Source organism: Equus przewalskii, chromosome 25 (genome assembly GCF_037783145.1).
Source record: "Equus przewalskii isolate Varuska chromosome 25, EquPr2, whole genome shotgun sequence".
NCBI lineage: Eukaryota > Metazoa > Chordata > Mammalia > Perissodactyla > Equidae > Equus > Equus przewalskii.
This window is the reverse complement of record NC_091855.1, coordinates 4,255,649-4,544,006: the sequence shown is the minus strand read 5'-3', so window position 1 is coordinate 4,544,006 and position 288,358 is coordinate 4,255,649. Positions and strand designations below refer to the sequence as shown.

Genomic DNA, 288,358 nt, shown 5'->3' with positions numbered 1-288,358 from the left:
CCCTCTTAGTTAATACTCATAACAGCCCCATTTTACAGAAGAAAAAATTGAAGCTTAGATTAAGTAACAGTTGCTTGTATGACAATTGTTGGTACAGGAATTTGAGCCAAGAATATTATACTGCTTCTTTGCTCTGCTACTCAAAGTGCGGTCCAGAGACTGACAATATCACATTACCTGGGACCTTGCTAGAAATGCTGAACCTCAGGGCCACCCCATGCCCAGTGAATCAAGTCTGCATGTAACACCACGTCCAGATGCTCCGTGTGCTCACCAAGCCCTGCTCTAGGCCAGCTGCTGAGAGTTTGTGTAAGTGCAGATAATCAACACGGGGCTTGCCTTCGTGTCCCTGTTCTTCAGTTTCCTCTCGAATGGACTCATCTGTGGTTTGAGATGAGAATCTTCCTTTTATAACAGAAGCACTTCTAACCAGTGGCAGTGTTTCTTTCTAACACTGCTCGAGAAAGCTTTGGGGATACGTGAGGAGAGAAGTGGGGAGCTGGGGTCACAGCTCTGTGACCTTGAGAACATTTGCCCACTCTGGGGTGCCAACTCCATGCCTGGCCATGCCCTGCACTGGTTTCTACCTATTCGAACAGGAAAGGTATAAACAGAGGTATTTCTGAGATGCAGCTAATGTGGAGGGAAAACACAGCCCCTCCCGCAGGTTTATGGCACAGCCTGATGGCTGTGTTGTCCTCAGCTGTAGGCATGAAAAACAGAGTTGGAGAACAAGTAAGGTCCTAGCACAGAGTTGGCAATAGATGTCATCCCAAGACCCCAGCCCTCTCAGCCATCATTCCCTGGCTCTAGCATGGGGACCACACACGTGAAATCATCTTTTGTACTGATTGTTGAGTCCTCCTTTACAAAAATCTTGCCCTGGGAAGCCTTGTCTCCATTTCTGAGGCCACGCACGTGGAGGAAATAATGAAAGCCACCTCGTCTGCTTGTGTGTGGGAGATTTACTTTCTCTGTTTGCACTGTGTTACTCTTCTTTGATGCCTCAGAACTATATCGAAAGGCTGCTATTGTCTTACTGCTTATGTAGGAAAATCCTTATCTTGGCTTCACAATTAACACAGAAGTGCTAAATGGCAATATTGATGAGTCTGGGGAGAGAACCAGAAGTCTGAGGAAAATGTGAATGAATTTCTCTTTTTTTTGCGGCAGATTTAATGAAATATATAGCACTGAGTCCAATCCCATCAGAACGGGTTGTAAAAAAATAAAGTTTCTACGCTGCTAAGCCGCCTTTACAGGGCAGCGACATCTGTGCACGGCACACGCCCCTGACGCCTTGGTCCCCATCAGCTGGCGCCAAGGGAGCCCTTGGGTCTGCTCTCTCCACCGAGAGCTCTTCCAGGAGAAACACCCACCCACGCCATCTTTCTCTGACTGAGAGACACTGGAGCACTCGGGCACTTGGGGAGAAAGGAAAAGTTGAATCAAGCACAGTTTCATAAATACCTGTGACTCATCGTGAAGCCCACGCTGCAGAAAACAGAGCAGGCGCAGAGGACGCTGCCCTAGTCTGTCAGGACAAAGGTAGGATTTATATTTTTAGTTGTGAATCTTTCTTCTTTATTAAGGGAGAGAAATTTAATGAACATTAGTTCTTATGGAAACCAGAGGCGGATAACTGAGGGTGGAGCCAGGTCCCCTTTATCCTCTATCTTCCCCGCCTGGCTCAGCCACCAGGCCTCAGGCGCAACCTTCAAAACCCTTATCTGTCCCCTGAAGTGGCGGACTTCTTTAACCTTTGACCTAAATTGTGTTTGAACCTTCATCTGGAGGAAGCAAAGTTTTGAACCGTAAGCCACTAAAGACTTCAAAAGCCCCTGGATTTATGTCCTGTTCCTCAGCAAGATCCCAAAACCCTTGTCTTTGACCAGTAAATAAAGTGGAAACTGCTCATCCCAATTTGCATAGTGATATGCTAGGTAAAGAATAATTATCAGGAGGAGGGTATTTATTTTGTTTGTTTATTTTTTTAGTTTCTTATTTCTACTCACAGAATCAATGTGACCATAGCTTAAGAAAGACTTTCATTTCTGCCTCCCTGAAAGTACCTATAGGCATTTTAAATGTAAGTCACGTTAGTATTTGAGAGTCCAAATTTAGAAAGTCCAAAATTTAGACTATCTCACAATCTCTTTAAAACAGGTTGCATTTGAAACAACAATGGCTATTTTAATGGACTGCCCTCTCTATTCCCCCAAACTTCATGGGGGATTTGCACTTACCCATAAGCACACTCAGTTGAGGATATGCCTCAAAGAGAATATCGGAAGGGCAAAGTAAGTCTGAGAGGATTAACAGCAGAATAAAACCCAGATTAAATCAAATAACCAAAGAAAAATTAGTAGAAGAACAAGAAAGGTTTTAATGTTTGTAACAGGGAAATGCTGACCTCAGTGCATTGCAGAGGGAGGGGGCCCCCAGTGGACTAACATCACAGTCCAAGACGAACTTTAATTTATTGCTGTAACTCTTCTGACTTGCTCCTTAAAAAAATAATTTACATAAGTTTTATTTGTCCTGTCAGTTAAAGTAACGGAGCTGCCAAAACACTGTCACTTCTGGTAACTGATTCCTCCCCCTTCCGTGGCTGTCGCATGGGTCTCAGTCACTTGTCTTTGGAATGTCGCTCCTTTGTTGCCTTCTGCGGGCCTGTCTTACTCCGGCGTCTTTACTGTGGTAGACACATTGCTATATTACAGTAGGCCAAAGGTCATCCACACAGCCATCAATTCTAAGAATGATTTTTCGGTTAATAAAACTAATTTTCTTAGCTGCGGGCTGCTTGCTGTGAGAAGGATTAACATTTGCCAGGTCATATTTTCTAGAAAGTGGTAGAATGCCAAACACTAAACAAATAATTTATGATGCTATAATAGTTTGTCAAAAACCAAATTTTCCTTTTGCAACATGTGGATTTTGAGTACAATAGGAAATTTGAGGTTGTGCGTTGTGACATGATGAAGCAAATATGTGTTTTGGGAGAATGTGTAACAAGCATTATTTTCCTCCTGGCTCAGACAGCACCTAAGCTGAGAGAACAGAGGTGGAGAGTGATTAAGAGCCAGGATTTGGAGCACAGAGATGTGGAACAGAGGACCGTCTTAGCTGTTTGCAGTGGTCTTAGACAAGTTAATTAACTTCTCTCAGCCTAGGCTTTTACATCCATAAAATGGGCATGAAAATACTACCTGCCTTCTAGATTTATTTGGAGGATGAAATCGAGTATGCATAAAAAGTGCCTGACTCTGTAAAGTGTATCAGTCAGGCCAGGCTGCTTGTACTGCATAACAAACAGCTCCATAGTCTTGCAGCCTGAAAACAACAAAGTATATTTTATTTCTGCTACCTGTCCACTGGAGCTCAGTGAGGCGGGGGTCTGCCCATGATAGTTGTTCAGGGATTCAGGTAAGGGAGCAGCCAGCATCTCCGACCTTGTTGGTCACTTGCAGAGGAGAAAAGAGCTCTAGGGGTTTCATGCCAGCTATTGAAGTCTCAACCTAGAAGTAACACACATCACTTCTCATCAACCTCATTGGACAGAACCAGTCTATGACTCCACCTACTCACAAAGGGGCCAGGAAGGCTTATGCTCAGAAGGCAGAGAGCTGAGAATATGGCAAAGAGCACTAATGAATACCACAAAATGTTTTCTATACATACACACGTATGCGTGTGTACACAAATGTATATATGTAGTGTGTGTGTGTGTGTGTGTGTGTGTGTGTGTGTGTCGAGAGAGAGCACCCAATTCACTCTCTGCTGGTGAAGCAGGGAGTTACTCCAGGAAATCAGCACCCAAGTTGGGCTCCACAGTGACCTCCAGGGCAACCGGACCAGCCGCGTGTGAGGGCTCCTACGAACGCCCAGGCAACTTAAGGAAAGGGTGAGATCAAAAAGAAACGTAATGCATCTGGGCCCCCCATTGAGGGAAGAGTGTCCCTAACTCTACAGGGAAGAAGCCCCTCCATGACTGGATGCTCTGAGGAACGGTGTTGTCTGAAAAGACCTTGTCTATCAGTAAGTCATGTGTTCACATCAAATAATCGGCAGGAAAGAGAAGAGTCTATGAGTGACCTTGTCCGTCAGTCAAAATGCCACACAGGGTGACAGCTGCGGGTAATGGGGCGCTCAACTGCGGTCAGGGGGCTAGGGCAAACTCCACGTCCGGGGCGAGCCCAGGCAAGTCACTTGGACGCCGGGATCCTGTGTCCTCAGTGAGAAGTGAGGGTCAGCCCTGGCTCCTCAGGAGGTTGGCCACAGCGCGCAAAGATCACGCGGGATGCGAACGCCGAGAGCACACGTTGGAGGCAGAGGTGCGGCCCGGGCGCTCAGGGATCACAGGGACTCCCTCTCTGCGCTCTTTCGGAAAGAAACGTACCTCTCACTTCTATTCGGAAAATCATTTTCAGAGGCGGAGTTTCCCAAATGAACTCTGACGTGCACAGCACGGGAAAACGCGGAGGGCCTGGCGGGCAGGCGCGGGCGTCGGAACTGTCAAAGTATCCCTGGGCTGTCGGCCGCAGGTCAAAGTTGCATTCCCGACCAGCTGGTGGGTCACAACTAGTCAGGCGAGGCTCCAACTTCAGAACCTGCTCCGGCGTCTCGCCCCAGGTTCCAGCCTCGGGGCCCCTCCCAGGACAGTCGTTTCTTGGTGAAACCCCGAGGGCCTCCTAGAACTGGGTGCCGGGCAGAAAGAGCCTTGGGCTGGAAGTTGGCAAGACCTGGGTCTGGTCCTGATGCGCTGCTGAGTAACCTTATTCAACCCACTTAACCTCTCTGGTCCTCAGTTGCCTTTTGTGTAAAATGTGGGATCTGAATTAGGCTGGTGGTTTTCAAGCTTTTCCTCGTCATCTTTAGAACCAAGGGAAATTTTGCAGATGCCAGCAGAGCTGCTCTGAGGCCCCGAGGGAGGAGCCCATGTTCCTTCTGACTTGACGCCGTTGCCCACTGCACGGAAAGCTGCTTCCACTCCGTTTCCTTCACATCGGCTTCTGGTGCCTGAAAGCCCGGGAGACTCCTCTCTCCATGAGGAGACCTGGAAGCCTTTGACAGGATATGCTAGGGCTCACACGCTAATCCATTGTCCCCGTTGCTGGGAATCAATTGGTCAGATTGCCTTCGGCCATCTCTGTAGAACTCAGGGAACAGTGTGTTGTCAAAAAAGATCAGACTGGGAGAAACCACTGCCCCCAAGCTGCTCCTCTGAGGCGGGGTCGGGGCGGGCTAAGAACAGCTTCCCCCAGAGCCGCCTCTGCTCAGGACCTGTCGGGAAGGCCTCAAGGACGGGAGCTAGCTAGGAGGCCCTCCTGATGCCCACGCCCCACAGTTTCTCCGGGAGCCAGCCCTGCCCTCCCCAAGAGCCGCGCCCAGTTATTCAGGTCCCTAAACGGAACTCTGATGAGGCAGGAGGAAAGCAAAGGGCATGTAGCCGAACTCGTGGCAGGGAGCAGGGGGGCATCAGTAAATACCAACGTTGTTCTCTTCTGAGCTAGGACAGTTGCCTCCGCTCCCCGGCCGCGTCCCCTCTGCTTTGCTTTGCTCCGGGGGCGGCCTGCCGAGGTGGCGAGGGGCGGGGAGCCCCGCAACAGCTCACGTCTTCACACTTACTTTGGACAAGCCCCATGCGTGGCAACTGGCACATGTGATTTTAGTTAAGCGTTAGCGAGCCTCTCCGGGGGGTGCGGGCTGTCAGCCCTCCTTCACCCTAACATCTCTAGACGGGGAAACGGTGATAGCAGTGAAGACCTAACCCAGATTCTGGGGTGGAGGAGGGAGGAGCAAGGAGTGATTCGTGTCAAGAGACTTCTCCAAGGAGGTGATGCCTGAGTTAAGACTTGAAGAATCCGGGGAAGAGGTTTTCCTACACATGCAAGAGGTGAATACATCAAACTAACTTAAAACTTTGAAAAGTGGATTAAGTGAGAGCAAGTGGGAGGAGTGATAGACGAGGCTAGGAGGGGCCTTGGGGTCGTGTAAAGGATTCGGGACTTTTAACTTGAGAAAATGGAGAGCTACTGAAGGATTTCTCTACCTAATTGGGAAAATGAGGATCATATTTGTAGCTGGTTAAATCAATTTGAAAATAGTTTAGGGAAGATGGCAGAAACTTAAAGATTTCCAAAACTTTGAGGAAAGCTGGTCAAAGGTAAGAAAACATGGGAAGGGGCCGACTCCGTGGCCGAGTGGTTAAGTTCGCGCGCTGCGCTGCAGCGGCCCAGGGTTCAGATCCTGGGCGCCGACATGGCACCGCTCGTCAGAGCACATTGAGGCAGCGTCTCACATCCCACAACTACAAGGACCTGCAACTAAGATATACAACTGTGTACAGGGGAGGTTTGGAGAGATAAAGCAGAAAAAAAAAAAAATTGACAACAGTTGTTAGCCCAGGTGCCAATCTTAAAAAAAAAATCAATAAAATAATAAGTAGAAAACCCAAACTGTCTGGAAATTAAGCAATATACTGTTAAAAAAAAAAAAAAAACCATGGGAAAATTCAATATTGGCCAAAAAAAGCATGTGGGTCAAATAGGAGTGCCAGATTTAACAAATAAAAGTACAGGACACCCTGTTAAATCTGAATTTCATATAAATGGATAATTTTTAGAAAAAGTACATCTCAGATATTTGCATAAGACATATTAAAGTATGATTTTTTGTTTGTCTAAAATCAAACTTAACTGGGTGTGAAACAAAAGACACACGCAGACCGCTTAAGCAGGGGAGCTACCAGCTGGCAACCAGAGGTTCAGGCCGCGTGTTCTAGGCTGTGTCTGAGTAGCAATGAGTTCCTGTCATAAGCTTTATTATTCTGAATAAAATTCATAGATGATGCAGCCTATTGACACGTAATATTTTTTTAAAAAATCAACATAGTCCCTAATTATAAGATGAAGAAATAAAAAGGCAATTATTTCAGTAGGCAGTCGCTTTGGCGGCACCACGCAGGTGACTGTGGCAGACGTTTGAGAGCCATGTGGATCACGTGGCTGCCCTGGGTGTTGCAGGGTGACTGGCATCCCTGGACCCTTACAGTTAAGTGCTGTGCTGCCCCACAGTCTCTGTGACAACCCAAAGTACTGCACCCACATTTCCAAAGTGCCCCCAGGCGGGGAGCTGTACCCCGTGATAAACACAAGAGAAAGAGTTGGCAGTAGGGGCAGAGAGGCAAGGACAGCACATGAGGTTAGGAGCCCACGCGGGAAGCGACTGTGTCATCTGGGGAACCAACTGGAAGTGGGGGCAAGGGAAGGAGGAGTCAAGTGGGACCATTCAAGTAGACAGGGCACACGGGAGCAGGCATGTCCTGTGGAATAAATGAATTCCGTGACTGAGTTTGAGTTTTTTGAGGCAGATCTAAGAGGCACTGTCAGCTAGTTGTGGAATCCCTGGGTGTGGTATTCCAAGGGCTGAGGTGGACATCGAAATTGGGACTGAGCAGAACATCATCTCTACGTGATGGAAGTCATGGGACTGGATGCGCTCCCTCGTGGGGACACTGTGGAGTAAGACGTGCTGTGGTCCCCAGAAACAGCCCTGGGGAGCACTAACCTCTAGGGACATCCAGCCTCCATCATGGAGGCGGAGAGGAGTTTCCAGAAAGGGAGTGGAAATCCAGGAGAAAGCGGTATAAAGAAGGCATGGGAGGGGAGAGGAAGGGGGCCAGCTCTGCAGAGAAGAGGCAAATTCTTTTGAGAGAATTCTACAGAGAGGACAAGCAAGATAAGAGTTGAACACTGTCTGATCGGAGGATCCCTGTGACATGAGTGACTGCAGCTTCAGGGTGGTCCTTGGTGTGGAAGCCTCTTTAGGGTGATGAGGAATGCACACAAGGTGTGCAGACCACTCTTTTAAGTCCCATGGCTATGAAGGAGTATGAGATCCTAGTTACCCTTTAAGGCTCTCCTCATGTGAGGTCTCTGAAGGTTCCCTTACTTTCTCTGTCTCTTAGGATGCCCTTTTGCTGGAAGTAACAGAAAACTGAACTCAAACTGGCTTAAAAATAAAATACAATAGTGGCTTTAGGGTACTGAAAAAGTCCAGCATGGACTTCAGGCATGATTTGATCAGGGCTTTGGATCCAGTTCTTTCATTTCTTTCTTTTGTGTGTTGGATTTGCCATCTGACTGACTGCCTTATTTCATTTATTTATTTAACAAATATTTATTGGGTATCCACTGCATGCCATGCACTTTTTAGGCCCTTGGGATACATCAATAAATAAAACTGATTAAAGATCCCTCCCCTTGTGGAACATACATTCAACTGGGGGAAGATACACGTTAAAAATACATATACACACACACACACATTTTTATACAGACATATGTAAATCATATAGCATGTTAAATGTGACGAAGTCTATAGAAAAAGAAAAACGTAGTGCAGAGGCAGGAGGATTGGGAGTGTGGGAGGAGGTGGTTTGTAGTTTGTATAAGGTGGTCAGGGAAGACTTCATCAAGAAAATGGCACCTGAGCAAAGACACAAGGATATGAGAGAGTGAGACATGTGCATAGCTTGAGGAAGAGGGTTCCAGGTAGAAGAACCAACAGCAGGAATCCCCCCAGCATGTTTGACCAGCATCAGGGAGGCCAGTAGAGCTGGAGTGGAGTGAGTACAGGGTTCACGGTCAGAGATTAGATCGTGGGAGTAACAGAGGGCCGGGTCACGTGGGCCTCTTGCAGGGCTTTGGCTTTTCATCTGCAGGGCTTTCAGTCAAAGATAAAATGATCTCACCAAGTTTACAAGGCCTGTGTTGAAAGAGGACCCTAGGGGAGCAGGAGTGGAATCTGGGAAACCAGTTAGTAGACTGTTAATAATCTAACCAAGAGAGGCTAGTGGCTGGACCAGGGTGGCAGCGGGGGAGCTGATGAGACATGGTGGAAAGAGTCTGAATGTAAGGCTAATGGGATTTTCTGACAGATTGGGTGTGGGAGATGATAGAAGGGTCAAGAATGACTCCAAGATTTTTGACCTAAGCCATTATCTGAGATGGGGAAGGCCATGGCTAGAGCAGATGTGGGGAGGAAGATCCCGGCTCAAGTCTTGGACATGTGGAATTTTACAAGTCTATCAACCATCCAGATGGAGATGTTGAGTGGGTAGAGGGATCTATGAGTCTGCATTTGGGAGAGAAATCTAGACTGTTGAGATGTATTTCAGAATTGTCAGCATATAGGTAATATTTAAAGCCATAGACTGGATGAGTCACCAAGGAAGCAAGAGTAAGTAGAGAAAAGAAGAAGACCAAAGACTGAGCCGTGGGGTCCTCAAAACCCAGAGGTCCAGGAGGAGAGGGGACCAGCGAGGGAGACTAAGAAGACTCCTGATAGAAAGAAAATGGGAGGAGGGGTGGACTTTTCAAACAAAAGTCCTCGGTTTCCCTCCGCCTGTACCAAGTAAGTTTCCTTCAACCAGTCCATATAGCCAATGAAAATCACAGACTGAGTCCATTTTTAAGCTAATCACTTGAAAAGGGCTTACACTTACAAAGACTCGTTCCTGGAACCCAAGTGAGGCACAATCCCTTACAATCCCACCCAGAGGGAAAATTGAATGTTGGGAGGAGGCAATAAAGTGAATCTATGATCTGTCCACACTTTCTCCAGGGGGAGTTGATCACTTGTTCTCACGTATTCCCAGAGCCTTTCATTCATATCGATAGTTTTATACTTACTATGTTGTTACGTGGTTTGCATCTATTTACCGATTTCTTCTCAGATTGTTGGCCCCTTGAAGAGGAAGTGTGTCTTCTTCCTCTCTGAACCGCAGGGTGTAGTCCAGGTGAATAATTGTTGAAATGAGTTAAATGTGAACATGTGAAAGTGAATGGACTTTGGGTCTTTCTGTGGGGCCTCCTCCTTAAAATTAAAAGGAAAAATTTTACAACCCTTGGCACAGTTTGATCCATCTGTTATATAACCACACAGCCCTACACCTGGTTGAATTGCTTTTATGAAGTTATTTCTTAATAATCATGGCTTAATAAACAGCTTTGAGACAGAGAACTCTAAAAGCTCTGTTTGGTAATTGAATACACACACAGAACTAATGGTCGCGAGTTCATGGGAGGTGCCTAAAGGGCCTATAAGGACCGGTGAGCTCATTTTACATATATGTTACTGTAAACATATAAACTATATATATGTATAGTTTATAAGTACTGATTACAACTGAAATGATAATGTAGTTGCCCAAACGAGCAAAGTCAAGGGTTTGGGAAGAAACCAAACGGACAGGCGTCGCCCTTCTGTAGAAGGCTTTTCTCTATGTGGTTATGATTTTTCTGTTGGACATGATTTGTCCCATAGCATATCTCAATTGATATAGTGAACTGTATTATTATAGAATTTTCTAGCTCATTCTGTGCTTGACCACAGGTGAAGCAGCCTAGACTTGCTTAGAAGAGAATAGAAAAGCCAAAATATTTTTCTATCTAGTATTTGAGTGAAAAAACAAAAGAGAATGGCAAAATGTAAACATCCAAAATATTATAAAGTATATTATATTCATTCAATCTGTCATTGACTTTATACTTTTTGGAAATATTCCCCATTGTTACCTCCTCCCGTAGACATATTAAGATATATTTATCCACATGGCTATTTTCAGAAATATAAGTAGTGATACAATTACTTTAAATTGCAGAAGATTCCGAAGGTTTATTTGTTTGCTTGTTTGTTTTTGGAAGATGATGGGAGGACCACTGCAACAGTCCTTTGGAATGTTTGAAGCCATTTGATAACAAAATGTTTGATCCTTATCAAACAAATTGTCAGTACTTAAAACTTCCTATTGAAGGCAAATTCTTTAGCTCTTATCGAAAGCGTTGGTTGTAAAGACCTCAGGAAATGCCAGTCACTGCCATGGAATCTGTCAGCTCAACCCACCCGGACAGGGAGCTTGACGGTTCTTGGATAATTAAGCAAGGTACCAATTTTGTTAGGCTAGACTCTCTTTACAGTGAAATAAAAATGAAGGCACATCTGAAATACCAGATAATATAATGAATAAGACGTTTGGTAAATAAGAGCAATTAAAAGTCAAAAACAGTCCACATCTGAAAACGCAGATAGTAGAGCAGGTAAGACATTCAGCAAATATGGCGAAGTCATGATGTCGTAAACCTCAACCCGAATCACCTATCGGGGGGAATTCTGCGTCAAGTGATAGTTTTCCTCCTTTATTAGGTCCATCTAGGTTTTTGAAAAATCAAAGTAAACCCCCAAGGTCACGAAGAAGTTGCCTTGAAGCATTCTCTTGCCTGGGGTGAGACTGGAAACGCGATGAGATGAGCAGGTTCGTACTGCGAGGGGAGAAGCTTTGTGTGAGAGGAAAAGTGACCGTTCCCCAGCGCAGCTCCTCCCTCCGTTCCTGAGGTGGAGACCTGGTGCAGCAGAAACGGGACAGCAGAGGGTTTACATGGAGAGCGTGCGGGGCAGAGGCAATGCCAGGACACATGGTTTCCGCCAGTGTTCTCCCCATTTGGTGGTGGAGACAGGGGCTCCATTTTATGTTATTATTATTCTCTGTTCACTTGTAGGGCTATCAGATCTCTTTCCTTGTGCCCTTGAAAATGGCCTTAAATGATTCTGTGCATGTGCATTTGAGAAAGTCAGTGCAATATCCTGCTAATCCGCTGAGCCACTTCAACAGCTTGAAAATGATCAGAGCATGGTTGATGACTGTGTTGGTCAGTTCGCGAGAGCTTTACAGAAGGGCCACGAAGTCATTCCATTTAAGGGATCTTCCTTCTGTAGTCACCGAAGCTTCCACTGCCCAGCAGCCCGGCAGCCTCCCTGTGGCCCATTGTAGCCATCCTTCCAGGACACAGGGTCATTTTGGGGGGCAATCGTTGCCTTCTTCTCCCTCCAGGGAGCAACTTCTCTTCATAAGGATTCTTTTTCCCAGCAAGCAAGGATGACCTGGAAATTTTGATAGTGCTGGAGTTACAAACTATACTTTCTCAAGAGAGAACTATTACCTTATAGAAACTAGCTTTTATCCTGCTGAGAAACTGTACTGTGCTGTGGGGATTGTCTCTTATTAGAGCCGTGAGAGCTGAGGGAAGCATGTGGGGCTATCTTCCTCACACCAAAAAGGCTGCTGGAATCACATATGACCCTGAAAAGAGACTGCAGTGTTCCTTAGGGGGGCGGTGGGAAGACAGAAATGTCAACATAAGCCAGCGCATTCCTCGTGCAGACTGAGCTTGAATAGTCTTAACTCACCAGGGGGAAAGTGCTCAAGGTTTCCAAGCTCCTAGGTGATGGTGGAGTTCTTGGCTAACTTCCTAGAGCATTATTAGGCATCATAAACATCCTTTGATTCCGTGCATTCCCATAAGAACAAAAAAATTGTTATGGGAATTTTAGTATTTAATCTTCAGGGGGTCTACAGCCCTTTCTCAAAAAACCAAACTTTTATCATATAGAATAGAGAAGGTTGGAAATAATTTTATAACAAAAAAGATACTCAGTTAGTCAAATAATATTTATGGAGCACTTATTGTGTGCCAGCTATGGTAGAGGGGTGGGGTTATGCAGTGACTCCGCAGGTGTGGTCCCTGCCCTCCCAACACTTACACCCTAGAGGGCAGGACAGGTACAGGGCAAGACTGATGAGTAAGTCATGTCCAATAGAAGTGCGAGGTGAGATGACAGTCTCCCACTCAGAGATACGAAGGACATCTCCTTGTAAGATTTAGACGTCTAGTAGACTGGAAATAAAGAACCCTTTAAAACTCTCATGATTCCTTCTTTCGCACTAAGGGCCCTTTGGACATGCAGGAAGTTGGACAACCTTTATTTCTTCTTGGGGGATCTGAAGGTCTCAGTCATTTTTATGCAGCATCTTACAGAGAACGTGTGCTGTGTCTTACAAGGTTGTTATGTTTTCTTTTTTGGCTTTTCAGACGTGTTTCCTCTCACAACGTCTTCCCACAATCTATTTTAACTATGATTTTCTTTACCATTTTTGAAAATCTGTATATATTTACAGGTTAAACTAAGAATTCCCAAATATCTGTTTGTCCCAGTCAGAGGTATAAGATCTTAATTTGTAAAGAATAATAAATGTTCACGTTAGCAAACTTGGACAATGTCCGTTCATAACAAAGCCATGAGCAAAAACGCTTTGTCTTCAGCTGAAAGTCTGTGCTACTAATTTTAGCATTTTCTTTTTTAATTTTAATTATGGATATTTTCAAATATACACAAAAGTGGAAAAGTTAGTCTATTGAACTCCAATGTACTCATCACTAAGCTTCAAGAATTTCGTCAATTTTATTTTATTATTTTTTAATTGAAGTATAGTTGACATACAATATGCTATTAGTTTCAGGGGTACATCATAGTGATTTGGCATTTATATAAATTATGAAATAATCACCACAGTAAGTCTAGCTGCCTTCTGTCACCACGCAAAGTTATTACAATATTATTGTCTGTGTTCCCTGTGCTACGCTACCTCCCCGTGAGCTTATTTATTTTATAACTGGAAATTCGTACCTCTTAATCCGCTGCACCCAATTCCATCACCTCCCAACCCCTAGAATTTTGCTAATGTTCTTTCGTCAATATAGTTCCCCCTATCCTGCACAGACACTTTTTTTAAAAATTCTGCAGTATTTAAAATCAAATTTTAGACGTTATATAATGTCACTCGCAAATACTTCAGTATTTCTGGCTAACAGGATAAGGATATTTTAGAATAACATGCCATTACCACAGCTAACAAAATTAACAAAAATTCTTTGGTATCATGTAACATGGCCCATAATCAAGTTCCTCTGACTGATCTAATAAATGACTTTTTATTGTTTGTTCAAATCAGGATCCCAAAATGGACCATACGTCATACTTGGTTGTTATATTTCTCAAATTTCTTTTAATCTATAAGGCATCCCTTCCCCTTTTGTTCTTCCCATTTAGTTTTTGAAAGGACTAGGTCTTACTTAACTGGTTGGCGTTCCCACAGTCTGGATTTGACTGTTAGCTGCCTCGTAGCGTGGGTCAGCTTATCCCTCGCTCCCCGTGTATTCTCTGTCACTGGCAGATCTATCACTTGATTGGGTTTAGGTTTTTCCCTTCCCTCCTCCTTTCCCTCCTTCCTAAGAATATTCCTGGGTGGCACTGTGTGCATCCCACTGCATCACATCACAAGACACTTAATGTCTGGTTGTCCCCCTTTTCGTGACAGTAAGGATAATCTGAGGGCCCAGGTTTTGTCACAATGATGCATCCATTGTAAAGTTCTCCATCAACTTTTCACCTAATGGTTTTAACATTCTGTGATGATCTTTGCATAGATCCCTTATTTTCTCACGAATGAATTTCAGTTATAATATCAAATTTCATCAACCTTAATTTTGAGTCTCAACCTACCTTAGTAATCTTTTCTAATAGAAATATCCTAAATTGTACTGTATTGCATCTTTAATTTAAATGTTTTGTAATTACAGCACACATTCATTACAGAATATTTGGAAAATATGCAGTATACATTTGAAAATAAAAATCACAAAAAATCCTGTAACCAAGAAACAATCAATCATATTTATGATTTTGGAGTATTTCTTTTCAATCTTTCTTTCAGACAGCATATTTAAACAGAATTGGGTCAACAGTATATTCTGTTTTGTTACTTACTTTTTGTTCTGATTAATCTGTTTTCAAGATCTTTTCATATTAAAAACACAGGTCAACATCATTACTTTTAACAGCGTATTTAAATTTTCTTAAAGTATCTTCCTAAAAATGAAATCCTTGGAATGAAAGATATTAAAAAATTGAAGCTTTTTATATATATTTCCAAAACTTCAGTGAGAAAATTTTCCTACTAACAATGTAACAATGTATCATAGGTACTAATTTCCCTGCATCTTAGGTAACTCTTAATATTATAATTTTTTAGATTTTTGCTAATTTGATATGGAAAAATGTTATGTCTCTTTCATTAACTACTAGAAAGAGATTGAAAATTATTCATAGGTTTATTGTTTTTTTTGTATTTTTCTTCCATAGTTTTCTGTTCATTTCTTCTGTTAACATGCTTGTACTTTTCTATTTTTTAAAGTTCAGAAGTTTAACATTTTTATGTTGTCAAATGTATCTATTTTTTCCTTTGTGATTTCTTCCATGACTTTAATTCTTCCCCATCTCAAGAGATTTACATATTTGCCCATAATTCCTTCAACAGCTTTTGCTTTCTTGTTTTCTTATTTTACTCTCAGCGCCTCAATCTGTCTTGCATTTATTTTGGTTATACCGTGAGGTAAGGATCTAAGCGCATCCCCGTCTGCTCACGTCCTTCACCCCTCTCCCCAGCTCCCCTGTGGGTTTGAGTAATCTGCCCCTTCCTCATGTGCCCTTATCTGCATTGATTTCTGTTTCTGGACTCTTCTCCCTAATGTGATCTGTCAGACAATTCTTGCAATACCAACACACTTTTAAACGTTGTTGCTGTCATACTTTTTTTGTTTTTTGTTTTTGGTTTTTTTAAAAAAAATTTTATTCCTTCCTTTTTCTCCCAAACCCCCCCGGTACATAGTTGTGTATTTTTAGTTGTGGGTCCTTCTAGTTGTGGCATGTGGGACACCACCTCAACATGGCTTGATGAGCGGTGCCATGTCCGTGCCCAGGATCCAAACTGGCATAACCCTGGGCCGCCGGAGCAGAGCCCGCGAACTCAACCACTCCGCCATGGGGCCGGCCCCAACTGTTGTTTGTTTTAAGATCTGAAGAAAGACTTCCCTTTCATTATAGCTGCTTTCTTAGCTTTAAAGTCTGTACATTGATGTCTGGTCCTAATTTCCAGACTTGTGGAGCTACATGTCTATTCAACATCTCCCCTCAGATGTGTAATAAACGTTTATTCATTCAGCAATATTTATTGAGCACCCACTCTGTTTCAGTCTGTTCTAGGAGCTTGAGATGACTCAGTGAATCATACAGTGATCCCTGCCCATTAATAATAGTTTGATCCTCACAACAACTCTGTGAAGTAGGTACCATTGTTATTTCCATTTCACACATGAAGAAAATCACACACAAAGAGATTGAGTGACTTATTCAAGGTCATGCAGCTAGTAAGTTGTGAATCTAGGATTCAGACTCAGGCCGTCTAGGCTAGAATCTGTGCCTTTAACCACTTTCTCAAACTCAATATGCACAAAACAAAACTCTTGTTTTCTCTATCAAATCTGCTTCCCAGGCGGCCCCCACCTCAACAAATGAGTCTACCGTTATTCACTACTTGCTTGAGTTGAAAACCTAGGAGCTTTTGGGACCCTTCCTTTTCCTTACTCTCCATATCCAGTCTATCAGCAAGCTCTGTCAACTTTACCCTCAAAAATATATCCCTAATTCAACTACTTCTTACTATCTCTATTTTGATTTCATTTTCTTCTCTTACTGCATGTTCTTGAATCTCCAAAACAATATTGAATGAAAATGATAGGGGGCCAGCCCAGTAGTGCCGTGGTTAAATTTGCATGTTCTGCGCAGCAGTTAAGTTTGCGTGCTCTGCTTCAGCGGCCCGGGGTTCGCTGGTTCCGATCCTGGGTGTGGACATGGCACCGCTTGGCACGCCATGCTGTGGTAGGCATCCCACATAAAAAGTAGAGGAAGATGGGCACAGATGTTAACTCAGGGCCACTCTTCCTCAGCAAAAAAGAGGAGGATTGGCAGCAGATGTTAGCTCAGGACTAATCTTCCTCAATAAATAAATAAATAAATAAATAAAAGCAATTAAAAAAATGATAGTAGTTGACTTTTTTCTTGATTTTAATAGGATTGTCTTTTATGTTTTATCATCAAGAAAGATATTTGCATTCAATTTTTAGCAAATAATTATGATTATGTTCAGGTAGCTTTGATCTATTTTCCTTTATGTAGAAGTCCTTTAAATTAGAAATGACTGTTAGGTTTTACTAAAGGTCTTCTAGCATTCTATTGATATAATAATATTTTTCTCCTTTAATTTATTAACGTATTAAATTGTATATGTTTATAGGTTCTTGATAGCGAGTCATCCTTGCGTTTGAGTCGATACAAATTATATTATTCTTTTAACATTGTGTTTGATTCAGTTTGCTTATATTTCATTTTAAATTTCTGCATTTATACCATAAGCTAGATGAATGCCTCCTCCCAGGTATTATCCCTTTTTCTTAACTATCTTTATCTGGCTTTAAGGTTAAAGTTGCATTAGCAACAGAACATAAATTGAGGGGTTTCTCATCTTTTATTGTGATCTAGAATAGTGTAAACAATATTATTTTAAACCTTGGATTGAGCTCAGCTACAACGTCATCTGAATACTTTCTTTAAATGATAGAGCTTCAGCTATAAAATCATCTGATGGTTTTTTTAAAGAACTGGTAAATCTTCACCCACCTTGGTATTCTATTACATGGTGGTTAGTCTTTTTAAGTTTTTCATTTCTTTTTGGGTCACTTTTGTCACTTATTTTGTTAGTAAGTCATCCATTTCTTCTAGGTTATCAAATTTTGCTTCTCCTATTTTTGAGTTTTCTATTTTACTAATTTTGTCTTTTATTTTTGTTAATTCCCACTGCATATTTTCTGTGGTTTATTTTATTTTCCTTTTACTGATTCTTTAAATAAGTTTATTAGTTTTCTAGGGCTGCCCTAGCAAAATACCATGGATTGGCTGTCTTAAATGACAGAGATTTATTTTCTGACAGCTCTGGAGGCTGGAAGTCCAAGGTCAAGGTGCCAGCAGGTTTGGTTTCTTCTGAGGCCCCTCCCTTGGCATGCAGATGGCGGTCTTCTCGCTGTGTCCTCACCTGGTCGTCCCTTGGTCTGTGTGTTGTCTGCGTCTTAATCTCCTCTTCTTATAAGGACACCAGTCATATTGGTTTAAAGCCCACCGGTATGACCTCATTTTACCGTAATGACCTCTTTAAAGGCCCCATCTCCAAGTATAGTCACATTCGGAAGTACTGAGGTCAGGTCTTCAACATGTGAATTACAGGGGTCCATAATTCAGCCCATGACAATGAGTCTAACTTACTTTATTTTCAATTTTCTTCAAGCATGAAGGAATTTGAGGCTATGCGTTTTTCTGAATATAAAGCAAGCTATTTTAATATAAAGTATTTAATGTGCAGTACTCTCCTTTCCAGGCTTTCTAGATAGTATGTAATTTCAGTTTTAAATTTCTTTAATCCAAAGGTTATTTAGGAGAATGTTTCTTAATCTCCAAAATGTTAAGATGATTTTAGTCATTAGTTTGTTATTTTTTTCTAATTTTCTTGTGGTCTGTGAGTACTCTACCTTTTTAAAAGTTTTTTAAGGTTCTTTTTGTAGTCAAATAGATCATCAACCTGCATATTTTATACTCATACAAAAACACACTCTTTATTGGTAGGATGCAAATTACATATAATTTTATTAAATCTACTTTATTGCTTATGTTATTCAATCCTCTATGTCCTTACTTATTCTTTTGTGTACTGAAACTTTCTACTTCTAAAAGAAACATTTTTAAAATTGCAAGTGTAACAATGAAATGTTCAACCTTAAAAGGAAGGAAATTCTGACATATGTTACAACATGGATGAACTTTGAAGATATTATGCTAACTGAAATAAGCCACAAATAAGTAAGTAAGTAAATAAATAAGTAAAAATTATGACTGAAATAAAGTCACACAAAGACAAATACTGTGTGATTCCACTTGTATGAGGTCCCAGAACAGCCAAACTGACAAAGACAGAAAGTAGAATAGTGGTTGCTGGAAGCTGAGGGGAAGAGAGAACGGGGATTTAGTGTTTAATGGATATAGAGTCTTAGTTTTGCGAGATGAAAAGAATTCTGGAGATTGTTTGCACAACAATGTGAATGTGCTTAACATGAGTGAACTAAAATGATTAAGATGGTAAATATGATATTATGTATATTTTACATAATTAAAAATAAATAAATTTTTTAGAAGAAATAATAGCATGGGGAAAAATGACTAATAACCAATTGGGAGATGGTAGAAACAAATGTGAATGAGAATAATATACAATAATAATTGGTAAGACTGTTAGGTATAATGAGAGTAAACACTTCTCAGGTCCTATATTGCAAAGAAAAAGGATAGAGATCATTGATTCATTATAGTGTTTTTGTCAAGTATACATCTTGAAAACTTTAAGAGTAACCATGAAAATAATACAGATAGAACGTGTATCATCCAGAACACTAAAGGAAAAAGAGAGTATAGAAAACTCAATTAGTTGAAGTAGTCGGGAAAGGAAAAGATCAAAGAAGGAATAGTATGGTAAGTGTTGGGTGTAGAGTTCCTTGGTCAGTAGAGTTGAGTGTCTCATGCTTTTGTACATCTTGTAAGAAGAGGCACTGGCGCCCTTTGTTCCAAAGAATCTTTTCAAAGGTGTTGGTATGCCCACCAGTCTTGAAGGATAGAGATTATGTCTCTTTCCAGAGCAAAGAACAGGTTTGTTTTTGTCCAAGATAATAAAGATGTCATCTCCCACTGGGGCAAAGGTCAGGTAGGCTTACTGCCCAGTATAAAAGAATGGGGTTCCCTAGGCTTGGGGCTCTTCTGTAACATAGCCCATTGTGTATGCAGACATCGCCCAGCCCTCTTCATGATGCCTTGTGAAAACTGGGTTCTGGGAATTGATGCAAATGATGATACTCTGGCAACTGCTATTGCTGTGAGTAATAAAATATTTTGTCTCTGAAAAAAAATTGCAACTGTAATTTTATCAAGTTCTTGCATCTATAAAAGTTGTTTTAGATATTCATTTGTAAGATTATTTGATGTCTATAGGTTTGTGACTATTATATTTTCTTCATAAACTGTGCTTTTTATCCTTATCAGCTTGTGATGTCATGGTCTCCTGGTTTTCCTCCCATATCTTTGCCATTCCTTAAATGTACATGTTCCTATCTGTTCTGATCTCCTACTCCACTAAATACACAGAAATCTGCACTTTCCATCCAGATCTCTTTTATGAGCTTAGGACCCAGGCAGCTAATTTCCCCCGGACATCTCTACTTGAACGTTGCACACACAGCTTAAAAACAACATTTCTCTCCCCCAATTCTGAACCTTCCTTCTCTTTCTTTAAACTTTATTTTTAGACTTTTTCTTATAAACAAAATATTGTTGGGTTTGTTTTTCCATCAATCTAACGTTACATAATCCGAGTAAATTGCCTAATGCGGTGCCTGATACGTTGTGAGTTCTCAGAAAAGTTAGCTCTTATTATTAATAGAATCCAAGTTTATAGCTCCACTGTCAGTTTCAACTGTTTGTAGTCGAGGGGACTCTTTTGCCTCATTAGCACCCTAGAGTTGAATCCTTGATCTTTTATGAAAGTCTAGTCAAACAGCACAAGAAAGAGATAAGTAAAATCTTCACACACGTAATGAGAGGGCAAAACATGTCTTATTCATTGTCAGAGTCAGATGCTGTAATGGGAATCAAGGTGTTGCTATTGTTCAGTGTTTCTTTCGAATGGCCCAAGAATTTACTTGACTCCATTAGTCGAACCTTGATTTCCAATGAAGTGACTGATTTACAACAGCTTTTGAATGAATCAACTAAAACTACGGCCTAGATTTTTTTGTTTCTCTTGTGAATCCTATTTAGTGTCAGAGAGTGTGTATACTTGCTCACTGAGTGATGGGTTTGACAGCTATTTAAGGATCAGCTCCAGGAAATGGACTTTGTAGAAACTGTCAGTATTTTGGATGTATTAAGGCAAGTTCTTCTGTTCATTGGCTTTACATGTCCTTTAGGTGAACCCTCCACCTGAAGTCGGCTTGAACACTCACCAAGGCACTAGAATGAAAGCACTAGCACATAGCACGTGGCCCAAAAAAATAAGATCTAATAGAAACTGGTAGCGTGAGGTCTTTTCTCTTATTATTCAAGCCTTCCGCCTCTCCCCACGCCACTCACCCACACAGCCTTCCCAGCATGGAACATTGCTTCTGTGTCTGCATAGAAACTTCCATTTCTTTTAATCAACTAACAATCAAAGAACCGTGTACTGATTAGCTTAGAATCTTTCTCCCTTCTCTCTCTTCTTCTCCTCTTTGTCTCATATACTTTTCTCTTTTGTCACAGCCACACAGGCGGTGGATACGAACGCTCTTCATCTACTCACACAAAAGAAAATTAAAAGAAAGAGAAGGAGGAGCAAGAAGACGGAGAATGGTAAGAGAAAGGAGAAAAAAGGAGAAGAATAGCAGGAAGAAGGAGGGGCAGGAGGAGGAAGAAGCTTTATGATCAAGTTTATCATTCTCATAATGGCACGCTTTTTATTTAAGGGAATGTGCCCAAATTTCAGAACCACTTTATGCTCTGAGTAACATAGGTGATTATTTGCCTTCTTGTTTATTTGTATGTCTGGCTGTGACTTTAGATAGATAAAGAGATGGCTTGCTCACATGATGAAGGGCAAGAAGAAGGATGTCATTAAAAAGTCCAAGAGAGCAGTGTGGACTTCGTTTTCCCTCTGAGTCACAGCTTTTGCCTAAGTACCTGAAATTAAACACATCAACTTTCTACATGGCAGCCTACATAGAGTATTGAAATTTTTTTTTAATCTTAGAGCTTTAAAATAACTGTAAAATACTCATTTTCCTATTTCTGGAAAAATTATATTATTAAAAATTATTTGGAAAGAATCTCTCAGGCTTTGTGCAAGTCTGATGTAACAGATAGAAAATTAAATACGATTTTGCACTGAAACTGACTTTGACAATGAATAAGGTATATTTTACCTCACAATATGTGTGCTGAGTTTTTAATTTCTCTATTTCTTGTACTGGTTGACTAATGTTTTTATTTTGAGGGAATTTAATATTTAAAGGAATATGTGGATATACTCTAGCCTTAAATTTAGATTATATTCTATAAAATAATATGTACAGTAGAATTTAGAAATCTAGAGGGAGGAATGCTAGTAGCCAGGCTTTTTTTTTTTTTTGGAGGAAGATTAGGCCTGAGCTAACATCTGCCACCAATCTTCCTCTTTTTTGCTGAGGAAGACTGGCCTTGAGTTAACATCTGTGCCCAACTTCCTCTACTTTATATGTGGGATACCTGCCACAGCATGGCTTGCCAAGCGGTGCATAGGTCCGCACCCAGTATCTGAACTGGCGAAGCCCAGGCTGCCAAAGCAGTCCATGCAAACTTACCAGCTGCACCACCAGGCCGGTCCCTAGCCAGGCTATTTTTAATTCATATGCTTGCTGACATAATTCATATTCCTGCTAAGATTGTGGGAAAGCTTAAGGTAAGCCCACATTAAGAAACAGGTATTGGGGCTGGTCCCATGGCTGAGTGGTTAAGTTCTTGTGCTCCACTTCAGCAACCCAGGGTTTCGCTGGTTTGGATCCTGGGTGTAGACATGGCACCACTCATCAGGCTGTGCTGAGGTGGCATCCCACATAGCACAACCAGAAGGACCCACAACTGAAATATACAACTATCTACTGGGGGCATTTGGGGATAAAAAGCAGAAAAAAAAATAGATTGGCAAATGTTGTTAGCTCAGGTGCCAATCTTTAAAAAAAAAAACAGGTGTTGGCATGCCCATTGTTGAGATTGGATCGTACACTATAAGGATATGTATTGTCTGGCATACTAGGAAATGCTTTGTTACCAGTATCATGTTTAAATGAGCAAAAACATTTATTTCAGCAAAGATTTAGATCAGGGTTTCTGCAAACTTTTCTATAAAGAGCAAAATAGTAAATATTTGAGACTGTTCAGGCCATATGGTCTCTGTTGCAACTACTCAGCTCTGTCATTGTGGTGGAAAAGCAGCCGCAGATGACACATACAGTCATGTGCCATGTAACATTTCCATCACGATGGGCCGTGTACACAATGGCACTCCCGTACGATTAGTACCATATAGCCTAGGTGTATAGTAGGCTATGCCATCTAGGTCTGTGTAAGTGCACTCTATGATGTTTGCACAATGACAAAATTGCCTAGTGACACATTTCTCAGAATGTATCCCCGTTGTTAAGCGATTCATAACTACAAATGAACATAGCAGTATTTGAATAAAACTTTATTCACAGAAACAGGTAGCAGGCCAGATTTGGCCCACAGGCGGTAGTTTGCTGATCTCTGGCTTACATGATCATTTGTCAATGTCTAAAATTGAAGAAGACAGTTTTTTTGGTGTCTCCTCCTACCATGAAAATTTTAATACCCTCTGCAATCCATCTCTTCATCAACTTAATACTTTTAATTTTATGTCTATGAATAGTTTAGACTCATGCCAGCAGATGTGTAAGAATGTATTAGCTCTGGTAGTGTAACGTTTGGAAATGTATATGAGAGTTTGACTGTGGCTCGTTAGAAACCCTCCAAGTCCTGACTGCACTGGGCAGGCAGTGCCTCTTTCTCTAAGGGCTGAGTTTCATCTCCAAAGGGCCCTACCTTTAAGACTCTCAGTTTTATTAATTCCAGCCTCTTCCTTTAGTTTCCCAGTTCTAGCAGTGGTAGCTGCTTCCTGCATAGCTATGTCTATGAGAGCGTATAGTGCTCTTTCTTTTACCTGTTTAGTTACCAAGTTAATAATTTTGTATAGCTAACAATTCTTTGAATAACTTCTCTCTGTTCAAACGCTGATGTGGTTTTGTCTCCTGAGTGGACCCTGACTGATACGTATCCTGAAAGGAAATTCAATTCAGTTACTGGAAAATTATTAACTATTTTTGGAACAATTTGGTTGTGTGAATCTACTTTTCAACTGTAAATTTTGTGAACTCTACATACAGATGAAATATTTCCAATTGAATTACTGTCCAAGTTGAAATGTGCTATAAGTATAAAAGGAATAACATATCTCCTTAATAATTTTTATAGTGATTACATGTTGAAATGATAAAATTTTGGATATATTAGGTTAAATAAAATATACTGTTAAAATTGCTTTCACTTGTTTCTTTTTACTACTTTAAATATGACTACTAGAAAATTTTAAGTTACATTGTTGGCTCTCATTATATTTCAATTGGACAGTGCTCTTCTAGATGTTTTTCTACATTTTTATCATGTTTTACATGAGGATGGGAATCCAAGGGAGGGCAAAAGGACTGCTGGAAGATTGAGAGAGCAAGAAAGGAAAATTCTTTATCTTCATTTTTAAATGTACCTCAAGGTCACGATGTGCAAGCCTGGTTTTGAAGAATAAATTACATTTCAACATATTCTAGGGTGCCATCCAAACTTTCCTTTTGTACAGTAATTTAATTCTATTTGATACTATTTGCAATAACTAGGCCATTGGCTAGAGTTCTCTGAAATATTTTTCAATTAAATAGATCATTTTCTGCAAGAGGATTTGACTGTACAGGCCTTTGGCAAAATACCTTTTTTGTTCAACATTTTTAAAGAGTATATCTTAGTTTGTAAGAAAAGAAAGATGATTAGCCTTTCATTCAATTTAAAACCAAAGATTATATGGAACTTGAAAATAACAAACACAAATGCATAGATGGCATAAATATTGTGATCTGGTTGATTCATTAATATTCATTTGCCTAGAGAAATGAATTTAAAGTTTTAAGTAAAATTTCAATAGCTTTTGGACAAGGAAATCAGTTTGGGGCATCCAGTGGTTACATTACCTTGTAAGTGAAGCATTTGGCCCTGAAAATAGGGCTATACCTGGAACTCAGTATTTTCTGCTGAAATTTGGGACTGAGATCTAGCCTTTTGGAATCGAGTATGACACCAATCGGGCTGAGCTGAACTCTGTCTTCAAGAAATACTGTTTTTCCTTGCCCACAACTCCTACTTCTATTGGGAACCGCTCCTTCCATCTCCCTTACGGTTCTGGTGGCAGGGTTGCCAGATGAGACACAGAACACACAGCTAAAATGCAATTCCAGATAAACATGAATGATAAAGAAATGGGGCAACCCTCTCTGCCAATAGGTGTGTCCCCTACTTCTGGCTTCATAGGTTGGCATGTGACCCAGGACTGGCTGATCACAGTATCCCACTACCCCTGTTCTCGTTGATTGGTCTAATGCATGACTGTTGTCCCAAGTTGGGCCAGTCAGAGCTTTTCCATGTGATTCGATATAGGGAGGCTGGGGGAGAGAGGGTCTCTTTTCCTTTTGGTCTGCAAGCCACGGGGATGCAAGCCTGGGTTGCGCAGCAGCCATCTTTCCTGCCATTTGGAGAGAACCTGCCGTGATGCGAGGAAAGAAGGCTAAGGACCAAAACTAAGAGATGAAGACGGAGGGAAAGTGCTGACATTCCCCCTGCCGTTTGAAGGTGTTCTTGGTGTTTTGGGCCAGGGTTTGAGAATGATCAAGTGCTTTCCCCCTACCAATACTGAACCAATCCAATTGCAAGTTCTTACTCTACAACACACATTAAATAGAGCCAGCAGCTCAGCCATAGTGCCACTGTAAACCTTTATTTTCTGATCTGTTTGCCCTTGTTTCTTTAGAGTTCCACTGGACAGTACAGTGTTGTCTGGGAGTGCTATATCTCAGGGCACTCACTCTTTGATAGTAAATGTGTGGGATTGTTGCCATGAATACTTCGCAGGCAGAGACTGCGAGGTTCCCTTCCTGTAAAGAGTACTTACGAGAATGCAGTGCAAATGCATTTTTTATTTCCTCCTCCAGTTGCATTACCATTCCATTCATATTGTAAGGCTCTCCTGTCATCGGGCCGTACTGGCAAACACTAATCTGTGGGCTTCTATCTCTAGGATCTTGAGGGTACTGTGCTCCGAAAGCTGCCCTCAGAGAAAGGCGTGGTCCCTCACTGGCTTTCATTCCACAGTCCAGTCCATGCGGTGTAGCGGTTTGAGGGCAGAACTGACTGCTTGACCTTCAGAACCTACCGCAAAAAAAAAAAAAAAAAGTATATATATAGTATATATGGGGCTCCTTCTTCAAAAATGCTTAGGAATTTCCTGATGGCAACAGCAGAGCGTTAAACCAAGCACGGGGCCCTCTAGCACAGAGTCCTGTGTAAGCGCACAGGTTCCAGACCCGTGAAGCTGGTCCTGCCTGAGGGTCACAGTTCATCTCCTGACGCCTTAATTTCCTCAGCTGTAGATGAGAGGCAACACTGGCTTTTTAGAGTAACAAATATTACATGAGTCATTTGTGAAGCTCCGGGCACATAGTCGGTCCTCAGTGAGCAAAGTCACCACCATCTGCCTCCATTCTACGTGGGAACCGGGAGTGGGGGGGTCTAGAGTCAGCCAGACACGGACTCAAAGCCTGGCTCCGCCACTTTCTTGAGCCAGTTACCTAATGCCTCTAAAGCTCCAATTCCTCTCTGTAAGGAGGAGGTGATAAAGGCATCTACTCCTGAAAGATTCTTTGGAGGATTAGGTGAAATAGTGCGCTGGAAGCAGGTGGCATGGCGCCTGGCACATCAGGCTCACTAAGTGCCAGCTCTCAGGACTCTGTGCCAGGCTCTGGGCTAAATGTTTGCATGTATGATCTCATTTAATCCTTGCAACATCTGGAAATTGAGATATCAGGACTTTCAGTAAATTGAGACCGTGGAGGTCAAGTGCCTTTCCAAACGTCACATTGTTACCATGTAGTGGGGCCATAATTGACAACCCAGGTCTCTCTGATTCCAAAACTCATCTCTTAACCACTGTACATATTGTCTTTAGCTGTGTAGTCTTCCTTCTCCCCACTCATGACCAAGTCCCAAGTGTCTGCCTGCCCTCCTATAGCTGCCAGTGAGGAGGGATGATGTAGCCCACATCAGGAGGATCTAAAAAATTAATACACTTGATGGGGCTGGCCCCGTGGCCTAGTGGTTAAGTTCAGCACATTCTGCTTCAGCAGCCCAGGTTTGAGGGTTCAGATCCTGAGTGCGGACCTACACTACTTGTCCACCATGCTGTGCCGGCGTCCCACATATAAAGTAGAGGAAGACGAGCACAGATGTTAGCTCAGGGCCAATCTTCCTCAACAAAAAAAATTAATATACTTGAATGGCCATTGTAAGAGTCCTCTCTATGCATCTGTCTTTCTGTCTGTCTATCTTGTGAAAAACAAAGGAGATGTGCTGACCACAAAAGTAATGACGGATTTAGTGAGACGTGATGCTTGAAGGCTGGTTTCAGGTTGAGAGATGTTTATTAAACTTCAGCCAGAGCTGGATTTGTTTGCCCCTAATTATATGGTCTTCATTTGGGTGTTTCTGAAATGATACTATAAAGGGCCTTTTACAATTTTTTTTCCCCGACCAGTTATCATTTTTCTTTAGAATGGATGCTGATTTCTGATGCGAGGCTGAGGTGGCAGCAGTCACGCCCTGCCTAGAGCCTCGACACAGGGAGGTAAACTGGCGCTGACGAGGGGATCCATCTCTGCTTGTTTGTCTCTGTTTTCCATCCAGCGGCGTGTTGCTGTTTTGTTCTGTGTCTGTCCTGGGGCTCGAGCTTGGCCTGAGGTTCAGAGCCTGAAGAAAGGAGGGGAGTTGGGAGATGTTTTCCCCTCCAGCTTTGCCATCCTAGAACACTGCAAGTATTTTGTAGCCCTGAAAATTAACTCTAAGGCTGCTTTGAAACGTCCTGATGATCAGTACTCTCCAGCATTTTTTCTAAATCAGGATTTTTCTCTTGCTCTGAATTGGATTTAAATATAAGGTGACAGCATATACAGGAGATCTAAAACAAACTTGCCATCAGTAGTTTTAGTTAATGAAATAGCAGGCCTTTTTATTAAAGGCCTACTGTAAGCCTGGCACTGTACTAGGACTCGAGAGAGGGCGATACGTAAATTCACCATGGCTAATTAAACCCAGCTGTAAAATACACAAAGCTGCTCTTGTTCATTTCACCATTTCCCTTCCAATATTTCCTTCCTCTCTTAAACAGCTTTTCTTCCTCCTAATATCCTCCAAAATGTATATTCGGAGAGGTGATTTGGCTTTAATAGGCACAAATCAGTAAGTTTAGAAAACCTACATTAATAATAAAAACAGCTTTTATTGAGTGCTACTATGTGCTGGTCAGGGGCTAGGTGCTTTGTCTTCATTTCTTCATTTAACTCTCCCGATAACCCTATGAGGTAGGGGCTACTTTATCCTCACTTTTCTGTCTCACACAACTGGTGGGTGGCAGAGTCATTGTGCTAAGCCCAACACTTTCCTTAATGAGTCTGCCGTACTTGCCTCCTCCAAACCCAGCATAAGTAGGTCTCTTTACTACACGACTTATCAGTGCCTTTAGTGTGCTGTGGTGCCCCATGAATCTCCAAGATGAGAGTATAGTATTCTTTAGCTCCCTGTTTATTTGTCTCCCTCTCTTACTTTTTTCATGGAGGATCTTGAGAGATCAGAATTCTGCAGAACACATTTTTCTTTTAAAGATTTTATTTTTCTTTTTTCTCCCCAAAGCCCCCCAGTACATAGTTGCATATTTTTAGTTGTAGGTCCTTGTAGTTGTGGCATGTGGGACACCACCTTAGCATGGCCTGATGAGAAGTGCCATGTCTGCGCCCAGGATCCGAACTGGCGAAGCCCTGGGCTGTGGAAGCGCAGCGCGCAAACTTAACCACTTGGCCACGGGGCCGGCCCCCTGCAGAACACATTTTTGGAAATATTGACCAAGATATTTGTATTTTAATTAACAATTTTAAAAAGCAAAACAACTTCAGGAACAATTCTAATGGTATTTCAGAGACCCACAAAATAAGGGGGTGGCGTGAACACAGAGCCTTCCTGTTGTCCCCGAAATTGCACTGCGGGTATGCTCGTTAGTTCTTCTCACTTCTAAGACTGGTGGGTCTCCTAAATTTTATTTTCTGTTGTTAAAGAAGATAAACATAAGATTACTCTAAGGATGAATGAAATTCTGTGGTAGAAAACATTTAGGGTTTGAAAATGAAAAATGGTCAGACACAGTCATGAATTTCAACTTAGCTGCTGAGCCCCTGCTCTGTGTCCAACACTGTGCAGTTCTGGGCTGTCTCTCTACAAAGTCTAAGCCCGCTCTCCGCATGCCAAGATATGCTGTTCTCATAGTCCTTTTGTTTGCAGGTAACACAAACCCACTCAAGATAGTACCAATAAAGAGCAGTTTGTTATAAAGATCCAGTTCTCACAGAATCCAAGCATGAAAAATAAAGCTGAGTGCAGTATTTCAGCTCCCAGAGAGGCCTCAGGAACGAAGTCTGTTCTGTCTCTCTTGGAGCTGCAGGACCTCTGGCCTGTATTTCTCTCCAGTGTCTTCTCCGTTTGCCTGCTTCTCTTTATTGACTGACTGGCAGCGTTGATTCCTCTCACATGTGACAATACATGGTCCCCACTCCTGTGTCCACATGACCTTCTAGTGCTAGTCACTACTCTTTTCCTCTCTGGATTCAAATTCACGAGATAAGAATTTGACTTGGTCAGATGTATAACCCTGATCCTCAGCTGTAGCCAGTGAGCAGGCTCGTGTAATTTATGGCCTCTGAGCAGGGACCCCGCCAGGAAAGGCAATAGTAGGTACATCTGGTACAACTACTTAAAGAAACAAGGCAGTAAGACTGAGAATTATTGAAGAATAAATCTAATCTTTTTTTCTCATTTGATTGCATTTTTATGGGTCTTCATAGGAACTAGCATTTCAGCATATCTAGAGGTTTATCGTGAATATGGTTATTTTTTTAAATGAAACATGAGTCTACATAGAATCAGCACTTACTTATTACTCTGGGACCTTCAAGGCACATCCTACGCCCCAGATTCACAGCTTATTTAGGGATTTTTGAAATATCTACACTGTGGGTTGGGTCCAATCCCTAAATGGGTGATGGGTGAGTCTCTTTGGGTTCCTCTGCTAAGGTTTTAGAAATCCAAACAGTACTGGGAGGAATTTGAGAAAGACCAAACTGAACTGGTCTTCTAAGGACCATATCGTCAAGGATGGCTCTGTGACAAGGTGTTTTCCAGAAGTTGGTGGTAAATGTTCAGGAAAGTCAAAAGGACTGTCTAAGGCTGCCAGAAAGGGAGGAGTGATAGCAGCATGTTGAGCCTAATTGTAACCCACTGATCTGCCCCAGATGCCCACATCATATGGCGGGAATAAAATCTGAGTGACGTAATTTTTAATAAATTTTGGCTGTAGTTTTTTTTTCACTAATGCAAGTAGGTAGCATTTTACTGCTGGATGGCATCTTTGATCCTAGTTCTTTTGTTGCATCCAAGGGGTCATTCTGATGTAGAAAATGGAAAAACCATGGTAAGGCTTTCTTTAGCTTTCTAGAAGAGAATAGCTCTACTTGAAATGGACTTGAACGGTTTCCTCCATTGAGAAAGAGTTGCTTCCTGCCCAGCGTTGGTGAAGTTGATTAGCTAAGAGAAAGGAGCCTGGCATTGTATGGAACGTGTGTGGCAAAGGAAAGGTGAAAGCAGAGGAAGAGAAGCAGGAACAGAAGAGATTTTTCACATTAGGGCAGTACCATCACCGGGCATGGAGCAGTTCACAGAGGGAGTCAGTAAAGCCCTGTGACCTCTAGACAACCACAGCAGGACTCCGGCAGAAGATGTCAACTTCTCACCTAGGATCCCATGGCCCCTGAGAAGAGGACAACTCAGGTCAGGACAGAGAAGGACGAAGCAGATGAGAACCTGAAAAACACTGGAGCAGGACTCAGTTGTATGTGGCTACAAATCCGCTATCAACTCTCTAGGGAAGAGAATGTGTATTGAAATGAGACCAGTGTGCATCTAAGTTGATTGTGAGTAATTCTGTAAATAAATTTCCCTGTAGTGCTAGTTGGATATTTTCCAATAGTTTGTCTGTAAAAGAAGTTCACTCAGATTTCATTGCAGTAGGACATGTGGACTAGGGTAGACCTTCACGGTACCCACTCAGGCACAGCTTAAATGGGGCATCCTACCAGAAACGAAATTATAATTCAAACTGTGATCTCGATTAGAGGAGGGACTACCACTCTAGAGCTGAGGAAAGGAGAGGGAGAATCACCCAGAGATGAGATCGGCCTTGCATGCAACACAAGAGAGCATGATATGAAGGGCAGCCCCACTTCTGATTCAGGGATCCAGTCAGGATGCACAGCAACCTCCAAGGCATGCATATCCCTGACTTTACAAACATCTAGAGACCATTCATTATATGTCAGGCTCTTAACGTTTCACACGTATCAATTTACTTAATTCTTATAACAACTTTCTTCAAAGGTCTTTCTTCAAATCTTACACATTTGAGTAAATCTACCAGAATCCATCCTATACAAGTAGCCAAGAGTCAAGATAGGAATAAAGGCAAGAACGCTTTTCTCATGGAGTTTACATACTAGTGGGGGAAACAGACGATAAGCAAACAGACAAGTGACTATATAGGATGTTGGGGAGTGATGAGTGCCATGAAGAAAATTAAAATATGGTAAGAAACTGAGACCCATGGACAGACAACGTTGCATTAGATAGTGTGGTCAGAAAAGAGCTCTCTCTCGACATTTCAGCAGAGCCCTTAATAACACATCCTTTTATCAGTTTATTCCTAATACCCAGTTCCTTTAAGAAACTTATCTCTTATATTTTGCAACAGATTTGAGCACTTGTGGGGTTCATGATAAATGTGTAGAGCTGGTATATAAGCACATTGCTGACAGATATCATATTCCTACTACCAAAAGCTGACAAGGACACCATCAAAAAAAAGAAAGGAAAATAACGGATCAATATCCCTTATAAACAAAAAGCAGAAATTCTTAACAAAATATTAGTTGAAAATATTCAACAATAGGTGACGGCCCAGTGGCGTAGTGGTTAAGTTCACGAGTTCCACTTTGGCAGCCTTGGGCTCGTGGGTTCAGACCCCAGGCACGGATCTACACACCGCTCATCAGGCCACGCTGTGGCAGTGTCCCAAATACAAAATAGAGGAAGACTGGCACAGATGTTAGCTCAGGGCCAATCTTCCTCACCAAAAAAAATATATATATAGACAACAATATATTTAAAAGTTAATACATTATCACCAAGGAGGGTTTATCCCAGAACTACAAGGAATTTTTAATATATAAAATCAATCATATAAGCACAACCACCATATTAATAAATTAAGGGGAAAAATCATATCACAATTTCTGTAGAGTCATAAAAAGCTTTTGACACAATTCAACATCAATTTATGATTTTAAAAAAGCTCTCAGCAAAATAGGAAAAGAGAATTCTTCAATCTGACAAAGGACACCCATGGAAAACCTGTAGCTAATATACTTAATGGTGAGGAATTAAATGCTTTCCTGCTGAGACTGGACACTGCACAGAGGCTTGCTCTCACCACTTCTATTCAACATTGTCCCGTGGGGAGGCTTCTTGCCATTGCAATAAGGCAAGACAAATAAAACTCATAAATATTAGAGAGGAAAAAATAAAATTATTTATTTGCAGAAGATATAACTATTTATATAGAAAATCCTAAGGAATTTAAAACACAACTACTGGAACTAATAAGTAAATTTGGTAAGATCATAAGATACAAGGCTAATATAACAAAATCAATTATATGTATATACACTGGCCACAAGCAATTGGAAAATGAAATTTTAAAAATCAATTCCATGTACAATAGAGTCCAAAAAGAAAAAATACTTACAAATAAAATCATCAAAAGATGTGCAAGCCCTCTATGCTAAAAACTGCAGAAGATTACTGAGAGAAGTTGTTAAAGTCCTAAACAAATGGAAACACATACCAGGGTCACGAATGGAAAGACTTAGCGTTCTTAGGATGTTGCTTATCCCCAGAGTGACGTGTAGACTCAAGACAATACCGGCTGGAAGCCCAGTAGGCGATCACATAGAAATTGGCAAGCTCATCTTAAAATGCCTATGAAAATGCGAGTGCTTTGGAATAGCCAAAGCAGGTTTTATTTTTTAAAAAAAAGGACAAAATGGGAGGATATCACTATCTTATTTCAACTTACTATAAAATTACAAAAATCAGTTCAGTGTGGTATTGATGTAAGGATACACACATACCAACAGAACAGAACAGAGTGTCAGAAATAGACCCACACATTTATGGTTAATTGGTGTTTCAATAAAGGAGCCAGAAATTCAATAGGGAAAGGAGAAGTCTTTTTCAACAAATGGTGCTAGAATAACTGGAATCTGTAGCGGAAAAATAAACAAATATAGACTTATCTTACACCAGACACTAAAATTAACCCCAAATGGATCACAGACCTAAATGTAAAAGGTAAAACTATAAAACTTCTAAAACAACACAATCTTTGCAGACTTGGAATAGGCAAATATTTCTTAGACAGCCATAAAAAGGCACAAACTAAAAAACAGAGAATTGAAAAATTGGACTTTATCAAACTTAAATACTTTTGTCCTTCAAAATACACCACTAAATAAACAAAAAGGCAAGTAGCAGAATAGGAGAAAATATTATAAATAGATAGATAGATAGATAGACAGATAGATGATAGATATAGATAGCTAGCTAGCTAGCTAGATAGATAGATATAGATAGATAGATAGATAGATAGATAGATAGATAGATATAGAGAGATGGATCAAGCTGACAAAAGACTTGTATGCAGGATACATAAGACACTCTGGCAAGTCAATAAAACCAAAAGAAAAAATTTGTTTTAAATGGGCAAAAAATTTGAACAAACACTTCACAAAACAAGATAAGAGAATGGTGAATAGCATATCGTTCATCTCAGGGAAATGCAAATTAAAACCACAATGAGAAACTACTACATACTCAGAGTGGCTAAAATTAAAAAGATCGACAATATCAAGTGTTGAAAGAGGATGTGGGGCAACTGGAACTCTCATCCACTACTGGTGGGAACGTAAAATAATACAATCACTTTTGAAACTTTTTGGCAGTCTTTTGAAAGTTAAGGGGCAGGACTGGTGGTGTAGTGGTTAAGTTCACATGTTCCCCTTTAGCGGCCCAGGGTTCACAGGTTCAGATCCTGGGCATGGACCTACATAGCGCTCATCAAGCTATGCTGTGGCAGCGTCCCACAAACAAAGTAGAGGAGGATTGGCACAGACGTTAGCTCAGGGCCAATCTTCCTCACTAAAAAAAAACAAAGTTAAGCATATATCTACCACATGACCCAGCCATTCCACTACTGAGTGTTTACCCCAAATTAATGGAAACCTATGTCCACATAAAGACTGTTGTGTGGTTGTTCATTGATTGCATCTTTATTCACAATAGCCAAAAACTGGAAACAACTCAAATGTCCATTACTTGGGGAATGGATAAACAAAATGTGCTATCCAAACAGTGGAATCCTACTTACTAATAAAAAGAAACGAACTACCGTTATACACAATGAAGTCAGTGACTCTCAGTCTCTAAGCTGACTCAAAGAAACCAGACCCCAAAATGTTCATAATGTATCATTCCATTTATAGGAAATTCTCCAAAATGCAAAGTATGTTATGGTGACACAAACCAAATCGGTAGTTGCCCTGGCCAGGGGTGCAGGGAGGCAGCTACTGCGAAGGGCACAAGGAGACACTTGAGGACACAGTCTATGTCTTGCTGGTGGTGATGGTTTCACAGATAAATATCTGTCAAAACAGCAAAATTGATCTGTACACTTCAAATGAGTGCAGTGTATTCTCTGTAAATTACTCCTCAATAAATTTGAGAAAAATAAAAGTATTATTTGGTTCCTTTTCAAACCTGTCTTGTCATTTTGATAGTCTCTTACTGTTGACATTTTAGTGATTCTAACTTTAATTTTTTTTTTTTAAAACTTCAGATTAGCTAGTGTCTTTTTTTTTTTTTTTAAAGATTTTATTTTTTCCTTTTTCTCCCCAAAGCCCCCCGGTACATAGATGTGTGTTCTTCGTTGTGGGTTCTTCTAGTTGTGGCATGTGGGACGCTGCCTTAGCGTGGTCTGATGAGCAGTGCCATGTCCGCGCCCAGGATTCGAACTAACGAAACACTGGGCCGCCTGCAGCGGAGCGCGCGAACTTAACCACTCGGCCACGGGGCCAGCCCCTCTAACTTTAATTTTTAAAAACATTTTATACATGTTTATTTTGTAATCTGTGTCTGACAAGTTCTGATTACTTAGTCAGAGAAGATCTAAGGCTGCTGTTTACGGTTTCCACCGGCTCTCACTTACAGAGGATCATTTCCTTGTGTGATTGGTGATCTTCGATTGGAAGCTTATATTTAATTAGTCTTAATTACTTGAAAACCTGGGGGGCTAACCTGATGATGCTTTACTCCACACGGGATTTGGGTTTGCTTTTGCAGGGAGCCAGGGGTACTACTGAGCTGAGAGCACAGCAGCTCCTTTCCAGGCTTTCTGGCTTAATGGTGGGACTCAGGTCTACCACCCACCTTGTTTCCAGCCCCAACTTGAGTCCGTCTCAGCCTTGCCCTCAGAGAAACCTCAAAGCTTTTTCTACTCAAATGCTCCAGGTTCAACTCGTGGATTTCTCCCCTCCCCAACACCCAGAGGTTCCCTTTACTCCCTGCAAGCTCAGCTACATGCTATAAAGTATGGTACATGCAGAATCAGTTACCGTCTTTCGTCGCTTAATGACAGGGATACGTTCTGAGAAATGCGTCATTAGGCGATTTTGTCGCTGTACGAACATCACAGAGAGTCCTCACACAACCTGGATGCTATAGCCTACCACACACCTGGGCTATATGGTACTAATCTTGTGGGACCACTGTCATTCATGGGTCCTTCGTTGACCAAAATGTCGTTATGCGATGCGTGACTGTATTTTACAGCAAAAGGAACCCTCAATGGATCTGTCATACTGCTGGAAGGGCATGGCATGTTTACGCTTACCTTTTTGTGTCTCAGAGAAAAGGGAAATACACTCTAAAAGGTAAAATGATAGGCTTGCCTTTTTAGGGGTTTTGAACAAAAATAGGAGAGAGAATATGAATCATATCTCCAAACTCAGGATCTTTCTCTAAATCTGATTAAGGGCAGCAAAGTGAAGGGCTAATTATATAGAGCGATCCATTTGTGTTGAGGTCGACAGGAGAAGTGTTTGGGGCAGGGATAACAAAACGACTCTGCAGAGAACGACTGAATCGTGTGAAAATTTGGAGCTCAGATTTAACTCGACTAAAATAGAAGGAGGACGACTATGACTTCCACGACTGTCAATGTTTCTTTTTTTCCCTCTGAATTTTTACCCAGATTATATTTTATTTATCCTTAGGAATTAAATTATAGTAATTTTAATTATTTGGATATTGAATGCTCACTGTATTCTGAATGTAATAGATTACTTAAAATGACGGGCTCACCCGCAGGGGGTTTTGAGGTTGATCGTGGTGGAGAGCTGTGTCTAATTCAGGATTCTAGTTCCCATCTCTCTTTACATAAGACATGGTGTAAAAAGTTCATTGAAGGCTTTCATTAGCATGCCAGCTGAGTCTTCAATCCAAAGGAGAACCTAATACTACTTTTAATTGCCTCTAACACAAGCTAGTAAAAGAACACCATTCTGGAACAGTACAGGGAAAAGATTTTTTTTATTGTTATTTGCAATAATAATATAACCATTTAGTGAGTACCCATCGTGTGCTAGGCGCCCAAGGAGCCTTTCCTTCTTCCTGATGAGCACACTGCCACAGGGAGGGTCCCCGCCGTTTGTTGCTGTGGTTTATGATCTTGGTCTGAATTCAGAATAAAGCGGCAGCGTGCCAGCTTCAGACCCTCACATGTTTCCTTATAAACTGGATGGTTAACAAGGATGTGGGTCCATTTGTTTTTCTTAGTTTGAAGTGTGTAACTAACCTGCTCAAAAATTTTGCTTTGGTTAGCCAATCAGGAAACAGAAATTAAGGGAATGACTTGTCCTGTTCTATTTCAATGAATGAACTTGACTGAATCACTTGGAGACGGAACTTCCTGGTTACAGTGTGCATCACATACAGACATTGTGTGGTGGGTGTCCTCGGCTGGAGCACCAGGGGTGGCTAATGACGAGAGGCACATCCGAAGCCCAGCAAGCCTCCCCTGGCTTTGGGGGAAACTTTGGGATGTGACAGGACCTGGCAAAAATGGAAATACCTTCCCCGACATTTTTGCTCCTGCTTTCTAAATTCACTTTCAGATAAGGGCAGTGAGTTTGCTAGAGTGAGAAGTGCTGACAGACAAAGTGTAGTCTACTACAAAATTCTTCCTGGCACTCTAATTATCCTTTCCTTCTCTACTTCAGTATCACATGTAGCCATGTGTAGAATCATAAAATAATTATGCAGTGTACAAGCTTTCTGGGAGCATGTACCACTGTTTTCCTAATTCTTTATCTCTCCCATTGATCGTGGCGTGTGTGCATTGATCCAAGTCGGCCATCTGGTTAGGCAAGATAAGCGTGCTAGTGTCTTTGCATTGCACTGTCACTAGGGGAGGGGGCACATTTTGGCTGTAGGGAATTACGGGGGCAGGATTAGCCCTCTTCCTATGAGGAAACTGAATTTTAAATGCAATGTTGCAGCTGCATGGACCATGTTGCTAACTTCTGTTTTTGCCATGAACTGGGTAGATTTTTCTTCTTGTTCATATTGTCTCCAAAGGTACAGAGATGCCTTGTATTAAATGGGGAGGGGGCGGGATCGGAGAGAAGATTCATTTTCAGCACACGTTAGACTTGTATGTGACTGATATATTACAGGATTTCTAAATGGTAAAACTGCTTACAAATGACAACAAAAGACTGCTGGATAAAAAGCATTTTAAACCGAGACTCGTTGCCCGACCGTCCCCCACCCCCGGCAAAATTATTTTAGAGAGGGAAGAAATATTTGTATTAGTCTATGCAAAAGAAAAATAAAAAGGGGACTGAAAATATTATGTGTGTCTCATAGCAGTAGGAATTACTGCAAGAAGCCCAGAACAGCCTGTGGGGCACGGTCTCGTTTGTTTCTCTCTCTCTTTCACATATTGAAATTAATGTTTGCCCCAAGTTTATGACCACTGGGACTGACTGAATGTGCTATTTAATTCAAAGAGACTTTTTTCCAGCCCTGTTGGCCACTGTTGTTTTTAAAATTTGATTGCAGCCATTGTTGTCTCATATTCTGCAAATGTGTGGAAGACTCAAAAGCTTTTCCTCTAAAATTGAACAATTCTGTCAAAAAAGATTAGTTCTATTTTGTCTGCTGGGTGCTGACTATTCATGAATGTAAAGAGAGAGGGCTTGGGTGTCATACTAAGTTGCTAAGGTGGCTGGATTTCAGCTATTGACTTGAGGATACCAAACTGCAGTCTACAAAAGAGCAGCAGAAGGAGAGGGGAGAGCGGCCCGCCATGTGTTTGAGCTATACCTTCTTTAGCTGCCCATTTATTTCTTTTGTTGCCAGAACTTTTATTGTCATACAGTTGAAAAAAATGTTAGACACAAGCTTCAGGCAGCACCAAGCAGAAAAAGGGATTAGCATATCACCAGGATCATCTTACACTGAACCAAATTCTTTTCAGGATGTATAATTAGCGAATACAGTCTTTTTTTTTTTTTTTTGGAGCCTATGGACAGAAAAAATGAGCTCAGATCTTTGGCTAGCATATTAGAGGAAATAAAAGACAGTTGCCAATTTCAGAGAGATATATACATATTAACTGTTTCTTTGCAGAGCCTTTGCAATTCCCTCAAGAAATGTCTAGTTGAATGGGAAAACTTACTATGAATTCCTGTCATTGTCTCAGGTTTTCTAAGAGGGAAATACTGTGTAGTTGAACACGTTGAAAATTTTAGACGGGTGAAATGAATGTACAAGAACTTTTCTCAACAGGGGGAAGTAAAAGGAAATGTGTGGTTTTCACACGGTGACATTTTACTCTGAGGAGGTACTTTATCATTAAAAATACAACTGGGAAATTGAAGGCAGTAAAATATACATTTTGAGTCTATTCTGTGGGGCTTGCTTAAAGCTGTTTAAACATCCCCTTCTAATTCGTGGGTGTTAAATACGTTTATCTGAGAGAAAGAGAATGGAAGCCTTGATCACTCCCCTCTCTCCTCCTCTCGTTCCCTCCTCTTCTCTTTGAATTGTGCATCTGAGCAGTTTTACACTCCGCGTCTAGGTAAAAGCAGATTTGTCTAATGAACTCATATTTGACTGAGTGGACATCTATTTATATTTCTAGACATGCAGGCTTTTAGAGAAACACATCTAGAGTGGAAGGGGAAAAGAACCTTTTTGCCCAAAGTGTATTTTTTAAGAATTAACAGAATATTCACTAAAAATAAAAGTACTTATCTGCTTGTATCGCAGTTTAAATTTCTTGAGATGGCTGACGTTTCTGTCTAACAGATGACTTGTTACGTCAGCTTGTCTTCTTCGAGATCTTGGTTTTGAATGGTTACACTTCTCTTCATTTTTTCCCACTTTCCTGTGGACTACGTCCCCCTGTCCCGCTGTCCTTCCCCCGCATAAAACACCCACAAAACACACCACCAGTCTTGATTCTGGCTCCACTTCATTTCATACTTTCTGAGGACACTCTTAGCTTATCTTTGTGGTAATAATTTTAAAAACTGGCTCATTTTAATTATGAACAAGAGGCAATGGACACTTAGGTCTGTAGAAAGCAATTATTTCAAGTTTCACAACCCTTAAGACACTGGGGGAAAGTTCATTGAGCCTTTCCTTGGAATGAGGGAGTTGAGCTCTGGCTCTTTAGTTTCATATTGCTTCTGGTTTGGAGTTTTTGGTCAAATGTCTCTCTCTTGGCTGGAAATAGATGTGGACCTACTGAGTACAGAAGGCTCGATTGTGTTGTCTTCATTGAAGGAAAATCACCTTAGTTTGCATCAATTATGTCTCCTTGGAAGACTCTGTGTGGAATTAGCAACATGGCAAGGAAGAAAGAATAAAATTAAATCACTGTAGAAAATGAGAATTAGAGATATTATTCTTTAATTTATTTTTTTCAATTATCATAACAACACTTTTAAAAAATCACTCTTTGCCACTTTTTTGTAATTTTTTATAATTTGTAACGTCTATGTTTTTCTGTGCCATTTACTTGTAGGCAGAAATATCAGCCTGCAAGAAACTAGCCATATATACATGAGCATAATTTAAGAGTCTAAGTCACTCACATTTCCACTAACTTTCTAAGGACATGATTTAATCAAACTTGTGATTTGTTGTCCCCAAATCACTGGCTATTTAATTATTCAGAGAAGTTTTATGGTATTCCACCTGCTCAGGGCATGCCACCTAGATTCTTCTCATGTGCACACACACTTACACCCACACAGATCAGAGATTTGGACGTCCTTTTAGGGGACCAGCCCTCAGAAACAAGGCTCTTTGTAGTCTGACAATAAGAGAATGATGCTTAAATCTAAAGTTCAAATTGCTGAGTTCGGAGAAATGTAATGTCAAGCAAACACAGAATTTCCACTGCTGGGTATCCTAAAAATTGAATTCAGTTTTTTTTTTTTTCTTAGGGACATGAGAGCTGTGGAATTGGTTTGTGGAGAGCTTCCTATGAAGCAACGTTTAGGTTTTCTGGTCCCTGGAGTGGCATGGCGTCAGCAGTGGGCAGGGAAAGGAAGAGCGTGGTCCGGGGAGGAACTGGCGCAAGACAGAGAATTCACAGAGGTAGTGAAGTAGAGGGAAAGGTGGGACAGGGGGATTAAGACACACTTTCTCATCTAGGGTTTCATGAAGACCCAAAACAGAGAAATGGCCAGATTATCTTTCTAAATGTCAGGTTTGAGCTTTAAAAGAAAAATAACTTGTGATTAATCAAAATATATTGATTGCTAATCTTAATAGGCTCGTTAATATTTTTTAGCTTGTCAATGTATTACTAGCAGTGTGATTTTTTATACAGAATATTGCATATATGGTTACACTGTGTACATAGTGTTAGCACATTATTCAGATTAACATACTGGATCTTTCTATGACGTATCAACACAGTCCCTTCTAAACTTTAACCTCTATAATGGCGGGAGCTGTTTCGCATAACCTGTCATCAAATCAGCACCATATATTTGTTAAATACCTTTAGCTAAATAATTTTGGATCACTTTGATGAGGTAGGCTTTCAAAGACACAAATATGATTCTCCAAAATATGGGTGTGTTAAGTATGACTCTAGCCTAACACATCTCATGCCTCCTATTAGGGAAGACCGAAGAGACTCAGCATTTTAAACTTACAATAATGCCATGGTTCCCATTTTAAAAATGTCTGTTCATTTTAATGTTTACAATTAGAATGTTTCAAATTGCTTTTGTAGCTAGATCCAGTAAAAATTATTTTTTATTTTTCTAGATGGATTATTTACTATATGACTAAATAGTCTGGCTTTTTGACACTGTGTATGTGCACAGCTATCAAGAGAAGACTTTCCACTGCTACAGGTAGAAACTGTTGCGATGAAGGTAGGCACATGTCAATTTTTTATGATGTAGTAAAAGCACAGCTCCATGCTAACCAAGGTCTACACTGTTCTAGAGGCTTTACAGTGACCATCTCATTGCGTTCTCATAACCCTGTGAAATGCTAATATTGCTGTACACTTTTGACTGATGAGGAAACTGAGATGCAAGGAGGTCAAGTAACATGCTCAGGGTCCTGCAGCTGGTAAGTGGTGAAACTGGATTCAGAACCAAGTAATCTGACTGGAGCTTGTTTTAACCATACTACATTAGCCTTTTACACATTCAATAGAATTGAAAATATCAAGTTACATCTAGGTTTACAGGATTATTACAGTAGGAAGGATATGCCCAGAGAAACAGAGGAAGATATGGATAGAGTCAATGGGACCAACAGTAGACAGCAATTGTCATAAGACCCTAAACTCCTTGTTAGGAGTTTTAACCCAGATCTCTAAATGCATAAGATGTGAGAACTGGAAAGGAATTAATAGTTCATTAAGTCTAATCCCTTTATCTACAAATGAAGGAACTGAGGCCCAGACAGGTGAAATGACTTACACTGTCAAAGGCAAAACTGGAACGAGAACTCCCAGTTCTCTTAAATCCCAAACCAGGGCTCCTCCCAGCATTCAAAGTGAACCAGCTACTTCAGGATTCTTTGGGAAAGAGCAAAGCAAGGAAAAAGACCTGTATGAAGATGATGCCTGCTCCTGCTGGTAAGCATAGCAATCGCTGAAATGTACTGAAGTGTGAAAGGAAGTGTCTATAGGGTTGAACTGGTAACATGGTTGATATGAACAATTGAGGGAGAAGAAGACTCGAAATTCAACTTCAAGGTAATGGTGAAATTGAAAAAAGAGACAAGGACAGAAAATAAAATTTTGAATATTAGTATACTTTCTTTTAATCGGAAACTGGATCTCCAAGTGGAGATGCCTTATTGCCATTAAGAAGTCTGGAAAGGCAAAAGGGAGAAGCGATCTAGCAGAGATGCGGATCCGAGGGTCAACGGACACACAAGAACCGGCATCAGGAAGTCCAATAAATCCACACACACACACATCTTCACCTTTTTTTCTTTTTTACTTCTTGCCTCAAGGTATCTTTTAAGGATAAGAAAATCTCACTTTTGTTCTAAGTGAGGTTCCCACTCACACTCATAGAAGTAAATTTGGTCTGGAAAAGCTTTTATAATCTTCCACTAGAATAGATGAAGAAACGGCACACAGGATGACAAAACAGAAGACAGAACTTTGGAGACAAGTCATGCGCTTTCTTTTTCCATTTTATACGTTTTTATCATCATTTTTCAAAGTCACATTTTTCGGTTAATGAGTGTTGTAGGATATTTATTTAAGCAATCTTTTGGACAGGCATTCACAAAACCTTTAACTCTAAATCTTCTGCCGCTATATTAGATCTTGTTCAAATAAAAAAGATTAACTGCAGTACACATTTTTTCCTCGTGTTGTCTATTTTAATTATTACGAAGCTTGTCAAGGCAAACAATTGTGTGGCATTTTTTGCAAAAGATATACCTGAATTATAAAATGGCTACATCAGGCCTGCATCCATGTGTACACAGCTTCATATCCCAACCATTCCCACATCAGTTTAGCAACAAAAGTTAGCCTTTGCAGAGGACGAAAGTGCGTTGGTCACCAAAGGAGGGAGTTCTGTTTTTACTACTGGGAGAATGTAGTTTAATTAGGTAAACAAAGAGGTTTTTCATTACATTGTAAACACATTTCACAAAAAGACCCATTTAAGTTTCTTTTTAAACAAACTGGAAAATATTACGAAAGTTAATTGGAGGGCACTCAAATGACAATTAATAAACAGGCACAATTATCTTCTGACTAATGTGTGGCTTAGGGATGTTTTTATCTTTTATTTGTGGCACTATTTTAAAATGTAGGAATGCCAACCAAAGTAGAGGCAGGCACAGTATTAAAGGACACATTTCTCTATTTATATTTAAATAAGCATCTGCATGAAATTATGCACAAATCATGGAATAATTCCTAGTAGAAATTACTGTTTAGAAAATTTAAAAAAAAAAATCTGAGACATGGTGTGCTTTTCATATTAAATTGCCCATTTCCAGAACGTCACATACATTTGCACAATGTAAAGATGCTGCAGTGCGGGCCAATACAAATTGCTCACAATGTTAATGAAGATGGATGGGGAAGGCTGAAAAACATTCATTTACAAGCAAGGGAGGAAAAGAGAGCAGCAGTCTTCACAATTTCTACCATAATTTTTTTGCCTTGATAATATCCAACCAAATGATGGTAACTTTAATAATAGAGCTCTTGGGGAGGTTTTCTGATGAATTTTCATTTTCAGTCTTGAATATGGCCTATTTTTTCCCACTTGGGGTGGAAATTGTGCATGTGAAGTTTGGAGGCTTACTGCTAAGCTAAGAAAAGAAATCTTACTTTTTGAAGAATGATGAACAGGATAGACTGACTACAAAATTTGAATAACCTTTAAAATTGAAAAGAAAAGAATTCTTCCTCATCCTGAAGTGACTCTATTTCCAGCTGAAGAGGGACCAAGCCCTCCCATCCCCAGCCCAGATAAACCATCCACCCTTCTGGAAGCTCCTTGGCCAAGAAACTCCTATAGTTGACTCTGAAGAACAGGACATGGTCTAAGGACAGGGAAATCTGTTCTGGGACTACAGCGTCAGGACCTTTCTCAGCCCATCACAGCCCATCACCCTTTGCTTAAACTGTGAGAGGCTGGGGAATGGACACACATGGAATACTGGGGGCGAGGAGCACACTTACCAACCAGTAAAGGAAGGTGAGCTGGAGATTTGGGGCTCACCATGGCTCCATCCTCATCATCCCCACCATCTCCGTCCCACCAGCACCACATCCAGCATCAATCCTCAGTCAGCCAGGACTCCTTGACATCTCTGGCCGGTTATTAGACATTCCTTTGTTTTGAAGGTAGCATCTACATTTTATACTCTTCCTCAGCAGAGTGAAATGGAGGCACAGAGCCACTCAATCAAATATATTAGAAGGCTGCCATTCCTCAGGCCCCAGGATAATTCCTTCTCCTTGAGTTCTCCTTATTCAACAATCCATATTTGCTAATTTGTTTATTCATTTGTTCAATAAATATTGAGGTCAGTTCTATGCTAGATACTGAGAATGCCACTGTGGACTACAGAAGTACAATCCCCCACATCCAGTGAGCAACACAGGATGCTAGAGGTGAACATACAGAACCCAGACTAAAGAGGGCTCCTTGGAGGAACGGGTGTCTGAGACTTGAATGGATTGAGCACCTACTTTGTGCAAAATACTAGACCCTAAGGGATTAAAACAATTATAAATTAGCCTGACCAGCACTAGGAAGGGTGCAAACAATAACAAGCGGATATCCACTAAGGAGGAACAGAAAGCTCTTAGGGGGAGGGATCAGTTCCAATTTGGAAGATAGAGGAAACTTCACAACAAACAAATGACAACAAAATGACATTTAAGATTAAGTCGAAAAATGATTAGACATGAATCTAGAAGTAGAATCAAAAGCCAGGCAGTCCAGGCAAAGCGACATGATCAAGGCTACAGAGGTGAGAAAGCCTGAGACGTGTTTGAGGAGCAGAAGTGGCTGTGCTTGGCTCAGCTGTGGGAGGAGCAAGAGGACATGTGCTGAAGGACCTTGGAGAAATGGACTGTGTCCCTTCGAGGACTGGCTGAGGGACACTACGGCAAGTCCTGCCCTCTGAGTGGTGCGCCCTGAGCCCTCCCTCCTTGACATCTCTGGAAGGGCAATGAGGTATGTGCCCAAGGAACCCCTGGGGCTTAGGCCCCACTCTCCTTGCAACTGAGGAGCAGCTGGGGGCTGGATCATGTGGGTCACTCACAAGTCCTCTGCCCAGGAACAAAGGTTCCTCATTAAGCCCTGAGGCACCTGCTTAATAGAGCTCATTGCAGAAGAGCTTGAATGACACGTTGGGCACCCATTCGATTGGAGCCTCTGAACAGAGATGAAGAGACACATGCAGACCCCGCCCTCGCAGAGCTAAAGTTCAGCCAGGGGATAGCTGTGACATGTAGGAAGCTATTTACAACATGATATAGAAATTACTTAAAGGAGGTTTTTACAAGGCACAAAAAGGGAGCAAGGAAGCAGGTGTCTGCGAGTAGAATCGTGGGGGTAGGAGTTGGGGGAGGGTCAGGAACAGGGGGTAGCATAGTGCTGAGGCTTGCATGTTGAAGAAAAGTTTTTTGAGTCTGCTGGGGCATTCCTGACAGAGAAACAACATATCATGGAGTATGCCAGAATATAGTGTACTCATGAAATACACACATACATACATTACATAGCACTCATTTCAGAATGGTTGTGGTATAATGTGTGGAGAGGTGATATCGAACAGAATGTTAGGAGCCAAACTTAAAGCTCCTTAGATGTTAGGGTATTTAGATTTTAGGCAACGAGAGCCATTGGAAATTCTTGAGCAGGCAGTAATACAACAGAAGAGGGAGAAGACGGGGCCAGGGAGATCAGCAATTATGCTAATCCTTCACCTACTTTAGTTCCTCAAGGGGCCATGTCTTATCAACTTGATAAACAGCATGTAGTAGCCATTCAATGCACAGTCGATGAATGGAATTGCTCCAGTGTAGTGGCAAGTCAAGACGGAGAAGAGGAGAAAGATGAAAAAGCTACTCAGAGATAGAGTGGACAAGACTTTGGATTTAAATGTATGAGTGAGAGAAGGGCAAGTGAGAAAGTCTAACATTATCCCAAGATGTCCAGCTTTAGATGGATGGTGGGGCCGCCACAATATAGCAACCGGAAGAGGAGAAACAGATTTGCCTGGAGAAGAGTCCCGTCTTGAACATGTTGCATTTGAGGTGAGCAAGTGGAACAAGGTTGGGAGCTCAGAAGAAGATCCGGAGTGGGGTATAGATTTGGACGTCACCGGTTTATAGTGTTGGTTGAAGCCATGGGAGTGGTTAAAATTGCCCAGGGAGAGTGATTAAAGAGTTTCAAAATTCCCTACCAGCTATGTCAGCTTCTCCATTTACAGCCTTCCTCCTTACTCGCTTTGTTTACAAGTCCAACCTCAGCCTGCCAGATTACCATGCTCCTAATGCAACCCCTTTCTATCCAGCAGTCCTGGACAGCACACGTGAGAGAGTTTGAATATCATGTGTGTGATATTTCAAGGGGGAAGTGGTAGGTTCAGGGAAAGAATTGGTGTGTATTATTGGCCAAGGAGGAGATCTGAGCTCACATTAAAAAGATTACTAGGGGAAAAACCCCCAAAGTGGAGCCTGGATCTCTCAGGGAATCTCCTTAATCCTGGAATCATATGAAGATCCTGAGGCAGAGAATACTCTGCTTTGCTGTTGTTTGTAAGGGGTGAGCAGTGGGGGTGATGGGGAGAGAGCAAAAGGATGGAGAGAGCGAAAATGAAGGAGAAGCAGCAAAGCTGCTGGCTATTTCTTGCAGCGTAAGTGACCAACACAGAAACACTGACAGGAGAGAGAACAGGAGAGCATGCTACCTACCGGTTAAAATGTCCAAGGGAGCTTTCAACGTGAAGTCAGGTATTTAAAGAGAAGAATTAACCACTTCTGGTGAATAGTATGTTTGATGCCGCTTGTGGGCTCATTTCTGTCAGTGAGGGGGTCCACTGATACACATTTTATTGTGTTCTCTGCTCTCCAGGTACAAGTGATTAGAGGTCAGGAAACCCTGCTCTTACCCACAGGAGACTGAGTGGAGATATCCGGAGAGAAATCCAATGTGGGCAAATTCACCCATTTCCCAGTTTTTACCAAAGCTTGTTCCTCTAAAAATGAGTGGCTTATCTTCACGATCATCTGGGTCCTCGGTAGCCAATCAGAGGAGAGTGAAGTTAGCGAGACAGATCTAATCACACAGAACAAGCCTGTGGGAGGGAGATGCGTTTTAAACAGAAGTAGAGCTGCAGAAAGGAGGCAGCTCTAGCAGGGCCAAGTTTCACAGCATCTGAAGACAAAATGGCTCGAGGCTGAGTCATTGTTTAAAAGCCATTCCTCAAATTCCTTGTTTACCGTCAGCACAGCGAGCTGTGGACTCTGGGACTTTAGCTGTTAATGGGACTAAACACTTATGCCAACAGATTAAGCCTTGCTGAAACCTTAAGAAAATTGGCCAAACAGTGTGGATGGGTTGCTGTTTCGTGGCTGTTTCTTTTTTGCGGGGGAGGGGTGATTGTCCCAAGACAATGGCTTTTCGATACCTGTGAAACAGTGGCAATTGGTGACAGCCACTGGATAGACTTTTTGTTAAAGGAAAGAAGTTGTTAAAAAAGCAAACATTTAATTTCAATCGTTTGGACTGACTACACAGAATATAAATGAGATTTTCTGAAAATAAAACTGACAAATACTTTGAGGACCACCAAAAGTCTTAGAAAGATTTAAAAAAAAAATCATAAGACATTTCTGGGAGAAATGAAAAATCACTATTTCTTTCATTGTAAAGTGACCCTCCAGGCAGCTGGAATGATACTTGATACTGAAGGTGGGAATTTTAAGGTTTGTCAAACCTATCTCTTGTTTTTGTAGAGTAACTGTGCTTGCACAGAAAATGTACTAAACTTCAAAAACAGGTTTTCAAGTCTTTCAGACGCCATAACCTCCTTCATGTAAATTTGTCTTTACTTGACATGCCTTCTTAAGCAAAGACGTTTTTTTAAGGTGGCTTTTATAAATCTTCTTCCAAGAAAGAATCAAGAACAATTAAATCTTCCATTTTGATTCCAACACTTAAACCTAGAGTTTGGAAAGGACTTTACATTAAGAATTAGAACATTGTTCAATTCTTGCTGTAATCAGGAAAAAAAAAATTAAAATCTTCCAGATTAAGACTTCTTAGATGCGTCAAAATTGAATGGAAAGTTGACTTTGAGTTTGGAAGTTAAAATTGCGTACTCTGCAACGGTTACTCTCTGTGTATATGCCTCGTGAAAAATATGCTATTTATAGTTGTTTGCTGGGAAGAAGTAGACGGAAAGATGAGTGACTATGTTATTTGTCTCTCTGACCCTCCTCACATTTTCTTCCCTGGCCAACTTGTTTATTCCATATTTATTATCACGAATCACAAAGTGTCTTTTCCAGTAACTTTTTTGATAGTCCTTAAAAGAGAGAAAAGAAGAAAGAAAGGAAGGGAGAAGAGGAAGAGAAGGGAAGGGAAAATAGAAGAAAGAAAAGAAATCTTGAGCGCTTTCTCTAAGTGCTAATATTCCGAGAAGTGCTGAGATTTCTGTGATTCCAATGTCTTTGGAAACTTTAAACTTGACTTTGATTAACCGTGCTAATAACCAGTGCGTCTCTTTTGAGTTTTACTCCTAATGGCACTTACCAGAGCTGTAAAGACATGCTCATAATATTTGCTTTTCATCTGAATCAAGAAGGCAACGCTAAGCAAAAAAAGTATTTAGCAGTGCGCACAGGATCGAAGCGATGATAATCAGGGACCCTGGTAATTGAAGCTTTTGGGGAGGGGGAGAGAACCTTTCTTCTGGATCCTTCAGTCTGTTTAATAGGATAAAATTAGCGTGAGTGGCTTGGTGTTTGAAGAGGATGTGATGTAATTGGAAGTGCCTCCTGGGTCTGCTGCCGGACAAAGCAGTCAGGTGGAGGCAAGGCCTGCGAGCTCTCAAGTGCGAACTAGCTTCCGCCGTCCTAATTAGCCTAAATTAGCTATGCCAGTTTGCTGCTTGCTTTAGAATTGCCCTGCTAATGCCGCTTTCAGGGCTGAAAGAAAAGAAATATGAAATGCCCACCAAGCTCCTATCTAACAGATGAATGACGGGGCCTCAAACTGGAGGGTCAGGTTTTATTGTTAAGGCCTTAAAAAGTGAGCCACTCATGGGGAATACAGATGCATGTGGAGCTCCGTCCCTAGCCTGGTGGACGCTGCAGCTTGTGCTGTGCACTGAGGAAGTTTGCAGAGCTTCTGGAAAAAACTGATTATTTTGAGAATTTTCCACACCTCACTAGAGGCCTCAACCGAGAGCGCTCATACTGACTATTTAACTCGAGTGAACTAGGGACGCTTCTCACAGCAGACGATGTTTCTTCCCAGACTGATTTCAAAGTCCGCGAGGGCCAGAAGAGGCATTTGTTGTATGTATGGAACCTACTGCCGGTAAAAATTTTTCATTTCTGACCCCAATCAGTTAACTTGGTGCAAAAGGATTTGCATCACACGTAAAGTAGTTCGCCAAATCTGTTTTAATTGAAGTGGTATTTGGGTAGAAATAAATCCCATCTCAATCTTAAAGTCACAGATTTTAAGTTTTTAGTTGCCAATGAATAAAACAAAATATAGTGGTATATAGGACAAATAATACAAACAAATAGGAAATTGTTTCCTTAGTTGCTGTCTACAAACAGTCATCCAACTAAAGCACAGGTCTTTCCCTGAGTCCCTTGTCATTGGTCCTCATAGATAAACTGTCAGTTACTCCTGTAGAGGTCTTCTGGGAAAATGTTGTTGCTTTTTTCATTGTTTGTAAACGCTGAACATCTAAAGCCAAATGTTCAAGATGAGTATTAGAAACACACACATTACAACCAGGTGCTTTGTTTTGTTTATTTCGCTATATCAGATGGGTACCGAGCCTGCAACGTGGAAGGCCAGGTGCTCGGCCCTGTGCTGATGCCAAAAACTTCACTGGTATCCACGGATGTTTCTCTGTAGAAAATAGCTAATGAAAGCATTTTCAAAAATTTCTGAGAAAGGCTTGAGAAAACAGAGGCTGGGTGGATTCAGGTTTTGGAGGGCCTGAAACAGACAATTTGGGAGCCTCTTTAGGAAAAAGAGGAGACAGTTACAAACAACTGCACCATCCTCCTGTGCTCTTAGAAGGCGCCTGTGCTGGCAGCGTGTTCTAAACTTCCACCCTCATTAGCTTCAGGGCAAATCCGTTTCTGGCTGGGCTGGCTTCGGGTGTGTCTTCTGCTCCTCTTTTCACACTCAGGAGCCCATCCAATTTCTTCCTCTGCTTCCTTTACAGGAGTTAATTTGACCATTTGTTAAAACACTCTGAGCTTTTCAGAAGTACAAACTTCATGATTTCAAAATGTTAACACTACGTAACTTGCTTTACTAACTCAGAGAATGACCAGGAACAATTGTTGACTAAACAATAGACATGATTTTGTTTGTGTTTGAGACATTAGCAAACACTTCATGTGAAAGTGGGTGGGGCCTGGGTGGCAGGTGTGATACAAAGTCGCGGTGTGCGCCCCCGTGGCGCAAGAGTGCACACGGTTCCTGCGTGCTCCAGCTCCTCAGGCCGATTCCAGGCTCCCTCCACCCAGGGACTGGCTCTTAGCAATAGGGAGTGGAATTGTCGAAAGCTTTCAGTTGTGAAATTGTGTGTTTATAAAACGCACAGAAGCCATGTGTTGAGTCAAGATTGCATATTGTTCTGAATGACTCAGTAATTTTCAGCCTTCAGTTTAAGAAATGAAATTTTGTTCTTCCTACAGTTATCAGTAGAAAGTTGGGCCTCGAGTGACTTTCTTATCAACCCAACTTGACTCAGTAGTTAGCAATTTAGGATTTGGGTTTGTGTGACACAGCTCCTCCCAGTACCCCAATGCAATATTTTCATTCCTGTTTACACTTGGTACAAAGCAACCTTAGTGCTGGGCAACTCAGAAAGGGAGAAGTGTGCAGTTCACCATGCAAGCTTTATGGAAGTTATTAATTGATGCACTTTGTTTTTGCACATTGGCCCTGAGCTAACATCTGTTGCCAATCTTCCTCTCTCTTTTTTTTCTCCCCAAAGCCCCAGTGCACAGCAGTATATCCTAGCTGTGGGTCATTCTAGTTCCTCTATGTGGGATGCCATCACACCATGGCTTGATGAGCGATGTGTAGGTCGACGCCCAGGATCTGAACCAGCAAACCCTGGGCCGCTGAAGCAGAGCGTGCGAACTTAACCGCTCGGCCATGGGGCCGGCTCCCTAACTGATGCACTTTGAATTTCAATTCTAGCTACTGAGGTTTTTGTGCATCTTTTATGACACACCTTCTCATTTAAATTGTGTTTGGTCTTCACTTTTAGAAGTCCTAAGATAACGGTGTCCATTGGTTCAAGGCTACCACAAGGGTTTTTCTGATGCGTGACACAAACCGCTGTGGACTCGTTAACTAATTCGTGTGCTGTTGTTTGAGCATTGATCTAAGGACAGACAAATTAACAATGATAGTTATGCAGTGCGGTGAGGAGACCATCCAGGCCTTCATATATTCAACAGAATGCCTACATGTGACAGGAACAGTTTTGGATGCTGAAAATGTAGAAGTGAACACAATAGAAGTGGTCCTGCCATCACGGATTTCCAAGCCAGTAAACTAAGTGATGAAAAAGAAATAAACAAGATCATTTCACATAAAGTTAAAGGTTATGAAAAAAATAATCAGATAAAAACTACAGTGAGATACCACTTCACACCTATTAGGATGGCTATTGAAAAAAAAAGGAAACTAGCAAGTGTTGGCAAGGATGTGGAGAAATTGGAATGCTCATACATTGTTGGTGGGAATATAAAATGGAGCAGCTGCTGTGGGAAAGTTTGGCAAAAAGTTAAACATAGAACTGCCATAGGACTCAGTAATTCCACGCCTGGGTGTATACTCCAAACAATGCAAAGCAGGGACTCGAACAGATACTTGTATACCAATGTTTACAGCAACATTATTCACAATATCCAAAAGGTGGAAACAACCCAAGTCAGATCAATGGATAGATAAAATATGATGCATACATACAAAGAAATATTATTCAGCCATAAAAGGAATGAAATTTTCACATATACTACGACATGAATGGCCTTGAAAACATTATGCTTAGTGAGATAAGCCAGACGCAGAAGGACAAATATTATGTATAAGAATAGGCAAATTCATAGAGACAGAAAGTAGAATAGAGGTTATCACGGTCTAGGGGGAGAGAGGAGGAGAGGGTTATTGTTTAATGGGTACAGAGTTTATGTTGGGGTGATAAAAAAGTTTTGAGTGTAGAGAGCAATGATGGTTGAACAACATGTAAATGTATTTAATGCCACCAAATCGTACAGTTATGAAAGGTTAAAATGATCACTATTTTGTTATGTATATTTTACCACAATTAAAAAAAATAATCAGGGAGCTGTGGTAGAGAATGCCCAGGGGCAGAGGTAGAGGAATACTTGCTAAGGCTCTAAGGTAGGAGCAAGCTTTTGAGGAAGCGAGAAGGCAGGTGTGCCTGGAGCACAATGCAGGAGGAAGCTGTGCCCAGAAGGGAACTGACTGAGAAACTGATAAAGTGTACACCTCGGCACTCCTCACTTGCACAGACCCCTTCAAAGGCATGGTACCTAGTTTTATATTTGCAATTTTTAGTTCTTCTTTAAGAAGCACCCTTCAGGCTCTACAAAACCTGGATCTGCTCCTGGGGATAAATGATATAAAAATGAGACCTGAACATTAGAAGAAGCTGGGTGTCATTATGTATATATCGTTGCTCTGGGAAATCAAATTTATGCATTTATTCATATACTCTCTCATTACGTTATTCATTCACCTAGGTAACAAACATTTATGAGGACCCTACAGGCCTACCATGTGCCAAGCCTTGGAGGAGATACAAAGAATATGCCCACAGCCCTCAGGTTCAAGATCTAGTGGAGAAAAAACACACCAAAACAATTGCAATATAAAGTTTAGAAACGTATCTAATATTGAATTTGTCTCCTCATCCCACTGGATTGTAAGTTCTTGGAAGGCATTACCTGTGGAATCGTCATATTTTAGCTACAAGGAACTTCAAAGGTCACTAAGTTGATCCTTTCATTTTACGTCCTATAAAGTCAGGCTCAAAGAAACTAGATAATTTGTCCAAGGCCAAGGAAATAGTTTGTCAGACCCAAGACTAGAAGACAGGTGTGTCTTACCACTGGGACTGGTCTTGTCCCACCATTCCATGCTGCCATCCTGCCTTGGGTGACTTCCATGTCCCTTTCATCACATAAGTGTGTGAATCTAGTGTTCCAAACATTATGGGCAATGAATAAACGGGAATTTGATGGTAATGGTCATGTGTACATATAATGACAGCTCCAGAATGTCTACCTGGAGTGGCCTTCAGGATAGCAATTTCCACTTACTTAGCAATCACACTGCCCGTACTTGAACAAAATGTTTATTTTGGGTGGCTTGGAGGCATTTCTGCTGAAGATTATGATAAGTTAAAGACTCCAGAGGCCCCCCCGTAACCTCATTGCCCACATTGGACATATGACAAAGAGTTGCTGCTCGTGCTTCACTGACTACTGTACCTCTCTTACCCTTAGTTTCCTCTTTACTAACATGGAGGCTGTCATGGGACTTCTATGAGATAATACATGGTGAGCTCTCAACACAATCAATATCAGTTTTGTTATTAGTCTTGTTACTATTAATGCTGACAAATCCCTATGAATTTCAGTAAAGGATGTCTGTATTATAGTCAATTTTCTAAATCTAAGAAACTGAATTTGGGAATTTATTTTTCTAAAATTTAAGGGATATGTAAAAACTGAAATATCATGCCAGCTGAGAAATCTTACAAATAAATATTGACCATCACCTACCAGCACTATCATTAAAACCCGCTCACAGTCACATCACTCCAGCTCAGGAGTCACCCAAATAGATGAGTAGTTGAAAACCACATTCTCTGGCCCTCCTCGTATAAATTGCTATTTGCCCCAGGCTGCCTTCAAGGCCGTCAATAGATCTGAAAGATGAAACAGTGACAGAAGTGTGTAGACAAGATGCGGGATGATCAAGAAGCCTTGAAACTGATCAAGGTCTTACAGTCAAGTTAAGAACTCAGAGCAGGTTCAGTGCCGTTCTCTCTTCCACGCTGCCAAACAGGTTTATTTCCTTTTGTGTGGACAGTTGCTCACTTTATTAATCTGAACTTTTACTCAATGAAAACCAAATATTTCTTGTCATACATAGATTTTTTTCCTGAGAAGTAATAGATTTAAGTGTATAGAATTTATAAGATGGTGAGCTTCATGGGAACATAAGAAACACTTTGTTTTATTTCTTGCTGACAGGAGGAAAATTGTGCTGAATCATATACCTTCCTCCCCCGTTCACCCAACTCCTCACTCTGTGAGTCAGTATTTGCCCCTGGAGTAGAAGTGAAACTTGAGAAACGTCCCCTGTCTCTATGCAGTGGAGAAAAAGTTGGTAGAAATATTAACCTGCTTTGCCCCAAACCTTGACTGGGCTTGAAGAATGGTTACAGGCATTATGCAAAGCTGTCTGACATATCCGTAGCTTTTCTTCTCTAAATATTTTCAGATGTTTCCTTTATTCATTTACAACCTGGCTTCAGTTTGCCACACTACACCAATCTGGGTTGATTTCTTTTGCAAAAGTTATGGATGTCTTCTTTTTTAAATATAAAGATAAGGTGTGAGTTACCAAATTTGTATGACCCAAGCTTATTAAGTGAGTAGAACCAGTCGACAAATGACAGTCAGGAGGCAGGAACAGCAAAGACAGTGGAACTCACACTTCTTTTTGGTGAATTACATTTTTCATCATTTTTAGATGACGTACATCTTATTTGGAATTTGCTTCTGAAGATGACATATAACTTAGGGTCAGTGGAAGTTTCTAACACATAAGATATAAATTCATGGTGATTCCTATTAGATCATCCTGTTTTATATTCTTTACAGCATTTATCAGCGTCTAATACCTTTAGGTTTATTTGTTGGTTGGTGAGTTGGTTGGTATATTGTCTATCTCCCCACAGTAGAAAGGAAGCTCCATGAAAAACAAGTGCCTTGCCTGTCTCCCTCACCCTTATGTTCATTCCCATCACCAGCACAGCACCAGGCTCAGGTGGGCCCTCCACAAATGTTTGTTGACTGAACCAATGCCTGTGCTCAGTAGCGCTATGTGTCTCAAATTATGCTCAAGAGGACCAGACCCTTGGGGTTCTTGAGTAGAGCAAAGTTTGTTTCATTGCTACGGTTGAAGAATGAAGTTGCTCCTGCTTCTCCATTTGCAGGAAAAAAAGAGAGTTAAAGTTTCACAATTTAGAATTTTCTCCTTTAAATTTCTCATGCCTTGGGTTTTTGCTACCCCTTATCTGTTTGCAGCTAACATAATGATAAGCAAACAGGAAAACAATATTTTTAGAGAAATTTGGGAACAGACAACAGCACTAAATTCAAGTTCTTAGCATGTTCATATATATTTTTTACCACAACTAAAAAATAGTTGAAAAAAATATACAGACAGTGTCTACTGAAATACCTGAAACGTGCCATCTCAACTGAGGGACTAAATTGTTAATATAATTTATATTGAATGGATTTATGTTTATTTTTAAATAGCCACATGTGCCTAGTGGCTATTGTATTGGATAGTTCAGGGCTGAATGCCTGGATCCCCTCACATAAATAATGCCATTTGGGAGCTGATTTTTAAAGTTATCATTTTGGTGGGGTTTGCCCTTGTTTTCTGACACTTTATTATGAAATTGTCAAAAAAAAAAAGCAAGGAGAATAGTGTACTGAATATCCATATGCTTATCACTTAGATTTGACAAGCGTTAATGTTTGACTGTGTTGGCCACGGGACTACTTGAGATCCAGCTACTTTAACGAGTGGAGACTGAAGCCATGAAATGGAGAAGGGCATAGTCACACACACCTTTCCTTGGAGTCAAAACCAATTCCGTCAGCACTGCCCTTCCCTATGGTTAACTAGTTACATGTTTTCCCCATAGTTTCTAGGGTAATTGTGCCAGAAAAGCCGATCGTGTAATGACAGTTATTTGTGAATATGATAACACTTCTAACTTCTAAGCTGTCTCGGATTTGAGCTGGGATTGGTTTGCTATTGGATTGTGACTTCTTTGGGTACTCAGGTATTAAGAGTAAAAGTCACCAGCCACTAAGTGTGTGACCCCTCAAATGAGACATAGGTGTGACCCAGAAAATATGACCAAGATGATAGGTTAATTGGTTTTCTAAAACTTATATTCACTTTTAATTTGGCGGAGAGGTATGGCTGTGAAATAATGACATCTGTAAGCCGCTCTGACCAGTGCCTTACGTCTTGATGGTTCAGGGGTTACATGGGTTAGTGTGCTTGCCAAGAGCAACGAGCTTCTGGCTGTACCCTCGTCTTTGGGGGTTGTCCGTTGTTGGCATGGTTAGAAAGCTACTTAATTGCAAGTCAAAACTTGTCAAACTAAAATGGGACAGAAACAAAAAGCACAATGTCCCAAAAAGGCATCTAAAAAATGTGATTCCAGAACCACAGGGAAACGCGCAGCTTAACCAATGAGGCTCCAACATTTTTCACATGCTGACTATGGTCTCACTGAGAGAAGGCAGAAATAGTACTGTGGACAAACGTGGTGGCCCTGGCGTCAGACTTCTTAGCTTTGCCACTAACAGATTATGGGCCTTGGCCAAGTTATGTAAACTTTCTATACCTCAATTTTCTCATCTGTAAAATGGAATTGATCATAGAATTAAGTGAGATACTTAGCATAGTGTGTTGCATATAATGTCTGTTCAATATTAAATTATGCAGAAAAACATAGCAATATTCACATTTAAAGATAATAGCTCTTTGAAGAAAATAATAAAGGGTAGTTTAGATTGTCTTTATAACCACAGTCCTTATAGTCCAAGGAAGCAGCCAGGAGACAGGGTGTAGAAAGGAACAAGGAAAGGACAAAGGATATTTGTCAGCTGTCTCTACAGTTTTCTAGAAGCTGCCACATGATACGTAATTCTGAAATCCAAAAAGCTCAAAATTTTTTTCATAACTTTTCAACAATAGCCCATTTGAAGACAAAACCTGACCTGAATTGACATAAGACCATGGTCTTTATTTATTCCACTTACAGTGAATATTATTATGCTTTGCTGCATTTGCTGCCCTGGACTCCAGTGGAGATATTCCACCATAAACAGTATATGCATCATATCACCTTCCAAATCTGAATTCCAAAATATATCTGGCCCTAAAGATTTAGGATAAGAAATTTCAGACCTCTACCCTGCTTACATTCCATTGGCAAGAACTTAGTCATGGGTCTACTGCTAGCTACCACGGCTATGTAAAGGGCTATGGACGGGAACTGTATTGGGAAATGTAGCCTTTATTCTGGGCAGCTGTGTGCCCAGCAAAAGTTCTATCACTATGGGATGGGGAAGATTAGACATTGGGGCTCAGTCAGTGTCTCTGACACAATCTTATTTTTTTCCTCCAAAGCCCCCATACCACACCCTAGATGGGATCAGAATAAATAAGAATTGTCCTTTTAGTCCTCTCTAAGACCCATGAGTTGACTTCAAGTGACCCAATTCTGGCTTCAAAAGACCCAGACATGTCTAGCTACCCTTATTCCTACAGAATGCTATCTTGGCTTCTTAGGCAAATCTATAAAAGTTCATAATTCCTCCTATAGAGCAACCTCAACCTCACAGATGTTTCCTAGTCTTCTAATAAATTCTGGACTAGATCTTTGGTTCCAATTGGCCAGGGTTGGGACCCTCATAGGGACTAACTGTCAATATCTCTCCATCTTTCCTGGCAGAAGGGGTGGAACTGCTCCATAAGAATGTTCAAGAAACACCTTCCAAAAGGGAATATCCAGATTCAAACATCTGTTTGAATTCATCAAACTCCATCAAATGCAAATTCTACACCTCTCAAAAAAATTATTCGAATTCAACAATTTCAGCTCTAGCCCAGAAATAGCACTGTGTTCTAGGAACCATAGAGAATAAAAGATGAGTGTTTTTCTTCACTCATTGCACCTGGACACAAAAGGAGGAATTTTTGGTGAGTGCTAAAAGAAAGAAAACAATTTAAAATTAGATTTTAGTTTCATCTCAGAGGCTAAAGAAATTCAGGGTATGAAACATTTTAAGAAAATGGATGTGGGTAATAACCCAAACCTAGTCATTGGCAAAATCTAATTTTTCCTTGGGTATAAATGAAATGCAAGACGAGCAAGAAAGAGAGAGTCACAAACAATAAGAAAACAAGAGTCAGCCTCTGGCTTGGGTGCAGTAAACTGTAAATAGATCAATGTTTTATAGTTGGATGAGAGTTGCCCAGTTGGCCTCAAGAATCCTACTTTATTTTTTATATTCCATGTTGATTCCTGTAAGAATGTGCTTTTGAATGTTCAGTAGTTAAATCTTCAAACAGAGATGCTCAACTTTAAGTTTCCTTGAGTTCTTTTTTAACTTTTTAAATGGCGGTTTGTACAACTGTTCCAAGTAAGATTAAATAGATAAGTTATGCTGGAGAGCATCAGTATTATTCAGCCTAAAAGCTAAGTGTAACATAAAAAGACTGTACTTTGCGCATTTCATGCATTTTAATGGCCAGTTACTATTGACTGATGTGCTTTTTTGCAAGTAAGGGAAAATTTACACATCACATTGTATATTTCCTTGCAATGGAAAGTTATTTTGATCACACATTACAAATGATCCATACCGATGTTAAGTTTACACTGTGGGGAGGAGGAGGAAAGAGTGAACTTAATTTGAATTTAGAAAGTCTCTAAATGATAATTGAATCACAAGTCTGGATTATAATTCTAGGAGCAACACTTGACTTGGTCAAAATCACTGTTATGAAGAGATGCAATTTTTACACAGTACTTCACATTGATTAAGTAATGTGCGAAAATGGAAAAAAAAGTATTTGAATCTTAATCACAGTCATTTGCATGAAATAAAAGTCTGTGTCAGGGGAATGCACATTATAATAACTCCTGGGTGTTTTGGTTGCATCAGTGAGCAAAGAAGTTGTATGCATTTTTTTCCTCGCTGATATACAAGAATTCCTTTTATATTTATTGTATCTTTGATTGTACGAAAATTCAGCAATATAGGATTTTGGCTGGTGAGAGACGACAACCGATTAACTACCTTAACAATGGCTGTAATTAAAACAGATGTTTGATAATGCATGCGCCCGAATTAAACTGGGAACATTCAAAGAGAGAAAAGAGAAATAGGAATTTGATATGAACCTCATTCTCAATCAGGCTCTCCATTAGATGGAAAGGTAATAAATGGAGAATGAACTTGAGAAAATTCTACCAGTCTGGCCTCTAAATATTTCCCCTCTGTTGCTGTATGCTTGAGATGCTTGAAATGTAGAAAACTGAGGTTCTTGCTCATGTTCTCCCTCCCACCGATCATATCACGGACTGGGCACAAATCTCCAGATCCTATTTTTCTGTGCTGGTACTTGCAACTTCACTGCCCTGCTGCGAGCCTTCAGAGCCTCCAAACCCTGGGCTCAAATCTCCAGATCCTATTTTTCTGTACTGGTACTTGCAACTTCACTGCCCTGCTGCGAGCCTTCAGAGCCTCCAAACCCTGGGCTCGGCTCTCTCCTGCCTTCTTCGGACCCCAAATAATCAAGATCACCTTTTAATAACCTGAAATCTCCTGCTCAGCTTCATATGCATTTCCAACAATGTTGAGCTAGGTTTTCTTTCTTGTTTTGATTATCTGCTTCTAGTTGGAGGCCAATGTTATTTGGGAATAGAGGGGATTTCAGTTTCTGAGGCTTTTCACTTTCTCTGTTTTGTGGAGGAGAAGGAGAGAACCTTAAATAAAAGAAGCGTTTTGATGTCTGAAGATGTTGAAAATGCCAAAAGACAGTAATAACTATTTCAATGTACAATTCCAGTCATTGAACCCAGGTCAGAAGAAGACGGTTGCTGGGAATCTGTGCCAGGCGTGGGTTGTGTTAAGGGATGAAAGTGGAGCAGAGAGACCATGGTGATAGATGCGGTAGTGTGTTTAATTAGAATTGAGTAGTAGTAAAATAATAATTATAATAACAATAGTAATGCTAACACATATATATTTCACTAAAACTGAAAAAAATGCAAAAACAGTTAAAAAAAAAAACCATACTATTTCAGTGATAACAGAAAACAGTTGTGAGCTCTATCTCACCTTTAAGGAGAAAGAAACCCTCCCAGCAGACTTTGCTGTCCATAAAGTCTCAGAATAAATGTGCAGAGACGAGTGCCCTGAAGTCATTACATACTCAAAAAAATAACAAAGCTCCAAAATGCGAGCTTTCCTTCTTGAAGATGGCATTCTTTCAACCTCAGAATCAAGGCGTTTGCTTTGAGTTTTTTCCTCTTTATCTTCTAGTAGATTGCAGGTACTCCACAATATCTACTAAAACAAACAGTCCCTTTTTCCAGTCTCACAAAACTCACTTCTTCCTTTAAAACCACACTTTATAAAAAGCACTGTTGCCTTCACACACCCCCTCCTGCGGACCCTGGCAAGCCCTAGCACTTCCAAAAATCATCTCCCTCCTCCCGTTCGCTCTCCAGCATCCCTCTCTTCTCCTAGGCTAGTTCAGATTCTTTCCCTTGCAAGAAGGTTTCTATGAGCACTCCAGGCCCCCGTGGTCCCTGCCTTCTCAGCGCTTCTGCTGCGTCGATGGACGATACTCCCCAGTTCCACACATGATTGCTCTTTACAGCAGTTGACAGTGTTTCTCCTTCCCCAGTTGTAAGCTCCTTGAAAATGGGAACAACGTCTTATCTTCCTTTCTTTCTTCCCATCTTCTTTCCTTCCTGCCTTCAACAAATATGTGTTTAGTACCCACTCTGTGCCAAGCAGAGGACTTCCCAGCCTTTCCCCAGGCACTGGCAGCATCCTCCCTCTAGGAGAATGGGCATGAAATATGTACGCGTGCTGTTTGAAGAAGTTTATTGGGCAGCTCCTATGACCTTGGATGATTTGACTTAACTCATCTACTCCTTCCTCCTAGCATATATTTAAGCCACTGTTTTTGACAAAAGATCAACCCTTTAGTACCACCACTAAGCCCGCTTGGTTCTTTCTGATAGAGAGAAGCAGAGAGATTTATTCCAGAGCAGCAAAAACTTGTCTGTGAAACTGGTTTCTGCCCCCCATTCCACCCACCCTCATGTGTACTATTGCTTTAATCCCTTGACTTCCTTGTGCCATCACATCCCTTCTATACAATAAAGATAAAAACATATTCCATGCCACCCCAATACTCCCTAGGGTGAGGGTTCATAGGATAATGGGTGTAAATACTTTAAGGTCATCCAGAGAAAGATGCCACACTGTACAAAAATGTAGAGAGTTATTATGTAACTAATCAGATTCAAATACAGTTTACAAATGGACCTGTGGAGTGTTGGAATGAAGCCTGAAGGAGAGATGCTAATGCTTAACCTGCCCCGCAGGCCCAGACAGCATTTCCAGAACTTTCTCTTACATAAATTAACTTCGGAAAACACATTTTAATTCTGCTTTTTAAAGGGAAGGGGCTTATGCCTTCAGAACAAAGATGAACTCGTACAGCCGGAATTCAGATCCTTGACATGTGCTCCCATTTGAGAAGGTGCCACCCTTGATTTTACATATAAACTACAGGAACGCAAATTCTCTGCATGGATGGCAGGATGAGGGACATTCCATCCTCTAGTCTGGAAGCTCTGTGAGAGCAGGAACTGATTTCTTCTTGTCAGTTATACGAGCAGCACCTCAAATAATGCCTGTCACATAGTAGAGTAGAGCTTAATAAACACTGCATGCTCTCTTTATTGCTTGAATGAGTCTGGCTCTCTAGCTTCTGAAAGGAGAGAGGGGGCTAAAATAATTGGGTCAGCAGGCCCTACACTCATTTAATAAAGAAGGTGCTGAGGAAGTATAGCGCCTACTAGGCTGGCTGTGTAACAGCCACATTCTGTGGGCATTGCCACTGGCAGCTCCAGCCCACAGGGTTAGGTGGATATAGGAGCAAAGATCTTTTTTTTTTTTAAAGATTTTATTTTTCCTTTTTCTCCCAAAGTCCCCCAGTACGTAGTTGTATATTTTTAGTTGTAGGTCCTTCTAGTTGTGACATGTGGGACGCTGCCCCAACCTGACCAATTGAGTGGTGCCATGTCCACGCCCAGGACCGGAACCAGCGAAACACCAGGCCGCCAAAGTAGAGCACGTGAACTCAACCACTCGGCCACGGGGCCAGCCACAGGAGCAAAGATCATTTTAATCCAATGTTCTGCTGAAATGTGCAACTTTGGGCATGCCAGGTATGCCCAAAACACACAAGGACCTCAAGCATAGAGTTAAGTGTAGAGTAGGTATTATTGATCCTCCAACATTATAAGAATTTGGGTCATGGATGCTACCAAAGGAAGCATCCATGACCCAAATTCGCCCAAATTCATGTAGAGTCAGAGCAGTCCCACAGGGGAAAAGGAATAGGATTCTGACTAACTTCCTCTTCACCAGAGGATCAAAGGTATTGAGATATGATATACCTGATAAACCAGTGTCTGACTAAGGCCATATTGCAAGAACAGAGAGACTCCCATACATTATAAAGATCATATACCATGATCAAGTGGGATTTAGACCAGGCACAGTTCAACATTTGCAAATCAATCAACTTTATACGCCACATTAACAAAATGAAGAATAAAAATTACACGATCATCTCCATAGATGCAGAGAAAGCATTTGACAAGATACAGCATCCATTTATGATAAAAACTCTGAATAAAATGGGTATGGAAGGAAAATACCTCTACACAATAAAGGCCATATATGACAAACCCACAGCTAATTTCATTCTCAATGGAGAAAAACTGAAAGCTATCCCTCCAAGAACAGGAATGAGATAAGGATGCCCACTTTAACCAGTCTTATTTAACATAGTGTTGGAAGTCCTAACTGGAGTGATCAGGCAAGAAAAAGAAATGAAAAGGATCCAAATTAGAAAGGAAGAAATGAAACTGTCACTATTTGCAGATGACAGGATTTTATTTATAGAAAACCTTCAAGAATGCCCCCCCAAAATTTTACAAATAATAAATGAATACACTAAAGTTGCAGGATACAAAATTAACATACAAAAACCAGTTTGTATTTCTATACACTAACAATGAAGTAGCAGAAAGAGAAATCAAGAACACAATCCCATTTACAATTGCAGCAAAAAGAATAAAATACCTAGGAATAACTTTAACCAAAGAGGTGAAAGACCTATACACTGAAAACTGTAAGACATATTGAAAGAAATCAAAGAAGACATAAAGAAATGGAAAGATATTCCATGCTCATGGATTGGAAGAATAAACATAGTTAAAATGTCCACATTACCTAAAGCAATCTATAGATTCAATACAATCCCAATTAGAATCCCAATGACATTCTTTACAGAAATAGAACAAAAAATCCTAAAATTTATATGGAACAACAAAAGACCCCAAATAGCTAAAGGAATCCTGAGAAAAAAGAGCAAAGCTGGAGGTTTCACAATCCCTGACTTCAAAATACACTACAAAGCTATAGTAATCAAAACATCATGGTAGTGGCACAAAAACAGACACATAGATCAATGGAACAAAATTGAAAGCCCAGAAATAAACCCACATATCTATGGACAGCTAATTTTCGACAAGGGAGCCAAGAACATACAATGGAGAAAGGAAAGTCTCTTCAACAAATGGTGTTGGGAAAACTAGACAGCCACATGCAAAAGAATGAAAGTAAACCATTATCTTACATCGTGCACAAAAATTAGCTCAAAATGGATTAAAGACTTGAATGTAAGACCTGGAACCATAAAACTTGTAGAAGAAAACATAAGCAGTATGCTCTTCAACATTGGTCTAGCAGTAACTTTTCAAATGCCATGTCTACTCAGGCAAGGGAAATGACAGAAAAAATAAACAAATGGGACTATGTCAAACTGAAAAGCTTCTGCACAGCAAACAAAACCATCAACAAAATAAGAAGACAACCTAACAATTGGGAGAAGATAGTTGCAAACTATAGATCTGATAAGGGGTTAATATCTAAAATATACAAAGAACTCATACATCTCAACAACAAAAATCTAACAACCCAATTAAAAAATGGGCAAAAGATCTGAACAGATATTTTTCCAAAGAAGATATACAGTTGGCCAACAAGCACATGAGACGTTGTTCAATATTAATAATTTTTAGGGAAATGCAAGTCACTACAATGAGATACGACTTCATGCCTGTCCAAATGGTTATAATTAGCAAGACAAGAAACAACAAGTACTGGAGAGGATAGAGAGAAAAGGGAACTCTCATACACTGCTAGTGGGAGTGCAAACTGGTGCAGCCACTATGGAGGACAGTATGGAGATTCCTCAAAAATTAGGAATAGAATTACCATATGACCCAGCTATTCCACTTCTGGGTATTTCTCCAAATTCGTGAAAACACGAATAAGTAAAGATCTGTGCACCCCTATGTTCATTGCGGCATTATTCACAATAGCCAAGACTTGGAAACAACCTAGGTGCCCATCAAGGGAAGAATGGATAAAGAAGATGTGGTATATACACAACAGAATACTACTCAGCCATAAGAAACAATGAAATCTTGCCATTTGCAAAAACATGAATGGACTTGAGGGTGTTATGCCTAGTGCAATAAGTCAGAGGGAGAAAGTGAAAGTCTGTATGATCTTACTCGTAAATAGAAGATAAAAATAACAGCAACAAACAAATACATAGATACAGAGATTAGATTGGTGGTTACAAGAGGGGAAGGGGAGAAAGAGGAGGGTGAAAGGGGTGATTAGGCATGTGTGTGCGGTGATGGATGGTAATTAGTCTTTGGGTGGTGAACATGATGTAATCTGCTCTTTAAAAATATGTATATTTTGAATCTGTTTTTATTATAAATAATGTAAATATATCATGCCAAACAATGGAATTGTATGTCACCATTTTGCATCTAAGTACAATTTAAACATCTAGACTTACCTAAAAGTGGAAAAGCAAGCATTATATAAAATCCTAAGTATTTAGTCACATAAACACAATGAACACATTTTACTTAAATTTGTGTGAAACGCATTCCCTTAAAAATACAGGGAAGAAGGAAAGACCATTATGCATGAATATAAATATATGAAAACTATATTCACCAGGAAATCCTGGTTGATTTTCATATAGTGGCAAAATCACTGGTTATCAGGATATAGCATAACAGCTTTTGCAAACCAGAAAAGAGAATGGGTGAAGTAGCAAGCTCTCTTGGACAGAAGTATCTGCTTACCTTTGCTAATCTCTTCCTTCTCAAATTTCTCTCTCAGTACATACACACAGAGCATTTCCTTCTTAGTAACAAATCACCATTTTTTTCACAAAATTCATGAATAATTTTATAACATGAAACAACTTCTGGAAACTATTTCTCATCCATTATAACCTCTCCATCTTGTACATGTTATTTGAATTGGATCTCATGACAGTACAGACTTACATAACAGTCTGATGTTTGGATGTTTCCAATGTTTAGGCTTCTAGATAAACAATCTCTGTTATAAAAGACAGTAACAAAAAAGGCAGAAAGAAAGCATTAAACTCTAAAACATATAATATGAAGACTGACAGAAGGCCAAGCACATATAGCATAACAATAAATGTAAATGGTATGAACATCTGAAAAATCTAAAGAGACAAAAGCAAACTCCAACTTTATGTAGAATACTACACAATACTTACGATCCTGTGGTAATAAATTTGAAAACCTGAGTAACATGGACCATTTCCTAAAAATATATAAATCTACAAAACTGTAGACTTTGTTTTTTAAAAGAGTAATAGAAAACCTGTTTAGCTGCTATAAAGTGGTTAAGGAAGCATTATTCAAAGGCTAGGACCGGTGGCTTTCCAGGCTTCGATGGAATTATTGTCATTTAATTGTATCAGAACTTAAGGAAAGAACTGTTCTCACAGAACCAGCACAACAATGATACCAAAGGATCGCAAAAATGACATAGAAAAGAAAAACTACAGACTGATCTCATTTACGAATAAAATGCAAAAATCAGATAAAATGTTATTCTGCTGTATGAACAGTAGGATAAAGTAAGAACATATAATCAAGTGCAGGTAATTCTAGAGTTCTGAAGATAGTTCAATAATACAAAATCTATTAAGAGATTTTATCATTTAAATAAATTAGAGAATTAAAACCATATGATTATTTCAATAAATAACAAAAAACTTGAATTTTTAAAGATCTTAATATTGGGGCTGGCCCCGTGGCCGAGTGGTTAAGTTCGCGCGCTCCGCTGCAGGCGGCCCAGTGTTTCGTTGGTTCGGATCCTGGGCGAGGACATGGCACTGCTCATCAAACCACGCTGAGGCAGCGTCCCACATGCCACAACTAGAAGGACCCACAACTAGGAATATACAACTATGTACCAGGGGGCTTTGGGGAGAAAAAAGGGAAAAAAATAAAATCTTTAAAGATCTTAATATTTAGTAATAGAACAAAACCTTTTAAGCTGTATATTTAAAAAGATATCTCATTCATATCTTGCGTGTCACTAACAGCCAGCATGACACCTACGGGTGCAAACCTAGAAGCAGTCTCGTTACAGTCAGGAACAGGGCAAGGGTACTTGTTATCGCTGCAATTATCTAATGATTGTTCTTGAAGTGCTCACCAGCATAATTAGATGAGAGAATGAGATAAGAAGCATAAATATTGGGTAGGAAGAGGCAGAAGTATCGTTATTTGCAGATTATAAAGATTATAGTCTTGAAAACCCAAGTGAATCCACTGAAAAACTATTAGAAACATGAGAGAATTCACTAGATGACCCGGTTAAAATACAACGAAAGTAATAACTTTCTTACTTGCCTACAATAACTAGTTAGAAAGAATAACAGATAAAGTAGTTTCCCATTTACAAAAGAAAACGTAAGAAATGTGTATGCTTTATATAAGGAAATTATAAAACTTTACAGAAGGACATTTTAAATGTGGAAAGAAAAACAATATTTTAAGATGTTATTACAGACTAAACTAAGCTATAAATACAATAAAAAAACAATCAAATTCCTAGCAGGTCTTTACTTGAGAAACTTGATAAAAGTGATCCTAAAATGTATTTATAGAATTAGCATGTGAGGATAACCAAAACAGAGCTAAAAAATAAGAATGATTAGAAAATTAATTTTATCGTATATTAATAATTTTATTTATAATATATTGCATAATATATAAATTGATAGTGCCTTCATAATTTTAGGTAATTTTTAATTAGGAATTAATGACTGTGGTACTGGTTCAGTGATACATAGTTCAAAGAAACAGAGCAGGAAATCCAGAAATAGATCCAAATTTACAAGGAAACTAAACCGTGATAAAGGCGATTTCCTCCCAATTGGCAAAAAGATGAATCACTCAAGAAATTATATTGAGGCATCTGACTCAGGCTAAACACCCAGGCGCCATTCTGATGGTTTTCTTTCCCTCACTGCCATCCATTCCATCCATCCGCTAGTCCTGCTGGCTCTGCCTTTCAAAACACACCTGAATCTCACCATCTCTCACTACCTCCCCAGCTACCAGCACCTCTCCTCTGCCTGGATTTCTATACCTCCTAACTGATCTTCTTGTTTCTCTCTTGCCTCCAACAGTCTTCTCCACACTACAGTAAGGTGGTCTTTCAAAAACGTAACACAAATGATGGCATTCCCTTCTTCAAGATCTCCCAAGAGCTTTCGTATCACACTTAAGGAAAATCCCAACTCCTTACAAGTGGTGGACCTCCCCCTGCATGCCCTGGCCCCTGCCTAGCTCTGCAACCTCATCACTCCCTTCTCACTCACTCCACTCCAGACACATTAGCCTTCTAGAACATGCTGAACTTTTCCCACCTCACATCCTGGCATTTTCTTTTCTCTCTTCCAGAGGAGCTCTTCCTCTAGGTCTTCAGATGGCTCGCCCTTCACATCCTTCAAGTTTTCCTGCGCAAATATCCTCTCCACAAAGAGGCTGTGCCTTACCATCCTGTCTAACATACTCCTTCCCCATAACCCTCTGCTTTATCTTCATTGCATGTATCACTCCCCAGAATTGTTACATAAGATAGCTTTGTTTATCTTCTGTCTCTCACTACGTTATAAGCTCCATGAGGGCAGACACTGTGTGTTCACCACTGTAACCCCACCACAAAGCACCATGCCCGGAACATGGTAGGTGCTTAACAAGCACTCGTTGAATCAATGAATTGCAGTGGGAATAGAGAAAAAGGGATGGAGCTGAGTTATTTGGCAGGTAGAATTAAAAGGACTTTGAGATTTATTCAATGGAGGAATTCAATGCAGAAAGCCTGAGGGACTTAGAATGATTCTAAGTTTCCAGACCAAGGAACTGAAGAGATATTGCAACATTTTATGTTAAAAAAAATGAGGCTGATAAGCTGGATTCATGGGGAACATGTTGAGTTCAGTTTGGGCTGTGAGGTGACTACGAGGCATTCATGTGGGGATCTCCAGAGGACAACCGGTAATACTAGTTCATGGTTCAGGAAAGCAGAAATAGTTTAAGATTCATCATTTTAAAAAAAAGTATTAAACTTTTTAAGAGAGAAAAAAGGAAGAAAGGACTTGCAAAAAACAAACAAACAACAACAAAAAACAGTGGGTAAAGATATCACCAAGAATGTAATTTTCAAGCTACTCTCGCTATTTTGCAATAGTGGATAATTTTGACGTAGTGTCAAATTTTCTTCTGCCATGGATAACTGAAATGGCCAAACAAATGTAAGTAAGATTAATTCTCTTAACTATGAATAGACCGTGGAAGTGTATCTCAGTAAAGAGATGAGTCTATGCCAAAGGTTAGAACTCTAAATTCAATGATAAAGGATATAATTCAGTTGAGTGATCAAAGAGAGTCTGTTGAATCACTAATTAATGCTAATTTTTTCTCTTTCGATAAGAAACGTAAGGCGTTCGCTGAGGGCTCACCACCTCTTGAGTGCCCACGGTAGATGCAAACTAGCAAACACAAGCCCTGCTCTTCATGGAGCTGCCCCTCCAGTGGGGGAGATGGGTTAAGATGTTGTTCTGACTATTCTGTCTGTTTATTCATTAGAGGTATTTTAAACGACTAACTCTTCGCCAGTTTGATAAACAGCATGACCCACGAAGCACAGTTTTAGTAAAAGACCCTGACTACTCTTTGTAAAGGAGAATTGCTTCAAACCTCTAGGTTTGAGACCAGAACACCTGCTTCTTCAATCCCATGTCAGCCTCTCAATGGGGCCCAGATATTCTGCCTCAGTTGCTCACCAGATCATCTGTTTATGTTTTTTTACTTTTATCATATATGTAAAACTCTGTAGCAAATGTTTAAATACAGATAAATATTTTAAAAATTTATCTGAATATATCCAGAGATCATTATTATTAACATTTTGGCAAATATCCTTCCAGAAGATTGTATCCACACATATAATACATATGTTTACAGCAGGATCAAAATTTACATATGATTTTATTCCTTAACGATATAGCATAGGCGTCTCCCTATGTCAATAAACATACATTTACATTACTGTTTTAAATGTCTATAGCATTTCATTGATAGATGCCTCATGATTTTTTGAGCCAATTCTCTATTATTAGATGTTAAGTAACTTCGTATGTTTTGCTATTGGATTTGCTGTGGTGTGATTTGCTGTAGTAAATTTCCTTCCACACTGAGTATTGCCCCTTATCCAAATGTACTTTCAGAAAGAATTCTTAGACGTGAAAGTGTGAGCTAAGGAAGATACACCTCACAAGGCTTTTGCTAGGCGTTGCCACAGCAGCGCTGCGCTTCTCCTGATCTCGGCTGCATCAGGCATATCTGGAGGCTCCAGCTTAGTTTCTCCTCCAGTGGTATAATCCACCTAAAAGCAATAGATATGGATGCATTTTAAGGGCAACCAGTAGACGCCTAGAAGTTAGTCAGTAAAGATTTTCTTTTTAAAAATCTTTTAGAAAATGGAAGGTCAGTATCAATTTTCCAAGTCATTCATTTGTTTTCTCCTAGAGACCTGGAAATTGCTCTCCTCACTTCTCCAATGCCCCATCTTCTACTTGAAGAACTAACCATTGTCTACCAGATTTCTCTATCTAACTCTAAATTCCAGTGCTGGCTTACTGCTCTACTATTTTCCATTTCGTCCTGTCAATGCCACTCCCACTGCTAATCCAGTGAACACTTATCTGCTTGGCACGGTCTTCAAAAATCACTTTCAGGTGGTTCTGCCCAAGGAAAACTGGTCCCCGAAACCAAAACATTGACAGCAGAGCACAAATTTCAGCAAGTCTCCAAATATCTCTGAAGACCAGAGATAATAATCGAGGTAAAGAGGAAGGGAAGAATTGTAAAGGGTGACAGCTTATAAGACATGAACCTATGAACAACTCTTTCCTGTCCCCTGCAGTTTTAAAAGTAGGCTACATCTAAAGTGCCCATATCACTCATGATGGTTGTTTTATCAATAATAATAATAACAATAATAATGATGGCTAATATTATTTTTCTTTTTAAAGATTGGCACCTGAGCTAACAACTGTTGTCAATCTTCTTCTTTGTTTTTTTCTGCTTTTTCTCCCCCAATCCCCCCAGTACATAGTTGTATATTTTAGCTATGGGTCCTTCTCATTGTTACATGTGGGATGCCTCCTCAACGTGGCCTGACAAGCGGTGCCATGTCCACGCCCAGGATCCGAACCAGCAAAACCCTGGGCGCTGAAACGGAGCACGCAAACTTCACCACTCGGCCATGGGGCCGGCCCCAATGGCTACTATTTGAGTGCCTTCTTTGAGCTAGGCATTATTCTAAGCATTTTAAAGTAATAGCTCTTTGTCTTCACACACCCACACACAAATCCTACTATTATTGTCCCCAGGTAGGAAACAAGTCACAGACAGTTAATTTGCCCTAGAACCCAAAGCTGGTAGGTAACAGAGCTGGTCTGAAAATGAAGGTCCCCAAACAACCCTGGCAGCTACTTGCCAAAAAAAAATTACAAAACTTCAAATAATATTTGCATGGTTTGGGTGAAGTACTTAGGAAAGAGGCAGCATCAATATTTTATCTATTTGAAGTACTTACAATAAATATTTTTTCATTTATTCAAAAGTATTTAAGAACCGCCTATTAAGTTGGAACTTTTGTGCCTGATACGGTAAGAAATGCAAAAGGCAACTCATTTAATTCATTAAATAGATGTCTATGTGGCAATTTCCATCTTTCCTCCACTCTGCTGGGCTCAGGAGATATATCTATCAGGTCCCTTGAGGAGTCTACAGAGAAGTCCAAGGACAAGTAAATATCACAGGGTGTGTAGAGCTCCCACAATGGGACAGTTCATTAATTCCATAATAAGAAATGGGATTACTGAGTGTATTGTAATAACTACCATGGGAGGGAAAAAAAATGAATGCTATTATTCACAGAAGGGTGAGATGACATATAGACTTCACTATAAGTAGTTCATACCAGGTCAGATCTGGGGCTCGAAATTGGAGCTATTGATGAATATTTTATTTCATCAAGAGTTAGGCATATTTTAGGAGCTGATGGAGCAAATGAGAATGATCTTGGATCTGGAAGACATATATTAAATCAAGTTTTAGGAAGGCCAGCCTTGCAATGGTATGCAGAATGGACTCAGTGGAAGGCTAGAGGTGGAGGGGCCTAGGGGTATACGCCAGACATGAGCCAGAGATAGGGAATGTGGCAGCAGGAACGGAAGGGAAGGGGAGATGGAAAGAATGTTGAAAAAGAAGACATAATAATTCTTGGAGAAATGCAGTGGAAAAGCAGAGGTTTTGGAATCAACCAGAATCAGATGTGCCAATTACTAGTTCTATGACATTGGGCAAGACCCTCTGCTTTTCATCTATAAAATGGATATAACAATCAACATCACAGGTATTATTTTCACAAGGATTCAATGATGCAATAGTAGTTGTGATTATTATTGATGACTATCCTCAAACCTCCTCTGTTGCCTTCTGTCTTTTTACCCCACATCTTGTCAAAGTTCAAGGTATCCTTGGAAAAAAGCCATAAATAAGGAAATTTGTAAAGGGATAAACGTGATCTCTGATTTCCCATGAACTGTGTTTGATGAGCACCCCAAAAGTATCACTTCTCTTCTCCTCACTAATTCTGAAGCAACTAGAAATAGTAAAGCAAATAAAGACCAAAATATCACCTTATCACTGGTAAAGCTGATACTGGAGAATGTGACTTTTATCCACAGACTGTACTTTCTAAGAGTGAACACACTGATAAACAGACTCTGCATACCCCTACCCAAAGCACTGGGTAGCAAGGTCCTCCCCACAGGACAGGCCTCCTGTTACATGTAGGCAAACGGAAGCATGGAAGAGTTCTGGGTTGGGCGGCTCACTCCTAGGAGAAAAGGAGAAGGAGATGGGTTTCACAGATTCACTAATCAACCATCGCTCTTCTTCCCTGAGTGAGAGCACAGGAGACCCAGAGCTTAGACCACTGTATTTCCCTCCAGGTAGACAGAAACCACCAGCTTCAGTTAGAGAATAGTGACTCCTGCTTAGTCAGCATCCAGCGCCATCATGCTCTCTCTCATCTCCTCCTACTCCACCTCTCACCTTCTCCCTTGGCTCTCAGTGCCTTACTCACAGTACAGCATGACTTCGTTCTTCCCCAAGGGGTTGGACCCTTAACAGGAATTCAAATCCTTAAATGAAGGTCCTGTGGTAGAATTCGGAATGGTGATATGTGGAGTCAACGAACTCTTCATAGGGCTCCGAGAACAACACTACCTTGGCTAGTAATCTACCGGCCAATGCTCCCAAGATATTTCACTTTGTCAACCCAGGACCTGGTGTAGAGTATTTGTCTTCCCTAAAGGTATTTTTCTGGCACATACACACAGGTCTCACTTTTGGGGAGATATATGACTACTGGGGCTAGCCCCTCTGGAAGGATGAAAATACAGCTGGACAACTTAAGAAGAAAAATGAGACGTGGTTTGACTAACTAAGTGCCTCAGTTTACACTATTGCCTGACTCCTACCCCAGTTTTTTCCTAATCCTCTTGAAGCAGCTGTTTTGTTGCAGGAAAGCCCTAGCCTTGGACCAGAAGGTCTGGCTCCACCACTTTCTAGCTGCAGGAACTTAGACACGTGATAACTTCTCTGAGTCTCTGTTTCCACATTTAAGAAATTAGGGCTTTACACCAAGATGTCTTTCAACAGGTGAATGGATAAGCAAACTGTCGTATACCCATACAATGGAATATTATTCCATGACAAAAATAAATGAGCCATAAGCTTTTAGAAGACCTGGAAGAACCCAAGATGCATATTGCTAAGCGAAAGAAGCCAGTCTGAAAAGGCTGCACACAGTATGATACCAAATGTATGCCATTCTGGAAAAGGCAAAACTATAGCAACAGTAAAAAGATGAATTGACAGAGGGAAGAGAGAGTGAGACACGACTAGGTGGCGCACAGGGGATTTTTAGGACCATAAACTATTCTGTACGATACAGCAACAGTAGATACATGACGTTATGCATTTGTCAAGACTTGCAGAACTGCCCAACACAAAGAGTGAACCCTAATGTAAACTAAGGGCTTTAGTCAATAGTAATGCATCAATGTTGGTTAATCAGTAGTAACAAATGTACTGTGCTAATGCAAGATGTTAATAATAAGGGAATCTGGGGGGAGGAGAATTTGGAACTCTGGGAACCCTGTAATTTCCACACAATTTTTCTTTAAACTTAAAACTTATAAAGAAAGTCTATTAAATTTTTTTGATGGGGCTTTAACATCTACCTCTCAGTGTTGTCAAAGGGACTAAAAAAGACAATGGTCATGAGCTTGTCTGGCATTTAGAAACTGCTCTCTCATGTCCAGCCAGTCAGATGCCCACAGCTCCGGCTGTCCTCCTTTTCCTTCCGAATCTCGTAAGGGGTTTGCCTTCCTGGGAGTGACCACACCTGGAACTCTTCACTTTCAATACTTGCATATCATGATCAGTTCCCCCATAAATCTAGCCGGCTTTCAAAATGCAAGTCATAGTTGTTGCTTTTTCCCATGATGCCACTCTTTCCTCATCTTTTTTGAACCAGCAAATCTTCTCACGTTAGGACTCCTCATGGCAGCTGTGGCATCATGGTGAAGAGCGTGGGTGCAGGAGCAGGCTGCCTGCAACTGTATCCCAGCTCCATCATTGTACCAAGAGACCAAGGGACCTTGGGCAAGTTCTCAGACCTTCTCTGCCTCTAATTCCTCATCTGTTAATTAGGAGTTATAAAAATAATGCTTTCTTCACATTTTTTTTTGCGACCATTAAATGAGATGACCCCTTTAAAGCACTTACAGCAGAGACTAGCACATAGTAGAAAATTAATGTTGTTTTCCTAACTGAGCATTTACATGTTGAAGTTTTTTCTTTTTTTTTTTTTTTTGAGGAAGATTAGCCCTGAGCTAACATCCACTGCCAACCCTCCTCTTTTTGCTAGGAAGACTGGCCCTGAGCTAACATCCATGCCCATCTTCCTCAGCTTTTTATATGTGGGATGCCTACCACAGCATGGCTTGCCAAGTGGTGCCATGTCCGCACCCAGGATCCGAACCGGCGAACCCCACGCCACCGAAGAAGAACGTGCGCACTTAACCACTGCGCCACCAGGCTGGTCCCATTTCTTTATGTCCATTGATTCTCTCCGTATGGCTTTGCCCACAATCACATCTGTGCCATTGGGAAATAGAAGGTGTGTTCTTCCATCCGCATCCTGGGTAAACCCTGGAATTTGGTCAAGCAGACAGTGAAGAAGTCCATATGTGAGTTTTTCTGCCTGAGTCCATCAGATCCATGTTAGACTGGCCCAATGACCAGATCCACTCTCAGGATAAGATCTGGATCTTCACTACCTCTAACCAGTTCTGCATTTTCAGCATTTTATTAGGTAATGCAACACCCTTCTTCATTTTGGAAATGTGCTCTATCTGTTTTCTCTTTTTCAAGAAGGAAATAAAGATCTTCCAGATGGACAGTAGGATTGCTTCTCCCTGTCCGCCCTCCATTTCCTCACCTTGTCCACTGCCCCTGAGCTCTCCTGAATAGAATAGAACTGCCGTCCTCAACAAGTGAGCTGCACGAGGAAGCGTGTGCTCACTGTATTTACGTTCAGCCCGTCTAGATCAGCAGCTTCATCTGCGACTTAGACCCACAACGTTGGTGATGCAGAGTGCCAGGTACTTAGTCACATCAAAGCAATTTACTAATTGCAGAAGCTTCCTTTCTGTTGAATGTTTCATGCGCAAGATTAGGTGGTTCATTTAACTAGTTCTTGATGCCTGTTTTTATCTCATTAGCTATCTTTAAAGGAAATCAAATCATGTTAAGTATAGACAGAAGACGTTAATTATCTGGAAAACATAACACTATAACCTGTGTATGAATGTGAGTCTAAGAGAGACAGTTTAAGTCATTGTTAATTTCCTAGCATTTTAAGTATATGAAAACTTGTATATGCATACATTTTAACCTACAGGAGTGTCCCATATATGAATTATGTGTCTGTGCATGTCAATTACAATATATGCATTCAACATAAAATTATCAATTAAATATACACATGCTTTATTTTAGCACAGACGGATAATCATTTATAAGTTAAGCTAGGAGTTATAGAGCTCCACCTTATTCTCGTGTTTTCCTCATCTCTCTTATCTTTAGTACATTTTCAACCATAATTCTAGCAAAACATGCACATAGCTTTAACGCTGCTCCAACTATCTTTTGCTCCAACTGTGTTCCTGGTCCGAGCTTTACTTTCGTTGATTCTAACTAGCCTTTAATTAGTGTCAGTATGCAATTGAAACATTTCAACCTGAGACAAAGCAGCATTATCATATTTGAGAGAGAAAAAAAGTCATAAAATTTCCAGAGGAAAAAGAATGCCACAAAATCTGTACTTTAGAAATTCCTCTGGTAGAGAATGTTGATAGTGGCAGAGACTATGCGTGTGTGAGGGCAGCAGTGTATGAGAACTCTCTATACTTTCTGCTCAGTTTTGCTGTGAATCTAAAAGTGTTCTAAAAAATAAAGATAGAAAAAGAAGAAAAATTCTCCATGATAATAATATCAAAAAAAATTGTACTCAGTGTAGTAAACTAGGGCCTTGCGTAGGTTTAGCCGGTAATAAGGACTAACGCTTAGACTGTTTATACTGCCACGCCACCAGCATATAGATACCACGATAGCCAATAACAACTCCTTAGGAGATGTTTGTCATGTCGCTGAGCTTTGAATTCACAGAGCTTTACCAAGTACATCAGCCACTGAGGATTATCAAGGAAGAAATTCTTCATTTAAATGCTCCCCACTATTTTACATGATAGAGTATAAGCAATCTTGATATCATATTGATTTTTCTTTTTAGGCTCTGAAAATAAATGAAGACAAATACAGACAAGAACAAAACGAGACAGTATTCTCCCTCTGTCTGGCTCCCACTCCTACCACCAAAGGAGTGAGTTATTTCTACAAATTCTCAGGCCCTAGTGTTCTAACCTCCAGACATGCGTGTCGATGGGGGGCAGGGGGTCACTCTTGTTTCCTAGCCTTCATCTTAGCAATGGGCTCAGCACTACGGCCATTAGCGATGCTGTGGTCCAAGTGGATAGACCTCGGCTACTTTGATCCATGTTCTTGCCACAGGATTAAGGCAGATTGCACGGATATTGATACTTTAAATCAGTTTCTTAATAAGTAAGAGAGACCAGCGTAAGCATTCTAGGTGCTCAAATCTTACAATAAATTTTTTTCGTGCAACTAAACATAGTTCCTTTCAGACATCAATGTGCCCTTGGAAGTCACTCTTTGATGAGGCCAGATGCTGATCCTTAGATAGTACAAAGCAGCGGAAAGTAAGTGATGTCCCAACCCATTTACCTACAGAACATAGTGAAGTAAGAAATTATAATAATGACTAATATTTTTTTCAATCAGAAAAAAATCTACTTCCCAGAGGACAAAAGTGATGGCTACACTATAAAGTTATCTTTTTAACCAAGTTTTACTTTCCACCCAAGGGACAGTGCGTCAGCTCCCATGAACATCCTCCAAGCAATCACAGCATCGTTAATAGTCTTTTGCTCGGGCCCCATATAATGTGACTTTTCCAATTGCACCATACCTGGCAGAGCAGATTTTGGAGACCCTAACCTCTTTTAAAAGGAAAATAATTTCTTAAATGTGCTGTAGCCACATAACTCTCCCAGCAATTTTCTGTGCCACAATTTTTCTCATTTTGCTTCCTTTGTGTTCCATTCAAGGTTTTCCTGCACTGAGACAATCTTTTACGTTTTTTCCTTCTTCTGCCTGCATCAAAGTTAGGACTTTGTTAGGGATGCTTTGCTATCGGCATCTGTTACCTCTTTTTCTTAGGGGCTAAGGAGGAGGCTGCTGTGTGGCTGAAAAAGACTCTCATTCAGTTTGGAATTGCCTCCCTTTGCTTTCCTGTCACACTGTCAAGCTCAATCAGAACGCAATGAAAGTGATACAGAGGCGAGGCTTTGCTGGCGAGACTTAGAACAAAGACAGCTCCATAGCCTAGTACAGATTTCACATCCAATTTAACTCTTTGGAAAAGGATTTCAGGAAATACATAGTCAAGAGTTGAAAAAATGGAGTTGGGTCTACTATAAAGGCTAAAAGTATTATCCTGGCTTAGATAAGCTACAAAGATAGGTTGATACTATTTTCTAGCATAAACCACATTAGCCGGCATTACACATTGAGCTTTCTTTACTCGTTAAGTTGCAAGGAGATTTGAGAGGAATTTAGCAGCTACATAAAATGACTCTTTCATGATTCTAGCTTTACCAGTCATTTTAGTTGTACAAGGTGCATGAATAGCAAGGACCTAAATCATGTTGTTTAACAAATCTGGTATTAGAGGGTTAGTCTCAGTTTACTTATTAAGAATTTAGTTGAGTAAAGGATTTTAGGACTCAGTTCTTTGTGCAGATGACAATGAACAGGCCAATACTTGTAATTTTGGGGAGAAACATACGTCAGCTACACATGTTTTGAACTATGCTGTTGGGCCCATAACTAATGTTTTGCATTGAGTATATTTTTCCACGGAGAGCTAACTGTAACGAAGAAAATGCATTGAGAAGGACATAGGTCAATGGTGACTTCGGTGGCCTCTGCCATGACTTCCTTTCTGAAGCCTACTTTCCACTTTTTCTTTATCTTACAAGAGACTTGGTTTAATTCTCTGAATTTTTCAGATATAAGTAGTGACAAGAAAGAAGTGTTATTAGATTAGATTATTCGATTTTAAAGGATGGCGGCCCCCATTTTCTCTTGATGGATTTGAAGAATGTTGAAAACTGGGTCACACAGCACACACCGATGGTGAATCGTCAACACTCTATCCGGCAGCAGTAACACTAATGCAACAGTGAGACCCTCCCACAGTTTAGCTATTTTTATAAACTTCTTTAAAACTGTTATGGTCGTAGATGTCACTGTCAAAATGCCAATGTTTGTTTTTTAGGCAACACTAGATATTTTTTTAATGTTTATGTACTTTTACCTTATTGAAAATAGAAAACATTTAAATAACTTTATATATACTAATATAAACACTTTCATATATACTCAGAGAGAGAGAGAGAGAGATTGAAATTAGTTTATAGACATGATTGCATTTAAGAGGAGCACATTTCAAATAACTGGTCCCACATCATCATATTAAAGAGGATATCTCTTTGGAAAATTTTCCATGAACAAGAGATGATTAGAAGCAAGCATGTGATAGACACCAACATTTCATCTCTGCACGCAATTATGATACAAATTAGAAATGCTATTATGTTGATACTCTATAATTAAGTAAGCAATTAAAAACAAAACTAGTTCATTAACAAATTGTCATGGCGAGGCCGACCAGTGCCCAACGAGGTCACGGTCACAGCAACTGCAGATGACGACTGTCTCCCCAGAGCAAAAGTCTCACCCAACAGCAATGGTCCCATTTCTAATTTACGTGTCATATTAACAGCAATTTGGGTTGGAAAGGCTGAAATAAATATTGTAGGTTAGTGTGGGAAGGGGGAGAGCTCTTTGTGGTAAGTTACCTATGCTATTTGTTAGAGTCTGGTGGGAAGCTGAAATGAATGCTAGCTTTATTCAAAAATGAAAATAAAATCTCCCTTGATACTTGACGTAGCTGTGGTTATTTTCTCATAAGTCTTTGGCAAGTTGGCTCATTCAGTCTCTTCGCCTTTGGGGAGCCTATGTTTCTATCTTAATGAAGATGGTGACCATAAATTAGCAGTTACTGGTGGTAGCTGTCAGATCCAGATATTTGTATGGGTTTTTTTAAATGGCCTTCAGTTCATAAGTATTTTCATGAAAAAAAAAAATGTTTCCCATTATTTCCAGTGAAACCAGATAGTGTCACATGAAAAAATTATATCAACAATGAACACGCTTAATAAATAAGAATGCAAAAAAAATAGTAAAATGGCTAATCCCTGTACTAATTATTTGTCCCATTTTTGTTAATACAAATTAAATGTTTCACTTGGTTAATGACAAGTTTGATCAAACAGTTCATAAATTGATGGATTGACTTTGAAATGAATTCAGGGGAAAAAAATGACATGATGTGGAGCTGGCAAAGGGCCGCCTCTAGTGGGAACAGATGCCCAACAAATTTGGCGAGTAGTTTTGTTCTCTTCTATCTGTTGCAGTTCACAATCCTAATGAATGTTATGTTTAAATAACATGAATAAAGATAAAGTGAAAATGAATTCAACTCCAGTTTGAGCAGCAGAATAAAAATGAGCAAACTGTATTATCTTCTGCCACCTAATCTGGGTTGAATTTCCTCTGTATCTTTTTTGTTTGTTGAAGAATCCTTTTCTTGAGTCTCCTTGGCCATTGACAAGGTCTTTTGAGATGAATATGAAAAGATAGATTTAAAGGTTAAGGCCAGGGTCAGATGGTTGCAGATGTTTTGTGAGAGATTGTTCGGTTCAGTTTGTGGTACTTCTCCTGACTAAGGTATTTCAAACAGGCAGACTCATGGCCAGCAACTGTCAATGAATGTTGTTTGTCTCACAATTGATCCATGCAAACACAAACACAGAGTAGAAGGAGTGTTTGTTTTTTCTTAGACGGACAATTTTCCCCCAGCCCAAAGACTCTGTCTAAAGCCAGAGAAGAAGATGCCGTTTTTATTTCTAGGAAGCAGACTATTTTAGATTTGGCTCTTCAGATGATCATCTGAAACCATTTTTCAGGGGAGAAATAATGATGCCATGTGACAGAAATTGATTAAACTATAAAAGGTTGCAAAATTGTTGGAGAGGAAGAGAAAGGAAGTAGAGCTTGGACATAAAAAAATAAATGATAAATGAACCAATCTCTTATCTCTTGACTTAAAATTCTAATTTACAGACAATATGAAAATAAAGGGATGGGAATTCATAGAAATCATACTGATTGCCGTTGGGATACTTCATTATTTGATAGATTTAGATCAAACCCTGTCTCCTCATAAGGAAGGTTATAATAAATATACGTGTATATATATAAATACAAAATTAATGTGTGTGGGTATATATATGTAATGTGTATATATGTCGTATATATATACAGTGTGTATAGATATATATAATACACATACACACATCCTCTTAACAGCCAAATAGCATTAGATGAGCTATATTTCCTCCAGCAATGTCTTAGTAGTTTTCATTGCAAGAATTTTTATTTACTGTCTTCACAAGTTTATAAACATGATTAAAACATCCTCATCGGGCCTCTTCCCATCCCTCCCTTGAGTGTTTTAACGTTAGGAATCAGCATTGAGATCCTATAGCTAACTGACTAAGGCCAATGGCGTGGTTCCCTTCTACAACATGCGATTCAGAACCCACAACATCGGGATAGTTCCTTTCTTAGATCTTGTAAAGAAGGCTTTTAATTAAAGTATAGTTTGGAAAATTCTATGTAAAAATGTCTAGGATCTTGCAAGATACAAGACTACAGATTTTTCACTCATGACACTGATAGAAAGCTTTTATAGCTCTTACTTTCCTATCATCTGTTCAACATCAGTCACTCTTTACATTTACATTCTTCTGAATTTTTTCCTGCATAATGCTACTGGGAAGACCATGTTTATTATTCTGACATGATTCTTTGTGAAATAGGTGCTTGATAAGGATTATTTTTAAAAGACCAAAGCCCCTCAAGTGATTACCCTCTCAAACTTCTTGTAAAAGAGGACAGATAGTGATCCTCGTCATCACTGGAGGCAGGTCTAGAATTTTCTGATGTTTTAAATACTTGCATGACACACAATATAATCAGTTACTTTTTCCTAAGGTGAAAAATTAGATTTCTTTTCTCCCTGTTGTCTCTTTTGAACATTCAGTCACATTTCAAAAAACATAGCGAATTTTCTGGTCATTCCCACATATTTGAATCACTTGGGAATGGTAAAGCTTTACAAAAATTATGAACAAAATCATTCTTATGCTGCTTCTTATAATAATGAAAGTATATGGAAATTTAATTTTCAAATCTACTTCATGCTATCAACACGTACGTAAATGGTATGAAATATTCTCTTTACCGGGATTCATCAGTATGAATTTCACTATTTCAGATTGTAGCATGAAATGGTTATATTTTTACATAATAGTCTCCATTTTTCAACCTCATCTGACTAAACCATTTCACTTTTGGACCTCAGGTTGTTTAGGTTTTGATTTTAGTAGACAATGTTATCCCTGGAACTTTCCCAAATCAGTGAAACACTATTTGAAATACCGATTTCACTTTTCTTTTTTTTGGCTGTTCTGAAGGCAAAAGAAAAAAACATTTGAGAAACCAAAAAGAAAAGCCCACAATAAAAACAAAGAAAGCTATGTAACTGCTATGGTTTTTACAAGAGCTGGTTTAAAAGGCTTTATTTAAAACTGCTTTGAAATATTTTTTGATAAACAGGAATCAATATAAGTTACTCATATCACAATTTTCTAAAGTATGTTTACCAGTTCCTTTCTAATTCATACTCTTCCATTATTCTGTTTTTATATATGTTCATTTAAAAAGATTTGCCAAACATAAATAAGAACAATTACAGAATTACACAGTAAGATTACTTCTGAAGAAAAAAATGATAAGTTGTATTCTCATCAGCTATCCTATTTGACTTCATCATTAAGGATCGTATTCAGAATGTGTAGTGGGTGAAGAGAGCAGAAGTGTGTTTTCATTTTGATATGATAGCTGCATTCAAGTTATTCTCCTCTTTACAATAGATTTTACCTAGCTTTATCTTCATAGGAAGCTGCTTTCAGTTGAAAAGCGGGAGTGAATAGAAGTGTCACGACATGGGATTAACAGTACAACCGGGTAGTAAACCGAATGTTTGAGGTAAAGAAAGTGGAATGTGACGTGCGTCAGCAGGATGGACTGGCAGGATTTTATGGAGACGAGTGAAAAGAAAAATTTTCAGCCTTGGTCAATGCTCCTGGTATCTGTCCTATTTTGAAAGCATGTGGTCCATTTAACCAGTCAGTCACTGTAATGAACCTGAGCGCATTAAGACATCTTCAGCAATGTTAGTCCATATTTGAGTGATAACCGTAGAAGGAACTAGCCCAAGTTCTGTTTCCAGCTCAAGAAAAAAGAAAAAAAATTGTGCCTGAGGTTCACAAACTGGCCCTTATGGTTCACTTTTGAGATACCAATATGTCTACAAGAAATCTCACGATGGGTTCACGTCATAACATCCACATTATTCACTGAAGAATTAACTTACATTTTAAAAAAAAGCCCTTCATATTGCCATCTACATAGATTTGATAAAGTACTCAGAGTTGAGATTTTAAAATTTTGAGAGTGTTCACGGAATGTTTTAAACAGATGTAAGCAATCGATTTGGAGCACTTCAAAATGCGTGTTTAAGCACACCCATGGATTTCTTTTCTCCTTCTGGTAATTGTCCACACAAATATGTAAAAACTTAAATTGAAATCGGTAATGCTTAAAGATTTATCTGAGTAGCTTGAAAGATTATCCAAAAGGTTAATTTAAAGGATTAATAAGAGATAGTTCATGCCATCATCAGTGTCTTCACATGGAAGATTCTTAAAATTCCACATAGTTTGGCATAACTCCATATTTTTCAGTCTCCATTTTTTCTACAGCGTTTCCCTAAGAATAGGGTTAAAACTATGTGCCTAATATTTACTTAAAACTTTATTAAGAAAAAAAGAAATCACACGCAAAAAGCCCACTAAATATTCACGCTTTAATATATGTTCCTCAGAAACAAATGTACAGTTAGATAACACATAAAGAATTATGAATGACTAATTATATTTTGCATATTTACAGCAAAGACAATTAGCAAATAGCTTTTATATGCAAAATAAATGAAAAAGTAATTAAGATGCACTAACCAGAGCAGCAACATCAAGTCTGTTGTCTTGTGATTCATTCCTAACAAACATAATAATTATGCATTCATTGTCATATAATTAAAACAGCTCTGTCCTTTAGAAAAATGGTTATTTACTGTATAATAACCTGAAGAGTGGCAGAAGTTCCCCATAATGGTGAGCAGGATAATTAAATATTTCTTCTTAGGAAATGCTCGCCCGGTTTAGTTTATTATCATAAACTTCCACCAGCAAGCAGCTGTTTCTCAGGAAGGCCACGCGCGCTCTGGGAAAGTTATTCTCCGCGGCGTCTGGAAGCCCTCGTGTTTTCCTGGCTGTTGAACTGAGCAGGATCCTCCGGATCCACTTTTCACCTTTCTGCAGCTGGTCCCCCGGAGGCCGTCCGGAGCGCCAGAGAGCTTGCGGAAACAACCTCAAGGCTGGTCTACGTCTGGGGCTAGGGCTCCGTTTGGTGACAGTCTGTTATGGCTGCTTCCCTGCCAGAGTATATGCTCTTCTGAAGATATTCAGGGCTCCTACTTTCTGATCACTTAGATGGACCTAAATGTTAACACCAACCTTCAGGCAATGTATTAACTCATTAATTAATTGAATAACATCCAGTATCTATCATGTCAGATAAACCACCTGCATTTTAGAAATACAGCAACACATTTCAAAATGGTTAATGTATTTGGTATTTAGTCTAATCAAAGTGATATAGACTATCCTCTGTATTCCCCACAAACTGATTGTGGGAACCATTTTGTTTCCCCAAAGCTGAGAACATCTCTCTGTTTATGCCCACTGGTTATATGACTGTTGTTCACCCCTGATAGGAACATATCTACGTATGCAATCGGAAATTACTCACGCAAGACATAGAAATTATTTGTGTCCATTTGGTGTGCTATTTTTATGTTGTCATGTATATATGGTCAACAAAATTAACTTAGTTTATATAATAAAATCATGTGTCCGGTGGGAGTAGGGGTGCAAGGGTAATTGGGGAGAGCAGTATTTGTTCATCAGTTACTATTTTTTAAAAAATATAATACCAACTTTAAAATTATTATGAAATAACACCTTAGATATTAGAGAAAGTTAAATCTTAAGTAGAAAAATGTGTTCGATTATTAATTAAAATTTTCCTTATTATCTAAAAATGTCCTTTTTACAATACTTATTAGATAATTTATAATAATATTAAATCAGCCTCAGAGAGTAAGAAAATAAATGATTTGCTTAGGTTTTGTGATGTGGCTTTATTAAATATTTACAACTAATTATTTCAGTAATTACTGAGCTATCATTCATTTCTTTATTAAGCTCAAGAAACAAATAATAACAGTAGCATAACGTCATGTTTTGTTTAATTTAAAGCTCCATGGTCTTATTTTGAACAGTTTATCCTGAACTATTTAGATATTTTCTAAATATTCTGCACTAAAAGCTCCTTTGGGCATGTGATAAAATAGATGTATGGACCAAGGAGAACCTAGGGAGATAATATATGTTCCTTGTCCCTGTGTTATGTTTGGGAGAATTTAACCATAGCTTGGAATGCTAAAAAGATATAATTGCTCTGAAGTGAAACTAGTTAAGAGTGTTATTAGAGCTCTTGTATGCTACCAACTGAGTCCGGGAACAGAAAGAAAACAGAACTTGAATTCATGGCAGGGCATTCTGATGGCTAATTTATCAGTAAAATGTAGAAGAGAAAAACAAGGTAGTCACATCTTAAACTCTAATGCGAAAACAGCGCAGGATTACCCATTATCAGCATACCAAAGGTACTAGGAAAAGAAAAGTAAGAAAAAATGTTTTAGATTTTATAAATTATGTTCTAAGGAATCCCAATAATCCCAAAATAATTCTAAGTAGTCATCATGGGAAAAAAAGTATACCTTTATTCCTCCTTACATTTGTTTGTGGCTTGGTATTGTTTTAAATTTTAGCTACTTGGGCTGCAAGGAGTGCCACAGTGTTTTTCAATTTTTAGTTCTTCTTAAAGGTCTTCATGTAACCATGTATACATATGTATTTCATCTGATTTAAGTTCCTATGAAGTATGTCAGTAATCTGCCATCTTGCAGATTTAAAGAACAGTGGGGTTACTCACCATTATAGTAGGAGTATCAGTTTATATAGTAAAAATGACCAAACATTGCACTAACTCTGAGAAATGAGCTTGTTTCTCTTTTCAAGGAACAAAGTTCCTAAGAGTGGGAGACGAGAAGGGCCAAAAGGTAAATCCATGCACCTGCTCACGTGCCTCTTCTCATCCTTCCTACCCAGAGGACACATTTCTCAGCAAAATACAAAGACCAAGCCCCAACTTTCAGACCACATTATGAAAACCGTAATTATTCAAAATTTACAATTTTTTTGAAGTTATTTTCTGTACCTTTCAATTTAGAGCCTTGTCATCCACCTTGAATTAATTGTTTTATGTGTGTTTATCATGGGCCTCCAGCCACACTATGAAATGGAAGATGCTGGGAGGCAGGGACGGTGTCTTTTTCTATATAATTGTTCTACACGGCACATGGGATGTGGCAGTTGCTTGATAGACACTGTTGAATGAATACTTCCATCATACATTCAACAAACATACACCAAAGGGTCTGTGAACGTTTTCGAAATAGTTTTGAAAGAGAACTATGTTTCTGTCTCCATATTATTCATCCCTAACGTGAATAATGCTTGCTTCCCCCCCCATATATAGTCTCAGTCCCACACATCTTACAAAAATACACACAACCCCAGCTATATCTGTTGTCATGTTTATGATATATATGCAGCAGAACCTCAATCAATAGTCATTGAATGACTAATCAACAGGTTAAATAAATGAAAGAAAAACGTGAATGAATGAATGAATAAATAATATAAAGATTTGTTGAACGTGCTCATGGAGAGATGTGGAAGTATATCTTTTCAGCAGATGTAAATATCTGTGCTCTGTCTCAGTTTTGGCTCGTATAAAATTTGTGGTGTGGTCATCAATGTCATGATAGTTTGAACACTCATGTGTCAGACTCATAAAGTCTTTGTAGGTGCATATTTTTTTTAAAACAAATGCTCTATGTTTAAGGATGAAAGATAACCAAAGCGGGAGATTGGGAAAACAATTGTTTGTGCTGCATTCCATTGAAACTCCCTCTTGACTCTTGGGCCAGTCTCTGCAGTGACTGTCAACTTAGAGGTTCTGTGTTCTCCCAAAGGACTCGTGTCGAGCTGCCCTACATGCTTGACTCCCCATCGCTCACCTGTGTGCAGCCCAAACAATTAGTCTGCAGAAAACTTTCATAAGAAGAGCTCAAACTAAATGGAACTTCTTCAAATTGATGGCCTTATTGTAAAAATTTCTTTAGAAAGAATTTCCTAGGTACTTTTCTAAAATTTAATATAAAAATACTCATAACTCTAATATTCACTCATAAGTCTAATAACCTAAAGTGAAAAGAAAGAGTTTTATAAAGCTGGTATTCAAAAGCAGATCAGAAAAAAAGATCCTAGGAATAGATGGAGATCATCTCAAAATACACTCTCCATCTCACATAAGGCTTAATAAAATAAGGGCTGTTCAAGAACATAGAAACATGAGTGTTTGCAACCTTTATTTCTGACTATTGGTTTTCATTAGCTTAATGGACCTTCTAAGGAATACACATGAGCGGGTGCAAAGTAAAAGAAAGTCTATTTATGAACTCCAAATGATGCCATGTGACAGAAAATTGCACCTAGACTCAAACTGGCCCAGAATGTTTGAATACAAGACAGGTGAGTCCAGAGATTACATACACAGTCTTTCTGGCCGTCTTTACCCAATCAATCAGCACTTTCTCTTTTTTTCTTTAAAGATTTTATTTTTCCTCTTTCTCCCAAAGGCCCCCGGTACATAGTTGTGTATTTTCAGTTGTGGGTCCTTCTAGCTGTGGCACGTGGGATGCTGCCTCAACATAGCCTGATGAGCGGTGCCATGTCCACGCCCAGGATTCGAACCGGTGAAACCCTGGGCTGCCGAAGCAGAGCGCGCAAACTTAACCACTCGGCCACGGGGCCGGCCCCAGCAAGCATTTTCTGAACCCCCCCACTTCTGCACCTTAAGACTCCTGAAAGTTTGGTTTAATTTGAAAAACATAGTCAAGTAAATCCCAGAAAGTTGTATATAAGTATAAACAAAAAATATCAAGTTATAATGCTGTGCTGAAATCCACAGGCCTTTTCATCTTTTAAAATTTTGTATGTGTGTTTGTCAGTTTGGGTGGGATGGAATCATGATAATCTCTCTCAAACACAATTGGTGCGTAACCACAGGGGGTAGGTGAGTTTGCCTGTTCCATTGCACATGCTATGGGCCTGTCCAAACGTATTTCTGGGCTCCATGCTAGGTACTCCGGAACTCGTTAAACTCCAGGTTCTGGGATTGGCAGCTCCCTGGTCCTCATTCATGTCCCAGATGCAGGGGGCATGCCAAAAAGAACCTGAGTTTTACCCAATCACCCACAAATGGGGCCGGTTATTTCATCATGAGGAAGCAACTCATCAGGACTGTTTCAGGCAAGGAAAGGGCGGTGACAGGCCCAGAGGTATTGGTGATGAGTGCTGCAAGACGTTCAAGAAAACCCTTTTCCTGCAGGCTAAAGGCCCCCAATGCAGGACGAATCAAATTCCACCAGCATCAATCTGGTGATATTATATTTGGACGATAATCCTGAAATGAACATTGATGCTGAAGAAGTCGCTTCTTCAAAACTTTAAGGCAACAATTAAGTATTCCATTGTCATGGCTCAATTAAATGGTTTGGCCTGAGAAAATTGGGGATTGTAAAGTGAGGATGGAATGTGCTTTGATCCTCTTTCCAGGGTTATTGTTTCATTAATAAATGAACATGTCATTTGTCTCACCAGAGGGAGCTCATGCCCTCCAGGCTTTTTTCCCTTTTTTGTTCAGGTTTTATAAAGATGAATTTCCAGTGCTCTGAAATACCATGGATTAGTAGTTAAGCCTGACAGCACTTCGGGGAGCAGTGAGCTTAAAGTGCCTCACATAGGTCTCCAAAGCACTTGTTTACTAATAGAGCAAACCAGCGACCGTCTGCAGCTGCTGATATCGCATTACCATTTGGAAAGACAGTAGCGGAGATAACGAATCACACAGTTTTAATAATTACTCCTGCATTCCCGTTTTTTGTTTCCTGCATACTGTAAAGGCTGGATTTCTTCCAAATAAACAGATAAAAACAGTATGGAACTTTTATCTTTTAATGATAATGACAACACATCATGTTTCACTAAAAGTTTCCTGCTGAATTTTTTCTGATTTCTAGAGTTTCAATAAAATGTAATTATACTTTATAATTCCGCTCTTTTAATCTTCACTTCAAAAACTATTCACAGTGAGCAAGTTTGCAGGCACCAAGAGCAGGGGACAATCTGCCCGGACGCACCCATGTTGACTAGCTCCCGCGTTCTGTCTCAGGGTAAACCTGTCATTGAAATTGCATCCTGTACATTGAGCTGCTTTGCATTCAAATTAATGGCTAGTTTAATCTGAATGTAAAATAGCTCCATTTATGCCATCATTTAAAAAAAACGAAGTAAGGCATTTGGCAATGAATGGATGTTTAAGATATGATACATTTGCAACATATTTTTAATCCTAAATGGAACCTATATTAGGATGGGGATATTTTAATATCAATAGACAAGTCATAAAAGAAGCCCTTTTAAAAATCTGCATAGTAAATATGTGCTTTCGGGTCAAAACTACTCCATTGTACAGATACAGTACGGGGTTTAGTTCATATGGTTGGCGCTGGGCATTTTCCAGCAAATCTGTGTATTGTTACATTTCTATAGTCCAAGAATGGCAATTGATTTTTAAAACACATGCTGCAACTTTATTTGCTCAGTAATTACACGGACTTTATTTGGAGGTCAGTGAAAGAACAACTAAATAGGAAAATGAAGTCTTCCTTCCCTGTGCAATGAAACCATAAAAGTTGGCAGACAGAAAGGAATGCTCAACTTTTTCCCAGAGCTCTGAGTCTGGTTTCCACTGGTCCATGTTCCATTGGGTGATTAGAGAAAGCTTTTTTAAAGCCTTACTTCAGAATGATCTTAATTGGTGCAAGGTTGAGCCCTTTCTACGAGGGGAGGGAAAAGGTTGAATAGCCTTTTCAAGTCACATGAAAGTTTCTAGGATGAATGTACGATAATTAGATTAATAAGTAGCTTAATTTATCACAGCTGAGGATTTCAACAGCCACACATTAGAGCAAGAAAAAAAGATTAGAGTGATTCTAGTTGGTTAAAAAAAAAAAATTGTACTGAAACTTGATTAACCTTAAACACAAAGTGCCTTTCTTCCTCAGTCTAAATGTCTGAAGGGGGAGGGGCATGGAGTAGAAGGGGGAGAGGGGACCTGAAATAATCAGGAAAGTCTTATTTTATTCCTTTCTGTCTCCCGGTTAATGAACAGACTCAGGATTGCTTGAACCAACTTTTCCCTTTACTGTTTCTCATCCTTAAAATAATGGGTTGGGCATAAGCCCGTAGAATCTTAAATTGTGTTGCCCACACACGTCATAGGGCTACTTCTTTCCTGAGGTGCAATCTGTCATAAGCAGATTCTCTTGTCTCTGCTGGAAAAAAGAAAGAAGTAATGTGGCGGGAGGAGAATGGGATTCGGAGGAATCCTTAATTCCAGTTAGCATGTGGTGGGGACATTGAGGCTGAGATTGTTGGATGAAATTTCCAGGAGTTATCTCAGGGCTCTAAAGCCTGAATTTAGTCCCAGGCCTTCAAAAATCATAGGTTACTCGAACAAGGGACATTGATGAGTTCAGATGAGCACTATTCATTGATAGAATATGCAAAATCAAGACAATTATTACAAAAGCAAGAATAATTGACTTAGGGTTAAAACATCAGACAAGAACTAGCAGTCAAAAAACGTATGCATCAAATCAAATTGTTGTCCATTGGCAGTCATTGCATTCACATATGCACAATAAAATATTTTGATAAAAAGTGGGATTTGCTGGACCATCTGATGGTCATATCCTACAGGAGTGTGCTAACATCAGATTTGATTAACCTTAAACTTCCTGACTCCTTTCTGGCTACAAATGAAACGTCAGCACTGTGTGGAACAAAGCCGCTGGCATCAGCGTCAGTTTTGCAATGGAAGATCCTGGAGTGTGAATCTATGGCACCTGTCAACACTCAACAGTCATTGTGGCTGGGAGGCCAGCTAATGAGAACCCAGTGGTGGAGCTGTGTATGGGGCATCACCCGTGTGGCTGGATGAGAAAGGTGTGTGGCTGGATGTGGGCAGGCAGTTGTGACACCCTCCAACTGGAAGAGCACAATACGAAGCTAAAACACCAGACAACCTGGGTGACAGCACTACCTCTACCACAACAAAAACCGCTGCATTTTTCTTCAGTCTCCAAAGCTTACACAGAGGAGTTGAAAGAGGTGCGGGTTTGGTCCTTGTATATGGCCCCAGCTAAAACATTGGAAAGTTACCTGTGGCCCAGCCAGATCAACAAAGGCAATGCCAAGGGCACTGGTGCACCAGTCTGTGCGAGAAGTTCAGTAACTGGAGCCGGAGCCAGAGGTGAATCCGTTTCCACTGCAGGAGTCTTCACAAGTCTGCTCTTCTGCTGGGATGAAAGAGAAGCTTTAATTTTTTTTTAAAATCATATGACGAAAAATGACGTCACAGTATGGATAGGATATAGTTTCACATACTGAAATTTAAAACATTAATGTAATTATGGACTCTGAATAAACTTAGAAAACTAAGGCACATTTCAGCCTGCAGCCCGAACCTGAGAGCGTGCTTATGTCTAAAATGGACATCTCATTACTGGTTAACATTATTTAGTTAGAACGAGATATGACCTCTAATTGCTTTTAAATGATTAATTTGGTGTTTAAATAAGTGTCTTTTATTTAATAATGTTTTCTTCAACCAATTCACTTATGTCAATAAACTCTTTGTTTAACCTTCTTAAAGGAAACATTTTTCTCAGCTCAGAGGTGTTTAATGAGCTATCAAATAAATAGGTACAGGAAAATGTAATAAAATTAAGGGCTGCCCAAGATAGCAAGTGTGCCTTAATCTAGGAAGTGGGCACTATATGGCACGGCCCACTATGAATAGGACGTGTAGCGGTCCGGTCTGCCTCCTCCCATCGGTGTCCTGTCTATTCACGGCACAAACAACTTGCATTGTACAACCTGCCAAGACAGGAACACCCCAGACACAGTTAGAGGCATTTTCTTTTGATTGCTGGTTCTTTAAGTTTGGTAAAAACAATTATAAATCTTCTACTTGAGAATGGCTTGTCATTTGTAATAGGAAATTAAGGGAAAAGTGAAAATACATACAACATACAACATTAATATAAAATACTAATATCAAAATTAATATCAGAATGTCAACTGGTAACTTTTGCAGCGTAAGGGACATGAAAATGTATTATGGACAACTTGGTTTATCATTTTTCAGAAAATTTATTTTAAAATCTAGTTTTTCTAGATAGTTTACAGGATTAGACTAGATTTTGCTTTTGTGGTTATTAATAGAGTTAAAAGCTGTCAAATTTTGTTTAGCTTTCTATAGTGTGTGAAAAACAACTTAGAAACAACTATCAACATTATTTTAAAACTCAGATTTTTTTCTAATAGGATTAAATGGGTCACCAAAATTGCGCATTCTCAGAAGAGAAGCACACTGAGTGTGGCAGAGGCTGTCAGCCACCCCCTAAGAGGCACACCCCCTTCTTCCATCGCCGTGGACTTTTGCCCTTGGGCACACGCACAGCCTAAAAAACACAGATGACGTGTACAAGTCTCCTAGTGACTGCTGGCCTAGTTGAGGCTGGGGAAGCGATGCGTGCGACCTCCTGGTTGTCCGTAAAAGGCAACTTTTCTCTCAAATCAAAATAAAAGGAGCCCTTATCGGCTTCCTGGAACAGAGTGGCCATCCCAACTTCTATGTGAGAGAGCTATAAGCTTCTATTTTCTTTAAAGCTGCGTGTTTTCAGCTAAACCTACAGCCTAACCAATACACTAACTAAAAATAGACATAAAATAATTTCAAACTTACATACTGTATGTGCCACATTGAACTAGTCAATAAGTCTCTCTCACTCTCTGGAAGTAGCAGTTTCTACTTTTTACTTAGTCTTCCCTAAGATACACTCTTGACTGAGAATCATTCAAAAGCTTTCAGATGGCTCCTGGTCATCTTCTGAATTAAGGACAATCCCTCCCCAGACATTCGACACCCCACAGTTTTCCAGCCTCCGACACCCACCTTACCTTCCGCACACAGGTCTCCCTACCTTCTCTGGTCATACTGGAGAGTTGCACTTTGGGGGCCATGCCTGTCTTTCCTCTCTGCCTGTGCAAGTCTTATCCACCATGTTATTAAAACACAAAAAGAGTTACAGAAAAAAGCGAGGGCTTTGGCGTCAAATGGACCTGACTGGAAGCTGTGGGGTCTGCATGTGACACCTCGGACTTCCCCTCATAGCACTTCTCACTTAGCTTGTCGTTGCACATCTGATCACAGCCTGCCTCCCGCACTGGACCGTAAGCTCCACATGGGCAGGGATGATGTCTACTTGTCTCACCATTTTATCTTCAGGAGGAAGTGCCTGGCAATTGCTAGACAGAAAAGAAATATGTGTTGAGTGAATGAATAAACATCTCGGAATCTGTTTTCTCATCTATTAAATGAGGCTCATAACATCTAACTCATAGACTTGTTGCTAGAAGTAAGTGAGAAAATGAAGTGAGGTCAAGTGGTTCCAAATGACTGGCACATAGTACACACTCAATAAATGGGAGGCACTATTATGCAGTGATTCACAGCACGGACGTTGGAGTTAGACCTACGTGGGTATGGCTTTAGCCAGGTACTTGTGGTATGACATTGGGCAAATTACTGATCTTTTCTAGTCCTCCATTCTTCTATAAAGCTGATATAATAAAATTTACCTGGTATTGTTGAATGTATTAAATTTGATCATCTACACGCTTACTACCACAGTATGTGTTACCTAATAGACATTCAGTAATGGCATCTATTGCTATTTATGAATCACCTAATCATTCATTTATTCATTCAACAGATTTTTGTTGACTGCATACTACACACCAGGCACTGGGCTTTGTGCTGGGAATACCACAGGGAACAAGTCAGAGTGGCCCATGTGGCCCACCTCAGGAAATCTACAGCCTGGTGAAGTAGACCACTAAATAAATAAACATGCCGGTAAATATAGAGGTACTGATTGTGAGCAACTGCTAAGGAAGAAAAGGACAGTGTCGTGAGAAAGAGCAACACAGGGCAGGGATTCCCAGCAGCGGCTATGCCTCATGATCCAGCACTAACGGTAAGAGGTCTTTGGAACCTGTCCTTGCCCTCCCCATTCTCTCCCACTTACACGATCTTTCGCCTTCATTCAAACCCTGTACCATGTTACACTTTTATAATATTTGTTTTGATCTTTTACTTGTTTATTTTTACTCGTAAGAAAAGCTAATATTGACAGCTATTATTAGCTATTCTTACAAGTCTAATTTAAGCCCTTGTCTAATCCTTGCCATCTGGATTATAAATTTCTTGAAAGTAAGGTCTATGTCTTACCTGCCTCTGGTGAACCTGTAGGATCTAGCAGAGTTCCTGGCACAAACTAAGGGCTCCAGGAATATTTTCAGAATAGAAATAAGTTGTACTCTCTTCTTTGACTTCCGAATATGAAAAATTTACGCTAGTTCAAACAACTCTCTCTAATCTTCACGTTAGGCTGTTTCTTTAGTTACTGAATTTTTATACTTCGATTTCTTTCACACATTAGAGATGATGAATAAGTCAGAGGCAAGTTACAATAGCCAGAATTTTTATCGTGAAAAAAGATTTAACATCCTATGGCAAGAGGGATATTCTTGGAAGAATCTTGGACTGAGATCCCTTGACCAACATCTGAAGACATTCTGTTTTCTGCAGTATTTGAAAGTACCTTCCCAATAGAAAATTCTGCTGGGGCTTGTCCCATGATCTTGTCAAAAAGAATAGTCATCATTACTTAAAACAGAAAGCATTCTAATGGTTCTTTTGGACAGCATAATCCCTTTACTGAAAGAAAAACGTTTACGTTACACCCAGGTTGAAAGTAAATATCCAGTAAAGAATATTTATCAGCTCATGTAACTGTAAAATCCAGAGCCTGGGATGCTTTAGATGAGACTTGATCCAATGCCTCAAGGATACCCAAAAGACCTGGGCTCTTTCCATCTCTCCGTGTCAGCTTCATCCTAAGGCTGGCTCCATTCCTAGTCCCAAGACGGCTGCTCACAGCTTCTGGGGCCATATGCTTTCTTGTTTGTGTCAGAGAGAGCAACTTTGTTCCAGCATTTGCAGAAACCCCCCTATAATCACTGCGTGGTCTGCTCAGTTCACACGCCAACTCCTACTTCGATTGCTGCAGTCAAGAGGATGGAATTGGCTTGGCCTAGTCTACCCGGACTGCAAGGCAGTAGGTCAGCTTCCACAAAGTCACATGAATCCCAAAAGGAAACTGGAGACTACCGGGAAGAGGGAAGGGCAAACGGATGCTGGCAAGGCATCTAACAAATGTTGACTTTGGAAGGTCTTTGTCAGTCTTGGCCTATGAAACTCGCCTACACAGGAGGATGGGACCACTCATTCATATCAGTATGAGGAAAAGCAAAAGGCATGGACTTTTTCTCTCTCTTCTGAAAGTGGCATCACTCTCTGGAAACCAAATGAGTTTTGCTTTTGTATTTGTTCTGCTCAGGGGGAAGTCCTATATAGTCAGCACTATATTATGGTCTGATATAGTTAGCACTTAAAAAAAATTATTCCTATTCAAAATTTTTGAAGTCATTATGGATAAGTGAAGGCCAAGTAACCATATATACTCTGTCTTATATTATTAAATTTACTAGTAGAAATGTTGACATTTTACTTCCTTTTCAAGGAAAAATAACTTGAGAGAAACTTAGAGGGAAGACTTTCACTCGTCTCCACTTATTCTGATCAAGTGAAAGCAGCTGGAGGATCCACGGGATACCGCCTATTATCTTTTCTCTCTTTTCCTCTTTCTCTGCCTCTCCCAACCCCTACCCAAGTCTGTCTGTCTTTCCCTCTCTTTTGCTCTAGCTCTCTCTCTCTCACACATACACACACGCACGCACACACACTCTTTTCCTTCTTTCTTTCTCTGTTCTTTCTCTCCATTTCCTCTTCCTCTATCCCTTTTCATCCTTCCTTCCCTCACTGGAATTCTATTTACTCTCTGTCTTCTCATTTTTCTCTCTCTTTTCTGTTGTATTTTCACTCCTCCTCTCTCTCCAAATGGGTCCTAAGAGATGGATTAATTTAATAGGAGAAAAACAGCTCTTTTTTTCTTCACAATGTCATGGAAACAACTGTGGAACTGGTGGCAACGATTTAGGGTTGTCTTGGGGAGAGCTACTCCCACTTTTCTGTGGCCTCCAAACTGCATCAGAGGACAAAGTCTCAGCCATCTGGTGAGAAATGCGGTAGTTTCACCAAAATGCTCTGCATGAGCCTTTAAAGGAGAGAAATTCCAATCTGTTTGCTGGTGAGCTCTACAGTCTAACTCTTAGCTCCTAATCCTCCCACCACCCTTGAGAGCTAAGAAGGCAGCTTAGTTTTCCCACCCCCATTTCAGAATCTTGAAGGACCCGCAAGCACAGTACTAACAGTGTGACAGAATGACCAGATTTTTAGGCTTGGGGTATTATTGTCTTTACTTCTGGCTGATTTTTCAACTCTGACATTCCTCCGAGTAGCATGAAATCTCTTTTCTAAATATCTTTATCCATTAACCATTAGCATTATCAAGAAGAACAGCTCACAAACAGGGGACAGCGACATTAAAGTCAAGTAAAATGTAGTAACTCTTGCTTATAAAATTAAAGCCTTATGCTTTGGGATCAGCCTAAGCCAAATATAGTCCTCAATAAATAAGGGAAATTCATTGCGTGTTTCTTTAGGGAACCTGATACCATAAAAAAGTTTTGATTGACAGTTTTAAAATAGCTACTTGTAGTCACAAAATACCCTTGTTTAGGGGATAGCTCTGAGAAGACTAATATGAAAGCAAGATATATAGCATGAAAGTTTTGACCAACATTTTCTAAATAGAGGTACAATTGCTAAAGGTAAAGTAAAAAAATTCTGTGCCTGAAGAAGTAATTCAAAACCCAGAGCTCGCTTATAAAAGATGGAAGACTAATGAAGCTTTACGTTGCTTTTATAGCTAATTTTAAGGGTTACTCTCATGATGACAGACAAATACATTATTTTCCAGGGGTGAAGGATTTGTGTATAACCATCATTTAATTTCCGTTAAGGTTTTTGTGATTCTGCACATCCATCGTCGTTTACAGACATTTATATTAACGGAGCTCAGTCAACATTCAGCAAACCTGTATAGAGTGCCTGCTTGGTTCATAACATGCTGTGTTTCTGGCATGGCGCCTGCAGAGTTCCTGTTCTCCAGGATCTCAGTCTCGTGAGGAAATAGACATTTACTTAAATAATTAAATTATGGTAAGGTAATCTCTCTACCATAGGCATGTGCAGTGCACAATGGGAATACAAAAAGGGAATTAAGGTTCTGTAATGGAGTCTGGAAGACTTCACAGAGGAGGTAGCTTTTGAGATGGAACCTGAGGAACGAGTAAGAACGAAAAGAAGTGAAGAGGGTAGCTGTTCCAGGCAGAGAGAATATCACGTGCCAAGACATGGAGGTATGATGCAATTTGGCCTGCTTAAGAAAACACAAGTAGTTTATTATTGCTGGAACATAAAATATGAGGGTAGCATAGAGGATGAGGTGTGATCAGGAATCTGTGGACAAATCACAAAATTCATTTTATGCCATGCTAAAGAATGTCTTAAGAATGTCAATTTTATTCCATAGACCATAGAGATTAATTGAAGAATTTCAAGTAACATTATCAGCTTTTTATTTAGAAAGTGTACAGAATAAATTGGGAGGGGACACACCTAGAGGCAGAAAGGACAGTCACCAAGTGCTGTGATAGTTACAAGAGATATGAATAACAGAGGACTGAGGCTGGAAAAGAGGAGAAAGATAAACGATATATTTAGGAAACAGAATCAACAGTAGCTACTGATTGATTAGATGTGAGTAGAAGGGAAAGAGAAAATTCTTAAATGACTGTCAGGTTTTTTGCTTGGGCCATGGAGATGATAGATGTGGGTGCCACTCATTATAATAAAAAAAAAATGGTAGAAGCAGCAAGTGTCTGGAGGTAGGTAGTAATTTGGGGCCATTTGCAGCTTGATGTCCTTTTGAGATATCTGAATGGTGAAGTCTGGTTGGCTAGAATCTCCTTTCTACACTCAAAAAGCAGTCTGAACTAGAGATAACATTGAAGCTATGAATGTGAATGTTTGCAGAAAGAGGAATGTTGACAGCCAGAGGAAGTGTTTACAGTAGAAGAGGAGAAGACCGAGGATGGAAACTTGGAGCACTCTGCCAGTTAAAAGTCAGGAAGAGGAACGACCATACAAAGAAGCCCAAAGAAATTTGCTCAATGAATTAGGAAGAAAACCAAGAGAGAGCGTTGTCATGGAAAACCAGAAAAGACAAATATTTTATTTACATCCTTGCATTGTTTCACATTCTCAGTAAGCACGTATTTCTTTTGTCACATGAAAAATATTACATAAAAAGATTTTAAAAAGCATGAGAAACTCAGCAACAAAAAGACAAACAACCCAATTAAAAAATGGGCAAATGACTTGAATATATATTTCCCAAAAAAAAAGACATACAAGTGGCTGATAAATACATGAAAAGATGCTTGACATCATTGGACGTTAGAGAGATACAAATCAAACATGCAATAAGATACCATTTTGCACCCACTAGAATGGCCATATTTGAAACAAAACAAAAAAACAGAAAATAACAAGTGTTGGCAATGATGTGCAGAAATTGGAGCCTTTATATATGACTGGTGGGCATATAAAATGGTGCAGCTACTGTGAAAAACATTTGGCAGTTCCTCAATAAGTTAAATATAGTATTAACACATGACTCAGTAATTCCGCTCCTAGAAATATACCCCAAAGAATTGAAAACAGGTGCTCAAACAAGAGCTTATGCATGAATGTTCATAGCAGCTCTATTCAACAGTAGCCAAAAGGCAGAAACAACTCAAATGTCCATCAACAGATGAATGGATGAACAAAATGTGGTATAGTCATACAATGGAATATTATACAGCTATAAAAAGGATGAAGAATTTATATATGCTACAACATGATGGGCTTTGAAAACATTTCGCTAAGTGAAAGAAGGCAGTCACAAAAGGTCATATATTGTATTATCGGCAATAAGCAGAAGAGAAAATTCCCTAAAGATTAGCGGTTGCCAGGAGCTATTGGAGAATGAGGACTGGGAAGTACTACTTAATGGGTATGGGGTTTCCCTCTGTGGTGATGAGAAAGTTCTGAAACCAGATAGTAGTGATGGTTGTACAACATCATGAAAGGGTCTTTTTATTTTGGTTTGATTTGGTTTGGGGGTGTGTGCGTGTGTGTCTTAAGATGAAAATAGTTTGAATACATTTATTTGCTGAAAGAAGGAACTGCTATAAAGGAGAGAGGATGAAGATATAGGAAAAGAGGTAACTGACAGAACTTAATCCTCCAGGAAGCAGGACACAAGTGTGGGTGGAAGCCTCAGCTTTGTAAGGAAAATGATACCTCATCTTCAGAAAAAGGAAGATGGTTGCCCTTGAAGACACATCTGTGGGTAAGAGACCAGAGGTTGAAGGAGTTTGCTCCTGAGGGCCTCTATCAGAGATTCTGAGAGTTGGAAGACACCTCATACACCATCAGGTAAAGTTACTCTCAATCCTAACTGCACACTAAAATCATCTGGGGGATCTCTTTTAGAAAATACTGATGCTTGGACTTATACCTAGAGATTCTGATTTAATTGGTCGGGAGATTATTTTTCAAAAGCTCTTTAGATGATTCTAATGTGCAGCTAGGACTCAAAACCTTTGATCTAGTCATTAGTTAAGTTTACGTAAAACTTGTGCCTCTTCCTCATCCTTGTTGATATTTTCTTCTTTGGGATAGATTTGAAGTGACATGGTGCCTTTTTTAACTATCAAGGGGTACCTTTAGGGGACTAATAAAGTCCTAGACATGGGACCACATATAGCATAAGGCTAGTTGCCTCACCCTGGCCACAGACACCTCCTGATCCTGTCCAGCAATTTGGAATCCCATTTCAATTGCAAGAAGCGATATGTTAATAAATAATAATAATAATGATAAAGTATGAGTTACAGAGAATTTACTATAAGCGATGTATGATGCTAAGCATTTTGTTTGCATTATCTTAGTTTAATCCCACAACTATCCAATGTGGTAAATATGACTTTTATTCCTACTTTACAAAACATGTGTTACACTGGTGAAGAATTTGCTCAAGATCACAAAGTTATATGCTGGCAAAGGCAGTCCTGCCTGACATGAGAACACAAGTCATTAAATACTATATTAGATAATCTAACATTAACTTTGCACATGAGGCATGGCTCAGGCCAGTTGCATTTTCAATACCAGTTTAGACCCTTTTAAAATATGAAATTGCATCCCTATTTTACATGTCTGACTTTTAAAATATTCCCTTATATTCAAAAATCAAGGTTTGAGTTACTCCACCTTGGGTTGTTTTAGATGAAAACAGTTACAGATTAGAGAGGTTTTATGCTGTGCATCTGTAACATTCATGTCACCTCTTATGTCTAATAAGAGAGGGCATGTGGTAGAATGATTTAAAACATGGGCTTTGGAGGCAGATAGACTGGCATTGAACCCCAGCTCCAGGCCAATATATACAAATTATATGACCTTGAATACCTGCAAATCCTCAATTTTCTCAATTGTAAGATGAGAATAATTATACCTAATGGTGCAGTGTTGATGAGAGGAGAAAATGATATGTCTATGAAAGCAGCTTAGTACAGTGCCTAATATATTGTAAAAAATAATAATAAATGGAGATTCTCCTTAGCAACTGAGGGACCACAGTGCAGCCAGACTCCCAGGAGCAACGAGTTGAATAGGGGAGTGATGTCAGCATCATGGCAGAGTGAGCTGTTCCCTTAGTCTCTCCCCCTACAAGTTATACCCAAATGGACATTCATTAACCAACAAAGGATTCCCTACAAAGCACACCAGGATGTCTGACAGATCCACATAGCCATATATCTGAAGGTGAGGGTACTGGCCCCAGGAAGCAGTAGAAGGAGGTGAGAAGTCCCCCCCCCCCCCGCCCCGCCCCAGCAGCAATCTAGGCCACAGGTCCCCATGCAGCAGCAGCTGGTGTATGAATGTAAGAGGAGGCAGGGGAGCAAGCAAGCCTGCACATGAATGCTTTCACTTTCACAGTGGCAACCCAGCCCATGGGAATGCTCTACACCAAGTGGCATGGCTCAGCCACCACGTGGAGCCCCACCAAGGGAAGAAGCCCAGGCTAATTGTCCATGAGTGCAGTGCGGGCCCAGGTGTGCACAAAAGAAAGTACCCTTACCCCCTGACCTAGCACACCAGCTTGGTTGGTCCTCCTCCACACCAGAGCACCTGTGCATGTGTGTGTGATCTGTCAAGAGGCTGCAGCCAGGAGGCAAATGCAGACAAGCCCTATCAGCACAACTTCCAACAGATGTGACAGGTTCAGAAAACATAACTCCAGCCCCACCAAACCCCAGTGATGGCAGGTGGAATCTGTGTCACTACACACCAGCAAAGGATCACTTCATTAAACACCATGAAGAACTACACTAACACTCTAGAGCAGAAGGAAAATGACAAGTATCCAGAAATCAATCCTGAAGTCACATAAATTTGCAATGTAAGTGATAAAGAATTGAAAATAGTTGTCATAAAGAAACTCAATGAGTTACAAGAAAACTCAGAAAGACAGCTCAATGAACTCAGGAATAAAATTAATGAGCACAAGGGATTCTTCACAACAGAGATTGAAACTCTAAAAAAACCAAACAGAAATGCTGGAGATGAAGAGCACAATGAATGAGATTTAAAAAAACAATCTAGAAATGTTAGAAAACATAGCTGACATTATGGAGGACAGAATTAGTAATTTAGAGGACAGAAATATAGAAATGTTTCAGGTGAAGAAGACAGAACTAAGACATTAAGAAAATGAAGAAATTCTTCAGAAATATCTGACTCATTTAGGAAATGCAACCTAAGGATTATAGGTATTCCAGAGGGAGAGGGGGGGAGAAAGGAGCAGAGAGCTTGTTCAAAGAAATAATACCCAAGAACTTCCCACACCTCGGGAAAGAACTGGTGTTACAAATATATACAGCCAATAAAACTCCTAATTACATCAGTGAGAAAAGACCTTCCCCAAGGCATATAATAGTAAAACGGGCAAAAGTCAATGACAAATAAAAAGTATTAAGGGCAGCAAGGCAGAAGAGAATAATCTACAAAGGAACCCCTATCAGGCTTTTAGCAGATTTCTTAGCAGAAACCTTACAGGCTAGGAGAGATGGAATGATAAATTCAAAATACTGAAAGACAAAAACCTCCAGCCAAGAATACTCTATCCAGAAAAATTACCCTTTAGATATGATGGAGAAATAAAAACTTTCCCAGATAAACAAAAGCTGAGTGAGAGGCTAGCCTTGTGGCAGAGTGGTTGGGTTTGTGTGCTCCACTTCAGCGGCCCAGGGTTTCGCTGGTTCAGATCCTGGGTGAGGACATGGCACTGCTCATCAAGCCATGCTGAGGCAGCATCCTGCATGCCACAACTGGAAGGACCCACAAATAAAAATATACAACTATGTACTGGGGGGTTTGGGGGAGAAAAAGAAAAAGAAAATCTTAAAAAAAAAGCTGAGTGAGTTCCTCACCACTAGATCTCCCTTACAAAAAGTGATTAAGGATGCCCTCATACCTGAAACAAAAAGGCAAAGTTCTACAAAGGCTTGAGCAAGGGGATAAATAGATAGACAAAATCAGAAAATTGCAGTTCTCTATCAGAACAGATTAGCAAACAATTATAACATAAAAGATAAAGGGAATGAAAGCATAAAAAATAACTATAAACACTGTTTTAATCACAAATTCACAACACAAAACAGAATAATTTGTGACAACAATAACTTAGAAGAGGAAGAGGAAAGGGATGGAACCTGCTTAGGCTAATGGAGATAAGAGGCTATCAGAAAATCAGAAAATGTAATATCTCATCTACAAGATATTTTATACAAACCTCATGATAACCATCAACCAAAAAATCAAAGCAGAGTCACAAATCATAAATAAAGAGAAAACTGAGAAAACTATTACAGAAAACCACCAAACTGAAATTTCAGTCAGAAATACAAATGGAGAAAAACAAAGGAAATACAGATCAACCAGAAAACAATAGATAAAATGGCAGTATTAAGCCCTCATATATCAATAATCACTCTAAATGTAAATCAATTGAATTCTCCAATCAAAATAGACAGATGGATTATAAAACAAGACCCAAAAATATGCTACCTCCAAGAAACACATCTCAGCTCTAAGGGCAAATATAAGCTCAGAGTGAAGGGATGAAAGATGATACTCCAAGCAAATGGCAAGCAAAAGAAAGCAGGTGTTGCCATACTTACATCAGACAAAGCAGACTTAAAGATAAAAAAAGGCAGTGAGAGACAAAGAGAACACTATATAGTGATTAAAAGGACATTCTACCCAGAAGACATAACACTTATGAATATATATGCATCTAACACAGGAACACCAAAGTAAATAAAGCAACTATTAACAGTTCTAAAGGGAAAAATTAACTACAATACAATAATAGTAGGGGACCTCAACACCCCACTTACATCAATGGCTAGATCATCCAGACAGAAAGCCAACAAGGAACAGTGGACTTAAAAGAAAAACTAGACCAGATGGATTTAATAGATATATAGAGAACACTCCATCCAAAAACAGCAGAATACACATTCTTCTCAAGTGTTCATGGAATATTCTCGAAGATAGACCATATGTTGGGAAAGAAGGCAAGCCTCAATAAATTTAAGAAGGTTGAAATCTTATCAAGCATCATTTCTGACCACGAAGCTCTGAAACTAGAAATCAACTACAAGAAAAAAGCTAGGAAAGTCACAAACATGTGGTGACTAAACAACATGCTACTGAACAACAATTGAGTCAATGAAGAAATCAAAAGAGAAATCAAAAAATACCTAGAGACAAGTGAAAATGAAAATACATCACACCAACTCTTAGGGGATGCAACAAAAGCAGTTCTAAAAGGGAAATTCATAGCAATACAGGCCCATCTCAACAAACAAGAAAAATCTCACGTAAGTAATCTTAAACTACGCCTAACAGAATTAGAAAAAGAAGAATAAATGAAGCTCAAAGTCAGCAGAAGGAGGGAAATAATAAAAATTAGAGCAGAAATAAATGAAATAGAGACAAAAAAACAGTAGAAGTGATTAATGAAACTAAAAGCTGGTTCTTTGAGAAGATAAGCAAAATTGACAAACATATAAACTACAATCAGATATCACCTTACACCTGTTAGAATGACTATAATCACCAAGACAAAAAATAACAAATGTTGTAGAGAAAAGGGAACCCTCATACACTGCTTGTGGGAATGCAAACTGATGCAGCCACTATGGAAAACAGTACGGAAATTTCTCAAAAAATTAAAAATAGAAATAGAATATAATCCAGTTATCCCACTACTGAGTATTTACCCAAAGAACTTGAAATCAACAGTTCAAAGAGATTTACACCCGCTATGTTCATTGCAGCATTATTCACAATAGCCAAGACATGGAAGCAACCCAAGTTCCCATGAATTGATGAATGGATAAAGAAGACAGGGTATATATATACAAGGGAATACTACCCAGCCATTAAAAAGGCAAAATCGTCCCATTCTCAACAAGATGGATGGACCTTGAGGGTATGATGTTAAGCGCAATAAGCCAGGTGGAGAAAGACAAACACCACATGATTTCACTCATATGTGAAAGATAAACAAACACATGGTTAAAGAGAACAGATTAGTGATTACCAGAGGAGAAGTGGGTTGGGGGGTGGACAAAACTGGTAAAGGGGAGCATATATATGGCAGTAGATAAAAATTAAGACTAGTGGTGGTGAGCACAATGCAGTCTATACAGAAACTGATAGATAATAATGTACACCTGAAATCATACAATCTTATAAACCATTACGACTACAATAAAATATTTGAAAATAAATAAATAAATGCTAATGAGTCTTTTTAATTATTTAACTCATCATCATCATCATCAAGGTTCATCAGCAACACCATGATAGTCAAGGAGTTGCGTTGCCTGTTTCACAGCTATTTGTGGCTTTCTAGATCACTGCTATCCAATAGCGTTTTCTGCAGTGATGGAAATGTTCTATAATATGTGCTTTCCAATATAGTAGCCACTAGTCACATGTCACACAGACTACTGAGTACCTGAAATTTGATTAGCTGGACCATGGATCTAAATATTTTATTTTTTTATGTTCTGTTAAAGTTAAATTTCAACAGCCACATGTAGCTTGCAGCTACCTTACTGGACAATGCTGTTCTAGCCTAAAGCCCTTGGACTACACCTGAGCTAAAGTTGCTATTTAAAGTTCAATGGAACAGATTCACAAGGGTTTTTTGTAACTTCTTCAGAGATGTCACTAATATCCTATTGGGGTCAAAAATCTCGGCAAGGGCTTTACTTCCCAGAGATTGTCATTATGATGAATAGCATATGTTTGTCCTCATAACCAGGATATTAGAGTCAATCTATGTACCCACTGACTCATTACATTAAAAAAACTTGAATTTTATGACCAGATGCATTTTCAGAGGATCAAGGCCAACTGTCTACTGAAAATATAGAGAAATCATTGTGGGCTTTTCTTTTTTTCTTTTTTTCTGAGGAAGATTAGCCCCGAGCTAACATCTGAGCCAATCTTCCTCCACTTTATATGTGGGTCGCCACCATAGTATGGCTGACAAGTGGTGTATGTCCACAGTGGGGATCTGAACCCACGATCCCGCCCCCGAATCAGAGCATGCTGAACTTAAGCACTATGCCACGGGGCCAGCCACAATTTGGGCTTTTCTTGATCAGGTTCTTCCTAGTGGGGAAGAAATTGCCAAAAGTCCAGTGAAAAAAATAAACCACCTCTGATAATTTTTTAAATCTGATTTTTAAAAATTATAAAGACTTTTTAAATAAACTTCCAAAAATACTTTCAATGTATAGGAAAGTGATGAGAAAGAAAGGCTAACACAGGCAGAGGACGTGGAAGCTCCCTTTACGATCTGGTTGCATGGGCGGAGGCAGCCACAGTGCACGTGCTCAACAAGGAAGGCGGCACGAGGCCTCTGGCGGTGACTCAGGGACCTAACTGGATATCCCCGAGGAGAAAGCGCGGCCAGGTCACACAGTATGAAGAGACGAAATAAAAACTATGGAAGAGATATAAACAGTAAAAGAAAAAAATGTTTCAATTTATAGAATACAGAGTAAATCTGTAGCCCCGCCAGAGAAAGTGAAAGACAATTATGAAAGAAATTTTTTAGTAAGAAAATCTTTCAAAAGGTATCAATCACATGACTCACAAATATAATGATATAAAAAGCATTATTCTCCATCAATAAACTTTGGTACATCCATCTAATGAAGTACTATGGAAAGGAGTGAGGAATATCTTTATAAAGGCCCACTCCCGTGGATTGATCTCCAGGACGTATTATGTTTTCTTTTTAAGCCAGGTGGAGAAAGTTACATATTTATAACTAAATATAAATACATGTGTTCTCTAAGTGGAGAATTCATAGTATGGTTGTATTTCTCAAACAAAGGGTGTGTGTGTGTATAATCTGAATATAGTAATAAAGCAAACAATGGAAGGATAAACCACAAAATTATTTAAATGGTTATCTACTAGCAGAGAGAAGGAAAAGGATGGAGGTAAAAGAAAATAATAAGTAATCTTCTTTTAATACCTTGTTTTGTAGCTATATCTTGGGAAACATACAATAGATAACATACAATAATATACAATACAAAACATGCAATAAATACATAAAATTTTAACTTAAAAGCAACTTTTAAAAATAAAAAGTAGCAAAATAAATGAATTTAAATGCATATCTAGTTTTTAGTAAGACAAAAAGAATAGCAAAAAAGAATTTTGCACTCTCTACAATACTCATATTATGAGCAGCAGCTTTGGTACTATTACTCTGTGTAATATAAAATAAAGAAAATGGGAAAAGTTTTGATAACCTAATTCTATCATCTGTGGTGTCCTTGAGAATATGAATTCTTAGTGAGAGAAAAAGGAGATATAAGATAGAAGAGTTTAAGTAACAAAACATAGTTCTGAATTTGAATTAGAAATATCAGTATGAACTCACGGGATATCTTACCTTTAAAAAAAAATCCTGACTCTATCCACTGAAAAGGATTAGAATAGCCTTATGATAATAATACGTATCCTTAGTGTTTAGATAGTAGACTTGAAATTCTCCTTTCCCTTAAGGAGAATTTCATAGGAAAATGGCTGGTTTTAAATCTGAGGCAGAAAATGTACAAGATTAGCCTGGAATATCTTGTCATCCTACCAGATACCAAAGAAAATATCAAAGACTGTTAAGGGCATGTCAGAAAAAGCCAGAAGCCAGCTCAAAGACGTTCCCTCTCGCCAAGGATGGAATAATTTGAGCATTGATAAGGATATGGTTTGAAGTCCATCGAATGTGTTCAAATTCATGAATTCATAATGGTACTGAAACAAACTAATTGGTTACTATTAGAAGATGCCGGTCAACCAAATTCATTATTTGAAAACTGGTGAATAAAGAAGAAGAAATAAATACTTGTTCTGCCTTTCCTATATGTGTTATACTACTGGTTAACCAAATAGTATATGAAGAGAATTTCTGATTTGGAAGTATTCCAGCTAATAAACAAAGAAGGAACAATAGAATTGAATATGGCCATTTTGCAATCCCTAGTGAATTCATGGATCTAGGCGTTGAGCATCAATGATTGGTAACATCAGAGAGAGGGACAACCAGACATTATGTGCCTCCTGATGAAAAACAAGTATCCACTTATGAAGCAGCCTAGTCAAAAATTTCAAACCTAAATCTGATCAAGTCTTTAGATGCAACTATTAATTTATAGAAAAACAGTCAAAGATGGAAACAAATTAAACTACACCATGGGGATGCAATCAATAAAAAACAATTCAAAGAACCTAGCTTCTTCAAAAATTAATTACAAAAGGAAATGAGAGAGAGGCGTATGCCTGGGGAAATCTATAGATTAAAAGAGGCTTAAAAGGTGTATTACCAAGTGTGACGGTTAATTTTATGTGTCAACTTGCCTAGGCCGTGGTACCCAGATATTTGGTCTAGATGTTGCTGTGAAGGGATTTTTAGATGAGATTAACTTTTAAATCAGTAGACTTTGAATAAAGCAGATCATTCTCCATAATGTACTTATGTGGATATGTATATAAACCTCAACAAAAAGTTGAAAATGGTGCATTAAAAATCAAAAACAGAAAACTTTAAAACCTATTAGATATTTTTGTTTTATAGACCATGAGGTGAGAGGTACTCTCATAAATGGCTGGTAGAAATTCAAAATGGTGCAACCTTTATGGAGGGAATTTGGCAAACCCGGTGAAATTACAAACTCATTTACCCTTTGACTCAGTGATCTCAATTTTGGAAATGTATCCTAAAAATATGCCTGCCTACCGAATTCACATATATTTAAGGTGACTTGTTGCAGCATTGTTTATAATAGCAGAATATGGGGAAGAACCCACATATTCATCTCTCTCTCTAGACAGGAAAACAGAGGAGAGTAAAACAGGAAGAGAGAAATTAAGTAGCTGTTTAAGTACCTATTGATAAATATGTGGGTTGTTCCCAATATTCTGCTAGTATTTTTCTTAAAGTTTTCTGTTTCTGATTTTTAATAGACCATTTTAAACTTTTTATTGAAGTTTAATTGTATATCCACATGATAAGTACACAGTTTGATAAACCCTGACACCCAGGCACAAGGAGACTTGTACAGGATGCCCTGAAACATCATTTCTATTAAGAAGAGGGAAATTAGGGGCTGGCCTGGTGGCGCAGCGGTTAAGTGCACACGTTCTGCTTCAGGGGCCCAGGGTTCGCCGGTTCGGATCCCCGGTACAGACATGGCGCTGCTTGACAAGCCATGCTGTGGTAGGCATCCCACATATAAAGTAGAGGAAGATGGGCATGGATGTTAGCTCAGGGCCAGTCTTCCTCAGTGAAAAGAGGATTGGCAGCAGATGTTAGCTCAGGGCTAATCTTCCTCAAAAAAAAAAAAAAAAAAACAAAAGAAGATGGAAATTAGAAGCAACCTAAATTGTCAGGCAGTAGGGGAGTGATTAAATAAAATGTGATATGTGGAATACTCATACAGTTGATGACTATGTAGCAGTTAAAAATGAACTATATTAATTCACTGAAGAAATGTATATTGAGTGCCCACTATATGCCAAATGTTGTTTAGGTTCTGGGGATTCAGCAATGAGCAGGACAAAGACCCTGCACTCAGGGAGTTTACAACTCTCTACCAGCACAGACAGAAGGTAGAAATGTCATGTGGAGGGAAAACATATCCTATGAAATGCGAAATGTGGAAATTCTTAAATTATCCATTTAACTATCCTACATATTACTCTTGTGTACACATATGTAAACCTACTCTTCTACGGCCTTAGTGAACACATGCAGAAATCACAATAGGGTTGCTTCTGGGAAGGGAAAGAAGGTGATAGCACTGAGGGTGCGGATCAAAGGGAACTTCAACTTTATCCCTAACTTCTCTTTCGTATTAGAAAAAAGATAAGCCAAGGTATCATAGTATTAACAGTGGTCATTTCTGGGTATTGGAAACACCAGTGTTTGTTATATTAATCTCTGTACTTTATTACTTCTCAAAACTAAAGAACCTGTGACAAAGGAGGTTAGGGTTTCAAGGGAAAGAAGGTACAATTTATAGAGAAATTCCGAGAGGAGTTTGGTTCAATCTAGAAATAAGAGGGATGCCTCTTCCTCTGAGCCAGAAGGGCAAGAGAAATGATGGATGAAGGAAATAGAAAAGATTGAGGAAAGAAACAGGAAGTTAAAGGAGGTTACAGAAGGCCTTGAACTTCTCAGTAAAGCAAAAGGCAAGATCATCTTTGGAGGTCAAGGGGAAGGGAAGATCTTGCAGCGAGTTCCAAAAAGAATGTAAAAAGGTTATAACAACTAATGTAGGAAACTCATTAGTGAATTTCCAAGAGATTAATAAAAAGGAATACAGAGCATCAATAAGAACCAAGTGGGTTTGGTAGCATGAATTTTCAATGAACTGAATCAGAGTGGTTTCATGTTTTTCTCCAGCAAAACCTGATAGACTAGAGAAAGGGAGAAATTAATTGGGAGTGGTGACCACGATTTGGGAATGACTTGGTGGGCACTTGGTAGAAATGTAAGGTGGTGAAGTATATTAGAATGATAATTAAAGCATCTTTAAAGTTCTCATCTTGAGGGTCAGACTGGACAAAGGAAAAAATGGAGCTGGAAAAAGCTTTGGCTCTCTTGGATTAGGGGTTGGCAAGGGCACAGCATACACACTAACAATTCTGTCCCAAGGCCTCACTAATGGATCCTGGCACCCTCTCTTACCAAAGCCAGAGGTGAGCTCAGAACCCTCCTCAGTTCAGTACTCCAGGGATCCAGTCCCAATCCCTTAGAGTGGACACACAATGTGAAACTTCCTGGACGTACCTACACCAGACAGAGATCTCCTTCAAGACAATCAGCATGTCATATTAATCTTTGAATCTCCAAGTGCTGTACCTGGCACGTGATAAGCTCTCAATAAATAACTGTGGAAAGAAGGAAGGGAAGGGAGGGAGGGAGAAAAGAAGGAAGAGAATGGAGTCCCTGATGAAAACAAACAACAGGTTTAGGGAAATGGAAGAAACTGGAAGATAAAAGAAAGTAAGATTGGGGTCAGAATGCGAGCTCAAAGCTGGTGATCTTTGAGGTGAAACTGTTTCAAGTAGTAAAAAAAGTTACAAGTTTGCCCCTTGTAATGAATTTTAAATATGCTCAATAGTTGTTAAACTCTAACTCTAAATTTTCTTCTGTGAAGTCTTCTCCTTCCTTTTCTGAAGAGTTTCCCTTGTAAGGGAGCCTAGGAAAGGTGATATGCTGTAACTGAACATTAACTTTAAGAAGAGTAGTCTTAAGTAAACTTTTGCCATTTAAACATTTAAAAATCAAGAGTTCAGTAATGTTTTGTTTTGATGACATAATATGGATTTTTATAAGGAAAAATGCTTTCTGTCACACTGCTATAGAATTGATGAAAGTATGAGATTTTTGTGTTGATGTTTTCCATAAGAAGCAGGAAAACTTTGGCTGAAATCTGGTACAATATGGAATACAGGGGAAATATTTCTCCTTCTTCTGATCCTTAATTTAAAGAGAAAATCTAAGATACCTATTTGCCTGATTTCTCAACCATTGAAAATTCTGCAATAAATTATGGCTGCAAATGTTTTTAGTAATGCTGTCTTAATATTTACCTGAAAAGAAAATGAATTAACTGCTTTTCTCTCCATGTCATGAGTTGAATTAGTCTAAGATGGTTGTTCTCTATCTAACTGGTCTTTTATGGAAAGATTGGATGTTTTCCTCTGTTCATTGTCCAAACTGCCTAGAGTGAACTGTCATGGGGCAAAACTCGCCAACCTTTCCTATGGGCCACCTCACCAGTGGAGGGACCATAGCTTTGTCTATAGGTATCAACATGCCAATGGTAGAACACAAACAAAATTTGAGTGAGGAGGTAAATCTTTAGGAAATACATGTAAAGGATTTAAAATAAAGGTGTCTTCATGATATGTATATATACAATGGGATATTTTTCAGCCTTAAAAAGGAAGGACATTCTGACACATGCTCCAACATGGATGAACCTTGAGGACATTGTGCTAAGTGAAATAAACTAGACACAAAAGGCACATATTGTACAATTCCACTTACATGAGATACCTCGAGTAGTCAGATTCACAGAGACAGAAAGTAGAACGGTGGTTGCCAGGGGCTGGAGAGGGAGAGTGGAGCGCTGCTGTTTAATAAACAAAGTTTCAGTTTGGGAAGATGAAAAAGTTCTGAAGAAGGGTGGTGGTGATTTGCAGCAGTGTGAATGTATTAATGCTACTAAAGGTGCACCAAAAAATGGTTAAAATGGTAAGCTTTATGTTACATATATTTTATCGCAATAAAAACAAAATAAAATAAAGCTACATTCAACTATATTTTCAAAAGCAGAGGAAACTGTGGCTGATTTTGACTCATTTTAACACAACGTAATTAGAAAATATTTTCCCCGCGAAAACCTTGTTAACCTAAAAATAAATACACTTATTTTAAATGGTCGTTAATATCTTGGCCCAGGGCCTGCCCCTTGGCTGAGTGGTTAGGTTCACGCACTCTGCTTCGGTGGCCCATGTTTTGAAAGTTTGGATCCTGAGTGTGGACCTACACACCACTCATCAAGCCATGCTGTGGTGGCATCCCACATAGAGGAACTAGAATGGCCTACAACTAGGATGTACAACTATGTACTGGGGCTTTGGGGAGGAAAAAAAAAGAGGAAGATTGGAAACAGATGTTAGCTCAGGGCCAATCTTCCTCATCAAAAAAAAAAAAAAAATCGGCCCCATGGCTGAGTGGTTAAGTTTGTGTGCTCCAGTTTGGTGGCCCAGGGTTTCGCTGGTTCAGGTCCTGGGTGCAGACCTAGCACCATTCATCAGGCCATGCTGAGATGGCGTCCCCCATAGAGGAACTAGAAGGACCTACAACTAGAATATACAACTATGTATGGGGAGCTTTGGGGAGAAGAAGAAGAAAAAAAATTGGCAACAGATGTTAGCTCAGGGCCAATCTTAAAAAAAACAAAAAAAAAAAACTTAGTCTAAAATTCATCTTATAAAAAGAAAACTGGATAGGCAATTTAACAAGAATATGCCATTTGATTGCGAGATAAAAAAGAAAAATGATGAAGTATATCCCCCATCTGGTTTCACTCTGTGACCTCAAAAGCTTTACAGGAATTAGACTGGAGCTATATTATCTTTGGTTTGAGAAGATTTTTTTTTAACAGCCACTTAAAATGTTCATTTTGATCATTAGGAAAAATCAAAAGTAGAAACACTGAAAAGGGGACTTTTTAAATATGAAGATTCTTAAATCATATCAGTATAATATATTTAGGCAAGGTCAGACAAAAGTAAATTATATTGATGGGTTTGTGTTCCCAAACTGTTTTCTTGGCCTAAAACTATTCAACTTGTAAAAAGGTTCCCAATAACGTCAACGACGGTGTAGGAAACTGATAACTGCTCAGCCCCCCTCTCCACTCTCCAGCCCCACAAAAAATACAATAAAATGTGAGCCACTGGCTGCACAGTGCTCTCAGCTGCTTTGTTACCCTGAGAAATGCAGAGGGTCGCTGGAAATTATCCTGTAATGAGCAATCCATCTGGTTGCACCTAAAAATGGAATAAAAACGCCACCCTTGACTTTTCCATGGTAGTAAATTAAAGCCTAATGTATAGTTCTAATTGCTAGCATTTTCTCTCTAATTATGGTTCCGTTTGGCCAGGATTTCCGACAATCCCCTTGTTCCCCTAAAGCAAACACCAGAGAATGTTCTAACCCCACTGGTGGCATTTATTAATAACCCCCTTGACAGATGAAAAAAATCATTATTCTATATTAGACAGGGAAAGATTTTCCCAGCAAAAGCTAATTGATAAAAATCCCATTCAGACGCCATAGAGGAATTAATTTTAGAGAGGGGAAAAATACAATAGCGTCAAATAGAAACAGATTCAATTCACAGTATAACTCTGCCTGGGCACTGTTTGGGGTACTAGCTAGAAAAACAAAAGCCTGACAAGTGTCTGAAAAAATATCCGTGGATTCTTGGTTACTGGGATGAAGAGATGAGAGGAAGAGAGCTCTCTTGTGAAGGAGTCTTACTTTGTGCCTCCATGAAAGAGATAGGCTACGATAAGTTGGTTTCTGTGGATGGCAAATACAAACGCACACACAAAACATTGTTGGGAATATTTCCACCTTCTTCTATTTAATCTCCTTCGTTCTTATTTTAAAAAGGCATTATTCCTTTTAAGTTAATGTACGAATACATGCTAAATACAAATCACTATTTATCGACAGGTCTAGTTCTCATCAAACAGTATACAGCTTTCTGAGTGACAATTAATAATCTAGAAATACTACACAAAAATAAGATTTCTGATATACTGAGAGGAGGCATGGCAGAGAAAAGAAATGTGCTAAAAGAAATGATTTCTGAAAGCTACACTTTTATTTGTTTATTATTTCTGAGAGAACACCAGTAGAAAATAGAAATACAACTTTACAAAGCAAGAGGTGAGGGGTGGCAGCAGCGGCACGGTACAAGCACGAGGCACCACCCCCGGAGAGTGGAAACCTTGTGCTAAAACCAACCCAATCCGCCCTGCCTCTCAGTGTCATCGCACGCCGACCACTCTGAACAACCCAGGACAAAATACTCCTCCCCGTAAAAATACTTTTTGTCTAAGTGCGAAACAATTTCTCTGGTTACTGTTAAATTGTAATACTGTAAGGGTATGCTTCTCAGCAAGTTTTTATTACTCAGGCTATATAAACATTGTATTCTACACGAAAGTTAACTTGGAAAACTGCCAGGTGCACTGTCCTGGACCCACACGGACTCAGGTAAACATCTTTATTACTGCATCAAACCAGTATGTAGGTGCAATATTTCCTCTTTTTTCAAAAAATGTCTTAAGGCATTTTAAAACAATCAATCCATTTCTTTTCATTTTTATACTGTAATCTCTTTTTTATTTATAATTATTTTGCTTTTACTTGCACAACTATAAATAAAAAAGGCAATCAAAAAATATTCAGTGTCTGCATCTTCCTTCTGGACATTATTCATTTGTGTGTGCGTGTGAAGATTTGCCCTGAGCTAACATCTGTGCCAATCCTCCTTCACTCTATGTGGGATGCTGCCACACCGTGCCTTGACAAGCGATGCTAGGTCCACACCTGGGATCCGAACCCGCAAACCCCAGCCCAGTAAAGTAGAGCAGGCGAACTCAACCACTATGCCACTGGACCGGCCCCTGGACATTATTATTATTAGTTTCATTTTATGATTTTTATGGAAAATAATTTTGTTGTACAAGACAGGGAAGTGTTAGAAAATGATCTGCTCCAGGTATCAAATACACTAGGCGCTCTACTGAAGGAAAGATAATAAACTATATTATCTGAATGTTTGGAGGATAAGGTCTTCTGCTTAACAAATAATCTAGCTAATGGTTTTCTAATAGATTGTCAATTCTTATAAAATGATATTCAAAAGCAACATTCAAATAAAAGACTTTGAACAACTCAATCTTTTAATGAAAAGCCTCTTTCAATGATTCAAAATTATCCTTGTGAGCAATTATAGCATAAATTATCATTGTTGTATACATATGAGGAAATGCTCAGTGGAAGCACCAGGTAACACAATAATAGAACACTCAGAGTTAAAATGAAGGCTTATGATAAATGCTGATCAGACTTCCATCTCTCAAAGAATATAAAAGCTGTCTGCTGTTTACCGTGTTCAATGTCAAATAAAACTTCCTCGGCCCTGAAATATAGTTTCTAAGAGTACTTTTATAAAAAAAAAAGTCACATTTCCCATCGTCCCCACTGAGATTTATACGTTTCAGTTAACTAAATAATATTTGAGATCTTTTGTAATACAAAGACGTGGTCCCTCCAAATCAGCTGACCAGATTAGTTCTTTATTACTCAACTCTTGGTTGATCCATGGTTAAGATTCCAGAAACACTCACAGATAAGTCTATGAGGCAGAATAACAGCAACATGAAATTATAGACTATTTGATGGAAAGGCATCAATGCTTTTCCATTCAGGTATCTTTGAATTTACTTTTCAGCTGTTACTGAAAACCAGTTACTACTGGTCAAGGGTAGGTTGTGGACCTTGTCAGGTTTTCACAAGAAGGGCTTCTATTTTCTACCCCAGTAGCCTCAGGCACAAATAGGCACCTACGGGGTCATTTGGGCATCAATGGAGTGGCATAAAGCTCAATATTCATGTTGAAGCTCCATTAGTTACACAAATCTGACATCCTGTCAACACATTGACCCAAATTTGTATATACAAAGGTTTGCCTTAGCATCCTAGGCAGCTATCTAAGGGGATCTCCTCAAAAGGAAGCCTACCTTTTGGGGGAGGAGATGCTTCCTTAAAATCCAGTCTTTATCAAATTTCTCACTTAAAGAGAGGATCTTTGCATTTCATCAAGAAATGAAGACGTGCATGAATTGCAACTCACAAGTTTCCATAAATTGAACCACTGCAACACTTGCTGGCTATGAAGCAAACAGCCTAAGCCAAAATTAAAATAATTATTCAACAATTAATAAAGAAGTAACAAATATGTCAGGCCCCAAAGTAAGCATTGTGGCTCTAGGAAAAAGCACATGGTGGGTACCCATAAAGACAGTTTCCTGAGATTAAACCTATACACCTCACAGGTGAGACTACACACATGTGTGCATATACAATGAAACGATCATTAAAAGCCCATGTACGATAAACTCCAAGTGAGTGGTATAGAAAATAAGTGCGAGACATGTTCGTAAAAGAGAGAAATTTCTGTAGCTTAGGGGAGCAGGTGGGCAGGTTAGCATGCTCTCAAATGAATCTTGGATTAGACTGAACGTGAAATTGGCCAGTGCACAGAGTGAACTATAAAAGCTTTATGAAAAGTAAAACTTTTGAGTGGCCAATAGCAATAACGCCATCCTACATCCAGGTGTAATAGCTTTCTATTTAATGATAATAGTTCTATGCTCATATTCAGTTTGTGGTGCCCTAAGATTTGCAAGTCATTTTAGCTATTTTTCAGATCTCCTCTTATAGAGCTCATTATTTGGCATTTTCCACTCTAACCAGGAACAGTCACTCCACGATCTTACCTCGACATGAAGGTGCCGGGAGAGTACATCGTTTGCCTTCCACCAGTGGAGAATGCCTCTTCATCCATCACCCTGAAGAAAAGGTTGACACGTTGCTTAATCTACTTCCTATTCCACCCCCATCATCATCCCACAACTTCAAACTTACGAAGTCTGTGCCATCTTCGATTGCCACCCTTTCCCCTGTTGCCACCGACGTTGACCATTCTCCAGCGCGTTATTCCAAGTATCTCTCCATCCCATCCTCTGCCATCCCTGAGGGACTCATGCAGCCTACGGATCTCTTCCATGTCAGTGACTGTTATTGCTATCCCTTTCTTTTCTTTACATTCATGCAATGAGTCCTAATAGTCAGGATTATGTTTATAATTTTTATTATCTTGTCAAGAAAATACAACTTGGAGCCATCACCCATTTTAGGACTAAGTATCTAAGAGGATAGGAGGAGATGAAGATAATGATAAGCATTATCTCCAAGTACATTTCTTCTGATGTATGAAACAAACACGTACCATAGAGGATTCTTGACCAAATGATTGTGCAGTCTTTGTGAAAGCTGCCAGGGAAAATTTTGTTGCTGTTGTATCCTTCCAAGGTTAATGCTTAGAGATTGTTACCCCTAATTTAGAATTCATGTGTAATTTTTTATTATAACAACTTAATAATTACTCAAACAGAATTGATGAAAATTAAAATAGAATTCTTTATTGGTGACTACTAAATAGAATTTCTTTTCATGTACTTCTAAAGCCATAAATTGGGGTTTCTAGCCATATTTAAGCTGCAGCCCAGTGCATGGCAGGAGCACAGGGCTGGGAGAGAAATGGAGGTTGGACTCAGAGGATCTGAGTTTAATTTCCAGAACTGCCACTTAATGGCACTGTGACCTTTGAGAAATCACTTCATTTCTCAGTTTTCCCATCTGTAAAGTAGGGATAATAATAATATTACCTCAGGATTATTGAATGTTATCAAAGGAGGAAATACGTGTGAAAGTAGTTCATACATTTTAGAAGCACCTAGCAAATGATAGTTGCTGTTATTTCACAATATTTTACTGAATAAAATTTAACATAGTAGCTAAGGCTGTGGTCTCCAGACTAGACTGCCTGGATTTGAGTCCCACCTCCCCAAGTTACTAGATATGTGACCTTGGAAGTCCTTTAACTTCTCTGAGCCTCAGTTTCCTCCTCTGTAAAAGGGGGTAGTACCTAAATAGGATGTTGTGAGGCTTCAATGAGTAAAGTCACACAAAGCACTTACAGTGCCATCTGGAAAATCGTAAAATCCTAATAAATGTTCACTCATTCATTTATTCAACAAATTTTTATTGAGTGTCTACTCTATTCCAGACATATTCCAGGGCAGAGAATACAATACAGAATACAAGAACAGAAAGGTCTTCATTCTCGTGTAGCACATATCTTAGTTGGGTACGGAAGGTTTTATTTTTATTGCAAATAATAAAATAAATGAGAAATATATTTGGAGGTGATATATGCTATGATGAAAATAAACCAGAACAATATGTTACTGAATGACTCAGGAGCTCTAGTATTAGCAATCAGAAGCTTCCTGCCAGGACTCTTCCTTCCAAACCCACACTGCTGAGGTGCTTCTTTCTCATGCATGTGCTCCACCTTGGCTTAGAGAGATGCAAACACTTTTAAAGCATTTCCCTCCTAGCAACACCTAAGAACAATAACATCCCCAAACAATATTGGAAATCTGAGCATCATGTGAAGAAGTCACAGCTGGCAGTCATAGAAATGGACAGAAAACTTAACTTTAATCAGACTTAAACCTCTCTGGGATTTTGAAAGTCAATCTTTTATATACGGGACTCCAACATTTTTTAAATCAATTTATTTATTAAGCAATTACTATATGAAAGAAGTCCCTACAGGAGACATAGAGGGACATAAGAAAATAATTCCTGGGGCTGGCCCCGTGGCCGAGTGGTTAAGTTCGCACACTCCGCTGCAGGCGGCCCAGTGTTTCGTTAGTTCGAATCCTGGGCGCGGACATGGCACTGCTCATCAGACCACGCTGAGGCAGCGTCCCACATGCCACAACTAGAAGAACCCACAACGAAGAATACACAACTATGTACCGGGGGGCTTTGGGGAGAAAAAGGAAAAAATAAAATCTTTAAAAAAAAAAAAAAAGAAAAGAATTCCTGTTGTCAAGAAATTAATCATCAAGTTGGGACAGAAAAGATAGTAATACATTTAACGTTAAATAAGCTAAAAGATTTAAATGACATTTCAAAACAATAAAAATCACTAATTATCAAATAATTTGACTAGTTTAGTTCAAAAGGAAGTTCAAAGAGAGAATAACGTGTTTAACTTAGGTGGACAGGAACGTTGACATTTGAAAAAGTGAGAAGAGAGTATTTCAAGTGGAGAGAATAGTTTTGACAAACATCTGTTGAGAGTTGAGTGTAAATACATCCAAAGTCGAGCGAGTAAAACTATTTGCCTACAGGAGAATTGAGAGGAAGGTGTAGAAATGTGGCTACGAGACAGCATGAGACATCTAAAGAAAAAGAACAGAAATGCAGTAAGAATCCTTATGCAGTAAACATCCACACATTGAGAATGTTTATTTTGTTGCCATGAAATGGTCGTCATCAGACTTTCCAGAAATCTCGGGAAATGTTTTGTCGTGTTGTGTCAAATGAACAAATCAAAAACCGCTGTAGTTCTCTACTCTCAGTTAAAATTAGGTCTGTATGCACGTTAGTGAAGACACTGTTCACAAAGGCTATTAACAAAGGGTTAAGGGAAACCGAAAAGGACGGTGAGGAGACGCTGGGCTGGCGCCAGTCAAGAGCCAGAGCCACCCTAGAGCTGAGGGAGCAGAGAGGGGAGTGCTTATGGAAACCCGGCAAGAGCTTTAGGGGAGGAGGGGCTCCCCGGCCCACACTGCGGCCTCGGCGAGGCAGGGCAGCCACTGCTACCAATGGGCAGCACGCAGGGCGGGTGCCAGGAGCGTAAATACCTTGACCTCTCCCTCCTTTGGCCCTTTGACTCTTGCTGATGCCTCCCATTGACTGTCCCAAAGAGAAGCCCCCCCAGCAAAGAACCCTGGATGACACAGTCCGTAGAGGTCAGCCTTAGCATCCCTCCCAGGCACAGAAAGGAGAAAGTAGAGAAAAGTGGAGAGTGAACGTGGAGGGGCAAATATATATGTGTGTGTCTGTACGTGTGTATGTTGTTTTGTGGGTGGAATAGAGGAGTTAGGGGGGTGGATAATATGAAGGTAAGAAAATCAATTAGCAAGAGATTGCAACAGGGCCACATTATGACATTCGTGAGTCCTAGGCACTTTTGTCTTGGTTGCACTATGCTTCCACTAAAAAAAAAAAAATGTTCAAAATTCTATTTTACAACTGCATCAATATAAGGACAAATATAATCCAGGCTGGGTTATATCCATTTTTTTCCTTCTAATTTTATAAGAAATTGAAACATTTTCATTGGCCCCTAAAAGTAGCATGGCCTTGGGCACATGCCTACTGCGCCCAATGGAAAAGTGGGTCCTGGACTGCAGAAGACCAGATATGAGATGGTAAGACCTGAATCGAATGGTGGAATTAAATGGTGTGTCATTTGGGGTTCTGATAGAAAACAGAAAAGACGCTTAAGATAATTGGTAGAGAATTTATTTACAAAGGGACTATTTATCCTTCCCTCTGAGGGCGGAGGGGAGTTGGAGAGGGGCACCTCAAGTCCTGTGCAGTGACCTCGGACTGGAAACAGCAGAGTGCCCTTTCTATGCCTGCCTGCAGGGAGGAGAGGCAGTCAGTACCAGAGGCTGGAGACAGTGCAGGAGAAAGGCTTATTAGGAACAGTGGTTTTGACTTGCAGGACACAGTCAGCCTGGGGTAACCTTGCAGGGAGGACTCCAGCATTATAAATACCCTGTCCTCACTCTTCTCCCTTTCTCATCATTGACTGAGCCCAACCAGAAGTCAGGAGCACGAGAACCACTGATGCCGTGTCCACATGTTCATTTCCCAGGGCAGGGAGCTCTTGGAAGGGTGGATCTGCAGGACCAATTGGAAGCTATGTGACACAGGTGGCCTCTCTAGCATGGGATAGGACTTGACTCAGCAGTGACTCTCAACATCAGAATCCCCTGGAGGGCTTGTTAAACCAGATCTCTAGCCCTACTCCCCAAGTTTCTGATTCAGGAGGTCTGAGTGGGGCCCAAGAATGTGCATTCCTAACAAGTTCCCAGGCGATGCTGAAACTGCTGATCTGAGGAGCAAACTTTGAGAACCACTGTCCTAGTGTGTTCTTCATGGAAACTTCTGCCCTAAATATTATGATTTGATCACTGTATCTGCAAGCACCTAGGCCGGTGCTCAGTGACATAGGTACTGAGCAAATACCTGATGAATTAACAAATGAAGAATTAACCTAAATAAAATCTTAACTAAAGCAAATTCTCCCTGACTCAATTTAATCATCTATAAAGCACTAAGCAATCTATGACTCACATTGAGGTGGTGGCCAAACGAACCCAACAGATTTGAGATCCTGGCAGCCATCTTCTAAGTCAGGCCCTGTCCTGGGCCACTTCAAATCTCATGCATCACACCTCACATTTGCCATGTTAACATTATGCCTCAAATGTTTTATTCAATGCAAACAGCATAGTAGATGACTCCGTCGTCAGTGTTTCCATAGTACGTTATACATAACCATTCATCCATCAACCATAAGTTACAGAGCTAAGGGCCATTTGCAATGCTAGTCCCTGGAGAAACAAAGATGAATGACCTCTACCCTAAGAGCTCACAGTCTAATGGGGAAAACAGACATGCACACAGAAAAACTATGGTAAATATTATCTTAGAAGTACATCACAGTAAATATAGAAGTATAAATGCTAAGCTAGGAGCAGAAAGGAGGCAACTCTGCCTCGGAGTTTCAGAAAAAGCTTCACAAAAGTGACTTTTGAGATGGGTGTTAAAGGGTGAACGGAGGTTTTCCAGATTTGTAAATAGGAGAAGAGCACCCAGACTGAAAGTCTAGCCCACTATAAACATGCAGTGTTTGCAAATGAGTGGAAGTCGAGTGTGCATTATTGCAAAGGAAATCAGGAGGGCTAGGTGGAGCCCGACAAGGGATGAAGCTAAAGAGGTTGATTATATAGAGAGCCAGGTTGTACATGGTCTCTGAAGGACAGGCTCAAAAGACCCAACTTACTGGTCTTCTCCTCCATAAGCCCCAAGGTGGGATGAACCATCCCTGCCCGGGCTCCTATAGCACACGCTACATCCTTTTATCATAGGAGTTATTTCATTAGATTGAAATTATCTGTTCATGTTTTCTACTTTCCTACTAGACCATAAACTCATCAAATGCAGAAAGTCTTATTCATTTTTGCAGTAGCACCTGGTCTGGTGCATTGTAAGTAATGAATAAATGTTTGCTGAACTGAGGGAGCCTGAGGCGGTCTTTCTATTATAGGCTTTTCTTTCTCCCCGTCTCTTTCTTCTCCTCTACCATTCCACTGGGTATCTGGAGCCCCATCTGCCATCTTCAAGACTCTGAGTATTCCAAGATTTGGAAATGCGAGTTTGTCCAAAACAGATAAATTGAAGGGAATAGCTACTGTTCTTCCATTTCTTTGGGATTTTGATGTGTCAAAAATGAGGAAGCAGGAAATCTAAGTGCTTCTGTGGAGTGGTCATGGAAAGTTGAGGGGTACGCAATATGGAAGATCCGAGTGCTGTAGAGTGTGAGTGATAGGTAAGATTTAAGAAGCTAAAGAAAAGGAGGAAGCCATTTCCAGTCCTGGATAAATGAAATCATCCATTTTCTCTGCTCTTCATCCTTCTTAGAGGATGCTAACTAGAGGATGCTATTAAAGGATGCTAAAAACATATGCATAATTGTGCTGATGCCTCATTGTAGCTCCACATGTAGGATGATGCCTGGCATATTTTAAACACCAATTTTACATGTGAATTGACTTGGTTAGCTGTAACTCAGCCCAACTCAACTCTCTTCTACTATCTACTAAGGAAAACACCTATTTAATCTCTTTCCTAAGCAAGATAAGCTATCATGTAATCAGGGACCGTAAACAGTAAGTGTGAAATTTATTTTTTCTTTAGAATTAGACATAACCACAGCAACAGAGCACTATTGGAAGTGCTTTAAAAAACTAAGTTCTCTGAATTTACTACCTTATAAGTTGAATAATACTTCTACTAGACTCAGTTATATTTCTGTTTGTATGGGCTGTTCATTACACAAGGGCATCCAGCTGAGGCGACAAGTGTGGCCTCAAATCCAGCGCCAATTCTGTACAAAAAGCCATGTGCCCATGAACTACATACACCCAGAAAAGTCAATTTTTTTGATCCATGCAATAGTTTACATGGGCTAGCAGTGGGCCTTACCATAGTCTCCTTTTCTTCATATGCCCTTTTCTCTTTTGAAAGGATAGGCTGAGATCTCAGTGATGATGCTACCATTCATTACCATCTCCATCACATTTCTGGTATACCAGTTCCCTAGGAACAGCCCTAAGGCAAATGTCATAATCTAAGGCTTTCTTGGGAGGTATAATCCCAGGGTATTAAAAGTGAGGGAAAGGAAGAGGTGGGGAAGAGAAGAAAGAAAAGCAGATAAAAACACGACCCACTGTGAGTTGACCACAGCATCATAAGAAAACCCAGGCAGTCGCTTAGTGAAGGAGGACATCTTCCAGGCAGGAACGTGGAACTCCCTTCTACTCCCTAGCTCTCATTGATTGAAGTTGGCCCTATGGGACCAATAGAATCCTTATATGTGTTACCCAGATCCAATGGCCATCTGCTGGAGAAACCAAATCCCGTACCCCAAGATGTGGTGATGCATCTGGGTCCAAAAGTGGTAGAAGAAGCCAGAGCCTCTGTGGGTGCAGTAGGGTCAGATCTGGGTGCTGGAGCTGCTATTGCTCTCTCTGGACCGGGTGTTGGGGAGGCTAGGCAAGAACTGAAGAGTTTTAGAAGCTGTGACAGTTTTAGAAGATGAGGCAATGGCAGTGACAATGGTGGTGGCCAGGTTTCATATTGAGCAGGCAGAGGAGGGCCCAGGAGGCATATAGGCCAGGCAATTCCAGGGAGGTCCGTAAATTAGGTCCAAGATGCCTGGAGTCAATGGATATTGCTACAAAAACAGAACAACTAAAATCTTATCCCTTCTTCTCAATGCTTGTTAACGTGAAAATATAGCAAAATTCATCTTGTTGATGACTCAATCCCACAAGAAAAGTTAATCAAGGCATGAATTTTCGCATGTTTACATGGACAATATATCAACGATGATAAGGAAAATGGGCACAGATACCCCATAGCAATATGTACATATACAATAAAAGTGGCGTATTATGGTCATCCATAGGGAAATAGAATTTGTTTCATAGAATGACAGTTATTGTGTTGGGATTTACACGTAGTTGACATTTACCTGATCACTCAGAACCAGTTTATTCCTAAAATACATCAAGGAAATTTGTCACACAATCTAACAACTCAGAAAACAATAGTTGCATCATCACGCACACACAAACACACACACACAAAATGATACCATGTAGAGGTGATGTATATGTTAATTAGCTTGATGGTGGTGATCTTTTCACAATGTATACGTTTATCAAAACATCAAGTTGTACACTTTAAATATATACAATTTTTACGTGTCAGTGATAGCTCAACAAAACTGTTTAAACAATCTAAATAAATTTTTAAAATTAAAAAACAATGGTTGTTGAATAGACATTGGCTATGTATGTATTTGAACATAGGTTAGGACAGGATAGGATAAGCTAGCGAAGGACAGGAAAGGATAGGATTGGACGGTTAGGATAATGAGCTGTCTGTGTTGTGACTATGCCTTATACAAGACACAAGTTTGTTTCTTTTCACGTAAAAGTCAAGGTGCAAGCAATTCAAGGCTGGTGTGGTAGTTCCTTGGTCATTTGCAACCTAGATTAGTTTCATTTTCCACTCTGCCGGCTCTCAAGTGCAGATTTGTCTCCATAGTCCAATATGACAACTCAGCCATCACATCTACCTCCTAAGCAACTGGACAGAGGAAAGCAGTGGGAGGAGGGAGAGAAGGGGTACTGTCTTTCTTTAATATCACTTCTTAGAAGTTGCACACATCCTTCCCTTCATATCCCATTGCCCGCAACCTAGTCATATAGGCACATATAGCTGTAACGGAGACTGGGAATTTTTTTTCCTGCATGGTCTTGTGTCCAGATTAAAATCTGCGGCTATTACCCTAGAAGAAAGGGATCTCATAGGACAACTAGCCTTTGTGCCACAGCATGAGTTTCTTAACTGAAGATTCTAAGAGCAAACTAACAAAAAGCCCTAACTACCAAATTTGTATCTCACAAAACTCATTTTGCTCACTGATTTAAGGAGAAAAAAACGGTGTTTTAAGTGTCTGCTGTATAACTAACATTGTCCTGAAGGGTTACATATAAACATGAATAACTAAAGACAAATTCAAGTAGCCTGTAATCCATTTTACACGGGGGTTACAACCGTGAGACCTGATGGAGTAGGAAACAGTTGGTCATATGGACAGCTCTTCTTCAACCTCAAGGGACCCTCCATTCTCCTAACTCCTAGAATTTTCTTTCACCAGATCCCTGATGGCTGGGTCTTTCCCATCCTTCAAAAATGGCTCAAATGCCACCTCTTAGGAATGAAGCTACCACATTTAACATAGGATCCTTTCCAGGAACTCTCTAGTTCCTTGAGAGCAGAGACCTTGTCTGTCTTATTCATCACTGTGGCCTAGGGGCCTAAAATAGTACCTGGCACATGACAAGCATTCATTAATATTTGTTGAATGAACAAATAAATATATAACTGAAGGAGTCCTCTTAGAGAAAATCCCATTGCAATGCGGGTGAGCGTGACCACAAGGATATTGTTTCCAATTCCAGCTAACCTTTCGATGGTAATCCTTTTTATCCATCTTCAGTCACATTCCACTTCTAGTTCTCTCAGCAGCCATTACAGACCATTTTTTCTTTTTTTTTAAGATTTTATTTTTCTTTTTTCTCCTAAAGCCCCCTCCTACATAGTTGTATATTTTAGTCTTGGGTCCTTCTAGTTGTGGCATGTGGGACGCTGCCTCAGTATGGCCTGGTGAGCAGTGCCATGTCTGTGCCCAGGATCCGAACCGGCAAAACCCTGGGCCACCGAAACGGAGCCTGCAAACTTAACCACTCGGCCACGGGGCCGGCCCCCGAGACCATTTTTTCTTGTTGAATCCCCCAGACTAAAAAAATACACACACAGACACACAAAGAAGCCAGCAATCCAGAATCTCCTCATCTTCCCGTCCTGGATCATTCAAATGTAGCCCTATCCACAGCCATTTCCAAACTCAGACGTAAACAAACTGCCCTCACATCCTCCAGTCCTCTATCCACTGCGCTCTCTCTGGTCCTCACGACCAAGCTTCTAAAAGTAGCCCAGTCAACATCTCTCCTTCCTCACCTCTCGGTAACTTCTCACCCAGGGGGACTGAGTTCTGCATGCCAACCAACAGCCGTCACTAAGGCACCAGTGTTTCCAGACTGCCCTTGTCTTACTAGTGTTAGTCATTCCCTCCTCCCTCGATCCCATGACCACTCTCTCCTCGTTCATCTTCTTTTCCTCTTACTTGTTCTTTTCACCTCCTTTGCTGATTCTTCCCTCCATCCACCCCATCGCGCTGGTATTACCCGAGGTCTTGTCTTCAACCCTCTTCTCTTCTTCTATGTCCTCCATAGGAAATCTACCCACCTCCATGTTAGTACCAACCATTTGCATTCTGACAACTCCTAAATATCGCTAGTCCACAACTTTCAGACATATATAAAAAACTGTCTAGCTGACACCTGCACGTGGGTATCCTAACTAAACACTTCAGACTCAACGTGTCCTCAATTAAAGTCATTATCTATTATCCCTACTCTACCCCCAACCTGTGTTCTCTCTTCTTTATTTCTATTTTGATTAAGTACCTCACCATCTAACCAGCGCCCCAACCAGAAAACTTCGTCTTCCTAGCGTTCCTCTCCTGCACCAGCTCCGTCCTTCACTCTCTTCTTAAATGCGACTCCCTTGCTCAGCTGCAGCCCATCAGCCCCTCAAAGCAGGAATTTTCCTGCTCATTTTTGTGTTTCCAGAGATAGTAAAGCTACCAAAAGGAGTGGAGGGGGAGGAAGATTGTATCATTTTAAAGATATTCATTCATTCGAAAAATATTTATTTAGCACTTAATATATATCAAAACATTTATGACTTACTTAAATCATTACCTCTTTTGTAAATGAATATTCTTCATCTTAATAACTGCCTGTAGCAGACACGTGCAACAGTCTGTAAAAATCCAAACTCGGGGCCTTCCGACTTAAAATTGTTGCTAACAAACACTATTGTTAGCATTTTACAGTGAAGTTAGGGACGCAGGCCAACAATCAGAAACCATTCACAAAAATGTTGAGCAAAAATTCTGACTTTGACTTGCGCATTGCATTTTTTAATTACAAAGGAAATCTTGAAATACACCTGACCCTGCAAAGTAATTCTGTCCACAAAATGGGCAAAGGGAGAGATTTTCCATTTTCTTCACCAACCCGTAATTTGGTAGGAGGGTTTGGGCTATTTTAATTAATGATTGCAAATTAAATATTTCAACAACTTGAAGTGAGCCCTTAAAAGAATGAAAAAAATATACATAGCTCCCCTCTGCTAAAACTGCAGTTGATGGTAGAATTCCTACTGTCTAATCTATAAAAATAAAGCCCGAGTTTTCAGCTAATTCCGTTTTCTCAAACACAAAAAACAGTGCCTCCCCAGTTAGATGCTTTAACATGCACGTTAATTTCCACTCACAGCTGCGGCAATTAGAAAGTGTACTTAATGGAGTGTCATGTTAATTGTTTTCAGAGTTAACCAATTTCTCCATTTAATTGTCAATTGATTAACCTATTGAAATGTTAAGTGACTCAGTTTCCTTCCAGAGTAAACAACGGCAGCATATGGTAGCTTCATCAGCCGAAGGCACACTCATTTGCTTGGATTCAATGTGCTGGCATTTTTCTACACCTCCCTGAGCTTTTAATTAGATGAGGCAATGTTACATGTATTTGTCTGCTGGAAAGGTTATCAGTGCCGCGGCTGACCTGCAGAGGCAAGGTTGAGTCTAGCAGCTTTAATAGAAACGGTTTTCAGCTACGACTGCTGTACTTGATTGCATTGTGATGGTAATTAACTCAAGACCGCTTTCCTCAGCGTGTGTGTGCGTGTGTGTGTCTTTCCTGCAGCACTAACTGCAATGAGATGTTTCCTCTGTCATATATATGCACTTATTAAGCACTCATTGGATTCTAATAAGCATGCAAATAGTGAAGGGTTTCTTTAGGCTAATACCACACTACTCAGATAGTGGTGCCATTAAATAAGTACGATGTTCCTTGCCTGCAGCACATTTTGCAGAGAAAAAGCCAGCTCCCTTTGGTAGAATTTTGCTCCTTTATTTTCATTGTGTCTCATTCCAGCTGATCTTTACAACTATAAAGTAAAAATGGTTTTATTTTTTCAGTTTGAGCACATATGAGGTTATATAGGGTTGAGGGAAAGACTCGGCTTCGGAAGCAGTTTTCGAGTGTTCCCACTAAAGATGACTGTGTTTCAGTGACCAAGTTAACATAAGGCTGGTGGTGAGCTGTTAAGTTTGTCTTCTCGTCTCTTGCACACTGCTTTCTGAGTCTGGGTGCGTGTTGCTTACATGTGTGTTTTTACCATACTGCACTATTGTTTGACTACGAGCCGATCCACAACTGAGCCAGCATTATCATCCTTGATAATGGCGGTAGCAGGCAACTGAGACAAAATGATTACAAACCTATGTTGTGTTCAACAGTTCTTTAGAGGATTTCTCTCTTAATAGTTCTGGCTCATTCATGTTTGATTCAGCACATTTGTTCTTTAAAAAAGGCATAGCTTAGAAGAGTTTCAGGGTAGGTTAATAACTCAGCTGAAAATGGCTGCTCGCATTGTGAAAGCTTGTTCCTGCCGTTGCTTGGGGCTTTCTTAGTTTTGCCGCTCTGCAGCTTCGGCCCAGTTGGTAAACAGCTTAAGTCCAGACATCTTTTCATTCTCTGAGCAGCGGATTGAAATAAAAATGCATATAAGTGGCGACTGACTGGCGCTGGCCTAACAATAGCCTGTAACATTATGCAAGGGTATTTACATAGGAATAAGGCCTTGCTAAAGGAGATGGGGCAATTAATGGTGTGGGCCACACATATAAGGAAAGTTTGTCCAATCCTTTCCTCAGTAAAGACCTTTTGTAAACTGCTATGGAAACTCATGGAGGCCCCAAAGAGATTAACGGGAGGACTTTTCTGGGACTTAAAAAAAAAAAAAAAAAAATATATATATATATATATATATATATATACACACACACATATAACTGAAAGTTTCAAAAAGCCAAATTATATTAAATAAATGCACAGGAAAGAATATGAATTCCTTTTCGTGTTTTGATCATTTGGGTAGTTTCTCCAACCCTGTAAAAAAGGCACTCACATGTGTCTTCAGTCAGCCTCTTTCTTTTCTTTTCTTCTTTGTTTTTTGGTGATGTTTATTGAGTAGAAAATCATTCCAAGACAGTCAAACTCATTAGTTACCTTGTTGCCCATCATCTTGAAAATATTTGAGAAGTTTTGCCCATACTTCTTATTTCGAGCAACATTTAAGCAATGGGAAAAACTGCCCAGTGGCCGGTCCTGAGGGGAGAATCCTCCAGACTTTGAGGAGTGTCAGGCAGCTGCTGGCACAATGAAAACAAATAGCCGCAAAAACAGGGAGGGAGCTGAAAGGTAATCAAGGGTGTGTCATAGGAGGAGGTGAAAACCTCAATTCAAACTTAGCCCTTTTTTAGGATATATGCTGTAAGAGAATAAATATCTTAGTCCAGATACAAATTAAAAAGTCAAATGCTTAAATTATTTTCATCCCAATATTGTTCAATATATTGTCATTGATTTTTTTTTTTTTTTTTGGAAATGGGAAGTCTTCCCTACCCCACCCCCAGCCCCAGCCCCCCAAGCCCAGCAGTAAAGACAAATCTGGGGGAGCTCTGGCACGTGTTTCCCTTCTTATAGAGGCTCACCATCTGTTTCTGCCCTTGGCCAGACAGCATTACTGCTATTATTACTTTGGGTCAGAATACTTTATAAATAAAGTATCATCAGCATCCCAAAAATAGGAGACAGAAGAATAGCCCAAGCCCTCTTTGCACGTTTTACGAGCAGTTAAAGCTTTTACTATCTTTTTAAAGCAAAGCACTTCAGTTCATTTTTTCCTTTTTTCTTTTTTCATGTTTTATGTCACTCAAAGGACATTTTCTAAGGGAGCAGAACTCAGGCAGGGAGTGCTCAAGCTCTATTCACACTTGTAGTGAACCTGTTCCTACTTCCAAAGTTGCCTTTCATCCCATTTTCTCCTGTATAGTTGGGTCATGAAATTCATGCCCCTGTAGGATGAGTGAAGTAAAACCTTCCAGTGATAAGGCATAAGCTCTGGGTGCCTGTGTGTGTCGCGTCCAGAGAAAGTGATTTCAGCAGCAGCCCTGTCAAGCAGGCAGAAATCAATGCCTCATTCAGGACTATTGATCAGTACTAAATTAATTAGACTCCAAGGCTTATGTCAGTTGATAAGACAACTTGTTAATTTAGTCAATGATAGTGTTTTTCCCTAAAGCAGCAAATACCCTCTTCCTTAGAAAAGGCATTTCTAATACTTGCTGCCAGTTCGGGTTTTTTTTTCTTTTTATTGTTTTCGTCTCTCTCATTTTCTTTTCTTTTTCTAGGAAGGAGGTATTTAGGGGTAGGTGGGCTGGGGGGGGGGGCGGGATCAATAGGCAAGGGAGTGCTGTAAAAATGTATACGCTGAGGAGTCAGTCTGGAATATTCGTTAACCCACTCCCATTCTCTTCCCTAGCCTAGAGTTACAATTTTGGGATGACAAGAACGTAGCCAGATTATAGCCGGGGCCAGGATTTCCTCTGGGGCTTTGGCCATGGAAGGCCTCCCCAGCCCCACGAGGGTGTCCATCTGGAAGGAGCTATCTCCCGAACTTGCATTTAGAACTGACGGAGACAGATCGCTTTTGCTTTTCTTTCAAACCTGCAACAGTGACAATAATCGTCAATAACAAAGACTTGGGCCCTGCCGGTTATGCAAACTGTGAATGGAATGAAGGTATCCCAGAATGCCCTGGACATGGGGCAGTACTTCCTGCTGGCTTGGAAGGACAAAAGGACAAAGCCCCCGGGAGTGTAGGGGTCCCACCAACAGCTCTTGGAGGCAACAGCCTGCTATCAGCAGCACTCCAAGCCTCTGGGAATGCTAATAAGCCGGTGAAGAGCTCAGCCTTCTTGCCATAATTCTATAGTGTGGTTGAGGACCCCATAGTGCTCACTAAATAAAGACAACTAATTGAGAATTTTTTGCACATTTTGCCCAGGGGACTTGTTGTTCATTCGATTCTTTGGGGAGAATGTACCCCTACTGACAAGAGGAACTGATTGTTTTGGCAGCCTCACGTTACTCTTCCCCAGGTCTAAGACTGACTTTCGAAGTATGACAAAAATGTTTAATTTTGACTTTTTTTAATTATGTTGCCAGGAATTATTTTAGATCTCAAAGAATAGGCATTCCCGTGTTCATCTAAAAAAAAAAAGAAAAAAAATCCTGGCAGAGTTTTCTGAATTAAAGCCCTGTTTTTTCTTCTTCTTTCTTTCTTTTTTTTCTCTTAAATTGTATTTTCTGTGGTGAGGCCTACATTTTTGTGTCTGCAGGTGACACGTTGATTGAAACTAAAATTAATAAATCAGCTGAAAAGCTCACACCTACAGCTCACAGCAGGGCCTGGAAAACACGTTGATAAAGGGAGCTTTCTGCCCTCGTATAAAGAAGGAATAAATTACAGACGCACTTGTTGCCCTGGAACTTGATTTTCCTTTGCAATCTGGTGTCTTATTTTTGGAGGTTTATTGTCAATCAACAGGTTCCTGGTTGCTTTAGCAGGAGACTTTGCTATTAATCTCTTACTTGACCATTGTAGCATATGAACGAGGAGGCTTCTAGATGTGGCTCTATCTTCTGACCAAGGAATTAGTTTAAAAGGTGCACTTTTGACTCAATGCCTTGCAGTCAGCCACGTAGAGGACCAAATGCAAATTGGCATTTTCTACAGCTTGTGTCGTATTAAGGAGTGTTTTGCTAACATATGTGTCTTACTGTGCTTTTCTTCTCTCCCATACTTATTCCTTCGCCATGGAGGGCAATTATGGAACTTACCGGTCTCTGAGCATTTTTTTTAAACAAAATAAAATTATATATAAATACCAAAATGATATCCTTTCTTATTAACGTGCACCCTCGTTTTAATTAAACAATGTCACTGTCCTTTGGAGGTGAGTTTGGAATTAAAATGTATGATTTGGGAAGGCAAGAGGTTCAACACTTCTCACCAGAACTAGATTAACCAATGCCATTACAAGTGCAGGAATGTCATATTGCCTCTCCCCTTAGAGTCTGGGGTATCTGTAAATGTTCAAGCTTGACAAAAGAAGGAAGTAAACATACCTACGAGGGTAGTTTAAAAACATAAAGAAGAACTGAGGATTTAAGTCTTAAATTTGTAGTCACAAGGATCTCCAAAGCATATAGTGGTGCAAAAGAGCCCAGACAACCCCACATATGGGAAGAACCACCTTGTTGCAATCTGCAGATATTTCAAGGGACATCCTCCAGCACGCCATCCTTAGGATTGTTCATTTCCTTTCAAATCTTCAGGACAGTCTCGTCCACACCTTAAGGATGCATGCTGTCTTGTTTCTAATCCTAAGAAATGTCACGCTTGTGCTTTCCTTATTTTTAACTTTTTAAAAATAAAGGTTTGTGTCAATTGAGGCATACTTGATGTCACCATCTACCTCACCCTTTCAGACTAAGTCCTGAAGTATCTTTTTTTTTTTTTGAGGAAGATTAGCCCTGAGCAAACTGATGCCAATCCTCCTCTTTTTCCTGGCTTATGCCAATCCTCCTCTTTTTGCTGAGGAAGACTGGCCCTGAGCTCACATCTGTGCCCATCTTCCTCTACTTTATATGTGGGACGCCTACCACAGCATGGTGTGCCAAGTGGTGCCATGTCTGCACCCAGGATCCGAACCAGTGAACCCCGGGCCACTGAAGCGGAACGTGCGCACTTAACTGCTGTGCCACTGGACCGGCCCCAGTCCTGAAGTATCTTTGCTCTGTAGATTAAGGTCAATAGGGTCATCTCTTTTGGTAAGGAATTTACTGGTTGGGTTTCAAGAAAGGAGGCAGCGAGTTAGAGACAGTGGAAAACTTGAAAGCTAATCACAGGAATGCATGTGAGTGAGCATTAACAGAACCATCAGAATTGATGTTATTTATGAAATGTTTGTCCATAGAAAGGCATACTAACAAAAAACATCATCAGGGCTGGCCAGGTGGCATAGCGGTTAAGTTCGCACACTCCGCTTCTGCTGCCCAGGGTTTGCCAGTTTGGATCCTGGGCATGGACCTACATATCGCTTATCAAGCCATGCTGTGGCAGGCGTCCCACATATAAAGTAGAGGAAGATGGGCACAGATTTTAGTTCACAGCCAGTCTTCCTCGGCAAAAAAAAAAAAAAAAAGTGGGGGGGAGGACAGGCAGCAGATGTTAGCTCAGAGCTAATCTTCCTTAAAAAAAAAAATCAGCAGGGTTATCCGATGGTTGTAATATTAGGTCACTCCCACAGATGGGAGACAGGTAAAAACAGCGCTATCCTCTTAAAAGTGTGACTTAAGTTACCACTGGAATTACACTACCAAGCTGACCATTCTATAGGGAGCAGAGGAACTTCATCTGCTCCAAAATCAATGTTGCTACCCGCAATCTGGATTTTTGTTCAGGCCAATAAGCTAGGAGACCTTTGGTAAGGATGGCCCCACCCACCTCCAAAACCACAAAAATAAACAAAAATAGTCAACTCCGGAGTTGTTTATCTTTTAAAACTGAGGAAGAAAAAAATCTGTTCTACACTGCACAGAAACAAAGTTTCTGCCACAGTGACACAAAACCAGCAGCTTTAGGTTCTCCTGGGCCCTGGCATTGTTCTGCGCTGTGGGGGAGGGTCTCGTAAGAGAGGAGTAGAAGAAAAACAGGAGGAAACAAAACTTACATGTAAAGAAATTACGGAAGTGGCTACTGTGTTCTAGGAATAGTCAGGTTAATTTTTTTATATTTGTACTGCAAATTTCTAAAAACCAAAGTTCCAATATGTACCGATGTGTTGCCGAGCGTGGCGGGTCTAGCATGTGTTCACAAAGGACAGCTACGACTGGGGAACTTCCCCTCCCCCAGTTCTGCCTCAAGTGCTTCCAGCCAGGCAGGTTTTCAGGCCTTTTTGTCTTTTTTACAACTTAGCCAGATCAGACACATTTCTGCAATGCATATGCAGATTCTACCCCTTGTTACTCTCTCTAATGAGCGTTCACTTAATCAATTTGACAGTTGCCTTTATCCCCCTCCTCTTTTTCCTTCACATCCACTAAGAAAGTTTTCAGAAAAAAAAAGTGTTAACAGATTCAAGGGGGCATTAGCGCTGTGAAACGGTAGCTAGCCAAAATGGGGTGAATTGCAGGGCTTTACAATGACCCTACCGTCCAGCCACCCGCTCGGTCCAGCTCCTGGAAACACGAAAGTCTGCCGGCCGCAGAAGAAAGCACGTATTTTAATAGTCAATAGGAAATGATTTTCCTTTTCTCTTCAGGAATTGAAAACCATTTTTTGTTATTTAACAAAACACCAGCATAGTACTTTCTCATATCCCCATCCTGCCAAAAGCATTTTTAAAAACTTTTGTGCAAAAGACAATCTTGCTATGAGACAGGAGGACCCAGTCCATGTTGGCGCTCTTCCGTTAACTTTACCAAAAAGGCACCCTAAATCTCAGGGTTGGCTTGACCTCGTTAAGTTCCTCTCCAACCTGGAAGTGGGAGGCGCGGGGCGGAGGGCACGTTGGTTTCAGTCTAACAGAGTCCCATCTTCCCAGGGAACGGGTGGTGAAACCCAAATCCCAGTTCTCGACCGTACTCTCAACTCAGCCTCAACCTGAATCTGCTGCTGAGCACCCAATGTAACGTATGAAAACACGTGGCCCAGCTGCCAGGATGGAGCAGGTCCTCAAAGAAATCAATAACTAAAAAATTCAAAGAGTGACTTCCAGCCGCTCTCTTGTCTGCGGAGGTTTCAGCTCTGGTGCTGAACCACCAAGCCTGCTTTACCCACATTTGGGCCCCTTTCTCCTTCTTCCAGTTCCCTCTGGCTCCCTCCAGCAGAACTCTTATCCTTAAGCTTAGCCAGTTTTGTAACTCACCCCCTTGACCATCTTTCACTTTGCCAGGGCCAGAAGCATCACACTAACAGGAGCAGAGGGCGGGGTGGAGGAAGCCCCCCTGACCCTGACCCCGTTCTGTGCTTGGTAGGTCTGCTTTTGCTTTATCTTCCTCCCCAACACCTATCCTCTAAGTCCTACTGACAGCCAACTGTTCACTTTTTGCATTCTAACTGAACAGGAAAGTTGATTTAATTTAAGACAATCAGGTCTAGTCTCTATGTAGAGGTTATGACTCGGGCTTGTTAGGTCTCTGACAAATCTTTCTTTTCCTGACTTCTCGATTAAAGGTGGGAATCTATGCAACTGGTTGCCTAGCTTCTCTAACTTGGGCGCCTCTTCTACTCAGCAGGCTGAATCTGTTCCGAGAGCAGGGAAAGCCTCCAGCTCGGTCTCTGAGTCTCGGAAGGAGCAATACTTTAGAGTATGCAGCCTGCCTTCAACCAGGGGATCTTGAATTCTAAGGGACACACTGACATTTTCAAGAAATCGAACTAAGTCTATCGACAGCTGAAGAGTCTGCATTCTGTCCTCTGAACTCTTTGCTTCTTGTTAGAAAAGCAGAAAGGCAGGCCCCATCCCAAGACCTATTGAACTGGAATCTGCATTTTAACAGGAGCCCCAGGTGATTCGTATGCACATTTCTTTAATGGCCTGAGGATCTTTGAGAAGGTAGGGCGATAGAGTACCCTTGTGGGTTCTTTCAAATCATTTTCTGTCTTCTCATCACAATCCCTAGTGAGTCAGGGACGATATGGCGTTAGGGTTGGAAGGGAAAGAGGAACAGTGAGAATCAGCAGTTACTGCCCCATTATCACTAACATGGTTTTTTTTTCTTTTCTTTTTTTTGAGGAAGATTAGCCCTGAGCTAACTGCTGCCAATCCTCCTCTTTTCGCTGAGCAAGACTGGCCCTGAGCTAACATCCATGCCCATCTTGCTCTACTTTATATGTGAGACGCCTACCACAGCATGGCGTGCCAAGCGGTGCCATGTCCACACCCAGGATCCAAACTGGTGAACCCCAGGCTGCCGAAGCGGAACGTGCGAACTTAAGTGCTGCGCCGCTGGGCCGGCCCCCTAACCTGGTTTTCTAATATGCTGATTTTTAAAATCATTTTAGCACATATACAATTAAAAATATATGCTATTAGCTTCCTATTTCTTCTGGAAATACTTTGGAATTTTCTGTCTCCTCTCCTTTGTTTTGTGAAAGTACCCCAAAAGTCTTTTTTGTTTCGAGAACTAGTAGTTTAACCCTGAGGTCTGTTTTTACCTAACATTGGTTTCTGTGTGAGCTTCATTCTAGAAGATGTTATGGGCTTACAGAGGAACTTCTGGCGGGGTGTTCCCGGCACCTACTGCAGGGGACACCCCTAGCAAAGGTTCGGCCATTTTCCTCCAATCCCTGACCACTCTGTCCCCGGCCGCTGAGTAGGAGGGCTGAGAGTGAGGGCAGTGAGTGGAAAGATTTACAAAGCTGGTTCCGCCATGAAGAATGCCTGTGACCTTTAGCAAGCGATTTAACATTTCTCAGGCTCTGTATCCTGCTCTGTGAAAAGGAGATGATAACTCGTGGGGTTGACACAAGAGGCAAAATTTTAGAAAGGCCCTCTGCAAAGTGGGAGGTTGGTAAATGGGAGTTCCCCTCCTCTTGTGCTTTCCTGGCAAGGTGTCTGAAGAGCAAGTCAAAAAGGAAGTGTGTCTGTCTTGCCCCCAAGAGCAAAGGCCCTCCAGCTTGGAAATGCGCTGTGTGGAGGCAGGCGAGAGTCCAGGCTTCTCAGCTTCCTCATTCTAAATAGTCCTGCTTGTTAAACACCTACGACGTGACTGTGACATTTGGCAAGTGCTTTAACCTTCCTGAACCGTTCACCCCGCTCTGTGAAATGGAGATTATAATGCCTAATAGGATTGTTGAGGTTGCTTAAAGAGGTTGCTTTACATTCATTATCTCACTGAATCCTCCCAACAACCCAGTGAAATAGGCCTCATTTGGCCCCATTTTATAGCTGAGGATACTGAGGTTCAGAGATGTCAAGTAATTCACTCAGGGTCATGCGGCTGATAAGTGAGAGCCAGGTTTTAAGTCTGGATCTCTCTAGCGCCCACCCGGTGCAGTAGCGATTCAGTTCTCGCGCTCACTTTGGCAGCGTGGGGTTCGCCAGTTCGGATCCTGGGCGCGACCTACACACTGCTCATCAAGCCACGCTGTGGTGGCGTCCCACATAGAAGAACTAGAAGAACCTACAACTAGGATATACAACTATGTACTGGGGCTTTGGGGAGAAAAAATAAATAAAGTCTGGATCTTTCTAATCCCAAATTCATGTGCTCTCCATTGTACTTCCCATGCCTTAGGGAGAACGATAAGTAAAAGGGAAACCAGATAATGGGAAACACTTTAGTATTTCCAATCCTTAGTAACATTTCAGCTCAATCCCAGGAAGGGTAGTGATTTTTAAACTTTTTATGCTGTTTAATCTGCAAAAAATCTGCTACTAACCAATAGAGGAGAAATTTCCCCCTAAATGGTGTCAGTCTTGGCAGATAATAAAGCAGTTCTGTCACCTCTGAAGGATTATGAAATTGGACGTCCAGACCTGAGAAGCAGCAAGATTTGGTTCTTTACTCGGCCTCTGAATAGAGTCGGATCTTCAGGTTTCATGGAAAGACCACCTCCATCAAAGGTCGTCATGTTCCGGAACAGATAGTGCTCAGAATGATGGGATGTTGTGAACCAAGGTGAACTGACTCCACAGTCACCCTTATCAATGAGAAGGTGAGTCACCCTAATTCATTGGGCTTGAGGAATGATGGGAAATCAAAGTGCCTCCCTGGGGACAAGTTGACGAAGGGAGAGGCAGAGAAAATGAGTAGTGAAGGGGAGGAAAAAGAGTTGTACAAAGAGGAGCAACGACTTGGTGCCCTTAAAAACAGCACAGACCATCAAACCTCATGCTGCGATGCTGACCGAGCACCACGCATTTGCCCATGCTCCCAGCATCAGCATTTGATCCAGACAGGTGGAAAATGTATGTCCTGCGCAGTCTATGAAACATGGGGTGGGGAGCTGTGGCACATTAAAATGCTTGTGTCTACAAATAATGTGCTCAGACATAGAAAACCTCTTGAAACTCTAAAATGGAGTTAGACTTGATAATCACTGCACTGCAGGAGAAAATATCTCTCTTCTCCTTTGCATTAGGGGCAGCCTGGTGGGTAAAATGACCGTCCCTCTAGTCAGGCTGGCCCTTCAGAACCCTAGCTGTGGTTGACTTCCTTCTTCCATACCATTTCCTAGAACTCTGGGGTCGGGGTATGTCTGAAGAATAACGTCAAATTAAAGACGGTCTTAAAAATAGATAAGGATCAGTATTTGTTTTGAATTGGTGCCATGGAAGTGCCATGTTTTACATAAAGTGCAAGAGGGGTATTTTGATTTGATTTACCTGTGACGTCACAGTGTTACAGCTGGTAGTAAGATGAGCTGCATCTTACTGACCTTTTGATTTTCTTTTTATGAAAGAAATTTGCTAAGATAAGCAGCTTTCTTCTCCCTTCTTTAGGACTTTCTTCTTTTCTCCATATATTTCTTGCCAGCAAAAGCGACAGGGATTCCAGAGGTCTGCTTTCTTAATAAAGGTAGAGGAAATTTGACTGATGAAACCAATATAGCTTTCCAATTAAAAAAGTTTGAAATTCCAACATATCTGATAATTATAGTGAAATATGAGCATCTGCTTATTTTTATAGGTAGAAGAAATCCAAATATCCTTTCTTAATACAATTCTAAGCACAGCAATCTCTCTGCTCCAGGGGAATCAGCAGGGCATTTCTGCGTGGAGGTTGCTCAACTCTCAAAGAACAATTTCCAGAAAAGCTCATCTGTTGGAAGCTGAACCCTGAAAATAAGAACAGCCCAAATATTTCTTTTTGGAGACTGTGTGTTGTCGTTGGTTCCCCTGCCCTCTTCAGATGGTTTTCTTTCTATGAGCCTGTGTCCTTGTCCCAAGATGCCCCCTGGACTGGTCACTCCCGAATCTGTCTGCATCCTAGTTTTATTAGGTGAAGAGCCCGAAGTGATAATGTACAACTTTATTTTTTTTTTTGAACATGGGCAGGTTTGTTTTTGTAACTGTCAGCAGTGTTTGGGCTATTTTGAGAATGTGGGACAGGGTTAAGGATTAGTACCAGCATTCTCTTTTCTGTGTATCAGAGCCGCTTAGCAGTAATTAATCAGGACATTAGGTTTTGTACTCTTGGTTCAGGTCATTTGCCTATGAGCTGCTCCAGCTTTTTACAAAGGCATACTGCATATGTTTCTGGGTACCTTTTTGAGAGAAGATTTAAATTGGCCAGATGAATAATACTTTGTTACAAGTGTTTTGCCCTAGGCAAAAAGGTTTTCTTCATATTATCATAGCCTGAAGCTGCAATGCTCAAGCTTGATGTGACTGGTGTTATACTGTCACATGGCAATGATGTAAGAACAGGCCTCTCTGTGTCAGACAAATCTGGATTTAGGGGAATTATAGCAGATGTTGCAAAATGGCAACAGTTTAGCAAGTTCCTTTTATCCCGCTGTTGGGAGGCAGGACTAGTAAGTGTATCAGACAGAAAAGAATGTTTTCTTTGATCCTTTACACTCTGGGGTAGGGACTTCCCCAGTTAGAGAACATCGTTAATGATATAGTTATACAGGCACTGATGGATCAGAATACAGAATTAAGGGTTGCCTTTTTTTTTTTTTTTTTAGTATTTGTGGTCGTTTACATTATGAGCTTCAGAAAGCATCTAAGGTTTTATTCTTAGTAGAGAAAGCCTAATTCAGTGGAATAAACTAACAACAAAAACTAACCTGCACAAAAAACGTTTTCATCTTGGCACCCCCAACCACTCAAAGCTGTTACATACAAGCAAGTCACATGAATTCTAAACAAGGGAAACCAGAAAATATGGCTATTTTAATTTTCACATTCTAATAAGTATTAGCGAGTATATTCAATTACATTGACTAGCAAGGTACACTGCACTGTCAGTGTTCATGCAAGTCTCAGTGTCTTAAAAGAAAAAGCTGTTTTCAAAAGCTTTAGATTCCTCTGGTCTGGATTATTTTCCATTCTATCCCAATAAAATTAATTCATACACATGATCAAGGTGAGTAGGTAGATGCCGGTGACATGGGGACAAAACAAACACAGAAGCCATTCCCTGATAGAAGAGATGCCCGGTTTCATTTATGGGAACTGCATTTAGCTGTGGTTTATATGCATTTCCAGGACTGTCTCTGAGTCTCTAGAACGTTCTTTTGGAAATGTACTATTAAATATCACTACATCATGAAGTGTTGTGCACCTGCAAAGGAGCATGCGCATGCAGGACAACAAGAAATCATTTCCCACTACGTAGAGATTCCTAATGATTATTAAAACACACACACATAATGAATTTGCTCTTTTTTATGCAAATATTTATTGATCATTTCCACTGGAGCATTAGACAGTGAAATGTGTGCAAACATTTCGACAATTTCTTTAAAAGGCGTCTATGTTTACAAAGAGTATTTTTAAATTTTTTAAAGTATTTTTATTTGCAAATTGTGATCACTGCTGGGACTCCCTGAAATAATTAGTGTTTCCTAATTTCTCGGAGAGTTTTCAATGAAAACAAAGGAAAAAATGAACATAGATGTGTTTAAAGAGCGTCCATGTAGGTAGCTATATTTTGTATATTTTTTCTGGAGACATCAAAGGTAAAGACAAGCACAAAAGCAGGCTGAGAGAACACTGTCAAGAAGGCTGCATCATTCTTCATAGAGTACTATCTGTAGCTGTGTTTGACTATCTTCGTGCACCTCACCTGGCTTATTCTGTTCGACTTGGAGAAGGGACTTGCTCACGCAAGGCAAAGACAGAGAACGCTGAGGAAGATATTGGATTTTGTCATTTGAACAACAGCTATTATTTAGAAATGGACTATAATTACATATATTGCTGTCCCTTTAATAAGATAAATGTATGGTCTCAAAATAAATGTGCTAGAAATCAATGTAAAACGCACATTAAAAAACTCCAAAGTCATGTTTTATTTAAATATAAAATTCAGCACATCTGTCCTACTAAGATCCTTAAAAGTGGAAGCTTTCTGAAAAGCGAGCCCTAACTTTGCATTTAAGATTAGATGATAAAATGCACACATTTATTGGACGATGTTCATCTAACCCCTGACTGAATCCTTTCCTGTGATTTAAATTAACCTCTTAATTACCCGCAGCCAGAGCAGTAGCACATTTTATATTTGATTGCAAAGACAACCATGACGATTGGGTTAAGTGTCGCACTGCATACATGGGTGTTTCTGTAGACACCAGAAAGGGAAAAAATGAAAGTGGCTTTGTGAAACCTGCTGTGTTTAAGAGTCTGAGGGGCTGCGAAAAATGTTTCCAATAAAAGGTTTTTGTTTTTTCTTCCCTTTTGTCCCTGAAATGTCTATCCCAGATATCTCAAGAAACAGAAAATGCATATCTTTTTCAGAAATCCCAATACGACTCTCAAACGTCCTGGCATCAGAGAGTAATTCCCACACATACGTAGCTCAGTCTGAGATCAATCTGGAAGAGTTCGCAGTGCGGTAGCAGCATCTGTTGTTTCACTGTTCGGTAATTCACAGTGAGCCAGAGTCGGAAATGCAAACAAGCCTTTTTCATATTTGCATACCTGGAATTTGGCTTTTTGATTCATGATTGTTCCCATTAGCTTTGAAAATTCACGTTTCTGTCTAGTTGCATGTTTTGCTTGAGTGAGCTCAAATTATGCTCTTGACTCAAATATTATTATCAGTGTAAATACTTTGGAGATGTAAGTGTCTGCCACTGATTTGCTGGTGTTTGTTTTATTGATTTTCATCTGGCGAGTTTAAAATATGAGCAAACTTTTCACGGAGGGTTTGGGGCATTTGTTTGAACACTCCTGGAGTAATTGGAAATGCAACAATTGTTTAAAAAGTGGCATTGTCCGTGAAAAGATTTAGTGAGGGATGAAGAAATTTCTTGAACCTAAAAACCTAATCTGGTGATCCAATTCTCCCCACTGTGTCCATTCCCGTGAAACTCCATTTACTTGCCCCTATCCATCACTAGCTCCCCGCATCCTACCTAGCCAATCCTCTAGGTTTCCCACATTGTCTCCTCTTTTGTCTTTTCAGCCTCAACAGAAGAACAACAGATAGGGTTCTGAAGGGCAGGGAGCATCAGGGGCTGCCGGGGAATGGCTGAGATGAGGGTCAGAGTCCGGCCCCTTTGCCAACAGTTCCTAGGGTTTGTGCTGCCCGGCTGAACAGTGTTCAAAGGCTTTGCTGGGCTTTGTTCCACTGTGTGGGGATTAGGCCTGGCGGTCTGAGAATTTGCCTTCTAATTAAAAAGGATAAAAGATAGAAGTAGCATTAGACTAAAACAGAGCAGTGATACTTCACAGGCTGATTTTTTTAAAGTCACAAGACAACGCTCGAAGTTGTCAGGATATTTTATTGCTTTAGTGTTCCGCTCAAATGAAAAAGAGAAAACTTTGGAAACTTTTCCCAGCCATTGTGCGTGGCGCATGGAAGTCTAATTGCAGCGAAGAGATCTGCTGTTTACAGGGAGGCCGTTTTGGTGGGGGATTTGCAGCCAGCACTGGCGAGTGAAGGCTGCTCCCAGAGCCACCTTCCTCTTTCTCAAATGCTGGCGTTTAATTCCACCAAAAGTGAATTCTGCTTTTCACGCCACCGCGGCGTGCCCTGCTCTCAGGCCTCCAACGCCTGTCCTACCTATTCTCTTTTCAGGGATCAAGCGTTCCTTTCATCTCCTCGCAGCTGTAGACACTGTCTTAACCAGGTGTGAAATGCAATTAAGAAATAATTCTGACCTCACAGGCTTTTTTCCTCAATAGCAATCTGATGTAGGGCAATTTTCAATCTCTCGCCTCAGCACTGTTTATGTTTTGTGACAGTAAATGTGACTCTGGGCCTAGATTTTGTTGAGAGAGAAACCATCCGCAGATCCAGGGCAGGCTGGCAACATCAAACACATCCGCACCATCTTAAAACGCGCTGGCCTGCCCTGCCGCGCGGCCCTTTCTGCCGTGTTTAAAGAACTATATGCTGACAGGAGAAGCGCGGCTGACACTTGTTGAGTTTAACCCGAGGCTGGGAGTGCTTCCCAAGTGCTCCAGAGGCTGGCTCGACCCACTCTGTCACAGGAAGGAATCTGAGGTGAGAATTTGTTAGAAATGCTGATGAGATTATATAAATTCGTTGAGGTGGGGTTTTTTTTTTAGGGGGGAAATAGGGAGGAAAGAGTTTTGTGGAGGACTTCAGAGCTTTCAAAGCCACTGAGCTCAGATTGCATCCAAGGATAAAGGAACAGTCCCTGGTTCCCACAGAGCTCACGTTACGTCATGAAGCCAAAGGACTGAATTTCTTATTTTCTACTTATCTCATTTTTGTTTTCAATTTGCGCAGCATAAACAAGTAAAGCTTTTTTAGCAAAGGATGTTTTTAAGTATGAGATTATAATGAGACTAATCTGTATATTTCAGAGACACACATAAACATGCTTATGTTCACGTTTTTGAAAAATCCATATTATTATTATTATTTTTGCTTAATTTTATTGAATTGGGTAAGTTATCAATTGACTACCTTGGGCATAAATGGAAACATGGAAACCTCAAGAAGGGCACAGAGCCATCTTACTACCTAGCATGTAATTTTTTGGGTTGTCTATGAATAATGTGAATATTATTTTCATCATAAGACAGAATTCAGTATTTCTAATTTTCTAAACTTTACCTTTTTTTCCTTTTAAAGTCTAAATGGAATTAACACATCAGTGGCTGTATTTTAAAAATGTATGAATTATATTATGCAACTATACAAACTATTTAAGAAACAATGCTTATGAAATAATCCGTATGGATTTCGCTCATCAGCTTTCTGTGAAAGAAACGGCTCTCACAGTTCTGAGTTCAGGGACAGCCATGGCAATTTATGTGAAGTTCCAGTCCCTTCTTTTATTTTTGTCTTTTTGACATGACCATTCCCCCTGCTGATTTTCCAAATGTAGCAAAGCCACGTGTGCTAGTTCCACTCTAAAGAAAACAAATATAATAATCTGATTTAGACATGAGGGACATCAGTGTGAGTGACAACGGTGGTAGGTAACAGGGAGTCAACATTTCTCTTTCCAGTCCCAGCTTCTCTCTAGCATTTAAAATATGTCAGCCAGTAGTACAAAGCCAAACCATTTTAAGAAGGTAATTCACAGTATTTTGGCTTCTATTTTTCACCAGCTTCTGAGTAATATATTGTACAAGAAAGAGGTCTTTGTTATGTTTATAATACATGTATAACCTGGTGGGAAGTCAAATAAGAAACGTATATTATTTGCATAACTTGAACTAAAGAACCTGGTGCATTATTGGGTCTTGAATGTCTTAGATTTAAGTGAGCTGGCTTAAGAGTAATATTACTCTATTACTGTTCTGTAATTCATATAATGAAATCATACGGCTCCAAAAAATTTAATCTTAACAATGATAAGTGGAACCTGATTTTTGAACTCCGTTTTAATGAAAACAGTAATTTATAAACTGGCACATGTGTGCCCCTTTTTGTTTGCTGATAATACAAGGCTGCTGCATTTGTATCCTTTCATCTGCCCTCCCCTCGGTGCCTGCGAGGGAAGCCCATGTGGCCCAATGGCGCAGGCCCCGAGGACCAACGACCTCCTGGAAAATGAAGGGATCTGTTTATAGACACGACCGCTAGAACATCTGGATCTCCACACAGTTCTCTGTGCCCTCACAACCAGCCCGCCCTGACCTGCGTTTCCCTCCAGTCCGCTGTAAGAGCTGTCTGAGAAGTTGTGCTGGCCCCGAGTGCCAGTGCTCCCAGGCTTTGCCCATGCCTGTGCCTGTGCCCGTGCCCAGAGAGGAGGATGGACTGCCCCCAACGTGGGCGGTGCCAGTCATCTTTAAATCTGGTGGGTGTGGGATGTCTTCCTTTAGTAGAAACGTAAACCTACAGCAATGCTCCCTTTCCCACCAAGGAAATGTGCCTTTGCTTTTAAAGCAGCTGAAGTTACGTAAGATTTGTATATTGAGAACAGGATCTTAAATGCTTCTGATGGTGCTATCGCAGAAGTTCAGGAGGTTTGCCTGGCTGAGTGTTCTGACTTAGAACTAAAGAGAGACAATTCTTAGGTATCTATATTCGGAAGCAAAGGATAGTATATAACCAGATGTTGGAATGCTCCCTTCTTGCTGTATCAAATAAAGATGACTATTACATATATTAACTATCTTACTCCACAATTACTAAAATATTTCTCGAAAGGACGTAGGAATGACTAAATCAGTAAGCTAATAGAATGAAAAATAAAGGCAGTGATTGAATGTACAGAAGCAAAGAGAAATTGTTTAAAATAAGATATCATACATTTGGGATATATACTCATATCTATTATCAAATAAATTCAAATGTCAAATACACTCTACATTGTCTTTTATTAATTTGATTACAAAAAAAAATTTTTTTAATTGCTCATATAGGGCCAGGAAAGTTTTCTGCTTGGTGTACTTTTTCCTACAGTTGATGGAGGGCCTCCTTCCTGAGACTACAACGCTACGGGCATCATTGCAACAGTAGTTAACTGCAATCTAAATGACTATATTGAGAATGTAATAACTAATTATTTTTAATCTTAGTTTTAAAGCGTAAGGTCTGAAACAGATCAGCCCAATTGGAATCATCCTTTCAAAAGATTAAAACAGTCACACTAGTCCTACAAATGGCATCCTAAAGATCCTTCCGGTTGACTTTCTGCTTTTTGTTTCTGGAAGGAGAGGGGTGGAGGAGGGGAGAGTTTGGAGAGGAGGTATTGGCTTGAAAAATAGACTTGGACGCGTTGCAAGCTCTGAAAACAGATTTCTTTATCTGCAAGCCAGGTTGGAGCGCATCCCCAGACTGCTCTTCTGAGCCACCTCTTCCGGTTGCGAGACCGCCATCTCTAGGATGGCGCACGAGCGGATGCTTTTCCTCTGCCCGTCTCCGCACTGTTTTCAGCCTAAGGTCTCTCCTAAGCAGGAAGACTCCCGTTCTGCCAATCTGCTTTTTGGTGATACAGACTACTATCTACCTACGTGGGGCCGAGAACAGAAAACTCCCCTCACTGGCAGTACGGTTGGGACCGGCACCAAGGTCATAAGGTGACTAGCCAGCGCTTTATCCTCTCAGCCAAGCCCTGGATAAGGGTTGCTCTTTGATGTTGAGCATGATACTTGGCTTTTTCAGAACTTATATCCAAAACAGTAATACATAATGCATTTGCTTCCATCGTACAGCTGCTGAGACATGTTGAAGGTTAATTTAAAGATTACTTAATGACAAGAGCTACTTTAAATCAATCAATTGCTTCAGAAAGCAAAAATGATCCTCCACTAACAAAAAATTAAAATTGCAAGCAAATACACCTACAGGTTTCAGCTTCTTCCCAACAATTCACTACATTTCTCTTTTTAATACAAGCCGGCAGCTGGCTGGTTGAATCGCTCTCAGGGGTGGTGCCTCTCTCTCCATGGCTGCATCATGGTTCAGTTGTTTACAGCATAAGAGGCCCCTTCTACTAGGTGGAACGACTTCTCCTGACCGTAGAAGGACCACATCCACTATGTTGGTGAGAAATGGTTTCTACCCTGCGGCCTAATTGTAATGAAAGGCTCTTCCTTTTTTTCCCACCCCTTGGTTCTGAAGATGTCGTCTCTTCTTTGCTTCCCTGAACCACATGAGCATGGAGCACACGATGCATTCACTTCTCAGGGGTCTTGTTAGACACTCCCCCCGGGCAAAGACTATGCAGCGTGCCCACAAGATTGCAATTTTTCCCCGATACAATCACATGCTCCTCTGCGCCCCCCGGTAACCGCATTTTCTATTGTTTCTGCTGTGACATCTGGTTGGTTGGCCTCACCCTGACTGGATTTAAGTGTTAGAAGGAGAACTGACATAAGAATGGAGGTGAAGGGAAAAGGCGACAGTGAACAGTAAGTGGAGGTTACACCAGAATGCATGCCAGATTTATACCCAAAAAAGAGGCTGCAAAAAAAATCTAGTTTTCTCTTTATAAAAGAAAACAGCCACATTATTTAACTTTCTTGCAATTTTTTCACTATTGAAAAAAGTGCTGTGAAGAAGTTAGGTGTTGCTGGCCTCTGTAAATCCAGTGTGCTCCTGCTCCCCTCTGAGCCTCAGGAGAGAGTAACAGACTAATAACAACATAACTACCCTTCAGGAGTACTTGCTGTGCCCCAGCTTGTTTAGTCCTCACATCATCCCCATTTTACTAAGTAGAAAACTGAGGTACAGAGAGATTAAGTACCTCGCTCAAGGTCACACAGCTGGAGTTGAAGCAGCTATGAGTTGAACCTAGTAGTTGGCTTGAAAGCCTGTCCTTTTAACCACTATGCTACGAGCAACCAAATGGCATCCTATGGAAAGGAAAGCCCTAGAATGGCACATCTTCTGTTTTTATGAAATATGATCTTTAAAAGCACAGACTGGAGAGCCCCACGGCCTGGGTTGAAGTCTTTCTCTAGTTCTATGATGGGTGACACTTACTAAATCTTTCTGTGACGGTGTGCTCACCTGAAAGCGGGAATGATAACAGTCGCCCTCTCAAAGTGCTGTTACAGGACCGGACGAGCGGGAACGTGAGAGCTCCAGGCCAGCACCTGGTTTGACATGGTCGACACTCCAGAGTGTCTTGTTTTCTTTTGCTGGTGTGAAGTATCCTGGTGTCGATTTTCTTCAGCTTTCTGCGTGTGCTCTTCTGTGCCACAGATGCACACTCGGTTCACTCTGCCAGGACGTGGCAGGATGTGTGTCTCCTGTCGCCAAAGAGCCCTGTGGTCAAACAGCCCTTCCACTAGCAATCTGCAAGAAAATGCCAGCTCTCCCTTCCCTGACCAGAGCTCTTAAGCAAAATGATATGTGTATTAAAAATAGATAAATCATATATATGCATACACACGTATACATACGTATATGTACATATGTATATTGTTCCCAGGGAGAAACAAAATGTTTGGATTCAAGAAGTATTGATTATAACTTAGTACACTTTTAAAATCAAAGTGCAAAACTCAAAAGCATTTTAAAATTAGCTCAGACATAAAAATAATTGGAAGTGTGCTACCGACATCATTAAATACGAAACCAAACTCTCACAACTTAGAAATCGGAGCCTTCAATACCTGGTCCGCGTGCTCGGGGCTGGCATGCGCAGCCGGCGCGGGACCTGCACACGTCCTCTCGACCTCACTATGTGCTTCTGACTGTGATGTTAATGGCTCCTTTGAAGAGGTTAAAAGCATATTGAGAGCAGGAATCGATGCAACTGTATTTATATGTCATCATTTTCTCAAATATTAGGATGCACCTTAATCAGAAATGCATTCACCAGACTACAAGATAAAGGACACTGATCGCTAATAAATACTGCTTATTGTCTGATATTAACCTAAGTACAATGATTTTTTTAAGCGTAGCACACATAGAGATTATCCTAAAATTCTAATGCTAAATTCTGGCAAAGAAAAATATACTCATAAAAAAATCCTTTACAAAAATTTGAGCAAAATTTTCAGAAATTCTTAACTTAAAATTGCTGCTGATTGAAACTGGCCACATTTTTATTTCAGTGTTTTTTGGCCACATTAAAGTCATGACCGGTTTCCCTGGGAAGTCAACAGAAGTTTGGCAGGTGCATGAGCTCTGCAGGGCAGACAGCAAGAGGAGAGGTGAGCTCAGACGGTAATTGTAAAATTTTGGACACCTTTCTGCAGCTTTAATAACTCAAACCCAAAATAGTACTCAGGGAAAGACAGAATTTGGGAGAGTTTTGAACCGGGACTTGGCTATTTTGGTAGTTTTCTTCTATGATATAGAGAGGGCCTCTGTTGTCGAAGTAAACAGGAGTCCATACACGAAACAGACCTCCCGTGAGCGTGGGCTCTGGCCACCGCCCCTACTGACGCCAGATTTCCGTGAAGGGGTCCGCAGCCTTCACACGGCAGTGGGCAAGGCCACGAGGAGCAATCTGATGTATGGACTGAGGAAAAACTGAAGAAGCGTGTGGATTTTCTTTTCTTGGCATTTCTTTGTTTTGATCATACTGTTAATGTTCTTTATCAAAATGTCTTTCTCCAATTTCCCCAGCCTGGCGGTTTGAACGTTTGCATGAAGTAAACACATATCACTACATATGAACCGTGAAATGTATTTGAAAATAAATGTTTTAATTAAAATTGACATTTCTGAGCCTACTGCTGAGGGCAGCTGCTTATTCTCTAAAATTACTTTGTCTGTCTCCGTAGGAGCCCAATATAAGAGGAGTTTCCATCCCACTTTAATACTAATTTAATATCAAGAGAGCAGCCTTAGTGTGTATACACACACTTTCTTCTCTGGTTGTTACACCAGTTCTGAAGGACTGCAAATGGGCTTTGCGTTCTCATCAAGCATTCGCCTGACCTGCCGATTTCCCCAAATGTATGCATGAACAAGATGGTGGAATAGGAGCTCTCCCTCGGGGTTTATGGATGGAGGGGGCCAGGTGTAGACAGTGGCGCCTACTCTGACCCTGTCCCCTCATCCTTGCCTGAGCTGGCACTGCTGGGGAGGGATGGAATAAGAGGCAGCTGTGTGTCATCAAGGTGGCATCAGACATTTTGGGAACAACTATAGCTAACCTGGGCTGAGCACTTACTATGTGGTAGGCATCATTCATTCACTCAACAAATACAGCAGCAGTACTCTAGTCCCTATAGAGCTTACATTCCGGTGGGAGGAGGCAGAAAAACTGAATACGTTATATAGTATATTAGCATGTGAGAGTTGTTATGGGTAAATACAAAGAAAGAAGGGAAAAGAGAGGTCCAGGAGTCAGGGTGTTTGCTAGTTAGAAAAGGGTGGTGACATTTGAATGAAGCCTCAAAGGAGGTGAGGGAACAAGACATGCTGGCATCCTGGAGAAGAGAGCTCCAGGCAGAAGGAAAGCGAGTGCAAAGGCCCTGAGGCAGGAGTGTACATAGTGAGTCTGAGGTGGCAGCAGGGTGGCCAGTGCAGCTGAAGCGAGGAGAGCAGAGCTAGGAGAGAAGGTCAGGGTGTAAGGCATGGGGGGTGAGGGTAAGGACTGTGGCCTCTACTCGGAACCATTGGAGGGTTGTCATTAGCTGACTGACATGATTTGACCTATTTTTTAAAAGGATAACTGGGTGATATGTTAAGAACAGATCATAGCCCTTTCTAAACACATACATGTATTATTCAATCTCACAACAACCCCCTAGAAGGATATTATTATCTCCATTTTATAGATGAGTAGCTAACGCACAAAGTAGTTGAGTGACTTGCCCAAAGTTACACCTAGAAAGCAGGAGAAATGAGTTTTCAAACCCAAGCTGTCTGGCCGTAAGCCCTGCCTCCCAACCACTGGGCAATCTTGCCTCTCTGCAGATTGACCCGGCAGTGACCCCTGCTGCCACAGGAGGGCTTACTTTTAATTGAGCAGCCAGAAAAATGTATAGAAAAATGCAGCTTAACATTGTGCTGATACAAGCATGTTAAATACGCCGTCAACTCCATACTTGGGTGACCACCTCAAAGCCAATGACTGTCTCTTCCTCTGCCCTGGATCTCACGCTGTCTCCCAAATTCACCCATCTGATTCCGCTCAGCGAGCTCAACACGCTTGATGAACAGCCTGTCGCGTGCTAGGATCTATACGAAGCAGTCGCACTGTCTTTGTCCTTAAGGAATTTATATCACAGACCACAGAGAAGCAGAGACGTAAGCATCGTTCCGTATAACGTGTCTCCTGAGTATCTCCACCGGGATGTCGTGTGGACACTTCACGGCAACAGGTCCCAAAAGAAAGAATCTTTCTGCCCTGATCCTCGCTCTTGTATTTCGTATGTTGGATAACGATGCTCCTACAGGTGCAATTCTTTGATTCGTCCTTGACATCGCCTGTTCTCTCATTGCCCACCTCGTCCTGGCCAGGTTCCCGTCAGCTCTGCCTCCTGAGCATGTTAAGGATGACCCTCCTCTTGATCCCGCTCCCACCTTCCTTCTTGCAGACCTCCACCGGCTTTAAGCAGAGCAGAGGTCAGCGAACGTTTCTTGTAAAGGGCCAAACTGTAAATGTCATGAGCTTTGCAGACCACACACAGTGTCTGTCACATATCCTTTTTGGTTTTTTTTGTTTGTTTGTTTTACAACTCTTTCAAAATGGAAAAGCCATTTTTGGCCTCTGAGAGACCAGCAGCAGCCCCCAACAGGTCCACGTACTTCCAAGGCCTTCTCCCAGGCTGTCCTCCCACACTGACCTCTCCCTGCCTATCTTTCTGTATTAGACATTTCAAAGCCTCAAGGTTTCGATTCTTTCCTTTTCATTTAAATCATTATAAAAGAAGCTCATATCACTCTCCTCCTTTAAAATTGTCAATATGCCCCCTATGATCTACAGAATAAAATATAGACTCCTTACATACAAAAAGGCCTCTGGCCTCCTCTCCCGTTCCTCCATGCTCCACACACTACGAGGGAGCCACACAGAACTTACCGCTCTGCAAACACCCTATGGTTCCCTGAAGTCCTGCTATCCTTGCCCGTGCTGTTCCTGGAATGCCCTAATGCCCTTCCCGCTCCTTCTCCTCCTTATTCTACATCTTCGTCTTCATCTTCATCTTCTCCTTCTCCTTTCTCCTTCTCTTCTTCCTCCTCCTCTTGTTTTTTTCCTTCTTCTTCTTGTTTCAATTCTTGATTGGCGTTCCCTTCCTGGCACCACATTTATATTTACCCTTCAAGGTCCAATTACAAAGTCGTCTCATCTATGAAGTATTCCAGTTCCCTCCTTTGCCACTGTCCTGTCCAGCTGGAAGCAGTTGCTCCCCTGCTCCCACAGGGATTTGCACACCCCCTAGCATAATGCTTTCCGGAAAGCGTGGAAAGCAAGGTTGTCTGGATTCAAATTCGGCTCTGCCACTGATGGGCTGTGGGATGCTGGGCTGAGCTCTTCCTTCGTTCCTTTGGAAAAATAGGGATTATGTGATGATTAAACAGTTAATATGTGTTACATCTTTAAGACTCTGACACAGCCTCAAGACTCAAAGGCTAAATATGATTATTATCTCGACTAAAGCATTGAGTATGATGTATGATAAATGTTTGATTACGAATCTGTCCCTCCACTAGATTAAGTGGCTTGAGAGCAGAAACTAGGTTTTCTTCATCTTTACTCAAGGCCTAGAACATAGTTTGTGTTGAATAAGTGTTTGCTAAATGAATGAATGACCCCAAATAATGGATATTTGAAACCAGGTATGGTTATTCACAAAGCTCCCTTGAAAACAGGAAGAATGTTCTGCCTCCCCTGGGGCTGCTGGTAGCAATGGGGAGGCGGGATGTCCTTCCTCGGAGCAGAAAAGCCAATGAGCACAGGGTTTGTACAGTGAGTTCTTGAATAGGCAGCCTGAGTTTATCCCCCAGTTCCACCACTGATTAGATATGCAGCCTCGGGCATATTACTTAACCTCTCTGTGCCTCATCATCAGCCCAGGTAAGTGAGAATAATAATAGCATCAACCTTACAGGGTTTTAGGAGGATGAAATGACTTACACATTTAAAGCACTTAAAATGGTGTCTGCGTATAGAGTACGCACTCAGGCTCAGCCGTCATTGTGACTGTCAATATCATTCTTCTCTTAAGATTTGGGGCTACGTCAGGACACAGCCACTTCACACCCTGGACACAGTCCCATTGAGTTATGTCATTGCGTATTTTCTTTTTTCAGGCCTCAGAAGAAATCAGGACCAGCCCAGGCATGGCTGAAGGGGAGATATTAGGTATGCCAATATTTTCCTGCCATGTGTGAGAAGGGGATAATTAGCATATTTTAGGCTTCAAGGAATAGAGGTCTCCAATTAAACTGGCCTAAACAAGGAGGAAATTACTAGCACACACGTGAAGAGTTCAGAGGATGGTGGTGCCACAGCTGCTTGAATCATTGACTCAGCAACACCATCGAGGACTCAGATTCTTTCCGTCTTTCTGCTCTGCCATCCTCAGTGTGTCTGCTTGACTTTAGGCCAGGGCTTTCATGGCTCCGAGAAGGCTGCGGTAACACAGTCTGGGAATTGCATTCAGACACAGCGACATCCATTGGCCGAAGAGGAACAGCTCTTCTTGAGCACTGTTTTAAGAGGGAAAATACCTTTTGCAGAGGCCCCAAGCAGACTTCCGTTCACGTCTTTTGGGTCAGACTTGGGTCCCATGCCCACTCGTAAACTAGAGACTGTCAATGGGGTCGCCATGACTGATCGACACTGATCAGGAGTTACCCTAACTTTAGGAACAGGGGTAGATTTCAGAACAAGATCGGGGTTCTATACACAAGGAAGAAAGGGGGAAAGGCTGTTGGATAGGCCACCCCAGGCTCTGCTGTGGAGAAGTCTTGGTATTTGTCTGTTTCACTACCCTTTGTCACAGTGGTTTATTTTGGAAGAAGCAGAGTAGAAGACAGTCTCGTTCCGACTAATTAAAGTATTTCAGCAGGCTTGTGAACTTGTTTTGTGTCTTATGTATTTTTTGTTTTTTAAATATTTACACATCTGAGATTCTGGTTTTAAAAATCTGGGCAGTGCAGGCAATGAAATGTAACTCTCAGGTGTAACTGGTACACAGTTGACCCTGGGCTTTGCCCAGGAACCTGGCGAGGGCCTCTAATTAAAAGGGCTGTTCTTGTGCCCTTGAAACCCAAAGAGGGGGTCTCATTGTAGGGACTGATATCTGAGAGGCTTTCATCCTCCTCTGAACAAACAAAATGGAGACTCCTAAAGAGAAGCGTGCTCTGACCATCTCCCAGGCTCAAACATCCACCTCAATCACATCTGCCACGCTCCCTGCTTCACCCAGAACTAGCTAAGAGTGTTCAGTGAGCATCAGATTCCTGAAAAGCCGCCAGTGCCAGCCACCCTGGTTCAGAGAACTGGAATCAACACGTCCACCAGGGCACTGCTCCTCGCATTTCAGAATATACCTCCTGCTCGACATTGCCATTTTGTAAGCTTTTGGCTAGCACCAAGCAGTAAAGAAAATCCATAAGGAATTCATCATTCATAATGAAATCCTATGTTGGCATATTTTGTCCAATTCAAGTTTTATACTTATATAGGCCCAGAAAAAAAAAGATCCTGGACACTAAAACTGTGAAGATCCACTCTAGATAAATTGAAAGCGAAAGAGTCTTTAAGATCGTTCGTTAAATTTTTGGCATTTTACAGATGAGGAAACTAATTCTCAGAGAGAGCAAGAGGTGGACGGGCCTAAGCTCCCAGAGCGTGAGAGTTGCAGGGCTGAGATTTAAGACTCCTGTGACAGATTAAAAGCAGCCACAAACTTTTTGCTACTCCCGTTGAGAGCTGGAGTCTAATTCTCCTCCCCTTAAATCTGGCCTGAAATTATTGACCTTCTTGACCAATAGGATGTGACGAAAGTGATGTTCTGGGGCTCATGAGGCTCAGTCAGAAGAAGCCCTGCAGCTTCGGTGTAGGCCTTCTTGGAATGCTCGCTCTAGAGGAAGCCAGCGGTAAGAAGTCTGACCCCCGAGACTGCCATGCTGTGAAAAAGCCCAAGCTAGCCAGTGGAAAGGCGGCGTGAAGAGAGGAAAGTCTGCCCAGCCCTCGGCCGTTCCAGCCATCCTCTAGTCCAGATGCCTGACAGGAGAGTGAAGAAGCTGTCAGGCGACTCCAGCCCCAGCCACCATTTGACTGCGACCACGTAGGAGACCCCAAGCTAGACCCATCCCCTTAAGACCAGCCAATCCACACAACTGTGAGAGGTGGTAATAAAATTTGCTTTAAGCCACTAAATTTTGGGATGGTTTGTTTTGCAACAATAGATAACTAGGACATTCTCTCACTCAACACCTTGACCCGCAGCATTAATAAAATACGGAAACCAGGAAATTCAAATTCTGGACAGAACAAAGATTCTTCAGGCTGTCGGAGAGTTACCTGCTTGCATATTCTGTAAAGCCTGGTATCATTCGAAGTCCATTAGAACACAGTCTTTAACAAGCTTTAACAGCCTACATCACATGACACAAGTGATCTTTATTGCTCATGTGACAGAGTAGCTTAGGAATTGAGGCATGTTCAGAAGACCCAGGGTGAGCACTTCTGGATTCTGCAGTATTTACACCTTTATTTATCAATGACTGTTAATACAACTTGGAAGAAAAAGATCTTCCACAATAGTTTTAAAGGCCCTTTCAAGGAATATGGAGATTTGAATACATTTTTCAATATTACAACAATTGCACAGCTGAGAGCATTTGAAGGTATTATTGGTCACTGTTTGGTCCTCCTTCATAAAATTCTCTTGGGAAGAAACTAGATTATTACCACTAAGGAATCAATAATTTCTTACCACTAAAGAATCAAGACATTGATTATATCATAGTTGCTTTCCATGGAAAGTTGCTCACAAATATCTCAAAGATTTATAAGCTTATAGAGGGGAACAAATGTTGTCCCCTATGGACCTAACTATTGTGCCAATTTACTTATACCTTTTAAGAATCTTGAAAACATTATGCTACGTGAAATAAGCCAGACGTGAAAGAACAAATGTACATTTCCACTTACATGATGGACCCAGAAAAGTCGAATTCATAGACACAAAAAGTAGAATGGTGGTCACCAGGATCTGGGGGAGGAGACATGGGGAGTTATTGTTTAGTAGGTACAGAGTTTTCATCTGGGCTGATGAAAAAGTTCTGGAGACGAACAGTGGTGCTGGTTGAACAATGCTGCGAACGTACTTAATGCCGCTGAACTGTACATCTAAAAATGGTTAAAATGGCAAATTGCGTTATGTATATTTTACCACAATAAAAAAATTACCTCTTACTTTAAGAAAAAAATAATAAAAATAAAACGAAGAATTTGGGTGTTTTATCAGTCAGCTTCCCAGCAGGAAACAGATGGCACACTCAAATTAGGACACTTTGAGGAGAGTTTAATAAAAAGACTCTTTACAAAGGTTTGGGCAGAGCGTAAAGAAATGGCAAGGGAGAGAGGAGGAGCCCAGGGCAAGGATGGAAGGAGCAGATAATCAGGAGCCAAAGAACGAGATGGCTGTGTGGAGACGGTCTTTTAGAGGAGTAAGACTTTCGGGGGTGGGGGAGCCAGCCTGCACCAAACCCGCAGGAAGGATGCCGGAGGAGAGCACGGAGAGCGGAGAGGGAAGCTAGCCACCACGGCTTTCTATCCAACGCGGCGTCCTCACAGCACTAACTGTCACCCACCGGCCAGAACACACACAACCATCAGAGTCTACCTTCTCCTTGGGCCCCATAGCATAGTAACCTCCAGGCCAAAACCTCTACTTTATGAAAACACAGGGAAAGAAAAAAGAAATATGCCGTACTTAGATATTCTTTCGCACAAGACATGGCTCCCACCCTGGGGCTCAAAGGTGCAATCCCCTTGCGGCTCCCCATGAGCCTGGAGCAGCTCTGTACCCCTTCCCCGGAGCTGACACCCTAACTCTTCAGAGACTGAGACCCAATAGAACGAGGCCCAGAAGGACAGAAGAAAACCGGTGACCAGTCCTTCTCTGTTGTCTAAAGCCAACCTTGCCAGCTCTGGCCTCGAATTTAAGGACTCATCTCTGTCCTGTCCATCCCTTCAAGGAGTGTAGACTTTTCCTATAGACTCAGCAAAATGGAAATATCAGAACACGTAGCAAAGAACCCCACGTGCTTTGGTTCTGCTGAGTTCCACTTCTTGTTTTGTGGAAGGGTTTTCAATAAGAATAATTTTGATTTCGTAAATGGGTGTTCTGAGAAATCCTCTTTATTCTCTGTAGTTCAGGTATAAAAAGGGTTAATGCAACCCCCATGTGAGTGGACACTCACGTGTCATGATCTGAGGGTCATTTTTGCCTGACTCTCCCCTCTTCTGCCCGCCTCAACTCAGCTGTCCCTCCTACTTGACTTAAAAAAAATCTCATTCCATTAATGTCAATCCTCCAGGTTAGACCACTACGGCCGGGTCACGGTCTCTAGAAGGTGACTGCTGCTATGCACATATGTCACCTGGCAGGAGAAGAGGGCCCCGAGGAGGCGGCGAGGGAAGGACAGCCATCTTCTGTAGACCTCTTCCATTAGCACATTAGCACGAATGAGCTTATCAGATTAGCTAATTGTCACCTGGACACTTTGGACGGTGCAGAGACTGGTGAGGCACATGTCCACACAAAGCAGGGAGAGTGCATAGCGACAAGTCCCAGAAGGAGCTTGGAGCCTCCTCGAAGGGGAGGGCCCAGTGAGGAAGGACAAACGAGATGCTGCAGAGGACAGGAGGCTGGGAGAGAAAGCTCTGGATGAGAAGGTGCTAAAGATGAGTTTCACCACTTTCGAGGTTTGCCTGGGAGCCCCCCAGCCCCAGGGGCTTGAGGAATGGCAGGTATACAAACAGCTCAGGCGCAAGCAGATAACTTGACTTCTGTTTCCTGAAACAGTAACCTGGGCAAAGACGTGCTCTGGTGAGATGGACACTAGATAACCTCCAGGCCGTCCCCCCTCCAAACACCGAGAAAAGTGAGATGAAATATGCAAAGATTTAAAGACATACATAAGCATTTAAGAAAGAAAGGACGAGGACAGGCCCGTGGAACATGGAGGCGTGACTTGAACACCCAGAGGGGAACAGAGGACAAGATTTTGGGTGAGCACAAAGTGGGGAGTTGAAACTGGCATAAAACCAGGACTCTGACTTTCAAGGAAAGGCGGGACTAGCAAAACATCTACCCAATGACACCGAGAAATGATAAAGAAATTTACCTGAATCTTCCCGAGCTCTCGGTAGAAAAATAACAGCCTCTGGAATTCATGCCACAAGGTCAGGGAACCCCAAATGTAGAAACTGACATAAAAAGTGTTCTAGGCCAGTGGCAGGCGGCCCTTAAGCTGGCCCTCAACCACCCCGTGATGCCACTTAGCTGCTGGGAAAAGCGCCAGCTCTGGGGCCCATCCCTCAGCCCAGGCCCCACAGGCTTCCCTCGGGTAAGGTCCACTGAGATGAGCTCGTGGTCAAAGCCCATCATAAACAATGCTATCTTACCACAATAGACACACAAACCCAAAAAACCCACAGTATTTGACCCCCAAGAAATTTTTATAATAAATATATTTTAAATCGTATAAGAAGGAACTGAAATCACAAAAACAGGGCACTATGAAAAAAGTATAGGCAGAGATGAGGAAAAAAACAAAACTTCTAGGAATAAAATTTTCACTTTTTAAAAAATATCTCAATGATGTGTTACATAGTAGACTAGATCCAAATGGAGTGATAACCAGTGAGCAGGAACACTCAGAATGAAGTGCAGACAGATGAGCGTTAGGCCTTATAATCGTCTCAATTTTTCTCTACTTCTCATATTTCCTACTTTGTATCTAATAAGAAAGAGAACATAAACACGGATAAATAAGAGGCTTTATAAATCATGCGAGAATACTATGAATAGCTTCATGCCAACAAATTTGAAAACATAGATAAAATGGAAATTTTATTTTGAAAACAAAACCTACCAAAGCCTATGCAAGAAGAAATAGAAAACTAAAGACCACAGCATTTCTTAGAAATTGGATCAGTTGTGAAAAATCTATCCACAAAGCAAGCAAACAAAAATACCAGACTCAGACCTTTTACAAAATTCTACCAGGCTTTCAAAATATAAATAAATTCTATCTTATACAAACTGATCCAAAAAGAGGAAAAGAGGAGAAACTCTCCAACTTATTTTTTGAAGCTGGTATTCTCTTCACTTTTGACAGGAAATGCAGACAGGGGTAATATGATAAAAAGAAAAGTATAGTTTAAAGAAAAAAACCATATGACTACCTCATTAGATGTACAAAAAATATTTGATAAAATTCAACCCCCCATCATTTAATTCACAAAACAAAATAAACAAAACCAAAAACTCTTGACAAACTGGGAAGATGAGCAAACTTCCTGAACCTCATGAACCTCATGAACCTATAGCAAACATCACATTTAATGGTGAAGCATTATAAGCACTTCCCTTAAAATCAGGTATAATACAAAGATGCTCACCAGCGGCATTTCTATTCAACAATGTACTGATGGCTCTAGTTAGCATGGTAAGACAAGGGAGGAAAACAAAAGGTGTGAGAATCGAAAAGAAGGAAATGAAGCTGTCGTTGTTCAAAGACAGCAAGATTGGTTCAAGAAAAACCCTAAAAGTTCAACAAGGTTACTAAATATAGGTCAATATACCCAAATTTAATTGCATCTCTATACAACCACAACAGACTTGGAAAATGGCATTTAAAGTTTTCTATTTACAATAGCTTCAGAAACTATAAGGAACATAGGGAAAATGTGCAACAAAACCAAAAAAACTTTATGGAAAAAGTAGGAAACTTTATTAAATAGCACAACAAAACTAAAAAGAAGAGTGATATATTAAGTTAACAGTTGAAATGACCAATACATTAAAGATAGCTATAGAGTAAAGACAACACAGTAAGATCTCTCCAAATTAACGTAAAAATTACATGCAATGTCAATCAAAACCTCACCATGACTTTTCAAAGACTGCGACAACCGCTATTATATGAGAGAAGAGAGAGCTACGAGAGGCTAGACCATCCCTGAGCAGGAGGAGGAAGCAGGCACGAGAAGAGGAAGCTCGCTCCCGACAGAATGGCATTACAGCAGGGACAGACAGACAGAAAGACCGTGGAGCACAACAGAGAGCCCAGAAACAGATTCTCATTCCTATGGGTGCTTGACATACAAGAGGTGACGTTACAAAGCCATGGGGAAACATGTCCATTCAACCAAAGATAAAACTGAATCCTTATCTCATACCATAAACAAAAAATAATTCCAGAAGAACCAAAAACCTAAATGTAAAAGAGCTGCAAGACTTTCAGAAGAAAACGTAGACTATCGTTACGGTGGAGAAAGATATCTTATAAATCATGAAAAGCACAAACCTGAAAGGAAAATCTGACTCAATTTTACTACCTTAAATTTAAATATTTGATATGATGTCATAAACAAAATAAAATATAGGCCACAGATTAGATGAAAATGTTTGCAAATGGTGTAACAGTGGATATGGATTCAAGCCTTACAAAAAATTCCTCAAAACAACTGAGAAAAAAGAAAAAAACCGTAAAGCAAAAATTATGAATAAGTTGTTGACAAAGCAAGAAATTTGAATGGTAAATAGACATGCGAAAAATATGCTCAACTTCATTAACAATTAGTGAAATACAAGCTAAATCAATGAGAGACTATTTCACACTCATCAGATAGGCAAGCATTACTATCTGATAATACCAAGTGTTTTTAAAGATGTGGGGCAATTATACTTCTAGTGGAGGTATAAATTGGTACAACACTCTGAAAAGCAATTTCAAAGCCTAGAAACTGAAGGTTTCCATATTTTGCAACTGGTACTAATTATACTTTTAGGTGTCCTCTTTAAACGTTCTTGAACGTGTGTACTTGGAGACACCCATTCTATACTGTTTGTATTAGAGAAAAATGTACAAATATTCTTAGGATTGGAATGGACACATTCATTCAAGGAAAACTGTACAGCCATTAAAACGAATGCGTTAAATCTTCATGTTTTAATATAAACAAATCTCAAAAACATGATAGTAAGTGAAAAAGATAAATTCCAAAGAGGATGTGCAGTATTCCTTTTGTTTTAACACAGAACAATGGTTTATGCATCTATACACGTATGTAGAAGTGTCCATGGGACGACACACGATTTCAGGGCAGTGATCGCCCCAGCAAAGGGAAGGGAAGAGATGCAGGATGAAGACGTGTCATGAGCAGTATCCGTTATATTTTATTCCTTTAAAAAATAGGAAACTCTTGGGGCTGGCCCCGTGGCCGAGTGGTTAAGTTCACGTGCTCCGCTGCAGGCGGCCCAGTGTTTCGTTGGTTCGAATCCTGGGCGCGGACATGGCACTGCTCATCAAACCACGCTGAGGCAGCGTCCCACATACCACAACTAGAAAGACCCACAACGAAGAATATACAACTATGTACTGGGGAGCTTGGGGGAGAAAGAGGAAAAAAAAATAAAATAAAATCTTTAAAAAAAAAAAATAGGAAACTCTTTAAAAAGTAGAAATCTAAATGAAGTAACCATAATAATGATATGTATATATTCAATGTTTGTGGTGAATAGATGGAAATTTGATAGGTTGTTTTCTGATCTTGTGGAGGTGTGAGAAACGTGTCATTATTAACAATTTTAAAGAGGAATTCGGAGGTGGGAGATTATGTTTGCTTTTTATCTTTCATTGTACCTGTTTTCTTAAACTCTCTACAATGGCTATACATTACTTTTGTAGTAAGAAAAGAATATGGAAGATTGTACAGATAATCCTTGATGACCTCTCAGGCCACCTCAATCCTGCATATGGACATTCTGAATCAGTCATGTACCTCAGTTTCTAAAGTTTGGTAAGCTGGTTGCCGACTGAGCCTTCACCAGGCTGTGGTCCAGTGCACTGGGTCATTGCAGTGATCTGAGCCACAGCGCAGCATCTGCACGGTTGCTCTGAACTTAGTTATCAGTGCCATTCGTTACTGATGGCAAACGGACCAGATCCGTTACATATAAATAGGTGAGAATTTTCTGATTACATCCCTGGTTTCATTGCCTCTTATTTACTTATGTGTGTATAGTAATTTACGCGCCTGTGTCCCTTTTTATATATACATCTAACTTTTTAACCCCGTGAAATGTCTTGCAGAGTTGAGGGGTTGAGGGGATGCTTGAGTTGGGGAAATTCTGGGAGTTCAGTGAAGCACAGATTCTTTTGCTTCTAAGTCGTTGTTTTGCCTCCAAACAGAAGATGTCAACAGTTGCCCAGTGACCCCCGAGAAATGTCTGTGGTTTTGTGTCAGTTCCTAACACGAGCTGTCTACAGAATAGAAGTACTTTATTTATTGTCTATACTCCTTTGATGTCTGCCAAGGTTTTCATGTTTCCTCTGCTTTTTATCTGGTCCCTCACTGTTGATATTGTCCCTTATTGTCTTCCTGAATTGAAAGGACCCTGTCCACGTAACTGCCTTGGCATGGCAACCAGCACAATTCTGACGAGCATGTGGGTGCTTCAGAAACAGTTTGTATGGTGCTGCTATTAATGGCACCAAATTGTGCTGACGGTAGTGCCTTAAAATGATTGCCCTATGTATCTAAAATGATTGCCCTATGTATCTATCTATACCATAATATGAAGACTCCAGTGTGCATTGCCCGGGCATAGAGTTGCCAGAGTTAGTAAATAAAAGGATGGTATGAATAATTTTTTTACTATAAGCATGGCTTAATCATTGCATGGAACATATTTATACTAAAAAATTATTTGTGTTCATTTGAAATTCAAATTTAGCTGGGCCTCCAGTATTTTATCTAACAATTCTACCCAGACACCCTTCTTTAAGGTCTCCAAAATATTTGGCAGAGCAATCACCCAAAATGGGAGACGTGAGAATTTTCTTAAAAAAAACTCTAGGGGCTGCCCTGTGGCAGAGTGGCTAAGTTTGCACATTCCGCTTTGGTGGCCTAGGGTTCACAGGTTCAGATCCTGGGCGCAGACCTACACACTACTCACCACGCCAGGCTGTGGCAGCATCCCACGTGGAAGATCTAGGATGATGCACAACTAGGATATACAACCAAGACTGGGGCTCTGGGGAGGGGAAAAAAAAAAAAGAGGAAGATTGGCAACAGATATTAGCTCAGGGCCAATCTTCCTCACCAAAAAGCATTAAAAAAAAAAGAAGGAAACTCTATTATATTCATTCGTATAGGAAACAAAAAACAACAACTACAAATTTAAATCTGCTTCACAGTTGTATAGGTGTTTATCTCAGTGCACCAACTTCGTGATTGAATTATTGTGAGCTCTCTTTGGACAAAATAAAGATGTGTGAATGCCACATGGTTATTTTCTGAGTCACCAAAACTCTGCATTCTCCCCACAGTGGCAGCCACATCTTCTGTGAGCTTTCACCAAATGGCAGGACTAGAGCAGATCCAAGGGAATGCAGAGTAATGGAAGAGAATGCATCCAGGGAGAGAAGTTATTTTCCAAGAGAATTTTCAACCCCTCCCCACCTACTGTCTCCCCTTCCACCACCACCCATCTCTGTCCCCACAGCACTCAGGCTGAGGGTGTTCTCAGAGAAAGCTTTACTCTGAGAAAGACACAAATATGCCAAAACATTAGGACAGGAGAAGCTACAAAATTCTCCTAGTTGATATCAATCCGTGGAAAAGGAAAAAGGAGCCTAATGCTAGTTGCTGACTCAGTGGTGGAGCATGTAGAGAACTGTGAGTGTCGTCATTGAGGGACATGCAGTGAGGCAACTTGAGGGAGTCCCTTTAACAACAGAGCATCATCATTACCGACGTGAAGGATGCTCCTGCTCAGTTACTGGCGGCTTAAAATCACCAGCTTCTATGAAGCCTTCTGTGCCTTTCTGGACTGTGTCCTATTCCAATTCTACACTTTCACCATCAAACCTCTCCTAAAATAAACTGGGTTGTTCTCCTCACTGTATCCCTGGATGCTGGCCCTCTGCCTGCACACAGTAGGCACACAAAGCTATTTATTAATGAATAAAGAAAGAAAACTTCAGTCAGCCATTTAAAAAATATTTTAATTGATTTTTCATTTTAAGGACTGATAATTTTAGGATACAGGCCAACAGCTGGGGAACATAGCTTTTCCAGCTGTTCTCTTTTATACTTTTATACTTTTTCAAGGGCCAGCCTGGTGATATAGTGGTTAAGTTCATGCTCTGCTTTCGCAGCCCGGGGTTCACCAGTTCAGACCCGGGAACGGAGCTACACACCGCTTATCAAGCCATGCTGTGGCAGGCATCGCACATATAAAGAAGAGGAAGGTGGGCATGGATGTGAGCTCAGGGCCAGTCTTCCTCAGCAAAAAGAGGAGGATTGGCAGAGGATGTTAGCTCAGGGCTAACCTTCCACAAAAAGAAAAAAATTTTTATACTTTTTCTTAGCATTAACCACAGGACAGAGTTTCATTTTTAAATTAAATAAATTAAAAAGCAATAAAAGATAGTGTGAAGTAACTTATGTGTGCTTTAGCTTTCAAGTGCTTGCCTTATGCAATGTGATCTAAAACACTCAAATCCAGACAGCAAAATGGGGAAATCAACATTTTTAAAATAAGATTTATTTTTTGCTATGTGTGTTTTTACCAACAAGTGGTTAGGTATTTGAGCTTACAGTTGTTACATGAATAGATCCTAAAGCCGAGCTGACATGGTGGGTCCGAAAGCTTACTTTATCACATGGAATCACTGTGTTATTATTGTAAGACTATTAAAATAGAGCTAAGGTGGTTATTCTGGAAGAAGCACAAAGATAAGCCACATTTACTCAAATGAACCAGTTCTCTCACTTTCTCCACAGGAAACACTCTTGAACAGGGATTCTTGACAAGCTATGGTATGTCTGGGTTAGCCATATGTGTGCCCTTCGATATATACCTTCAACAACTAAAGAAGCTCTGATTGTAAGGCTGAGTTGGCGTTGAATCTTTTTCTCTCCAACAGTGCAGCAAATTAAATATGTCACTCAACAACTACTCCTTTTCTAAAATTTATTTGGTTCTTTACTCCCAACAAATAAGGAATTTAGGCTGAGAGTTGTATATTTTATTTTAAAAAGAAAGTGGACTCCTGGCTGTATACTATGCAGCCGTGCGTTAGGTGAGCATCCTGTGAGGGTCACGTGTACATCTGTGACTGTCCCCAGTGAACACTCACAAATCAGTGCCAACACATTCAGCTGACAGTTGAAACCTGTGAGTCATATATTGTGACGATGTCTGACCATTGCAAAGTACCTGATAATGGACTAAAAGGTTTCACTTTTCACTGAAGCAGTTGTCGTGCGGACATCACCATGGATCACAACAGAAAGAGAGACACATTGCACTTGTTTTGCCCTGACCAGAGTCACAGCCAAATCAAATCCCAGCCTGCAGAGTTGATTCCACAGTAAACCGTAACGCAGAAAAGCTTCAGTCACATACCACTGGCTCCTTCTGCCCATTTCCTGACAAAACATTAAGGCTGAAGATACAAACAACAATTAGAATTGAAACCTCTTCTCTGCTTAATAACAAATCCTCTCCACCCCTGTAGTCAGAGACAATCTGCCTGCTTCTTCCTATTTTCATGTCCTCTCCTTTTCAATTAATCTTGGTTGCATTCCCATTTCTGGATAACTTTATTGATCTTGGGTTAAGACGCCTAGACAACAGTACTAGACAATATAGTACTTGGCATGTAAGAGTGCTAATGAATCCCCACTTTGAAGTCTGTGCATTTGCAGAGGGTGAGAAACTTTCTGATGCTGCACAAATGGCCCCTGAGGGTTCTGGTAGCACTGCTGCTGTAGACCGGGCCTGTAGGATAGGAACAGGTTCAGGGGTAGGACTGCAGACTTCTCCTAGAAAAATCTTCTCTACCAGTCTCTCTTCAATGGCTTCAATGCTTAATGTTGCCCTTAGAATATAGTCCCAACCCTTAGCATGCCTTCAAAGCCAGTAAAACCCCCAGCCTCACCTCATACCATTCTCCCCGCCCCCAACTGCCTGGTCACCGTGCTGCGGACACAAGGGACACATCAAGCACAGGGCTCCGGGCTTTCTGTTCCTGCTTTCGGAAATGCACTTTCCCCAGCTCTGCACGGGACTCTAGCTCCTTATCATCCTTCAAGTGTCAGTTTAAGAAACCACCTCCTCAGAGAGCCTCTCCCTGACCACTCCATCTGAAGGAGCTCTCCTAAGGATCCCCCAGCCTCCTGCGGTTCTCTTTATCACATCATACTGTTTGTCTTCTTTGGAGCACTGTTATCACAATCAATAATTATCACCAGACTATAAGCTCCAAGATATCACACTGTATATCTAGTATAGCGCCTGGCACATAGATGGTGTTTGATATTTGTCAAATTAATCACTGAGTACACGAATGAATAATTAAGCTAATAAGATGCATTTTCCTTCTTTTTTCTTTTTATTCTTATATATCGTATCTAGCACCATATAATATATTAGCTAGGAAGAATTTAACACAATAATAGTATTTTTGAGAAATTTTAATAATAAAGAAGAATATTAAGAAGCAGATGTTAGCGAACATTGCTAGACATGTGCTAAATAAGTCTATCTTTCAGAAATGTCACTGGCGTAACCCTTGCACAGACCCCTGGAATTCCCTCCCTTCCTTCCTTCTTTCCCTTCCTTCTTTCTCGCTCTCCTTCCCCCTGCTTTTCTTTCTCTCTTATTCTTTAAGTTACATATGACATCGGTGATTTACATTTCAGCCCCCAGTTCGTCCACCTGAAAATCCTTCCCCCAACTCTAACTCAGCCTCATGAGTTGATGTATAGCCCAAATCAGGAAGGAGCTAGACTACAGTCACTGGGTCCCTGAAAGACAGTCCCTCAGGGCAAACAAACCCTGAGTAGGAAGCGTCACATTGATATTTGGAGGCAGCACGTCAGAGACAAGAGACATCAGAGACAGGAGACCGGGATTCTAGTCATTTTGCCACCATGGGAATGATAGAAAGTCAGTTCGCTACTCCATGTCCCAATCTTCTCATCTATAAAATTAAAATAATATCTCCAATCTTGTCTTACTTCACAGGTAGGAAATGATCCATCGGGGTGATTATGTGAAAGCACTTTGCAACATATTATGCAAAAATAAAAGGTATTATTATAATAAAAGAGGAGCACTATTTTCTAGTTTGCTAGAAAAGGAAGATTAGACAACAGTCATATCTTGGGAGCAATGGGTATAGTCACAATGTTTTCAAAACCCAAATCAGGACATATCTTTTGGCATATGATCTGACACATGGTCTGACCACATGACAGAATATTTGAAATCAAAATGTCCTGAAAAATCCAGGACATGTGGTTGCCATGGCAATGAGGAGCCATAGGGAGGCTGTGGGCAATGAAAAGACAGGGTCAAATTGGCAAGCATGGAAAACCATTTTGCCAGTGATGTGCAGGACAGTTTGGAATCAATGGATGTGGAAGACGGAAAAGGCAGGAAGAAAGAAATTTGTTAATCTGAGTGTGAGGTGTAAGTAGTAATCCTGACTCATCCTCAATCTGGAACATTTTCCCCACTCACTCCAGGAAATTCAAGGGAGCCTCCGGTTCACATGACTGTGGAGCAGGAAAAGGTGTTTTGCATCAGAATTTTGTTGGAGTAGACCTAGCCCCCACGGTGGTCCCATGTCTGCTCTCAACATCCCCAGGGTACCTCTAAACTAAGAATGATCTCGTGGTAGCCCAGTTCTCCAGACCTGGGGAGACTCTCTCGAAGGACCCCACCCAGGCTAGACCCAAATCTGCCTCCACGTGGGTGGAAAGTCGGGGACTCTTCAAGTCTTGGAATTCTGGTCTTCCTAGACTGTCTTCTGCCCCCACCTTTTGCCACAGAAAATCACAGCCATCGTCTCCTCTGTGCAGTTGCTCAGGACATATTATTCGAGATTCCCAACTCCATCAGAGCTCCTGACAACACAACCCTCGTGTCATATGAATTCTACCGATGACTTTTAGGACAGAAAGATTTTCTTAAGACCAGTCAAAAGGAAGGTGTAATGATTGAACTCAGAGGTGAGGGCTTACAAAAAGTTCAATCTCTTGTAGCATTTTGCACAGATTTTGATTAAAATTAATAAATCTCACATTTCTAAGGGGAAGCATTGCTTCATGGGGCAGACTTCCCCCCAGTCAGCTCTCTTATTCCTTTCCAGCCCCTGAAGACACCGAGACTCTAAATTCCACCCAGCACCTGTCACATGCTATTGAGTTGGCATGTTTGCAAATTGCATGCAGCGAGATCCTTCCATACCAACAGCCCTGTCTCAGATTCCCCAGCACCGCAGCCAAGCGAGTATTGCTTGCACATTTTCTTCATCTTTTCATTGAGTTCAGTGTGGCAGCAGCACATTCCTCAGCACAGGCTCCAGTCGGCATGGTAACTAGTTAGGGACTGCAAGCTGCCTTCTTGCAGACGCCTATTTCTTTCGGAGAGGGCTTTTGGGGGTGGGGGGAGTGCGGGGATGGCAGTGGAGGAAGTACTGAAAAGGGGGTGGAGAAAGAATTGATTGGGTTGGGCTGGGAGAGGGGGGATGGGTAGAAGAATGACTTAAAGGCGCTTTTTAAAAGAGTTATCTGGTCCACCCATGGTGTTGGTGCTAAATTGCCTGGGCAGAAAAAAAGTCCTAATTGGGGTGGGGAGGCAGCGACAAAGCAAAGCTTGTTCAAGCCTCGGAATCTGGAGTGTTGATAGTGCAGGTAGCTCAGGGCGGTGGGAGAGATTGCTGTGTTGACTTTGCCTAATTGCAGGGGAGGAGCCACGCGAGCTGCGCCGGCCGCGTTACGCCCAGTGGGGCGGTGGACGACACGGGCGTGACCACGCAGGGCTAAAGCAACTGACTGACAAAGCTCTTGGCATATTATTAAAAATCTAGCAAAATGTTCATCTCTTGACAAAAATGTAGAGAGCCTAGTAATGCATAACTTTATCCCATGTTGGATTTTAAAGTGGCTAATGCCAACTTGTCTGTCAAAATTAATAGGGCATTGCTTCTTATAGAACAAAAAAAATTTCTCATACATTTTATTCATTTATTCATTGCTAAAACATCATGTATCTGCTAAAAATTTCATTTAGGAAAAAGGTTTGGAGGTGGTTAACCTTTATTTTACAGTGCTGTAAATTAAAAGCTACTTTTGCTCATGTTTGTTAGAACAAAAACCACGCCTTCATTAAAATGTAAGGCATTTCTTTGAGAATAGATTAAAACTCTGCACCCAAACATATATTAAGAGAAGCATTAAAACTCCAATTATTAATCACATCTTTATATGAGTTTGGGTTTAGGACTTTTTTTAACTTCCTTTATATCAAGAAAATGATAAATGGTTAATTGACTGTTGAGTAGAAACTGTATCGTCATAGGCATTAATCAATATATTGACTTTTTGACTCTTCTACTTTGCTATTTCATGTGTTAATTGAACTGTTTCTCCTTCCTTCTTGGCTTTCCATGAAGTCTTTATGCATGCTATTCCACACAAACTACTTTTTATTTTAAGTTTTATACACGTAGGGCAACTTTCTGTTCTAGAATCTGAGTGCATTTTGTGAGTATTCAGACCTCAAAAAGGAAGTGTAAATAATACTCTCCCTTGTCATATGCATCTGGTGCCTGTGGCCAGCTATTTCTTTTCTAATTTTCCACTTGCTACAGCTTTCCAGTTAAGTGGAAATGAAAAAAGACTCCTTGAACACTTAAAAAACCTTTTGTGATGTATTCTAATTCCTAGTTTGCTTTATAGAACAATAAACTTTTTTGTTTATAAGTTTAGAATTTTTGTTAACTTTTGAAAAAAAAATTCCGAAATGGCATTTCCCTTAAATTCTCATGTTTTTGCTAATTCTGATCTTTTAAGGCCTTCAATAAAATAGGAAAGTCAGTGAAGCTGGTGGGGAGACTTTGCTCTTAAGCCCTAATATGTAATTTGGTTTGGCGATTTTTCTCTTTTTTTAATTCTTAAAACACCTCTCTACAGTGGAGTCTGTAAGCTGTTTGAAAATTCAGACACTAGAAGGATAAACACGGGTACGTACCCAGGTAAAAATGTACAAAACAGAAACGCACGAATGTTCCTGAGCTGCTGAGGAAACCACATGCAAATGAGAGATGGGCTGATGCCCCACTGTTCATGTTTGCTCACTGCGAACATTTGGTTCACTTGGCTTGGCTCATTATTTTAGCTGGGAAAGTCACTATATGAATTAATAGCAGATTTCCCAGCTGAAAATAAATGTTTACCAGTTTAGGGGGCTGGGTTTTTTTGGCAAAGACCCGGCTTTTTGTCTGACTGGCTCCTTCTTTTGGCGTGCACATCCCTGAGGTGTGTAATTAAAGGACGAGAATTTGCACATCGTGCTTTAGGGCTTTAATGAATAGGAAACACGGGATATTTCAGCAATTTGGTGCCTAATATCAGAGTGTGCATTTCCTGTGTGAGGTATCACAACAATAGGGCTCCGCGATAATAAAGGCGCCTGCAATCCCATGCAAAGAAAAAGAAAGTGACAGCGTTTGTTCCGAAATTCCAATACAAAATACATAAAAAGAGCAATTTACATTTTAAAACAGATGGACTTTGAACTTGAATATACCCTCAGAATTAATGGCTATTAAATCAGCCCCACTTTGCTGAATATTGAAATTCCCTTCAGGACAAAGATCTTGGCTGTTCATATCACGTTCGTTACATGACAAAATTGAATACACAATATCAAATGGCTTTAATCGTAACCATTCTCCCCTTGCTGTTGAAATTTTTGAACAGCTCACAATCTGGAAAAGTATTTTTAAACCTCAGGAACCTTGAGGGGAAGGGTTTTAGAAAGAACAAATTAACATTTATCGAGCACTTGTTATATGCCAGACACTTTTATATCATATCAAATTTAATATTTTGCAAAAGTAACTTTGCAAAAAAGGCTCTAGTATTCTTTTATTTATTTATTTGGTGAGGAAGATTGTCCCTGAGCTACCATCTGTGCCAGTCTTCCTCTATTTTTTGTATGGGGGCTGCCGCCACAGCATGGCCTGATGAGCTGTGTGTAGGTCTGCGCCCAGGTTCTGAACCTATGAACCCCATGCTGCCAAAGTGGAGCACACGAACTTAACCACTACGCCACTGGGCATGCCCCAGTATTCTTTTATTTTTGTTAGAAAAAATAAAGTTCAAAGAAATTAGATAACTTGCCCAAGATCCCACTGCTAGTAATCAGTGGCACCAGGATGCGAGGGGGACAGCGCCGGGCGTAGACTAAAGCACTCAGTACCTACTGAGTAGTATCGTTATCATCTGACTCCAAAACCCAAACTCTTCCAACATAGTTCTCTATTGTTATTTTTATTTCTCATATAAAACGTATTCTCAGAGAGATGAAAGCTGGTTCCCCTTTCATCCCTAGTCCCTGATCATTCTCGTGAATAAGGTTTGTATCCAATTTGCAAAAACCCCAAAAACTTCTTATTCCATCCTCTGTATAATGGTGTGGGAAGTAGTGACCTTGTGCTTCCTGGGTCATGGGGAGGGCGTTTCACCCTGAGGGCAAACGGTACTTTTAATACAGGACAACGGCAGCCAAGACAAGGAACAAGTCTCCGACAGAAGCATGGAAGAAGGGGACTCTTTCATTACAGGTAGAGGCCAAGCCGTGATGCCCACATCACCGAAGAAGAGAGGAACACAGATTTCTTCTCGCTAGCTTTCAGTTCTAGTGTCTGTACAATGAAAGGATTGGCCTGGATGATCCAAAAGGCCTATTTCTGATTTAAAAGTCTAAATTACCAAGTAAGCCTTGGCTGAGACCAGAGGGCAGACAACAGGAAGCTGACGTAATCTGTAAACATGAGAATTCCGAGGATAAGATGCAGGTAACTACCTATCTTGTGATGGCTGCACAAAGACGTCTGTCAGCATTTTTATAGCCATCTTCCCTAAAGACATGTTTATCAAGTTTCTACTACATATTTCCCACAATGGCATTTTTGATATCATCCATAAATGAAATTCTAAGGTAAAACATTGTCTTTGAAAGGCTTTTCCTCTCCTTTTCTATCATGGACTCTTTGTGGCCTTCCTCTTATTCTCCCAAAATGGTTGAAGAATCATTGTCAGACCACACACCTGGCATGGGGCACTATCCTAATTCCTGGTAAAGAAGAGAAATGTACAAGTGGGATGCATAGGCACATGTGTGTGTGTGTGTGTGTGTGTGTGTGTGTGTGTGTGTCACTTGGAGTCTAAACACCTCTTCCTACAACCTCAGGAATATAAAACTCAAAAGACTGGAGACTCTGAGACCTGCCACCCCACACCAGTCATTGTCCTTGGTGAGGAGCCAACATGGTCCCTGTCCTCTCTCGTCAACAACCACTGAAGCTGGCTGTTTCCCAGCAATAACTGCTCCAACAGAGTAGCCCCCTCTCCATGAAAAAAATAAAGATGTTACTATTATCTCCATCAACACTTAAAGAAATGTGAACCTCAAAAGTTTGAGAGATTTAGTAGGGCAAAGGCCACAAATGCCATTTGGAGCACAGATTTTTCTATGCCACTGGGACTTACAATCTATGATCCTACCACTTTGTGTCCTCACACACTGAGTCCTTACTTTCTTCCTCCTCATCCTGATTAAATTTCATGGTCTATCATTATTATTATTCTCTTGCAGGTACCCTCATCCTCCTTGCTCCTCTTTGACTGCATTGTACTGGTAAGATCTCACCCCTGATTAATCCAACTTTCTGCCTTTTCTATGCCAGCATCCTTGCAACTGAACATGCTGGAGGAAAACACACAACCACGCTGGCTGGTCTCATTCTAAATTCCTGGTCGTCATAACCTCTTGTAGACCAATAATGCTGCCCAGCTATTATCCATTGTCCTGGTCCATTCCCTCTCCTGTTCTCATCAATAACTCTTTCACCCCTTCTCCTCTCTCCTCAACCCTCCACAATCTGCTCACTCATCATCATTCATTTGCTTCCCATTTCACCAAGAAAACAAACACCCAGAAAGATCTTCTACATGTCCCACCACCACATCTCCCCACCTACCAGCATCAGAGCCTGTGTACCCACCTTTCTTTCCGTGACTCTGGATGGATTACTGGGGCTTCCAGACATGACCAGTCCCCCAACTTGTGCACTAGATCCCATCCTCTCTCAATGCCATAAGGATATTTCTCTAGCAATTCTCTCGCTCCCTCTGGCATCATCTATTTTCTTCCTTTTCCTGACCATTGCCATAACATATAAACATGCTCTTGTTTTTTTCATCAAAAATAAAACCAAGAATCTTTTGACACCACATCTCCCTCCAACTACTGTTCCATTTTCTCTGCACTCTTAACAATAAAACTCCTCAAAGAAATTGTTTATGCTCACTGGTAATTTCTCTCCTCCCATTCTCTCTTGAACTCAATCCAATCACCCCTGCCGCCCCACAAACCTGCACCTGCTCCTATGAAGATCACCAAGGACCTCCACATTGCCAAATCCATCAATTCTCAGTCCTCGTCTTAATTGTACTTTACACATTTTATGTAGCTGATCACTTTCTCCCCCATTGAAACACTTTTAACTTGCCTTCCAGGACACCCTGCTCCACAGAGTTTCTTCCTACTTCTTCAGCTACTTCTTTGTCAATCTCCTCTGCTGGTGCCTCTTCATCTCCCTGCCTCTAAGAGCTGGAATGCCCCAGGGCACAGGCTTCTGACCTCTTCTTTTCTCCAACTACTTCAATTCCTAGAGAATCTCATCCGCCACACAGCTTTAAATACCATCTCTACACTGTTGTCCAGATTTATATCTCCAGCCTGAATGGCTCTTGCCCTGGGCCCCTATTGTGAAACCAAGATCCAGGTTCCAGCTGGCTCCCCAGTTATGTTAAGTGGGTTTCTCTCTTATTTCCCTGTTTAATGTCACAATCCCTTAAGGCCTGAGACCCTGCATTGTTCTTGCTGGTTCCCATCAAAAGGCTCTGATACAGGTATTCCTAATACCACCTATCTGCCTAGGTTTCTGAATAGCTTGAAAGGAGGAGGAGGAGAAAGAAGTGGGGGGGGGGGGAGGGAGAAGGACTTGTGGCTGTTGCCCGCAGCACCAGCAATGTTGAGTGTTGTGGGTAGGAAAAGGCAGCCGGCTCCCTCCTGAGCAGCCATAAGCAAAGTCATTACTTTGGTGAATTTACTGTGGTTTAGACAAAGCCTGATCCTTAGTATTGTGAATCAGAAACTTCATAGTTTCAGGAAGTAAATCCATCTTTCCAGGGCAGACTGCCTAACCTATCTCATGAGCCTGATACATCAAACCGGGGGACCATTTTGTTGCATTTTATTGAGAAATAACCATTGTAGGAACTAGAATACTCAAGAATCACACGAGCGACAAAATTTCCCCCTGCTATCAAGAACTCTGAAAAGCCATATCATGCTCAAAATCCAGTACGTTAATTTATAGTAAGAAGTGGCTGTCTGGTGAGAAAATTCTTGAAGTTCATATGATCTGTGCAGTCCTTCTTTCTCTGCAGACTTACGCAGGAAGCAAAATCATAATCAGATTTTAGAAAAATGGTAGCTAATCACATTGCAGCCAGAATGACTTTTTCAAAGCACACATTTGTCCAGGTCACTCCTCTAAAACTGGCCACTGTTCTCGGAAGAAGACAAAACCCTTAACCTACTAGCCCTCCATGGCTGGGCTGCTTCAGCACGCAGGAGAGGCGCGGAGAAGAGCCTGGGCTCTGCAGCCACGCTCCCGAGGTCAGAGCCCCTTCCTCCACTTCCGAGCTCAGGCCACTCCCTGGTATTGCGCCATAGTTTCCTCCTCAGTAAACTAGGAATAAAGATAGTGTTTATTTCATGAGATTGTGATGAAAATTAGAAGAATAAACTGCTTTCAACAGTGTCTGGCACCTACTAAGTACTCAATAAATATTATCTATTATCTAAAACCCCTGTGGGTCCAGCCATACTGGCCTTCCTTCCATCCCTCAAATATGCTGCAAGCCAACATCTTTCCAGCCTGGCGCCCTGAGCAAACACTGCCCCTGTTCAAAGCACCCTCCTCACACCTCCTGCCCATGTACCTTCGCATCTTTGCCTCTCTGACCCACAGTTACTTCCTCCTCAGACCAAGAGTCCTTGGTCTAGTTTCCTTCCTTATGTTAATGTGCTCTCCTTCCAGAATGTACCTGGCTCAGGTCAGTCTTTTGCCTCAAGCAGCATCTCCACACTGTGCACCTTCTCCCGGAGCCTGACACGTTGCAGGCACTCCACACCGATTTGTGTAAGTATGTGTTCTGGTGAGGCTTATCCCGCTCTGAAAAGACGTTGGCAGGCCTGGCCTTCCAGGGGCAAAGCTTGGACAGTACAGCAAGCTTTTGCCTCAGGGACTCTCCTTTTCCCACCTCCCAGGGCTCACTGACCCCCTTCTGATTAACACATTCTTTCTTTGCATGTGTTAATGTATTTGCTCAGGTTTCTTAGGACCCTTCTAGGGCGTAAGAAAACCTTGCTTATCTATGCTCTATTTTAGTCCACGTTGTTTTTAAAGTTTGCTCTCAGTAGGCATCTTACTTCCCTCATTTCCAAGTTCCGGCAGGGGTGGGGTGCAGGAGCGTTGTCTCTTTACATCTCTCAGTTACTGACAACACACTTGGGCCAGGACTCCATCCAGCAGTGGAGACACCCTGGTGTTCTGTATCAGGGGAGTATGAGCCCACCTTCCCACACAAACACTCCGCTTTGCACACTGAACTTCTCCTCCAGCCTGAGCTGGGTCTGCCCCTGCCCCCACAGGCCTCTCCTAGTCTACTCCCCTTCCTGGCAGGGTCCTAAGATAGAGCCCAGCAGATACGCTCTGTGGGGGATACACTGGGTAGCTGTACAACTCCGCTTAATTAATGGAGGGAGGGGTCAAGTGTGTTTTTCAATAAATGAAGAATACAGCACTGCTCTGGGGATTAATTATTCTGTCTTAAATGGAAATATTAAAACTGACCCAAGGACGAGAGTAATAAACACAGGAAGTTACCGTTACTTCCACATATTTGCACTGTACAATGAGACAAATGCAAATCCTCAGGTCAGGACTAGGCACAAGGGACCACAGTTGTAAAGATTCCAGCCAGTCCTTGTAAAGCCTCTGTTGAAAAGACTCAGTTCTTATGTTAGCAACAATAATTGGTCTGCAACACATCCTGAAACCCTAGAAATTTGAAAAGCATTGCTCTGGGTTTTTGTACTGTTTCCACGATGCTGAGGTTTGGTGCAGTCCTGAGACGTGTGGAAACACACAAGAAAAGGGCTGGTCCAATCCAAGGCAGAACTGAGCAGAAGGTAAGAAAGAACACAAAACTCAGGTTGAAGAAAGCCTCTCCCTGGGGTATTTGTCATCCTTTATTTTTACCCCAGATCCAAGACTTGTGGTTAATTCAGATAAGCACTTGACCTTTGCGGGTGCTTATCCAAAGTCAACCTTCCCGTGTCTGAGGGTCACCTGTAACTCATTAATCTCGGTCCACTATTGTTTTGCAGGGATGTCTGTTCCATTTAAGATATAAAACTCCCATACAGATAACATGGCAGGTTAATGCACTCACCTTTCATTCCCTGATTGCTGGGTTCACACCAAACTCAATTCTGTTATGAGTAAGGATTATGTTTTGATACGTTCCCTGGCCCCAGGAGCCATTTGTCTATAGGTCTTCACATCCTAAAAGGATGTTGCAGGCATCAGCACACTCTTTGGGGCGCTATACAGGAGATTCTGGGGAACAGAATAGCCCAGAGGTTACTGGGTCAGGACTGGAGAGGAAAGAACCGTTTAGGGAATCTTGCTGAGTGTGTGCTTCTGACGGTGCCGTCAGGCTGTTGCCACTCTCAATTCTTAAGATGAAAACAAGGCCATTATCACTTCTCAAAAAATAATAAATTGCTTCATATAGAATCTAGTAACGTTATGCTGTAATTCCTTCCCGACAGCAAGAAATGTGTTAGCAGGCGGTCAGGGAAAAGGCACAAACTCTTTGCAGCTGTTTGAACATCATACTTTTCAAGCATTCTCTTGTTTGTGATTTAACTTCATTCCCTCATCCATTAGGAAATGCAAATCTATGCCCGTCACCTGAGCAAAACCTGAGACGTAAATCAGAGGAAAATGACAACCAGGGATTCAGCTATCCAGAAGGCAGTGTGCATAGTGGATGACACGCTAGCTCTGGAGATGACAGAATACTGGGCCTGCTGCTTCATGCCCTCACCTCCCCCAGCCTCAGTTCCATAGCTGTAAAATGGAAGCAATGAGAGCGCCCACCACAGAGAGGGAGTGCAGGAATCAAACAAGAGAATGAGACGCACGTAGAACTGTCTGGCACATATCAGGGGCCCAGCAAGTGTTAGCTGTTATTGGTACTTATTTACTCTCGTTCATGCTATAGAAACTAAAGGGATCTCTTTCTTTCTTTTAATCTGTGGCATCCTCTCCAACCACCTAACAGGTGACTGAACCCCAGACGAATGCTTCTTGTTCTTTCTACTTTGCACGACCACACTACCCTTCCCCGCCCGCTCCGTGCCCCTTGAATTCTAGCCAGTTAAAATACAAGGGAGTGGCCGAGCAGCGAGGACCGCGCGCCGCCCCCGCCCGCCCCGCGCCGTTAATTTCAGGCGGCTCCTGCTGCGGGCCAGGCCGCCGCCACCGCCTCAGTTACCCTCTGTGCTGCAGCGGAAAGCCGCGCACAAAGGCTTTCACTTTCTAGCAAGAGAAGGAAAAATGTACTGTCGATACATATTACTCATCAATGTAAATGCTTTCAGGAGCCCTTCGCTGCTGCTTTTCATGCTCTTCTGGTCTAAGAAGCATTTAGCGAGGCCCTGCTGTTCCAGCGCCCTAAGGACGTGTAGGAGGATGCGCGCAGGCAGCTGAGAATCAGCGCTGCTGTGGACGTGGGGCAAGGCAGGCCTAGACCTTCGGCTCACAATAAGCAGAATATCTTAATCACAAGCATTCTGAAGTCAGGCCAGGTGGAGCGCTCAGTGTTTGCCCACTCGCTTTTCTGTCTTTATACAACCTGGGAAAGACAGTGACACGTGCAGGTAGGCTCTTATTTCGGGATCTGCTATCATCTCCCCGGTGGGAGGGTTGAGAGAAAGGTGGTGCTAATATCTGTTCGAGTCCCCACACCAGGAGTGGCCTAGAAGTCCCAGGAAGGACAGGCGCAAGGACGGCCATCTTTTGGAAGCGGGAGCTAGAGGACTTCCCTTGAAACTCCGTTTGCTTGCTAGTAAACAGGCTGACGTTTGCAGTCCTGTCTGCTGGGGGTGAACTGCAGGGCGGATGGAGATTCTGAAGGGCTGGCGGCCCCCCTCGCTTTGTGTTCTGGCAGCCGTGGCTCCCAACTCTCCTTCCCCAGGATTCTAGCAGCCTTTACTACGTTTTAAGACAACGTCTTCAGCAGAGAAGTATGTTGGAATAAATTGTTAGTAGTGTAGGAAATGAGGGTGTTTATCTGCCTAGAACGATGCCTGGCACAACCAGTGCTCAAAAATACTTGTTGAGAGGCCTGCCCGGTGGCACAGTGGTTAAGTTTGCATGTTCCGCTTTGGCGCCGGGGGTTCGCCAGTTCAGATCCAGGGTGCAGACATGGCACCGCTTGGCACGCCATGCTGTGGTAGGCGTCCCATATATAAAGTGGAGGAAGATGGGCATGGATGTTAGCTCAGGGCCAGTCTTCCTCAGCAAAGAGAGGAGGATTGGCAGCAGATGTTAGCTTAGGGCTAATATTCCTCAAAAAAAAAAAAAAAAAAAAAAGGAGAAAACTCGTTGAATAAATGTATGATTTTATGGAAGCTACTAAGGTAAGAAGCCTGGAAGAGAAGCTATCATCAGAATAAGTGACTCGTATTTTTAGGGTTTAAGTTAATCACTAAAAATATTTAGAATGACTCCCTTCCCCGATTGAATCACTAAAATGCTCTCTCTCTCCAGGAGCTGGCCTGGTGGTCTGGTGGCTAAGTTCGGTGTGCTCTGCTTCAGCAGCCCAGGTTCAGTTCCCAGGCACAGACCTACACAGCTCAAAGGCAGCCATGCTATGGCTGCGACCCACATGCAAAATAGAGGAAGATTGGCACAGAGGTTAGCTCAGGGTGAATCTTCCTCAGCAAAAATAAAATAAAATGATCTCTGTATAGAATATAGAAACTGATTAGCTATATGCAACAACATTTGGCAGAGACTTCCTGCTATCTTCCAATATTTCTACAATTCTCTTCTCCCCATCTTCCTGTAAGAACAGAACTCCCAATTTTAGTTGGATACATAGCTTCGCAGATAAAGATTCTATTTCTCAACTTTCACTCCCCCTGTAGTTAGCTGTATGTATGTCACTAAGTTCTGGCCAATGGAATGTGAACAGAAGTAATATTTATGACTTCTAGGTTATGCACTTAGAGGCAAGGAGTGTGGCCTTCTCTTCCTTTTCCCCTCCCCACTAGCTGGGATGCAAATGTGATGGTAGGTGCTGGAGCAGCCGTCCTAGACTGTGAGTTGAAAGCTGTGTGTTGAGGATGATAGAGCAAAAAATAGAAGCAGCCTGTGTCTCTAACGTCACCAAGCCTCCCTTTGAGCCTTACACTGCTTGTACTCAATCTGACACTTGAGAAATAAAATTTTGTCTTGTCCAAACCATTGTGATTTGGAATGCCTCTGTGACTTTAGCCTAATCTGTCTTTTAACAAATGTTAACAGCATGCTACATTACGAAAGAAAGCCGTAAGGGAAACTCCATTCATTTGAAACAAAAACAAGTAGAACAGAATCAATTATTGAGATATTAATTGGTCCTTATATTTTCCCTTTTATGGTTCAACTACTACTTTCCGAATGCGTTCGTATTGCTGTTGACTCATGAAGGAAATGTTGGTCTTGATCTCTAAAGCTTGGTATGGCCAGTGACACTATTAGCAAGTGTGGAATCCAATCCACTGCCTGTTTGTTTACACCTGGGAGCTAAGAATGTGTTTTACATTTTTCAATGGTAGGAAAACCTCAAAAGAAGATTTTATAGCATGAGAAAATTATATGAAATTCAAATTTCAGTGTCCATAAATAATGTTGTACTGGAATATAGCCACATTCATTCATTTAAATATTGTTCTTAGCTGCTTTCTCCCAGCATTGAGTCCTTAAAACAGAAACTGTGCTGCCCACAAAGCCAAAATGTTTACTGTATGACCTTTTCCAGAAAAATATGCTGCCCCTCCCCTGTAATATCTTTCCTGTTGTTTATTTTAGATTTTTAAAAAATTTTTCCTTTTTCTCCTAAATCCCTCCAGTACATAGTTGTATATTTTTAGTTGTGGGTCCTTCTAGCTGTGGCATGTGGGATGCCACCTCAGCATGGCCTGATGATCGGTGCCATGTCCACGCCCAGGATTTGAACCAGCGAAACCCTGGGCCGCTGAAGCGGAGCGCATGCACTTAACCACTCGGCCACGGGGCTGGCCCCTTTCCTCTTGTTTTTAGTGGAAGATGGATACATATTATTTGAATTGATTCCCTTAACTTTGAAGTTTCAAGTTACAGATCATATTTCTGCATCTAGAAATTTTCTCAAATAGCTTTATTTTAATCATGAAGAATATTTGATTAACTGATAAAGAACTTGAAAAGTAACAGTGGCTAAATTGCACTGTTCTATTTCTGTGAACAATATTTCATAGATTTTGATAACTGAGTCTTCAGTCCCACATTTAGTGTCACTTCACAGGGTGTTGGTCAGAGCAGGCCCTGTTGTGAAATGCCACCTTGACAAGTTTCTTGTGCCATCTCCTCAACTGCATTCCCACAGCCATTATACTAGTTCAATTCCTTAATAATTCTAGACCAAACTTTTACAATAATGTCCTAATTGATTTTCCTGCATCCAATCTCTTCTCTCATCCATCCTCTGTCACCAGAGGGACCTTCTTTAAAAAAAAAAAAGTACATAGCTAATTCCAATATCCAGCTACATATCCCATTTAAAAAAGTTCGTTCCATCCACTGCTTCCAGAATAAAATCCACACTCCTTCAGCTGGCATTCATGACTCTTCATGATATATCCTTACACCATTCTCTGTCCACATGGAACCATTCTGTCTTCCCAATATACCTCTGTAGGACAGGTCTGTTTTCTGCTCCAGCCTCTGTCCCTCTGTTTTTACGTGCTCTTTTGCCTCCAAACCCAACGCTGCTCCCCGTCCCTACGTATTCAGCTGCTGTTGACGTTTTTTAAGGCTTTATTCCAGTGCCAACTCTTTCGCGAAGACTTCTTGGACTCCCCTACCCCAAGATCAATAAGTCTTGTGTACACCTGTGGCTTTTTTCTTGCCTGGCATCATTCATTTACCATTCTTCTAGAAGGATTACATCAATTTTACTCTGGAGATGAATGCAATCTTGATAAGACTATAAGTCAAAATGCCCCACCCTTCCTGGTGAGAGGACGGACATGTGACATTCATTAGGCCAATCAGAAGTGCTCCCTCTTGGACTCGCTCCAGCCCCCCTTCTAGCTCTCTCTCTGCAATTTGATTCTGAGGATGCAAGCGTGGAAAGGGCTGGAGCTCGTTCATGCCCTGAAGCATCCATCCATTGTTTCTGCTTCTGGATGCCTGTAGCTGCTCTGCTCCAGTCCTTGCCAGTTTTAGTTTCTTTGATCTATCTTTCGATTTTATGAAGAGCTCCATACCTTTCCAGTGAACTCCTTTGTAAAATTAGCCACTGCTGCTTTCCATGGTTTGCAACCAAAGACGCTGACTAATAGAAGCGGTGACCATTCCTTCTTCCAAACCCTCATAATATTTTACCTATACATTGCTTAGGGCCCCTAACGTTGCCTACCTTGTCTAATAATTATCCATATCATTGTTTTCTTTGTCTTACACAATGGCAGTTCCAGAATTCTGTATAGGAGGAGCAACTGGTGTCGAGTAGAAGGGACTTATCTTGAATTCTTATTTATAATAAGAATATATATAAGATTATATATATAAGAATATATATAAGAATATATATAGAATAATAACTAGTTTCTTTTTATGTAAACTGTATTTTTTATTTTTATATTTTTAAAAGATTGCATATTTTTAATTATATATTTATATAGTATTTATATTTATATAAATTTATATATATAAATTTTAAAATATGATATATTTTTAAAATCCATAAAAGAGCAACATTTTCTAAAGATGCTTTTATTCATTCTTTATTTTAAAATTAATTTTAAAAACCCATCCATTTTCTATTTTCCTTTTCAGAGAGTACTTATTTGAAGGAAAGATGGAGTTGGAGATTGTGGTGGGTGAAATTTCCCCTTCCCTTCCAAAGCTCCTGTTGGTGCAGCCACCAAACTTAAGACTGTGAGCCATTTGTAGGCTCTGTGGTCCCTAGCCGAGTGCCTTACACACAGTCAGGACCCAAAACATTTGTAGAATCAATCAATCAATCAATCAATGGTCACTGTACCATCTTGCATCATTTTTCTTTTGCCTTCTTTCCAATGAGAATTTAAGGTGTGTGTTTTGCCACTTGGAATTTATTTGGCTTACTAATCTTTTTCAATAAGTAGTCATTAAATGGCCACCAATAATGGATACTGTTCTAAGCACTGCGAATACATCAATGATCAGGTAAGATTCTGCCACCACAGAGTTTGCATTCCAGTGGGCTGTCTGTCTCCTTGGAGATGAAATCACTGCACAGTCACTTACTGCCTAACTTATCATAAGCGTAGGACCAAAAATGTTCATCTCTCTCTTGTGTCACTATGTCTCTGCCTCTTCTTGACTTTTGCCTCCAGCTATAATTTGGTTCACTTCTAAAACTTACCATGAACCCAGGGCTTTCTCTCACTGGTGCGACTGTTTTTATTTTTCCCACTGCTTTTTTCTGTGTCTTCTGATATTTGAACTATCTTTCAAAAATAACAACACATTATTGTTGGAGCTTTGTCCAAAGTTCCTAAAGCTTAGAAATATTAGTCACATACAGTCAATACTTGTGAGTCATAGAATCTTAATAACATAAAATTAAAAGGGAAAGCTTCCACTGAACTTCGCTAAAATTTAATTAATTATGCTTTTTAAACCCAGAAATCAGGCACCTCTGATGTATCACTAGCACCCAATGGAAACTAAAGTCCAAGAGTGAAATTAAGCCCAGAGTTAACATATTTTTCTGTTTCTGAAAGACGCAAATTCTTATGTTGCTCACAGAAAGGAAGTAGAATGAAACCAGGAGAAGAATCTGATAAAAAAAAAACTTATGTACTCTGTAAAAATGTATATAAGTGCCTATTCACAGCATCTTGCCCACAATTCCAGGAGTGTCACTGTTACTTGAAGGCCATCTCTGGACTCTTAAGAGTCCCCAGACCCCAGACTGAAGAGCCCTAGATTTATATTTTCCTGAAATCTTTAAAGTGAATTTCATTCCTAATTAGTAGGTTTAATGATAGCACTCAACATCATCATATCTAAATAGGAAGAACTACCTCCCAAAAGATGGAAAAAGTAGTAAGACAATGTTATTAACAATCAAAGAAATATAGATTAAAACAATGATACCATTTTGAATATTCCAGGCAGTAAAACATGTTTCAACACCATTCAGGTCAGTGAGGGAGCAGCCTCCCTGAGCTCTGTACTCCTTTCTGTCAATACTGTAAATGCTTTGCAAAAATCATGCAATCGTTTATTCCTTTTGATCCAAAATTTTTACTTCTAGAAATTTATCGTAAGAAATTACTTCAACCGAATCACTGTCAATGTGCACAACATGTTCCTTATATCGTATGTATAAAAGCAAAGATATGTCCACCTTTAGGGATAAGCCTTAAAAATTAAATTGCAACATTGTATGTTTGTGGAACCATAGAAAAATATTTCTTAGTTAATGACAAGTTATTTTATCTTGTCACATTGCTGTATCTTTAATTTCTTGTGACAAATTGAGATATGTTACTACCCAAATAAATTATAAATTTCCAAGTTACAGTAGCAAAATAAGAAATATCATGACTATGCTATTGCTACATTATAAAACATATACACGTTTGGAAGGTATTACAAAATGTGCAGTTCTGCTTTCTGTGGTTCCATTTACCCGTGGTCAACCTCTGTCTGAAAATATTAAATGGTAAATTCTAGAAATGAACAATTCTTAAGTTTTAAATTGTCCCCAGTTCTGAGTAGTGTGATGAATCTCGCACCTTCCCCATCCATCCTGCTGGGATATGAATCACGCCTTTGTTCAGCAGGTCCACGCTGTACACGATACCCGCCTGTTAATCACTTGGCTGTCGCGGTTATGAGACCCACTGTCGAGGTATCACAGTGCTTGTGTCCAAGTCACCCTTATTTCTCTTAATAATGGCCCCAAAGCACAAGAGTAGTGATGCTGGCATTTCGGATATGCCAAAGAGAAGCCGTAAAGTGCTTCCTTTAAGTGAAAAGGTGAAATTCTCGACTTAATAAAGAAAGGAAAAGAATCATGCTGAGGTTGCTAAGATCTACAGTAACTTTATTACAATGTATTATTATAATTGTTCTATTTTAGTATTAGTTATTATTGTTAATCTCTTACTGTGCCTAATTTATAAATTAGACTTTATCATAGGTATGCATGTATAGGAAAAAACATAAGATATATAGGGTTCAGTACTATGCCTGGTTTCACATCCACTGGGGGTCTTGGAATGTATGATATGTGTCTCCCCTGCAGTAAGGGGGGGGCTACTGTATACACGTGCTCAATTCAGCAAATGTTAATGGAGGGCTCACTATGAATCACACACTTTGCTAGGCTGGGAGGGTGCTAGACTGTGGCATGGGCTATTGACCATTCACCAAAATCTGTACCCGCTTCTTCACAGGCGCAGAGCTAAGTCAGGTAGCCATGTGCCCAAGCCAGTGCAATGGGAACAGTCACGTGTGTCACTCAGCCTAGTCCAGCACACTCTCGTCCTCTCACTCCCCTGTACTCTTTCTCCCTTCTAGCTGGCTGGGATAGAGAGAATCATGGTGATTATAGAAGCCACAATCTGAAGATGGCAGAGCCTCTGTCAACCTGGCACCCTGAATGAGCACACGGAGAAGAGCCAGTGACCAATCGGTCCATCATCAGGACTCTCACGTGAGCAAGAAACAACCTTCCACTGTGGTGAGCCACTACTGTGTCCAGTCACCACGGCAACCTTGCCTTGCCCAACCAGACATAAAATCAGACGTGAGTTTTTAAATAGTTATTTTAAACTTTTTATTTGAGTTTGTTACATAGTATCCATTAAAAAGGTTGAAATCACATGACCAAGCTAACTTTTTTTTCTTTCTTTCTTTCTTTCTTTGCTTATTTGCTAATATACTTAGGGCTTACCCAATAATAGTCTAAAAAGTATACCATCTTTGTTTCTTACTTATTGATAAAGATGATAAGTAATAAAAAGTTAACTTTATTATTTATTAATTACAATTTCTCAAATTATACTTCTCAGCTGAGATTCCATGTCTCATACTTCTGAGATGATCTCTGTACAAACCTTCAAAAGAAAAACAGGGCCAGCCCCGGTGGCCTAGTGGTTAAGTTCAGCGTGCTCTGCTTTGGCAGCCTGGGTTCTGTTCCCAGGCGCCGACCTACACCACTTGTCAGTCAGTGGCCATGCTCCTGGGCAGCTCACATACAAAAAAAGGAAGGTTGGCAACAGATGTTAGCTCAGGGCAAGTCTTCCTCAGCAATAAAAAAGGAAGAAAGAAGAAAGAAAAACAATGTTTTTTTCACAAATTGGAATACTGGAGTGGTATCAATTATGTTCAAAACATTTGTTTTTATTTTCATATGGCATCCACAGTAATCATGTGGGAAAAATTAAATGTGCCAGTTTAATTTAACAATCTACAGTAAAACACTTGCTTAGAATATTACATATACAATTAGAAACTGAATGCTGACAGAGACATCTACATATTGATATCTAGGTATATTTAGCAGGGGGGAATCTTTAAAACAAGAAAAGAATTTCACAAATTGGAATGAATGCTCGGCACTGAAAGGAGCATATGCATAATGGCATTCCTAGCACACGCGTAAAGCATTTTCTCCTCCGTGTGTTTCAGACTTCCTTCACCTCTTTTATATCTGTCTTTCTCAAAGCATATGGGTGAGGGTTCCCAACAGAAATAATCTTTTGTTCAAGTGAAAAGAATTTGTCTTATCTCAGCCACAAGATTCTGAAAACCTCCTTGTCACAAACTCCATCTTCAGGTCAGCAGGGCGCCCGCAGCCCTGACGACCATTTTTTGTTTCTTTCTAAATACAAACACAAGAATTTGGTGCACAGAGCACCTCGCCCACAGTCGGACTGCAGTGGGTGTTCCCAGATCTCATAGCCACCTGCCAGCCTCAGTGCTCCCGTCCCATCCTCACAGAGGCAGGATTGTTCAACGGAGAGCCGACCAGGGCAGAACTCTGCTTGTGTGAATGTAATTCATGCTACAAGGAGGCCTGCCCGCTTTAAAGTTAACATGACCACATATCCATCGTCAGTGGACAATATTAATCTTATCTGATTTTCAGTTTCTATAAGCCATAAATTCAGTTTGAACTTAGATCTCTATTTGTGTCCAATGCCAAATAGAAAATGCAATGTTTAAAAGCCAGTAAATAGAAGTTTATCCTCAGGTGTCATAATTAATAAGCCAGTGGGGTTAAAGCTACCCTATGGGGAAAAAAAAGCCACACTCCACGTTGAGTAAATAGAGCCTGGGGGGGCACACCCCGATACTCTCTTCTCTAAAATGAATGTCACTCAGATTACAAATTAAAAAAATAACCTACTCCACACAGGTAAATAATTTCTCTCACGGCTGTACTTCTCGCTTGGTGTTTACGGGAAGCACTTCAGAATGACTTCATGTGACTTTAATGGTGGTAGGAAAAAAAGGGAGAGCTCTCAAAGAAAGGAACAAAGGTGACCGTGCGAGTGCACTGAGGCCGCCCACAGGTACGCACACCTGGGCGCCGGTGGAGACAGCAGCTCTGCCGCCTCCCGTGATGCCCTCATGCGCTGCCTGTTGAAGGTGATGCAGGACACGACCCGCCCCCACTTATATTTAGAGCAATTTAAGCAGCAGTCATCTGGGACTCACAAGAAATTAAAGTGAGGGAAAGCTAAGATGCACTTAAAATAAGCACTCATTAAAAATCTGAAAGGCTACTTAATGTACTGTGACGGCAACTACATCCGCCCAAGGGTGGGCAGGGACCACCACCCCAAGCAACCTTACTGTAAAAACCCTTGATTCAAATGCACAGTCATTTCTTCACTCATCCCAGCACTGCTTCGGCAGACATAGATGTGCTCCAGCTCCGTTCTGGGCCCTCTGCTAGGAGCTGGGATGACGTCAGTGAGCAACACAGGCCAGGTCCTGCCTCCATTGTGGGTCCACACACACTATGATTAAGTTCTGGAAATCAACATTAATCACCATCTTATGCATTGTTCCCAAACATCATGCAAATTTGTAACACTTCCTCATTTTAATTACTTATCTCATTCATTTGGTCAACACCTATTTAGTGAGGGCCTGTTGTGGATTCATTAGGGTACACTTTGGAAAAGCCTGCTTCATTTAGTTCTTGTCTAAACTAGGTGAGGTTCAGTCTGAGCCAAACTCTCCTTTGTTGACTTCTGGAACTGGATCACCCCAAGGAATTACATCTTTACCAGCTAGTGCCTGGCACATGGTAGACGTTCCAAAAATGTCTGTAGAATGAATAAAAAAATGACTGAGCACACTTCAGGAGTTGCACATTCTGTACTACTCCTTTTTTGAACTCCAAGGACCATTCACTTTGGCATTTTGTCTATTTTGTCACTAACTATTTCACTGCTTCTTGTGAATGGCAAACGGAAGTGAAAGGTTCTTGGGGCCAGATAGCCTGTCTTCAATGTCCTCTTCTCTCCAAAAGGTTTACAGACTACAAGGCATACAGCAGGCACTCAGTAAAAATACGGAAAAAACTCATAAATGGAAGTGGGTCACCATTCTCCCTGAAAGTCCTTGACATTTTCATTGTGGCATTTACCTTTTCAGCCAGTTGGGTATAGTCTCTCGGTCATGCCATATTTGTTCTTATTTCCATGTCTTTGTTGTCACTGTTCCCCCGTGCCCCCACAACTAGACTGTCCTCCACATTCCTTTGTGCTGACCTAATCCTTACCCCTTCTTAAAGACCCAACCACAGAAGGATTCGTTTCTTTACAGGAGTCTTCCCTGAGTTATGCCACACCCTCACCCAGGACTTATTATCTACACCACATATCATTTATCTTGTGACATCTTTTGTGTTGTTGCCTTATTCTGTGGTTATCTTTCTTTGCATGCATATCTCAGGGTCAATGTACCGCGTGTGCTGCCTGCCCCTCTAGAACCACCCTCTATCCTCCATCCAGCTCTGTACACTGGGATGCTGGCCTTCATGGATTATGTCAGTGGGCTCCCTTGTTCTCTGATTTGGAGTTGCGTTTAACCCATGACAGTCACCAGCAGGAAGTCAGAGGGTGCTGCCCAGTCCCTTCCTGCTGGGATGTGATATGTCAGCATTCCTCTCCTGAAGGCCACAGCTCCTGTCAGGGGGCTCTGTCCTAGGGCTGCAGCCACAACCATAGCTACAGCTTGCCCTGGGATCCAGTAACTTCTCCTTCCCTTTATCCCTTCAGGTGTAGGGGTGGCAACGGCTCCCCAATATTGCTAATCCATGGTGCTTCACCATTCCTCGTGGGTTCCCTTACCCCTTCCAATACATTAATAAAAACTCCGTTCATTAAATTCTCCTCGATTGCCGTGCTTGAGTGCACCATCTATTCCTTGCCGGGACCGTGACTGACAGGCTTTTGTCTCCAGGTACCCCCATGGATTGTGCTGCAACACAGCCCCACAGCTTCTAGCTGACTGTGGGTGCTCAGCAAGCATTTGCTGAAGGAAGGAACAAAACCAAGCATGAACTGCTATAGCTGAATTAACACTTTCTAATTCACAGAAGAGAACAAAGCTCCATGAACTGTGGTCCCTCCATCAATAAGAAGCTTTACCTTCAGCTAGTATTTATATGTAACTAAGTATAATGCTCACCATTTCTTTCGTCCTCATAGTGTTTCAAGCTTCCATTGAATCTGTATTTATAATATTAATTAATTAATCTGTACTAAATATAGTTCATGTATTTAAACCCACTATTCTTCTGGGGAAAAAATTAGTTGGGTTAGTTGAACTGAAATTTCCATTTTTTCCTTCCTTTTCTCTTTTTCACTTTTTTTATTGGAGTTCCTTTACTGATGAGCCAGTCATACCAGACGCTGCCCCCTCCCCGCTTCCAGGCCTTTTTCTGATCATGTTTTTGTATGCCTCAATCTGATCAGTGAAAATTAAATAAGTCTGATAAATAGACAAGCTGTTGATCTCTTCTGAAAGCCCCAGTTTTTTCATCAGCTTATCTACTCCCTGTTCTACTGAATGTCCAAGGTGCCATCTGACAAATGCCTCTGACACGTGGGGGAGAAAAGAAGCGTGTTAGCTCTATGAAGTGGAGATGAACAGATAGGTGTACAGAGATAACCTCAAGAACAGGTTAGCTGACTTCCTGAGCAGTGATCTTTCAAAGGGCAGAGACTGGCACCTCTCACGGGTTATCTCAGATAGATGCAGCCTGGTCTTCCTTCCTCAGTGGTCTTCCTTAATAAACACTAGGTTCTCCTGCATTGTCTTTTAGAGTCAGAGGATGGCCTATGACCGTGAAATACATCTTTGAACCATGCTTGTTTGAGCAGCACCAATATCTGCTGAGCATCCTATAGTGTAACCGTTACGTTCACCAAAATTAATGTTACAATTAGTGCATTTCCAGCTAACATAGTCCATGAAGAACTACCGTTTGGTCCTTTGCTAGGTCAATGAGTCACAATGCAGGTTGATTGTGGTGGGTATGCCAGGGTCCTACTGTTCAAAACCTTAAAAGTGGTGTAGACAGATTGAGAGTTACAACCATCAACCTTGAGGGATTAAAAAAAAAAGGCAAAATCACATCTGCTAAATGACTCATCATTTCAGTCACTATAGAATCAAACCTGTGAGGGGTATTTTGGCATCTGTGATTTCCGTTCCTAAAAATTCAGAGAGGGGCTGGCCCCGTGGCCGAGTGGTTAAGTCCGTGCGCTCCGCTGCAGGCGGCCCAGTGTTTCGTTGGTTCGAATCCTGGGCACGGACATGGCACTGCTCATCAAACCACGCTGAGGCAGCGTCCCACATGCCACAACTGGAAGGACCCACAACGTAGAATATACAACTATGTACTGGGGGGCTTTGGGGAGAAAAAGGAAAAAAATAAAATCTTAAAAAAAAAAATTCAGAGAGAAAGAAATAAAAAACTATCACAAACTAACTCCAAATTTTCACTTCTAAGAGAAGAAATGATTCATGGTTAGTTAGTGGCAAAGAACTACATACTGACTCTCTGATAATATGTCCAATATCATTTCTACTTTTTTCTAGGATGAAACTGTGGGGTAAAGCTGGGTGTGTTTTCAGAAGGTAAATATAACAATCACTATAACACATGGAGGGGTTTAATCCTCTCTAGCTTCTGACCTTTATTGCATTTTGAGTGTATTTGGAGTTCCGAGACTACTAACCTACCCACTCTCTAGAGATAATAAGTAAATAATCAAATGACACAAATAAGATTTACCCTAGAAATAAGGGGCAGGAGATGGTGAACAATAAGCAGCAGTGGCATGGGTGGTACAGAGTTTGAGCTGTAACTTCATGGCTTTCTTCACTCGTAGAGATGCTGATACTCCCCTCTCCCCTGCTGCTCGTATCTTCTTGACGCTTATACAAATGACAACTGCCTATAATTCATATAGTCATTCCTAAGGTTAAAAAAAATCCGGGAGCCGGCCCATGGCCAAGTGGTTAAGTTTGCGCGCTCCACGTGGCGGGGTTTGGCCAGTTTGAATCCTGAGCGCGGACATGGCACCGCTCATCAAGCCATGCTGAGGTGGTGTCCCACATGCCACAACTAGAAGGACTCACTAAAAATATACAACTATGTACCAGGGGGCTTTGAGAGAAAAAGGAAAAATAAAATCTTTTAAAAAAAATCTGAAACCATTTCTTAATGACAAGTAAAATGGTTTTAAAAGATAAGCAAAATAGACAAAGAAACATTTTACAATCCAAGCAACCACAAACAGCTCAGGCTAACATCAGAAATGGGGAAGTATCAGGACAATTTTGCAGCATTGAAGGAAGTCTTGGGTTGGATAATTGAATTAGAGACAGCTAGCATAGCTTGAAGAAAGTGATACCTCGGGTACCTTACTCGTTGGAGTGCTTTAGAGGGCATTTACCGCCATGGAAAGAAAATGGAACACAATGGATGCCATATAATTGTTAAAAAGCCATTGGATGTTGTTAACAATGAAGATTATTGGCTAAGACCACATCTATTGTGTCAGGTAAAATAGCTTGTTGGATTAAAAAATTGTTCAAAACCTGCAAAAAGTGAGCGAACGTTAATGGTAATTTTTTTTTAACTGAAGAGAGGTTATCAGTAAGAGTGAAATAATAGCTTTGAAAGGAAATGACAAATTGGAAGAATACACAATATCCAACCTCATTACATTTGACTATTGTGGTGTCTTCTCTGACACCACATACTAAATTTCCAGGTATTTTTAACCCCATTATGCTTACTGTCTCATAATAGCCTCCATTTCTGAAGAAAAGATGGGAGGAAAGGGGCATGTTTAACAGAATTCTATTCAGTGTGTTGACTGTGATTAGCGTAGCACAAATTCTTGACTTTTTCAACATAGCTATCTAAAAATTATAAGCACATATTTTCATCTATCTGTAGCAAAAGATAGCCAACAATCAGTGCTATCTTACCTATATTATCTCTCTGTGTGTATACAAACTGGGCTTATGGCAAATTATTATCATGCTGTATATCTACGAACCGGCAGGCAAAGGTGACCTGGCTAAAAGACCTGACTGCTCGTGCCTGTGAGAGAGACCCACGTAGGACCGACGCCGCTCAGGAGGCACACACAGCCTGAGCCGCCACCACCTCTTACTGCATCCAGTTCAACCAGAAACACATGGCAGAATCTTCAAGCCTATTTCTGTTATCGGGACAGTAGCATGTTTAGGATACATAAATCTGGCATGATAAGGAGTTTGTTTTGTTTTGACGGCTTATGCTAGAATTCCTACTTTCTGCAATCTGTCCTAAGCAACTTCTGAAGAAAGAATAAAATAAGAACACAATCAGGGTAGATGCTACACCAGGTGAATGAGTAAAATGCTCTTGCTTATCATCTGCTTGTTAAGTTCATGTCATAGTTTAAATTAGATTTTAAAAAATGAAAAACCGTGAGATACTAAGTCTTCAAAATTATGAAAACTTGGTATTCATATTGACATGTGCATGTGCGTGTGTTATTATCTGTTAATGATGACAGCTGATGTGATAACAAGGAATTATATAAAATTACTTTGGACACAATAGGTCCAATTTAGCAACTTGGGCCTTTTAAGAATATCTTGAATAAAGCACTTTACTTATTATGGATAAACATATATTACTTTACTTTTTTCCAGTAAATATATTCCTTTATGTGTTTTGCTGGATATAAACTCATTTAGCAATTACATTAGAGAATGGATCTCAGTGACACAGTTTTTAGAAGATGGAGGGTGTCTGATGTTAAGAGCTCTGGGTATCCTGACTGTGGGGGTGGTTATATGAATCTACACATATGTTAAAAAATTCACAGAACTGTACGCCAAAAAAGGTCAATTTTACTGTGTGATAATTCAAACAATAAAATTAACTTTTAAAAAAAGTTAGATCTTTTTTAAATATTTGTGCTGGCCTCTGATGGATAAAATATAACCTATGGCATGTAATAAAAGTTTACAAATAAATAGTAAATAATTGAAAGACAATAATGAACAAGGAAAAATGTTTTAAAGTACATATCGAAAAATACGAAAGAACTATGCAATCTGGGACTAAAAGCTGTCTTAAGAGAGGTTTTCAAGGCTGGTAAATCTTTTCAGCCAGCCCTGGTGGTCCGGTGGTTAAGATTCAGCGCTTTCACAGCCAAGGCCTGAGTTTGTTTCCCAGTCAGGGAACCGCACCACCCACCTGTTGGTTTTCATACTGTGGTGGCTGCATGTTGCTGTGATGCCAAAAGCTATGCCACTGATATTTCTTTTTTTATTTTTATTTTTGAATTGAGATAACATTGGTTTGTAACATCATATAAACTTGGGGTGTACATCATTATATTTCGACTTCTGTCTAGTCTACAGCATGTTTACCACCAAAAGTCTACTTGCGATTCGTCATGGTATGTGCCCCTTTACCACACTCACTCTCCCCTCTCCCCTTCCCCTCCAGTAATCGCCAATCTGTTCTCTGTATCTGTGTATTTGTTTGTTGTCATTGTTGTTGTTTTTTCTTCCACATGTGAGTGAAATCGTATGGTATTTGGCTTTCTCCATCTGACTTACTTCACTTAGCATAATGCCCTCAAGGTCCATTCATCTCGTCTCAAATGGCACGATTTCACCTTTTTTTAATGGCTGAATAGTTCCGGCATATTTATAAACCACATCTTTTTTTATCCATTCATCTATTGATGGGCAGTTAGGTTGTTTCCAAGTCTTGGCTATTGTGAATAATGCTACAGTGAACATAGAGGGGCAAATATCTTTTTGAATTAGTGTTTTCGTGTTCTTTGGATAAATACTCAGAAGTGGAATAGCCAGATCATATGGTAGATCTATTTTTAATTTTTTGAGGGATCTCCATACTGTTTTCCATAGTGGCTGCACCAGTTTACATTCCCACCAGCAGTGTACAAAAGTTCCCTTTTCTCCACATCCTCTCCAACATTTGTTATTTTTTGTCTTTTTAATAATAGCCATTCTGATAAGTGTGAGGCAGTATCTCATTGTGGTTTTGATTTGCGTTTTCCTAATGATTAGTGATGGTGAGCATCTTTTCATGTGCCTGTTAGCCATCTGTATATCTTCTTTGGAAAAATGTCCGTTCAGATCCTCTGCCTACTTTTTAATTGGGTTGTTTGTTTTTTCGTTGTTGGGCCACTGGTATTTCAAATACCAACAGGGTCACCCAAGGTTTCAGCAGAGCTTCCAGACCAAGACAGACCAGGAAGAAGGACCTGGCCACCCACTTCCGGAAAAATTGGCCATGAATAGCAGCGGAGCATTCTCTGATATAATGCCAGAAGGTAAGAGGATGGTGCAGAAAGACCAGGCAGGGTTCCACTCTGCTGTCCACACGGTCACTAGGAGTCAGAATTGACTCAACGGCACTAACAACTATAACAAGTAAACTTTTTTACAACATTAACTTCTTATTGCCTCAAAACATGAGAAGACCCTCCTAGGATTTACTAGTTGGCAGTAAATTTTTCCCTCAGCTATTAATGAAAATAATTTTAAAATTATGTTTGTATCATAGAATAAGAACTGGAAGGAAACTTAAGGAATCATTTGATTACCTTCAGGAAGGTATAAATAAAAGTACTTATCCAAAGCTTTCAAATCCCTTCTCAGAGATTTCCAGAAATAAAGATTCCACAATGGCCACCAGTAAACATAGTCCTGTGTTTTTCCCCCGGGCTGGTTAAGGTGGGGATGCGAATCTGTGTGTTCAGCTGAAACAGCCCCTATGTTACATCCTTTCATCATCTCTGATCTCAGAAAGAAGGCATGGAGAGCTTCCTCTTCTAAAAATAATCTACGCTTTTCACGACATTAATTGGGTTATCACTATAGCCATTCTTCCTTCAAGTTCAACAAACCTGCCCTTTTAATAATGCGCTCTGCTCCAGAAGTGCCCATAAAACATTTCTATCATAATAGCTCTTCTTGTTGACTCGGGATTCTACACATCCTTTGTATTTTAAAGAATGGTGACTAAAGTAGGTCCTATACTCTCATTAATACTCAGCATCCATCCTCAGGGTCGAGTGCTTCCTGGGCTATACATGCTCTTTTCCATTTTTTTCTTTTTTCTTGTTTTAAGCAGCCTGCGAAGAAGTTAGGTGTTATGTATACAAACCGCATACAAGCAGGCATCATGTACCCATTTGTACCCATGTACCCATCAAAACCCCAATAGAGAAGTAAGCACATGGTTCTTTAGTTCATTTTTTAATTAATGATGAAAGTGCAGGTAAGAATATGACAAGAAGTAGCCTTAAGTCAAGGATGTATAAGTGATAGAAAGAGAAGAAAAACTCCACTAGGTGGTGCCCAGAGGAGTACTATACTCTTCCTGTCAGTGTTGGGTGTGTGTATAAGCCCTTTCCCTATAGCGGCAGAACAAAATAAAATGAGTGTTAAAATCGACAGTCACAGAAATTTACAGACATCTACAGAATTAAATGAGCAGCACATTCTGACATTTGCATATGTAAGTAGGAACAGAAATAACTAGAAGTGTAGAAATAAAGTTGATGAAGAAACTTGACTTTAAATTTCAAACTTTAAGTTTGAAATACCCAGAGACTGGGATTTCTGTATAACTCGTAAGTCAGCCCTGAGTCAGAGAAATGGTCAGGCTGGCATGGGCCAATTTTAGATACAGCCGGGACAGGACTTAGAGGAGGCCCAGCAGAGACCGATCATCAGTTGATGAGGAAGAATGCCCAAAACAGACCCAGGCCAAATAATTCTGCAGTCTTACAGGCAAAAGGGTTCTACTTTCCTTATTGTGGAAAGGATCCACACTTCAGTTGTAGCTTTACATTATTCTTCACTAACTGGCATATTATTCATTCCACAGCATGTTTCATTTCTCCTCCAATGATTCTTTTAAAACCTCTAGAAAGCCCAGCATCACATTCTCTTTCCTTTACCTGAACATGGTGGATGCAAGAGGGTGGGCGTCTTCCAAATCAACAGCTCAGACTTTACAAAAAAATGAGAAGTGCCCCAGACAAGCCCGTCACTGTTTGAGCCCGCCACCTGTTCCAAACCCAGGGATGAGAACTACTTTGCGAAGAAGGAAAGAGATTCCACTCTGGAAACTGTTCGTTAAGCCTCTTGCTTTATGTCAAGGCGAGTTCCATAAAATTGCCATTATCAGCTGTGTAGGACAAAATTGTGGCACCTCAAGGGCTAGTCCCCATTTTAAAATCCCAGAAAAGATAAACCCTGAAGATGGTGGGCCATTTCCACACTCTCTTATGCTTCCCTGCCAAGAGGTAACGTGAGTCTGAGGAGGAAACCAAAGATTAAGGCTTTAATAAGGCAGAAGTCTTGCCTTGTGTAACAGCCCAAATGCTAATACAAGCTCATTGTTGCTCAATTTGTTATTTAAAGGCTGTGCTTTATTCCATTAACTTCGATTTGTCCTTTTTGCTTCTGTAATTTTTCTGTACTGGACAAGGCTACCATTCTGGCCATCCTCCCTACCCTTCTGTCTGGGTTTCATTCCCGCCAGGGGCTCCATGCCCACGTCTCCCTGCCAGGACCCATAAGGCCCACTGGTAACTAACTACCGCCTAGTCTGCTTCAGTGGTGGAATCCGCACCCATAAATTTGACTGAGACAAACGCATTACCTGTTGAACAACAACTTTAGCTCTGCAGGACAGACGTCTGAGTCAGGGAAAGTTCCTAGGATACGAGCCATACATATGGTTAGATAAACACAGATAAGGCAGGGTGACAGTGTGGGCCAAGTGTGGAGAGAGGCCTTCTGTTTAGTATGACGGAACACATTACTTTAAAAAAAAATACTGTAAAAAATTCACACTCAAAAAAGGGAAAAAAGCTAGTATTGAGAATAATTACAAAAATAACCAAAAATTTCACTTTTCATCTGCTGCACAGGAGAGTTAATATCATGAAAACTGAACCATAATAAAACATTTTGTCACACAATATTTGTCCTTGTATGAAGAAATCGATGTCCATGTGCACAAGTTTGAGTTTACAGAGACTAAAAACTTAAGGTGGTAGGATTAAGGATTTTCATTTTTCTCTTTATAGTTTTATGCATTTTCCAAATTTTTTGGAAAGAATTTTTAGAAATAGAAAAAAAGGGTAAATACTGAAATATATATATAAATATATATAAATAAATATATATTAATATATAATAAACATATAATATATTAATATATTATAAATATATTAATATATTATAAATATGTAAATATATGTAAATATATGTAAATAAGCACATATATATAAAATCTTTAATGTAGTTTTTCCTGCTGAATTAGTATCCTGTTCATGAAACATAAGCATAACTAAAAGTGCTATTGATTTCATCAAGATGTGGCTAGCTATGTGCTTAAGTAATAACGGAAGTGAGGATGAGAAATATATATATATTTTTTTAAAGTTCAGTTTGTATTTATTTATTTTTTTGAGGAAGATTAGTCCTGAGCTAACATCTGCTGCCAATCCTCCTCTTTTTGCCAAGGAAGACTGGCCCTGAGCTGACATCCGTGCCCATCTTCCTCCACTTTATATGTGGGACGCCTGCCACAGCACGGCGTGCCAAGCGGCGCCATGTCCGCACTCGGGATCTGAACCGGCGAACTTTGGGCCACCGAAGCGGAACGTGCGAACTTAACCACTGCACCACCCGGCCGGCCCTGAGAAATATATTTTACAGAAAGTAAGAATAACAATATGCCTTTATGCATTGTCTATATTATCCCAAACCTGAAGATATTTTAAAACATTTGAGTGACTAAGTTTTCTCACTTTTCATCTGGATTAGTGATACTATATACCTATCTATATTTTGGTAATCACCAAAATTTTTTAAATGTCAATATTATTATACTTGTTATCTATTTCTCTGCATCAGAAGTTCTCATGTGGCACCTATTGACATTTCAGGCCAGACAGTTCTTTGTGTGGGGGTGTCCTCTGCACTGCAGGATGTTTAGCAGCATTTCTGGTCTCTCCCTTCTAGACAAGAGTTGTGACAACCAAAAATGTCTCCAGACATTGTCAAATGTCCCCTGGGGGCAGAAACCACCCCTGGTTGAGAACCCTGCTCCATAGTAAGTTATTGCAATCCAAATATTTTGATTCTCTTTTTAGCCATTACCTATTAGTATGGTCGCATTAATCATGCCATGATTCACACTGATCACAATGATTACAGAAATTACAGATTTACCCTGGCACTCAGGCACTCGCTATCAGCTATTAGACAAAGCCCGGGAATATTAAAGGAAAAAAAATTCCTATAATTACAAAAATAAAAGATTACATAAAAAGAGCAAAGATTTTGGTTGTACACTGGAATCAAATTACGCTCCTTTGTGGAAGTGGTCTGAGTGCCTGAAGACTTACAGTGGCTCATTCACTCCGCTGCCACACAGCAGAGAGGAACACATATTCTGCAAAGGAGGGATGTTGCTCCATGTGACAATACTGCTGATATTTAAGAAGAGACGTTAGTGACTCATCAGACGCTCAGTCAGGCATGATTTTTCCCCTTAAATGTGACTTATCATTTTTCTTGGTGCCTTTTTTATTTAAACACATGTTCAGTGGCACCCGCAATCAAAATTCTGTTGTGAAACTGACACTAAAATTGAATATCTTACTTTTATTTCATGTAAATAAATTTTATAAATGGTCATAGTTAATAACGTAAATAATAAATATTATCTGCACTAACATTCTTCTAGATTGTAGTGACTTTTCTTTCATCACTGTGAATCATGGTCTTTTGTCTCTTCTAAATGTTCCAATCTTCATGGGGTAATTAAATATGACCCATAAACAAAGCAAAGTTTAGGTGGATTTTTTTTCCAAATATACAGCCTTGATTTGTGCTGTTGTCCTCCAATTTAATTTTTAAATTTTCAAAAAATAGTAGGCGAGTTTTAAAACTTCTTTAATTGAAAATGATTCTTTTTCAAAAAGAAAACACTATAGTGGGATGCCGGGATTGCATGCATCCCAGCATGCCCCACCACTGTTCCTTGGATGGCAATCACAGGACCCAGACATCAAGCTGTGGAGGAGATTCTTCCAAGCAGCAGCATCTGGCTCTTTGGCAAACTGAACAGGCAGTTGCCCTGGTGGCTTTGGAGTGGCCTCTGGGTCCGTCACAGGGTAAGGCTGCTGATGGAGTGTCTGGATTCTCATCTCCTTTTCATTTCACATATACCTTTTTAGCGTCCAAAGGCCCACTCTCTTCCATAAGGCAGATACTGCCCTCCTTAAGCCTAATGGATTTCTACATAAACCCTGTCGAACTTCAGTAAGTGTCCCTTTCCATTGGCCATATCCCTTATGAAAGCATAAAAATAGGCAGGCATTCTGGCAGCAGCAACACTAGCATTCTATTCATACCCCACCTGCAGAGACAATCAGAAATTAAATGTTCTATTTTCAGTCCTGGATATTTTAAGCCTGTATTTTCACCTTCTTTACTTGCAATAGATCTCTTTGCCAGTTAAATTTAATAAAGTCATATTTATAATATGAATAGCTACCTAATCTCATGGAAACTTTGTTTTTTTCATTCCCAAGATCACATAATCTAAGCTGGTGAGGTGGTATGAGGACTATAGGGGCTTAGTTTGAAGAATTTACGGCACTTCAAAATCCTAAGTGCAGTGCCTGGGACAAACAAACAGCCTGACCACCAGAACCACGGCTCCAGAACAAAAGGGCTCTCATATCCTCCTAGCTGTGAGGGAAATTAAAAAGACCAAATTTGGAAAGTAAAGAATGAGGTTTTGGATGTTTTTAGGATAAAAAAAAAACAACAACAACCCAACAGCCTTCTGAATAGTTTGCACCAAAGGAGTTAATCAAAATATGGCCTCTGTACAGACCAAAGGCTATGCATGGGTGCCATGACCCACAAAATCATACTCAAAAGAAAATAACTCTTGGTGAAGAGACGGCTCAAAGACTCTAGTGGGTCCAAAAAGATACAGATCAGTCAGACTGCTTTATAAGAGGTGACATTTAATTTCTCTTGTCAGAGTTCACCAGAGAAAGGGAGGTTTTATACACTGGACACCTTCATGGAGACTCAGTTCTACCCTGTCTGATCACCATATTCAATACCTCCATCAATGAGCTACGGAAAAATGCACAGCAATGTCTGCTTTACGGATGGAAAGCAAATCAAAAGGGAAGGGGAGAGAATCTTTATAGGAAAGACTATACTTGAGTGTAAGTTGTTACTTCGGAAATCCTACATTCAGAGGGAAATAAAACCCACTAACTTTGAGGACCAGCGAGTAGTTGAAGCCAAATTGGCCAAAAAACAAATAGATAAATATACAATAACCATTTCTAGCCCAGAATAAAGGCATTTAAAAAGTAAATAATATTTATGATTATTTTGAATACTTTTTTTGCATTATCTTAAAAATAAGATAAGAATGTAATGATGCTATACACACTGACAGTATATCTTTTAGATATTGCATAGAAGAATATAGAGTTAAATCTCAAGTTTGTTTTTATTCGTATCAAAAAAATTATCTTCTACTGCAGGGCACATTATCTAAATACATGATAAATTATACACTCCGTTGCCTTCTAATTTTATTTTTTGGAAACAAATCAAATCTGAACATTAAGAGTCATCTACTTTCGTCAGTTAATGCAAACAACTCCTAGAGCTTTCCCAAGGAACACTGCTGAGGATGATCAACACAAGTACTCACAACTTTGGGCAACTGACAAATCTCCCCAGGCTTAATTTTTGTTCCCAGTAATCATCTATACTCTGGAAACTAGAGAAATCAAGATGACTTCTGCCCTCAGATTTGGGATGGTGATTTTTCCAGAAGAGAGAGGATAATTTGAACTTTTAGATGAATGCTTACTATAACCATTTGCTTCTGCCTTAAAAAATAAAAGAAAAATAACTTAGTTCCTGGTCCTGAGCATGAATCTCTAGACATAATCAACTCCTGACAATTGCATAATACATAGTAGGCCCCCAAATATGTTTCTTGAATGAATAAATGAGTGAATACATGCAAGTTCATGTTACAATCAGCTTCAAAAAAAACCAGACTTGTGCTCTGGAGACTTCTTGGATTGATAATCACACATCTTTAGAGAAACCAGAGACTTCAATGGAAAATTTTGCTCATGAAAAGTAAATGGATTTATCCATCCTGCCATGTGTGAATACATTGGTTAATAGACCAAATTGATCCAAATGTGCAAAAGAACTTAAGACTATTTGGTCTAATGTAAAGTGGTTTTTGCTTTTACTGGAATGTCTTCATTAGGACTCTACAGTTGACTGAGGTTGTAACTACCCAATGTCAACTACCAGGACATTTAAGAATATTTCTTAACGATAATGGAATTGTTTAGTTTCCCTCCAAGTGTTTTACCATAAACACAGGCTTACTAGAGGTGACCAACTCCTTGGTGAATATCTAGTGTCTACAGAATGTCCCTTTGTTAGAAAAAACCTTCACTCAAGCCTTTGCTTCTGTTTTTTATTGAAACAGTAGGAAAAGGTCAAAATAAACTCAGGGCCATGATTCCATTGATACTCAATATCTATAAACTATGCCTGTTTTTTCTGTTTCTTTGACATATTTTGTACATCAAATACAAGAGAGTACAACCAGAAGGACACTACTTTTCAAAAAGTCCAGAACACACTATCTACTTTTGGTGTGGTCTGCGTGTCCCTTAAATGGTGACTCTGTCATATTCAGGAGCTAAGTAGTGGAAGCAATTGTATCTTTCACTTTTTGCTTGTTCCTTAGTTGAATAAGCTGCCAGATAACTGCTATTTAGGCTAAGAGCTACTGTCTGTTGCTGAACTAGCTTAAATGGTATTCAATAAATGATTAGGACTGTCATTATTGAGTGGCTATCCAAGTCACACACATGCTAATAAAGACGCCTCCAGCATCCATAGGTCAAATGCCAAGAAACAGATCCACAAATACAAGTTAGCCTGTTGTTGTTCTTATGTTGTTAGGCAAATATGACATCTAAATTTCAAGCGATCCCAAGAAGAGAACCACTTCTTCCTGGTGTAGGAGACCTGGTCTTCCCCTGATACCCAGCTGACACACATGGCCTCGGCACCAGCAGAAACCAAGGCTTGCTTGCTAGTTACTGGAGTACTTCAACTTTTGCGATCTGAAAAAGGCAGTCCAAAGGAACAGGAAAAGCTCTACATATATCGTATAGAATGAGATGGGGAAGGAGGGGAGAGGTTCCCAGACAGTGACAAATAGCTGATAGCTGGCTCTCACCAAAGGGAGGTTACAATGCTCTAGCGATCCACCTGTCCTGAGGGGAGAGGGGTAGGGGGAAGGAGCCTGGGGCTTCAGAGAAAACTCCAGGTCTGCTGGTCTTCAGAGGCTTTGAGAGGCTCCCTAACCGGTGGCAGAATCACAAAAATGGCAAGTCTGCAGGAAGTCTGTAAATGAATATGGAAACATGAGGGAAAGTGGGGGTGCGGCTGACTGAGGGCAGCAAGGCTGGCACAGCCACACGGAGGGCTGCAGAGGGAAATGTGTGTTTGCGGAAGGAACTTTCCTGTGAGGCTATCCCTCAAGGGAAAGGGATGTATCCACTTGGGCCTTGGAGGATAGGGTCCCTCTTTTTCCTCCACAGGATGTGTTTCTGACTGCCGCCTGGGTAGCCTTGGAAGTCTGACTACCTGCTCTTCTCTCTTCCCTCCCAAGCACCTCCCACAGGCTCAGACCCCAGAAGTGTCTCTCTCCCTGGCGCTCTGCGTGGCTGGCCAAAGCAAGAAGCCTTCAGAACGCCCCAAAGGAGCGCGCCCCCAACCAACCCTTTGGTGAAAGGAGGTGACCGCCTGGTCTGAGTGAGCCTGTTAGCCTGCAGCCGCGCCCTGGTCCACACTGGGGGAGAGAGTGATGCTGATGGATGGGTGCCCCCTCCCCAGCCGCCTGAGCCTTGGCTGGGAGACTGCACTGGGGAAGGGACAGAGGCAGAGCGGGTTTCCAGGGCTGTAGGACGTCAGGCGGCAGGCGCCGAGCCCTTTGCGGGCCCTGAAGCACCTCCCAAAGCCCCGAAAAGAGATCTATCCCTTCTCCAGCCTGTACCCGCCCCGGGGCCTGGCGACCACGAAGGTGGACCGCGTCCTCCAGTCCTCGCGCCCGAGAGCGCCGGGCTCGGCTGGCCGCGGGACCACGCCTGGCACTAGGCACCGCCGCTCGCTCGGCGCCAAGACTTGCGAGCCCGGGGTCTCCCCTCCCGCGCTGGCTCCCGCAGCTCGCCGCCACGGGTTCGAGGCGGCCAGCGCGACGCTTGAGTTGGCTGCGCCTCGCTCGGGAAAGGAAAAGCCCAGAGGTGGCCGCCTCCTCCTTTCTAACTCCCAGCCTGGAGTCGGGGCGTGCTCGAACCTAGGAAAGGTTAGGATCTCCCCTTCAGCACACACGCACACGCGAGCACACACACACACGGAGACACACGCGCGCGCGCGCACACGCACACATGCACGCGTTGCTCTCCTGGCCCGAGAGTTGGAGAGGGGGCGCTTTGGAAAACTTGGTCGATTCGCCGGATGACCATTTGCGCCCAGCCGTCCTCACTGTCAATTTTAAAAAGATTTTTCTACCCCACTTTTCCGTAAGTGAATCAAAGTAGAACCCAGTCTCCGAGGCAGCCCAATCCCTTTTGGTAAACTTCCCCACATATACCAGGTGACCCTAGGTCTCCAAACCCTCCAGCGCGCGGGGCCCGCGGCCGCCCTGGTCCGGCTCCGCGTGCATGGGGGAGGGCGCGAGGTTTGCGCGGAGACCCCCACCATCCGGACGCCCGCGGCCGGGAGGCGCTGCCCGGCACCGCGCCACCCGCGGGAAGGGGCGCCTGGCCCCGCGCGGCACTTGCCCGAAACTAGCCCGCCTGATCACAGCTGTCTCTGGGGCTTGCACATTAAGAAACCCAAATTAAGGAGTGGGTGAACTGGGGAAGGAGGGAGCCGGGGGAGTGTGCACCGTGTATCTCAGGTATGAGCACTTTTCACTGACATTGATGCAACTGCATTAGAGTTAATGGCAGCAGCCTGCTTCTCATTATTAATTGTCTTTGTGTTTGGATAAAGTATGTAATCTTCTTCTCAACCACACCATTAAAATAGGTTGCCTTTTCAATTAAGAATTGTCTTGAGCACAGCAGTCAATTTTCCTAATGAAGATGCATTATATTTTCACATTTTTTTTTAAATAATGGAAAATCCCAGGTTTTCATTAGACGCGATTACGGAGAAATACAAGACAGTTTCTCTAAAATTTATGCGGTCATGCAGTGCATTAAACGCCAGCCTTTTAAACAAATTGAAATTTCTGCAGATAAAAGAAAAGCATGAGTATCAAATACGTTCAAACCCCTTCGTTCAGATTTAAAAAAGCAAAATACGATGAGTTCGTTTTTTCAAATGCGCTTAACAGATGTAACAATAAAAACAAGGCAATGACTGTCTGGAAAGTCGCCTATAAACTTTTGAGGGGATCCTGTCTAGTTTAGAGATGACCTGCAGATCTTAAACTAAAGCAGTGATGTTTGTTGAAAATGCACCGTGCACATTTAGGTAATGTGTGGTCTTTGAACAAACAGCTCAGCTTGATCATTAAGGAGCAAAAATTCTCTGAGCTGTGCTCCTATAATTAGTTTTTGTTTGTTTCCTTCCTTGCTTTCAGTTTTCTTCTTTTTTCAAAAAAAAAGATAAATTGAAAGCTAAGGACTCTGGTAGAACTGTTTAAAATTCTATGCCTTTGTGATAAGCAACTTTTCAATTGTTATAAAAAATTAAAATTGCAAAGTTGTAGCATTGAAGTTTAAAAATTGGTTGGAAATATTCATTCCTGGATATGAAAATGGAAAGTTTGCATCCATGAACAAAAACCGAAAAGTGTGTGTTATTCATTTCCTAATCTTGGAAATTTGGGAGCACATAGTGAAAAGGACCTGTCAAGATGTGTGTTTCCTTTGTTAATAAAAAATTTAAGTTACTATTTTTGCATATGAAATCCTATTTTAGACAAACAATTCCTCTTTTTTTCTCTCCCCATTCAATGCGAATACTCTCACAAGAACCAGATTAGAGTATAGTGTTTGAGAAAAAAATAAGTCAAATTCTTCTAAATAGAGGGGGAAAGTTCCCAACAACAGCTAGACATTTTTTTCCTTTGTCAGGCAACATCAGTTGGTTTTTTTGCCAAAACGATCTTTTCCAGGTTTTCAGGTGCTATGTCTTTTAAAAATTAAACTCTTTTTTAATCAACCAGCCCCTTAAAATGATCTGCAAAGAGTGGGAAATTAGATTTTCGATTAAAACCTTATCCCATCTCGAAGGATTACTTTATATTGATTCTTAAATATGGCTACAATTGATGGGCTCTAATTAAAAATCCAAAGGAAAAGTCTGTCGTGCCCATATAAAAGGAGCTTTTCATATATGGGAAATAAAGCTTGTAAAAGGTTACAAATAAAAGATCAGAGATTTATCCAAACTAGTTTAAAGCTTCACTGTGGTTTTCTTTTCTTCTTTTTGCCTTTCTTACAAAACCATTCCCTGGTCTTTTTTCCCCCAGTTTTAAATGAAGTTTGCAAACAGGCAAGATATTGGACTGTAATTGTTGTTTTATATCAGCTCTGTAAGCTCAAGGCTGCTGCCTGAAGTAGGATTGATTTCAAGGAAACTTCAGGACCAGGAGACGAAAATTATATAAACTGACAGTTACCACCCTTCATCAATCCATCCACCTTCCTGTCCACACCCTCCCAACCCACACCCCTCACCTCACTCTCCATCTCACACTCACACATGCCCTTCTTCTCCCCCACCCTAAACTTGCTCTGCACACAGCCTTGGTCCACACACGCTCGGGGACAAACGCAGCTCCCAGCTCACATTCAGCTCATAAATGTCTCACAGCCCCACATCTCGCACTTGTCACACAATCTTAATCCGTTTCATTCCGGAACAACATGGTCCTCTTTTCCTCTTTTTTTGCATTTGGAATTTGCCTCCTACCCTTTTATCAAGACGGCACAATCCTATCTTTGAAGTCATTTCTTTCCCCCTTACCCTCTCTTCTGAGACAACCGCAATACAGGGAATAAGCGACCCAAGCTTAAAACATAGTGATCTGTTGCCTTCTATTTCCCCCCAATTCTGCCTGCATTGCCAATCTTTAACCCTTGTTAAAAAATTAATTAAAGTTAATCTTGTCAAAGTTTTTAATAAAGATATATCTAAAAACCTAATGAAAAATGACTTCTTTGTAATATCATGGCAGTTCTAAGGCAAGATGTGGTCCCCCACTGTCCACTGAATCTCTGGAAAGATCGGAAATTAATCTTCATATTTCTGAAGTAAGTGTTCAGGCAGTCTAGCTGGCTCCTTCCCCCTGAGAGGCTGTGTTCTCACGGAATATGGGTTTTGTTCTTCTTTTTTAATTAGCCTGGAAGAATCCTGAGATCTCTCTCCTTTCTCCTCCCACTCCTCCACTCCTCCCCCCACCATAGTTAATAAACTTGGAGGAAAGTTTGGAATATTTTAAAGTGGTCTGGCATGTGGAGTGGAGAAAGTAAGCGGAGCTAGCACCAGACGAGAATCTAGATTTCAAAATACACGTCAGCCATAGTTTGGAAACTGCATGCAAGCGCTGACAAATAATTTGAATCCCTGTGTATTGGTTTTCTTAATTTAGCTTCTGAATGCTTACATCTCATATTCATAGCCAGATAATTGTACTCGTGGCAATTAAAACCATCCACTTGTTAATGAAAATTACAAAAACATAAAGCATGCCATCATAAGTCAGATTCACAGAAAAATTTTTTCAAAAGACACAGGACACAGAAAAAAAAAGTTAAACATGAACAGAAAATACAATGACCACATAGCAAGTATGGGAAGTTCAAGGACTTACTGGAAATCAAGAGTTAGACTTTTCATCCAAGGAGTCTTTCTCCCACCAAGCCTCTAAGGTTTTCAGTACAACAGCCCAGCCCCCTCCTGCCTCCAAAGCCAGTGGCTTTTGTCCTGACCTAGAGTAGGGTTTGTGGGGACTGTACCTGAGCCCGGCTGTCTGCAATTTCCGAATTGACAAGAAGAGACTGGAAGATAAAAAGCATGTTCTTACAGGTGAAGAGCAATTTTGCAACTTTTCCAGGAGACACTCAGGAGAAAGCTTGCTTGCTACGAACTGCTGCAGAGTCTGGGCAGAATTCCTCTAGAAAGAAAAAGAAAGTCTTTTTTTTTTTTTTTTTTTTTGTCTGCCTCTCTCTGTCTCTAGTTCTCTTTCTCCCCTCTGTCTCTCTCTCTCTCAGATCCAATCTTTTAAGAGCTTCAGCACATTGCTAAGCTAAAGGGAAATTCTCTTTGATAAAGCAGTGTTTCCAGCTTCTGGGTTTTAAAACCTAAATCTATATTCAAATCTGGCTGAAGGTGTGTTCTGGGATTTATGAAAGCCTCTTAAAGGGGTAAATTTACCAAACCGTGACAAAATCATCACAATCTTACTTTAGACATCTGAAGTGGATGAGAATTTTAAAGAGACCCTTGTTTATTTAACACTGTCCATTTCCAACTCGTGGTTTATTGGTCCCGCATTTCTGCGAAGTTATTGGACTGGAGGGCAGAGCAGAAGCGGGAGCTGTCTGCCCCCGGCCGCTGGGGAGGGAAGAGCCCTCCCACGGCCCGCGGCGCCCAAATCTGCCCCAGTCGAACAGAGAGCGGGAGTTTTCCGGGAGGTTCAGCTGCCCCCGCGTCTGAGAGGACATCGCAAACCTCCACGTCGGGCTTGAGGGGTTTCCCACCACACTGCACCCCACAGCAGTTAGATCTCCAAGTCTAAAATTTTTCGCTTACTTCGTGGGGATCACAAGCGCGTGTTGTGATATTTCGCCACCCCACCCCGCCCCCACTGTCCCCAAGGCCTCCCTCCAGCTCTTCCCCTCCGCCAGACCCACCACGTCCATTTTTCTTTTTCGTTCTCTGATGCTTTAACCATCATTGTGATCAAACTGAGGGAAGTACTGTCTTTTCTCGGAGTAGGAATGAGGCTCCGGCTCAGGGGAGCGGGGTGTATTTGCCCTTCCTTCCCCGAAAGCACGCACGGTGACTCCGGCCGAGCGCTCCCTCCCCGCGCCGCGCTGCCAGACCGCCGGAGGCATTTGTCGCGCCCCCCCCCTCCCCCCCATTGAAGGCCTCTGGGGCAGTCGCCAGGTGTTTCAGTACAGAGGGGGCCGGGTGAGAAAAAAGGTTCGTACTCACCCTCCCCCCAGCCCGGGCCCCCAGAGAGTCGCCACTCCTGGGAACGCGACAGCCAACGGGTCTCTTCGGCCTGGGGCGGTCTCGGAGGGCCCGGGAGGAGCTGGGCACACCCGGAGCCGCTCGGGGCTCGTGGGGACGCCTGGGCCCAAAGCTCCAGAGCCACCTGCGAGGCTGGCGGCCCCGCCGCGCGCCCAGCCGGGCCGCCGAGCGCCGGCTGCCTGGAGCGCGCGCCCGTAATTCGTTAATTGCTGTAAATCCCAAGGACGGCCACATTTGATTACACATACAGTATAAGAACCGACAACAAAGCGACGAATTAATTACCGACTTCATTAACATAGGTCCCCAAATTAAAGGCAGCGAGCTGTTTCTTCGGGCCCACTCGCCGCGGTGGTGGTTGGAGGGGAGGGAGTGTAGGAAGAGGTTTTATTTTTCTTTTCCGGCAGTGGGAGTGCTGGGGGGAGCTGTCTTCTGCACCCCCCCCCCCATTCACACCCCGCCAGCAGGTCCACTTTTGCCCCCCACACCCCGCCAATCCGTTTCTGCTTTTCTAGCGACTTGGGTCTGTCTGAAATCTGTCGGGTCCGGCTCTCGGCATCAGGAGGGAAAGTGGGGCCCGGGGTCGCTCTCCCGCCTCGGTCCCCCGTGTCGACAAGCTCCGGTCCTCGGGTCTCGGCCCCAGCTCGGGCCGCCTGGGCTTGGGTAGCTCCAGGCCCCGCCGCCGCGCTGGGCGGCGTTTCTTTTAACGCGGAAACTCGGATTGTTTCCAACGCCAGCCCCCAGCGTTCGCTCCCTCCCCGAGTGTCCTGCGGACCCCACTCTCACGCCCCAGATCCTGACCTGGCTCCTGCTGCCTCCCCAAACCGGCCGTGGGCTTAGATTCCGGGGTTCGTGTTCTTTGAAGCCTGCCTTGGGCTTTTTAAAACTCCGAAACCCTGCGCGGATCCCGGGAGCCCGGGTCTCTGGCTCCGGGGACCGGGAGATGCTTTCAAGGGCGTAATGAGTGGGAGAGGCACTGAATTTTTGAAAATAGTTTGTTCTTGGACTTGCGTTTCCGTCTCTCTCTTGCCTGCGCGCGCGCGCGCCTCACTCCCAGGCCTGGTTCCTTTCCCCTTCCTGGTACCCTCAGCGGGGTCTGACCCTGTTTGAGAACACATCGTCGTGATTCTAAGCTCAGTCTGACTTGCTCTCTGCGTCTGATCCACACACACTTACTGCTAGCGGGGAACGCGATAACCCAGTTACTCCCCACCCTATCCTTGCTCCAGTCTTAAATATTTCTATCTTCCCATCTTGCACCGTATGGGTTTCCTTTCTCCCCTTCGCTAAAACAAAAACAAACCAAAAAAAGGGAGGAGAGAGGAAGGGAGGAAAGGAAGAAGAGGAGAAGGTAAGGAGAGACCTCCCTGTCCATCATTTTAATTATACAATTGGTTCACATGCTCTGGCCCATAATGTATATTTTAAGCAGAGCCCAGTGTCTTTCAAGAACATTCTGGTAATGTCGGAGGCCTGGATTTGTTGCCTGCTCGTCCCCCCGTGCAGCAGCGGCCTGTTTTCCTCCCCCTGTTGTGTGTTTTTATTATTTTCCCTCTGGCTTAGATGTGTCAATCATTCTCTCCCTGCCATTGGTTGGAGAGTTTGCGTCAAAAAGTTGCCAGAGAGGCGCTTTCTCAGCAAATCTGCCTGAGAGCGGAACCAACCTCAGCTCCAACTCGGCCTCCACTGTTATTAAAAATAAAAATCGCTAGAGCAGCCCTCCTCACGCCTCCTTTGTATGTATCGCAGAGGGCCCACGCGCGTTCCGAACTCGAGCTACTTTCCTCATTTTCGGTTCTTTAAAATTTTTTTTCGTTGTGTTTGACTTTTTATGGAAGCGCGAAGACCGCAAAGTTTCTAACTCAATACTCTTGATTTCTTTTAGGATAGCTGGCTATTTGGAATTTTGAAGGATAATTTGATTTTTTTCTAACCTTCCAGGAGGCTGTAAGGTAAGTGTCCGTCTGCCTTGTTTGTCTGTCTATATCCATACCTGTGTGTTCCTCTGCCTACCATCACCCCAGTACCTCCAATAACCCGACCGATGCACCTTTGCGAACGTGGAGTTCTTCAAAAGGCTGATGTATTTTTTTCCGGATACATTTTTAAGGTGTAATAACGATCATTGCGAACAATCTGTGATCTGCAGATGAGGGCGGGAGTGGCAGGAAGGGAGGGAGCTCGCTCCTGGGGTCGCCGCTTCTACAAAACATCGTGGAAACCCTGAGAGCCTAATGTGGGGTGTTTTGGAGGGGTTTGGTTTGCGGTTTTGTTTTATGTCAACGCCCATTCTAGCCTTCTCCCTGCGATCTTCGCGTTTTGGCCTTCGGATGTGGTTGGGGTCATTTGCATTGATCCCAAGGACGTTTTCAGAGTGCGAGACAAAAAGATGCAGATGTAGCAAGATGGATGGATAATAATTATGCTAATAATAATAACAACAATAATAAAATAATAAGATAGGCTCCTTCTAGGGCCGGCTCGCTCGCGGGTCCGCGGGCGCGGTGGCCGCCGCCGCAGCCCTGCCTGACCCTAATGAACCGGAGACGAAAGCCGAGCGGATAACCGAGGAGGCGGGGAGCGCCGCAGCTCGTCGGCCGGTGCTCGCCGCTCGCTCTTTTCTTCCACCTCTCTCCCAGCCCAGAGCAGCTCACCAGGGTTCGCTTTCCCTTTTCGGCCTCTTCTGAAGGCCTCCAGGTCTCCTTTTTCTTGTTGATCACCACTCCCCAACCCCATAAAAACCTGGGAGTGCAATAACGCCCCATGAGTGTTGTGGTCCCAGACCCGGTGGGTCGCCAGGCCGAGCGAGCGTACGAGAGTTGTGTTCCAATGTGACTTTGCCGGGGATGGTTCCGGGCCCGCCCCGCGCAGCCCCCAGCGCGCACCTGGGGCGGGCAGAAGCGGCGGTGAGTGGTCCCCGCTCCGCCCGAGGCCGCGGATAGGAACCGCTCGGTTGGGAAAGGCGGCCTCTCGGCGGTTCTGGGACCCGGACGGCGGCGGGGCCTGCCTGCGCGCTCCCGCGCTCCCCTCCCGGGCTCGGGGACAGCGGGGGACTGTGGGCCGGGGGCGGGCCGGGGCCGACTGGTGCGCGGAGGCCCAGCCTCCGCTCTCGGTGGGCCCAGGGAGAGCCAGCAGAAGGTCTCAGCCTGCACCTGGCCTCGGCGACATGGCGCGCCGCAAACTGCGAAGGAGTCTTCGTGTTGATGCGTTCAAGTGACTCTGGAAATCCTAGTCCGATTTCAAGACACATTGTTTGAAACCCAAATCCCCCGTCAGCATTCCACCGAGTTGGCTTTTTTTCTTTTACAGACAGAAGTGGGGTGCAGGGACTCACGGCCGAGCTGCGCAGACCCTGCAGTGGTGGATTACTTGGGGAGGGGACGGGCAAGTCGCTCCTCGAAATTCTCCTCCCCCCCCCCCCGCCCCATTCTAGAGCCTCGGGGCAGGATTTCTCCTGCTCACCTGGGGACTTCTTCCCGTCACCAAAAGTTATTAGCACAAGAGAAGAGTTGGAGAGGAAACTCCTCCCCCCAAGGCAGGTAGACGCCCGACCTCTGCTCCCGGAGCTCATTCCGGGCTTTCTCCTCGCCATAATTAATAGTCAAGGCCAACCCTTTTGGCACGTTTCTTCCTCCCTCCCTCGCGGGTGGCAAGTTGTTGGATTCCCCGAGGCCAGAAACTTCGCCACGAGTTCGCCGGAGAGGGGCCGTCGCCGGCTGTGTCCGCGGCGCCCACGTCCCTCCTGTTTCTTTCTCTCCTCGTCCTCGTCGTTGTCTTCCGAGCCGCGGGCCAGTCGCCAGTCAGCGTAGTTTTGTTTCCTTTCCATCATGCAGAAAATTAATCAGCCCGGACGAGAAGCAGAGCTGAGCAGGGCGGCCTGTAATTAAGGGACGTGTGCCCCTCGGATTATCTCGTTAGTTTATCAAGAAAACATTTATTATAATTAATTCTCGGACGAGGTAATTATTATTGAGCGAGGACACAGCAACTGGTAGATGGATTCCTTGGAAGGAAAAAAAAAACAACAAGGGGGGGGAGGTGGGAGGGAGCGACAGATTGCACGAATTGACCGTTAGATATAAGGCGGCCCGGCCGCGGCGGGCAGCGGAGCCGGGCTGCGGGGCTGCGGGGCTGCGGGGCTGCGGGCTGCGGGGCTGCGGGGCTGCGGGGCACGGACGCCGCACAGTCACTCGCGCCGGGAGGTGCGGGCGCGGCTGCGGGGACTCGCCGCGTGACTGCCGCCCGCTCCTTCGAGGTAGGAGTTCTCCAGGGGCCACCTCGTGAGCAGTCGTCTTGAGGTTTATAGTTTTGAAAAGGCATTTCTTTTTCCCCTTCTGGGCTCTGCTTAGAAAGGAGAGGAGAAAGGCGGCCTCGCAGGGCTATGAAAGCAGATGGAGGGGCCCAAGGCCTCTCCTCCGGGGAGTGCATACCTAGGCCGGCCGTTGAGAGTACCTCCTAGTTTTGTTTGGGGAGTTTTTGTCTTTTTCTTTTAAAGATGGATCGGTAGTAAAAGCGAAAATAGTTATCCTGAGAGTTTTAGCCGTTTTGCGAGGGTAGGGGCCAAGGAGCTCCACGAAGGGTCTCTGTCCTGGTGGCTCTGTCTGGGAGGCGTTTCTGCGGGAAAGTGCTACTTTCTAACGTGTGGAGTGTCCAGCTTTCTGGTCGGATGAGAGCTCTGCGTGTGAGAGCACTGCCACGTTTCTCATGCGTGCGTCCTACGGGGTTTTAGTGTTTCTACAGTGCTTCAGAACTTTCCAGTGTAGTGAGATTTTAAACAAGAACAACACTTGGGCTCGGAGGCTGTTTAAACAAGTAAATAACTGTATTTTAAAGCAATATTATTTTCACAGCCTCCAGATAACTGTGTCGCGAAAAGGAAAAAGAATAGAAAACATCAAGTCTTTGTTGTAAGAGCAAGTAAATTAGTTTTACTGACGAGATCATACAAACTTCTCCAAGAAGGGCATTTATAAAATTACAGTAAATTAGATCTGAGGGTGGAAAAGCATGATTTTTGTGCTTTGAATTTAAATCAGGAAGAAGTTGCAGTAGCCGGTTTCCCTTTGTGGAATTTTGTGTCTTGGTCTCTTAAGCAATGTAATATGAAAACCCAGAGTCCTTAAAACTCAGTGGGACCTCTGTAAAAGTGAGAGGGAACTTCTCCTGATCTTGTATCCGCCATTTTGAAGCAATCTCTCGTAGTGTCAAAGTTGCAAAGTAGAGATCCTTGCAGGATAAGTGCCATCTTTTAGGAAAATAAAAGCCAGACTTGCAAACTGCCAGGCTCTATTAACATCCGTTTTGGATCCCTTGGCTTGGGGGAGTGAGAGACACTCAGCTGAAGGAAGTAAATAACTTTTCTTTTTTTTCCTTTTCCCTGCCTGAGCTCTTTTTCTTATAGGATTGTAGGAAACTTGAAAGGTAGGGAGAAATTCTATTAGTTTCACAACTTTGGGTGTTTGTGTATATACTTTCTTCAAAACTATAAACGTGCAAAGGCAGCTGGAGTTAACAGGAAACTGCTGTAGCTGCTGAGGACCCAAACGTCTGAAAATTTGCCTCCTGCAGGATCTGCAGCCCCCACACATCAAATCGCCGTGGCAGCGGCTGGCACTACAAATGCGCACCCTTTCTACTTGCAAATGTGGGGGCCTGTCATTATCTGATTGGTGGGATTCTAACTTTACTTCAGAATTTCTAGCAAAGCCCATGTTAATCTTGAGGACTTTTTTTGCAATATGTTTAAATATTTGATGGGTGTCGATTAAAAGTTAAATACTTGTTTGTTTAGCTTTCGTCCTTTAGACACATATAATCAAGGTTCTCCAAAACCCTAATAAATCTGTTACTTACCTCAAAATCTAATTACCCAGACTACTAATTGGGTGAAAATGATTACTGGAAATGACTTCAAATGTGGAATAATAGTGGTCGAGCAGTTTTCTCAAGTTTGTCGATTAACAAATTGGTATTTTAGATGTCAAATGCGTTGACATTTTAGGTTCCCAGCAGTTGAAAGTGGTAAAAAGCTAAGATAATTAAAATCTGCCTTGGAAAGGCAACAGTTTGGGGAGAGGTAGATTTCTTGAATTGTTTCTTTGTTTCTCACCAATGGGCTTTGTTATCAGCATTATTTATTTAGCCAAAGAGTTCTTTGTCTCTGCAAATGGCCCCAATCAAGTTTTGTTTGAGACAATTAGCTAGTGCCAGCCAATGAGTCCTATGCAAATGTGGGGATAGGAATGCAATGTGTGCATTTGAAGGCGTGGGGTTTTGTTCTTCGGGGAAGGCAGATTGTAATTGCTTTCTTCGGGTACTTTTTTTTTTTTTTTTTTTAAGTTTAGGGTGGGGGTAGGGAAGACAGGTTTATCTGGTCTCTCTCCATCCGCTCTAGTTTCAGAGCAGCTGGGGGGTTGGGGAGGAGGGGGTGTTCTGCAACTCCTTTAAAAGCGTCTGCCCTGCGCTGCCCGGGCTCTTTTTAAATTAGTTGTGGAACGTGGAAGAGCTGCTGCCTCCGAAGCAGTAAACCAGCACCTCTGTTTGTTTGTTTGCTTTGCCCTTAGTTACACTACTCCAAACCCACCCATCAAGGACCCTGAATCTGTCCACCCCGGGCGAAGCGAGACCTTCCGGCTGGGTCCCCCAGATTTGGGCTGACTTTGCGCCTCCAAACAACCTTAGCATGATGTCTTATCTTAAGCAACCGCCTTACGCTGTCAATGGGCTGAGTCTGACCACATCGGGCATGGACTTGCTGCACCCCTCGGTGGGCTACCCGGGTAAGTGAGCCCCGCGACACTCCTGCCCCGCCCTTCCCCACGCCCGCCCCGTGGGGATGTGACACCCTTTCCCCCGGAGCACCAGGGGTGGCGGTCGCGCTGTCCCCACCCCAGCTCCAGGCGAGGTCCCCACTGGGTTTTCCTTCTGGAAAGCAAGTCAGAGCCACAGGGCATTTACCCGCCGAGGGAGCGGACAGGGCCTAGGGGAAGCGAGTGGGTGGATCCACACCGCTTGCAGAAAATCCCATCGCTTTATTCTTAATTGGAGTGAATGAGGGACACGCATTGGAGCGGGAGTGGAAGGTTACTGTCCTTGTCCTCTGGGCGAGAAGCCCCTGCCCACATCTCGAAGCCCAATTCCTGGAAGTGCGCTCCTGGACCAGCCGGGTGGGTGTCTCCTCCTCGATTCTCCCCGCCACGCCTGGGCTTCCCCCTTGACCCCCAGGCCCTCCGCCTCTAACCCCTGGAGCTGCGACTTACCCCGGGGGCCGGCGCTTTCTCTTCCGCTCAGATCTGTTTTTGAAAATCCTCGTAGAAAGAGAAGTCTGAAATATGCCCCCATTTCAAAGATGGAGGAACAAAGGCCGTTGGAGTCTTAAAAACCAGGATCTCGAGCAGCATCGAGATTGGACCTATGAATCCGAGCTGCCGGTCCTCGGAGATCCTTTGACTTCACGGGATGGATTTCTTGTTTGTGTCGTGGTTTAGGGGTTGGTTCTGGAGGGGTTCTGGATTTTTGTCTTCCTTTTATTTCATTTGTTTTGCGAGCACGCTCTGGCTGGAGCATCTCCGACGTCAGGCGGAGCGGGGCTCCCCTGGAACGGGCAGTGTGTATCCTGGGTCGAGTGTTCCCTGCAGGAGCCCAGGCCGGGGACGGGCTGGAGAGAACCTTGACGGCTCTGGGTTGAAGGGCTGGGAGGACCGGGGAGTGCTGCGGCGTGGGGGTGGGGAAGTCGGAGCTCCCACAGAGACCCCTTTGACTGAGAAACTGCTCCCCCATCCTAAAGGGCCCTGGGCTTCTTGTCCCGCAGCCACCCCCCGGAAACAGCGCCGGGAGAGGACGACTTTCACCCGGGCGCAGCTAGACGTGCTGGAAGCGCTGTTTGCTAAGACTCGGTACCCAGACATCTTCATGCGGGAGGAGGTGGCGCTGAAAATCAACTTGCCCGAGTCCAGGGTGCAGGTAGGGCAGACGTAGACAGAACCATCCTCCTGGCTTCCTGACCGTGCCACCCCTCCCCTGCCCGCCGTGTATGCTGCAGACCCAGGGGAGCCCCAGGTCTTTGAGAGGACCAAATGATGGCTTGAAACTTGAAAACGCTCCATCTGGAGGCCAGGAAAGTCTTCTCCGAAGGCCCCTTGAGAGCCTGATGTCGCCTCTCGCCCCTTTTTGTCCCGTCACCCACATGCAATCCTATAAGCAAGGGTCTTCTGGCCCAGGTTGCAAGGTAAGCCTGTCGATTTAGCTGCAGTGATAAAGCTCAGCCCTAGAACCCTGGGTCCCTGGTGGACAGAGGTCAAGACTTGGCAGATTTCAAGGATAGTCACATAATATTTTAATTCTGCCCTTCCTCAGTATGGAAGTCCTTCCCCATTCTCATCTACTTTTAGGGGTGAAAGAAACTTAGCTCCTGGATAGTCCCAGTATTTTTACAGATGAATAGAGTAAATGACTTGCTCAGGGTCACACACCAATTTGGTGGTAGAGCCAGGCATTAGAAGCAGCTGGTGCTCTTACCAAAGAAATTACACAGTAAGAATGTTTTCTTTGACTTCTTACAGATTGAACCATTTAGCAGATAAAATAATTAATATAATATCTACTGTGGTCCCTCCTATCTTCCCTTAGTCTCCCTTAACTTGACCTTAAGCTGGAGAGGGAAAGTGAACTCCCTACTTTGCTGGAATGGAATGCAAGCCCCATATAGAGTTCTCCGGAGAGAATGATTAGCACCCAAACCACATACCCACCTGGGACTGCCCTTCAGCCTGGATACATCAGTGTGAACTGCAAACCAGAAAAGAGGCTTTTTCAAAATAGGATGGAAGAAGTTTTAGCACTTATAAGGCTTTAATGAAAGTCTTCACGCAAAGAAAATACATGGCTCTGACTGGTTGGTGATGTTGGGCTCAGCCTTGCTGGCATCATTTTTACCACAGTTGAGACACCAATATAGGAGCTCGTTCAAGAGGACAGCAAAGGACTTCTTGCCCAGAAAATGCCTGTAGTTTCCCTCCAAAAATACTGGTAGTTATTTTGATAAGCCCCCTTATACACCAAACACAGCTCCTTCATTGCAGAACATGAACAGGGCTGGTAAAGAGAATTTTCAAAGTTGCACGCAGAGGCACAAGTTGACAGGTACCGGAAACTGAATGTGTGTGCTGACTGGCACTACCCTGAAGGCACAGACTCCAGTCTCAGACTTGAGACTAGTAGGGAAGCCTGTCGTCAAGCTCAAAGTAGAGTACATACAGTCACTCCACTTACCACAGAGGAGGTCTGACAAATAGACTCCTTCTTCAATAGGATCACTTCTTAGGAGTTTTCTTTGGTGAGTCTTTCAAGAGACAAAAAGAGTGATGGAAGCAATCTCCAAATTAGCAGTTGCTCCCTGGTGGATGGACAGTGGACTGCTTGAATGCAGGCTGTTCTTGTCGGCATATAACAACAGAACTGTTTTCACTCACTTCTCTTGTGTTTCCCTCCCAAAGACATAGACATTCTATTCCATTGTGAGAGTGTTCTAAAATACAGGTGGGTCTATGTGTCTGTGTGTGTTTGAGGTGAAATAGGAGGGAAGTGGAAAATTTTTAGCCATATATTTCTGTGATAATCTTAAATTTTATTGTTCTGTTCTAGGAGTAAAACAGGGCCAAGTGGTTTTAGACAGAGCCTCTCCGACTTTCTCGCAATTCCAGGAGCAGATATGGGAGCCCCATATAATAGGTTTTCAGTGGCAGGAAAGATTGTCTGCTTAGCTCACCTGTCCATGGAGGACAGATTATAATCTGGGAGCCACTCTGGTCCTTAAGGAGTTATTGAAACCACATTAAAGAAGTTTCTTTCCCTTTCAAGGTATGGTTTAAGAATCGAAGAGCTAAGTGCCGCCAACAGCAGCAGCAACAACAGAACGGAGGTCAAAACAAAGTGAGACCTGCCAAAAAGAAGACATCTCCAGCTCGGGAAGTGAGTTCAGAGAGTGGAACAAGTGGCCAATTCACTCCCCCTTCTAGCACCGCAGTCCCGGCCATTTCCAGCAGCAGTGCTCCTGTGTCTATCTGGAGCCCAGCTTCCATCTCCCCACTGTCAGATCCCCTGTCCACCTCCTCCTCCTGCATGCAGAGGTCCTATCCCATGACCTACACTCAGGCTTCAGGTTATAGTCAAGGATACGCTGGCTCAACTTCCTACTTTGGGGGCATGGACTGTGGATCTTATTTGACCCCTATGCATCACCAGCTTCCTGGACCGGGGGCCACACTCAGCCCCATGGGTACCAATGCAGTCACCAGCCATCTCAATCAGTCCCCAGCTTCTCTTTCCACCCAGGGATATGGAGCTTCAAGCTTGGGCTTTAACTCAACCACTGATTGCTTGGATTATAAGGACCAAACTGCCTCCTGGAAGCTTAACTTCAATGCTGACTGCTTGGATTATAAAGATCAGACATCCTCGTGGAAATTCCAGGTTTTGTGAAGACCTGTAGAACCTCTTTTTGTGGGTGATTTTTAAATATACTGGGCTGGACATTCCAGTTTTAGCCAGGCATTGGTTAAAAGAGTTAGATGGGATGATGCTCAGACTCATCTTCTGATCAATGTTCCAGGAGGCATAGAAGGAAAAATGAAGGCCTTTGAGGGGCCTGCCAACCAGCAACCTGAAATGGACAAACCAATCTGCTTAAGGTCCTGTCATAGTTTTAGGTCACTGTTTTTTCTGATTTGCAAAGTGATCAAAAGCATTCTAGCCATGTGCAACCAAACACCACCAAAAATAAACAAACAAAACTAAATTGTGAGGGAAAGGAGGGAAGGACATAGCCTTCCTAAGCAGAGGTGTTCCAATGTTTTAGCCAATCCTTGGTTGAATCTTAGGAATGGACAGTGTCTCGAGCTCACTCACGTTTCATGACCAACTGGTAGTTGGCACTGAAAAACTTTTCAGGGCTGTGTGAATTGTGCGACTGATTGTCCTAGATGCACTACTTTATTTAAAAAATAATGTTCATAAGGAGTCAATATGTAGTTTAAGAGACAATCAGTGTGTGTCTTATATACATGGTACATCTGTGGTTTTTAATCTGTGCTAGACTTCAAAGCTGTGATCTCCTGTTATTGTATGCAACTTTGAACTCCACCTCTGCTGGGGTTCTTCTGTGATTAAATAGGTTATAATTATAAGCAAAATTCAGAGCAACTGAGTACTTATCTAAAAAGATTACCACCTTTGGCTGGAGGTGAGCTGCACTGAAACTTGACAACAAAATGTCTCTGGATGAGGAGAGTAAGAGAAGACAAGCAAAAGGACACTAATTCATCTGTAATTTACTGTTGGTAAGCCCAGCAGTAAAGAGACATCGGTCAATTGCTCTGACCATGATGAATTTATAAACTGAGATCATTGTTGTTTATGCTTGCAGATGTTAACTGGAAAAGTTATATATGCATAAACTTTTTCTTCCTGGATTTGGCAGATATGTATAATTATATTAAAATGGTTCTAGCACAGCATTGGGTCCAGTTTAATTTTACACCACTATCTGTGAATGAGAAGCCCACGTCAGCCTCTCCTTCCCAAAACATGTTTCTTGTAGGTCAAAGAGAAAATTAGCGAACTTCCTTTTTAAATTTTTTGTGCTCTAATCTACGGATGAACTAGATGTCATTGACTGTGGCATGGAAGGTGTTCGTGATTTCCATCAGGATTGCTCTGAAATTGAACATTGAGAGCCTAATGACCATTGCTTTTCCCCCTGCTGCAGACCCCAGCGATTTCTTAGGCACTTTATAAGGATGTTTTTAACATAGATCAATTTTTTCAGTGAGAAGGGAAGAACTCGTACCTCAGAGAAAATGAGAATGACAAGAATTCCTTGTCTCTATTATCTTAATGTGATTAAGGGTTGTTTTTTTTTTTTTTTAACTTCCAAGAAAATCTGAGGTAAACACGAGAGGGAATGTAATCAGAATCTCAAAGCAATTCAGGCAGAAATTATTTCTGAACAAAAGAGTTTCAGAAAAGTTTTAAAACCTATAATTTCAGTAGTTGAACATAAGGCACCTTGGTTAGTTTTTGTTTGTTTGTTTTTTGTTTCGTTTTGTTTTTAAGAAAGTGCTGAGGAAAAAACCAGGTCCTTTCTCAGTCCTACCAGCATTTTGTAAGCCAGTCACCAGAAAAGACAAATGGGCCAATGATCATGGTGCTCCTCAGGTAAAAGCAATATTTAATTTCACTTTAAACTTCTCATGCTCAAATTTGGCCAAAATCACGTGACTCTTGATTGTAACTTTTTAAAATGAAGGTTAGCAGTTTGCAACCATTTTGTTTTCTGGCTATTTAATTTTTCTGTCTCTGGCTGCGCATGCTCTCTCGAACCTTACATAATCTTGTCTAAGAAGTAAATTGTTTTTGTTTTACTGCTAAAGGAAATGCAATAATTTACACCCAACACTCGAGGCAAAACTTGACGGCAAGATTTTCCAGGACCTACTGATCATATTCACAGTACTGCAGTTTACAGCCAAGTGAGATTGGGGCCCGAGAGAGAATTTCTAGTTTTCCAGATTCTGGGTCTTACTCTCCCGTCTTTTCTCACACAACAGTAAAGCAGATCCCAAATAATTTCTCACACTACCTTTAGTTTTCAGGATGCCCCACTAAGAATCAGGAAAGATCACCCTCTCTTTGAAAACAATAATGATGACAAACATCTGACTGCTCAGCAAATTACGCAGCCAGGTCACTCTCCAGATACTTTTAGAAAGGAGGAGTCCTGAAAAAGGCGCTGGGCACCCTCTCAAACTGACTTTTCCATCCCCTCTGCACAACTTCGTTTAACAGACCACCGAGTTAAATCCCTTTGAATCGACGGCGAAGTAGAAATGAATTCCTCCCTGACCGCAGGCAGCGGAGGGAGGGAAGGGGCGGGGAGCAAGCGCGGGTTTACAGACGTCCAGAGAGTTCTGGTCCCTGTCCTAGTCAGGACCGGGCTTCATAACGTTGAGCCCAGTATGACGATCCTTGGTCCTGAAATGACGCCACGCTCCCAAGGCGTCAGGGAGCTCCTTCGACTGCACATTGGCAGTTGACAATGACACGAAACGGCCGTCTGATCTTTGTCTGGGGGGCGGAGGTGAGCGTGGGGTAATTTGCTTTACGAAGATCTGTGGCCCTAAACCTTTATCTTTCCCGCAAAGATTCTTGGCCCTTTGTATTTCACCTTGGGAGTGTTTCTTCCCTCCATAGATAAGAAGAGAAATTCAATCAAGTCCATTAAGTTCCGGCTTGCGAGACCTCCGAGTTTTCGGTCACGCTCCGTCTCCTCCGTCCTCGCAGGCCCTTCCCGCGGGCGGCCCCGCTCGCCGCCCGGCCCCGGCTCCGCTCTCCCCGCGCCCGCGGCCACCTCGGCGCTGACTTCGAACTGCCGGCCGCCGCGTCCGAGCGAGCCGGGAGCGCTGCATCTCCGCCGGAGCCCGGCCTGGGCCGGCGAGGCTGCCGACGCCCGCCCCGCCCTCGGGCCCGCGCTGGCTCCGCTCGGAGCACGGGACCCGCCTGAGGTCGGGCTCCGGGCCGGCCGCGGCCTGCGGCCCGTCGCCGGGTTTCTCCCCGGCCCGGGGGGCTCGGGGCCAGGCCGGCTCGGGGGGAGCGCCCTGCGCAGGGGGCGCTGGCGCGGGGACCGGGAGGGAGGATGGCGGGCTGGCCCGGCGGGCCGCGGGAGGCGGGCCGGGGGAGTTGGGCCTGGCGGGGCCGAGCCCCCGCTGCCCTGGTCTCGGGAGGAGGCGCCGCGGACGGCGGGGCTCCCACCGCGGCGCGGGGGGCGGCTCACGGCGGGGCTCCCGCCGCCCCGGCGGCCTCGGGGGCTGGGGCGCCGGCGCGGGTCGTCCCAGACCGAGGCGCGCTCCCCAGCCTTGGCTTTATTTCGTTTTTTAACTGAGTGTCCTGTCGTTTCCTTTTCGGACCCGGCGCCCCACTTAACGGCCCAGAAGGCACGAGGCGGTTCTGGAAAGGGAGAGCGGCGCCGCGGGCATCCCGGACAGCGCCGCGGCCGTTCCGGTTACCTGCAGGCCGGGGCCGCAGGCCCGCGCCCGCCTCCACTTAACCAGAAGTGGGCGCTCGGGCGGCCCCGGCGCGCGCACCGCGTGTCAGAACCCGCGTCTAACGCCTGGTGAAAACCTTGCTGTCGTGACGGGACAAAGCGGTAACCCAACACCAGGCGTGCCAGTGTTAACGTGGTGGTTTACCGCGTACACAGACGTGTTTTAATCAGGCAAGAGAGAAACACAAAGGAGCAGGGCAGGAGATGGGCGCATCCCACACAAATCGAAGCTGCTGGAGAAAACAACCCAAACGGGAAGATGCAGGGTCAGGCTCAGCTAGGACCTCGGCCTGCTTCTTGCCTTCCTTCGAAGACTTTACGAAGGACGGCGCTCTCTCTCCCACTCGCGCCGCACAAGGGTCCAAACCCCAGACCCGCATCTGCACGCACAGATCTGCGACCAGTGCCTTCAACTCCTCTGTTTTTCTCGCCACAACGGCCAGCGCCCTGTAAGCGCAGCGCGCCCTGATAAAACCTGATTCCCGATAGTCGCCCCATTTCCACCCTTGGGTTAGCAAGATAGGATAGAGGGGGAACCCCTGGGACTTTCCCCTGGAGTGGAGGGAGCAAAACCCCAAATAAAACCCGCCCCGATATTTTTCGGTATTAGGCTCTGAAACTGCACAGATTATGGGATTTGTCTCGGACAGAATTAACATTACATGTGAAACCGGAGTGCTCCAGTGTATTGAGACACATTGTATAGGATTGCTTGGAGCATCTCTTCCAAACTGCCTGTTAATAGCAACATGAGACTTTAAAATAGTAAGCGGGTTTTTGGTTTTAACCTGATTAAAACGAACTTTAGGCACTATTTGGAAAGGGCAGTTTTTCTGGTGGAAACAGTTCGAAGGAAAAGGAACCCAAAACGGGAGCTGGAGGAAGCTTCTGCATGCAGAAGAGGCTGGAGAGAAGAAAGCAGGTCGGCGTCTGAAAGGCCTTCTGCTACACAGCAGGCCCCACAAGCAAGGGAGATGCCCCCAGTTGTACAGGGAATCAGCCCAACTTCCTCTCTTGCAAGCAGTGTGTTTTATATTTAAAAACCAACCTGCTTTCCACTGCAAACAAACAATAAGCAAATTCAAATAAAGGAGCCCTCCCAAGTCCAACCCATTTGGTCAAGATCACCGCAGGTGCCTGAGAGGCCAGGCTATCACTAGGGGGAGGGTCAGCTTCGAATTTTGTTTTTCTCCTAGAGGGAAAGTCGAACAGCAAGAGGTCTATGACTCACTTTTATTCCTTAATCTCCCCCACCCTTTACCTTCAATTCTTAGTGGAAGGAAACATGGTATTTTCCGGGGGGGGGGGGGGTGGGGGACAAAGAAAACCAAAAAGAATTCCACAGCGAATATGATGGTAAGTCACCAAAGTTTGAATTGACTTCTGTTTTAGCACCACAAGGAAAAAACGATGTCCAAGAATCACATGGAACCCCCTGCCACCCTCTCCGGTGTCCTTGCCTTAGTTTGCCTACTGCGGAGGTGGGAAGGGGGCCTTTTGGATTAAGAATTTCTTAGTCTGCCTGACAGCACTAGGAGACTTTTCTAGCCAAGGGCTTCTTTAAAAATAGGATGCCAGTTTCTGGCGGCTATAGGACTGCCAATCCACCCCCCCTAAAACTGCCCACAATGGGACCAGCAAATGCCACCTTTCGCGGCTACAGGAGCAGCAGTTACTGCACCCCGCGGCACTGCTCACCCTTCATCCCAGGTTCCCGAGGTAAAGGCTGGAAGGTGCCCCTTAGAGACAGCTTTTGGGTGAAAGCTCTCCCTTAGGCCTGCCCCATCTCCCAGCTGGAATCTCCAGAGGCCACAGGCTACACTGAAACCTGAAAATCACTCATCCCAGCCTCCAGTTGTTAAAATCTGCTCCTAGAACCAATAGTCACATTTTAGGCTCATAGGCCATTAATAAAAATCTCCTTAACATTCAAATGGCTCTAAAATGCGTTGATAGCGGATTACTGGGGCTAATGGACGTCGTGTGTGATAACATGGTCCCTGAGCAGCGAGGTTCTGGAGTGGGTGTCTGACCACAGCTACCTCATTATCAGCTTACAGCCAAACAGTTTTTAGCTGGGATGCTCTTAAGAGGCCTTTTCCCGACTGCAGAGCGGGAGACTTCAGTGTTCCTCATTTAACCGGATTTAAAAAACGCACAGTGTTCTGGAAAGGGGAGGGGAAAACTTGCCTGTAGGCCTAAGGTCACCTCCAGACGTAAGAGGGGCGGATCGCCGGCCACTGCCCCTCCCCTCCCTGCTTTCAATGGAGCGATGCCCGAAAGGCCGTGGCTTGGGCACAGGGAGGCATTCGCTTGGGCTGCCGGGGTCGCCCTAAGTCCGGGGCTTCCCCGCGGGACCCCCACGCCCGCCGCCTTGGGCCGCCTCGGAGCAGGGCCGCGGAAGCGGCTGCTTGGCTTGCCCGGACCAGGCCTCCCTGCCTGGGACGCCCGCGGGGCTCTCTTGCCGGCGGCGGGCAAGCCCTGGGCCCGGCGGCGCGCAGTTGACGCTCAGGATGCCCGCCAGCGGCCGCGGCGCGGAGGGAGCGGCTTCCCGGGTGCCAGAGAGAACTGTGGCCAGTGCCCCGTGTTCCCACTCTGCACCCCGCCTCTCACCCCGCGGCGGCCCGAGCGGAAGACTCCAAAGCCGCGTCCTCCGCGGCCGCCCGGGTCGCCCCGGGCCGAGGTCCTCGGCGAGCTGGGAGAGCCCCGGGGCGGGGAGGCCGCCGCGCCGACGGCACGGTCGCCGCAGCTATTCCGGCGGGCGCCAGCGCCGCGCGAGCCTCGAACCACGTGCGGGGCCCAGGTCCCGCCGGGCCGCACACGGAGCCCAGGCCCGGGCGCAGGGGCGCTGCCCTCGGGAGGCGGGCGGGCTCGCGGGTCCCGGCTCCCCGCCAGCGCCCGGGCGCCATCGCCCTCGGCCCAGGCCCACGTGGCGCTCCTCTCGGCGCCGCTCCAGCGGGGCCGGCTCCGAAGGCCGAGCTTCCGCCCTTCAGTTTCTCGTGAAAAGGCCGGGGACTGAGGCAGGCCTGTCCTGAGAGCGCGCGACCTCGAGAAACCCCTGCACCCGGGCCGGCCTGGCTGGCACCGCGGAGCACAGTGCGCCGAGCCCGCGAGGCCCAGCCGGCGCTGTCCCGAGACCCTCGCCGAAGCGCACCCACTCGGGCGCCCGGGGCCTGGGAGGCCGGCTGGTCGCGCCTTCCGGTTCCAACCAGAGGCGTGGGGCGTCCAGAGGCCGCGCGCTCGGGCGCGTTGGCTCGGCTGGTTGGCCGGGCGGCCTGAAATGCGTGTCGAGCTGGAGATCTGACGCTCAGGGTGCGCGTGTAGAGCTTGTCCCGGGTCCTAGGCCGCTAATGCGAGCACGTTGATCACCTTGGGTGATGTTTGGTGGGAAACGTCCAGCCGTTCTGATTGATGTGGAAGGGGTAAGGCATTTTTTTAAATGGGGGGCAGATATTTTGGCCTGTTATTTATGTAATTATATATATATTTTTTAGACATATGTCTAAAAATGAAATTAGGTAATTTTGGGTAGAATCACATTTTAAAATTTTAAATTGATGAAAGCCTTTAGAACGCATTTTTCAATAGCTCTTCTCGCTGATTAAGTTGATTCTATTTTTAATTTTAGTTTAAGTTGGCCATTTGAAGCTTTAGAAGGCTAGCGAATTTATTAATTACCTTTTACCAAAAAACATAGACTTTATTTGTTCTTAAAATTGATCATATACTAGGGCCCTCTACTTTTGAGATGGAGAAATGGAAAACTTAATACAAAGAAGTATTCACCATTTCAAGGACGAATAATTGAGTTGATTAAACCAATAGTCTTGATTCCTGCCCATTTTAAATGGGCGCATTGCTTTCTCTCCTTTTTTTCTTCTCCTTCATATGTATTAATAAAGGTGTGCAAAAACACACTTATAATAAAAGATGCCTGAGCTGATATCTTTTTCAGGAATTCTTAACCTATTATTCAAGGATCCCTTTGGGGATGGATTGATTTTAGACAATGGGGAATTTCCTCAACTGAATGGAAATTTTTTTGTCTGTGTATTCAGTGCACTTTTTCTGGGCAGAAGATCCATAGCTTTCATCAGATTCACAAAAGGGTCTGTAACCACCCCAAATCCAGACTTCTTGGTTTCTAGGCTGCATAGATTGCGAATGAAGGGTCAACCTGGAGAGGGAAAGTTTTGTAGTTCTTGGTAACAATTGGACAAGATGGCAGCCTCGTAACATTTAAATCTGTCCTTAACGTTTTGAAACCTTGAATTTTTTAAAGCAAAATAATCTAAAAGGTCCCTTTTATTTCTAAATTCTACCTAGTTAGTCCTAATTTGGATTATTTTCCATGAGGCTGTTTATGTCTAACACATTCTAATTTAATAAATGAAGTACACAACAGTTACTTATTTTATTTTATTTTTTGCTGAGGAAGATTCACCCTAAGCTAACATCTGTGCCAGTCTTCCTCTACTTTGTTTGTGGCTCAACACCACAGCATGGCCACCAACAAGTATTGTCAGTCTGTGCCCAGGAAGCGAACCCCGCCGCTGAAGCAGACTTAACCACTAGGCCACAGGACGGCCCCAGCAAGATTTATTTTCAATAGAATCTACATATGAAATGTCAAGTAGAAAATTTAAGCAAATAATTTAATGATTCAGACCAAAAAGACTCTTTAACCAAAGCAAAACAATCAATCATAACTACAAAATATTATCTAGTCCTAATTAAAATTTCAGAAAATTTAGCGTGAATTGGTTCTCTCCACATGTACATGTACAAATGTACATGCACACAACAACCGTGCTTAGGTTCTCAAATTTTCTGTTGAGAAGTTTTTCATTTTCCTTAAAACTTGATGATTGTCAAAGGTGGAGGAAACAATAGCTAAGGGAGATGGGACCTTCTAACTGAGTCAGAAGGAAGGCATGGCTATGTCGTCCAGGTGAGGAATTCAAAAATCAGATGGTATCAGCAACTTTAGGGGACCAAGGACAGAATTTAAATTAAATACTCAGAGGCCTGTCATTCAGAATAGCAAACCTTGCCCACTTACAACTCCCCGGCTAACTTCCAACCTTGTTTGAGAGGATATCTGCCATTAATTCAAGAGGAAGCATAATCTACGGGTTTATTTAGCATTTGATCTTTGTGCAGAGACTTCCATTTAGAGTAACCATTGCAGCTAAGATTTGGATCTGGTCCCTAAAATAGCCTGAACCGGATGACCTCAGGCAAGTAGACACAAGATACTAGCAATTTATTTCATATCAGCTCCCAAACCATCACCAGATGATAACAACTCTTAGACACTGTTAATCTCTGCTTGTCTCAAACTGGTGACCGCAAGGTGAAAGGCAGGGCGTTATCTCTGAGCAATTCCTGTGGCCTTCCACAGATTGCCAGTTGGGCCAATACAATTGAAGCCTCTTCTCCAGTGGTTGCTTTAAAAATTTCATATCCAAAGTCTTTGGTCTTTGTTAGACTAGAAGGTGGGAGGGCTTTATCAAGGAAAATGCCCGAGGGCCAAGATGTGGGAGCTTAGAATCCAATACAAATTAGAGAGGTTGAAAAGGTAACTGTGCGTGTTCCCTGCCCAAGAAACTTTGAACAACATCACTGTGTCTATGACTAGAAAAAGCCTCTGGAAATGGATGTTTTTGCCAAACAGTAGAGGGAAAATGCACCTTAAAAAATAAAAGGCAAAGTCCTATCTAGAACTGGTTTTATTGTTTTGAAAATGGCTTTATTTTTCCAATCTGTAAGGTCAGTACGGATCACCATATACTGATTTGGCATCAGTTCAGGGCTAGAAAGGGGAGCAGAAAGTGGGGGGAACAGTGGAAAACAAAGGAAAGGGGTGTACTCGTGAACAAAAGCTGTCCTGGGTGTTGGTGCCCAGAGGGAAACTAGGCTAAGTGACCTGTCGGGGAACTGCTACTATTTGTGTTTTCAAATATGCAGAGGGAAGAGTTGTAGCCTCCTGTTCCAGGGTCCTCAGCTCTGGCCTGAAGTCAGAGAGACATGCCTTTCCTGCTTGATGGAATTGTTCTTCCCCTGTTACCCCAGTATCCTAGTTGTAATGATTCTATTTGATTTTGCTAGATGACTCTGGAGAGGATTGACAGATAAAAAAATTGAGAGGCTTCAAAAATACTGCAGCTGTTTTGATAATATGTATTTTAAGGTCTATGTGTTGGAAGTGGGTTATTGATGGTAAAAGTAAAAACAAATTATTTTAGGTATTTTTGGCAATAAGCTCCTTTGGACAAGATCAAAGATCGAACTTGATATATGCAGAATTTCAGTTGTCAGCAAACAATGCGAAAGAGACCTTGCACTATGTTATTCCATAACTTCATCCCCACCCTTTGTTGGCTGCCTAGCTTTTTAATTAACTGGTATTTGCAAACTCTGCTCCATTGTTTGGTATCTTCTCCTCCAAATGGTACACTAAATAAACTCAAGCTATAATTACTAATCACAGGATGGGTGCATTGTATACAATTGGTAAAGGGACACCCCTTATGATAAAAAGACACTGATTGATAAAGTGGTGCATTTTGTAACATCGAGTGATTGTCTAAGTGATTGTGGGGAAATAGGGCATGGAATAAACAATTAAGTCTTCTTACTGTTTAAGGCTGGCCTTGGCTCCAGCGTCTTGCTGATATAGCCTTCAAAAAGCATAAGGAGAGTCACCGCATTTGCCTGGTCAGACAAGAGGCAAAGCATGATCTTTCGAGTATTTGGAGGGATTACAATTTCAGGACTTTCTCCTGAGTATCTGTCTGCTCCGTGAGAGGTGGTCTGGATAGAGTCTACAGCCTAGAAGGAGAGAGACCAGCCTGCGTTCTCTTGGTCTAGTGCTGCCATATCCTCATGATGATGATGGGGAGGAGGAGGCGGAGGAGGAATAGGAGATCCATCCGCCAAGTGGAATGATTAGCGTATATCTTAAACCAGTGCGCAGGACATGGGACTAGGTGATTTACTCAGCCTTTCAAAGATCTATCCAAATTGCAAATTTACTACTTTCCAGAGGTCAGTTTTCATTGCGGGTCTAGAACTTTTACCTTTGTGTGTTTCATTGATGACTTGAGAGGATTTGGTGCCCAGGGAAGTCTGTAGCTTCTCTTATGGAAGTGCCCTCTGTGCTCATCCTGCTTATCTTTTCTGAATATTTTGAGCTCTTCCTGAACATTGGTTAATTTTACCCCAACTTCATATACAAATTGGGGAGTTTTTTGGCCCATATTTCTAGCTCTCCTAACGTTGTAGAAATGCCCATATAACATTAATTAATAAAGAAATATGACTTCCTGGTGCCTTAGGAAATGTCAACCAGTATGCATTTTTTGTTATTTGAGAAGCCGGCCCCTGGTTTCACCGGGGGAAAGTTAAGGATGGTGGTAACGCAATCAGGCTTTGGAGCTGGATTGTCCAGGTTCAAATCCAAGCTCATCTGTGACGAGGTAGATTCTGTCCTTATGAAGATGATTTAACCCTCTGTGCCTTAGCATCCTCATCTGTAGAACAGGGAAAATAGCGGTTTCTACTTCCCTGATGGTTGTGAAGATTGAAGCACTTAGCTCAGTGTCTGGTAGGTAGTAAGTACTCAACCCATGTTCCCTGTTATTGTTGTCACCATTATTGTCGTCGTCATTGTAGTCAGTCTTTGGCCAGCAAAACTGAGTCAAAGTCAGAAGCCTTGATGAATTCATGTTGCCTGTACTCATTCTACTAGAAGGACAGGAACACAGATGTAATAGGAAAACTGTATGAAGAAGGATGATATAATATTGTATAATATGTATCAGATATAGATGTAGCATGACTGCCTGGTTACATTCATTTGGTATTGCATTTACCTTTGTCACAAAGCGTCCATATTTTTTTGTTCCACAGTTGAAGAAAACGTAGGATTTTGAAATCTACAAATATATTTGGAAAGAAGGAAGTAAGAGCAAAGACAAATGTGACAAGAGGGTCAAAGTATAACAAGGTAAACCACTCTGCTGTCTTTAAATCATACTGCTAGTCCTCTCCATGTAAGATTAAAAATATTTATCCACCACTGCAAGTAGTTTCTTCCCAGCTCCAGGCCCTCTGAACACCAACCTGCTTTCGCTATAGTTGAGAATATTCTGGCATCTTCATTCCCACATGCTCTAGGTTAATTCAGGCTGTGGGTCATGTTTATTGCCCCCTCCCCATCTCTAAAAACACTATCAAAACATGGTTTTAATTTCCTTTTAAACATGGCTCAAAGAGGGCTGCCAACACATCTCACGTTTCCCCCCAGAAACAATGACATTTAACAAGAAAAGTTTAGTAATGAAGTAATAAAGACCTTGTAAATTGGGTTCTTGGTTTGAAAAAAGATATGAGAATAATTGGGAATAAAAAAGGCTTTATGCAAATCAACTAGTATGGATGATGGCAGAAGGAGAAGAGAACAGGGTAATGAATTTGTTCAAATGAATTTACTGAAGATGGCAATTCAGCTCTCCAAGGAATTACAGAGAAAACGAGTAAGTGGCCAGAGGGGCTGATATCTCAAGAAAGCTTGAATAGGCAAAATGGACCACATTTGCAAAGAGCAAAGCTTTAGTCGTCAGCATCCACAGTTCTTCAGCACACGGGTGTGCTGTGCAAGCAATTTGTTTAAGGTTGCCAAATCATGCCTCCAAGGGCATGGACAGGGAGTTGAGACCTGCTCTCTGATGTCTGGAATAGAGCAAGGACCTGATGACCACCTGCAAGTGTCCGAAGAGGTGTCAGCCACCAGGCAGGCCGAAGAATTGTCCAGGGCCGTCCACAGGGCTAATTGGGAGTAAAGAGATGAAACAAGAAATCTCTCAATGATGGCCTCGCACTAGCTATGGAAGAGCCCCTCAAAGGATATGGCGGAATTGCCAGTTTGGAACATTTAAAGCTGGGGAAGGAAGAACTCTTGGAGTTAAGCCTCGGGAACTGTCCAGCACTAGTGGAGGCTGGGCTCACTGCGAAATGACCTGTTAGGTGAGAGTTTCCACCTATAACATATCTAACTGTGTGCTTATAAAACAGGACTCTCGGGGCGGCCCCGAGGCCGAGTGGTTGAGTTCGCGCGCTCTGCTTCGGCGGCCCAGGGTTTCACCGGTTCGGATCCTGGGCGTGGACATGGCACTGCTCTGTCAAGCCACATTGAGGTGGTATCGCACATGCCACAGCTAGAAGGACCCACAACTAAAAACATACAGCTATGGATCTGGGGGCTTTGGGGAGAAAAAGGAAAAATAAAATCTTAAAATAAATAAATAAATAAAACATGACTCTTGTTTTCAATTCTTTTTAACAGTTACGACACTAATGGTGTTACTGCCAAAGAGATTTCTGTAGGTTCATATAGATTTGCACTGGTTCTGTGAAGCAATGTAGTTATGTAATAAAAGTCAATATTTGCCTTGACGACACTTCAGCCGTGACCTCCTCAGGAGATGGAAAGAATAACCAGGCACGCTGCAACTTCTCTTGCCTGTCATAAATTACTCCAGACAGCAGACACTAACTGCATTACTAACAATTATATGAGGAATAAAATTATAATGTTTTGCTGGCCCCAGAAACATTAAAATAGGGGTTAGAATGGCTGCAGGAAAGGCGTCTCAGGTGCCAACCTTACAAAATTCAGTTTCCACATAAACTGTCGTTAGGATTTAGGAAATCTAAGACCATTGTAAGATGTACCTGTTCTTTCAGCAAAATTCTGAGTGTCTTCTCTGTGTCGGGCGTTCTTCTAGGTCTGGGGCACACAAGGTTCCAGCTTCCATGGACTCACATTTGTATTTATGGGGGAACAGACAGATGCGTGGTCATTACAGGAGCCAGAAACTTCTGAATCAAAAAGAAAACAGTGGTGGATTTAAAGATGTATGGAAATGTAAATGACGCTAGATGCTTAATGTTTCCAGTACTCTTATGAATGAAAACTCATTTTTTTCAAAACACATGTGAATAGAATTCAGATGTTCTAATGAAGAGAAGCAGTTTGTGATGCTCCATACTCCAGTCCTTCTGGGTGTCCTGGGTGTGAAGGGAGGTTGGAGCACACAAGATGCTCCACACTGAGAACAGACGTGGGTCCCAGGGTCTGTGGCTGCTGAAGCTCCATATGGTGTCCTGTGTCCTGGACTTGTTGTGTGACAGTTGCTGCTAACAAGCTTGGCTTTGGCTTGAACATCTTTGAAACTGCCCCCTCCAATTGCCTCAGTCAAACTGACTCCTTAAAAAACAGGGCTGTTAGCGGAATGGCCAAAATGTCACTGGACTAGGCAAAAGCAATCATTTAGAGTTTTCTACAGATATACTGACTGTAAATTAAAGAAAGCCCTCTTTGGAAAAGACAGTTCATTAAGGGGCCACTTAATGTTTAATTACATGTGGTTGGAAACTCTTCTGAGTGGCAGCCCTGCCAAACAGGGCATCGAAATCTCAGACAGACACAGTGGCTGGTGCAGAGTTTCCTTTTGAGTTCCAGGTACAAAAATTCAAACCCACAGTGGTGCATTCTCACACTCTGGGGCTGCCATAATACTTAATTATTACTGTCCGTGTGGTGTAATATGATCTTGGAAAGTGTCACACAAGAATTCCTCCAAATTGTTTGTTTCATTGCCCTTCCTCCTCCTTCCCAGTTTCTATTTCTTGGCTCTGTTCTTTTCTGTAGTTGCCTTTCTCTCTCTCTTTCCTCCCTCCAAAAGGCATTGTGAGGCTGAATTCACCAGGTGCGCAAACTTCCTCCCTCCCTCATCTGACACTTCTTTGGCAGAAAGCAGGTAACTCAGCAGGTATTGTCAGGGTCAAGTTAAAAAATAACAAAACCCGCCAATGCAGATTTCCTTCTCGTGGCGCCCAGCATCAATGGAGTCTCAAAAAGACTGCTGTGGCTGGAATATTTCCCTTTTCACAGCTGGCGTGGACTTGGCAGTCACCACCTTTCTCTTGCTCCGTCTTTGTCAGGACCGGGGCATGGCCGGCAGTCCCCCTGGTCGCAGGTGCGTGTGTGTGGAGGGACAGGAGGAGAATGGTGAACGGTGGATGGCTTTATTCTATTTAGAAGAAGTTAATTGGAACACGTACTGCTGTCAGGTCTCAATTTAAGCTTCGGTGGGTCACTGTTAGGTCCTTGATTCATCGGAAGTGAGCTGACTTGGTAAAATGTTGGAGATGTTGAACAAATCTCTGAGGTGGTCTTTTTACATTTAAAACCAGAAGAGAAGCTGGTATTATAAGTAGTGAGTTATATGCCAGGTAAGTGCCAAGGTTCTTACCTGCTGGTAAAACTTAGAAACTAGTTGATTGTGAGAGAAACGGTAGTTGGGTTTTTTGTTTTTGTTTTATTTTTCATGGTCTAGTAGCAATCCTGCTCATAATAATCGTACTAGAAAAAAGACAAATTTACATGTCTTTAAAAAAACAGACATATTCCTGGCATTAGAATGCTTTGTCTGCAGTCCATCTAGCTTCCATGACTCTTTCTGAGAGGGAGTGCCCAGTCTGTTTCAAAATCTTTCTCAGAATGATGCCATCTCCAGTGACGTTCCTGACCCTTGTCAACAACCAATGCTCCCCAAATGCTCCCAACGCATTGTGATAGAACAATGAAACTGACTGTTCACATCAAGCTACAAAGTGGTTTTCTATGCACATGTTCATATAGTCTTTAATAATAAAGTGGGACTACATTCTTAACACATTCCTTAATTTAGTGTGCAAGTCCTTATTTCTCTTGTGTGCACTATGGGGTCAGCCCTGTTCACAGTTGACTCCAGTGAAGAAATTCCTGAAGACAGGAGCCATGTGTGAATGTATGAAAGAGTGTGTAAATGTGAGAGTGTGTGTGTGTGTGTGATGATAGTAGTGATTTAGAAATTGTTAGGCATGTAGCTAGGCTCTAATTCCCCCATCCTCCTAGTCTTCCTGGGTCAGCTAGGGAGTGTGGGCAACGTTTCCACAGGCTGAGCTGCTGTGAGACTCCCTCTGATACTTTCCTCCTCTAAAACGTGTGGAGTTGTGGGTACTTCCAAGATGTCGTTCTGGCGCCTACACCCACAATAAAGAAAGAACCATGTTTACTAAGATGCAATATTAATCAAGATGGGGGGTTTCTTGCAGGTAATACTCTCATTGTACAAGAACAGATAGGCATTACGCTAAGAAGTAAAATAGTTAATACATTTGGAATAACCACTAATACTTATTAGTTAATATTAAATGCCATTAATTCACTAGACCCTTAAAATTTACATCAAGCATCTAACAAACTATAGTATTAATGGAGAAAGAAGGAAGTGTATTGCAGAACTTTTTATTATTTTCTCTTTTTACAAAAATATCACTGCTAGATACAAAATATTATTTATATTTAAATATCCCAGGCACAGGGCAAGTGGTTGCAGTGTCGGGAACAAAACACCTGCCCCCAAGTTCATGGCTGATATGATGATGCTCTAAGCCCCCATTAACTTCCCATTCCCATCTCTTCAGATTAGAACAGCACAGCCATGACACTAGGATTGGTCGCTGCCTCCATATTACCAGTTTCACCTGAGGAAGATGACCAGTCATCAGTTTGTCATAGAGTACAGTGGAAATCAGGGAGAGGTGGCAATTAACCTCTACCAGCGTCACATTCATATATAGGTATGTGTATATGTATGTGTAACACGCACACACATACCCCCATAGTTTTTTGTTGACTTTCCATGTGTCTTTGTCCTCTCACTGTGTAGGATGGAATTTCCAGGGGATTTCACTTTAACCTGTTTTTTACCCCTCAGCACCCAGCCCAGGACTTGGAAATGACAGGTGCTTAATACAGAGAAATTGTTGATAGGTAGTGATGACTCTAGCAGCCAAAGGCAAGGCCAGAGGGCATTTTTCTGTCTGTTTTGTACCCTCCCTGCCTTGACAGAGCCCTCACTTTGGTGTCTTATCTAACCCCCCCGCTCTTCACCTTCCAATCTGTTTGTTCTTGCTACTAGTAGATTTACTTTCTAGAAATCAGATCCATAACACGTAAGGGCCACAGGATAGAGGCTTAACATCTTTGCCTTGCATTTAAGGTTCTGCCACCGGTCTTCTCAAACTTCAATATGCATGTGAATCACCTAGGGATTTCGTTAATGCAGATTCTAATCTCACAGGTTGGGGGTGAGGCCCAAGAATTCACATTTTTTACAATCTCCCAGGTGATGCAGATGCCGCTGCTGGTCCTGGGACCACATTTTGAGTAGCAAGTTTCTACAACACTTGGCCTGGCCCAGGTGTTAAATGCCTTTTTAGCTTCATCTCAGTTCACTCCCCACCCTGCACCCTACATTCTAGCAAAACTGTTGTTCTTGGCATTCCTTGGCAATTCTCCGACTTGTGTTTTGATTCATGTTATACGCTTTCTGCTTGCGAAACCATTACTCATCCTTCCAGACAGCTCAGATATCACCATTGCTGTGAGGACTCCGTCTCAGCTGCCCCTCCTTGGCCAGCTAATCCCTCTGTCTACCAGCTTCTCACAGCGCTTTGCTAGTACTGATGTTAGCACTTATTACAAGTTATCAGAATCGTTTGTTTACATGGCTGTCTTTCCAGCGACACCATGAGCTACACAGGGCAGGGGGCAAACCTGATCCATCACATCATCCCAGCACCCAGTACAGAGCACAGCACACGCAAGAGTTCCTGAGCAAATATCAGCTGAATTCAGTCGAACTGACTTTCTCATTATCACTCGTTTACAGAAGAGTTTTAATGAGGAATGTTTTTAGACAAAAACGTATCTTGACAGAATTGAGGGGAAAGTCACAAAGGATCATAGATATTGTTCTAATAAATATATTAATAATAATATTATTATTGTTATCAGCTATAATAATAATGAATTCTAATTATTATTAATGATAGCTATTATGTGTCTATTGAATGCTTACTATGTACTAGGCACTGAGCTAACCACTTAGATATAAAACTTCATTTAAATTTTACAACCTATTTTGTAGATAAGAACATAAGCACAGTGACACACACAGGGTAAGTCCAATGCTGCAGCCCCAGGAAATGACAGAGCCCCAGAATTTGAAACCTGACTCAGATCCTGCCCATGCTCTTAGCCATTTTTCTGATGCTGGAAGAATAGTCTTGCTCTAGTGCTCTGCTGAGTGTGTCTTCCTGCTCAGGGCATTCACCAGTTACGCCACATGAAGCAGAGGCTACCTCCAGGGCAGGGCCCCTGCTCCCTTCCCGTGCTTTGGACTCCTTTGACAGTCTGCTGATGCTTATAGACTCAGAATAATATTCTTAAATGCATTAAAAATACATAGAATTACAAAGGAAATTAACCATATTGAAATACAGTTATCAAAATAATAAAAAGTAAAGTTCTGATATAATAATATGTGCCCCCTTTTCCAGTTTTATTGAGATAAAATTGATGTATGTGCCTTTCTTTGTTAATGCTTAAATAATAAGATGTAGCTATGAGTCTAATAACAACTTTAATTGTGAAGTATTGATGGGCCTAAGCGATATCTTGAGATATCTACCATAACTGAAATATGATGAAAGTATATGTGATCTCTCTCTATTTGCAACAGTCACAGGTGTTGTTTAAGATGCTGGAGTGTGTTGCCTATGTTTATAATGGAAGAAAATGCTAAGTTTCCATCAGAGGTTAGTTCAACTAAAAGATGTGATTTTTTTTTCCATCCAAGTTCATGGACCCCCAGAATTCCATGCATGAACCTCTTGGATATGTGTGTGTGGGGACTGGTCCTATGAACTTCAGCTTAAGAACACATGTGGTAGGGAAGAGGGATTTTCTGCCTTTTTGAAGAGGTTGGGATGCTCACAGATAGAAGTCAGTCAGGTGGGAAAAGCTGTCATGTGCACAGAAGTGGCACAAGATATGTGTCTCAGTGGCAAGAGGTATGCAGTGAAGGAGTATCATGAAGGAGGAGGAGGAACTTGGCAACAGGTAAGAAGCTCCTCCTTTGGAGGGTGAACCCAGAGATTTTCAGAAGAAGATGCAGAAAGCACACTTGGGAGGACCTTAAATTATACATAAAAGTCTTAGCAATTGGGAGAAATTCTGTAGCTGCCCCCAGGAGAAAAAGACACATTGTGTACTGAGGAGCACAAGGGGATCTGCGCCTGGGGCCATGGTGTGATGGCAAAGAGAGGGCAGTGTCCCCATCTTCCTGTATTAGACACTGATGTTTGGCAAGGCTCATCAAACCCTCTAACCTCTACCTTCCTCAACTGGCTCAAAGGGGAACAAATGACAGCGTGTAGACCCAAACGTAGTATGTATCTTTACCGACTTTGAAGAGAGAGACAATCCAAAGCTTGGAGGCACAGATGGTATTTCAACCACTCTGAGTTGCAAGTTTTTCACTCCAATGGCATCAGAGGCCTTCATTTGGCAGTCAAGTGTCCCATGATCTGACCTCTTTTTTCTTTTTAGGGCCTTATCTCTCTTTTCTCATGCACTTCATATTCTCGGTAAGTGGACCTATCAAAATTCTTTGCCCACTCCCACTTTATTCTCCTTTGCAAATCCCAGTACCAATAATGCCTTTTCTTCTGTTCCAATCCCCAAATCTTATCCATCCTCTAAGGTTCAACTCAAGTTCTGTCTCTCCCATGAAGATTTTCTGGGGTCTGTTCCTGTCTGTCACAGAAGCGAGTAGAGGATTTTCTTCCGCTCTAGAACTTCTATAGCACTTTAGCTGTGTTTCTCTTAGGATTTATAACTCTCTTCCTTGTTACCATGGAGAACAACAGTTGTGGCCTTTGAAGAAAACTCATACTAAAAAAATGCCCAATAACGGGAGGAAAAGCAGAATAGAGAGTAAAAAACAATACTTATGTCCCTGGATGGTTCCATATCAATACATAGAATTTAAACAATAAAGTAAACTTGAAATATTAACTGAGTTTGTAAATATAATTGCACGGATATCACTCAAATGGTATGATAGGGTTACAAATAGAATGTGGCAAGTAAAAAATATGTATATATGGTTAAGAAACAAAAAACATCCATTAGAAGTTGGGGGGAAATTTAAGAAGATGCACAGTATATAGCAGCTTGGGGTGACACGACCAGAGCCCTCCTTATGAAGATTTCTGTGGTGGCAGCTGAAGGATCGATTATAGCAGAGAGAGATTAGCGCAGAAAGACCAGCGGGCACCATTTAAATAGTCCAAATAAGATATAATAAACACTCACTTAGCACTTCAAGGCCTCATGTCTAGGTGCCTGGGAGTATGATGGCATCTTAAGGAAAGTACACAGTGACAGGATTTTGGGGGCTGTTGCAGGATAAGAATGGTTTTGGCTCTAAAAGCTTTTGGGGTACAGGAAAAGTGAGAGCCTCCCCATCAAAGAATGAAGATTAAATGCAACTGTAGACTGAACTCAGAAATCTAACGTTCTGATCGTAAGTGCAGAACTGCAACAAGGTCTGGGCTCACACTTTATGAAGGACGTTGATAAATACGGTGACTCGAAAATTCTCTCATTTGAAGAAACTTGGAATATTTAAATCTGAAGAGATAAATGGGGAGACTATAATCACTGTCTTTAAATATAGGAGACACAGAAAAAGGAAAGAGGGAATTAATTATAATCTGCCATGAAAGGTGGTGGTAGGTGGTAGACGGAGTTGCGAGGAGAATTTTGGCTTATCCTAAGGAGTAGTTAGTAGCAATGAGAGCCACCAAATAGTGGGAAGAACTGACTTGCAGAACAGTGAGCTCTTCATCTGTGAACCAGTCAAGCAGAAACACGATGAAACTTTGGACATACGTTTTATAGAAGGAATTTCTATAGTCTACAGAAGGGAGGTTGAATTACAGGATGTTTAACATATCTTGCTACTCTCAGCTCCTCAGCTCCTATTTTCCAAGGAAACCTTCCCTATGTCCTCCTGCCCTGGTGGGAGTGAGCCCCTTCTCCATGTTCGTGAAGCACTCTGGGGCTAACGCTGCCATAAGGGTACCACGCATTGTGGTAGTGGCTTGTCTGTCTTCCTCGTTAGACTGCCATCTCTTTGACGGTACGGATTGTCTTTTATCTACATATGTCCCTTGTCCACTGCAGTGTTAGCACAGAATATTAGCATCCGGTAAGTGATTGTCGATATGTAGAATAAATAAATAAATAAATAAATGGAAGTGATTTAGATTCAACTGCTATAAAATGTGGGTAAAGGGAGCTAAAGCTGGAGATTTCAATTTGCAAAGTTGACTTCAGCGTGAAAGTCTCATTGTCATAAGTCCTAAACTTTCTTTCCCTCTTCTTCCCTAGTGAAGACTCTGTTATCAGAAATGTGAGGGAGTTTGATCATAACAGAATGAAATCACCTTATCTGAAAAGTCAGAACATGCTTTCAGGATAGCAGAAAATCAAGAGACTTCAAAGTTGCATTTGACTTTTATTAAATTAATGAAAATTTAAAAGCATAAAAATACCAGTTGCTATGAAAAGTTCAATAGCTAGGAATATACCAAGTCCCTATGGAAAAGAACAGTATAGAGTCAACTTACACAGCCTGTGAGTGGTTGAGCATCATGTGCACACTCACATTCTTGCGCATCATTTGACATGGCAGGTGGTTCTCCAAAAGACCCAGTTTCTCACCTGTTCTTTGATATTATTTGTGCACTGATTATAATGCCCATAGTTGTCAGGCTGTGTTAACGCTGACTGTTGCTGCAATTGACATGGGGTTGAAATTTATGATTCCCCAGATGGGGAATGGTCCAAACATAGCTAGTGCCTGGAGTGCATGGAAATGTTCCTTCCTGCTAGTTTGCCTTCAAATACCTTATGTGGAAGAGCGGCAAATCAGACCCTAGACCGTGTCCTATGTGCAGCCATTGCTTTCTAGGACATTTTGGGTGGCAGAGCTATCCGCTATCCCCTGACTGCCAAGCAGCCCTGGATGCTTCTTGGTGTCTAGCACACACTCAGGTCAGTGTGGTGCATGGTAATGAATGTTGTCTTAAGAGATTACGTGGCTGCAAAGAGAGTTATTACATCAGAATGGGTAGTTGTGACTGTATTGGGAGTGATTTAAAGAAAGTAAAAGAGTACCTACTGCAAATGGAAAGGTTTCTTATCTTAACAACATAATAATCGTAAGCATGACTGAGAGTGAAGATAAACAGATCCTAACATGAATATGAACACTGTTTCACCAGTCTGAATGGAAACATATTCATTTGTCATTTGATTAATTTTCATTAATAATAAAAGAAAAATCTTACATGTCTAAAATCCCCTACTATATTTGCATTATCAGTGTTGACATTATGGATGGACCAATCTGCTCATTCATATAATTCACCTTAAATTGCTGTATCATCAGAGCCTGAAGAAAAGATTTCGTGAAACATAGGACAATATATGTGTGTCTGTGCTTGTGTGTATGTGTGTGCGTTTGTGTTTATGTTTGAGAGATGCGGTTAACCATATAAGACATGGTCTTAAAAGCTCAAAGTTCACTGTGTTAAAGGTTACACGAACTGGAGAGAATAAATGCTATAGCAGAAAGGAAAACCTTTAGCACCCTGTGCTTCGTGGTTTCTACCTGAATATTCAAAACGAGCGTACATGTTGAATGTGCTTACACTTCTCCTTCTGCTCCTGTCATTATTCCTCCCCACTCCCAACCCCATTCACTCCAAGTCAAAGTGTATACAGATGATGAAAGGGAGCCCTCCAGCGAGTACAGGATTTTCTCTCCGCGTGTTGTCTTAACGTTAGGGAGTTTCAGAAAGAGCAGTCCTTACTGGCCATCAGGGATGGGCAATTCAGTGAACTGATGACGGCGAATTCTAAGAAGAGATTTAATTCACAAGGCCAAGAGATTTAACCACAATGGGCTTCTTTCGCTGACAAAGTTCCCAAAATAGTCACTGACAACCAGATTTGACCTCTAATTAATTTTAAGTTCATTGAAAATTTGGCCTGAGGGAGTGCCAGAGACAGGACCCAAGGGTCCCTCCCCACTCAGCTACGCGCGCGGACCTGTGGAAACTGTGAAGCTGCTGGCTTTACCCCTGAGGGAAGAGTGCGGTGGAGAGAAGAAAAGCCAACTTAAGAGTGTTCCAGTGAATGTTTACATTTGTTGGACACTTGTAGTTCTCTCAGTTGGTGTTTGTAGGTCTACGATAAGCACATGCCCAGTCAGCCTGCAGGTCACCTGGAGGGCTTGGAGAGCCACCATGAACATCCCTTTATGAGTAAAGATATTGCAGAAATTACCGGCTTAAACATCGCTAACTGTGAAATACCACAATTAAAACATTTTATTGGCAGAGGTTTTAAGTCCACACTCATGAGCCTAGAAGTGATGAAAAGAAAAGCTACCTTGATGATCTCAAAAGCAGAGAATCAGAAGAAACGAGGATGAAGGGTACCTTGCTGACATTCGCACTGATCTTCAAGAGGCCTAGAAAGAGATTAGGACTCTGCACTAGATGGTCACACCCTAATCTCAAGAGTTGAGTCAACGGGCTGGCCCCGTGGCCGAGTGGTTGAGTTCGCTTGCTCAGCTTCGGTGGCTGGGAGGTTCACTGGTTTGGATCCTGGGTGTGGACATGGCACTGCTCATCAGGCCATGATGAGGCGGCGTCCCACATGCCACAACTAGAAGGACCCACAACTGAAATATACGACTGTGCACTGGGGGGCTTTGGGGAGAAGAAGAAAAAGAAAAAAAGAGTAAGATCAAGTGACATTTAAAAAACAAAAGAGTTGACTCAAGCCCCACTCAGGCAAATTCGCTAAAAGAGCAGGGAACGGAAAAGCAAAAGGAAAAGCACCTAGTGGTAATTTTCCCAAAGCAACATTTTTGCCTTTCAAAACCAAAGCTCAGCTGAACTTCAGAGTCAAAGTTTCCCTTGTTGGAAACAGAGCAGGCCAGTAGCACCTTTAAACACTCCCCTGTTTTTCAAGTAGCAGGGAGGTAAAACCTGCGGAGAGCGCAGCGAGGGCGGCACTAGGAGGGCCCTGCAGAGGTGCTTCATTAACCCGATTAAGCAGGTGGATGGAGAGGGCCTCGCTGATAATTTACACCTTGCTAATGAAGCGTGTGACTCTTAATCTCCTCCAAACAAGATACACTCATGAAACTCTGGTGCAAGGAAAGGGGAAATTAATTAGGTGAAAAAACTATGAGATTATAGCAGAGGGATTCCTGCAAGGCAACTGTAACCTGAGTGGTTTTTCATTTTAGCCCTTCTGAAATTAATGGCTGAGCTGTCAAGGAAACAAGTTGTGGTACCTTTTGGGCTTATTAGAAGTTCAAAAGCAGTGTATCGTTATGTGTCTGATTTTGTATTTCGTGCGATGTCTTAGAAAATTGTTCTGACAGAAATAGTTGCTCTGATTTCTAGTGAGTAAATATATTTGATTGTAGTACAGCTATTTATGGTCAGAGTATATAAAGCAGATTCACTTATACGTTGCCTATAATTTAAAAATGTTAACTTGCAAAGTAATTCTTATATCTAATGCAAGATGTGAAGGAATTTTGTCCAGAAGAGAAACATTTTATTTCATATTTATTTTATTTTATTTCCCAGCTTTATTGAGATATAATTTACATATAACACTGTGTAAATTTAAGGTGTGCAATAATGTTGATTTGATACACTTATATGTTACAAAATGATTACCACCAGTGTTGGCTGACACCTCTATCATGTCACATAATTACCACTTCTTTGTGGTAAGAACATTTAAGCTTTACTCTCTTAGCAACTTTCAAATACATAACACAGTATTATTAACTATAGCCACCGTGCTGTATATTAGCTCCCAGAACTTAGCATCTTACAGCTGGAAATTTGTACCCTTTGCCCACCATCTCCACATTTCCCCTACTCCCCAGCCCCTGGGAACCACTATTCCAGTCTCCGTTTTGGAAGAAAAATTTAAATGATTAGTTAGAATTATTACATGGTTCTTATGGTTATTTTCAACTGAGTAAAAAGATATAACGACAGTAGCTAATATTTATCAAGTATTGGTATATATCAAATACTAGCTAAGCACTTTAAATTTATTAACTCATTAGTCCACATAACAACTCTATGAGGTAATTATTATTCGCCCATTTGTTTATAGATGAGTAAACTAAGGCTGAGGAAGATACATGAATTGTTTATAGCGTGCCATGTGTTTTCTTGCTTACTTGTAAATGAAATGAATCAAATCTGAAAGCCAGAAATTAATTTAAATAGTGTTTATTTCAGAGGATTTCTCAAATTTTGGTCAACCATGGAAATGACCTAGATTTCTATACCAATCAGTTATGAAAAGAATACGATCTTCACAGTGAGCTGGGTCTGGATTTCAGTTGACTGTCATTCACTGTGATCTTGGGCGAGTGACTTCTCCAAGTTTTAGTTCCTTCATCTCTAAAATGGGGTAATGATTCCTGCCTCAGCAGATTGAAGCGAGCCTCACCTGAGATGTTACAGGTGCTCTTCCATGCCCAAGCTGGGTGCACACGCGTTGCTCTCTGTGCACTTTACTTTTTTGGGCTACACCAGACTCCATGACAGATTCATCTGTCTAACTCATAGCTATAATTAAAGACCTACAAACCATCATTTTAAAAACAGCTTCTCTTCTCTGCCGTGTCTAAATGAAACTCCTCTTTCCAGAGGCTGCGTGGGCTCTTTCCTGCCCGACTCCCCTCCTGTGCTCTAGGTCAGCTACTGTGCCTACTGTGCCCTGTCCTTCTTCTGTCTCTGCACTCCTCACATCCTCCCTGTCTGGAATGACTTCCTCTTTTCTTTCTGCCAGTCCAGATCCTATTCAACCCAGCTCAGTTCCTAAATTCATTCATCCACCCGCCTATCCATCTAGTCAGTCAAAGAACATTTCTCCACTAGGTGTCGAGAACTGGACTAAGTCATGAGGATCCAAATGAGACGAGGTCCCAGGCCTCAAGGAGGACACTATTTAGAAGAGATGACAGAGCACAGGGGTGATCACTGCAGCACAGTGATGGGACATTGGCAGTGAGGAGGGCGTGTTTAATGCTGCCTCGTGCTGGGGTGACATGAGAGCAGCTGTCTATCAAGGTGGGCCACAAACTTGGGAAGAGGATTTCAGGCAGAAGGAACTCATAGACACAAAGTTGTGAAATGTCAAAAGATGCCGGGAGAACGTCAAGAGCTTTAGTCCCTTTGAGCTGGGGCCTGTGCATGTGGAGCTAAGGTTTCCACGCTCTTTTCTCCGGGCCGTGGAAATCCTACAGACCCCAGGAGTTTGCATTCTAGATGTGAATGGTGGGTTACAGGAGAGCACGACTAGAGGCGGGGAGATGAATTACAAGTCATCTGCTAAAATTCAGCTGAGGGGTGATGAGCGCAGTTCGAGGGCCATGCTGCGGGGGTGGTGGTAGGAAAGTCAGCCAACTGGAGAGCGATTTAGGAGGCAGAACCTAGGAAGCAATCCCCAAAACAGTGGGATACATGGTAGGTGCTCAAGAAGCAGTTGTTGAATAAATGACGAACGCGTGTGCGTTTTTTGGTTGTTTTTGCTCTATGGTTGCAATTTCTTCACTGTCCTCTGAAGGTGTTAATTACAGTTGTTTTGGAAATCTTTTTTCTCTTTTTTCCCTGTTCCCTGCCTGGTCTCTGTTTCCTGTGAGCTCCGTGTTGCTGTTGCTTGTTTGGTTGCCATCTTTACCGGCGGAGGCTTTCCTCAGAAGCGGAGTGATCCTGGTATGTCCGTTCATACTTAAACACGAGGCGCTAAAAGCCGCCTGGAGGCTCTGTGTGCATGGGCAGGATTTTGTTGACTATTCAGGTTCACCGTAGGATGAACTGGTCTTGATACCTGGGGACCCTAATTTTTCAGTATTTTTCACCAGAGAAAAATTCAGTTTCACTAGAGAAGAATTTTCTAGTTTCCTGCCCATGGGGTATGAGCAGGGTGACATTTGCTAGCTCACACTAGTGCAGCCCTCCTGGTTGTTAAAAGAGTTGCAGCTCTTATTACTGGTGGCATATGGCCACTGCCCTGAGCTCCCAGACTGCCCTTCACTCTAGCCACCCTGAACCTTTGGAGACCCCAACCCCCACAGCCTAGCAACTAAACGGCTAAAGCCTGCAGGACCTGGCCTCAATGCTAAAGCCGGTGGCCATTCCAGCCAGTTGGTGTCTGCGCTATACTGGCTGTATTTAACATATTAAGATTAAGGCAGACAGCTAGCATTCTGGAAGAGCAGGAAAAGGGTCTGGGTGGTCCTGATTCAGCAGGCAAGCTGTCAATCATCCTCTCCATCTTTCAGTGAAGCATTTCACCCTTAGCCTCCTCTTTGCCTCGTGAGCCCATCTCCATGGCCAAAGCCCCCCACTTCGATGTTTTCAGAGTCACCTTCCTATCTCCTGCCAACAGAAGGAAGGCTGGTCACTTGGCTCCTGTATGAGCAGCCACATGTGGGAAATGCCCCACACGTGAAAAAGTGTAAAATCCCCACCCCTAGTTCACTCTTTTTAATAAAATCTGGCGCCTCCGAATCCTGACCCCTTCTGGGGTTCGGTGGCACAAAGCCACTTGCTTTTTTTTGCCTTGTTTGGGCCCCTCCCTTCACAGGTTTTCTCTGCTTTGCTGAGTCAGTTCTCACTTGGCCGTCTGCTCTCCATCTTCCAGACTTTAGTGGACGTCTTGGCACTAGCTTCTCATGGATAGTGATGGTTCCTGCAACTCTCTTTCAGTCACTTTGAGCTGCTTGGAAGAAAAATGTTATATTAATTAGTCAGAACTCAGTGGTTTCATGGAAAAGAAACCAAGCCAAACTGGTTTAAGCAAAAGTAGGAAGAATATTTCAGGCCCTAGGGGATTTTGTTTATATTTAAGGGCATGGGGGCGAGCTCAGTGGTATAGTGGTTAAAGTCATGCATTCCACTTGGGTGACCCGGGGTTCGCTGGTTCAGATCCTGGGCTTAGAACCATACACCACTCATCAAGCCAGGCTGTGGTGACGTCCCACATAGAAGAACTAGAAGGATGTACAACTAGAATATACAACTATGTACTGGGGCTTTGGGGAGAAAAAATAAAAAGAAGATTGGCAACTGATGTTAGCTTAGGGCCAATCTTCCTTAAAAAAAAAAAAAGATTTAAGGGCATGGACGCAGTAGGCGCTCTTGAACCTAAAGCGCAAAGCCTCTGGGTTTTCTGTTTCTTTTCTTTTCCGGGTATTTTTACTTAACTCCCTTCTTGCTTGCTTTCTCTCGGAGCAGCGCTCTCTGTCTCTGGTCCGTGTGGTAGCACACAGCATACCCGCCATGATTCCAAGTACCAGTGGAATCGAGCTTGCTGCCTCTCCCACCGAGGTCCAAAATCTGAGGACAGAATTAATTGGCTCCGCCTGAGACAGGTGACCACCCCCGCCCCCTAAATCCAATCAAGGAACATCCTGGGGGGGCGGTCATGAAGTGCAAGCCATGTCACCATGTTGACCGGCAGGGTAGGAGAGCTGTTTCCGGAACTGAGGGAGCCATTGTGAGCCAGGCAGACATACCAAAAGGTGTCAACTCCAACAGAGGAGAAAGTCCATTCTTTACTCACCTAATTTCCTTTACACTTCCAGTCCTCCCACTTTTTTGGGAGGGCGGGGGAGGAAGGGCATGGCAGGCATTCCCATCTGCTTTGGGAAGTTGCTGCAGCTGCAATCAGCCTAGACCTGGTGCTCAGGCAGCAGCAGCACGGGGCTGGATTCTTCTCCAGGCCCTTTGCATCCCTTCTGTGGCACTGTCTCTGAGAGGAGCAGCCCAGCTCCTGGCGTCTCTCCCCAGGAGGGCTCTGGTCTGTAGCCCGGGGGACCTGGGTCAGCTGCTCTTCACAGCCTGGCGCCAGGACCTCCCATAATTTGTCCTTTTTACTTCACCTATTTTAAAAGAAAAATATTAACCCAGATCTGCTTGGGGAATTTTTCAAATAAATATGGCAACACACACACTGTGGACTCTATATCAAGTTCCTCTGAATATTACATGCCAAGTAAGAAGTTTGTGAGTTAGAGCACCATCTCCCAAGTGACAGAATTCATTTTTCTAATGCAATGTTTACTGAATAGGGCAAGAGAAAGCAAGCACATGTGCTACTTATGCTAATCAGCATTTATAAGTAGAATGCAATTTTCTCTTTAGTCAATGTAGTGCCCATCATGTTCAATTAGTAATGCACTGGTGGCAGTCCACGCAGGGCTGGGAGGAAAGGAGCAGCAAATGCTGTTCAGGGATCTACAACCCACCGGTTCGACAACACCCAACACCAGGCAAGTCACTTCAGAGTTAAGGGGGGCAGAACTCACAGGCCTGTGATTCATTGCCAGTCCATTCTGTAGGTATAAGGGCCATTCTGCAAGTGTCATGGAATTCCTTTGGAAATGAAGTCTTTTTGAAATGAAGTCATAAGTACAGTACTTATATATTGAGCAGCTTTATGATCATAGCTGTGAATCACCAAAACAGAAAGTACTTTTCAGGTGATACTTCATTTAAACATTGGATGCTAATAACAAAATTAGAAACAAAGTGAATAAAGTGATGGATGGCCTTATTTATCTATTTATTTTTTGCAGGGAAAGATTCTTCCTGAGCTAACATCTGTTGCCAACCTTTCTCTTTTTTTCTCCCCAAAACCCCATTGCATAGTGTATGTCTAGTTGTAAGTCCTTCTAGTTCTATGTGAGCCGCCACCACTGCATGGCAACTGACAGACGGTGGTATGGTTCTGTGACCCAGAAACAAACCTGTGAGCACACCAAACCATAACCACTAGACCATCAGGGCTGTGGATGCCCTTATTTTTTATTCATATTTTAGGCCTTTAGAATTGTCCCTGGTGCCAATATGCACAGTGGGTGCTGTCTGCATGTACAATGAATACCACTTAGTCACTTTCCCAAATATTATGTCACCGTCCTGGTGATTTTCTCTGAAACAAGCCCTGAAGAACAGACACAAGTTTTATTCTGGCTGTTAATAAAATGTTTCTCACATTGTTTTAGAGATACACAATTCAACTCTACCAGTTCTACAAGACAGACTCTGTGAAGAAATGCTGAACTTTTAAAATCACTCCCTGGGGGCTGCCCCGTGGCCAAGTGGTTGAGTTCACGTGCTCCGCTGCGGAGGCCCAGGGTTTTGCTGGTGCAGATCCTGGGCACGGACATGGCGCCGCTCCTCAGGCCATGCTGAGGCAGCATCCCACATGCCACAGCTAGAAGGACCCACAACTAAAATATAAAATTATGTACTGGGGGGATTTGGGGAGAAAAAGCAGAAAAGAACAAAAGATTGGCAACAGTTGTTAGCTCAGGTGCCAATCTTTAGGGGAAAAAAAATCGCTCCCTGGATGATGTTGAATTTATGAGGCAATGAGGGTTGTCTATTCTTGAGAAAGTTAGTTTCTAGATAAAGTCCAAAGAGACTGTTTTATTTAATTTTTACAGTGTGCCTTTCCTTGTTGTTGGTCTTACTATATTAAAAAATAAGGTTCATTAAACTTTTCCACTAGATGGAGTTTATTTTTAGCCTCAGGTGCAGAGAGTTGAGTTAATCATGATCTTCAGTTCATATCACACGACCGTCACTCCCAACCTCCTTCTCATTCGTCCTCCCATTTCCATAGGCACCTTGTCTAACGCAGAACATGGTTTTCCGTGGATATGAATGTATTCTTGGAAGAGATGCAGTGTGGGGGTTTCTTCTTGTACACGTATGATTTTCACATACATAAATGATGTTGTACTAGAGATCTCATTCCAGTTCTAATTTTTCCCTCCAGGTGGTTTTTAAGATCCATCCTTGTTGCCGTGTGTACTTGTAGGTCATGGCTTTTGGCCACTACAGAATATTACGTCACATGCATCTACCTTGTTTGAAATCTCCATTGTAATGAAAATGTGCCATGAACATCCTTGTACAGGATCATTTTGGGACTTGTGTGAGAATTTCTCTCAGGTGTATACTGTAAATAGCTTCAGATTATATTGTAGCATAATGGTACTTAGGCCTACACTCCCCCCAGCGATGTCTGAGGGGTCATAATTCCCTAAATAGTCTCCCACACTTGACATTATCTGACTTTCCAGTTGTGTACCAATCTGATGGACATAAAAAGTTATTTTATTGTTATTTTAATTAATATGTCTCTGGTTATTAGTGTTGTTGCCTGTCTTCCCATGTATTTGCCAGCTCTTTCTCTTTCTCTTTACTTTATCTTTGGAACATTTTCCTATTGGAGTTCATGTTTTTTCCTATTGATCTGCAGGAGTTCTTTGTGTAGCCTAGAAATTAGTATCTCATTGGTTTTGTCCAGGACAAATATCTTTTCCTTATGTGACACCCATGTGTTAACTTTGTCTGGGGTGTCCTTTGTTGAATAAAAATGACTAATTTTATTATTTTTGTCAAGTCTATCAATTTTTCCTCTTACGGTTTATGCCTTTAAATTTTTAAAAATAAATCTTTCCTCACCCTAAGTTCACAAAAATATTCTTCAACATTTTTCTTATATTAGTTTTTCCGTTTTGTCTTTTACATTAATATCTCTCATTCTCTCTGAAGTTCATCTTTTTAGGTAGTAATCAAGTTTTGTTTTTCTTCATATAATGAATGTTTTCCAGCACTGAATCATAGTCTAAACAAGCCATCTTTTCTTCACTGATTTTTGATGATACTTTTCTTATATACAAAGTTCTTGGTATGTAAGAGAAATGTCATGTATTTCTATAGAATTACATTACATACATATTTACTTATTTTTAGATTTTCTGTTCTGAATCATTGGTCTATTCCTGCATCTACACAACTTTTTTTAAGCAGAAAGCCTTGTCGTCGAGGCTGCATTGCGTGTTCAGATATGTGGTGGGGTGAATCACGTGTCTCCCTCTTTGCTCTGCTTTTTCACAAGTATCTTAGCCATTCATGGTTCCATATTCTGCCCTATTTAAGTCAGAATAAGTGTGCTGGCTTTTTCAAAGAGTCCTCTTGGAATTTTGATTGGAATTTCAAGAAATATATAAATTATCTTACTAGCTCCTCACTACAACTGGGCTTCTGTCCTGACATCATCCCGCTGCCTCCAGCTCATGCTGGGCTGGCACTGATGTTTTCTGCCCTGGGTGAGGATGGCTTGTGCACAGGGCATCCCAGGGCCCGGCGGGGAGAGAAGAGCCCAGCAGGAGCGGCTGCCTCCCAAGCCTGCTGCCGGTCCGGGACACCTGACCCTGCGCTTTCTCTTCTTCCATTCCCTGTGCTGAGTTATCCAGGGGAGACCCTGGGGATTTAAGTTCTGGGTTCATCATCGCCCCCTCACTTCAGTGGCACCTTCAGGGTTTGAGGTTTAACGCTGGAAGCCAGTATCCTGCGTCGTCTGCCATCTTGTTGGGAATGAGATATCTTTCACTACAGTATTTCAAATGTTTTTTTCTGCCCTCAAAACGAAACAAAAAATCTCTTTATAGATTTTAAAGTAATTTCCTGTATAGTGACTCCGTGAAATAGGTAAGGCAGGCATTATCACCCTGGGCTTCAGAGAAGTTACGCGACTTCCCTAAACTACAATGTCAAAAGGAAGCTCAGAGGGAGCTAGAGCTCCAGCTTCCGTCTCCTCTTACAGAGGAGTGTCTGCAATGACGTAGAAGACGCAGGGCCAGGCGGCAGCGGGCTGGCTGTAACCTCGTTGCCGACATGTCAGCACTGTGCCCTAGGGAGCCACACGGGGTCCTGGGCCTCAGTTTCCTCACGTCTGGGGTGGGCACGGGGATCCCTAAAGCCCTTTTTCATTCCAAAAGTATGAAATTCTGACACACCGAGTAGGAACCAAGCCTGCTTTATGAGAATTTCCGCCTTCTGGTCGTTCTTGTTCTTTTTCTGCTGAAAGTGCTAATGACAAGTGAAATGGCCAAAAAGCAATAGCCTGGAGGGTTGCTGTAGAGCCGCGTAATTAACAAGCAGCAAATGCGGCTTCTGGATAAACTGGGTGGGCTTTACCGTGATAGTTGCTCTTTAGTAACTGAAGGATGACAGTGTTTCTGATGTTTGGGTCCCTATTCCTGAAAATTAAGCACCGCTCTTAAGGGAAAGGCTGCTAAGAATCTTCAATGAACTTTAGAAAACAAAGCCCACAGGACTGATCCGCTGCTCCTCGTGCCAGGGCTGAAGAAAGGACAGAAGGGAGCGAGTCCTTATTCGGTAGACAAAGAAAAGAACACTGCCTTTATACAAAAGAGTGTTTGCCTCAGAAAAACAACAATAAGATTTTTTTAAAATGAGGAGGCACTGAATAAAAGAAAAGAGAATATAGGGTAAGAAGGCAATTCATTAAAAATCCTGAAAATATATCCATTACTAAATGCAGTCAACAATGGGAGACAATCCCAGACCCCAGAAAGAACTGGAGGAGCTTGAGAAAGACCTGGAAGAATCGAGGAAGTACGAAGAGCCAATGCATCGGAGGCTACTTGTGAATTGAGAAATAGCAAAATTTAGCACTGAATGCTGTCTTGTCCATCAGTAAAGTCCATCTGTAATTAGGCAAAGAAACACAACGATGTTTCCTTCAGCCACGCTGGCGTCAAGTGGAGCCGTGCACACGTGCCCGTGCTGACGCTCCCCGTCCCACTGCCCAGTGATGCCAGGCTGTTCCTTGGGTAACTGCAGCTACAGCTCCTTCAACCCTTTTTCCACATCTGCAAAGGGATTCAATCTCATGACAAATTTGGCTTCCATTTTGGGTTGGTTTGTCTGTTTTTCAGGAATTAGCTCTTTTTAGTAGGATGGTATCTCAGTGCTGGTATTTAGCCTAAAAAACAAATCTCTTGAATAGTTTAACAAGAAGACACTGAGAAACAAATTCCGACCTCTGACAGAATCAAAGTTTTGTCCATAAAAAACTAAAGTTCTGTTGACCGTATGCCAATTACAGAAAGGGTTTACTCATCTGCATGTTAGTGAACCCACTAAGCCAGAGGCCAGCCTGCACAGGAGGAGAACATTGTGGCTACAGCTCTGAATATCTTAGATGGTTAAGCCTTTCAAGTGTGGTGTAAATTGCAAAACAGGAGTTGGATGTCTGAACAGTTTCTAGACTGTAAACCCTGGGTTTCGATGTTCTACACTATTTGTGAGTATTTTTGGGTAGTTAAATCTTTGAGAGTTTCCAAAGTGAGATCCTACACTCTTATTTGTTCACAATGCAATTGAAAACATTCTGCAAGAGTAGAGGACTTCGAAAAGAAAAAGCCGCTTGGTTTCTGTAATTATGCAAGACCGCCGTATGGTTGGATCCCTGCTTGCCTCTGTCACTTTCTCTAGCACTAAGTGCTCCTCACTCCCAGCCTTCTTTCAGTTCCTTAAAAGAATCTCCCCTCATTCACCTCAGGACCTTTGCCCATGCTGTGCCCTCCACTTTCCCTCCTTGGTTTCACCCAGCTAATTCCTAATCCTCCTTAAGATTTCAGCCCAAATGTCACTTCCTCAAGGAAGCTTTCCCCAATCCCTGGAATGATCTGGTCTCCCTTCTCTTCTGTATTCCTCCCTCCAAAGGCAAGATTCCCACTGTTGTTGCACACCATGGTACCCTCAGCCCCAGCGTGGTGCCCAGCACTTTGTAGGTATTCCAGAAGTTCTCAAATGAAAGGACCTCAAGAAATCATTTGCCCCCTTCTCCAGCCTTTAGAAGCAGGTAGAAGAATATATTGCTGAAACAATACGGTGGTTCGAGCATCTTATTACACGAGCAAGTCTGCATGAGCGATCATGACCAGAAACTCCAGCTTTAGGTTGCAAATTGCAGGGCACAGGTAGGTAGGTGGTCAGTTACCTGTGGCTGCTCTGTTCATCTGTGAGCAGAGACCACAATTCTTTCTGTCCACGGTGAGGCAGGGTGTCTGGGACATGTGCAGTCTGTTTTCCTGCAGGTTTTGGCTGTGAAGCTGGGAAACCACTGAAGGATGGAACCACACCCGCTCTTGGTCCATTAGTCTGACTATGGGTTTTTGTTGTTGTTTTGTTTGTTTGTTGAACAATTGCTGAGTCATGGCAGAGGCAGAGGTATGTGGCTCTTTCAGTTGTTCTACTGCAAGGAAGAAGTAGAAAGCATTTAGAAATGGCATGTCTTGCACGTAGGATGTTTTACTAAGAGGCTATAAGAATGGAGGCTCTTTTATCGTTAATGTTCTGATTTCAAACGGATGTCAGGAAAGTCCTGTGTATGTCAGCTCTGGTTACTCTCTAACCTTGAAAGGCCTATTTTCTCCTCTTGCCAACTCCTCGATGCAGCTTATCAGGAAGAGAGGATTGCTATTGCTGTCTAGTGCCCATAATTAATCCTGGAGACAGTGAGGATTTAAGACCACTCATTGCGGCTGACTTCAAATTAAAAAGTCACTGTTAGCGTGTGAAACAGACACCATATGTTATAAATGAACCCTTTGAATGACGTGGATGTCAAGATAATTTATATGTAAACATAGGTTGCACTTAGAGTAGCTGTTTTTACATATGCCCCTTCACACTTTTCAAAGATGTTACGGACGCACGAATGTGGAAAAACACAATGTCTTCCCTTCAGTTGGTCCCCAGAAAAATGTATATGATTTTAAACACGAATGTAGTACAAACCTCAAATTACTAGTTATGAGAATTGTCTTTCTCTTCACCATCAGGGTGGCGAGTACAAACAAAGGCAGACACTGGTCCGATTGGTTAGTGTAATCCAATTGCCAGGTTGAGCTTCTTTTCTTGTTCCTGCCATGACTAATTTGTGGTTTCACAAAGTGTTTCTGAATGTCAGACACATCAATTATGAGCGATGGGCAAGATGCATGAGAAGAACCATGAGAGGGAGGGGCGCTTAAAAAGTGTTTACAAGCAGCCAAAGTAGTGATGTAGGCAGAGGTCTTCCTGTACGTTTGCAAAAGGAATTCTCTTATTTAAGAAGGCGGCTGGCTTATTTCCTAATTAAAGAGCAAACTGTCCACTGCCCATCGGAACCGCAGGCTATGCGGTTAGCGGCCCCATTTCTTCCTACTAATTGGTCCTCTCTTTCCTTCAGCGGGTCTCTGAGATAAACACGACAATGGCATCTTCGCTCTGCAAACACTGGCACTTTAAGGGAAGGCTGGGTTAGATGTTCACAAACAGATTCTCTAAAGGTGTTTATTTTCCACGGCTATAGTGATTTTTTTCCCCTACTGAAACTCTATTATATACCCTTTTGTTGTCATGGCTGAAGCCTGTTGTTTCTGCAAAAACAACAATAGGCCTGAAGATTAGGGTTGCGTGTTATGGGCCTAGCAGCCCAGCAGGACATCGTGTTTGTATCAATCCTATAAATTCCTGGCATCGGGCCTCTTTACTCCTAGTAATTAATCTTCTTCATGAATGCTGTCATCTTTAGAGCTGTCTTATTAAATTTCTGGTCTCTGAATTTCCTATACGCCTCTCCTTTGCTCCATCAGTGTCAGAAATGAAAACAGAAAAACAACCACCAAGCAACCAGACAGAGGGGGCTTCTCTGTCCCAGCTTCTTTCCTCACTAGGGACTGGCGGGCAGTCCAGAGGCAAGGGCCGTCCTCTTCGTCTTTATGAGTACTGGCCCTCGGCTCCAGGCTTTGGGCGCAGGTTGTTTCGGTTTCCTCCTGCTCCTGCTTTTGTGCATGCTCGTCAGGTGGGAGAAGCTTGAGTTGGGAAGGAAGACTTGCTTCTTTTAGCCTCTCCCTCCCTTGTCAAAATGTCACAGCCTGAAGAGGAAGACCCGCTCACTGCCATTGGACTGGCCTTTCCGGCTCGGGCAGTATTGCTGCATCCTGTCCCTTTGCCTCCTTTGGGACTGCAATTGCACTGGTGTGTGGTGGTGTGAGCAGCTTTTTCTCTGGCCCACTGACCTAATTGCAATAGGGGAGGTAAAATATTTTCATTACCCTCTCCCCCAGAAAATAGGAATCTTCAAAGGGACCCTGGGAGGGAGGTTAGCCTCTTAACCCTAACTTCCCTACCTCTACCCGGCTTGGCTGTGCGTCACAAAATTAGTCTTTAGTCTCCGAATGTAGTGGCACCGAGATTGTTGTCGGTTTTGCTTTTAAAAATGATTTCATATTGTAAACCCAGCGATTATTTCATGCTGTTTAAACTATATTTGCAGTCTTTGATCATGCATAAGTAGACTCAAGTTAACTGCTGATAGAATGATGATATTGTTCTCCGTGTTTCTTTTTCTTTTTCTTCTCTGTCTTTAAGGACTCTGTGCCTAGGAGCTGGCATCCAGAAACTTCCATTATTACATTACAACGTGCCTTTGTTTTTTAATTGGTTCAGGATTACCTATTTGCATGACAAGCCACATAATTCAGACAGAAAAATCTGTTGTGTGTATGGTACACATAGTGTATATTTATTGCATTTTGGAAATTACTGATTATTTAAAAATTTGAAAGACGTTGGATTGGCAAAGAATGCCGAAGAGAAGGAGAGAGTGGTAGTCGTTGCTGATTATTGTTATTTTAACCCAGGCTGGTTTCTCCTCTCCTTCCTGCCCCTCCACTTTTCTTCAGGGCTTCCTTTCCATCAGCCACCCCTGCCCGCACCTCACTTCCCGGCAGGGGGACACTGTGCCGCCATGAGTGGGGCTGAAAATGGGGCAAAATAGGTTTTGAATAGCAGCGTCAAATAAAGTCAAGTGCCTTTCTAAATATATTTCAAGATTAAGTAATTAAGGATTGTAAAGCACTTGGAAAAAATAAAGTGCCATGTAAGTGCTAAGTAATACAGAGTAATCGTAACAGTAACAAAAGGGTGCACTGCTCTTTCCTCCTCCTTTTCCTCTAAGGATTTCCATCATTTCAGATGTGGCTCCCGAGCACAAATCTTTTATTTCTAATGAAGAACTGGGGCTGGAAATAATATTAATAATGAGACATTTTTTTAAAAAGGGGTTGTTTAGTGACTTAGGGAGATCCTTCTCTACCCACCTTCTCGCCGCACTGCTGCCCAGCCAGCGAAGATCTAAGCTGGATCCTCGTGGGTGGACTGCAGAGGAACTCGCACACGAGAGGAGACGCTTGTGCCAAACGCTGCCATTTCACCCAGTAATCAACCTGATGATGTATTTTTGTGATTTATTTGGTATTTTTATGATTTGTGTCATTTTCCCATAAACTCGAGGCCACCTGCAGTGACTGCTACTGTTTCCCATTGTAGGTAAGGCATTTCATCCCCTTGGAAGACTTTTACAACAATCTGACTGCCCTTGACTTCTGGACGCTTTCTCTGTGTGACCCTGTTTATCAAAAATGGGCCTGTGTATTCTTTTAAAAGGACATACATATTAGTTTCTATCAGTGTTTATTTTCCCCTTCCTCTAAAGTTTGTCAGAAAAGCACCTTTCCTTGTGTGCGCATCCTCCTTGGTGTCTGTCTGGAGATCTAAAGCCTCACACAGGTTGGGACTAGGACCCCTGTGTTTCCTGTGGTCACAGGTATGCAGACCACACGCTTGACCAGGATGAACCAAGAATCTACTTTGAATATTCAGTCCTGGAGACAGCAGACTTCCCGCATGTTGTTTGGATATACCAAATAAAGGTGTAGCAATAGAAATTCAGAATTGTCATTGGCTTTTCACTTTCTTTTCAACAAAAGCTTCTGCTGCCTTATGTTAAATGTAGATTGTCATGGTATTCATGTTTTCTATGCTTTTTCTGTGCTCTACCACCACACAGCACATATGACCAATGAGGAAACCTGTTTAACAGCCCTCCTGGGCATGGGACTGAGAATTGGGATTCAGCAGAAACTTTGGTTAAACAGCAGTAACAATTAAACAATAAAATAGTTGCTTATGAAAGATTTTTGTTTGTTCTTTTAAGAATGGCTGCAGGAAATCTTTTCGATTAAGGCATGTAATAATTTGTGTGAATATTCAGTAAAACCTGACCACAAGGATATCACTTAGAAACAAAGAAGAAGTGTTCAAAGATTCTTCAGCTGGAAAACAGGAGGTAATTTTATTCCCTCCTCATCAGAATTTGAAATTCTCCAATAAGTCTTAGATCTAAAACTCCATCAGCATTGGTAGGTAAGATTTCATTCTTAGGAAAACACAATTCTTTCAAGTTTTTAGAGATGGCCCCAAAGCTAGAAGTCAGGCTTCGGTACTCACCATACAATGAGGTGAGGAGGATCTGAGTCTGTAAGAAAAGTCTACAAGGCAAAGTGTGAAGTTCCTTGTTCAACTCTTAGCTCCGCTGGTGAGCTTTTGCACATGGCTTTGATCCGATTGCTTATCCTTGCTCGTGCTTTGTCGTATTAGTTGTGGTGTTCAAAGAGGTGCTGTGAGGATCAATAGCAATTACATATAAAAACTAACTTTGATATAATGTTCCAACAATTCAAAATAGTCTTTTAAAAAACATTTTTAGTTAAAAAAATCTTCCTGAGTTATTTTATATCTTAAAATATGGAATGACTTATAAAGTAATTATATGCAGAATAAATTATAAATGTTCAGAACTGTGAAGTTATACTTGATTAGATTTCATGAGGTGTGAACAGATCTGGACATTTGGAAGAAACAGTTTTATATTTGAGTTAATTTCCTGAGCAGAATGTTAACTTTTTTCTAGACTACTACAAAAATATTTAAAATCAGTAAGAATGATTTTTGTCTGTGTAACATTTTTTTTTCCTAAAAACTCTTTCTCAGGACCCTGCAAAATGTGAATTCAACAAGAATTGAATGTAGGAGTAATATACTCCAAAGAAAATGGCCTTGTACAGAGGTGTGACAAGCAGTTCAAGAGCCAAAACTGTTTTCTTTTTTAAGCTAACATTTCTGCTTGCCAGCACAGAGGTTTTTATTAAAATCTGAGTTGAAGCAAATGTCCATGCTAAACACAGTCACCACAAATCCTTTGAAAATGGGTTAAGTCAAGGGAAGAAAGTAAAAAATTTTAAAACATGAACTTAAGTTTCCAAAAACATGTAGCATCTTTATAAGATTTCATCGAGAAACACAATTCGAGAAACTCCTTTATCACAATGTTACCTAAAAAAAAATTCAAATGCATCAAAGAATGTGTAATTTATAGCAAAAGATACAGACATTCAAAACAATAGAAGTTACAATCAAATTAGAGTTCTCAAGCATAGGCACTCATGTTTTTACAAAAACATACAAAATTCGTCAATAATAAAACCAGCAGATTACAGATTGAAGGAGCAACAGCTCCTGATTTGCTCCAGGTCACTATACTTCCTTCCTTCTGTTGTGCTGGCCTTCTGTTTCCTCCTTCAAATGCTCCAAGCCCTCGGTCAGTTTTAATTAGGCCAATTGGAAACCTCATTACGCTTTGCCGTTTTTGTATGTGGGAACCTGAGCACCTTCATTTGCCTTAGAGTCTTTTGAATTTCACCTTTGCCCAAGGGAAGGGCCCTTCCTGGCTAGGACAGCCTCCTGGGTGCCTTTTGAAAGCTCTTATGGGCACCCTGAATTGAGGGCATAGCGGGAGAGCCTGTGAGGGGTCCCGAACAGATTGTGTAACTGTTGCACAACCAATGTGTACACGTGTGTCACTAATTTAATTTTAATTTTACTGTATGCATTTGTATAAGATCCTGCAGCTGTCATGTGCTCGTCATCTGTCACTGAACTATCACTAAGCCATGCTGGGCTAAGACAGGATTATAAACGATAACTGCCATGTGCTCTAAATCTTCTTATTTGCCTAGCCTGGAAGGTATGCCCTGTAAAATTTGATTGGCAGTGTGCTCTATGCTGGCCATTGACTTTTGAAGGCCTTTTCTATTGGTTCTTTGAGCAGCTCTCAGTAGCCGTATTGACCATCACCTGCTGGTTCCTCCACGTGCCTGACCTCCAACCTCCACCTCTCCTCTTTCCTCCACTTGTTTGGTTACCAGCTCAGAGGCTGCAAAGCAGGCCCTGTCACTCTGGTGGCACGTGCACTATATAGGGCATATGGCTGACCGGTTGTATGCAGAAGGGGATCACTGAAGCCAAGCGGACCCGGCGCTGTTATTACAGCAGATGGGGGAAGCGTGGCATTCAATATTTAGACAGATGCCACCTCCTTATTCCACCTGTCTGGAAGTTGGACATTGTACAGAACGAACTGTCTGCCTAATGATGGAGAGAACAAAGGGCACATTTATGAAGCGCAGCAGAGCAGCGTATTTACTGAGCATACACAGTATAATTGTTGACCATAACAATAAACGTAAACTGCTGTTGGCCAGAACGGCGGAGACATGCACACAATTGCAGGAGGCACGGGGAATTGCTACTTTTTATCAGTTGTTTTGGTGTCTTTAATTTTGATGGCTGGGGGCAATAGATGGGACTCAGAGTTTGTGATGAATGCCCGATACAATCGGATTTTCTCAAAGGAGAAAATCCAAGCTCAATTCTTGTTAAAATCTTCAAAACAAGTGTCATTTCCTCTCTGTTCTGCATGGTTCTTCAAAATTCAGTCCTTAATTTTGTCGTCTATTAATGGTTTCTAACCAAGCAGAAAACAAAGAATTATCTTTGCAACTGCTACTATTTTGATGTGTTTGGCTTCAAAGTCAATATAACTTTTCCCTTTAACCAAAATGCTGACATTGCGGAACCACGGTGATTTACAGACTTAGTTAGAAAAGAAAATAATAGTGCATATTCTTTGAGGGTGTGGGCTCTTCCTGGTGGATCATTCACTATGGTCTTTTGTATATTTTAATTTGTAAATTGTTTTATCCCTTCCTTACAGACTAATTTTTTTTGTCATTACTAGTCTCTATGTGTAAGGCTGCTTCACATTTTATCAGTGATCAGCAAGTGGGCATAAGTATGTACAGTTTATGAATTTCCCATAGACTTCTCACAAGAGTCGAAGTTGACCAGCTTGTTGAGAAGCAATATAATCCTTAATTTAATGCATCTAGTATATATTCACTATTGTAACTATAGACACAAATGGTAGGCTTCTTTCACAGGAAAATAGTACACAGAATTCTCCAAGCCAAAAAAGTTGAAGGCAATATTTACAAAAAGTAATCAGTGATTAAATTTTTTCAGAAGCACGGCACATCATCCCTGTTTCAGAATTGACCTGTGTGATAAGACAAAACACTGTTTTAAAAGATTCCTCCGTATCTGTTATCAGGAGCATTGCTCATCTGAAAAACCCAGAATTATTCTTTTTAGAGGAAGCCATCAATTAACAACCTTAGTTAAATAAATAACTGAGAAGCGCTTGAAGACAGGGAATGCTTTATTTTTGTTTTACTTTCGTCCAGGTCTAATTTTTTTTGGAAGCCTTCTTTTTTGGTTCATTTTTCTTCAGTGATTATTTCACATGGAAAGCCCATCTGACGAAAGGCATATGGAAGGGAAGAGAGGTCACTCCTAATTGAACAACCGAGGACTTGTGAGGTTAATTACAGATATTAACGCCGCGGTTCTTCAGCTTCTTGCCCTCAAGAAGCCTCTAGCTTCCAAATGACCTGGCTCCAACAAAGAGGCTCTCTTTAGCCCATTAACTAATTGATAAAAATGTGAGTGTTTAGAATGAGTCTAATTAAATCACCGAGGCTTACAATCACTAGTCCCTTTGGTAGCTTTTGGGAGATGGGTAACCCCAGCTGGCATTGCAGAGGAATAAAAGATAAAAATAAAGGGAGCTGAACCAAGATCATTTTGAAAGCTGTTCGTTTAAAGACAAAGTACACATTTGCCTGAAACATCTACATTTGCTACTTCAAATGCTTTCCCTTTCTAGGGGAGCACAATCTCTGAAAAAGAAAATAATGTCTTCTTTCTTCTTCTGTAAGAGTGGGCATGCTCCACTTTGTCTAATAAGGTTACATGAGTGGCTGGGGAATTTTTTCTGTGTTAGCATTAAGCTAAATTCCTTTAGAGCTTGGAACACTGAAGTTTGTCCATCGAGCTTGTTTGAAGACCAGCAACTGTCTTGAATAACAGACATTTACAAACCCCAAGTGGGCTCCGACTTCTTACTTTGTCCAGAGTCTGTTTCTGACCCGCCGTCGCCACAGCAGCCCTGACTCATGCCTGTTGTGGAGGCTGCAGGGCTGGTGCCACCCAGGCCCTGGCGCAAGCCCGAGGACCACTGGCTCACCGGAGCGGCCACCGAGCACCAGCCATGCAGCCCCGACGGCCACTTTTTGTCCCCAGTTTTGAGACGTTGTTAGCTTCTTTAGTGGGGGACAACACGAGGATAAGATAATACTTCTCACTGAAGGTTTTAAAGCAATCTATTAATCAAAGACCCATGGGGTTTAAAAGGGGAGACATAATTTCTAATGATCTATTGAATATTTTTCTTCATCTATTCAAAAAAGTACTCTATAGCTGAAAAGCTAATTTATCCTGATGTATCAGTTAATCTCGGGTGACATCAGACTATTGCAAAGGTAATACAATGAATGAGAGTCCTCTGCTTCCTATAGTGTCTTCAGTAGGTGGTCATAAAAATAAAATTGTGGCTTCTGGAACAAGAATGAGTACTCCTGTCCTTAGTCAGGTGCTAGTTACTTCACCATTAGCTCTAAGAGATGGATACTTGTCACAGTGGGAAGCACTCAGATAGTGACTACACAGCAGTTGTTTTCAAAGTTTTTGTGATGTGAAAAGGATGAATACACACATCGGCATGAGTCAATGCTCTCTCGGCACATTCATTAGCAGAGACATTAATATTGATAAACAGTGGGCCCATCCATACACTCCACATTAATACAAACCCAAGAAAAAAGCGTTAAAAGCGCATTCCACTTTTTAATCACTTACTCCTAGTCTCCAAGAGGAGGTATTTCCTTTCTGATTATCCTGTCATTCAACTCATGCTAATTAACGAGTGTAACAGAACTTTCACAGACAGTTTGGTTGCAGGTGTATTCAGACCAAGGGAGATTTAATTACTTGCTAATTGCCTGGTGTCCAAGGTAACATAATATTATAGTTGCAAATGCTGTGGAATTAATCCACCTTAAGGAAAGGCTCAGTCCCTGTATTCCGAGACTCCTGGAGGACGCAGTTGGCATTGCTACAAGCGCACTGAGGATGGGCATCCCGTCTTTTGCATTCGTGACTGAATACCCAGTGTCTGCAAAGGGCATAGTAGACACTCAGTAAATATTTATTAAGTAAATGTGAACGAAAGTAAGCCAACTGCACATACAGCACGAGTTATCTGAGCACAGAAAGGAAAGCTGTAACTTAGGATGTTAAAAACAAAAGTAGAGGGAAAAAGGGAAAAACCCAACATTTTTGGAGTACCTTCTGAAGGCCAAGTACCATGTTTTACCTATAGTTTCTCGTTTTATCGTCTCAGCAGGGTAACATAGTAATTAAGACTAGGCGCTTTGGATGAGAAAGCTCTGGATTCAAGTCACAACTCTACCTCTTACTGTCTCTGGATCCTCGGCCAGTTCATCTATAAGCCTGTTTCTTCATCTGTAAAATGGAGCATGTGGGAATAATGCTTAACTCAAGGAATAGTTGTAAGGAATAAACAAGATATATAAAATGTCTAGCATGTGATAGTCAGTAAAGCAGTTATTACTTTTTTATTTTCTAATGGTGTATAAAGTAGGCATCATAATTACCACTTTATAGATTGGATACTTGAGACTCAGAGAGGTTAAGTAATTTGCCGAAATTCACAGAGCCAGCAAGGGGCAAGCAGAGCTACTTGGCTCCAGATCCCACGCTTTCTCCATTACGTCAGACTACTCAAAGCATCTGTCATCTGGGTAGGCGTGACTCGATGATACTGACTCTCCAGTGAATCAGCCTCTGCACACCAGTTCCTAAAAGTAAGCTGGGTAGTTTTGGAAGCTACATTCGATTTTGGAGCCCAGTATATAGCATGGCAATGATGAACCTCCAGCCATGTCATGGATTGCGGTTGGCCGGCATTGAAAGGCTGCTTGCTGTATCCCCCGATCCTGGCGTTGACATGTGAAGAGAACGGGTAGTAAACCATTGAGAAAGTGCTGCACATTTACCTAACATCAAGTAGCCAAAAATCAGACCAACAAAACAAAAAATTTAAGGGCACCCTGTATTACAAATCAAAATTCCCAGCTTTGTATTAGATGAGTGGCAGAATGCACCTTCTAAGAGGCCAGCTTGTTGTTCATCTTAAGCAGTGGAGTGGCTTTTTTCTTTCTTTCTTTTTTAACGATTGGCACCTGAGCTAATAACTGTTGCCAATCTTCTATTTTTTTTTCCTGCTTTTTCTCCCCAAATCCCCCCAGCGCATAGGTGTATGTTTTTAGTTGTGGGTCGTTCTAGTTGTGGCTTGTGGGATGCCACCTCAATGTGGCCTGACAAGCGGTGCCATGTCTGCACCAGGATGTGAACCAGCGATGCCTTGGGTCACTGAGGTGGAGCATGTGAACTTAACCACTCAGCCACAGGGCCGGCCCTGGAGTGGCTTTTTTAGCCAAAAGTTATGTAGTATTTTGGGCCCAACTTCAAGTCAGTCCATAAGTGTCCATGGCAAAGAAAGTAAGGAAGCGTTTAGTTGTTAATGTGATTGGCCATGCCCAGAGCCTTCTAATGCCACTTTGACTGTCAAGGAAAATGGCTCCTGTAGCCTGTGGGATGCACGCTTGGCAGTGAAGACATATGGATTTTTCTACAGGCTATTTCTGACCCTGGCTTTGCATAGCTCTATGAACTGAAATTGACCACATTCATCCTTCCTGTCAGAGCTAACACTGCCAGTAAGTCAATTTTGCAATCTTTTCAGTGTCTATGGCTGAGGCTCACAGTTTCCATTTCTCTGTGTGAGCCACTTAGATCTATTCCCTGGCCATGGATTTCAGCCCATCCTCTGACAGCCATCATACCGTTGGCCAGAAGCACGACCTTGTCAGACCGTGTGAATGGCTCAGGGTGACGTCATCCTTTGGGAAGTCATCCTAAAGAACATGCTGGACCTTCAGGTAAATCACTGACCCCTTGCCACCACCACTTTTTGGGATAGCGTTCTCTCACCTTCCTCCTCATATTTCCAGTCCCCCTGCTCTTTCCTTCCTAACAAAACCTGATGCCAGTCAGTAACATTAATAGCCAATGCTTCACTTTTCCCAAGGATTTCTGCCTTATAAGCTATGGGCCAGAGCCTGCCAGCTGTTCGCCAAGACTCTGCTTCCTCTTCCTTCTGAGTACTCAGCTGGGCTCCATTTCCCAGATCCCCTTGCATTTGTGTGTGACCATGTGACTGAGTTTTACTCCATGTAAATGGCTCAGAGTGACATCCATGGTCCTCCATGCTTTCTCCCATTCTGGCTGCCTGGGATGGAGAATGATCAAGGTGACTTTGGAAGCCATGTGTTGAGGATGGCGGAGCCTCTGTCAGCCTGGGTGCCTGAATGGTCACATAGACCAGCGCCATCTCTGATCTAACACATGTCTGGAGTATTTCAAGGAAAAAGAAGGAAATTTGGTGTCTATTTGTTACAGTGGCTAGTAGTACCGTAATTAATATAATCGGAGTCTCTACAGTGGAAGAAAAGGCATGATCCAAAAGGAATACCAGGGACCACCAAACAGATGGGAGCATTGAGGGCAAGGATTGTCTTCATTCTGCCTTTCCTACCATAGAGGTGACTTCCCTCCCTCGGTAGGTCTCTGGATTTTTATGACATTTGGGAACAATAAAGATGATGCTGTTCCCCTAGAGCCTGTTAATTTGTGACGTGGCCTTCATTTGCGGTAGGTTCCACCCCATGGAGCCTCTCTAATGTGAAGTCAAGCCACTGGACTAAAGGCTGCTGCTGTCCCTGTTCAAGAGAGCAATGGAGGAAGTTATAGGAAAGTCATTAAGCATCCTGATCTTTTCTGCCTGTGGGGGTTTTGTCATCTAGGCTGTAATGTTGCCACTTGTTTCTCTGTACTCAAGCCACGGATGAAGGCCACCCACGTTATCTGTCAGGGGAGAAATATTTCCCAGCAAAGCTCACTAGTCTGCTCATTCCCAACCCGCAATGGTCACTAATTAACCATTTGGGAAGGAAGGGCTCGGTTTTAATTTTGTCGGAATCAATAGGATGCTTATACTACCGATTCATGGTTGAGAAATTTGTGTAAGTTCTTGAATTGCCTCAGAGGACAATGAATCAATGAATTTTGACTTAGGAAAATGTCATGTCAACATCTCTTGATAGTAAAGCCAGGTGATTTAAGATTATTGAACCCCTTCTTACATTAGCAACCATGAATTTCAGGATTTGCGCCCTGCTCCTAAGAGGGGCAAACCCACACATTTCTGTCTCAGTTCTACGCAGGCTCCCTTCTCAAAGTCTGCTGTGCCATCAAGGAACTCAACTGCAGTGGGATTTAGAGTTCTGATCACACTTTCTGAGAGAGGTTAGAGGCTTTGGGTCCTTATCAAAAGCAGTGAGAGAGCATCAGCATGAGAGAAACAAAAAGGTGAAGGCAGCTATTGGGGCAGAATCTGCTCTAACAAATGCCCCAGATTCGAGTAAATCTCCACCAATAAGCACATTCTCTATCACAGCAAAGTGCAGGCGCAGAATCTGAAACCCTAAACGGAAGCATCAGGCACTGGGAAGTATATGAAGATCACGATGAGCCTGAGCCCCTAGCCATCGTCTGTAGGCCAAGTGCGCCATATGCACTGTACATTGATTACGATAGTAAAGGGATTGCGATTTGTCTTGGGCATTTTGTATATTACTCAAATCCAACAGATGGGAAACTGGCAGGTGCTATCAAATAGAAAATTCAACATTAACTCAAGTCAGGGGATAAAATCGTCACAAACCACTTCAGAACGTCCTTCAACCACAAAGCTCAATGACTAAATCAAAGACCTCTCAGCTCTCAGCCAATGGTCGTTTCACGTGGTGGTAAGTCTGCAGGGTGTTTTGCCTATAAAGTTCAGAGGTTGTGACTTCAACTTATGCAGACTGAGGCTTGTGACACCGTATGGGATTAAAGAAGCCTTTTGAAGATTGTCTCCAAAGATCAATTAGCCAGACAACATCACAAAAGGACAAGCATTTTTCAAAGTGGTGTGGCCTAGGAGAGACCTCTCACTGCATAAGGGCTTGATTCACATAATATAGATAGATTAGATCAATCAAGAGAAAACTGGCCATGTAAATGAATAGACAGACGGATGGAGGATGACAATGTCTACACGTTAGGTTGGAAGCTTTCCAAAAGCAGCTGCCAATGACTGACACTTGCTCTTTTGTTGCTGAGAGGTGGGGAGAGGCTTGGACATGAATAGACAACTTCTTAAAGGTGAACATGGCAGAGGCAAGCTTCTTCAGAGCAGGGCGATGCCTGGAAATTGAGTAGGATGGTGTAAGGGTGGGGACCGAGCAGTGCACTCCAAGAGCTGGTTGTGGAACCCCAAAGTTGTATTTTTATAGACCAGACCATACAACATGCAAAATGAGTCTGAAATGGCCCACCCGCGTGGCTTCAAGAGCACCGCTGGTCTTTTCATTAACTCCGGGGTTTGTTTCTGTGGGACCGGTGGTCTACCTGGAGCATTTGCTCTACTCCAGTGGTCCATGAACCGGGAAAAAGGAAAAATAAGGAAGGAAACCCGCTGATGGGATTATGATTGAGAGGTCAATCCTTGTTCCCTCTTACACCAAACTTGCTGACTTGGAGCCGGTGATTGAAAGGCTTATGGAAACACAATGCCTTTTTGTCATTTTAAGTTTTATTTTTTTAATTATAGTGAATTAAAACAATGTTTAGAAATTCTTGAGATGATCACGTGCATTATGAAAATCTGCCTCAGGAGCGAGGGCTCCAGGGACTGCCTCTCGCCGAGGACACGCAGCCTTCCTGAAGAGTCCATCTTAGCGACATTTCTGCCAGAGAAAAAGAACTTCACAATCAGCAAAGCACAGCCAAGAGGCATGCTTCCGCCTACGCTGGAAACTCGGAGGCATCTGTATGCATCTCTCCTTTCAAGTCGTGCTGCCCCGCGCAGGAGGTCTGACTTGGTTGGGAGGAAGGTGCCTTCGTAGGGAAAGGACTCATTGGGTGGACGCACAGGCTGCTTGTTACAGCTATGATCCTCAGGCCCCTGACCACGGTGGGCTGAGTAGGCACAGAGTGTGCTGAATATCGTATAAATGGAGCTCTCTGTGTCTCTATTCATTAGGCGCCTACTCTATGCCAAGCACTGTCTTAGGTACTTCATGTGTATTATTACTGATCCTCACAAATCCTATGAAATAATCTTATTTTCACTTTTACGGTGAGCAAAATGAGGCTCAGAGAGGTTAAGTGACTTTCTCAAGGACACACAGATGGTAAGCACCTACTGTTGGATTTGGGCCAGGTCTGTCTGATTCATCTATCTCACACTGTGTTCCCTTTGCAAGGTACTCATACCTTGCCTGTCGTTTGTGGGAAGTTGCCAAGGCCTACCTATGTCACCAGGATATTCAGTCAAGGTGGAACCGAGTTTTCTGACAGAATATATTTTAGAGCATTTTTGTTTCCATGTGTTCAGCTGGACCCATGCCTTTCTCTCACCCCAATTGCTTCCTGGAGTAACTTGAGCTCTGAGAAGAACGGGAACTCAAAATTATATGCTGTGAACCTCTCCCAGGAGGAAACAGTGTGCTGACTTTATACAGGCCAAAAGCTCAGCTGTGTTTTATGTGGATTTTCTCAATTGGCAACTTCCATCTTTTTGCATTTGGCACTTATTAGGGCTCTCTAGGGTCCTCTAGCTCCACGGAACTGCCTCCCTCCAAGATACTGCAATCTAGTCAGGAGGCAAAAGAGACACACAAAGTAAGCAATTAGAGAACAGAGAAGCATCAGATTGTGTGGAGTCACTGCTGGTAAAACATTACGCTTTAGAAGAAGAAATACTTTCCTGGGGGGTTTGTGTGTGTGTGTCTGTGGGAGAGAGGTATTAATGGACTTCTCGAGGGCATGGTGAATTTAAGGAGGTGAAGTTGTTTCCAAGCGCAGGCAGCTGGGAAGAGCTGGTAATCCAGAATCAGAGCCCGGGTGAGTGGTCAGGACCGGAGAAGGAGGTTTCCAAGCTCTGTATAGGATAATATGAAGGACACAAGAATAAATGAGTTCTAGAGGGTTTAAATTTAGGAAAAAAACAAGTAGAGGATTAACGAACTCCCAAGATCAGAGGGCCAGGAGGAGAAAGAACCAGGGAAGGTCATATTGCAGAAGCCAAAAGTGTGTTTGATGGAGAGAGAAGTCTGCAGCGTCACCAGCCACAGGGGGTTAAACAAGATGAGGGGGGAGGAAAGGCAACTGGAGCTCCCTGGTGCAGGGGCCTGGGTCTGCTTCAGTGATTCCGAGCTCCTCACAGCTAAGGGCTGACCTCCTGGGGAAACTCGTAACGTCACAGCCTTAGTTTACCCGCCTTAACAACTTAGACAATCCTACCTGGGAGTCAGAGGAGCCTAAACTAACGAATTTGTACACATCCCAAGATGTAAGACAGCAAATGAAATGAGAGAGTCTGCTTACACAATAGTCCATCCTGCGCATTTGAATACGCTGCACTCTCATTTTGCAAGGATTGGAAGTGTTCCTGGACAGTTGCGGGGGACGCAGGGATGCCCGAGGGGAGCTAGGAAGGGAGTGCCAGTCTTCCTGACGGGCAAGTGCAGGGTCAACTGGTGAAGCCACCTAACCGTTCAGAAAAATAATCATGTTTCTGTAAAGCTTTCCTGGGTAATATCTATAATCATTCCGCCAGAGCTAAAATATTGATGACTGTATTAGAAATAATTAAAAGCTTATGAACCAAAAGTTTTTTTTAATTTCTTAAAATTATAATTCACTTCGAAAAATAAAAGGGCGTTAGGGTATGTTGTAGGCAAAGAACTTGCCAAAAGCTAGTGTGTTAGAGTCTTAAAATGTTTTATCCAAATTGCTTCTTACTTAGCTGTGCTTTGGGATGGTAGAACAAAAATGACACGTATATGGGCCAGATGTGGCCCAGAGAGGTTGATAAGTCTCTCAAAGTAACACAGCCACAGTGAGTTGAGGATCCAACCCATCCTGTTCCTCCTCTAACTCTGGTACACACACCACCTTAATTACAATCCTCACAAACACACCTCATCCTGTGCCTGATCCTTTAACAAATATTTGCTTGTATAATGAATAAGAGCCCCAAATTGAAATGGCCCAACTGCGGGAATAAATACAAAACAGCTGTCTGAGCTGCTGGTCTAAATTCCAAAGGGTGGTCCATCTTCGGTGTATATCCTCAAACCCTTAGAGAAGGGGTGTTTCGGAAGTGAAAATGTGAAACCTTCACATTTTAGCATGTTCTCCTCGCTGACTGCCAGAGAAGAAGAAGAGCCAAGCTGTAGCTTGAACTAATTAAAACACTGTCAGTATCAACAAAGATCTGAAAGGGGGTCCTGGCTAATTAGGAGCTGCGCCTGTGCCCTAACGGAGTGTACACTGAAAATAGCCCCTGTGGTTTCGAAAGCTTACAGTAGGTGTCATGCAGTTGCTCTGCAGACTGCCAGCAATGGCTTGATTGTACTTACTCGTCTCCACCGCTAATAATAGCAGCTTGCTTTGAATCACTGTTGCCTCTATTTCTTTCTTTTCTTTTTAAAGATTGGCACCTGAGTTAACATCTGTTGCCAACGTTTTTTTTCTTTTTCCTTCTTCTCGTTCTCCCCAAACCCCTCCCGTACATAGTTGTATATTCTAGCTGTAGGTCCTTCTGGTTGTGCTGTGTGGGACGCCACCTCAGCATAGCCTGACAAGCAGTGCCGTTTCCGTGCCCAGGATCCGAACCAACGAAACCCTAGGCCGCCAAAGCCGAAGCGCGAACTTAACCACTTGGCCACGGGCCAGTCCCCATTGCCTCTATTTCTTTACTTGAAAATTATAACTGACTACTTGTCCCTCTCACCTGCAAAACTGTTTATGAAGAATTTTATGGAGAGTTCTTAAGTTCAAGTCAAAGAATCAGCAAGCATTTAGTAACTGTCACCTGTGGGATATACACAAGAGAAAGACGTGGATTTTATCCTTCAGGCGTGTATGATTTACTTGGGAAGATGACATGTGTATACACACAAAATAATTAACAGATAATGCTTCCACAATTCAATCAATAGCTAGAGGTCTTGGTTTTGACTATAAATGCATTAGGAATCCAGAAAACGCTGGGGCCGGCTAACATCATTCATAAGGTCGTGTGCTTTACGTGGAGCGTCTAGTTAACTCCCAGAGCCAACGCAGCAGGGAGGTGCTGTATTGTCGAGGGGGAAATGAGTCTCAAAGAGGTTAAGTGATTGGCTGGTAAACAGCAGAGTCAGGGCTTCGACCCAAGTCTCTTGGACTTCAGACTCCACACTCTTAACCATTGTACAGTACTGGGTTTTCATTCAGGGCTCCAGGAGTCAATTATCTCTACATTTGCCCTCCTCGCTTCCCAGCGGTTTGATTTCTGGATTAGGGTCAGAAATGTTCTCCTCACCGTGTCATTTGTTTCTGGCAGAAGGCAGTGGCGAGTTGAGAGTGGCTTAGAGAAACTTCAAGATACAGCGCTGCAGTCCTGCCACTCCTCTTTTCAAAGCATCCCATGAAATTAAGCATCATGTGATGTTTATCAAGGACTGTGACGAGACGGCTTTGATAGGTGAGTGGATTTCTGCCCCCAATGAATCTGTGCTTCATTACCAGCGCTGAGAGGTACAGGATGGTTTGGAACAGAGGGGAAAGAGAACATGGCAACCTAATTGGTCACTGCCATGGATCTATACTCAGGGGACAGATAGCACGACCAGAGGTAATAGCTTACACACGTATTCTTGAGCCGTGCAATAGATGGAAAAGGGTCCCAGATGGATTGGGCAGGGGCTTAGTTCCGGGATTATGATGAGACAGTGGGTAATTATTGAGTGGCAGGGCCTCAGCCCTGATTAGTATCTGCAAGCTTGTCCCCTCCTTCAGAGGAAAGCATTGATAAAGATAAACCACGCTGCTCCGTGTCCTTCCTGCAGCACAAAACCACACATTTCAATCTAACAGGATCAGGCCTCCGCTTTGATCACAATCTGTTACCTAGATGTCTTTGCAAATTAATCAGTCCTGCTTGTTTAGCTCCAGTCAGTTTGTACTGCTAAATTAATAAATGTACCAGGAGCAACAGAACACATAATTAAATTCTACACTTTAATCTCCACATAATAATTTTGACCTTAGCCTGGGCCCTCCGTTCCGGCCAGGAAAATGCAGAGCAAGCACAGCCTTCCCTAGGTGGTCCACACTAGCAACCCACCCTGCAGGTGGGCTCCACGACCCTGAAAATCAGAAAAGTCCTGATATAAAACTGTAACAAGCAAACAAGTAAAAAATCCTGTCCTGGCTTCAAGGTGGAAAAGGCAGGTACACTAAGCAGTCTGGATTCTGGGCTGTCTTTAAAACAGAAAGCACCCTTTTGGCAGAATTACAAAAACTTTCCTGTTTCAAAAACAGAGGATATATGTTTGTCAAATGCGATGCCCAAGAAGACTGAGACACAGCACCCCACTACCAGGGGGAGCTCTTCCGGAGAGAACTTGCAACCTCAATGTGGGCTCCTCCATCACGGTCTGATGGAATGTGTTTGCTTTGCTTGAAGGTCATCAAACTGATACCGGCTTGTGGGCTTTGACCCCGAGGCAGATCTGAAGTTTGTGCAACATCCTGGGCCTGAGTTTTCCTGTAGGTCTTAAAGGTTTCTGTAGGGTTTTCACTGGGTACCTATTAGGAATGTGAAAATGGTTTTCGTCTACTTTGTGAAGATTCATGTGTATACACATATTTTTATGTAGGGTCTCTCCAGCCCTTTCCGACTTCCGAATTATAGAATCTGCTGGATGTCACGCTCATGTGTACTTTCAAAAGCTAATTCTTTTACTATTGGTAAAACATGTCTAGAGAAAATTTTTGATACTTGGCTGAGGTGAATTATTGCATTTGATTGGGGTTGAAGTCTTAGGTGGCATTTTGCTGTCTGCATTTAAAGTTTGTCATCCTGGCCACATGCTGGCACCATTTTCTTGATTTCTAGAGGTAATGGAGTCAGGGCAAGACGCTGTCAGCTGTCAGAATGCTGAGCCGGGAACCTGGAAATGTGGGCTCAGAGCTGCACTCTGCCACCACCTCCTAATGACCTGGCAGGGCACTTGACCTCTGTGGGTCTCAGTTTTCTCATCTGAAAAATAAGGGGGTTGGACTAGATAATCTCCAAGAGGCTAAAATTCTGTGCGTCTGTGATTCCACTCACACTGAGTCAAACGAGAATTAAGGCAATTATGGGGCTAATGCAAACCAGAGGGATGCTCTCCTTCTTCACGATTGGGGTATTTCAGGCAACACTGGTTGTTGAGTTTAGTTTTTAACTTGAATTATATAGATAATTGCCTCACTTAATTGTGTGTCTGTCAGCATAGGCTTGATGTTTCTACCAGATAGCCAATGATTAAAGTATTTGGTTAAGCATTCAGCAGTGTGGAATTTTCATTCAGCCTTACTAAAAAAAGGGGTGGGGGGGATGTGTGTGTGGCCCAGGGGTAAGGGAGGGATTATGCATAATTTGTAAGTATGCAATATTTGGGTCACCAATGTTTTACCTAAAATGAACTGATTTCATTTAAAACATAAGTTGGTCTTGTCACAAAAGATCTCCAACATAAATTAAACATGAGGAATGCAGCTGTGCGGTAAGATGTGAAAATACAGACGGTTTCTGGAAAAAAAAAAATGAGAAAGGCTTAAAGGAAAGGTTTTAACCTGAAATTAATTCAAGTGTTATTTACTTAAATACTCTGGCATGCATTTGGGTAAATACACCATCTATTTTTATAAGAATGACTTTATTTTGGCATCTGAATTATAGACTAGAAATGTCTGGTGGAGGCAGAAGGACTAGTTTTATACACTTTCTGGTTTTCATCTGAAAAGGTTGAGGGATTAAGACAATTAACTTCATTTTTATAATAAAATAACTCTGCTACTTATACAAAATGATTCATATTGTGGTTCTCCCTTAAATCTTTCCTAAAAGCACCATCAACGTTATCTAATATGTTGAATTCCCCAAGGAAAATCTATTAAAGTGCCCGTATGTCACCCAAGTGAATAACAAATGAATTAATTATGACTGGTGCAATTACAAGGAATAGTTAATGAAGCCATAATGACCAGGCTCTGGTGGTTAATTTTCAAAGCACAGCGAGAGGGAAATGTGGCAAAAGGTCCCCAAAGAAAACAATAAGCTTGTGTACTCACCTTGGCGTCAGGGTCTCTGAGTGTGCTACGAAGTGGGGCTTGTGGAAGACACTATTCTGTTCCCTTTCTCCCTACTGTCTGTGACCACCTTGCTATGGGCTCAGACGTCCCAGCAGCAGCTCAGCCAAGCCAACAGCACCGAGCCCTCCATTCCAGTTGACCCGGGCTCCTGGAAACATCCATGTCTTACTGCAAGGACACAGCAAGAGGGAAAGATGGTGGAAGCAACAAGTTTCAATGACAAGATGGTTTTATTGAATCCATTCATTTATGTTTCGCCTTTTCGAGAAACAACTTAGGGCAGTTTACAAAAATGCTTGGAGTTAAGGGGATAAATTAAAAATAGGAGAGAAAAGTGAGTAACAAAAGTGAGACGGAGTCAGGAGAGAGGCTGGTGCACAAACTGCAGCTCTTGCCTCTCATTCCCTCCGCTTGTGCCAGTTTCTCATCTGAAAAATAAAGGGTGGACGAGATCCTCCCCAAGAACCTGGATCCTGTGTGTCTGTGACTTGCTTATACTTCGTTCTGAAAAGCAGTCAGACTGGAAATGCTGTTCTGACTGCTCGTTTTCTAGTGGCAAGTTTGAAAAGGAAAAGGCAGTTGGTTATGTTATGGAAGGAGAAAAGCAAACCAGTAACTTAGGAGAAATACTAGTATGCCCAGTCCCGAGACCAGAGAGCAAGTTCTGTGTGGAATAACGCAGTGGCAAGATTATACCCTGGTATCTGGCTATTCGCCTAGGAAAGTCCTGGGTGGACTCACTGGGTACTCCTGCCCAGCCCCGCCCCTGAGGTCACGCGCCTCATGATCCAGCAAGGACTGGACGACAGTCCGGGAGACAGGGAAGGTGGTGACAGCGAGTTCACCCCAGAAACCCAGAGGATCAGGTTCCAGTGCCACCACCCCCTTTAACCTCCATGAATGTATTTATTCACCCCTGTGGATGGGAATTAGCTAGTATCTGTCAAAATAACAACTAGCAGGATCCAAAGTACACAGAGGACTAAGTACTTACTACCTAGGGTATTTTGATAGTGGTTTATCTATATAATCTACATTCACGTTTCTTTTTTCAAGTTTTAAATCCTTGTCAAGGGCTTTTCTAGCTGCCCATCTCTGATTGGCTCGTCATTTTTGAATGCCAAGAAGCGTTCCAGTAGGAAGCTCTCCTCCAAGATATGTGCTGAATACTGACTCAAGGGAGAAGGTCCTTATGCCTACTGTCTTATGTAAATATTGATGACCCACTGGGTGCCAGACACTTGACCAGGTGCCGCAGATGTAATCATAAACTGACTACCCATTCTTGTGAAACTTGTCATCAAGTGGGATACCAGACAGGCAAACAGACACTCGGAAATGTGTGCAGCATGCTCTACACGGGGGTTGGCAAAAGGCTAGGGAAGCCCAAAGGAAAGGCACCTCGTCTCGGGTGGGGCTGAGGGGGCTGTTCAGAGAAAGCTCCCCGGAGAAAGGTGACTTCTAAGCTGACATCTAAAGGATGAAGGAAAGGGAAACAGGCAAGTGTGGAAAGTGAGAGTGTTCTCGGTACAGGAACAGCATCGGCAAAATCCTGGAGTTCACATCCTCGTGACAGCTAACACGCATTGAGTACTTACCATGTGCGTGGCACTCTTCTGAGCACTATATAGATAGATATTTTTCCACCTCGTAGTAACTCTGTGAAGCATAGTATCCTCATTTTACAAATGGGAGAACTGAGCCATAGAAAGTTGAAGAAACTTGCCCACGGTCATTGAGCCAGTAATTGGAAGACCTAGGATTCAAGTCCGGGTCGTCCACTCCAGAGCCACCATGTTTAACGACAACAGCTACCCTGAATTCTCATGGTGCTTTGGGGAACAAAGCAGTTCAGCATGGTTGGCATGCGGCAGGGGGAGGAGAGAAGCTGCTCCAGACGTTAGCAGAGGCCCAGTCGTGAAGGCCCTCTCCCACCGGGGAAGGTGGTGCCCCTGCCCCCACCCCCGTGAGCACCTGAGAAGAAACCTGAGTGTAGGAAGACCGGAAAGGATAGTCATATATGGCTTTGCTAAAAGCACCTTTGAAGGAGATGAATTTGGTTTTTTAAAAAAATCCCTTTTTTCAATTTTTCTGCACTGAATATAGGAAAGGGTAGCAATATAAATTAATCAAAATATAACTTATTGGACTTCAATAAAGTACAATAGGGTAATGTAATAATGACAGTGATGACAACAGTAGCAGTCATAACCAGTTGACAGCTACTGTGGGGGCCTTGCAGACTTTTCCATCCTGGGCTTCTCCGGGAGTAAAACATTCTCACTTCCGTCTATGACCCCGTAGGTCAGGCATCAATCCAGAAGGCCTCTCAGAAGTTGTTTGCTGCCAAGACCGCAGCTAGGAAACCCCATCTTCATGTTTTAGGGGAGGTCTGGGATCCCCCACAGGAAGATAAAAACAGCGTCCCCTGCCCCTCCACCTGGTCATAGGATCTCATATCCCAAAGTATTGAGGGTGCAATAACACTGGAAAAAATGACAAGAGTTCCTTGTCATCACGGCTTAGAAATAAGCATGAAAAGGAGAGAAATCTAATATAAGATGTAACAAGAAAGGCAATGGATGGATTTGAATACTGTGAGAAAGAATAAATATGTTCAACTTTTGTACTTTTCTAAGAACAAAAGAACTGTGTTTTAAGGAAACAAGTAAAAATTCAGATTATTTAACACCCCCTTGGGGTCTCATTCTACTTTTCTAAAGTGAAGCTAATGTCTTATCTGTACGAAGGGCTGGACCCAAACTAAGGGATCTTTGAGGTCCCCATCTCTAAGATCTACAAGCCGGGCAGCCTTTACCTAGTGCTCGCCATTTGCAGAGCACTAATGCGGCGGGCAAAGAGCTGGTTTAAGAGGAGGCAGCCTTGCTGTCACTTATAATTAAGTTAAGGAGATAAAGCAAGGAGCTAAGATGATGGAGAGCTCGCTCTACAGCCGGCGTTCAGCATGAACGACCTCACTTCGTCCGCACGAGTCTTCTGTGTGCTAGGACTATCCCATTTTATAGGCAGGATTCCAGGTTGAGAGAGATTAAGTTGTTTGCTTAACATTATGTAGCTGGTAAACGTGTCTCTGTGATCTGAACCTAGTCTGTCTTACTCTAAGGCTCATATATTTGACCGCAGGAAATAGTGCTCAATATAAACATTGCTATGGGGCTACCGAATAAAGAATAAACTAAATTCATAAAATCAGATAGAGGATAAAGAGGGTGGCTCATGAAATGGCTTTAAAGGAGAGAGAGATGTCAAAGTAAACTGTATTTCCGCTTTACATATATCGTCTTTTGGTATTGCTTCATCTTCTGTTAGGTCAAATATTAACATCTGGTTTTAGAGATGCATTTCTGATTCCAAGCACTTTAAATTTATCCCTATGTCCATCTTATTTTTATTTTTCTTAAAGATTTATTGAGAGATGTTATCTAACCAATTTTAAACCCCTATATCAATCCTATACCTGAAACTGCTTCAGAAATGCAATACAGTAACTCTTTATAAAAATTGTGAATATATAGCACATTACAGCAAGTAGACCAAGCAAATCTTCGTGCCTAGAGCGAAAGCATTTAGAATGTATAGGTAACAATTTAAGACTCTTTCTTTCTTTCTCTCTCTCTTTCTTTCTGTACTTATTTGTTTTGAATAAGCTAATTGCACAGAATGAAAGATGTGAAAGATATCTAAAGGGCATGTATAGAAAAGTATCCTTTCTGCACTTGTTCCTCAGCCGCCCAGCTCCCTTCACCAAAGGCAAACAGTGTGAACTGTTGTTTCCTTATCACTCCAGAGACATTTCGTGCATATTCAAACCTATTTGTACGCATTTGTGCGATCTATCGCCCCCATTTAAAAAATGTGCTCGGGTGCTGCACACACCCTTCTCCCTCGGTCTTTCTAACCCAGCCATATGTCTGGCAGATCACTTCATACTGGTGCATAAAAAGCTTCCTCATTTTTTATGGCTGTACTAATAACGCATCTAAGCGCTTTCCTATGGATAGACAGAAGGAATTCCGTACACCAACTAGTACGTCTGTAGGAAAATTTCCTAGAAGTGGAATTGTTGGGTCAAAGTGTAGGTGTATTTGTAAACTTGATAGCGAGCCCCAAACTGCTTTCCCACGAGGCTGCACTGATTCCAGTGTCCAGCGATCCGTGGCGGTGCCATTTCCCCCTGCCCTGCCAACATAGCACCAGACATTTTTGATCTCTGTTAACCTGGTAGGTGAAAATAGGTACCTCAGTATAGTTTTAACCTGCACATGTTTTCCTACAAGTGATGTGGAGCCAGAGATGACAATTTACATTGACTTTACTCTCCTTGGTGTCCCTTGAGATGCAAAGCACATAGTGAGGAATGACTAATTGTGCACTGTCTCAAGGATTACTGAGGGAATGACACAGGCACACTTACTCGTCTGGACTGTCAGGCCTTAAAAAAGGAGAAAAAAATCAAAAGGAAAAATCATCACTCACTGAAGCAAACACACAAATCAGCAACAGAGAAAGTAATTTGCAAAAGGTGAAGCCTCAAGTTGTCCAAATTATGTTTCATTGCCTTGCTGCTTAGATTTTTCTAGATTAGGGGAAAGCCCTTCAAAGAGCAGAGATGCCACCCAGAGAGGCCTGAGAAGGAGCTGCAGGCTGCCACCCTTAGACAAATCTTTGACAAATTCCTGCTTGGAGGATCCTGGGAAAAGACCCCACTTTCCTTTAAAAGGGCCTCCGGATCGCTTTAAAGTCGGCAGTAAATCCCAATTGCTCCTAATTAGGCCTCTGTTTTGTTAATTGCTCTGGGAACCCCCTGGGAGGGCTAGGCAGCCCTGGGCCCGCAGTGGTTTGGCTCTAAGTGTGTGTGACGGCCGCGGAGAGTGGGACCCGCTAGCTCCCGGCGCCTGGCTCCGAGCTGCCCTGTGACAGATGCCTAAAGGGCAGAGCTAGGGAGCCAGCTGGCCTGGGACAATACATGTGGGAGCAGCATGCCCCCCTTCCTTAAAAAGGAGTCCAGCAAAGGTTACCTTTTCAACACAGGGGTACAGTATTCTTTGCGAAGCCTGTGTTAGGTTATTCGGCTTTAGCACTGAAGTGACTGAAAAGATACAAAGTGCCCAACCCTTAAAAAAACGTCTGGATATCAGCTTTACCACCTCGTTTTCCATCTGTGCTGCCATCTAATTTCTTACAAAGCCACTGCTCTGTAATTGTGGAAGTAAAATCAAATCGCCGTTTGGAGGGCACCCTGGGGTTTCTAGACTCTTTCACATGTGTTAACGTAAATACGTGAGCCCTCTCGCTCCTGCCTCTGGAGGCAGGCCTGGCGTCACTGTTGGTTCCATTCCGTCCAGGAGGACCCTGAAGCTCAGGGAGATTACAGGACTTGCCCAAGGGACACACAGGCACAGAGTCAGAGCTAACACTGAAACCGTTTTACTGTGTTAGCTCCTTAATACTATTCTGAGGTCGTAAATCTCCTTCCTTTAAAATTTATTAATTAATTAAACCAACAAATATTTATTGAACATCAACTGTGTGTGAGTACCAGCCAAGGTACTGATGAGAGAGCAGTGAACGGCACACGCACGGTCCTGGCTGTTGTGGAGCTGGCATTCTAGCAGGTGAGATAAGCAAGAAACAAATGTCAGGTGGTGATTTATTGTGCAAGCTTTATCTTCTAAAATGCTGCCGTTCTGAGTGTGAAAAAGGTAATTTTTTATAATTACTCTCAGATAACACGTGTAAAGTAGGACTGTCCAAGCAAAGGTGGACGTTGTCACCTGGCTACAAAGACAAACAAAGCGAACAGGGTCGTAGAGTGTGGTGACATAAGTGCGAAGCAGGAGACCGGATTCTTGAGCTGAATTGTCCGTGGAGTTCCCGTGTCTCCTTTGGTTAGGCGTTTCAATTTCAGTGGGCCAGTTTTCTCCAACCACAAAATAGTTATCAGCAATCTGCCACCTGTATCCTTTGGGGCAGTTTAAAGAGCTCTAACTGCAAAATACCTTGTCTCCATAGAAAGATGATACACGGCCTAGACACCTGGATCCACGCCTGTCTCTTCCAAAAAGTAGCCATACGTCTTTGGGGAGTTTACCCCTGCGGCTGAGTTTCCTTCTTTCCATCCTTCACCCTTCTATTCAGCATTTACTGAGCAGCTACTATGTGCTCTCAACAGAAGGCGTTTCCTCATTTTTGTAGCATGGGAATAATAACCCCTCCCCTACCTGCCTTGTCCATTTACTAGGGGTATAGACCATAGCTCTTAATGCTGAAGGATCCTCCAAGATGTTTAATCTGGCTTGCGCTTTTTGAGGAGTGGGGAGGAGTTGAAATAGTACTTCTTGAATTTTGCAAATGAGGTCAGAGCCCCTGGGTTACACAGCTCATGATCGAGAGAGGGCACATACTTCTAGTTGTCAGTGCTGAACTTTGCCTGCTATTCCACGCGGCTTCCAAAATGGGGCACAGTTGGAGAAATGCTTTCCTGGTGAAGAACATCTCTCACGTGAAGTCGTTTGTGTCACTTACTCCCCGCTCCGAGAGCTTAGGGTCGCTTTGTCTTTCCAAGTTGGAAAGATTGATAGAGTCATCGATCCTCAGACGGAAACATATCTAACGCTGGGGAAAGACGTTTTTGTCTCCCCTTGTTATGTCCGCTGGTTGCCTCTTTCTTTAAACATGAAAACCCTGCAAGTCCCATCTTCCAGTAGATCTACATGAAACTCCAAAGGCACCTGGATTACCGCAAAGTAAATGCAAAGCAGAAAGGCATTTTCACAGCAGGAAAGGGCTACCTGCAAAGAGCTGAGTGACAAAGAGGTGAGTCCTCGAGTGGACGTGCTCGTGCTCCGCTCTCAGGCTGAGGGTGAGCTTGCTGGCCCTGCCTTCCCCTGAGGTCCTGTTTACCCAACAGGTTGATCTTTTTCTCCGTTGTTGGGAGGTGATAATGTGTCCCACATATGAAATTCATATCATTTGTGTTTGGCCTCTTTTGCCATTCTAAGGGTTGCGAGGGGCACCATTTTAAAATTAATTTGCTGGGTGTTCTGTCTATCTGTTAGGAACAGGAGGAAGCCAGCCTGGTCCGAGTATTTATCAGACACATGCCGCCCATCTGCCAGAGCTAGGTCGAGGAGGATTTGCTGTTAATCCTTCAGACCCATCTGTAGGGGGTTCAGAATGCTGACCAGGAAGCTAGACAAGATGAGGTTTATTTAATTAGAAAAACGGCTCTGGAGGTTACTGGAAATCACTTGAAGAAGGAAGGGCTTTGATCGTGTCACTCCTGCAGGGGTGGGAGCAGGCTGGAAGTGGGAGAGCTGGGAGATTGCTTTGTGCTGGGCTTGGGGTGGTTTGTTTTGATTTTAAAGTGGGGTGGCCTGGACAGGGGAGAAAGATTTCTCCCCAGTTACGCATGAATCAGTTTGGCTTGGTCGATTGCACAGGAAGTTCGTGTGTGGGATGCAATGCTAAGGCACGGGAGACCAGCATTTGGTTTGAAGTTTGGATACAGACAGAAGATGACTAAGGAGCTCGACGGGGCCAGGGCAGGACTCGGTGAGCAGATGGCACATATGCGAGCTGCTAGAGGCTGAAAGCAGCTTGGGGCAAAAACTGTTACCTACAGTTTAGTCCTCAAAATTCACTAGAAGATTCTCGTTGCTGGGGCTTATTGCCATTTGAGATCCATTTTTGAGGAAAGGAAAACAACAAAATTGCATTTAAATTTTCTCCAATGGAAAAAATGACATCCGTTCAAAACAAAATAACCAGCAATTGCGCATTTCCTTTTTAGTATGAAAATATTATTAGCATAATTGGTTTCTGCAGGGCTGCCATTTGGGACAAGTGGGCAGGGGAAATTGTGTGCCTTCCCCCAGCTTCTGATTGTTATTTCATGGCAATAGAAAGCATGACAATTTTCATTGAAGTGGTCGAGATAAATGGTCTGCTCTCTGCCTAGGGCTCTTTGAAATGGTGTCCCTGTTGCTACCCAGATTCCTGGACACTGGTCTCCCGGGGATCACATTTTTGAGGCTGAGTTTTCTTAGGTTATCATTCAGGGACCAGGGACCAAAAGCTCACCTGGGAGTAGGTGTCCAATAAAAGCAATTGTTTGCTAGAAAGGACAAACTTCTATTTCAGGAGCTGTCCACCATTCAGAGGAGCATGGAGTTCCCCCAGCTCCTCGCGCCCTCTGCTTCTCCCTCACCCTGGGGGTGCGAGGTTTGAAGCAGGAGCGTCAGCCCAGGGCCTCAATCCTTCCAATTCACCTTCTACCTTCGAAGTTCCCAGGAATCCTTTCTTCTTCCCCTTTGGAGACTCTGGCTGACGAGGCATGCCAGGGACCCTGGGAAGGTTAGGAGGCAACTCCCTTCAGCCTTCCAAACTCAACCACATGAAGATGGCCAGAGCAGGACAGAGAGCGCCCAGCCGAGCCGTGCCCACTGGAGGGGGCGTTTCAGAGAGCGTGCTCCTCTTGTGGACAAAGCCAGCAGATGCACACTGTGCCAACCGCATGTCAGCATCTTGACAGGTTGGACTGACCAGTCATTTCAGTGGAAAAACAGCCAGTCAAGTTTTTTGGGTCATGTAGATCACATGGCCACTTACATTTCCCACTTCCCACCATCCAACTGGTTACACCGAAATGTTAAAAAAACAAGAGGGCCAGCCCAGGGTGCAGTGGTTAAGTTCGGTGTACTTCACTTCAGTGGCCCAGGCTTCATGGGTTCAGATCCAGGGCACAGACCTACACACCACTCATCAAGCCATGCTGTGGTGGCTTGATGAGCCACTACAAAAATAGAGGAAGAAATAAAATAGAGGAGGATGGGCACAGATGTTAGCTCAGGCCCAGTCTTCCTCAAGCAAAAGGAGGGGGATTGGCAATAGATGTTAGCTCAGGGCCAATCTTCCTCACAAACAAAAAGAGAAAGAAAGAAAGAAAAGGCAGCAAAACCCAAAGGCTCTTCTGGTTGTTGAAAATAAAGCTAAATTCTAATTTGCTGAAAAAGAAAAACTCTTTTTTTAGTTGCAGGTTTCCTGCTTTCTCTATAGAAATATACTTTACTTATTTTCAGGGCCATAGAAAGGGATATTATATTGGTGAATTAAAAATATGCACTTTTTATCCCTAATTGTTGATGACTTATTTTACCCTTTAAGTAAGAACCCAAGTACCTTTGAACAGCTGGTTGTAAGAAATGTGGCATTCAGCATCAGGCAAATGCATGTTTGGAAACCTTATGGCTTAAACTTAATTTTTTAGATTAAGTATCTATCTTCTTTCACACAAATTGAACAAAGTAATACTTGAGCATGTGAAATAGTGTGGGCAGTTCCTTGCAGCAGAGACTGTAGAAGATGGATTATAATTTTTTCAACCAGAAATTTTCACTAATTTTCCTCTGCCTAGATTTTTCTTTTTTTTTTTTTAAGATTTTTTTATTATTTCCTTTTTCTCCCCAAAGTCCCCCGGTACATAGTTGTGTATTCTTCGTTGTGGGTTCTTCTAGTTGTGGCATGTGGGGCGCTGCCTCAGCGTGGTTTGATGAGCAGTGCCATGTCCGCTCCCAGGATTCGAACCAACGAAACACTGGGCCGCCCGCAGCGGAGCGCGCAAACTTAACCACTTGGCCACGGGGCCAGCCCCAGATTTTTCTTTTTGAATACTGGGCAATTCTATGTGTTCCTATTTTCTGCAAATTTCCCTGTGATTGTAATTGGGTTGAAGATTTCACCAGTACACTCAGAACTATCCACTCAGGCACTTCTCTTGGTGCTGGCTTTAAAGATCATTAAATGACGCTATTTTTTAAATGCCAAATTCATCAGAAGCCTTGCAAAATCACAAAAACCTCCATCTTACCACCAGAGAACGTGTCCCTGACACGACTTCCCTTTTTGTTCCCATATATGCACGGCTTTACCCTGAGGTCTGATGAGAACGTGGGGCGCAAGGACAACCCGCTCCCATGCACCCGAGGAAAATGTGGTTGTCCACCCAGCACCCTGGCAGGGCGGCTCCCTCCTCTCCCAGGCCGCAGGGCCCTCACTCACCACAGCCGAGACAGGCTCTCCGTGGCTGCCGTCGCGGGAGGGCTCTGACACCAGGCGTTATTTCCCTCGGGGATTAACTAGTGAGCTGGGTAGATGCCGCGGGGTCATGGAAGCTTGGATTTCGACCGCGAGGGCTCTTGACCTGGGCCTATGGTGGGCTTCAGGAGGCCTGAGACCCCCTAGAAATGCTAACGCTTGTGCAGGCATGTACATGCATGTGTGTGTTTCTCAAAAGAAGGATCAGAGTTTTCATCAGATCCTCACAGCAATCCCCCAAAATTAACACAGTGATTTTTAGAGCCAGAGGTGGTGCTGGGCACGGGCCCTGAAGCACAAGAGCCCTTGAGAAACCCAGGTGTGGGCTTCCTGGCAGAGGCAGCCAGACCTGCGCCATCTCACTTCCAGGCCCTTATCACTCGGAGCCTGGATTCCCATATTCCAAGGTCAGTAAAGTCTTTGTCTTCATTATCTTGCCCCAGAAGAACCTTTTCTACCAAGGTAACAGGTCTGTATTTCCCACCCTTGATTATTCCTGATTCCTGTTGTTGATAACATTCTATCCTTTTATTAACAACTTGATCACTCATTCATTCTTTCTTTCTTTCTAGAGTTCCAGGAAAGAGCTCTGGAATCAGGCCGTTTGTGTTCAAATTTAGGTCTGCCACTTACTGTCTGTGTGCCCTTTAGAAAAGTTTACTTTCTAAACCTCATCTGAAAAGCAAAGATGATAATCACAGTTAACTCAGAGGTTCATTGTGAGGCTGAAGTCTGATCATGCCTGTAGAGTGCTTAGTTCAGGGCCAAGAAGAGTGTACGTTACCAAGAAATGGTGAGCAAAACAACCAAACGTTCATCCCACAAATGTCGAAGGACCCATTGGTGCCAGGCGCTTTGCTAACTGAAATTGACGCTGACTGAGTCACACACTGAGCGCTCTGTTCTACTGGGCTCACGGTCTTCCCAGTAAAAACCTGTTAGCCTTGGCAGGACTTTAGAAAGTCCATTTGTAGCATTTAACTAACACTTTCCTGCCTCTGTCCTAGCCATTCCTTCTACCAATAACAATAGCAGCCACAAACCAGCAGCAAACACCCTTGTAGTGTTACCGTATGCCGAGTGCCATGCTAAGCGTGGACTGCTTTAATCTCACAATATCCCATTGAGGTAGGTACTGCTATTCTCCCCATTTTATGGACGAGGAAACTGAGACAGAGAGAGGGAGAGTAACTTCTCTAACATCACACAGATGATAGGAGCTTGAACCAGGCTTGAATCTAGCAACTCAGCTCCAGAATCGTACCAAATAAGAATCATACTGAATGAGAATCGTACCGAATAAGAATCATACTGAATAAGGACGTTGAGTAAGAATGGGTCCCCTCTCTCCTTTCAGCCCGGCCTCCTTAAAAACCTGTCTCACAACTGTCTTCCCCACGGAGCCTTCCCTGACATTATTTACATGATGATTTTGCACCTCCTGATCCCTTCGTTATTCTCTGGCCTTGACTATACTGCCTTGATTTGTCCCCGTCGGTGTGTTGTTTGCAAGTGTCCAAGTGTTTTTCCTAGCTAGACGCAAGTTCCTCAAAGCAAAGATTGTATCTTTTACTTAACTGGAGCTCTTCCTGGAACCTCATGGAGGACTGTGCCCTCAGGGGACAAGCCAAACACCCTTGGTGATGGATAGTTATTCTGGGCCTCTAACATTCATTCAGTGAGTGGTCATGGAGCGGCCATAGCAGGGCCAGGCTGTCCCCAGCACTGCAGATACTGCTGTGGGAAAAGGCAAGCATGGAGCTCAGGACATCTACGACCTCGTGGGAGGAATAACCTGTAAACAGCTCTGGGCACATTCTCCAAAGAAGGGCACACAGTGAGGATGGTCGACATGGAATGGGATTTGACTCAGCTGAGGTCAGGGAAGGCTTCCTGGAGGAAGGGATGCTTTAGCCACACCCAAAGGACGAACAGCCTTACCCAGGTGGAGGAGCAGTGGGGAGCATTGCCAGCAAAGGCTCTGTGGTTGGAGGGAGAAGCTAGTTGTGAGGAATGGGAAGGTTGAGGGTGGTCAGGCATGGCGTGAGATGAGGCAGCGGTGCTCGGCTTGACCACGCAGGGCCTTGTTGACTGGGTCAGAGTTTGTGTTTATTCAAAGAGCAAAAGAAACTAGGGGAAGATTTTAAGCCAAGGGAGATGATGGTGGGTTGGGCTAGGACAATGTTGAAGGAGAGAAGGGGTGTACTTGGAGGATATTTGGGGGTAAAATACAGAAGGATTCAGTGATTGGTTGGTTTATGGGCAGTTGGGAAGAGCCATTTTTTACTGAACACTTTTATGTTCCCTACACTCCTCTAAGTGCTTTGCAGGTAGTGATGCATTTAATGCATGCGACAACCCCATGCAGCAAATGCATCATCCCCAATTTACGTATGAGAAAATGAGGCTTTGACCAGCAGATGGCAGGGCCGGGAGCTGGACCCAGGCAGTTGGGGTCCAAGCCTTGCTCTCGACACTATGCTCGAGTGCTCTCCATGCTCAGTGGCCCCACGGATGAGTGGGGACGTCGATCAGTGAGATGGAAATAGCAGTAGAGAGCCTGCTGCCGGGGCTGAACAGGAGAACTGAGGGGCGGCTTTGGACGTGTTGAATCTGAACTCAAATACGTTATGAAAACCAAACTCGACTGATAGTCACTCTCAACCTTGCCATCTCTTCTCAGTCTTTGCTTGGATGTTACCTTCTCAACAAGGTTTACCCTGGCCGCTCTGTTTAACATTGTATCCTGTCCTGTCTTCATATCCCCTGTGCCCCCAACTCCTCTTTCCTTGCTTTTCCCTGCAACATTTGTGACCCCCTAGTGTATTACATGTTTTATGTATTTGTCAAGTGTATTGTCGCTGTCTGTCCCCTCTGAAGGATGTCAGCTACTCCCAGGCAGGGGTCTTTGTTTTCTTCACTGCTGTCTCCCAAGGCCCTATAACAGGGCCTGGCCTGTGGTAGATGCCAGCAAATATTTGTTGAATGGATGATAAAAATTAATTTTTGCCAAGACTGTTTATAGACTCCCAAATTTGTCTAGAAGACTAGAATTCATGTTTACATGTCAAAACCACAGCAGTGACCAACTGGAATAACTCCATGAACAACTTTATTTTTCTTTTTTAAAGATTGGCATCTGAGCTAACATCCCTTGCCAATCTTCTTTTCTTCTTCTTCTCCTTCTTCTTCTTCTTCTCAAAGCCCCCCAGTACGTAGTTGTATATTCTAGTTGTGGGTCCTTCTGGTTGTGTCATGTGGGACACTGCCTCAGCATGTCCTGATGAGTGGCGCCATGTCTGCGCCCGGGGATCAGAACCAGCAAAACCCTGGGCCACCAAAGCAGAGGCATGAACTTAACCACTTGGCCACAGGCTGGCCCCATGAACAACTTCTACTGATTTATATCTTATCTTAGTGACTACTATTAAATTAGTTGATTAGATCTATTTTGACCCTTTCCTTTTTAGTTTTATGAGGAATGGCACTGTTTCCTGATAGGTGCTTTTTGTTGAGCTTGTTAAGATGAAAAATTGTGCTTGTGTTTTCTCTTTTGCTCCCTATGGTTTTTCTTGACTCTCATTGTATTGATGTGCTAACATCCTTAGTGTAGTCAGCTAAGTAAGTAAATAAATCAGCTAAGGAAGGAAGGCACGGCTGGGTCAGGGCTGTTTCTCTGCAGCCCTCACGTCTGATGGCTAAAGCGAACGCTCTCAGTTTAACTGCTGCCCTCACACGTTGTCGCGATAGACACTTACTGGAGATTTCTGTCATGAACAGACCGTGATTCAATACCAGCCAGGGAATTTTCACAGGATAGCAAAAGGCATGTTCATTTTCCATTCTCTTAGGTCCTTCCAGTTCTCTTATTCTATTACGTAA

At 42.0% G+C, this 288,358-nt stretch overlaps 1 protein-coding gene and 1 long non-coding RNA gene across 2 annotated transcripts; one reads left to right on the top strand and one right to left on the bottom strand.

Moving 5' to 3' along the window:
• Nucleotides 1–93,370: 93,370 nt before the first annotated feature.
• Nucleotides 93,371–207,753, bottom strand: LOC103561783 (uncharacterized). Its single transcript, XR_011532881.1, has 3 exons — nucleotides 207,609–207,753; nucleotides 117,097–117,168; nucleotides 93,371–93,509 (listed from the first exon to the last, which is right to left on the bottom strand). It is a non-coding gene; the product is annotated as an uncharacterized lncRNA (long non-coding RNA).
• A 2,742-nt stretch (nucleotides 207,754–210,495) lies between these two features.
• Nucleotides 210,496–220,353, top strand: OTX2 (orthodenticle homeobox 2). Its single transcript, XM_008536587.2, has 5 exons — nucleotides 210,496–210,584; nucleotides 210,734–210,800; nucleotides 215,412–215,627; nucleotides 216,659–216,810; nucleotides 218,707–220,353. Exons 3-5 carry the CDS (start codon nucleotides 215,531–215,533, stop codon nucleotides 219,325–219,327), a joined length of 870 nt encoding a protein of 289 aa, XP_008534809.1. The 5' UTR covers nucleotides 210,496–210,584; nucleotides 210,734–210,800; nucleotides 215,412–215,530; the 3' UTR covers nucleotides 219,328–220,353.
• Nucleotides 220,354–288,358: the final 68,005 nt, after the last annotated feature.

Bases quoted from the DNA above. Each gene is read 5' to 3' on its own strand.
- OTX2 (XM_008536587.2), top strand. From the start codon at position 215,531: ATGATGTCTTATCTTAAGCAACCGCCTTACGCTGTCAATGGGCTGAGT. The intron at 215,628-216,658 runs GTAAGTGAGCCC...CTTGTCCCGCAG, and splicing joins CCCCTCGGTGGGCTACCCGG to CCACCCCCCGGAAACAGCGC. The intron at 216,811-218,706 runs GTAGGGCAGACG...TTCCCTTTCAAG, and splicing joins TGCCCGAGTCCAGGGTGCAG to GTATGGTTTAAGAATCGAAG.